The 288,358-nt window shown below is 38.6% G+C and overlaps 10 protein-coding genes across 46 annotated transcripts in view; 4 read left to right on the top strand and 6 right to left on the bottom strand.

The window, feature by feature from the left end:
* pnpla7b (patatin-like phospholipase domain containing 7b) overlaps positions 1-11,326 on the bottom strand; it is a 38,196-nt gene extending 26,870 nt beyond the window's left edge. The window contains 18 exon segments of the mRNA XM_046841139.1: positions 1-32; positions 162-317; positions 405-487; positions 1,797-1,886; positions 2,387-2,534; positions 2,732-2,812; positions 4,147-4,275; positions 4,368-4,448; positions 4,805-4,875; positions 4,878-4,963; positions 5,086-5,226; positions 5,319-5,407; positions 6,700-6,779; positions 6,920-7,004; positions 7,091-7,165; positions 7,922-7,965; positions 10,981-11,099; positions 11,230-11,326. The exon segment at positions 1-32 is cut by the window's left edge and continues 46 nt beyond it. Coding sequence (XP_046697095.1) covers positions 1-32; positions 162-317; positions 405-487; positions 1,797-1,886; positions 2,387-2,534; positions 2,732-2,812; positions 4,147-4,275; positions 4,368-4,448; positions 4,805-4,875; positions 4,878-4,963; positions 5,086-5,226; positions 5,319-5,407; positions 6,700-6,779; positions 6,920-7,004; positions 7,091-7,165; positions 7,922-7,963 — 1,469 coding nt within the window. The 5' untranslated portion in view covers positions 7,964-7,965; positions 10,981-11,099; positions 11,230-11,326.
* An 87-nt stretch (positions 11,327-11,413) lies between these two features.
* On the top strand, positions 11,414-16,188 carry mrpl41 (mitochondrial ribosomal protein L41). The gene is made up of 2 exons (XM_046841142.1): positions 11,414-11,560; positions 15,658-16,188. The coding sequence occupies exon 2, from the start codon at positions 15,681-15,683 to the stop codon at positions 16,086-16,088; it is 408 nt and encodes a 135-aa protein (XP_046697098.1). The 5' UTR covers positions 11,414-11,560; positions 15,658-15,680; the 3' UTR covers positions 16,089-16,188.
* Positions 16,189-17,187: 999 nt separating this feature from the next.
* On the bottom strand, positions 17,188-25,383 carry dph7 (diphthamide biosynthesis 7). The gene is made up of 9 exons (XM_046841140.1): positions 25,130-25,383; positions 24,937-25,052; positions 22,772-22,859; positions 21,590-21,684; positions 21,313-21,470; positions 19,109-19,181; positions 18,949-19,014; positions 18,682-18,854; positions 17,188-17,850 (listed from the first exon to the last, which is right to left on the bottom strand). The coding sequence occupies exons 1-9, from the start codon at positions 25,265-25,267 to the stop codon at positions 17,429-17,431; spliced, it is 1,329 nt and encodes a 442-aa protein (XP_046697096.1). The 5' UTR covers positions 25,268-25,383; the 3' UTR covers positions 17,188-17,428.
* Positions 25,384-25,907: 524 nt separating this feature from the next.
* Positions 25,908-29,312, top strand: paxx (PAXX non-homologous end joining factor). Its single transcript, XM_046841141.1, has 7 exons — positions 25,908-26,113; positions 26,196-26,256; positions 26,572-26,621; positions 26,707-26,891; positions 27,189-27,239; positions 27,828-27,918; positions 29,079-29,312. Exons 1-7 carry the CDS (start codon positions 26,001-26,003, stop codon positions 29,125-29,127), a joined length of 600 nt encoding a protein of 199 aa, XP_046697097.1. The 5' UTR covers positions 25,908-26,000; the 3' UTR covers positions 29,128-29,312.
* A 471-nt stretch (positions 29,313-29,783) lies between these two features.
* abca2 (ATP-binding cassette, sub-family A (ABC1), member 2) lies at positions 29,784-113,946 on the bottom strand. Of its 3 annotated transcripts, none has more exons than XM_046841326.1 (49): positions 113,532-113,946; positions 78,237-78,330; positions 77,535-77,537; positions 74,299-74,410; positions 73,843-74,006; positions 73,518-73,639; positions 69,084-69,260; positions 68,470-68,691; positions 66,631-66,965; positions 66,389-66,548; positions 66,116-66,244; positions 64,772-64,939; positions 64,354-64,450; positions 64,087-64,260; positions 61,182-61,284; positions 60,839-60,953; positions 59,431-59,621; positions 58,803-58,953; positions 58,476-58,680; positions 55,875-56,033; positions 55,587-55,767; positions 54,683-54,895; positions 52,390-52,586; positions 50,846-51,025; positions 48,898-49,073; positions 48,687-48,807; positions 47,750-48,031; positions 46,965-47,183; positions 46,624-46,726; positions 45,819-46,144; positions 44,687-44,900; positions 44,396-44,501; positions 44,191-44,302; positions 42,440-42,500; positions 42,139-42,313; positions 41,920-42,035; positions 39,931-40,078; positions 39,287-39,410; positions 39,064-39,196; positions 38,718-38,838; positions 38,446-38,624; positions 38,031-38,172; positions 35,879-36,013; positions 35,684-35,787; positions 35,483-35,575; positions 34,852-34,954; positions 34,086-34,223; positions 33,003-33,225; positions 29,784-31,164 (listed from the first exon to the last, which is right to left on the bottom strand). In XM_046841326.1, exons 1-49 carry the CDS (start codon positions 113,595-113,597, stop codon positions 31,148-31,150), a joined length of 7,389 nt encoding a protein of 2,462 aa, XP_046697282.1. In that variant the 5' UTR covers positions 113,598-113,946; the 3' UTR covers positions 29,784-31,147. The 3 variants fall into 3 exon arrangements, with proteins under 3 accessions (XP_046697282.1, XP_046697280.1, XP_046697281.1); XM_046841324.1 differs by having other exon boundaries at positions 33,016-33,225; XM_046841325.1 differs by lacking the exon at positions 77,535-77,537 and having other exon boundaries at positions 33,016-33,225.
* A 10,351-nt stretch (positions 113,947-124,297) lies between these two features.
* limk2 (LIM domain kinase 2) lies at positions 124,298-165,875 on the top strand. Of its 2 annotated transcripts, none has more exons than XM_046841415.1 (16): positions 124,298-124,489; positions 126,062-126,176; positions 139,309-139,444; positions 146,951-147,060; positions 148,830-149,021; positions 149,596-149,701; positions 150,179-150,390; positions 150,649-150,835; positions 152,667-152,753; positions 152,921-153,052; positions 155,703-155,759; positions 157,006-157,071; positions 159,175-159,349; positions 161,693-161,748; positions 161,932-162,089; positions 164,565-165,875. In XM_046841415.1, the coding sequence occupies exons 1-16, from the start codon at positions 124,474-124,476 to the stop codon at positions 164,755-164,757; spliced, it is 1,998 nt and encodes a 665-aa protein (XP_046697371.1). In that variant the 5' UTR covers positions 124,298-124,473; the 3' UTR covers positions 164,758-165,875. The 2 variants fall into 2 exon arrangements, with proteins under 2 accessions (XP_046697371.1, XP_046697372.1); XM_046841416.1 differs by having other exon boundaries at positions 124,299-124,489; positions 126,080-126,176.
* Positions 165,876-165,956: 81 nt separating this feature from the next.
* On the bottom strand, positions 165,957-175,439 carry pik3ip1 (phosphoinositide-3-kinase interacting protein 1). Its single transcript, XM_046841417.1, has 6 exons — positions 175,170-175,439; positions 174,598-174,726; positions 172,950-173,066; positions 169,904-170,068; positions 169,638-169,716; positions 165,957-168,532 (listed from the first exon to the last, which is right to left on the bottom strand). Exons 1-6 carry the CDS (start codon positions 175,237-175,239, stop codon positions 168,316-168,318), a joined length of 777 nt encoding a protein of 258 aa, XP_046697373.1. The 5' UTR covers positions 175,240-175,439; the 3' UTR covers positions 165,957-168,315.
* Positions 175,440-182,142: 6,703 nt separating this feature from the next.
* Positions 182,143-202,960, bottom strand: si:ch211-225b11.4 (thyroid adenoma-associated protein homolog). The gene is made up of 31 exons (XM_046842171.1): positions 202,735-202,960; positions 201,633-201,816; positions 201,414-201,500; positions 201,308-201,335; positions 200,413-200,561; positions 200,208-200,330; positions 199,929-200,049; positions 199,643-199,785; positions 197,938-198,022; positions 197,720-197,856; positions 197,404-197,601; positions 196,419-197,136; positions 196,105-196,257; positions 195,859-195,968; positions 195,209-195,369; positions 194,462-194,616; positions 194,199-194,357; positions 193,114-193,262; positions 192,616-192,753; positions 192,414-192,518; positions 191,974-192,174; positions 191,723-191,873; positions 191,301-191,538; positions 190,561-190,800; positions 190,073-190,277; positions 189,472-189,660; positions 187,883-188,130; positions 187,481-187,651; positions 185,907-186,173; positions 183,306-183,508; positions 182,143-183,126 (listed from the first exon to the last, which is right to left on the bottom strand). The coding sequence occupies exons 1-31, from the start codon at positions 202,863-202,865 to the stop codon at positions 182,888-182,890; spliced, it is 5,586 nt and encodes a 1,861-aa protein (XP_046698127.1). The 5' UTR covers positions 202,866-202,960; the 3' UTR covers positions 182,143-182,887.
* A 103-nt stretch (positions 202,961-203,063) lies between these two features.
* Positions 203,064-208,860, top strand: si:dkey-174n20.1 (uncharacterized protein LOC796174 homolog). Of its 2 annotated transcripts, none has more exons than XM_046841484.1 (4): positions 203,064-203,424; positions 204,905-205,147; positions 206,008-206,310; positions 208,443-208,860. In XM_046841484.1, the coding sequence occupies exons 1-4, from the start codon at positions 203,304-203,306 to the stop codon at positions 208,700-208,702; spliced, it is 927 nt and encodes a 308-aa protein (XP_046697440.1). In that variant the 5' UTR covers positions 203,064-203,303; the 3' UTR covers positions 208,703-208,860. The 2 variants fall into 2 exon arrangements, with proteins under 2 accessions (XP_046697440.1, XP_046697441.1); XM_046841485.1 differs by lacking the exon at positions 203,064-203,424 and adding an exon at positions 204,391-204,646.
* A 1,873-nt stretch (positions 208,861-210,733) lies between these two features.
* Positions 210,734-285,652, bottom strand: camk2b1 (calcium/calmodulin-dependent protein kinase (CaM kinase) II beta 1). 33 transcript variants are annotated; one of them, XM_046841481.1, is made up of 24 exons: positions 285,291-285,652; positions 278,485-278,579; positions 267,016-267,075; positions 265,656-265,710; positions 263,851-263,916; positions 250,385-250,457; positions 246,400-246,502; positions 245,761-245,844; positions 245,485-245,579; positions 244,759-244,881; positions 244,560-244,643; positions 243,459-243,501; positions 242,884-242,979; positions 236,427-236,461; positions 233,131-233,163; positions 230,306-230,374; positions 223,736-223,780; positions 220,613-220,661; positions 217,756-217,878; positions 216,909-217,100; positions 216,467-216,542; positions 216,236-216,330; positions 215,772-216,006; positions 210,734-214,101 (listed from the first exon to the last, which is right to left on the bottom strand). In XM_046841481.1, exons 1-23 carry the CDS (start codon positions 285,350-285,352, stop codon positions 215,774-215,776), a joined length of 1,989 nt encoding a protein of 662 aa, XP_046697437.1. In that variant the 5' UTR covers positions 285,353-285,652; the 3' UTR covers positions 210,734-214,101; positions 215,772-215,773. The 33 variants fall into 33 exon arrangements, with proteins under 33 accessions (XP_046697437.1, XP_046697404.1, XP_046697405.1 ...); XM_046841448.1 differs by lacking the exons at positions 223,736-223,780; positions 250,385-250,457 and adding an exon at positions 255,924-255,996 and having other exon boundaries at positions 236,427-236,464; XM_046841449.1 differs by lacking the exon at positions 223,736-223,780 and having other exon boundaries at positions 236,427-236,464.
* Positions 285,653-288,358: the final 2,706 nt, after the last annotated feature.

The following is a 288,358-nucleotide window of genomic DNA, read 5'->3' as shown; positions in this document are numbered from 1 at the left end:
AGTGTAACCCTGCCTTCCAGAAGATTTTGATCCTGAAAGCCCAAAAAAAAAAAAAAAAAAATACCATCAGTATTATTATTATTATTAAAGCCTGAGGCATGACTCAGGCACACTCACAGGATTGTATTTGTTAATATATTTCATGTAGAACAAAGCTTTGCCTGGAGCTGAATGATCTTGAGCAGGTCTTTCTTGGCGGCCTGAAAGATGGCGTTGACTTTGTTGTGGTGGACGTGGCCAGGGTGCCCTCCAGTGTCAGAATAGTGGTACACGGCAGATGGAGCAGGCTGCATGGTGACACTCTTCTTCAGAATTGACTTGCGAATACAGAACAATGACATTAAAGAAAAACAGCTCTAAAAATCTGTGTAAAGTTGCCGAGGTGTGAATTGTATTGAAAGTACCTTATACGCTACAGGGCTTGGAGGGAGTTCAGTTTTCTGAACAGACACGTCCTCAAAGCCTGTACTGAGATCATTGCCTCCAGCTGTAAAGGCATTAAAAGGACATTTTAAAGTGATTATAAAGAGTTATAATAAAATTATAAGATTAACAGCATCATCTGCATTGATATATATATATATATATCTCAGGTTAAAATCAGAGGGGAATAAGGGCTGCAGATGAGTCAGTTCTGTTGGCAAGTCTTGTCGTATACAGTGAACCCTCCGTTTGCGAATGTAATTTGATCCGGATTAATATACTTAAACCAAATCATACGTTTTACGACGCAAATTTCCCCATAAGAAATAATGTAAATTTCGGATAATGCGTTCCAGGACCCAGAAAATATTTATATAAAATTCAAAATACATTACAATATACAGTAATACAGTATAATCATACATTTATAAGTGATATTTGTTGTATTACTGTATATTGTAACAATAATCATCTAAAATGAAAAGAAAAAGATTTATTTGTTTGCTCTCATCTGTACCAAGTGTGTACATTATCTTCTCACTTAGAGTATAATTTGAGACAGGAGCTTCAATGCCATTTAAACAGTCAATATCTGATTACAGACTCTGATTACACAATCAAGTTTGCTTATATAAAAAAAATAATAATAATAAAACTTTTGTCATTCTCTTGTATTGAGGCTTCCCTCTGGCCACTTTGCTAAAAAGCCCAGATTGGTGGAATGATGCAGTAAGCATTGAGCCGACTGCAGGTGTCTCCTATCTCCAAATACAGTCTCTGGAGCTCAACCACAGTGACCATCATGATCTTGGTCATTTTTCTTACCAAGAACTTTCTGCCCTGAATTCTTAGTTATGAGTCCAGCTCTTTAAACAGTCTTGGTCATTCCAACATTCTACTATTGATAAATTATGTAGGGCACTGGCTCAGTGGTTAAAACATTGGCCTCTGGATCAAAAGGTCTCAAGTTCAAATCCCAGCACCACCAAGCTGCCATCTTTCTCACTATCACAATCAAGTCTCCAAGATCTGCAGGCAGTTCCTTTGACCTCATGGTTTGGTTTTAGCTCTAATATCAATTTTCAGCTGTTTGACAGGTGTGTGCCTTTCCAAATCATATTCAGTGAAATGAATTTTTACAGGGTAAATTATAAAAAGTTTCATGCATCATAGCATACCAACGGTCTGAATAATTGTGTCAATGTGATATTTAAGTTTATTTATTTTTACTAAATAATAAATTATTAATCATTTAAAACATGCAGGTCAAATTTGGAACCTTTTAACCTCCAATCGAAATCCAATTCTTTAGTTCTCTGCAAAGGTGCTGTAAAGGTTGGTCAGATGCTGTGAACAGCCTGTAATCATACTACCTGGAAGGGAACTTTCTAAAGGAGTGGACATGGAACGAGATTTTCTGAAGGCTGCTGAGGGACTTTGCATCTGCCTGGGTTTCCAATCACCTGAAATGACCAGAATTATAGTACATATTTAACATTTAACCATGTTGATGTGTTATAGGTTTCATTTAGAGCTGTGCCAATATACACTGTGAAGAAATCAACAGTCAAACATCTAAAAAAGAAAAAATGTACAGAAATGAATACTCCATGAAATACCAGATGGATGAGTGTAGAGCTACTAACAAATGTAAATATATTGTAGTTTGTGAAATTGCCTTCAATTATCAATATATGATCCTTCTCCCCTCCAATAGGGGTAGATGAATGTATTCTACTAATTCATTACACAATTCATTCATCACAAAGAGACTAATTCTAATTAGGGTCATGAGAAATCCAGAGTCAGGGTATTAGGTGGGAATGCACCCTGAACCAAACACCAGCCCACCACAAAGCACCATTACTAATAAACTACTAAAGTAACAACAAAGAAAACATGGAACGATAGATGGCATGATTAACACTAAGTGTCTAAATGTCACTAAGAGGAGCAGACTGACCTGCATTGTATTGCTTCTCTGTGCTCCCGGGAGCAAGTTTCTCAGCTACAGCGTCCTCTTCTGTTTGAGAGTTTCGGCGATTGCCTCGGCCTGGGCTTCCATCTCCGAGCACCCTGGCCACGTTCTCCAGAGGAATGGCTTGACTCTCCTAAAACACGCATCATACACATCTGGGCATCAAATATTGAAGTTGCCAATCGTTTAACAACTTAACAAGTTGATCTTTTGGATTCTGATACTGTCAAAAAGTAATTCATTTTAAATGTGATGTTCATATTGCTATCGAGATCAATCTAATGCTTTGCAGTTTTATATGCATGTCGAGTGTAATATTGTGGCTCTGACCGGGTTAAACAGCTCGGTGGTCAGCCCCAGATAGTTGTGCAGGGCGAGGAAGGTTACTCTCTGCAGACGCACCATCATGATCTAAAAACACACAGTGAGAATCAACATACAAACATACAAAAGCTAATGGTTTAAAAGTTGTTATTTATTTTTTTTATAGAATGCATTTCCACAATGTACTGTGGTAATTTATTATTTTTATTTTATGTATGTATATTTTTTTCATGCTGTGAATATAGTTTTGTGAATGCTCCAAGAAAAGGAGTGACATGATCCAAGAACACGTGTTTTTTTTAACTCTTATCACAGAGGTATCCCGAAAACTATTTTTTTAATAGAAACTTGGCAACCCGGGCTCCTAAAAAGTACTAGTAAAGTACTGATGAAATAAATATTTGATTGAGCACATTAGAATTCACTACTGTAAGAGGTGAATTTTTACACATTATAGACAATGCTTGTGCATTTTACCTAAATATCTTCCAGGTGAAATATTTACATTTCTTTCTTTAACTGCTTAGAAATATATACTTAGGTACAGTGGCTTCTTGCTATTCATATTAAAGCTGATTAATGTACGCAGGCGATCCCCAGGGTTCATTTGCTGTACATCCTTGTTCTTATTGGATGATATACAACCCTAAATCCAAAAGTTGCAATACTGTAAATTGTAACAGAATGCAAATATTGGCACATATTATAAATCCATATTTTATTCACAACGTAATATAGAAAACTATCAAATGTTTAAACAAGGTCATTTTGAATTTTATGGCAGCAACACTCTCACAAAAAAGTCGAGACAGGGCAACAAAAGTCTGCATGTGCTCATTAACACCTCCAGAAATCTTTGTCTGTGAACACAGTTCAATCATGTCATCCAAAAATGCAGGCTAAATCTCTAAGGTATGCATGAACATGATCCAGAAACGTCATCATCCTCTTTGGGCAAAAGCCCATTTAAAATGTGCTGGTCTCCTCCAATCCCAGATGTATAAAAAAAAAAAAAAAAAAAAACAGTTCTCTGATAACAGGAGAATCACCTCGGGCCAATCCTGGAAGCACCAATCACACCATGTCTGTCGGTTGACAGACCAATCACGACAGTGATGCACCCATCAAATTCAAAATGGCCTTTTTCCCCCTAAATGGTATTTTTTCTATGTTCTATTGTGTATAGAAATGGTTTTATGAGATTTGCAAATAATTGCATTCTGCTTATGTATAATTTATACAGTGTCCCAAATTGGGGTTGTATTACTGGGCTTAGTGACTGGATGACCTGCCTTTAATGGTGGATGAAGTGATGGTAAATCCAGCCCTTAGGAATGAACATTCTCTGGATGGGATCCCAGTCTGTCTTAAATAATGATGGACACACATGCATTTAACTTGCAGTGTGGAACAATCAGTACCTGAACAACTCGGACCAAAGTTTCAGGATATTTCTCAAAGACTGACTGAAAAGCTGCAGCAGGAAGACGGAGCACAGTGGATGGAGCTGCAGCACGAGCAGATACTGTCTTATAGGGGGCTGGATATCCCTATATAGAACAAAAGCATGACGTCAAACATCATAGTAGTAGTTCAATGAGTAGCACGTGAAAATATAGGAGGAAGCACTGGTGAGTCTTACAGTGATGACATCCAGGATACTAAGCAAACTGTGGATGCTGTCTCCAGGCAAAACATGCTTTACCACCAACTCTGTGCCATCCTGAGAGGACAGAAAAACTAGTTTAAACCAGAGATATATTATGACAATATGTTACTAATTATATGTCACTATATCTGAAAGCATTTCTAGACCCCATCTCAGAGAGTTATTGCAATTATAGAAAACCACAGCTGTCGTTAGTGTGTCTACGGCACCAATAGTAATTAAAGTGCAATAAAACGGCAGGTGTCTAAACGTTTTGACTGGTTGGTATATACATGTTTTGACTTATATCGATTGTTTGATCTTGTTGCTTTTTTATGGTAAATACCCTTTGAGGGGAAACACAACGTACCAAATATGTTTATAAGTAAGTTATAGTAAGTTATTAGTAAGTCAGGCGGCTCAGGACTTACAGTCTGATTAACACACAGTTCTAGTCGGCCATTCTGTACGACAAAGATGCTGTCGTCTGTGTCTCCAGGCGGAAAAGTCCCTCTCCTTGCTGCAGCTCCACAAACACCATGTGACGACACAGCTCCAGAAACAAGGGCTTCTCAAAGTGACCCAGGACCCTGATCACAGCACAGGGGAACACATGACACAAATATACTAAGGTCAGACAAGAAATCGTCTTTCCTAAAGGCAATTAGATTTGTGAAACTGCTTTAAAACTGAAGTCTCTAATGAAACTCACCTGACGTTCTTAAGCATGTACAAGACCTCAGAAGGAAGGTGAGAATTTTGAACGTCATATTCAGTCAAATCTGCCTCTAGAACTGACGGAGGAGGCTCTTTAGGCTCAAGAGTGGGTGGTTCCCGCCGAAAATGCAAAATCCTTATTGGAAAACACAAAGATTAAAAATGTGTCTCTAATATTTAATAGTAATGGTTAATAATAACTGGACTACAGTTAAAAGTTTTATGTACTTGCGTGCAATCGAAAGAACTTTGGGTCTCTTTCTGGTTCGTTTTTGAGACACAGAACTTAAATTGTTTGGGGATGATAACGTCTGGACCTAAAGCAAAAAACACAAACCATTTAATGTATGTACGAAGATTTCCATAGATGAGAGTCTCACACACACAGTGCTCAATGTCATGTAGGACTGAGGCAATATGATGGTGGAATAAAGACGGGAAAAAGGTCCTTTCAAATGTAAAGCGAACTGCAGTTTTTTATTTTACTTTATTTATTATATATATTTTATATATTCATTTCTGGGTTTTCCCATGCCAAACAATATTCAATATAAAGTAGAATCCTGATTTTCTTTACAGAAATAGACCAGTATCAGACAACCTATCACACATCAGTATCACACAACCTAGTTGTTGGCAACAGCATGCCGTTGAAACCTCTATACTACTCCAGCATTTATATGAATCCACCCTTATATTCTTTAATCCAGTTCTTATTAAAGACTCATGCACTTTAGTGGGTAAGTACATAAAGTGCTTGTCCTTGTTAAACATCTTTTTGTAAATGTCAGACCCAAAATCCTTGACCTAACTTTTTTTATTCTTGCTTAAACTTTTTTTTAAACAAAATTTGTGAAATATTGACTTTTTCATGTTGTAAGCATTATAAAGTTTAAAATAATGTTTTCAGTTTAATTAAAAACATACATTATCAGTTTATTTCTTTTGTGTTTTCTTATTTCAATTAATTATTAATTATCGTGATCACAAGTTAACTTTTTGTTTATTTTACGGAACCAAATAGTTGTTTTTCTTCTGTTCAGAATTACAGACATAACAAGCTGCTTTTTCTATTATTGGGGGACAGTAAAGTTTAGCGTAACCCTGCAGCCTTATGAATGATGAACGAACTAATTTGTTTTTACTTTGATCGGGGACTTATTTAGGCTGAAAAAGCTTTGTGTGTGCCAGTCATTGACTAAGTTATACCTGATATACCTGAAATCTAATGTCAATTTATATTATTTCATTCAATATTAAGTATAAATAATAAATGCTATTTCAATCATAAGCCGAATTTTGATCACTTTGTGCAGTAGTTTTGTGATTTTTTTTCCCCCAAAGTTATTTTACAGTTAAAGGGATTCCTGACTGCATACATAAAATCAATCTACAGTGGGCATTTATTCAGTTTATGATGCTCATGGCAAAGCTGAAGACATGCATAAAACATCAGTACCATTAAAAAGATTGTGAGAAAATGGCTCACTTTTGTAAAGTTCATCAAAAAATTCATGCTCCTTAGATCTTCTGTACATATTGTGCATGATAACGAACCAAAGCAAACAAGAGATCATCTCTTTGAGGCAAGATCCACAAGAAAGTGTACCTTTCTCATTATTTTTCGTCCATAAAACATCACTTTATCCCTTTTCCTGAAGCGATACTTGGGGGTATCAGTTTGTTGTTCTGGAAAACAGTGAGTCAGGTATCCACAGTGTTCAAAACATTTACTGGCACAATTAAATAAATGTCAAGCAGATCAATGGACATTATTAAATAAATATTTGTTAATAATATTCATTATTTGGCAGGAAAGACAAACGTACTTGCTTTGTATCTTCTGTACAGCAAGAATATGATAACGCTAATAATTGAAACAGCAGCTGCCACTCCAATCAGCACACCAGTCCACTGAAACAACAGAAACGTACAACAGGATATTACACGCTGTCGACCTTTTACGTGCAACATTTCTTTGAATGAACAGGAAGTCTCACCATACTGGTTTGCATCTGGTCCTCCAAAAAGTGTAGCAGCCGAGCTCTAATCTCATGGCTGGAGGGCAGAACTGCCTAATGAACAAAAGTCTCAGTGTTATCAGAGTCGGTAAGAAAAAATTACACACTTACCTAGATGTATACAACAGCACAAGTCTTTTTATTTGAATCTTACTAATAATGGAAGTGTTGGTAGTCAAGTAATATGACTTGTTAGCATGCTGAGATAGGGAAATCCCATGCTGGAATGGTTTGAGGACACCCGATGTGACATATATATATATATATATATATATATATATATATATATATATATATATATACACCTACCATCTAAAAGTTGTTTATTTTTTTATTCTAAAAGTATATCGTGGAGTATTTTCTCCCTTCTTTATAACAGCAGTTATTGCTGAAGACAAACCATGCCCTTTACACTATTATGTTCAAATTATTGTACACACTTATTCCTAACATACAGCAAGTTAATATACTGCATGGATGGATTACTTCATAATATCAGGTCAGAAAAGGAAGCATAAAAATATTGTCTTTGCAGGACGCTAAGGCACGAGAAGTCTCCAAGAGGATTTTTGGTTGCACATAACCACAAATTTATCCCTGTGCAAAGGTAATTTCCCAGTAACTCTGCTCAGACTTCCATTATACATGAGATTTGCGGAGTTTTCTAATTTCACTTCTGAATAATGGGAGAACTGTTGCAATCCTTGCCTTGTGTATGCTAAAGACACAGCGAACACAGCTTCAAGGAATTCTTCGGAACTAAAGAATGGAACTTATTTTAAGTTTAATAGAGATGGTAGAAATTCTTACCGTAGAGATGCTGCACTGCTCATCTTCTTTTGCCCCTTCCATTACTATCACAGAAAGGAAAATGAAATTCAGTATACATGTTAATGCACACAATGCACCTTTCTCACTTTATTTCATTTTTGATAAACTCAAAATCAGAAGTGCACTTGTACAAGGAATGTGTCTTGGTGCTAAAATAATCCCAATTCACACACTATAGAATAGGCAATATTTAAACACTTGCATAATGGATGCAATTTTTTTATCAGTCATTTACAGTGAACACCAGCATCTCAAATGTCAGTCCTATTAAAGTAATTACAGGGGCTTGCATAAGTATCCACCCCTTAAATATATTCCACATCTTAAATTGTTCGCTTATGAAATAGACTTATTTCATTACCTATGTGCAACAAACATTCTGCATGGTCCCTGATCCGGTCCTTTATTGGCTTGTTGCCTGACTGTGTTCACCTGCTCTTTGTTTAGTTTGTCTATCTTTACTATGTTGTGTCATTAGCAATGGTTTGTCAACTGTACACCAATCAGACATAACATTAAGGCCACCAATCAGGCATAACATTAAGGCCACCAATCAGGCATAACATTATGACCACCTGCCTGGTTGTGTTATTTCTCAATTTGCTGACCATTAACAGCATTAACTTCTTCAGCTACAGAAGCTCATCTGCATCAATGATCCTCGGCCGCCCATGACTCTGTTGCTGGTTCACCACTGTTCCTTCCTTGGACCACTATTGATACACACTGACCACTGCAGACCAGAAACAGCCAACAAAAGCTGCAGTTTTGGAGATGCTCTGACCCAGTCGTCTAGACATCACAATTTGTCAAACTCGCTCAAATACTTACCCTCGCCCATTTTTCCTGCTTTTAATAAGCTTTGAGGACAAAATGTTCTTGTTGCCTAATAAAATTCCACCCATTAACAGGTGCCATGATGAAGAGATAATCAGTGTTATTCACTTCACCGCTCATATAATAATAATATAATGTGATAATTTTATGCCTGGTCGGCGTAACTGATCTGTGTTATTAGACCTTATTTTCCAAGTTTCATCCTTTTCATAAAGAACAAGCAAACATGCAAATCTCTAAAGAAGAACTGCATGTTTGTTTAGAAATCTTTGCCCATATATTACATAGGTCATGAGCTTCCACTACATAACCCATACTTTTGAAACAATGGTTCTATAAATACAAAAATTTCCATGTAGTGTCATGTAATCTTTAATCTACCAACTGGTCCATTTTCGGGAGGTAGGAGTAAACCAGAGAACCCAATGGAATCCCTCTCTGTCATGAGACTAATGAAACTGTAGATATACAGTAACATGAGCTCAGGGTCGAACCAGGGGCCCCTGGCTGATTCAATATCGATCACGTCTTCTAGGCCAGTTTACTGATGGCCCATACGGCCAAAGGTATTTAGACAGAGACACAATTTTAAAAAAAAAATAAATAAATAAATCAATGGAGATATGAGTTAAGTCTACACTTTCAGCATTAATTCAGTGAATGTCAGAAATTCATTTAGAAATGACACCCATTGTTACATAGTCCCGGTATTTTACCAAACTCAAACATAACTGGACACACTAATATTAAGATTTATATTTTCAATACTTGGTTGTAAATCCATTGCAAGTTAATTGCTCTCTGAAATCAGAACATTGAAACCACCAAGTGCAGAATTTCCTGCCTTGAGATTTTTTGCCAGACTTTTACTGCATCTTAGAGTAGCGGCATGTTTCTGCCTTCAGGAATTGAAACGCATTCTCACTTGGGTTGAGTCAGTGACTGATTTAAGAAAATTCAAGTTCTTTGCCTTGGAAAGCTCTTGCATTGCTTTAATGGGACTTTTTGGGTACTTATTATTAATCTATCCAGCGAAGTACTACCCTGTACTAACCTGTATAGCTTTATACACTTCATCATTCAATAAACACTAGTGACCCAGTTCCTTTGAAGGCCATACACATCCAAACCAGAACACTGCCTCCATGTCTGACATGTGGTATGTTTGGATCATGAGCCCTTCCTTACCTTCTTCATAATCTTCTTTTCTATAATTATGGTCCTCTGACCTGAGAATCATGTCCTGGAACAGAACAGACTATATTTGATGCTTTACATCTAATCCGGCCTTTCTGTTTGTAAGCGTTATCAGGTTTGCATCTTGAAGTAGAGCCTCTGTATATACATTCACAAGGATGTCTCTTAGTTGTGAACGTTGACATTGATAAGTCTACCTTCTTAAGTGCGTCAATGACTTGGCTAGATGGATTGTTTTGTTAGTTGTGGTTCACTTTCGTTATCTTGCATGGTCTTTCGTTCCTGGTGTTGCGGAGCTCATCAGTGCATTCCTTACTTTTAAGAACATACCCATTGTTGAGTTAATGTTGTTGTTTTTTTTTTTTTTTATCTCCATGATAGGTCTGTTTGTTTTTGTCTTTCTTAGTAGAATGAAGGCCTTGGCCTTTGTGCCATTTAGAATGCAGCACTCCAGACACTTTTGAGCGTGCAAAAATGGAGGGAGGGTGATGTAATGTTTTTTTGTTTGTTTGTTTTTTTTTTAGGAAAACCCCTCCAATTAAAAACTTAAGTAATGGTGGTGATGCATTTAGGCAGCATTTAGGAAAATTGGGTGTCTGAATTAAATACTTGGACCTGGCTGAACATGTTGTACAAAACATCAACTCAGAAACAATGTATACTCAAAGAATCACACAGAAAGAAGGAAAATTTGTACTTGTCAGATACACATGACCCTGGTGCAGATTGTCAAGGGGCCTTGGTCAGGGGCCCAACAGCAACTTACCAAACCCTCAACTTTCTGATCAGGAGCCCAGAGACTTAACTACAAACAAACCTGTCGTAAACAACTCAAATCCAAAACTAAAGCAGTGAAAGAGCATTTCAGTCCACCATGATCAGGAAGTGTCAAGTGTAAGAGGACCCTTACCACTACAATGTTTCAGGGGTCAAAGTAAAGTCAAAGTAAAACATAAAGTCAAGCTAGAACTAAATCTACTACATCTGAGATGTTTAGGACTCACCCGGTGACCTTGGGATCTGTTTATTAAAATGTCAGCGACTGCAAACAACTTTGAGGCCATCAACTCGTCCACAGGATCGCTGTGTACACATACACATGCCAACACGCGCAAACAGGACACTATAAAAATAGACAAAAAAACAATAGATGCTCCAAAATTGAATAAATCACTAGTATTGACATATAATTACACCTACAGTCCGCCAGATAAATTATAAAAATGTGTAAAAGGTTTACAGGAATTACTTACTGAATTCGGCTCCAGACCCCCACCCTCCCTTTGTCAACACTATAAACCTGCCTGCTTGAATCAATGCACGCCGTAACCCCAACCCCAACCGTTTCAAGTAAATCCCGCCTTCTCATCAGCGATTGGTTAATATTATACAAACCAAGCTTTTTACTGGCTAATGCAGTGTCAGTTAAAAGTGATACCCAATCATAGTGCAGAAGAACGGGTTTTCAGAATATGGATAGGGGAAAAAAATTTATTCGATTGGACAGATTCTGACCAACCAGAAACGAGCCCACCTCCGCCATTCCGGAAGTTCATGAGCAGAGCTTCATACACGCTTTCCAAGGTGAGTGTGGAGCAAAATATAACGAAATGTAAAGAAAGTACTAAATTCATTGGTGATTTATTAAAACTTTTTTAAAAACATTTATATGAAAGTTTATGACGATTGGAATTGTTTTTAGTCATAAATACCGGGTTTAATGCTAAAGCTAGGTCAGAAGATAGCTTAGCATGCCTCACGAGCGACATTATAATATTTATATTATAATAATATGACTTACAGGGTACAACGAAATCAAGTCAGTCCTTATGGTGCATAAAATTAAAATATAATAAACATGTAAACATATGTGATCCTAAAAAAAAATACTAAGTTTAAATCATATTAAGGTTTTGCACATTTAAAGTCTTTAAACAGATAAACAATGGATATTGTCCCAAAGCAGCTTTCCAAAAATAAATATGGGTTATAAAATATTAATTTATGTTAGTGCCTATAAGTTGATTTCCAATGAGCAATCCAGTGGTGACTGTGGTGAGGAAAAACTACCCTAAAATGTAAGTATTTTGAATGTGCAATACTTTATTGTATAAATATTATTTACATTTTGTATCTTATCGGATCACTTATGTTTACATTTTCAATACTTTATTATATTTTATTTTTATGCACCATAAGGACTGACTTAATTTCGTTGTACCCTGCGCAATGACAATAAAGACAGTCTATTAAAAAAAAAAAATTGATCATGCACATTCATTAGTATTATTTATAGTAATTATCAACTTATTTCCAATTAAGCTTTGTGTCTTTGTCGCAAATGCTGGAATAAATTAGGTTCTCTTAAGTTGAGAAATATATAATGGTTAATTTAAATTGCACAAAATTTGCTTTCATATTTTATTCAAGTCTTCTGCAGAGATATTTAACTAGAGAATTTGTTTTACATTCATGTTGACCATTTTATTTATGGCATGTCCTCTAAAAATATAACGTTTTTTAAGGATTTTAAAAAAATACTTATAAAGTGGATGTCACTTCGCTCATGTTGTAGTAACGTTTTAAGTTGACGAGTTAAAAATCTAAATTGTGAATCGGTAAAAAAAAAAAAAAATGTAAATAATTTATTATTTTTGCCATATCGCTCAGCCGTAACTGAGACTGTCAAGGCTTTTTTAATTCCAACCATACACAGTAGTACACACAGTGAAACAAAACAACAATCCCCCCCAGGAACATATTCAACATAAACTATAAAAATGGAACACAGAACTTCTATTTTTATTTGTCACATACACATTCATACAGAGTACGACATGCAGTAAAATGTTTTTTATGACTGTCCAACATTTAAACATAAAATTAGAAATAGAATATAAGTTTAAAATAAATAAAGTATAAGGGGAAAAAAGAAACCCACCCATTAGGGTTGCACAAGCCAGTGCACTCTTACTGCCATTCCCAAGCCCGGATAAATGGGGAGAGTTGTGTTAGGAAGGGCATCCAGGTTAAAACATGTGCCAAATCAAATATGCGGATCACGAAAGAGAAATTCATACCGGATCGGTCGAGGCCCGGGTTACCAACGACCGCCACAGGTATCGTTAACCAACAGGGTACCAGTGGAAATTGGGCTACTGTTGGCCGAAGGAGGAGAAGGAGAGGAGGTAGCTGATATGATGGAGAGGAGAAAGGTAGATATGGTGTGTGTTCAGGAGACCAAGTGGAAAGGGAGTAATACCAGGAACATTGGAGGTGGGTTTAAACTGTTTTATCATGGTGTGGATGGAAAGAGAAATGGTTTAGGGGTGATCCTTCTCTTCCTGAAGGAAGAGTTTAGTAAGTGTGTAGTGGAGGTGAAGAGAGTTTCTGAAAGGGTGATGAACTTGAAGCTGGAATTTGAAGGGGCGATGATGAATGTCATCAGTGCTTATGCTCCACAAGTGGGTTGTGAGATAGATGGAGAAGGAAAAATTCTGGACTGAGTTGGATGAAGTGGTAGATGGTGTACCGAGGAATGAACGATTAGTGATTGGGGGAGATTTCAATGGGCATGTAGGTGAAGGGAACAGAGGTGATGGGTAGGTATGGCCATAAAGAGAGGAATGTGGAAGGGCAGATGGTGGTAGATTATTTTAAAAAGAAGGAGGATCATACGAGACGTATAAGAGTGGAGGAAGGTGTACACAGGTGGACTATGTTCTATGTGGGAGATGCAACCTGAAGGAGATTGGAGACTGTAACGTGTTGGTGGGGGACAGAGTAGCTAGACAGCATGGTGGTCTGTAGGATGGTTTTGGAGTTAAAGAAGAAGTGGAGGAGAGTGAGGACTGAAAGAAGAATAAGATGGTGGAAACTGAAGGAAGAAGACTGTAGTATGAGATTCAGGGAAGGAGTCAGACAGGGGCTCGGTGGTGGTGAAGACGTGCTGGATGATTGGGCAACTACTGCAGAAGTGATAAGGGAGACAGCTAGAAAGGTACTTGGTGTGACATCTGGAAATAGAAAGGAAGACAAAGAGACATGGTGGTGGAATGAGTAAGTGCAGGAGAGCATAAGGAGAAAAAGGTTAGGAAAACAGAATTGTAATCGACAGAGAGATGAGAAAAGTAGGCAGGAGTACAAGGAGAGGCGGCAGCAGGTGAAGAGGGATGTGGCGAAAGCAGAGGAAAAGGCATATGAGGAGCTGTATGAGAGGTTGAACACTAAGGAAAGAGAAAAGGATTTGTTCCGATTGGCCAGGCAGAGGGACCAAGCTGGGAAGGATGTGCTGCAAGTTAGAGCAATAAAGGATGGAGATGGAAATGTGTTGACTAGTGAGGAGAGTGTGTTGAGAAGATGGAGGGAGTATTTTGAGCAGCTGCTGAATGAGGAAAATGAGAGAGAGAAGGTTGGATGATGTGGAGTTGGTGAAGCAGGAAGTGGATAGGATTCGTAAGGAGGAAGTGAAAGCAGCTATTAAGAGGATGAAGAGTGGAAAGTTAGTTGGACCAGATGACATACCAGTAGAAGCATGGAGATGTTTAGGAGAAAGGGCAGTGGAGTTTTTACCAAGATTGTTAAACAGGATTTTGGAAGGTGAGATAATGCTTGAGGAATGGAGAAGGAGTGTGCTGGTACCGATCTTTAAGCATAAGGCAGACCTGCAGTAACTACAGGGGAATTAAGTTGATCAGTCACACCATGAAGTTATGGGAAAGAGTAGTGGAAGCCAGGCTGAGAGAAGAGGAGAGGTGGAGGTACACGATGGAGAGAAGGGGATTGAAAGTCAGTAGAAGTAAAACAGAGTACGTGTGTGAATAAGAGGGAGGGCAGTGGAGTGGTGCGGTTGCAGGGAGAAGGTGGAGGAGTTCAGGTACCTGGGGTCAACAGTGCAAAGTAATGGAGAGTGTATTAGAAAAGTGAAGAAAAGAGTGTAGGCAGGGTGGAGTGGGTGGAGAAGAGTGACAGGAGTGATTTGTGATAGAAGAGTATCTGCAAGAATGAAAGGGAAAGTTTATAGGACTGTGGTGAGACCTGAGATGTTGTATGGATTAGAGACAGTGACATTGAGTAAAAGAAAGGAGGTGGAGCTGGAGGTAGCAGAGCTGAAGATGTTGAGGTTTTTGTTGGGAGTGACGACGATGGACAGGATTAGAAATTAGTTTATTAGAGGGACAGCGCATGTGGGACGTTTTGGTGACAAGGTGAGGGAGGCGAGATTGAGATGGTTTGGACATGTGCAGAGGAGGGACATGAGTTATATTGGTAGGAGAATGCTGAGGGTGGAGCCACCAGGAAAGAGGAAAAGAGGAAGGCCAAGGAGGAGGTTTATGGATGTAGTGAGGGAAGACATGCAGGTAGTTGGTGTAAAAGAGGCAGATGTAGAGGACAGGGTGGTATGAAGACGGATGATCCGCTGTGGCAACCCCTAATGGGAGCAGCCGAAAGAAGAAGAAGAATAGAAGGAAACTAATAAAATATAATGCGTATTACATTTTAAGGATAAAATCTTTAAACAGTTAACATTTTTCTGCAGAATTACATTGAGGTTTTTAAATGAACTTGTTTTGTGCATTTTGGCTTAAGCATATTCATGGGACTTTAGTCCAGATCAATATGGCTTCTATTATAAGAGCAGGTTTAACCTTTTCATTGATGTGATTTGTCCTGAATCCTAGGTGAACTGAGTTGAAGATACAGAATGGGGCTGCTTTCAGCCTTGACTCGAGGACTGGTCAGGGGAGCGGACCGCACAGCCGAGTTCACCAGCAAACGCGGCCCACGGACCTTCTACAAAAGCCGAGGAGCCATGCCGACTGGAGTGGTCACCTCCAGCAGGAAGTTCATCCCTGTCCGTGAAATGATCCCAGAGTTCGTGGTGCCCAATCTGGAAGGCTTCAAGCTGAAAGCGTACGTGTCGTACAAGAGCCCAGCTGGTACAGAGCAGCCCATCACCGCCGAGAGCCTCTTTAACCAGGCAGTGGCGCCGCACATCCAGAGAGACTTTGAAAACGGCACGTTCGACCCACAGCAGCTGGAAAAATACGGCTTAGAGAAGACACAGGAGGGGAAGTTGTTCAAATTATATGCCAAAAACTTTGTACGTTAAATGTGACAAATGGACTGCGAAGGGGGAAAAAAAAACGTTAGGATTTCTTTTTTGTTAAGAAGGCATTGTGTGTAATATAAATAAATATTTAACCTCTAAATACAGATCATTTGATATTTCTGCTTTCAGTCCGAAAAAGCCACGAACAGGCTACAAACAGCTTTTAGCAAGTCCCTTAAAGACACCGGTGAACACAGAAAATATATTTTTTTTTATTGACTACAAATGAAACAGTTGAGCAGAAATGCAACAATCGGAGAAAATCTCAGTTGTCATAATGTCAATAACTGACGCCCAACAAAAAGCCTCATCCGAAGTTTAACATCAATCCATGACACCTTCAGATCAGTGTTCTAATGGTAACTAACAGCAAACAAAGACAACTTACTGCTCCAATTTTCATCATAATAAAAACATAATACAAAACACTCCTTTTTCCTCTATAACGAAGTTTCTCTTGTGCGTCGAGTCGTTTCCACGTTTTCCCTGAGGGTTGTAGGCTAAATGCATCATCAGGTTCGTCGTAGGAGAAGCAACACTGGAGGAAAGTGTCTGAAATCTTCTGAAAGACTGCAGATTTTAGTGTAGGATTTTATTTAATAATAATCCATCACAATGCAATTACTAGTCGCCAGCTCGCTAATAATGTCAACCTTCTGATTTCACTTGAATGAACAAGAAACACTTTGGCTCTAATAAGTGGCTCGGATGTTATTGTACATAATTGAAGAGATTCTCTGGAAAATAAAATCCCCTGTAGTTTAGACAATAGTTACTAAGTGCCACTGTACACGTACTGAGGCTAGTTTGGTCATGAAGCACTTTCAGGTGATAAACAGTAGCTCTGCCTAAAGAATCTCCTTTTTAAATCAGGGATGAGGAAAAGGTGCAATATCAGGGGGAGGGGAGTATTTCTGTAGAGGATAAAACTTTAGGCCTGATTTGTAAATCCGGCATAAAGTGCAACAGTTACAGTAACTCTGACATCCAGCTGAGAATATCAAACAGCTCTTTTGGTAAAAAAAAAAAAAACAGCTGTGTGGAAGGCAAATACACACCACATACTGTCCATATAACTAACAGAAAAAAGAATCACAAATAAGAAAAATGTATAAGTGTAATTTATTGGTATCTGTATGTGTTTCTGTGCATAGCTGATCCAACAGTAGGAAATTATTACATATGAAGGAAATGCCTGGAAGATCTCAAACCCCATGTGAAAGGGACACACAGGATGTTAATTAGCTGTAGTCTCTCTTAAGTCCCAGAATACCTTGTTTATTCTCAAAAGAACTCAGATTTGCTTTTCTTTTCGTTCTGCATCCGTTCAAAGAGAACAGTCAGATTGAGAGACTAGGCCCGGTCTCTCCCGATTGCGTCTCAGTTTCCGGTCTCCAGTCCCATCTCCACACGTGCAGCATGTGGTCGTAGAAAGAGCAGGACGCCAGCAGACAGGATAAAGAGGCAGAGTTGTCTGCGACGTCAGGGACAGGAGCTGGAGCCGAGACAGCAGTGGCGTGATCGGGGACGTAACATCCGTACTCATCCTCCAGCGAGGTGTCAAAGCTGGCAGTCGGGGATTCATACTGGATCCTGAGGTGACCTTTGGGCTCTTCGAGGGTGATGCTGGCTGGTGTTGCTTCTGGAGGAGGGGAGGAGGGCGGAGGGCCGGTCAGGGGAAGACGTGACCAGTCGGCTCCGTATGCTAATGAGTTGTGAAGGATGTAAGACGCCAGGATGGGGCACGGGCCTCCGTTTCCATCTGTTTAAGCAAACATGGAGAGCTAAGTGCAAAGTATAGCTGGGATGGAAATAAAACTGACCGTTTCTGCTGGCAGTAGAATTTAGTTGTTTCTCCTTGCCTATTAAGGATTTGCCTTTTAGGATTCTTAAAGAATGGTGATAAATATGGGGGTAGTATAGTGTCCGGCGACGGCGATAAAAACCAGTGAAACAAGAGCTTTTAAACTTAAAAAAAAAAAAAACACACTCTAGCCACACTAGCACCGAGACAACTGTACTCTGTCAACCGCTGACGAGAGTAAGGCATCTTACAATGCAGGAGATGCGTACATCCTTGCAGCGTAGTATCGTACAAAAATAAAAATGGCACGTGAAAAAATGGCCTCGTAACTCGGGGACTACCAGTATCCAGAGGGACTTATCTTTTTTTTATACAACTTCCCAGGTGAAGGTTAACCTTTTTTTATCCATTTAAAGCTGTAAAGTTAGTAGTTTTAGTTAGTAGAAAACAAAGTGCAGTTTTTATGCCCTCCCTTAAACCTAAAGCTTCCTATAAGACCACCCACATCTTGTCGTCAGGTCAATGTGTGGGATCCCAGTCCTAAAGCACTCCTGAAATTGTGATTATGGGTCTAAAAATCACACGACAAATCAAACACGAAGCAAAGATTACGCTACAGAACAACTTGTTTGAAGTGATTACTAAAAAGCTTTTAAAGGAACATTATTTCAAGGTATTTTTCACTCGATTAGTTTGGAGAATAGAAACTTTTTCGCTGTGACGAGTTCAAACTATTCTGATTGAGCGAGTGGGAAATTTTTCAGGAACTAAGACACACTTCATACATACCCGTGGCTTGCTGGCAGTGAAGAATGTGAAAGTCGTTGTGCATGCACGCAGCTAACAGCAGGTGTTCGTGAACAGGGTGCCATTTCAGTCTCCAGACTCCTCCACCTGCTGGGGTTTCACTGAGAGGCTGCCGCATATTCCTTTCATCCCATAATAGCACGTTTTCATCATAACTGAAACGACACACAAAAAAAGGGAATAAAGTAACACCATTCAGCAATGTGTACGGTGTTCACTCTTCACGTGTTGTAATTAAAGTTGCTTTACCTGCCTGTGGCTAAGATGTGCTCGCGGTGAGGGTTGCTGTGTATGCTACACACTCCCATCGTGTGCCTATGTGCAGGAAAAACAGAAATGTTAGAACTTCAGTCGACATAAATGACAGTTAGATCTTCAGTATGGGCAGTAAAACGCATGCAGGTGTCACCTTTTGCTGGTGAATGTGGGGGAAGAAGGGGCCATCCTCAGATCCCAGCCCTTAAGTTTGCAGTCATCACCACCTACGACATCAAACAGTCAAGAAAATATTTTTCTTTAAAAACCTGAATTATATACATGTTAAATCCATATTATGCATACTTGTATTCATCAATAATAAAAAAAAAATATCACAGTGGCATTACAACCTCGGTCCTGTCGACGGGGTGGTATTAAAAAAGGTCCGAGACTAGTTTTGTAACACGCCAACAGATGGCAGCACAAAGCTGCACACACATTCACATGGAGCACCGACCTTCACAAGTCAGAGTGCCAAAAAGACATAGTCCTGTGTACATCAGGAGCTGTGCAACTGGTGATATTCTGATCACGTGCTTTACCACGTCTGCAATTTCATTATGGCATTCTCGACAGATTTGGCTCTGGTGGATTTCGCCCTCTTCCCGAAGGTGGAGATCCAGCTCAAAGGCCGCGGTTTGGAGATCCAGCATGAATAGCAAAAGTTACATGACAGGTTGCTTAGATGAGAAAACTTCCAGACACATTGCAAAAGAAGAACACTGGGAGCGCTGTATTGCTATGCAAGGGCACTATTTTGGAGGTGATAGTGTGTAAACAACAAATAATTAAATTATTACTGTAAACCAAGCTAATCTCACAGCTTTTTAATACCACCTCATATAACTGGGAATGAGGGTGTGTCCATTAGGAGGTGAGGTGTATCTAATTTGCATATTCATATAGTCTGATAATCTTGAAGCGCATGTAGAAGCACCTGTGCCTTTGCTGTTGTTAACAGAATAATGTCAATGTAAAAAGGTCTTTAAAACCAGCTTATATTCATGATGTACAGTGCATCTGGAAAGTATTCACAGCGCTTCACGTTTTCTACATTTTGTTATTTTCCAGCCTTATTCCAAAATGGATTCAATCCATTGTTTTGAAGAAAAAAAAAAAATACAATGACAACATGAAAGAAGTTTGTTTACAATCTTTACAAATTAATTAAAAGTATAAAAATAAAAAAAATGATTAAAAAACACGTACATAAGTATTCACAGGCTTTGCCATGACACTCAAAATTAAGCTCAGGTGCATCCTGTTTCCACTGATCATCCTTGAGATGTTTCTACAACTTGATCACAGTCCACCTGTGGTAATTTCAGTTGATTGGACATGATTTGAAAGTCTATATGAGGTCCAACATTTAACAGTGCATTTCAGAGGACAAACGAAGCCAAGTCCAAGAAATTGTTTGTAGACCTCAGAGACAGGATTGTATCAAGGCACTGATCTGAGGAAGGGTAAAGAAAAATTTCTGCAGTATTGAAGCTCCCGAAAATGAAAGAAGTTTGGAACCACCAGGACTCTTACTAGAGCAGAGCTGCCAGGCCAAACTGAGCGATCGGGGGAGAAGGGCCTTATTCAGGGAGGTGACCAAGAACCCGATGGTCACTCTGAAAGAGTGGAGAGAGGAGAACATTCCAGAAGAACAACTATCTCTGCAGCACTCCACTAATCAGTCCTGTATGGTAGAGTGGCCAGACAGAAGCCACTCCTCAGTAAAAGTCACATGACTGCACACCTGGAGTTTACCAAAAGGCACCTGAAGGACTCTTAGACCAAGAGAAGACTAAACTCTTTGGCCTGAATGCAACGCGTCATGTCTGGAGGAATCTAGTTAGCGCTCATTACCTGGCCAATACCATCACTACAGTGAAGCATGGTGGTGTGGGGGTGTTTTTCAGCGGCAGGAACTGGGAGACTAGTCAAGATCGAGGGAAAGATGAATGCAGATGAATGTACAGAGACATCCCCAATGAAAATCTGCTCCAGAGCACTCTGTACCTCAGACTGGGGTGACTGTTCATCTACCAACAGGACAACGGGACGACTCTGTGAATGTCCTTGAGTGGGCCAGCCAGACCCCAGACTTGAACATCTCTGGAGAGATTTGAAAATGGCTGAGAGGTTCTTCAAAGAAGAATGGGAGAACCTGCCCAAAAACTCTGTGTGTGGAGCTTGTAGCATCACTCAAAAGGACTTGAGGCTGTAATTAGTGTGGGGTTTTTGTTTGTAGAATTTTGAGAAAAATAACGAATTGAATCCCTTTTGGAATTTCTGGATGTAGACTGTAGAGGGAAAATTGATCTCATGAAGAAAGGAAAAAGGAAATCAAGTCTCATGTGTAACCTGAATAAACCAGCTGCGTGTCCCAGTAACTGAAAGCCGAAATCCAGGCCTCAAAGTCATGAGCTTTCCACTGTGCCACGGCGCTGAGGTTATCTTCAGCCAGAGACAACACCGTGAGAGAGCCGGTCGAGTCGCTGGTCACCATCCGGGGGTCAGTGCTGTAAAACACAGCAACATCTTCAAACCAGTTATAATGTGTGTGTGTGTGTGTGTGTGTGTGTGTGTGTGTGTGTGTGTGTGTGTAAAGGTGTAGCTTTAAAGGAGCAGAAACTCCTACCTGTCACCTCTTCCTGTTGACCAGTCGAGTGACAAAGCTAATCTGTTAGGACCCAGTTCAGTGCTTGAGACGTGGTCCAACAGACACCTGCCGTCCTACTCAACAGTGATGTCAGATATGCAAAGGTGTGGGGAAAACAGTAATCAGAGCAATATTTCTCACATTAAGTCTCTCTAAAAGCACACACAAAAGCGACCATCGTTATCAACAAGAGCCTGTGACGTGCAATACCAACCTCTGTTGTCTAGACATGGGCAAGTACTGAATGACTTGGTGCAATGGTTCGGTACATGCATCAGTTTTTACATTCAGTACAGTTAGAGGGAAGAAATGCAAAACATTAAATTGCTTGTTGTTTTCAAATGCCTGCTTGGTTAATATAAAAATTAAATATATAAAAATAAAATAAGTCAAGTTAACGCAATACACTGATTAAATTGACATTCAATTGATTCAATAAAATTATATAAATGGAAAAAAACGAAATAGTTTACATTTGTTAGACCCTATTTGGGTAATATAGATGCATATATATGAGTGTGTGCGTTACATTTAATGTCATTTTCTTAAGATATGTTCTACTTATTACAGCAACTAACATTTTCATTCCTTCCATCCTTCAATCATTTACTCGCTCGATATGTGGAATTAGCAGGATTTCTCCTTTTGAAAGAGAAATTCTTAAAGCTGAAAATAAAACGCTAAAGAATCCAAATACATAGACTGTCGTAAAAAACGGAAGTAGCAGCGATTTGCGTATGCGCAAAACAAAATCGGAGTTTTACAAGGCACAAATTGTGTTTCTTTTTTTTATACCATTGGCATTGTTGTGCATGTTTTTTTTTTTTTTAAGTTTAATAATAAGAAATAAATAAATAAATAAATAAATAATACAAACAAATGTGCACTAAAAGTGTGAGGTGAAGACTAAACAAACTTGTGGTCTTGACGCTTTATACGCTCCTGAGGGAAGCCCTGTCCCAGAACGGTTCAGTAAGAATTTGTGTACTGTTACACCCCTAGTATCTACCAATCTATATTGAAGAGCAAGTCCGCATTGATAAAAAAATACCTTTAGTAAGAACACCTAATGGTGACGTGGTACATCAACTGGCAGCGACAAAATCACAGTGTGTGTGAACGTGGCATAACAGTATACACAAATGATGTATTACGTCTGACCTTTGTGTCTCTGAGTGCATGCAGTTGGATTTCTCCGCATGCTGTGGCCATTCCCAGCAGTGGGCGCCCATACATCTCGGTATGACACCTGCGAAAGAAGCGTGATTAATAACAATGCAAGGATCTGTTTTCTTTTTCAAGAATTACACTTCCAGATGTACAACTTCCCTGACAATTTTGCTAATCGTTCGTACTGATGGATTGCATTATGAGTAAATGGAATCTGCATGGCAATTTCCATCATCTTCCTTCAGACCGAGGCAATTAAAGTACCTGGAAGTACCAAAACTAACTAAACAGATGACAGAGACAGGGACAAAACCATCATCATCACCCCTTTTGTAAATCATCTGAATCTGTATACTGGGAAATGTTTTATTGCTCAGCACTACCTCAATACTTTCTAGTAGTTTTGAAACACGTCATCCGAACAGAGCCATTTCGTAGACAAAAGAAAACAGGCGTGGACCTACATCAGAGCCCTGAGGAAATCCTGTAGTAAAATAGCTGCGTTGAAAACAACACACGTTCAGCCAGTTTACCAAACACAGCACTAACAGCAGACCTTCAGATCTAGTTAAATGTAAATTCTTCACAATAAACAAAATGACATCAGTGTGTGCAGTGTTTGTGTAGTATTGGTAATACAATGGATATGAGCGTGATTAGATTGTAATCAGATAGGAAAATTTGCAATCCCAACACATCGGCAATGTAACAGAGCTGTGCTGAAACAATCTGTACAGACACCGACCAGATTTAAAGGTCTAACCTTTTTTGCGCAAGTAAAATTGTACTGCCTAGAAAACCTTCGGGCCTTGTTTTGGTTTGGATGAACCTTGTATAAACACTGGTTGTGGAGCTTAGCAAGAACATAGCAGGACTGAGGGACTGAGGGAATTATAAAAGACCAGATCTTAAAAAGTGTAAAAAAAAAAGAAAAAAAAAAAAGGAAACAATAATCTGACCTAGTGCACCTTTAAATCTATTAGTAAATTATTATGATATAGACATTAAATGCCTTAAGAGAGTTTTAGCCTTTTTTTGAGACGGAGCCTGATTAAAAAAAAGTCTTTTGATATGAAAAAAAATGCTCTATAAATGATTACCATAATTTCCGGACTATTAAGCGATCACCATAAAGCACTGAATGGTCTCATGCCACAGTATCTGAGCAACTCGAGCACTATGAGGATGCATTTGGATATAAACAGTCTGCTGCAATTGCTTCGGATTTCAATAAATGGACATTCGGTGCCACCCAGATTAGGAATTGTTCCCTTTTAAATCTGGTTCCTCTCCAGGTTTCTTCCTAATGCAGTCTCAGGGAGTTTTTCTTTGCCACAATCACCACTGGCTTTCTTATTAGGAACTTGTATGGGTTAAACCAGATAGGCATTAACTTATAAATCAATGCTTTAGAACATCTTTATGTTTGTAAAGTAGTTGTGGGACCAGTGTTGGACAGTGATGAAGTAAATGTAATGTTACTGTACTTAAGTAGCTTTTTTACACATCTGTACTTTACTGGAGTATTTTAATTTGGGGAGACTTTTACTCTATCTTCTACATTTCAAAGTCAAATATCTTACTACATTTTGCGAAATAATCGTTCTTTTTTTTTTATTTATGAGGATAAAAATGTAACTGCTCAATCTACTTAGCAAGAACATACAGTTCAGCATCAGTTCAACAGCAAGCAGGAAATTTTATGAAGGAATAAATAAAGAAAGAAACTCCTGACTCGAAGTAGTTGAAAATAAGGTTTTGGGCTTCTGATCATTTTAATGGATATCAATCAGTGTTTGACTCATGATCATCATTCTTTTAATAGACTGGTGTGCTGAGAATAACATTAAGAGTCATAACCTGAGTTGATTGAGCAATGAGTTTTGTGACAAAAGTGATCATAGGAACATTATAGCTATAATAAATCATAGCATATACTTGGATACTCAAGTACATTTGAAGACTTTTGTACTTTTACTCAATTGACAGTTTAAAGGAGGACTTTTACTGGAGTCATATTTCACCTACTGTATCCCTACTTTAACTTAAGTGCATGGTTTGTGTACTTGTGTGAGGTCACTTCCATTGTTAAAAGGGCATTACAAACACAACTGAACTGATCATGTAAGGGGGGGATATCCATCACACACACATACCATTTCAGATCTAGTATAGCTGGAGTGTCAGTGCGCTGTATCTCGGTCAGTGGAGGAATAAAAGACTGTTGCTGGTCAAACTGGAAAAGGTAGAGTCGACCGATCCTGCTGGGATTCTGCAAACACAAGCTGAGCATTAAGGAGGAACACCAGGTTGAGCACCAGCTTACTTTTTTTTTAATTCCCAGCTCACCTTCTCGTCGTCTTTCTGAAGCTGGTAAGTGCCACAAGCTAGAATGTGGGCGTACTGAGGCAGGGGACACCACTCCACAGTGTCCGCGCTCAACTCCGTGTCAAACACCTGCAGGCTGCGGGTTCGAGAGGAACCCATTTCACCATGTTCTCATGCTCCAACACGACACTCGCTCGCTGAACGCCTCCACGCTGTACTACGCATGCGCACTAAACTGGAGCGGCGAGGGAAAACGCAAGCGCGTGTGGAAGCGCAGGTCACGTGACTAAATCATGTCCACGTAGTGCTGTGGGACTGTTATGCTTGGAAATTGAAACGATAACACAGATGTAAATGGTCAGAAAGGATGCACAATATCTCTCAATTCAACAATAAATTTAACATTTATTTGGAAACTTTACACGAACCTTTAAGCCAGAAAGCAATCAAAACTTTGAATAGACTCAAAGATCTAAATTCCTAATTTTTGTTGTAAATATGTATGCATGTCCTACTTTTATTTTATTGTCTTCAATAAAAAAAAAAAAATAAAAAAAAAATAGCAGTAGTACTAAACGTTTTCCTGTGCATGGAAACAGATCCCTTCTACTTCCGGTTCATCAAAGTTTACGTCTGCAGAAACATTATTATTTATTAATAATTGGATACCAATTATTGGTTATAAGAATTGTTTTATTTATAATTGCCATCGGAATTTCTGTTTATTTTTTGCGTGTTTGCGTTTTTTAATAAAATTTTTTACAAAATGTACTTCTACTACTTAATGTACTGGGTCACGTGACTGCCCCATGTATATATGTTGTGCCTGTAGGCATAAACAATGCGTGTTTTATTTATTGCTGTGTATCCGCTCTAGTGCTGCTGCTTGACCATGGATCAGAGTGTTTCTCAATCCAAGAGCGTCATTTGCACGTTGACAGATAAGAAAGATCAGACCAAATATGTCTGTTTTACACAAAAGAAGTGTGCAGGGATTATCATTGGGTGAGTTGAGAATGCAGTACAGAGGTTTGGATTGTCTCAAACGTGTGTTTATTCACTACATGTGGTGTGATTTCTTCCTTAGATTGAGCAATGGTGAAGCTGTTTGGAAAGCTGATCTTTCAGAGGAAACCCTCTTACAGCTTGTAAGTTCCTTGAAATTGGGGCTCAACCTTCTTGTTGCCAGAGACCTCTTTTAGTAGCAAATACAGATGTTTGAATACTGCACAGCTGTGTACCTTTTTATTTTTAACCTGGTAGGCTTTTGCTAAAAACCTATTTCATTGATGTGAGCGATTACATAGACCCACAGCTGTTATAGCTAAATATTAATCATAAAATAGCACATGTTCATTAACACAGATCCATGATCTTACATCATGTGACCCTAAGGGTTCCTGGACCATCATGGCTCTTGACTCATTATATTAAAAAATTGTTTTTATTTTATTTCTTTTTAGAAGAAGAAATTGTCATTGAAATCAACAGAAGACTATGCCCTGAAAGTAAAGTACGATTGTTTACTTTATTAATACAAACATAACCGATGTATGATGAGTGCTAATAGGATTAATGAGCAGTTGTATTTTTCTTAGACGCGCATGCAGGAGCGGCAGTGCGTTTGTTTCACTGCAGGAAGATAACGCTATGCTTCACCTTGGCTCTGAGGCTGCAGAATTCAGTGTGTCCTTCTCAAAGCTTACAGATCATGAGGGAAGGACCGAGCTCAAAGATCTGCTTTTTGAGATGGCAGACAGTCTAATGCAACAGGACGATACGGGTATATAAATCCTATCTGTCACGTTTTATCTTCAAAGCATGCACCTTGTCCTTTAACCTGTTTTGGATAAAATACTGTAGACTTTATTTACTAACTGTAGAATATCTAACATTTGGAAATTTCCAAGAGCTGTTTGAAATACAATATATTACCTATAATTTTTTTATAAAACACCAGAAATTGGCAGATCATGCAGATATCTTGTCTATAGTCAGTCATATCACTTATCCATATCTAAAACTAAGGGCAGGGTTTTTTTTTTGTTTGTTTTTTTTTTTTTTTTTTTAACTTTGATAGGAGACATCTCTTCATCCAGCCCAGTTAAGACCCCACAGAAGAGGAACTTGGGTATGTACAAGTGCCATCCTGCACCGTTCCTTATATACACTATTTGGATAAAAGCTTTGTGGACACAGATTTGTATATGCTTCTTGAAAATCCTATTCCACATTTAGTCTTAACTTACTGTATAAAAACCTCCACTCTTCTGGGAAGATGTTCCACTTGATTTTAAAGGGTGGTAGTGGAGATTTGTGCTCATTTAGCCACAAAGGGTACTGATGTAGGGTGAGGAGGCCTGGGGTGCAGTCAGCATTTTACCAAAGGTGTTCAATAGGGTTGTGAGGTCAGAGCCTCTATAGCAGGCCACTTGAGATCTTCCACTCCAACTCATGTAAACAATATCTGCATGAAGCCTTTGTATAGCCTTTGTACTTGGGTCTCCCAGTTCAAGTAAATAGAAAATGTATTGCTATTGTATCCAAATACGTCCTATACAATTGTGTGCTTTCAGTTTTGAGGTAAAAGTTTGGGGATGAACCACATACGGCTGGGAAAGTCAGGTGTCCCAATACTTTTGTCTGTATAGTGTATGTAACATGTGGAATAGTGAAGTAATTGATTACATTGTGATTAATGGTGGCTTTGTTTGTTTAGGATTCGAACCCAGGAGACAGCCAACCGGGCCAACGATAGCAGTAAAGAAACGCTTTCCAGGGGATTCGCTCATCAACCCCGGAACAAAAAAGTGACTGACTTTAATCAATTCGCATAAACACGTGTTTAGAGTCTGCATTTTCTTTAAAAAAGGATGTATATTCCTTTGCCAAGCTCTTGGTAAAGTTTTTAAGATTACAGAGAGTTTGTAGAATCATTGGAATCATTTAGTAAAAAAAAAAAAGTCAGTGATTTTGAATTAGATTCTGATCCTCACTTCCTGTTTGGGGTTTAGTTGTAAAATCGATTTTCAGGTTATAATCCAAATGCATTGCTTATAAAAAAAAAAAAAAGGTATTTTACAATACTGTGAACAAAATTTTGTGATTGGACAGAATTTGGGGGCTGTTTCCATCAGCACATTTTTTTTGCTAAGATTTCACTTCCTAATTGGTGACTCAATTGACAAACTTGTTTGCACTTAATGGATAAACCATAAAAAAGTGAGTTGGTTGTTTTCCTAATGCTCTCCTCTTAAATATAGAAGTGTGTGTGTGTGTGGTTGGGGGTCTAGTTTTGATCAAAGTCGACTTCTTAAATTCATTAGGGAACACTCAAGAAATAGAGAAAGATGATTGAGGTTTTGATGTGAAGTGAATCAAAAGTTATGAGTAGTTTAAGCTACTCGGAGCTTCTAGTTTTAACTAGTGGTAAATTTAGGCATCTTCTTCTACATACACATATAGTCGCCTGTTCTTAGTTGCCTGTTCAAGTACTTGTTGCCATAGTAACTTTCAATCAGTGAGCGGCGCTGTTTTACACTTTCAACAACAGACCAGGAGACAGGCCACACGTTCTCCACTGTCTTCACTGCTATTGATCGTTGCTGCACCAATTCTCTCTGTATTTGCATAAAGTTCAACTTGTTTGGTGCATCACAGGACACGCCCCCTTTGTTTTGCCAATGAGTCGCAGTATGTGTAAATGTAGATTTAGTCTTTGTAGCAGCCTCCTATTATTAATATTTATTATTATTTATTATAATTGTTGTGTTTTTGTTATATTATTTTCATATATTTAGAACAAATAATAGTAACAAACTATTTAAAATAATCATAATTAATAGTTATGATGTCTTTAAAACTAATAATTATAGTATTGGCACATAGTAAAATAATAAAAAAAAAAAAAGAAACAGAAAAAAATAATTTCTTGGTTTTTTTTATTTTTTTTATTTATTTTTTTTTTCAGGAAACGCTCTGCTACAGGAGTGGCTTTTGACGATGCAGATGACGAATGACCCTGACACACATTTTCCTGTTTTTAATCCTCCAGCACAATCAATGCAATTACTACAACTTTCTGATTTTTATCCACTAATGAAATTATAAGACATGATTTATTTATTTATTTTTAACTTGCATGATTTTAAACCTTTTAAACTGTCTAAAATAAAAATAAATAAATCTATTTTTTAAAATGTGATGTTTTTTAAGTGTCTATTTATTTATTTATATATATATATATGTTTTATTCTTATTATTACTTTTTTTTTTTTTTTTATAAAACACAAAACACATTTCACCACTTTTTTTTTTTTATTATTATTATTTCCCATTCATATTAAAAACACCTGAACAGCTCATCACAAGAATAATGGAAATAATCAGAAACGAGCTTTTGAAAGGCGAGTCAGTCTGTTACGAGTCTGCAGTGGAATTCAAACGTGTTAGGATTTTAACAGCGTGGCACAATCCACCAAGAATCACATCCACGAATACGCACGTCATTAAACGATGCTTAGAAGTATTTGCTCTCGTGTAAAAACCTGATCCCAACCCAGCCCGTTTCCTTACACGTCCCTCTGTTTGCTGGTGTCTTGATAATCGTACGCCTTCTGATGAAGTAGGATTAAACAGCGCTTTTCAAACACGTGACTCTTATTTACAACAGTACAACAGTAGCAAAGATGCAATTTACTCACATTCAGTTCATACATCGAAAAATATGTTGCGATTTGTTTTTCCCTTTGGTCAGATCCTATGAAAAATTAGACACAAAGATGCTCATCCTTATGTATATTTATGTATATCTATTTCTTTCCCACTCTAATTCTCTCCACTCAGCACACAGGTGCTGCTTTTCCATGTCTAAAGCAGACAATAGAGCACAAAATGAATTATGGGGCTGAAAAATAAATACATCCAGGTCATTTGTTTACAAATGCAAAAAAAAAAATGAAATCTATCAGCTTTTAATGAGTGAATCAGAAGTTCACCTTTGGCTTCACAGTGAACGCAAAACGAATAATTTGTTTAGTCTTTCTAAAGTACACATCACCTATACAAAGGAAGAATAACGCAACTGGACTGTCATAGCCTGCTACACAATGGACATTCGAATGCAAATTTACAAAGTGCATCGTTCTTTAGATAAAATAAGGAATTTCAGGACACTTTACAGAGGCACCGATCTGTGCAAAAACATATTTTCATGCCATTTACATTCAGTAAACATTCCACAGCTTCATTCATGGTTCAGGGCTGATCGGACCGATCTGATCATCTCAAACCACCTTTCCATTAAACGTCTTCCGTCAAAAGGTGCGTGTTTATTTGTACGTCGACTTCTACCTCCTCAAATATGCCTTAAAAAAACAATTCAATCAATAAAATATAGGACGTACCACATTCTTGACTATATAGCATGCTCTCAAGGCAGGTTCAACATAATTAACAAAAGGTTAGATCAGATTTTACAAAAAAAAAAAGAAAAAAGAAATCAAAGTTTTTACGCTGAGAAACAACTTAGTCATAAAAATAACACAATACAAAGCTAGAACCCTGAACACATTTCTGTAGGTCATTAAACAGGGATGATATGTTATTTCATGACATCAACAGCTGTATAGCGCTAGTTTGGAACAGCATGAACCTTTTTTTGTTTGTATTTTTTTTTTTTAGTCCTTTTAATTCGGTGCTAAAAACAATCGGACCGTGTGTATCCGTGTTTGTGATCCCATCCTAAAAGAGGAATATTCACCATAACCGAAATGCAGAAGCAGTCTACAGCAGCACGGCGTCTGAGGCTCGGATGAGGAAGCCTGTGGTGTTCAGTGAAGCCGGTACGCTGGCACTGCTGGCACGGCGCACACGAGCAATACGGCACATCTCTTCTTAAGGCCAGACACGTGGACCCACGGAGAAAATATCTTAGGAAAACGTGTTCCCATGGTCAGACAGATAGAGTCTTTACTTGAAGTTGGTTTTTTTTAGACGTTTCCTAGAAGGTGGTTGTAGTTTCAGCAAAGAGTGTCTGTGTTAAAGGATAACTGCACCTACATGATCACAAAAGAGGAAGAAAATAAAATGATTTCGAATATCTAAAACACAATGCAGTGTGCAGTCCTGTGTCTATAACACCGCCATTCCAAAGATTACAAAGTATATAGCTATAGTGTATATATACGACATACCATAATAGTACACTACACCCTGATTAGGCATAACATAATGACATTCTAACAGACTGGTGAAGTGAATAACACTGATTATCTCTTCATCATGGCACCTGTTAGTGGGTGGGATATTATTAGGCAGAACATTTTGTCCCCAAAGTTGACATGTTAGAAGAAAACAATGGCCGAGCGTAAGGATTTGAGCAAGTTTGACAAGAGCCAAATTGATGGCTAGACGGTCTGCAGTGGTCAGTGTCTATTAAAAGTGCTCCAAAGAAGGAACAGTGGTGAACCGGCGACAGGGTCACGGGCGGCCGAGGCTCAATGGTGCAAGTGGGGAGCGAAGGCTGGTTCGTGTAGTCCGATCCCACAGACGAGCAACTGTAGTTTAACCTGCTGAAGAACTTAATGCTGTTGATGTGTTTTGAAGTGTTTTGGCAGCAAAATGGGGACCAACACAATATTAGGCAGGTGGTCATAATGTTATGCCTGATTGGCTGTATTATTATATATTACTACTATAATAGTAATATACTATACTACTCTAATACTATAATATACTACATACTATAATAATTTTATAGCATAGTATATAGTAACATTTGATGATATATACGATAAGACACAAAGTACTTACACTATTCATTTCAGTTTAGCTTTTTTTATAAAACTTTAAAGAATGGACATTGTTCCAAAGCAGCTAAATAAATAGTTTAGAAATAAATAGAATACAAATATATATTTTACCTTCAGAAATTAACATTTTCTCAAGTCATTTTTTTTCTCTCTTTTCTCTCTCTCGTGAAATTTGGTATTCCCAAATCATAACTAGATTCCTACATAAAATATGCAACAGTCATAAACTGTGGACATGATGTATGTTCCAAAATATAGAAAGTTTTTTGCAGTTATTTGTTTTCAATGGTTCACATTTAAGACCTGAACTTTTTCAAAACTAAGATTTAAGAGATAAAATAATAAATATTAATAATATTGTTATTATTATTATCATCATATAGCGTAGTGGTTCAGGCATTGAAAAATGTATACAAAGGTCATGAGTTCAAATCCCAGCCACACCAAGCTGCCAATTTTGGGCCCCCTGAGAAACCCATAGCTGCTCGGTTGTGTAAATGAGATAAATACATGTAAAAAAAAAAGCTAGAAACAGGCGTCTGCCAAATGGCATAAATGTTAATGGAAGTGAATGGTAAGGATGAATCACCTGTGAGTCATTTCCATTAATGAGTGTTCTCTGTTTCAGTATGCAGCATATTGTATAAAAGAAAGAGAGATAAGAGCCTGGAGAGAAGGTATACTGAAACATAAAATAATAACCCGCACAAAAGGCAATTGTTTCTGTCCTGTTGCCTGTATCCCATTTCCTGTTCCCTGAGCCGATTAATAATTTACAATTAATAATTAGACAGAATCAAAATCTCCACAGTATATTTTAATGTCATGTGAACACTCCTGTACTTAGACTGAAGTCTCCCTCCTTAAGTCTTAAATTTACTCCTCCTAAAAGAAATCCAAAATAAATTTATTCATAATAAATCATAGAATATGTGGAATATCTGCCATGTATATTAATATAAATAATATTCACACTGCACGTGGAAGGTGAATGCGGTTTGTGTGAGTAATGTAAAAGCTGCTTTACTCCTTAAACCTGCTCCACCATGAGATTTGGCTATATAGTATGTATAGATTTATACCCCTTGGTCTCACCCTCTCTTCTTCAAAGCTGATGAGTCCTTCATCGTCATCGCTCTCTAGTTCCTCAGGCTCATCACTGACCAGTGCGTTCAGCTCAGTGTTGGGCGTTCGGGGCAGCAGGATTCTCAGCAGACGCTGCAGTGGCGACTGACTGCTTTTCTTCGGCGAGCTCTCCTGCTGCTCCAGGTTGTCACTTTGCTTTTTGGCAAAGTTCACAAAAACCTATATATATATTTAAAAAAAAAAGATGAGCATTAATGTAGCAGTGTTTCATAAAGCAGTAGATCATAATACTTGACACTTCTATATCACATTATACACTATATGGACAAATGTTTTATACCCAATTATAAGATTTGTATGTGCTTTTTGAAAGTCCCCATTTGCTGTTATAATAACCTCCAGTCATCAGGGAAGATGCTCCACTAGATGTTGGAGTGTGCTTGTGGAGGTTTTTGCTCCTTGTGTTAGAAAAGTCAGGTAACGATGTAGGGTGAGGAAATCTGGGGTGCAGTCAATGTTCCAATTCATCCTAAAGGTGCTCAATAGGGACGAGTCACATCTCTATAGCAGGTCACACAAGATCTTCCACGCTGAACGATGTAAACCATATCTTCGTGGATTTGCTGGATTTGTGCATTGCCTTCCAGTGAAGGGAAAATTTCACGTAATGGCTGTATGTTGAGTTATTTTAGAGGAAACTAACTCTGTACTGCTATACAAGCTGCACACTGACTACTCTATAATATATTCACGTTTCATTTCTATAGTATTGTCCCTTGACAGGATCTACTACAATAGTTGCTCAAATGTGAGTGGTGTATTCACTTTTGTGAGGTGAGGAGGTCTGGGGTGCAGTCATCATTCCAATTTATCGCAAAGATGTTTAATAGGGTTGAGCTCAGAGCTCTATAGCAGGAGAGCTTTTACTCCAACCCATGCAAAGCATATCTTCATGGAGTTTGCTTTGTGCACTTGTCATACTGGAACAGGTTTGGGAAAATGTTATGCTACTGCATGCAAATATATCTATCTATTCGAATGAAATAATAATGTTACAGAAGAAAGGTCAAGATGCTCACGTTATCCAGGGTGGTCTGGCTGACAGAGTAATCCTCGATACTCAGCACTTCCACCACCTGCTCCATCTTACTGAACACCTGAGCCAGAGAGATATTCTCCGACTTCAGCTGGTACTGGATCTTAGTGTGGTGTCTCTCCTGTGAGGCAAAAACCTGTTACAAATATGGCACTGGGAACTAAGCAGAGACTGGGCATGTACTCGATTTACTTAAAATCATGAAAGAGTAATAATGACAGCATTTGCTACCAAAATACTGTAGCCCACAGTAATAATGGAAAACATATAACAGACTATATTACACACCAAAACTGTGGCTAACTCTTCTATAGCCAGATGTACTGAGATGTCTGTCTGAGTCTGGATTTCTGTGATAGAAGCAGTCACTTTAAAACACTGGTGGCCCGGTGGTTTATAACAAAATAGTTTTTGCTTCTTTTTCTTCTTTCTCTATTATTATTATTATTATTATTATTATTATTATTATTATTATTATTATTATTATTATTATTATTATTATTATTATTATTATTATTATTATTATTATTATTATTATTATTATTATTATTAATGATTTCTTTGGTTGGTTAATCAATTGCTTAGAGCTAACAAACCACTAGGGGGCGTCATAAAAACGGAGAATTTAGATAGATAGATAGATAGATAGATAGATAGATAGATAGATAGATAGATAGATAGATAGATAGATAGATAGATAGATAGATAGATAAGCATAAAACTGAATCATATAAAAATAAAACCCTTGCCTTTAAGATGGCCTCTGGGAAGTTCCTGTTAAAGAAGCGGATCACTTCCTTCACACTAGCAGTCGTCTTGGTGCGCACTGTGATCATGTAACCGTCCCCAAACCTGTAAATGTGAGATCAAATGCCTCAGATTTGACGCATATTATTTGCTGTGTTCAATAATCTACAGGTAAGATTGCACACCTTTACTTTGAATTTGGATGGATTAACAATGAATGTACAAATTACTTATAATAATTAAGGAACATCTGTAGAACTTAACTTGCAATAAGTTGTACAGATGTTCATATAAATGTATGCCTTTTAACCAACTTGACATGTCCAATTCACAGTCTATATAAATGGTGCTAGTCAAACATGCCAGTTTTAAATCACTACAAATGACACCAACTCAAACTGTCTTTTTAACCACGAGGTAATCACAAATAGTAAACTGGTAACTGCTGATGTCATTTGGTCATTTTAGCTTCTAATGTGGCCTTTAAAGAATTTCTTAATGATCCTTTCGAAATTTGACTTAAATATTAAACAGTATGAACAATGGATTTCTATAGATCACCTATCAACAAACAATTACATTTCTCATACAGTATTGAAGGGTGTACAAAGTTTTGCACCAGACTGCATTCACCTGTTCTTAAGATGCTGAATGCTGCCCAGACACTTGAACCTTCCATTGACCATGATCCCCAGGCGAGTGCACAACGCCTCACACTCCTCCATACTGAAAAGTGCAAAAGAATGTTGGTGTCACCACTTACAGATCAATCGATTAATCAATCAGTCAATCAATAAGAAAAATCAAACAGGGCAGCATTGGCATCTTCGTGACCTGTGTGATGTCAGCACCACCGATCGTCCCGTCTTGATGATGTCGAGAATAAGGTTCCAGAGAAAGCGGCGAGCTTTCGGGTCCATGCCGGTAGTGGGTTCATCCTGAGGGACACAGCGGAGAGACGCGATCAGGGACAGATTTGTTTGTTTCAAAAGATATAAAGATTAGAGAACAAAGCTTAAGTGTTCCAACCAGGAAAATCAGGGAAGGGTATCCGATGAGAGCGATGGCTGTGGACAGCTTGCGTTTGTTTCCTCCGCTGTACGTCCCAGCTGGTTTGTCTGCATACTTCGAGAGCTGGAGCTTCTCCAAGGCCCATTGCACCACCTAAGGGGTGAGACACAGGGGACAGAGAGAAGAATGTAATAAGTGGAATGAAATGAAAAGGGGCTGAATTAGGACGAAACCTGAATTGCACTTGAAGCAGTTGTTAATAACCATAGAGATTTATCTTGAAAATATCAAGACATGGCCTATGACTTCCAAGGAATGGTGATCATTATGGGATAGTATACTGTCATTTGTTACAGTTACAAGTTACAGTACATCATTTAGCATTACAGAGCCATTTACACTACCGTATTGTATATACTTTACACTATATACTGTATGTATAGCCGGACGAAAATAAGCGATAAGAAGCGCAACTGTAGCTGATGAGATTAATCAGTGTGCTCTGTTTCAGTGTCCGGCACCGCCGACAAAAAAAGGAGAGAAACAAGAACTCAAATTGGGATTTGAAACAGAAAAAACACCGAAAAAATACATGGTCTAACACAGACTACTAAACGCTGTTGGACACTAGCAAGAGTAAGGTATCTCACAAGGTGGGATTTAATACAACAACTTAATAACCCATAGTTCTCTCTCTCTGCCACCCCTCTAATATCTCTCTCTCTCTCTGCTACCCCTCTAATATCTCTCTCTCTCTCTCTCTCTCTCTCTCTCTCTCTCTCTCTCTCTCTCTTTCTCTCTCGTTAAACATGTTCCTGAGGTACCAGTGACCACTGTTCCTGCCTCTCTCCTCTCCTCGGACCTGCCTGTTTTATCGATTGGACGCCACTCTGTGCAGCTGGGGATGGTTTCTCATCTACGGCCTGGAGATCGATAAAATTACAGAGTAACACGGGCGCTTTGAGGATGGATTTGGACTGTAGTTATTGTAGGCAGTCTGCTACACTCAGGACTACAGTTTGCATCTGATCACCATCACTGCACACCACAACATTGTTTAACTGTAATAAATGGACATTCGGTGCCACCAAGATGAGGATGGGTTCCCTGTTGAGTCTGGTTCCTCTCAAGGTTTCTTCCTTCTGCCATCTCGGGGAGTTTTTCCTTCCGCAGTCGCCACCAGCTCGCTCATCAGGGACAAACTCACGTATAAAGTACATGCCATTATATGCAATTTGAGATACGCTTTATGATTGTACTCAAATGAATGTTTAAAAAAACAAAGTAAAAAAAAAAAGAAACAGTTGTTAAAGGAAGTATTGTATTTTCCGGACTATAAGCCGCTACTTTTTTCACACGCTTTGAACCCCGCGGCTTAAACAATGAATCGGCTAACTGATGGATTTTTCTGGATTTTTCCCGGTTTCACAAGCTTCAAGATAAAACACTGAGCCCCAAACCATTAGACCAATGAAATTGCAGAACGGGTTCAGGTGAACCAATGAAACTCTTTATATTAAATCGCGCTCCCACTGAATCTGGCCGCACCACATCATAAATATGGATGATGTTCCTCTGACGTTTGACCTGCCGCTCACTCGGACTGTCAACAGGAAATGCGAATCATTCGTCACGCTGAAAACAAACACACTTTACCTGTGTTCTGAGCTGCATGGCATCGGGAGAAAAGCTTCACCGATGGTGATTTTTAAACGCACGACGATGCCAAAAGATTAACTAGAGAGAAATAGTTGTGAAAGGAAGGAGGAAGACAGTGAATAATGACTTTCTTGGTAGCTACTGTTTAGATACAAGCCATGTAACAGACACTGTCTTTCGTTAAAGCCTGTGTAAAGTTCATTAGTTTCAGTGTAGACTGCAGCTTATAGACAGGTGCGGCTTATTTATGTTCAAAATAAAAATATTTGTAAAATTCAGTGGGTGCGGCTTATATTTGGGTGCGTTTAATAGTCCAGAAATTACGGTAGTTGTTTTTTCCAATCCGGCTCTACGTCTTTTACAAAGTCTTTTCGCACACAAGAATCGGTACATCATTAAATGATGCAATATGATTCACCGGTTAATTATTTATCAATTATTTATCTTAAAGATAATTTTATCACCAGGATAAATGTATGCCAGTCAAAACCTGGGTGTAAAACTCCCTTACCCGCTCTTCGTCCTTCCACGGTATTCCTCGGAGGCGTGTGTATAGCTCCAGGTGCTCTCGTGCTGTCAGGTCCTCGAACAGAGCATCAAATTGAGGACAGTAACCGATACACTGCTGTACACGCAAAAGATCCTTCAGTACGCTGTGGAAAGAAAGTGATTTAACCCAAAACCTTCCTGTTTTGTAATCACATACAGCATAGCCTAGAATACAACTTTTAGAATCGTACTTTTATTGTAATTAAACAAACAAGGGTTTGTGTTACGCATGTTCTGATACGATACACTGCAATGCTGTGTTTTAATAGGTCTTTTCCGTGCTTACTTTCTTCTTCTGACGGCTTGTTAGCGTTTTATGTGAGATATAATGTATGAGGAAATTATTAGTTTATATCCAATAGGTCATGTCTAGTAACCTGTTCCCTTCGATGAATGCCTCTCCTCCTGTTGTGCTTTCGTCTCCTGTCAACATTTTGAAAGTGGTCGTTTTTCCTGCGCCATTCACCCCCAACAGCCCGAAACACTCTCCAGGACGGACGCCCAGACACAAGCGGTCCACCGCCAAGATGCGGCCCATCTTCCGCGACTTGTACACCTTTATACACAAAAGAATGATCGTATAGATGAAAGGTGAACTAAATGATTACTAAATAGTATATTTATGTGAATTATGAATCCGCAGCTTTACCTTTGTCAGATTTTCGATCTTTAGCATATCATTTACAGCGTCTCCTCGGAGCACTCTTCGCCTTTCACGTGCCACATCGACATCATCGTCTTCGATTGGCTGACTGTTTACAGGCAATCTCCTATGCACAAAAAATAAAACAATATAGAATATAGAAAATAATCTGCCTAATTCTATTCGATTTAGTTTGAACAGTGCGGCTGCACACACTTAGATGGGACAAACTTACACTTATAAAGAACATCTCATTCATTTTGATCACCACATTTATCTGTGTAAAGCTGCGGAACATTGGTTCATTGTTAAAAAGCGCTATACAAATAAAAATAAATTGGATTGAACTTACTGAGGTTTACGCAGGAAATTGTACTGGCACAGGATGGTGATAAGAAAGCCGACAAACCCTTCAATGGTCATGGCCACCAGTCCACGTGTCACAATATCCCACTCAAATGGAGACTTCACCTTATCAAACTGACCTGTGGGACATGGGATTGTTCATTAAAGGGCACCAAAAAACATCAGAAAATAAGCCTGAGCCTGAGATCGAAACATATAGAACAACATACCTATCTTTGCATAATACTCGTTAATGTATTCATTGTAGGCCATTTCCATCAGCCCATGACCCAGGTTATAGTTAGGAAAAATAAGGAAGCATGACTTCAGATAGCTGTTCACTAACTTCAGGTCCTTAGGAGTAAAATGAAATGCAATATCATTATTAAAAAACGTTTTCTGCTTTCTTGTCAAATTTACAGACAGTTAAAAAATCTCTGACACTCTCCATGTGACTTTTTTTCATATTTTATCTTTTAATCAATTCCAAAGATTTCAAACTAACTTCTTTCACGCTGTCATTATGGGGTTTTGTTTGAATTTTGAGGAAAATAATGAATTGATTCCATTTTGAAATGAAGCTGTAACATAACAAAATGTGGACAAAGTGAAGCTCAGTGAACCCTTTCCAGATGTGGATTTCCTATTTGTTTTGAGTATTCACCTTTACTAAACAGTATCACAGTACCCAAGATCTTTTCATATATTATAGCTTTCAACTTTTTTTAAAAACTAAACAGTAAAAAATTTACAATAAAAACAAAAAGTTATTTGACAAAAGGCTCATTTTCCCCCAGATCTCGTCTTGTAATCCTCTTAACTCTGACATGGAGTGAGTACACTAAATGTGGAATATAATGTTTCTGTAATGTACCTTGTCATGTTCAAACAGCTGCAGGAGGAAAGTGGCCACTGTGGCGGTGATTCCAATGAAGAGGTTTATAACGATCAGGAAAACATACGCTGTGCTCGGAACCTCAAACCAAAAAGAGGCTGGATACATGATGGGGGTTATGGACCAGCTGGAGAAAAAAAAAGATTTCAACAATATTAACAAACAGGTCCTTAATATATACTTATTCTGAGAAATGAGATTCTAACTAGGGTGTTTTGTTATATTGTAATATGCTGGCTAGAAAATACTTGCAACTTGTTCTATAGTGGCTGTGTGAAGTAAAGGATTTCTAATTTTCTTTTATTATTATTATTCGGTTATTATATACTATTGATGATTTTTTTTTATTCGATCTTTAAAAATATAAATATATATACAGTATCACACAAAAATGAGTACATTTCTCACATTTCAGCAACCATTTTAGCATATATTCTAAGGGGCAAGGGACAATACTACAGAAATATCTATGGATATATTTTAGAGTAGTCAGTGTGCAGCTTGTACAGCAGTACAGATTTACTGTCCTCTGAAAATAACTCAACATACAGCCATTATTGTCTAAACAGCTGGCAACAAAAGTGACTACACCCTAAGTGATAACAGCTGTATTTCATGAAACCGTGCAAAGCCACATGTTCTATTCATCATCTTCCTGTTTTTATCTGCTTGACAGGACCATAGAAATTTATGTTTCTTGTTTTAAAGCAGTAAAAATTTAGTGCTTTGAGTACAATTCTCTCATACTGATCACTGGATGTTCAACATGGCACCTCACGGCAAAGAACTCTGAGGATCTAAGAGTTAGAATTGTTGCTCTCCACAAAGATGCAGAGATTATAAGAAGATCTGTAACACCCTAAAACTTAGTTACAGCACAGTGGTCAGGGTCATACAGAGGCTTTCCAAGACGGGTTCCACTCGGAACAGAATACAGATGCATAAGTGCCAGCGTTGCTTTAGAGGTTGCAGAAACAGAAAGTCCGCTTCTCAGTGCTCAGACCATACACCACACACTGCAACAAGTCAGTTTGCATGGCGGTCGTCCCAGAAGGAAGCCTCATTAGAAGCTGGCTCACAAGAAAACCCGCAAACAGGTTGAATTACTGGCACAGGTTGAATGTCTTGTGGTTTGATGTGACTAAGATTAACTTGTTTGGCTCAATGCTTGTGTGGTGACGCCCTGGTGAGAAGAACCAAGAAAATTGTCTTGTCAACAGTCAAGCATGGTGGTGGTAGCATCATGGTCTGGGGCTGCATGGGTGCTGCTGGTACTGGGGAGCTGCGGTTCTTTAAGGGGAAACATGGATTCTAACATGTACTGTGACATTCTGAAGCAGAACATGATGCCCTCCCTTCAGGAACTGGGCCGAACAGCAGTTTTCCAACATAAAACGACCCCAAACACACCGCCAAGATGACAACTGCCTTGCTAAGGAAGCTGAAGGTGAAGGTAATGTAGTGGCCAAGTATGTCTCCAGACCTAAACTCTACTGAACACCATTGTGGCATCTTCAAGCTAAGCAACGTGTGTTCAACATCCAGCAGCTCAGTGATGTCATTATGGAGGAAAGGAAGAGCAACACTCTCAATCTCACTTTTGTTACCAGTTATTTAGACAATAATGGCTGTAGGTTGAGTTAATTGTAGAGGACAGTAAATCTGTACAGCTATACAAGCTGCACATTGACACAGTGACTACTCTAAAATATATAAAAAGGTCTTATTTCTATAGTATTGTCCCTTGAGAAGATCTACTAAAATGGTTGTTGAAATTTTGGGGGTGTACTTACTTTTGTGATATACTGATATATAGATATGTGACATGCGCACATTAGCTTATGTTTGCCACCTTTTGATCCTGTCAACATGGCTGAGCTTTTTGGTGGCTGTGCATCTCTAAGGAGCATGTAGATATTACTGACTTGACTGTGATTCAGTGTTATTTCATGTGCTGATCATACATACCCATAGAGCAGGAAGAGTGCAACCACTGCTGGGAAATTTTTAGGGGAAGTGTACGCAGGCAGGTCAAACACAAACAAAATCAGAACGCAGCATGTAGCCGGAACCAGGTAATTCAGCTAATAGTAGACAGAGAGAAAGCAGAAGAGTCATTCACGCTCCAGCGGTACACTAAGTTTTATAAATGGAAACACATGACTCTGCACTCGTCCTCTGTCTCACCATGTCCCAAATGTAGTTGGCCAGCCAGTAGATAACCGGGTCACAGCCGCTCACAAACTGCAGGTGTTTAGCCTTGGTAGACTTCTCAGCAACCAGAAAGACCACAAAGCTGGCTGGGACAAAGGACATGGCCACGATAATGAAGATGGCAATGACCACATCGGTGCCCTGGAGTCTGGCGTCAAGAAGAAAAAGAAGAAGAGTCGAAGTTACAAGGTGAGTCGGTTTGGATGAGAGAATGAGAGAAAGCATTAGAAAAAAGCAACAGAACAAAGGGGGTGGGGGGGAGGAAAACACTCACAGGTAATCCAGAGAAAGACTCGCACTGGTCCTGTTCATGGGGTGATTAGTCAATGTGATACCTGCATGCATACACAAACACCATGATATTAATAAATACTTTATTTATAACTACCTTATGAAATACTAGCTTTTACAATAGACTGCCAAAGTAGTTCCTTCTGAACTACTATCCCTGTGGACTCATTTCCCAGCCCAGTGCCAGTAGCTATCAAAGTACTCCTATGTTACCAAACATAGCAGACCAAATACAAAATCCATTTTCTCGCTTTGTACATTCCCCCAAATGAGTGTCCATACCAATTCCATAATGAGTTGAGCATCAGTAACTGCAGCGTCAGAATTTGGTCATTATTTGTACAACCCAATTCCAAAAAAAGCTGGGACACTGTGTAAAATGAAAGTAAAAACAATTCATATATCCATATTCTATTCACCAAAAACACATAAATGTTTAAACTGAGAATATATACTATTTTAAGGAGGGAAAAAGGTCATTTTGAATTTGCTGGCTGCAACAGGTCTCAAAAGAGTTGGAACAGGGCCATGTTCGCCACTGTGAAGCATCAGTTGCTAAATGTTTGAGGAGAGGAATGCTGTTCCACATGTGTCTGATACAGGGTTGTTGTGCTGCATCGTAAAATGAAAAAAACAACAAAGGACACCCAGAACTGTTGAGCCAGGCCAGTTCAGAAGGCCAGTTCAGAAACCCAGACTTTTCTACCACAAAGACGTGCTAGTGTAATAGATTCAGTATGCAGTTAACATTAAATTGCTCAAATATGCAAGGTCTTTACTAAAAAAAAGATGGATGGAAGCATTTGTTGCTCTAAAACCTTTAAATGCCTTTCAGCATTGATGGAGGCTTTCCAAATGTTTAAGCTGTCCATTCCACATGCACTCCCATACCATCAGAGATGTGGCTTTTTGAACTTAGCGCTCATAACAAGTCGGATGGTCCCTCTCCTCCTTAGTCCGTAGGTTTCCAAAATGTAATTAAAATTTTGTTTGACCACAGAACAGTTTTCCACTTTTGCCTACATTTTAATCGAGCTTTGGTCCAGAGAGGATCGCAGGGTTTCTGGATCATGTTCATGCATGCCTTCTTCTATGCATTATAGAGATTTAACCTACATTTGTGGATGACATGGCAAACTGTGTTGACAGACAATGATTTCTGGAGATGTTAATAAACCTATGCAGTGATTTCCATTACAGAATCATGATTATTTTGAATGCAGTGTCCCCCTAAAGATTCTCTAAAAATCTAGATAATATTATGTACTGTAAATGATGAGATATTCAACTGTTTTGGAAGTTTATGTTGAGGAACATTATTCTGAAATTGTACTTTAATTTGTAGACAGTCTTTCAGAAATCCATCTCTGCCTCACTAAGATACATATTTTATACCCAATCATATTACTGACCTGTTGTCAATCAAACTAATTAGTTGCTAAATATTTCTCCCAACGATTTAATTTGAATAAATCTTATTTTGTTTTTTTTTACATTTAAATAACATTGCTCTGTCCCAACTTTTTTGAGACATATAACAGCCATCAAATTCAAAATGACCTTATCATTTCCTAAAATGATACATTTTCTTAGTATAAAATTTTTTATTTTCTATATTCTATTGCGATTTTTGTTTACATTTTACAGGTTGTAGATGGTATAAGGGCTTCACAAGAGGTACAAAAACCACTGTATCAGATGCTAATGGTCATCGCTTCACAACAGAGCTCTTACCATAAGCGGCAGGGTTGCCCTTGCTAAGGGGCAGGTTAGCACGCAGAATGGCGTTGTTCAGCACGTTCAGGTATGTGGGCATGCTGTGGTAGCCTTTATTGTTGTACAGCACCTGCAGAGACAGGAAGAAAGCAAAAAAACCCCTGTAGATCAGATAAACTGTGACTTTTTAAAACAGCCTTATAAAAAAAGCACGCTGGCTGACCTGAGCCGACCGCCGCACTGCTATCTTGCGTGCCATAAGCGACATCTTTCTTCCAAAGGATGCTGGAACTGATTTCTGGATGTTTCCAACAGTGATACCTCCATACCTGACATAAAAGTAATACAGCATAAATAGAGTCTGTTTTACTGTAACACAAGTGTCAAAAAAGCAAGTCCGGAACAGTTCATGGGAGAAAATGAATGGTGTTTTATCATTTAAAAACACAATCTGATGGAACAGTGAAGTGAATGCAGCACAAGAACGCTTTATCGTGACCGACTGTGCTGTCACCTGTGCAGTCTCATGCGGTCAGACGTGTAGAGAAGGTATTCAGACACATTGCGGCCTGTGATGTCCACCAGAATATCTCCCGTGACTACTTTCGTCAGGGGTGGGCGTCCCCCAACGCCGCTAGGGCACGAAAAGCCTGTTCCCTGCATGGAGCAGATGCAGCGCACCGGTTCTCGAATAGACAGTGGCAGTGGAGGAGGAGACGTCACCATCTCTGTAGAATCAACACACACCGATTAGTACAAGCAGTCGCATCATCTATACAGGGATTTCGCTAAAGACCAGTGTTGTACAGTAAGGAAGTACATTTAATTGGTTACTGTACTTAAGTAGCTTTTACATGTATCTGTACTTTACTGAAGTATTTTTATTTTGGAAGACTTTTACTTTAACTTCACTACAGTACAAAGTCAAACATCTTCCTTTTAATACTCTACTACTTGCAAAATCAGTCGTTCCTTTTTATTTATAGGCGGATAAAAACTAAACTGGTCATGCACGCAGCAATCCACCAATCAGGGTAGAGCACGCACTCTGTTTCGAACCTGTTTTGATTGGCGCTTGTTCAACAGAAAGCAGAACATTTTGAGAGTAATAAATAAAAGATAACTTCTGACTCTAAATTGGTTTTGGGCTCGTGATCATTTCGATAGATTTCAATCAGTGTTTGACTCATTAATATCATTCTATAAATTTAATGTGTTAAGAGTAACATTAGAGTCTTTTCACATACACTGAGTTGATTAAAAGGATGTGACCAAAAATAATAATAGGAACATTATAGCTATAATAAATCATAGTACTTTGGACACTTAAAGACATGTAAAGGCAAATGCTTTAGTGCTTTTATTTGAGTGAAAATTTAATGGGAGCACTTTTACTTTTACATTGTGTATCTCTACTTTTACGCAAGTACATGCTTTGTATTTTTCTTCCACTACTGCTTGATAAAATATTTAATCAACATTTACTACATTGATGATGATTTACTTGTAATTTAAGAAGGATTAGCCACATTTTATGCTCATTCCTCACTTCTAGGTCATGTGAAGTGTTCTAGTGCATCCGTTAATAGGTACAAAATCCTTTTTATTTATGTAAACATATTTTAAAAATATGTTACAAGCCTCACCATGGGCAGTGGTGGGAGGAGCTGCTGTGTAGTTCCACAAAGCATCATCAAAGTGTGATTCTGGGTAATCAGAGGGTGCAGGCGAAGGTGGAGGTGGGACGAAATTAGACAGAGGCACCCCCTGGGTAAACGAGTCCAGGCACATTGGGTCGAAGTAGCGTGCAGCCAGTGTTTTGGCATTGTTAGCGTAAGGATTGAGGCTTTGCGCCAGCTGGTCCAGTGTACTATTAAAGGGGGTTTTGAGCACACAGGTTGCACCCACACCTGATGGCAAATGCAGGCTATTGATGATTTTTTGAGGGCTGGCATCTGGGGACAGCTTGCTCCTGAAACAGCAAAGCAGGACAGATAATTATAAAGCGAACATCTTCAGCCTCAGGATGTTTAAAGCCAGCTGTCCTGCCGTTTCACAAGAACAAAAATACAGCACAAGGCATCATATTAGCATAAGAAACAATATCAAGACTGGAATATTTCAATGAATATCAAAGTATTTCATGGTTTTCCTTGCACCATTACTGGTCAGAACTTCGTGGGCATGTCTTATTAAGTAATGAATGGTGATACTGTCTGCCAGGCTAATTTAACAACCTGACACAGTATTGAAAATGAGGGTAAAAGTGTTATTCATCTTTATACTCCTTTACATTATTTGATAGCCATTTATTTTTGTGAAATATACACTATAATATTACAGTAATATAAAAATATCAGTTAGGATTTTTACTGAATTTGAAAGACAATTGTATACATTTTGTAAATAAATGTAAAGTTTGCAATGCTGGTTTATGGTCCTGAGTCATACCTGTACTGCAATCGGTCCTCATTGGCAAAGGGGATGAAGTTCCCTCTGGGCTGGGTGTAGTTATGATACTGAGACGGTGACAGAATGAGGGGAGGCAGATCACCTGCAGAGCATAAGACACTTCGTAATGCAGGGTTCAGTGGGTATAAGAAGGATAATTGGTGTACCTACTGATCATGGAACGTGTCATGTTCTTTTTATATATTTGGTTACATGAGCTATATTTAAAGAAAACAGTTGTGTTCTGTTGTCTATTATGCAAAATGCATTTTTTTCCATGATTTCCATTATAATAATAACATAAACATATCAAGGCTAGACTCCATGCTGCCCAGTCTTACCTATCTCAGGCACGGAGAGAGCAACAGTCATTGCCACACAAACAAAGAAGGCAGGGAGTAGGATCTGCGAAAACAGGACCTTGGTGTTCCTCTTGGCACAGTGGAACCTCTTGACAATAAGGCCGTGGAATTGGCGAAGTCGCAGCCACCAGCCCTCCAGCTTAAAGCTGCCCTGGCCCTCCAGCACGTGCGACTCTGGGGAGCTTGGCTCCTCATCGTCTGGGCAAAAGATAAAACAAGAATGTAGGTGCTCATCAATGCGTCCATGATGCCTATACATTATACATGACCTGTTTTTTAAACCCCTGAAACTTGTTGGAATATACAACATGCTACAGGCTACAGTCAACAAGCCCAGGCATGTCTAGCATCAGAGCACCCTGTGAGAAAGTATGTCAGAAACACAAACCTTTTACGAATTAATTCTTGTTCATAAATCATTGTTCAGAGTATCCTGATGAAGGAAAACAAAATTGATGTTCGTGTGAGTTTTTTCTCAGAGTTCTGTGGTTTCTTCCCTTTCTTTTCTTCTGGATACCTAGTTCACAGATTAAGTGATTATTGAGCAGATTAAATGAAATCAGCTCATTTGTTCTGTTAATCCACTTTGTCTGTAGTAAATTATTTCAGCCACAGCAAGCAAACATTAGATCTGTAGAGCAATTCCCCAAATCCTCTTTTAACTACAGGGACTCAGTTTTATTACATAAGCATTTAACCACAGTAACTCAATGCACTGTAAACCAGTGAAAAATATTATGATAATCATATAAGAATATGCCCACCTCTGAGACTAGCTGTGTCCAGGTCCTGGGGGTTATTAAACAGTGGGTAGTAGTCACCATAGAAGTCAGAATACGGTCCACCTTCATCACCTCTCACTGAGCCCACAGAGGAATTTGAGTGCAGCGATGCCTGACTGGAGCTCAGCCTGGAGCTCATCACTATATTACTCATCTCCACTTCAGGCCGGGTCACGGCACCAAGTGGAGCTCCATCACACTGCTGTGCAGACAAAAGGGAGGAAGACTTCCCCACTGATGCCACACCTGGAGAGCTCTTCATATCTATAAGAGAAAGAAAAAAAAAGTTCAGAATAGTGCATTATGTGTATGAAGGCAGGACAGATAAGCTTACATCTTATAGACTTTACTAAGAAACTGTATACTAAGAAAAACTAAACAATAGTTACATTTTGCTGAACCTGTGCCTACTGTAGCTTCAGATTCCTGTTTTTGACTGGCAGGACTATAACCTGGTGTGGTTGTCTGCTGTTGTATTTCAAACACCTCAAGTTTGCATGTGTTGTAATGCTTTTCTGCTCTGGACGTTTCTAAACAGTGATTATTACAGTTACTTTAGTATTGTTAGCTGCTCCATCCCAGTTTGACCTGCTCTTCCCCTCTGACCTCTTTGACAAACAGGGCATTTCCACTTACAGAACTGCTGCTCACTGATTTTTTTTGTTATTTTTTTCACCATTCTGTCAAAACTCTACAAACTGTTGTGCACAGGAATTCAGTAGATGCTTAAATATTCAAAACAGCAGCTTAGGTAACAACAGAGGTTGTCAGTTGCTGAAATCCTATTTTCTCCCATTTAATGTTTAATATGAACATTAACTGAAGCTCTTGACCCGTATCTGTTCTGCTGTCATATGACTGGCAGATGTGTGTATTAAAATGCCTGATAAGTTCATAGAATCTGTAACCCCTCTCCCACCTGCATCACTGTTCTCAAGTGACAGGTCTTCCTCTGACACTTTCAGAAAGACCTCCTCCAGCGTGGTGTCCATCACGCCAAAGCTGGTGAGAGCCAGACTGTCCAAACTCTGCTCCAAAGCCTAACAAAAAAAAAGTCACCGTTAACTTTACAACAAATGGTCTTTAATAGCTCTTTTTGAAATGACCGGTGTCTGTGTGGGTGTGTTCACCTGAAACAGCCTCTCGAAGCAGCCCTTCCTGACAGCCTCAGATGGCAGAATGTAGGAAAGCTCAGTGTTGGAGTCAGACATCAGCAGGCAGGAGGCTACATACTGTCGGATAAACTGAGTGACATTGGTCTGAGAGCACGGGGACAGGGATGAGGACAGGGGCATACTCGACTGATCTGTGCACAAATAAAGACAAGGATTTTTAGCTGAAATGTGCAAGCTTAAAAAAAAAAAAAAAAAGAATATGCATTTATCTGCCAGCTGATTAGGGAGAGCATAAATCTAATACATTCATACCAGCACTACACACATTGTTGGTGACAGCCTTTTCTGCTTATCAGTGCATAGATTCCTTTAATTGTAAAAAAAAAATTCCAAAAACCCAGTATGGCTTTATTTCATAAACCTTATTTAAATGTCTAAAATAATGATTTGTCTATTTATTACCCCTACAGAGCTTTTTAACATTAGTTAAGTCTTGTGTTCCTTTTGCAAGATTAGGTCTCTAAGATCTGAGGATCTCAGGTGACCAGTATAATGTACATAAAATGTCTGGTTGGACACGTATCCGAACACAGGCCTTTTTCTTAGCAACTTTTGCTAAGGCTAATGCTTAACTCACTGTTTCTTTTCATGTTCTAATAAGCTTCTGTTATTTAAAAGCAAAGAATGAGGAAAAAATGTTCAATTGGTTTGGATTTAAATGAAAATATAACGAGTTAAAAACATAATATAATAAGAATTTAAGATATAAAACCCTAATTTTAAAGAAGTTGGGACACTGTGTAAAATGTCAATAAAAACAGAATGAAGAATCGGCGGTTTTGAATGCATCTTTGAAGTTGATGGTTCTTTCTCAACCACCTCCTCGTATTTTTACGTTCACTTACAGCAGGTGCCCCCCGACATGTGACTGCTTTGTTAATTGTGAAAGAGCACTGGTGCTAGTGGTGAGAGCTATTGAAAGATTACCCCTCATAGTGAACAAGAGCAGTACTAATTATTACTGTTATGCTCTGGAAAAAAAAACAATGATGACCCTTCACAATAAGCATGACGTCCACTGAAAGTTGTTTACTGCGAATGTTGTGTATGCTTTTTGTTTTTTCTCAGCTGTTGGCAAATTATAGGAAAATCAAATAGCTCAGATGTTGTTTGATAATGAACAGAACAAACTGGTAATTTCATTGGTAAACAAATTCTGGTAAATGGATAAGGATCTGCTGACGTCGGCGCTGCCGGATACGGATACGTGCATGCGCTTTTAACAAGAAGAGAAAGAGGGAGAAACGGTGCCTTTGAAAAGGGAGTAAAACAAAATAGGCCTTATGCATTGTTTTTGTTGTGTTTTTCAGGACATAATCTAATGTAATGATAGCATTATTGTAGACAAATTCGTCAAATAATTCGATTTTTTATTATTGTAGAAATGAAAACTATACCATTCGAACAAAAGGTTATGGACACTTAACCATAAGATTTATATGTGCTTTCTGAACATTGAAGTTAGTGTTGAGGTCAGAGCTCTAAAGCAGGGCGAGATCATCCTCTCCAAACCATATCTTCATGGAGCTGGCTTTGTGCACAGTGGCACCGTCATGCCAAAATAGGTTTAGGCCCCCTAGTTGTAAGTGAAGACCAAATCTAATCTTCCAAATTTAAGTTAACTGTTTGTAGAAAAAACAAATTTGGATGGAAAGTCAGGTGTCCCAGCACATGTCTATAGAGTGTATTTTATACGTGTAGGTAAAAAAAAAGCCACTGGGAACAGAAAATCCCGCTATAGGGTTCATCAATATTTCAAGCATATACTCCTATTTACAAGATGCCTCTGATAAACTGCTAATGTAGTATGCACCATAAGATGAAAAACTCTAGAAAAACACTTTAGATGTGTGTCAAAGCAACAGACAGTTAGAAATCACATTGTCCCACACACAATTCTGACCTGCAGGATTGGAGTCGCTTTGCTTCTTCACGAGTGTCAGCTTATATCCGTCTCCGTAGGTGCTCTTGAGGAAAAGGGGTGAGCCACAGCACTTGAGCTTCCCGTGGGAGATGATGGCGATGCGATCGCCTAGAAGGTCAGCCTCGTCCATGTGGTGTGTAGAGAGAAGGATGGTCCTTCCTGCTCATGAGCACACGTAAACACACACACACAGTTTAATAAATACATTCAATTCTGGATTCTATAAAATAATTGCATTTATATAAATGTCAAAATAAAATACCTATCAAATTTATACATTTTTGTTTCACATTTTCTTTGTGACATTTATGTTATTCAGAACGGAGCAGTGTCAGGATTCTGCAAAAGTCAGAGGTTAACCTGGAAATTTATGCTTTCAGACACAGGACACAAGTTTTTAGGACAGAGGACATTTTTTTTCTGAAAAGGGACCAGTTATACCGATTAGGCATAACATTATGACCACCTGCCTAATATAGTGTTGTCCCCTTTTTGCTGCCAAAACAGTTCTGACCAATCAAAAATTAACAGCATTAACTTCTTCAGCGGTTTGAGCTACAGGAGCTCGTCTGTTGGATCGGACCACACGTGCCAGCCTTCACTGCCCACGTGCATCAATGAGCTTCTCCCACACATGACCCTGTCACTGGTTCACCACTGTTCCTTCCTTGGTGCACTTTTGATAGATACTGACCACTGCAGACCAGGAACATCCCACAAGAGCTGCAGTTATTTTGGGACCCACTAACAGGTGCCATAATGAAGAGATAATCAATTTCAATCAGTCGCTGGTCATAATGTTATAATGTCATAATGTTATGATCGGTATACATTTCTGTGATATTACATTTGGGAGACAGAGACTGAGAGAGAGAAAGGGAGAGACTGAAAGAGAGAGAGAGAGAGAGAGAGAGAGAGAGAGAGAGAGAGAGAGAGAGAAAGAGTAAATTAGTAGTGTTGGCACATTTCTGTGGTATTAAAGAAATAAAGCTCCTCAGGATGTGATAATATATATATAAAAAAAAAAACGATCAAAATCATGGAGGTAATTGTTCCTTCACATAACAGCACAGCTGTTAATTTTTTATCTTTTTTTTAAAAACTCTTTTTTAATGATTAACATTAGATTCATGATATATATATATATATATATATATATATATATATATATATATATATATATATATATACTTCAGTATCCACTTCCTTCGCATTTCTCATAACAAACAGTTTTGTTGCCTGTTTTATCTCCAGCAAAGCTGACAGCACTCATGCTTTATATGCAATCTCTGAGAACTGCTCATTAAAAAAAGAAAGTTATACACCTGTCACATTTCCTCCATCTTGTAATTATCGCTTCCACCTGTGCAAAAATACTGCATCTGCCGTCTCTAAGCAAGCGGAGCGTTCGTGTGTACATTTCCATGAATTTTAATAACTGAGATCAAGGTGCTGAAGGTTAAATCCATTGTAAAAGCCATTGGGGAAATGCTTTTCAGAGTTACAGCAGTGCTCCTTCTAACCTTGTTTGTATTTCAGGATGAGGTCCCATATGGCACGGCGGGCATACGGGTCCACTCCAGCTGTCGGCTCGTCCAGAATTACAGCACGAGAACCGCCCACAAAGGCTATAGCCACCGACAGCTTCCTCTTCATGCCCCCGGAAAGGGTCTGCACCAGGCAGTGTCGTTTATTAGACAATTCCAGATCTTCAATCATTCTGCATGTAGAAAAGAGTAAATAATCATGAACATTGGGTAAGCAAAAAAAAAAAAAAAAACATTAAGCTGCAGGACAAATGAAGAAACTGTCATGATCTTACTCTCCCCAATTTGCATCCCAGTTCCCATGGCAACAGCAGCATGTGCTTGTGTTTTTCTTCTAGTAATTGCATTTTTCCAGTGATTAATTCAGATCTATACTGAATTCAAATCTTTCTTTGTTGTCCCAGAGTCTAGATTGAAATACTAATTATATACGCTGAATACTGAATTTTAGACTCTGGGATGACAATAAAAACATATTCTGTATAATGTAGTCACTGCAAAGCACTAACTTGCTCTATATTCTGAAATAATATTTAACTACGTCCGAATGAAAAGTCTTATTTTACTAAGCAAATCAATTCTGTTGTATAAGAGGAATAAAACGTTTTGCAACTGTTGAACAATAGATTTTAGATGATAGATTGTGCAAGTTTAACAATATATTGAAGGAACACAGAAAATGTGGTGTTGGTTATCGAGGCACACCAAAAGAACCTTGATATCAACAACCTCCAATTTTAAAACCCAAAAACAAACAGCTTTTATAATTCATCCACAATGCAGTGGCAGTCTCGCTGGTACATCAGCCATCGAGCAAAATGTAAACTTCAGTGCCATTTGATATCTCTTTGATTTTCTATACCTAATATGAAGTGTAATTATAAGGTACAAAATATGTCTGATTTTATGTTTCCACATCAAAGTATAAACTGTACACTTCACCTTTTTTTAATCTAAACATACTACTTGAAGAGGAATGAAAGTCAGTAGGAGTAAGACAGAGTACATGTGGGCAGTGGAGTGGTGCGGTTGCAGGGAGAAGAGGTGGAGAAGGTGGAGGAGTTCAGGTACCTGAATTCAACAGTGCAAATAATGGAGAGTGTGTTAGAGAAGTGAAGAAAAGAGTGCAGGCAGGGTGGAGTGGGTGGAGAAGAGTGGCAGGAGTGATTTGTGATAGAAGAGTATCTGCAAGAGTGAACGGGAAAGTTTATAGGACTGGGTTGAGACGTGCGATGTTGTATGGTTTAGAGTATGGGTGTAAATTTCATTTAACAGTAGGGGGGGACAATAAATATAAAATTTCTCATGAGAAATTTTTGATGGGGACAAAAATAATACAGTAAAATTGTACTTATAAAGACAGTGTCCCCACAGTGAACAACTTTTCTTTTATCATTATTATTGTATCATGGAGAAATGAGTTTATTAGAGGGACAGTGCATGTTGGACGTTTTGGAGACAAGGTGAGGGAGGCGAAATTGAGATGGTTTGGACATGTTCAGAGGAGGGACACAGGGTATATCAGTAGAAGAATGCTGAGGATGGAGCCACCAGGAAGGAGGAACAGAGAAAGAACAAGGAGGAGGTTTATGGATGTGGTGATAGAAGACATGCAGGTAGTTAGGTTGAAAGAGGCAGATGTAGATGACAGGGGGTATGGATCCGCTGTGGCGACCCCTAATGTGAGAAGCCGAAAGAAGAAGAAGATACTACTTGCAGTAAAATGTTACAGATGCATAGTGTGAGATGTATAGACGCATGGTGGTAGCTATAATGAATGGACATTCAGTGCCACCCAGATGAGGCTCCTCTCGAGGTTGCTTCCTCATGCCATCTCAGGGAGTTTTTCCTCATGCTCATGCACAGTTACCACTGGCTTGCTAATTAGGGATAAACTAACAATTATAAGAAACAAACTTATAGGTACTAAACTTATACACTTCTATATAACCGCTTTATCTAAGTAAAGCTGCTTTCAGATGATGTCCGTTGTTAAAAACTAAATACAAATAAAAACTAATTTTATTGAATTCAGCGTAGTGCTGAAGGCATTGGACTTTGGATCTGAAAGTCGTAAGTTAAAATTTCAACCACACCAAGCTGCCACTCCTGGGTCCCCTGATCAAGGCCCTTAACCCCATAGTTCCTGAGATGAAAGTAAATCTGTCTGGATAAGAACGTCTGCCAAATGCCTTAAAAGTAAATGCAAGGTAACTGGTAGCTATGTGGTTAATATTCTAGGAAAATATAATAGTAAGTGTGTACTCACTTATCCATCTCTTTTCGGATGTCCTCTTCAGCCATGCCCTTCAGACGTGAGTAAAACCACAGGTGCTCCTCAACAGTCAGCTTGTCAAAGAGGACGTTGTGCTGTGGGCACATGCCCAGGTTTTGCCGGATGCGCTCCATCTCGGTGCGGATGTCGTGGCCGTATATGGTAGCTGAGCCCGAAGTCGGGGGGAACAGCCCCGTAAGGATCGACCTGAAGAACAAACATACAGCAACTGCAATGTGAAACCTCAAGAGTTAAGGATCAAGCATCCTGAATTAAATATTGTATTGTCGAATTCCTCAAAGAACCAATAAGAGATGTCCCAGAAAGGGGTGAAATGAAAGACTTTTTTACTGGTAGCCTCTGCCTTCATCAATGGGCATTAATGTCTGAATCTAAGAATGTCTCAGATCAGCATTGTCGTGCCAATTTTCTGTATGTGCCAAATAAAATTTTTGCAAAAATAAATTGTGGCTAGTCAGTGAGTCAGAGTACCTGAGCAGATATAAGATGGCCGACTAAGAGTTGCGTCTTTAGCTTGTGTATATAACGTTATTTATTACATTTCCCTCCTTCCCTTCCTAAGAGGGGCATTAAAGCAGAATCAATGGCTATTGATGCAGAATCCTTTTTCTCCACACTTGTGCTTGAACAAAACCAATACAAGTATCTATTAACATAAAAACTTGACATTGCGTAATGTTTGAAACTGCTGACACAATCTTAGCACCCTATGTCCAGTTTCGTGTGCTTGTTAGCTTTAGAGAGGCAAAAACTTAAGACACCTATTTTTTTCACGTCTTTGTAATTTTTTTGTCTCAGTGTTTGACAGCTAATATTGTAATACAGGTAGCTGGCATCATGGCCATGTAAACACACTTTTAACACACAACTCTCTTACATAGTGGTGGTCTTGCCAGCTCCATTGTGTCCCAGGAAAGAGACAACCTGATTTTCGTGCAGGTTTAAGCTCAGCTTGTTGAGAGCCAGCTTGCTGCCTGTCTTATAGACTTTGGTGAGCTTGTCGATGCATACCACCAGAGGTAGGTGGCTGGGTTCCTCTTCGATTCCACGAGTTTCCTCTGGGGTCGTCACAAAGAAATGAAATTCAAGTTCTAAAGTAGTTACTGAGGTGCCACTCTAAAATCTCAAACAATAACTGATCTCATATCAGCTATGACAACAGTACCTGAGCGTCTGTGCTCCATGGCACAGGCCTGATCCTCCTCCATGACACTCAGCCTGGCACTGCCACCCCACGGCCACTCCCAAGTCTCGATCCGTCCACTGCCAAGCCAATAGGACTTCTGCAGAGGGAAGTACCAAGGGCGGGGTAGCCCATACATTCCTGCAGAATAAGAGGATTATCATGGATACTTATATGCATATCTGTGAAGGCACAGAAGCTTTATAAAACTAGCAAGTGGGAGGTCTTTGCTTCAAGTAGGAGTAGCATTGGAAGCTAGAGATGTGGCACAGGACCGGAATAAAAAAAAAAGAAAGAGCTGAACGGTTTTTACTTTTAGTAAGGCTGGGGGACACAAAAGAAAAGGTCATGTTCAATCACATGGTACAATAGTTTGGTCTGATGCATCATTAATTCTAAGGAGCTGCTTTACCTGGTTAGCATTGCTAAGTTATTTAAAAAAAAAATTGTGAGAGATCCATCTTTAAGAATAAGGGAGATGTGCAGACCTGCAGTCACTACAGGGAAATTAAGTTGATCAATCACACTATGAAGATATGGGAAAGAGTAGTGAAAGCCAGGCTGAGAGAAGAGGTGACCATCTGTGAGCAACGGTATGGTTTCATGCCGAGGAAGAGCACCACAGACACCTTATTTGCTTTGAGAATGTTGATGGAGAAGTATAGAGAAGGTCAGAAGGAGTTGCATTGTGTATTTGTGGATTTAGAAAAAGCGTACGACAGAGTGCCATCATTCAATCCCACCACCTGCCCTCTGGATCCAATCCTATGCTTCAGATCATCTCACACCTCCTGCTGTTCATCTCCGCGATCTTTAACAGGTCCTTAACATCCGGCCATGTGCCAACTATCTTCAGAGCAGCAAAGGTTATTTCTATCTTAAACAAACCTGCTCTGGATCCCTCTAACATCAACAACTATAGACCGGAATAACTTATCACCTTTCTTTCAAAATCTCTGGAACGCACTGTTTTTAACCAACTGTCTGTTTATCTCTCACTGAAAAACCTCAATGATCCAAACCATGCTACATGCTGCTTGATCAGCCAAGCTGTCACCTGTACTCATCCTCCTCGCCCTTTCGACACAGCATTCGACACAGTCAACCACAAGACTTGTCTACCCCCAGGAGCCTTGGTATCCGCAGAGCAGCTTGGAAATGGTTTGCTTCCTACCTGGATGGTCGCTTATTCCAGGTAACATGGAGGGGGTCCACATCTGGCCCATGCAGACTCTCCTTGTGTCCCACAAGGCTCAGTACTTGGTCCTCTCCTCTGCTCTTTCTATACCCACGCTCTTGGTGAAGTCATATCCTCACATGGGTTTTCTTACCATTGCTATGCTGATGGCACTCAACTCATCTTTTCTTTTCCTCCCTCAGATACCACAGCTTCCACTCAGATCTCGGCATGCTTAGCGGAGCTTGTGGATGAGTGTTCATCGACTCAACCCCAGCAAAACTGAACTGCTGGTCATCTATTATATATTTATTATGACATTATTCTTTTGATTATGTCTATTCTCTTTATATATTTGCATTTCTTTTTCTTTTCTGCTGTAACAGAGAAATTTCCCCACTGTGGGATGAATAAAGGTATATCTTATCTTATCCCAGGTGATTCATTTCCAGGTCAGGATCTCAGAATAACTCTTCATAACTCTCTTCTCTCCGCTTCAGCCACTGCTAACAACCTCGGGCTAACTATGGACAATCAACTTTCCTTCTCCTCACATGTTGCTAATGTGGCTCATTCTTGTCGATTCCTTCACTAGAACATCCGATGCTTGTTCAGTCTCTTGTCATTTCAAGTCGGCTACTGCAGCTCTCTGCTCCCAGGTCGACCTCTGAACACTATTCGTGCACTGCAAATGATCCAAAATGCAGCTGCGTCACTTGTGATCAACCTGCCCAAGTTCTCCCTCACCACCCCACTGCTGTGCTCCTTCCACTGGCTCAACTGGTACCACCTTCTCTCAGGGTAAGAGGTAAGTATACTTCAAGGCTCTTCAAATGTTCTTGCACCGAGGTGGTGGAATGAACTTCCCCTAGATGTCCAAAAATCAGAGTCCCTGGCTATTTTTAAGCGACGGGTGAAGACCTACCTCTTCCTGAAACACTTTACAAGTTTGCTTAAGTTTGTAATCTAGCATACCATTGTACATTTATTCATTAATAAAGACTCAAAGCACTTTTGTAGGCCGCTCTGGACAAGAGCGTCTGCTAAATGCCGCAAATGTAAATGTAAATGTAGGTATTGTTACAAGGACTGGTGTGTCTTACATAAATATACAAATACATAGTAGCTTGCTAATCGTTTTTGAAATATATCTAGGCTGCTATAAAAAATAATGCATTACGTAATGTTTTATACGCATATGTTGCTGTTACTGTGATCGTATGTTACTTGAGTGCAAGCATTAATAGCTAAAAAGTGACTAACTTCCTGCTAGGGTGTCCATTCACACCAAGCTCAACTTCATACTTGAAACAGTGAGCACACCCACTAACAGGCTGCTTCACTTTACAGGGATATTCCTTACATTTTATGTAATTGTAGCAAATAGCATTTGTGTCATGGTTCACCTGGATGCACAGCCTCTATGTACCAAGTGAGCACGCCGTACACAGTGGCGTCGATGATGAGCATGACGATTGACAACAGGAGGTTAAAATCATCGCCCTCTACTGGTGACTGGTTGATGGTGCGCCACTGGATGCCCACGCCGGCCACCTCGTACAAGGCAAAGTACTTTGAGCCGAGGCCAAAAGCAGTGGTGGACATCAGAGACTGCAGGAAGGGAGGAAGTCATATTAAAACACAAGGCCAGATGGCAATTCTACTGCCAGGTTCAAAAGGCATTGAACCAATATATGTTAAAGGTGAGCATGTGGCATAAGGCAGTGTCTTACCGCAATACACTTTTCGAAGGCTGTGATCTTATCATGGGCCACCTCTTCTCTGATGGCCACATACATGTAGGGAACGTAACTCAAGAAATAGATAATCCCACCACAAGCTGAAGCCAGTTTGGCTTTGGAGTAGATTACCGACACTAAAAAACTAAAGAAAAGGGAAGAAATCTTTCAGCCGAACAAAATACTCCTCTATATCCCTCTACATCATGATGGAATGATGTCATTAGGAGAATTATTATGCACACACAGTCTGTGTGGGTTTTTGTTGTTTGTTTGCTTAGTAAAAGGTATAATCATCTTACAATGGAAAAGAGTACACTCTCTGCAAAACCATGCCACCAAAACACATGCATCAGCACTGCCTGGATCAAATACTTCATTTTAAGAAAAAAAGCAGAGTTTTCTATTTTCATGGGCAACATAAGTAACTGCTACATTGGGATACTTCTTTTAGCTGTTTGGATGTCGGTAGTTCCACTGTTTATTTTTTTCTGAGGCACCACAGAGACACTAAACAATAATACAGTCAAAACAGACTCCAGTAATAACTTGAATAAAATACCCCGGCTAGAAAATTACCAACAGAAAATGAAACATCATTAGCCACAATTTGATACATTACCAGAACATGATGGTAGCAATGGCGTATATAGTCAGGAAAAGCCAGATGATGAAGGGGTCGCTGTGGAGAAGCACTCGGCCGTACTTTAATATAGCCGTCAGTGCTGTCACTGATATGGAGAGTTGCACAAAACCAGTAATGAACCAGGCCACCCAGTGCACAGCATTATTTAAGCCCATCATCTTCATCACCTGAAAGGAAACATCAGCAGCAACATAACCAGTCATCAGTATATGTTATTGATTAATAACAATTTTTTATAACAGTATAATTGGCAGGATGTTCCAAACGGAATCTGCTAGTAATAATCATCTAGCAAAAACAACAAATAATTTATCGTTGTTTAATTAATGAATACTCAATGTAATTAATAAATACTCAATGCCGCATATAGCTCAACCGGGCTCCAAAGCTTAGTAGCAATTTTTTGGAACCCAGAAGCAGATCCCATAAAAAATTTAGATAGTTATACTATATGGCTTAAATGTATGTGAACACCTGATAATTTCCAATATATGCTTGGTGAACGACTAATTCGGGGTTTAATCCCTCTTTGCTGTTATAATAACCTCCACTCTTCTGGGAAGGTTTTCCAATCAATTAAAATTTTCCGCAGCACTTACACTATCAGTACCACCAAGCACCACTCCACTGCTTCAGTATAACTAATGGCAAGGGTTTCTAAACGTAGTTACACTGCTTACAAAAAATGCCAATGTCCCAGAGTTGCCAACTCCAAGTTCCAAAATTCCCTGTTTCCCTGTGCCACCCTGTACAAATAAGTTGGTCTCCCCAAACGTTTTGCCATATAGTGTATGTCGCTTAGACATTACAGGTACACTTGGACAGATGACATCATATTCCTTATAATATTTGAATAATATCATAAGGTTAGAAACATAAAAATAACAGATGATATCATTATAGAGAAATAGCTCAAAATTACATTTTAAGCAATTCCAATCTCCCAGATTCCATCGAATCTAAAAGGTCACACCAATGTTAATTCATCTTATCTACAGTATATCATGTTATATCTCATATAAGTTAAGCCAAATGTAATCTTCTGTGGCATTTAAACAGTACATTTTAATAGGGATTGCTGAGCATGTGCAGTTTCATCCGTAAAAATGAGCACAAGGTAGAGTGTATTGCGTGCACACAATGATATTTCCGAGCGTTGAGCAGGAAATGAGCGTTCAAAGAGACTGCCTTGCATTAAACCACTTCTTCTACAAGCACACACACACACACGCTTCCTTTTCACTCACTTGCACTCTTCTCACGAGTCAAAGGCTTTGAACATACAGTAAGTCTTATGTTCCTACCACTATGATCTTATATAATACTATATTACACACATGATCTGGCTGTCAGAAGAACATGAGGAAGTCTTCCTGCTGCTCACCTCTTTGAGACGATGCTCCTTCTCAGCTACTATGTGTTGGATCATCATAGCCACTGAATAAACCCAGGAGATCACCATACACAGAGGCATCATATGTTCGATCACAAACAGGAAACTGCAAACATGAACACAGCTTTACCAAGCAGTAAAATTGTCTTGGAATGTTAGGCTACCATAAAACCAAAGCTGCAAATGCTATAACAAGTGTCAGCGCCATCAACACATTCAGCTTCACACGTTCACAGCCCTCAGACACCATTTTCACCATCAATCCCCTCAAATTTCACTAATGAGGACTGAAGTGAGAGAGGTCTGAGAAAGATGAAAATGAGAACAGACTCACTCGTCTCTGGTGTAGCAGGGGTAGGGGAACATCTGCACGTAATTTCCAGGCTCCACAACATCGTGTTCAACAAACGTGTTAATGATGGCTCTCTCCATCATATCTTAAAGAAGATGAAACACCAGAGTTATTTAAACATGCAAAAAGACAAATGCGTGTAAGGCAGCAAACATAAAAAAAAATGACAAGAAGTCCATTCACTTAATAAATAAGTTCAAAGTAGAACTGGACACATTGAGGGGAAACAGTGTTTCAAAAAATCATGTAAGACATTACATTTCAAGATCTATGACCTTTTATGACAGTGTTCTAGTGACACGATAAAAAAGATTACAAGATGGAAATCGTAGCAATACAAGAATAAAGTGGAAATATTTTATGAATAAAATCAAACTTACAAAAATAAAGTCGTAGCAGTACAAGAATAAAGTCGAAATTAGGAGAATAAAGTCGTAGCAATACAAGATTGAACGCGCAATATTTTGAGAATAAAGTCAAAATTACGAAAATAAAGTCGTAGATTGTTTACTTGAATGTTGTCATTTAAATTATGTTTGGTACAAGCATGTCATTTGTACTAGTGAGCTTATAATTTTATTCTGCAGAGGGTGTGCCAGTGTTTAACTCCTGCAGGGTTGAATTATTCGATCAACATCCTCATAGGCTTTTGAGTAACAACAACGCAGATGTAACCACTGGTGCCATTTCAGACTGCACAAAACAGGCAATTTCCTTAATGTCTGTCTGATTTTTTCTTCTGAATAAATTAAGTTTCCTACATAATTGCTGTAGTGTCCGTTTACTAATTAGAACTTCGTGCTCAAGAGACAAAAGACAAAGAATTTCCTTATTGCTGAATATTACTATATATTGCTATACATTACGCATTGCTAAAACTTGATTCTTAAAATGTTTTGACTTTATTCGCACAATTACGAATTGATTCTCAAAATATGGTAACTTAATTCTCATACTGCAACAACTTTAGTTTTCCAAATGCTTTTGAGTATTAGATTAAGTTTTGGCAGTGTCTCCACCGCTGTGATTTGGTGTCAACCCTTGCTTAATTCAAAATTCGCCAATGTGTTTTTTTTGCAAAGTCTTTTCAAATGTATTATGTTTTCACACCTGTGTCCTACGTTATCAAAGCTCTCGTTACTGCTCGTTTTCATAGTCACAACCTTGACAAATCTGTGGGATATTTCTAAAAAACTGCTATGATTTGATTGTTTTATGTACATGCCATTTGCCAGGTGCGTTGCAATGCGATTTTCAAGTGCATTGCCATTTGCACAGGTACGTTACAGTGCATGTACATTGTAATTCTTGTGCGTTTCTCAGAGCCAGCTTTAGTCACAAAAGGTTTACACAGTATTGACACGAAATAGAAAAATATACACAGACCAGCCATACCATTATGACATTATAACATTATGACCAGTGAGTGAATAACACTGTATATCTCTTCATCATGGTACATGCTAGTAGGTTAATGTGTTTAGAACAGGAAAAATGGGCGAATGTAAGGATTTGAGTGATTTTAACAAGGGTAATTGATGGCTAGACGACTGAGTTGAAGCATCTCCAAAACTGCAGCTCTTGTGGCTGTTCCTGGTCTGCAGTGGTCAGTGTGTATCAAAAGTGCTCCAAGGAAGGAACAGTGGTAAACCGGCGACAGGGTCATTGAAGTATGTGGGGAGTGAAGTCTGGCCCGTGTGGTCCGATCCAACAGACGAGCTCCTGTAGCTCAAATTGCTGAAGAAGTTTATGCTGTTAGTACTTGATGGAAACTGTTTTTGCAGCAAAAGGGGAACCAACACAATATTAGGCAGGTGGTCATAATGTCATGCCTGATAAGTGTATATACATTTTGAATAGTAGTGAAAGTCAATAAATAACGTTGCACATTGTATGAGTAATATTGCACATTGTGTAAATAAGTAATATTGCATGTTGTTGACTATACATAAGTAATATTGCACATGGTCAACAGAAGTGAGATGGTAATGCAACTAGATTAACATATAAGCAGTTGAGGGTTAAGAGTCTTGCTCAAGAATCTCAATACTGGCAGCTTGGATGTGCAGGGATTTAAACTCACAACCTTCCTTTAAGAAGTAAATGCCAGGACGTGGGAGAATTAAAATGTGAACTCAAATCCCAGCACCCAAACTGCCACTCTTGGGCCCTTGAGCAAGGCTCTTATGCTTCAACTGCTCAGTTGTAAATTGCTCTGGATAAGAGCATCTGCCAAACATCATAAATGTAAATGCAGGTGTTATCCACTGAGCTTTCACTCAAGGGAAATGTTTAAAAATACGCCCAGTCCGTGTTTTAAGAACCAAAACTGTCCAACACCAAACCATTTAAATTTCTGATTCGATTTTTTCAAATAGAAAAAGATCAAACATGTGAGATTATTCCTTCATAACTACTACATTGAGAGCTCTGATGTAAGCGATAAGCTTTGTTGCCCTTTAGTAAGCTCCTCTATAAAATATTAAACATAATGCAGTGTTAAAAGCCGCTGAGGCAACACTTTTCACCTGCAAATTCATGGATGTTCCAAGTTTAGCTTAACCAGGTAAGCAGTTTACCAGGACACACTCTGAATTTAAAAAAAATGATTATTTCTATCTCTATGGCAGTCCACTCCTCCATGGGCATTATATGAGCAGATGATTTATTGCTCTACTTATGGCTTTGTACAGTCTTTTGCTTCAGAACAAATTGCAGAAACAATGTGAAAAGTCTGCAAGAAAAAAAAATACGTTTCCAATAAAATCGCCAAGCTCACAATGTCTTCATCAGCACCAAAAAAATAAAAAAAGCTAGTTGCCCAATGTAGTTAAAGCTGTTCATAAAGTTTAAGTTGTTTATAAAGATTAAGGGCTCATATCTCTACCTTGGATCCACACAAAGCCGTAGAGGAAGTAGAACTTGCCGCCAGTGTTGGGTCCCGGGCGCCAGTAAGCACGTCGGATCTCATTAGTTTTCTCCGTGAAGCTGGAGTTCTGCCTGATTTTATACTGTACATGAGGAGGCAGGGAGCCGTCCTTATTGGTCTGGAAAATAACACCTATATGGAGAGCACATGTAGTCACTCTAGCATGCCGTTACACTCGCACTAATGCCGAAAAATGGATTTGTGTAAGAAAAGGCTTTCACTCACTGGCAAATACGGAGACATTATCATGGTAGGCCTGGTTCAGAGTGTAGTTTACGATGCTCTCCTCATCCGGGAAGCCTTTGAATACATCCACACTCACCTAAAACATAAACAACAAAATGCCGTCCCATGAAAACGGCTTATAAAACTAAATGGATAAAACATTCCAGACTAAAAAGATGCTCTGTATTATGTAAGAAATGAAACACCACAGGGTGGTGGGATGCTACTCGATGAATTACTGTTCAAATAACAGCACATATTGAATGTTTTATGCCTCTTGCACCCAAGCAATATGCAAACACTGGCCATTTTTATTTATTAAAGCAAGACACAGATTTTTTATGCTGTAGAATGGGTGGGAAACAAGCTAGGTCCTAGACTGTATTAACTGCATGGTAATGAGAAGCTTGAGAAAGACCTTTGACATGAACTGGATCCAGCCGCAGGCGGCATTGTCGATGGTGTCGAGCTGCTCCAGCAGCGTGCTGACGTTCGGCAGGGTGAAATTCTCCTGCATCAGACTTTCTAACAGTTCACTGTCCGAGGCATTTAGCAGCTCTGGTTGCCTCCGCAGGTCAGAAGTCAACTATGGAAGCACAGCATGGAAAATGAAGCATAATAAGTCATATAATAAGTGTGTTATACAGTAGCTTTTTAAAACCATAGATGGCGTTTACAAAAGACTCTTCTTTAATTTGCATGGAGAAAACATTTCATTGATTTTTTTGCCATTTTTCTTATAAGTTAATTTGCTATAATTATATACTGAGGCAGGAAAATTGTAGATTGTAGTACTGGTCACAGTTACCATGTCATTGTTTATATTATTATTATTATTATTATTATTATTATTATTATTATTATTATATACTAAATATATATTATATGTGTGTGTGTGTGTGCGTGTGTGTGTGTGTGTGTGTGTGTGTGTGTGTATGTATATATTTTTTCTTTCATTCGTTGCACTTAATTGTCTGTGTTTTTCTTTCTCTCATCTGGTTTAATGATCAAGCGTATTTTACCTTGCTGCTTGCTTGTAACCCAATACAGTATAAGCCATATAACCAGAGGTGGCTTTACCATTCAGTCTATCCTTTCAGCAGAATCCTTTCAGTCTAACAAAGATATATAACACTGACAACTTCCCAGTGATTCCATTTGGCTAGTAGCCCTTTTCTTATGACTAATGTGCTAGTTCTGGAGGCGGACAGCCTGAAACCACTTTACTCATTTCAATAACAAAAGAGCTGCTGGCTGGCTGAAAACCATGTTCAGTTCCAGCACCAAAATGCTGCTTGCCTGAAACCTCGATTTAAAAGCTATGACAACAACCGAAGCAGGTCATTTGCATTAAAACAAACGCTGACAAAATTGCTGTATTTTAAATGGTTTAAAAATGAGAAAAAAAGTGACACCAATGTTCTGAGATAAAGAGGACTAACTGCCTTGGGATTGTAAGATATCGTCTTCAAGCAAGAATTACAGCTTGTAAAATAATCAGCGGTCATTATTTTTATGCTGTTCTTTTGTTAACACCTACATCTCATTATGTAATGGTTCAACTCGTAAAAAATCGTCAATATTCTAGTTCTTAAATAGGGTTACTCTTCCCAATGGGTATCCAGGAATCCGTAGCCACTGATTAAATATATGTGAACTATAGAATTTTTCAAAACTCTAAAGTCTGCGTCTGGAAAATGGCCTGATTTGGTTAGCAAATACTGTTTCAATTCCACTATTATGGTGCTTTAGATGCTGTTACCTGTTGCAGCCATGCCAGGCCATTGTGCAGTTTGCCCTCTTCCAGAAAAGGTCTAAGCTCAGCTGAAATGTTGAGCCACACTTTAGCATAATGAGTCACGTTGCCAACGAAGGCGAAAGTCTCATTGGCCTAGAGAACGAGATTAACATACCTCCATCATCATTGACCATCCCGAAAAGAATTAAAAGGAACCTGCTAGAAACATGCCTACTACCTTTAAACTTTAAATACAGTTAGCAAAATGGAATTCTCAGGACTGTGAGATTTACTTGCCTTCTGAATGACCTTATCCACCTCTGAGCCAATTGGAGAATAAAGGATCTTGGGATTTGTAGTCATAAGGTGGACGAGAAGTCCTAAATTCCTTTGCTCTTTGTTGGTAAAACCGAGCGAGCTCATGTTACCTTGCTTCAAAGCTTCTGGCTCAATAATCCTGTTGAAAAAGTCTAGTTTTAGTAAACTCAAAAGGGGCTCTGGGAGTAAAGAGGATTGAGTGTCCACACCAATACACAAACCTGTTATTTCCACACAGAATGGGCTGCAGGCCAGCCCATAACTGCACAAATGCAGAGAACTGAGAGTGAGGATTGTCTGCCTGAGAGTCCTTCCCCTCAGCTGAGTTCTCAGTTATGTTGGTATTTGAGGTGGTGGTGTTAGAGTTCCAAGTGGCATTGTTAGCAGAAAATGAGATCTGGTGCCCAGCACATGCACCTTTGGGCAGCAACCTGGCCAGGCCTGAGAGAAGATCCACATCTTTGAACAGCTTCTCTACCTCGGCTAGGTCCTTCAGCAGGGCACCAAGGTGGGATTGGAATGGCACTGTTGAAGCATTAGTCTGTTCCAACTTTAACTAAATGGTTGGAAAGCAAGAAAATTATGGTGTTAGATAAACTGAATAGGATAAACTGTAACCTGATTAAATGGAAACGATGTAAGAGGATGACAGATAAATAAATAGATGACTGTAAGAAAGATAACTGGATAGTTGTATGCATGCATGTATGTACAGTATGTATGTAAGGATGAACAGAAGAATGGATAGATAAATGGCTGGATGGAAGGGTAGGTAGATAAGTTATTTGATTAATGGACAGATGGGTAAAAATTATAAGAATATAAGCAAATAGATTGATGGATAGATATGTGGTTGAAGGGATACATGAGGTTATATGTGGATGGATGGATCCACTGATGTCATTTAGTAAATTCACTTTCAAGCAGAATGAGAGAAAAAAGTACAGATGGGTTTATAGATGGATGGATGGATGGATGAATGATAGGCTGGATGAATGATAAGATAGGTGTATGGATAATGATGAGACAATTGTTTAGGTATAATAATTGTGGATTGATGGATGGTTAGTTGATGGTATGATGGATAATAAGAAAAAGGTTATATAGGTGGAATCACTTGTAGATGGTAGGATAGATACATGAATAGGTAAATTATATTGTATATAATTAGTTAATTAGTGGATTAGTTCTTCAATAAATATAGATGCCTGGATAGCTGGCTTGTTGGGTGGATGTGTTGATAGATGGATGGTAGATAGAAATCCAGTTTGATACAAAACATATTTTATATATATATATATATATATATATATATATATATATATATATATATATATATAAAATTGGGTATATTGGATGATCCGCTGTGGCGGAACTCCTGATTAATCGTAACTTAATTGCACATTTCTATCTGTTCTACATGTACTTAAAATTAATACTTTTCAAGTTTTTAATACTCATTAAACATCACAACATAGGCATGGACAAATATGGAGGCTTTATGCAAATGTATGTTTATTATTAGTGAACCAAACTCAACATGAAGCCAAAATATTCTTGTAAATTATTTAAATTATGGTGTTTTAAATTTCGTAAATCATCAGGACACTAAACTAAACTTTTTCTATGTTTCCACACGGACGGTATTAATTGCCGGAAGTGTGCATCATGGTGGGGTTTGGTTCTTGGTTTAGACTTGGCGTAAAATAAATGTTTAGTAATTTGTAATTCTGTGTTTATTGTTTTTTAGATTTGAGTAAAGTATGGACGTCGTGATTAAATGTGTGTTGCGTTGAAGGTTATAATTTCGTCTCTTTTATATTTATTTATTTTTTATTAAAAATGGTTGCAGAAATGTGTGCTGCATTAATCTCGTGTTAATAAAATTAGTGCTGTTAAAATAAATTTTGACAGCCCTAATATAGCTAGCTACCTATACCGACAGACAGACAGACAGACAGACAGACTAGATAGATAGATAGATAAATAAGATGAATGGGAAAAGAAAAGACAAAAGAAAAGACTAACTGCCATCAGAAATGTGTCATTACTCTTCCCACCTTCTCAATGATTTTCTGGGGGTCAATCTGATCCTTCAGTTCCTGACTGATCTTTGCAAACCGCTCCGCCTTCTGCCTCTCCTTTCCTTCACACACAGTCAGCTGATAAGTTCTTAACAGTGACTGTTGCTTTTCAGGAACAGATAATATTGTGCTAAGCTCACTGTCCCTGCCCTCCCCACATGTTATTGCCTCCAGCTCTTCACTGGTCAGCAAAATTTCCTGAGAAAACAAAGAGTTGATGACAGATAGTTGGCATAAACAGATCTAGTTACACTGGCAAAACAAACAGAACCCAAGTATTAATAAAAATGTGAGAAGAAAAAATGGAAGTCATATCAGTATGCTGAATGCTAACAGGTGAAACACACATTATTATGTATTGGTGCATGAATTTGGAATGTAAGCTCGTAACTGTTTGACTACTGAAAATTCTGAAAACTGCCAACCACAGTAGATGGTCAGCTGGTTGGCTGGTCACAACTCGAGTAAAACCTCTCCATCACTACAGTCCAATTTCACAATTGGACAACATGCACATCTTCCTTTATCCTTAGCAATCAGCACCTGCGTATACACTTGTATCTTAAATGAAAGTCAGGTGTATGACTGACCTCCATCTTCTGCAGTCCCTGTGGACCAAATTTGTTTGCCTCCCCTCCTTCAGCCATGCCCAAGACCTGGTAGAGCAGCTGAAGAACAGTGTGATGATCAGCTGCTTTAGTCGGGTCTCCGAGGGCTTTTTGCAGCAAACCCCCTTCCAGATTCCTCCAGCCTCCCAGCAGCTGCTCCTGGATGCAAACAGCATAGTTAGTGATACTGCAAGGTTTCCTGGAACAGATCTGTTCATTTCTTTTTGGGGTTGGTAAATTTCTGTATTTAGGCCTTGCATTTTACACCTTCACTTACCTGAATCAGACCACCTCTTTATATCATCATTAAGGTGCCACAGATATACAAACCATCAATATTATACAGAAAATTAGTATAACAGAACACTGCATCACAGACAGGTATCTCATGCAGTGAGTATTAATATCATTACTAAAGCAAGAAAACCAATTAACACAATTCCACAAGTCTCCTTTCACTGCAGCTACAGCTGTGCTGCCCACATGCATCATCTCTATCAGAATCAATCATCAAATTTAACCTCATAAAATGACCCTGGAAGTTCTGTGCATATTTGTGCATTTTTTTCTGTGCAGAACAATTTTCCTGGGATTTGAATTTAAGGCAAATTGTGTGTTTTGTGGAAGTTCCACAAGAAAGAAAACGCAAAAATATAAATGGTTCATGAAAAGCGTAACAATTGCTATGAACAGTTTTGGCTGACTTTTCCTCATGAAATCCAGCTTTTCTTGACCTGATCAATTTCTTCTGCTCTGTCGTTCATTGTGGAATGAAGAACAGCTATTAAATCCACACAAATGTATTTGAGCTTTGTGCAGTTTGCTACAGATGCGATCTGCGAGCTCTGACTAGTGCGCTCTCTGACTGGCCGATCAAAGGAAGTGAAAATGACCAAATCACAGTCTACATGGTTAAAGCAACAGCTTCAAACAACATATAGTTTATGATAAAAAAAGTCCACAGGTGCTGATTGTGAAGGCATTACATCAGGTAATTTTGTGTCCGAGAACACGTAATGTGACAGCTGAAATCTGATTGAATAGAAACTCCTACTTATACAGACATTCAGTGGTGCTACTACTTGCAGCAGTAAACCCAAGAGAAAAGCTATGAGATGTACAGAATAGACTATTGGGAATAATTTAACACTTATACATGGACAAAATAATATTACAGCATAAGTCAGTGATTCTGTTAGGGTCCAGGGACTTTGCTGGCCCTGATGGGCCGCTAATGGCTCTTTCTGTAACCACATGAACCATCCTTGAGGTCATTTTTGGGTAAAGTATAACTCTGATTCATGTTGCATCTTTATTCACAAGGCATTTTCTAAACCAATCAAATGTGCCTGTCCTGTGGGTGTGTATGTGTGTTTGTGTGTGATTTCCCCAGGGATATAAGCACCACTGTGACCTTGAGCATTGAGCAAACAAGATTTGACGAAAGGGCTAAGGGAAAGGTCTACGCATGGTCATCTGCCATGCCAGTCAAATTGCTTCTTTTTGTGAAAGTAGACTGGGTTTCTTAATAAAAAATAAAAAAAACATACTAGAATCTCTAATGAATTTAGATTTCTGGTTTGTGGCATAACACTCTCAAGTACTATCAATAACAGCTTTCATACTGTAGAAATACATTATTTTAAGTTTAATTTAGGAATGAGAAATTCAATTAACAAAACGATAAACCAACGACACGTGTACAAAACGTTCCAGAACTATTGGCACTGTTCCTAAAATAGTTAGAACTATTTGCAAAAAAAAAAACAAAGAAAGAAAAGAAATCGAATTAATTAAATATTTATTTTAAGAAAAGAGCAAAAACACAGCCTGGATGAACTCGTGGTAACTGGCACTTAGCTTAGAACTCATGACAGACCGAAACGTTGAAATATTTCTTTGACCTGAGAGTGTTAGCAGATTTCTTTTTAACACAGTTAGCTAAAATGCAGCGATTCTTTCTTTTCCTGACTCCACCTGCAAATGAATGCATGATGTTAAGTCTTGTTAACAAAAAATGCCAAGGTAACAGTAAAATGGGTAACTTTTTGGATTCTAGGTTTAATGTATTTAGTGTTAAAACAAGTGTTACTGGAACAAGCATTTATAAATAACAATCTAATGTATTTATGCTCAGCCAATATTGCTTAGCCAATTAACTGTTTTAGGGGGCTTGTTTCACACCTATACAAAGTGTAATAATTACTACACTGTTAATTGTCTTGCCGTTTTAACTGCACCCTTAGACACCCTTTTCCTCTTAGAAAATTAAAGACCCATATCACAACTCTTCAATGATCATCCAAGACTTCTTCTTCTTCTTCTTTTTCTTCTAAATATTAGGTGTCTCCAATGCCAAATTCTCTTAGTCATTCATTTACATTGGGAAGATTAAAAAATACACAAAGGAAATGAGGCAATTAATATAAAAATCACAGTCAATAACCACTGTTAGAGCAATCATTTAGTAACAAACTTAGCTGTAATTGATCTGTGTATTTAACCTCGAATTTTACCAAAGATTACTGATTTGCAGAATATGGGTCACCAAATCTTCAAAGCAATAGGACCCCAAATCCGCTTTGCAAAATATTTAGAAGTTGAATTAAAATAAGGATTAAAGCAAGCCATTTCTTAAATCAGGAACATGTAAGGGCCTGAAAGTTGACCAAAATGGTGTCAAATGGTCAGATATGCAGTGGTGTAAAGTATTTGAGTGAATGTACTTTGTTACTATCATTTGTTGGGCTACTTTGTAGCTTTAATGAGTATCAAAGATATAAACTTTTACTCTCTAATCAACTTCATTTCTGATTCAATACATGTACTTTTTACTCCACTATATTTTAATTGACAATGACAGTCACCAATTATATTTTGCACAGCAGCTTCATCTGCTGTGGCTTATTTATTCTGCAGAAGAGGCCATTTGGAATACTAATGGTTGTTTGACTTTGTGACATGATACTATTATTTTATTTGTTAATTTAAGGTTTTGAAAGATTGCTTTACTGTTTAGTCAAAAATTTTTAGTTTGACTACTTTTACTAAATTTTTTTGACTGACTTTAATCTTTAATCTTTGTTTCTGGCATGTTAACTAGGCTGTTGTGTTGATCTTGGTTAGTGCAGTGTTGAGGTGTACAATTTGATTTGTATTTTATTAAAATAAAACCTCTCAAATTTGTTTTGGGTTTTCACTTTGTCTTGGTGTTGAGGACTAGTGCATTTTTGAGCCTATGTTCAATATGAGTACTGATTAAAATCAGATGAACAGAAACTTATGTCACACTGGAATTTGAGACTGCTTGTAATTGATAAAGTTTTGCAGTAAGGTACCTATACTTCTCCCCGAGTATGATTTTCAGGTATCCTTTAATCCTCTGCAGGTAGAAGACAATAATATTCATCGAACACTCCAGGTAGGTTTGTCTTAAAGGTGGATAGTCGTATAAAAAAAAAACAATCCCCACTCTTTGTATGGTGGAGAATCATATGCCAAAAAATATTGTCTAGTTGTTTTGTTCTGTGCTCTGGGACCACTGTTATGATACATGACATCATGGAGATTTGATATAAATATCTGTTTGCCTCTGCCAAAACAGTACATCCAGTTCATGGTTGGATCTTAAAACATATGTTCAAATATGTATGGTTCAATGCTTCAATAAGCACAAAATCAAGCTTTGGACATAGCTATTTCAGTTCACTAACCCTAACCCTATTGAAAACCTGTGGGCTGAGCTGAAAAAGAGAAAAATCATCTGTAATCTCTTTACAATTAGAATAATAGACTCAAACACGGTTACATGTAGTGTAAAATTCTTATCAAAGGTGCCAATAATTCTGAAGCTGACCCACAAATATATTTAGGTCTTTTTAACAGGTACTATACATATGCAATTTTGAGGTAAACCAATGCATCAATCATACCAATCTACTAAATAATGCTTTGCTATTATAAGAATACATTTATAAATGGAATTCTGAATGACTTGCCAAAACATTGGCCCTAAAGACCACCTAAGTCTATAAATATGCACAAATCTTGCAAGCCAAAAAGTTTCACATTCTACAGCAAGGGGAAAAAAACAGTAGGTTAAATTGACTGCCTCTGGGTTATTTTTATTCCAGTTTGTGTGCGGAGGAGTTGCTTGAATTGTGCTGATGTTACTGCATAGGTGCTTCTGACATTCCAAATATAGCAACACGTTAATAGCCTGGCACTTAATAGACAAAGAGCTGAAGTTCACAACATTAGCCTGTGCCATTAGCACGCTCCTTTTCTGCAATCAAAAGCACAATAGGTAAGCCCAAACAGAGGCTGTGACTTCTTTTACAGAGAGCTGGCAAATGCCCTGTCCTGGGAAGTTTAAAGAGGAGTGTGCTGATTTTGTAGAATGTATTAGATACAGACCTCTTTGAGGTTGATGGGAGATGAGAGAAGCAGGTTGGCCGAGTCGTTGGACACTGAGAGATTTCGGGTGAGGAACTGCCGGAAGTGATTTGGATTCCTCATGACGTCGGCTAAAGTGAAGCCTGGATTAAGAGACAGTTTCATGTCAGATGTGTAGCTCAAGCAGAATTGAATATACATATCAAATAATGCTTATGCCCTAGCTCTTGCTTTGACATTCACTATGAGCACAATCGTTTTTTTCTGCTGATCTGTTTTAAGTGCTACTTTTTTATTGTATGGAAGAATGTGTGTGTGGGGGTATGTATTTACAGTATCCCCAGACCTTGGCTGGTGTTAAAGCTGTTCTTAAATGGATTCTGGGCTGAGCTGAGACTCTCTAGGTGCTGCTGTATTGACTCCAGCTCCTCCCCAAGAGATGGCCCCTCTGAGTTGAACAAGTGATTCTGCTCCACCACCTCCCCAATCCGTTCCAACAACTGAGTCACACTAAAAGGTCATTCAAACAAACAAGTGTTAATAAGAATATATGCAGAAATGTAAAAAAAAAGACCACATAGCATGTAGTGGGGGAAAAGCCCAAGGAAATGAGATAGTTAGTGAAAGATCCTGAAGTAATAGTGAAAATTTCATTATGTAAGCTCACCTACATAAGCCTATACACACACACACGATTACAGGTGCTAATGAGGACTGCTGTTAGGTGCTATAGACACAGTGGGAGTCTTTAGAGGTGGGAAAGAGAGAGATACAATGTTAAAGCAGGAAGTGTTTGACTCACGTGGAGTTTTTGTACTGCAGGAAGCCGAACTCGTCTCGCTGGCCATCCGGACACAAGGACTGCATAACCGGAATGATGCCCGCTGAAGTCAAAGGGGCTGCGCTGTAGAAAGCTGATCATGCCGTGCCCGAAAAGAGGATATCAGGACCGCGAGGAAATGGATAAGAATGAGGGCAGGTCCAGTGACAATGGTGATTAGTAGGGTTTAATTAATCAAGATGTGTATGTTGGAATGAACAAAGAGAGAGTATGGGTAGATTAGAGAGAAGTCATTGCAAGTAAGCATGTAGAGGCAGAAAGATGTAGAAAAAATGGTGTTAGGGGGAAGACAGGCGAGGAAAAAAAAATGGGTGGATGGAGGAAAAAAGAAACAGATCAAAACCAAACCAAACCAAAGAAGAAAAAAGAGAGGAAATGATCACAGCTCAGAAAAACAGTCAGGAGGTCAGGGAAGTTTCAGATGTCAGGTCAGCTTGTATTAGCTAAACCAGCTTTTACTAACACACACACACACACAAATGAGCTGGCTTTCACTGGAACAGAAATCCTGCCTTTGGTATATTTCCCATACACTTTACTCTACATATTGACAAATCTATAAAAAGCTCCAGCATATGCAGAGTTGTCAGGTTTTTTTTAGTCAGACTGACCTCGTATCTACACACACACTGGTCGTAAAATAGCAAATCTACCACATAGGTCACTCTCTATGTACACAATTGCTGCTGTCCTGCTGTTTTTCATCCTGATTAAACTATCAAGCAGCTTTTTATGGATTATTAGACTGTTTGTTAATGTATTCACAACTTTGGTACAGCTGATTCACTGTTACCAGCATCACACACACACACACTCCTACCCATAATTGCATAACTACAGAGAATAATGGCATAAATGCTGAGAACGAGCCATCAAACTACTGTCATGATGTCTTTTCACCGACAGACTTGAGCATAGGGGGCTGACAAATAGAACAGATAAATTCCAAGTAAGAAATAAAACATGAAAAATTTTGTAAAGAGAATATAATCAACAGTGGGATGTGGTCTAAGTATTATAACTCACTGTGAAGCCCGGTTACTGTAACCACCATAGTATTAAATAAACTTTATACAGTCAAAAGTACAAAGCCTGCTGTCATGAAAGTGAGCTGGAAAACTGTAGACTGGTTGCAAAAAACAATTTTCACAAGCCTGAATAATTTTTCAATTTTCACAAACCCCTGTATAAAGCTGCTACTACAGAGATGATAATGTCATTTCAAAGCCTTCAACAGCACTGTGGTGTAAAGTCAGTAATTTTGTGACTACAAAGTGACCTTTATTATCCCTGTACCTACTGGTATTTATTATACACCAAAACACCAATCAGGTATAACATTATTACATTATAACACACCGGTGAAGTGAATAACACTGTTATCTCTTCATCATTGCACCTGTTAGTATGTGGGATATATTTATTAGGCAGCAAGTAAACATTTTGTTCTCAAAGTTGATGTGTTAAAAGTAGGAAAAATGGGTTTTGATCGAGTTTGACGAGGTCTAGACGACTGGGTCAGAGCATCTCCAAAACTGCAGCTCGTGTGGGCTGTTCCCGGTCTGCAGTGGTCAGTAGAGAGGGGAGCGAAGCCTGGTCCATGTGGTCCGATCCAAAAGACGAGCTTCTAAAGCTCAAAATGCTGAAGACGTTAATGCTGTTTCTAATAGAATGGTGTCACAATACACAGTGCATCGCTGCGTAGCCACAGACCAGTCAATATTAGGCAGGTGGTCATAATGTTATGCCTGATCAGTGTATAACTTGAACCTTACCTTATTATATTCAGTAAAATAATCTAAGCAGCATCAATTTAACATAAAGTTCAAAATATTCAATTATACTGAATTGCCAGCACCCACTTAGGAGGAGGATTTACAGATAAAGCAATCCGGTGTCCCGTAATTACCAAATTGGTCCCATAACTGGTCTGATAATTTAATGATCCTTCACTTAATGAATGGCCCTGGTAAATGTGAGCTTCCCTTACAATGTCATGGCTATTTCACATTCAAGCCCAAGCTGCAGGTCATATTGGCATCTCCCTCAGGATGTCAATGCAAGACTTCTGGCACTGACAGCAACCTACGGAAAGTTAAACATAATCTGCTGACTCTCCTTTCCTTAAGTGTATGGATACTGCAGCAGACAGCCTGCGGAGCTGGCATCCTGCTCATTCGCTTTTCTCCTTCCTCTCTCCACTAATAAGTCACCTCCTTCCGGCGTTCTTAAATTCGGTCGCACACACGCTCACTCGCTTTCAGAACCTGCCCATGCGGTCGAATTTCTCTGTTTACACAAGCCGGTGTCATATTTCTTCTGTTCCAATGATGGCTGGTCTAGTAAGACATGCTAGCTGTCGCATAGTCCAGGATATAATACACTGCTGTCTGACATCTGCTTCCTCTCTGATCAAGGATTAACACAGCAAACACGGTCAGGAGGAAAAGCCCGGTCGCCGGATAAATCCATTAAACAGGTTAAACAGAAGTGTGTGAGAAGAGATTAATATTTTAGATTTGAAGGACTAGTTTGGCCAAAAGAAAATTCAATGTCAACATTTTCCTACATACCCCAGGGATTGCCAAGGATTACTTATTATTATTTAACTTATTATGATTATAAAAAGCTACAATGCGGTAATACATTCAAGTCTGTCGGACTCAACTCTGGGGTAAATGGAAAAGTCTGTAAATGAAATTTTTCTGCCAAACTTTTCCTTAATAGTTTATCTTTAAATAAGCAGCAACTTTGAAAATAAGTAACAATGCCGGCATGTTAGTGTACACGAAGACATTTGCGGACATTAAACATATCTAATCTTTGTTGCTGTTGTTGTTCATTCATTCATTTTCAGGTACTGTACATTTATTAATACATTATGTGTGAGGCGTATTGATTGTCTGCTGATGTCTGCTGATGTCTGGTTCTTTAATATGGTCCTTGCTTTTATTACTCTCACACTGTATAAGAAGAAAGATCGGAAGCATGTTCCACTCAAGTTAGCGAAGACCCCCACCGCTGACACCCCACACACACACTCACACAGAGACGTGCACTGCTACGCACATTAGAGCCCACACCATGACACACGCGGCATTAGGAAACGGAGAGGCTAAATGCAGCACAGATGGCATGGCGCACACAAATATCATAAAATCAGAAACACAGAATTAAAAAACAATGCTTAGACTTACACACTGGTCCAGCATGCAGTGAACATGTACCGTGGAAAAAAATGAAAGAATACATAGAGAGAAATGAGCAAGAGAGAGAGACAGATAGGGACACAAAGAGAGAGAGAGAGAGAGAGAGAGAGAGAGAGAGACAGACAGACAGAGAGACAGACAGGAAAGGACAGGTGATAGAAAGGAACAAAACAAATACAAGAAAAGACAAAAAGATGATGTTTGATTTCATTCGGCACTGAAAAACCAAAAGGACTCTATGGTGGCGAGGATTAATGAGGACGCTCTCTGAGAAAGAACAGAACTAACTACTGTGCCAGAAGCTGAAACATCTTTGCAATCGACAATGGATTAGCAAAGTTGCCCAGTAAATGTTGCATGGCCACATACAAGAAGACAGTAACATGGATTTTCTTTTATTCATCACACAACTGGAGATGTTTACTCACAGTACCAGCACTGTTATCGACAGTAATGTGGTCTGTATAGGGAGAACTTCTGCTAGTTAGAAATCGGCCAATGTATTCGTTCTAAGGAATCGGGATTTTTTGTTTGTTTGTTTGTTTTTTCGCTTTGCACTTGAACTACATTTTTACTACATGATATTGACAAATTATTTACAAAAATGCATTTTCTCACCAAACAATTTCTATTTATTCACTCAGTTTGCTGCAATTTTTCTCTCCCCATTTTATTTGACGTCAATCTTACCTTCTTTTACAGGGATAGCTGGCTTTTTCTGTCTCAGACCCAGCAAGATGAAGAAGAGGACCAGAGGGATGAAGATCTCAAAGGCCAGCACCCACTGTGAACACACACACATACACACACACACACACACACAAAGCAAGGCAGTGAATATGGCTTGTCAGGATGATTTTGTCTATTTATTGTTCCTTTTGTCTTGTTTGGCAAATTAGAACAGATTATGTTGCATCAGAAAAAAGTAGTAGTTTCATAAACTTTAACATTTGGCACAGTTAGCAAAGAGTGTTCTAGCTATGCTAGTTAGTTCAATGTTTGCTAAATTGCCAGTATTAGGGTATCAGCTTGGCTTGACCCAGTTGTAGTTTGACACAGAGGAAGCAGGATATGAAGTTAGTTTCTTTTCTATAATAAGACTTTATATACAGGTCAAATTAAATTTTCTACTTTTATTACTATTTGAGGTAAAAACTTTGGGAGCAAAGGTGTAGGTTTGTGTTTTTTTGTCTGTTTATCTAGCATGACTGAGAAATGCTAAACAATAATTAGACATATTGCTGACAAAGACAAAACCCCTTGAAAAAAATAAAAAGCTCACGGACTGTTTTCTGTCCATCCAAATACATGTTTCCTATACTTTTGGGCTAAAATTGGACAGTGTGTCACAACAATCAGAATTCAGAAATCATTTTACTACAATGGCTTCATTTTTAGCGATTTTCCATGCACGGCAGTCCCAAGAGTTTAGAGAACGAATAAACAAACAAAAACATTTTGGTTTCTATGGGAAATAGTCTAATTGAACATTTACAAATGTAGATTTCCATCATGCATTCATAAAAGACACACAACACTAGAACACACGCACACACACACAAAAAAAATAAAACAATAGAAAATATAAAAAAGAAGCAATTTCAAAGAGTGGAAACTGCATTTATATTTTGACATACACCCCTGCCACATTTATACACATATCTCAGCATTTTACTAATTCCTAAAACGATGCAGCATGGTCAGTATGCCTGAACCATCTTAGGACAGCCTGCTTCACATTGTCACCAGTGCTGAAATGCTGACGTCCAAGGAACTAAAACAGTAGAGTTCACTCTAAAAAAGTAAAAGTTCACTAGTTAACATTCTACTAAACTACTTTATGATGGCTATGAATCGTTATGTAAGTCACCGGGTCAATTTGGTTGAACCGGTATAAATCCACCAGTTGATACACCAGACCGCCTACGTCTGCTGACAAATATGCAATCTTTAGCAGCCAAATAGCCTGGGGCTGTTACACAAAAAATGTCCTGTTACACACACAGGTCAACAAGTGGAGAGTAGGCTACAGAGAGAAGAAAACAACAGGAAAGCAATGTGCCATTCACACACACACACACACACACACACACACACACACACACACACACACACACACACACAATACAGCAGGTGGCTGATGTGAGCCAGTGGGATTGATAAGGTATGCAAATATATTATTATATATTTATATTGTCAGTCACCTTAATGCTCCACTATTATAATACCTTTAAACTCACAAAGCTCCACATTATAATGCTTGCCACATGCTCTAACTCTGACTCTACCCTGAAACATTAGACATTTTGTTGTTTTACTTTACTGCTAATGATATCTCAGTTCGAACTCACAGAGCAAACATGGATGCACATCTCTCAATGTAAGAAGTTTTTTCTTCACACAGAACTAGGCCTATATTTTTCACTGCAGCGCTTAATCGTAGACGATGGAGGAGATGTAGAGATGATGATGCTAATAATGATGATAATGATAGCGTTAGGTAACATTAGGTTAAAGCTTTGGTTTAGCTACACCTCTCCTATCTCCAAAGGAAACAGTAAAACCCACGTTGCACATCTGAGCAAATACGTGGCTGGTATTCAAAGATTCTTGTAGCGCCGCCAAAAGCAGCGCAGGCCTCGCTGTCGCTGATAATTGTCCTTAACAACACACCCAAAGTGTCTTAGAGTCTATTTTAACTGACTAAAATATACCTCGCTTTGATCTACCTCAGCAGGCTTTTTGAAGCCTTACGATGAAAGAATGTAAAGGGGGAAAATAAGACCGAGGATGAGTTCACGCATTTCCTTTAGAAACTCTTCCTTTGCTCACTAATCCATCACATCTGTCTCTCAAGGTCACGGTAAACAAGAAGCCTTTCTGCACTCTACCCCAATGCACAAAGACACATCTGACAAACATAACAAAGCTTCAGTTATAAGAGCGCACGCAGCGAACAGTGAGTACACACACGCTGCTAAAAAATCAGCGTCCACAGAGAGTGCTTTTCTCGTGTTAAATTCCTCAAGCTTATTGATTTCAAAGTTATGCAAAGGGCGAAGAGAAATGTTTGATTTGAATATTAAACAGCTCTCGGCATTTGAGTCAGGGAGTGTGAAAATGCCTTCTCAGTGTTCCTGGTGCTGAATTTGCATGTCGGAGGCTGAGCTTCCATTATTTATAGGTGGGCCAATGCATCTATTTAATGCTGGCTTTCAGGCAAAGAGCAGACATGGTGCAACACACAAACACTCACACACACACACACCCACACACACACTTATTGATAGTACTCAGACAAGTCATATTAAAAAGCCAAAGGGTCAAAACCAAGCAAGTCAAAAATAGCAGCCTTAATCAAAACACAGATGGGGATCAAATTGCCCTTGTCCTAGTCTGTAATCAAATCAAATAAAAGTCAATGCATGATAAATAATCCCAATAGTGTCCCGTCTGCATTTAATGAATTTTCATTGCTTAAATACGGCGGTTGACAAAGTGTCACTATTCCTGACTTGATTAAAAGTACAAATCCCCTTTGAACCGATTACTCCAGTAAAGGAATTCTATTTAGATTTATATATGTCTATAAATAGTAAATAATTTGCTTTTAAATGTACTTAAATATCACAAAAAGAGTTGGGAGAAATGGTGACTCAGTGGTTAAAAAGAGATTCTTAATCACAAAAGTTCAAGAGTTCAGATCCCACCACTACTAATCTATGACTGCCAGACGCTTGAGCAAGGCCACTAACCCTCAAGTGCTTAATTGTATGAATTAGAAAACTGTACATCTCTCTAAATAAGGGCATCTGCCAAATGCTGTAAATGTAACTGGTCTTCGAAAAATATATTTTTGTAATTTGCTGCAATTTAGTGTTTAATTTTCCTGCACATCAGATGTTTTTCAGGAGAGTTTTCTATAGTTCTATAGTAGACACACAGTGAGAGAACCCTTACTCCACATGCACATACTCATCAGAATTGTAGTGTTATGCTTTTAGTCTCACCACAGGTTCTTATTCAAAACAGCTCATGCTTTCATTCAAAGTAGTGGGGAGCGGCATGTTTTTCCAAAATGTACTGTAGTCAAAACTAAGATTTAAGGGATTGAAATGAAGTAAAATAAAAAAAATACTCATTCTATTTGTCAAAATTGTAATACGCTGATAAATTTATTCAAGTGAAATACTAATGGTTTGACAAATCAGATTTAGAAACTATAGGAAACTTTCTGAGAAATTCAATGTCAAAATGGCATTCGCGAACCAGCTTGGTTTGTTTAACAATTGTTAATAATTTTTACACTACAAATTGTACTCTTGATTCTAACAAGTCCACTGATAACAAGTCCACTGAATGGAGTGGTTTGTGTTGTTTAATAAATGTTTAATTTAAGCAATTTTCTGTATCATGTCTTGTTTATTAACTATTAGATTTTATGAGATGAAGGGGAAAAAAGAATAACGTGCAAAAATTGGCATCATAGCGTATATTGGCCATCGGCTGCCCTGATTTCTATATATCGACAATGGCCAGAAAAAGCCCATATTGGTCGACCTCTACAGGAAAAGGTAAGCTAAAAGCAAAGAAGTCCTTATTTTGCTACGTCCAAAGATTCAATTTAATAAACCATGACCTGTAAAGTAATATGAGATGAAGTTGTATGACCTTTTTAAAAAATACATGATGATAGACTCACTGATTATACTGGTGTTGCTCCATCCCATTTTATCAATGCATTTTATGGTTCTTCATCCCATTTTACTCAACACAAAAGAATTGTGAAAAGAAAGCAAAAAGAATACAAAATCAACCTCAAAAAGCATACATGGTAGGGATGGTATATTTAAAATTGGGCGTCATGTCCTATGCTCTGTCTTAGAAACTTCAATAGAACACAAAAACAAGATTATAAAAACATGACTGTATATGCATTTCGTGCTACAGGAACAAAAATAAAACTTCAGAACTTCAGAGTGCTAGCAAGTAACATCATTCCACGAATCACTAATTTTTGTTTTTCCCTATATATTATACACCATTAATAGCACAGCCATTGTATTTTATTCCTTACATTGCCATTTGTTTGTGCTACCAAACAACTGAGATGCAACCACAAGGGTTGGGGTTTCGAAGCTCGTCTGCACCCTGCGAGTGTGAAGATTGAGTGTCAGAAGACCTGCAAGTCAGTATGAAGGATTGTGTCCAGTGACCCTGTGTAAGTGGTACAGAAAATATATGGATTTGAACGTGAAGATTTATGTAAGTGTTACATGTCACCCAAGTGGATTCAGCTTTGGCTATTTTTTACGTTTCTTCATTCATCAAATATGGTCACTGTATCCATATTATAGCACTGCTGCCTTTAATAGAACTTTGATTCGCATACATATCAATACATTTGTGATTTATAGCTTACATTTCTTAAAAAAAACAAACAAGGAAAATAGCCCTAGTCCTGACTAGTGGGATGTGGTAGATTAACTGGTAATTGAAGTTTAATAGTGACCATCGAATTCGATTAACCGCCAAGGAATAATCAAACTTCACTGAGCACACAATAAAGCGAAATCACTATCTCAAATGAAGCAAATACTGTTGGGGGAAATGTGATTGATTCAGTAAACAAGGCTCTAAAGGTTATAGGCTTTTTATAGGCTTGGTCAAACAACCACCAAAAAAATGGGTATCGACTGATTTTTCTTGCCGTTTCCTCCCAGGAAGACCCTAATGGATGGAAACATTGTAATCCGATAACGCAGCAACAGGAGCCGAAAACGACGCTTTGCATTCGTGATCGCATTGTAGCACTACTTATCACTGAAACTCTATAACTCACGTCTGATATTTATCCGGATGTTTGTGTGTGTGTGTGTGTGTGTGTGTGTGTGTGTGTGTGTGTGAGTGGAAATCACATTTACTGGCAGCCAAGTGAGTGTTGCTCTTAAATGATTTGTGGCTGTGTTAGTCATGTGCATGCTGCAGGTCAGTGGCTCTCAAAAGACTCGGCCTGCATTGATTTCTTCTTCATCCCCTAAATAACTAGTGAGAGATTTCTCTCAGGGTTTCCCTCGATTTACATCCTAGCAAACATAGTAACACTCACAGCAGGCTCCCGGGGCAGACATTAACCAGGCAAATAAAAAGAAATCTGACTTTTAAGACTTTTACTTTTAGATCCTGATATATAGACATAATAATGATATAGACAAATCTAGAGCGGTGGAGCTGCTAAATATTGCTCACCCTTACCAGAGGGTTTTTTTGTGAACGTGGGCAGTAAAGGAGGCTAAAGAATGTTGTTCAAGTTTTATTCAAGTCATATGACCACTGAAATGAAAAAAACATAATATAATGAATCAGGGTAGAGATTTAGCAACCACTTTATTAGGAACTCAGTTAAGCTTCAGTTCAGTCTGCACATGAACATTCGAAATGTGAAACAAAATGTCACCTCAATGTCACCTTTTTAGAAATTGCTGATTTCCACACACTAGTGTCTCTAGAGGTCTAGAAAGCTGCGAGTGGATGAGAGAGGTGAGTGTCTGGTTTGACCTGACAGGAAAGCTATAGTAACTTTATGGCAGTCTTCATATAACCCTTATATAAGTATAATTTTGTATAAAAGATCAAGGATCTCAAAATATTCAACAGGTCAAAAACTGTATGGGCTGCAAGAGTAGAAGACCACATTTTCTTCCATTCCTGACAACCAAAGAACAGGAGTTTGGGGCATCAGAAGAATCAGATTGACCAAAACTGGATAGTTAATAATGAAGGAAAAAAATACCATGCCTTCATATGAACATCTAAGATTAGTGTTAAATGACGTGCTTTTTTGAATCCATAGATTTTCTATATATAAAATGACTGGGTCAGCCAAAAATTTTATTACAGCTCTGCTTGTAACTGATATAAATAAGTTATTTCAGATTGTGTAATCTCTAACCTATGTAAAATTTTGTAGTGATGCAGTATAATATGAAATTAGGTAAGCAAGTCATCATTACATCAAGAACACAAAGCTAATCATTATCTCTTAACATTTATTTCTGAAACAAACCTGACATCCGAGTATTTTCTTAGAGATTTTCTTGGAAAAATAATAGACAAACTAACCAACTAAAAAAAGATGATAGGTAAAGACATCAGCAAACCTTTAATTCGCATACATTACTACTTCCCTTATGCAGTGTTTGTCTAACTATGTGCAGTGTGAAACTCTGATTTGATGAATAGACTAATTGTCATGAAACTATCATTAGAGTCCCAGCTTCATCACACTGTCAGTATTCAAACTCAAAATCTTCCTATAATAATGTGAAAACGTGAGGCAGTTGCGCATTACTTGAAGGCAGTGCCGCAATGCTAAATGCACTCAAGTGCAAATCCACAAATCTATCTCTTTTTTTTTTTCAAAATAAGAAATAGAAGCTCTACAGACGTCTGAAACAGACTTTGATCTCGCTGCTTAATGCCTCCACCACTTTTAATCAAGAGCAATCATGGCACATCACAGCCCTCGAGACCTGCACAGGGAAGTCATCAGAGTACGAATTACTGAAAATTCAAGGCTCTAGAGCTTCTTTTCATCTTCCTCCAGTAAACACAGAGAGACATTTTCTCTGCTCCTACTTATTCAGCTGCAACATGATTAGGAAAATGATCGAGCACAAAAATGGTGATTAAGATCACGCATGGGAAAAATGTAATGATGAGTAGGTGTTGATGCAAATGGTCAGCCAACATGGTAGAGAAAAATTAGTGTAGCTCTCAATTTATCTTGTCTTTAATCTATCCTGTTTGTTTTTCTCTATCTATCAGTCATGCTGGATTGTCAATGTGCAGTAAAGTGCATATTATATTATTATTATACTAGGGCTGTCAATCGATTACAATATTTAATCAGCTGGAGTTTTTTTTTTTCATCTGAGTAAAGAAAGGATGTCGTGAATAAATGTGTGTTGCATTAAAGGTTTTAATCTCGGCTCTTTTATATTTATTTATTTATACTTTTAATAAAAATGGTCAAACAAATGCGTGCTGCATTAATCGTGGGATGATAAAATCAGTGCTGTTAAAATGTATTTGCGTGAATGCATTATTAAGGCATTCATTTGACAGCCCTATATTATACATACAAAAACTATTGTGGGAAATTGTAATATGCAGAAATATAGTAAGGAATAATGTAATAAATGTAATAATAAAAAATGTAAACGTTTTTCTTCTTTCTGTGCGGTTTGGTAACAAATGATCCAAGGCCAGACCCGGTTTCAGGTATCAACAATACTGCAATAAGTTTAGCTTCAAATTAAATTCCATGCTCCCGATTCTGTCATCAAACAATACACAGTAGCCATTTGCTCTGGTCGTTTGTTCTGTCAATGTTGAGAAGACAACTTAGAAAAAGCTTTTCTTACATAGACAATTGCACAGACATGAGTCTTATATGCAGTATAACTCTAGTTAGTCAAATGGTTCTCTATCTTCACTATAATATATTTTACTGCTTAGGCCACTTTACTTTACATCTAAAACCAAACCTGGGGTTGGACTGGAGTTCAACATGTTGACATATATTAAAATAATCACTCTTGTACTAGTCAATTACAGTACATTGCAGATCTCCTAAGCAAAAGGCATGAGGGTAAGCCTGTTAAAACAATACAGCAAGCCTAGCTTCTTTTTTGCGGAAGCCACTGACATTACAGAAGCACTTTCCGGGGAACCTGACATCATCGTTTTTGCTCTTGCCGATTCCCACATGCATTCCTTTCCCAAGCTTGGTGACACATTCTTCCATCATTAGCAGTGTTGTGCGACCGAGTGTGCTGTACAAGGGACCCAGAGAGAGTTGGTACACATAGGAGGGATATCTCATTTCAACAATTCTTCCCCCATCAACCCTCATTCTTCTGTGTATAAATCCATCAATGCTCAGGTGGGAGTCACTTAGCAACTAGTCCAAGAACTGTTACCAAGCAAACACTGAAAATAACATCATCATTATTGAGGTACGCTTGAATGTTTAACACCTACATAGAATGTACACTTTCTTTAAACTATAAAGGTGCCACCTAGAATACAGATAAAGGAATGGCAACAGGCATTCAGGTCCACAATTTGTCTAGAGCCCAATTATACAGATGGCAGCATTAGAAAAATGAGTCATCTAACCTAAAGGTTAATTAACCTACATGTTCTTTCTGTGACTAATTTATCTGGCTGTAATGAGTGTGAATAAAGACTCATTATGTGTGAACCTATTATCTATAAAAAGCACATGAAATCAGGAGTCATGGCTACAGGGGCACTAGAAACAGACATTTACATGAATACGTTTGAATTTGTCTGGTTTTGCACAGTCACATATGGGATAATGCTGCACATACATTAAAAAGGACAAATGAAAGGACAGACAGACAGTTAGACAGATTGACAAATAGATTAGATTAAAGAGTGGAAACAGGTCAATGCTCTGCTTTCACTGTTTCACATTGAACATTGCCTTAATAGCTAAAATTAATCAAAAATTTGGAAGAAAAAATAACCATACTACAACAGCTGTATTGAATATATTACAAGATGCAATACTGTATTTTACTGCGCTGTAATGCAGTGTTTGTCCTGTGAAGGCATTGAACTTTGGATCGGAAGGTCACAAATTAAAATCAAACCACCACCAATGCTGGGCCCTTGAACAAGGCCCTTAACCCTCCCCTGCTCAGTTGGAAGTCGCTCTGGATAAAGGCATCTGCTAAATACAAACAGAATAAAACTTTCGTAGATCAGATTGGACAAATGAGACAAATCCACTCTGAACATCCAAATGAGCACTTATTCATACATTTTTAAGCACTCAATTGCTAATTGTGCCACAGACAAAAATGTGCAGAACACTAATCACACCGTGAATCACACTAAACAACTACTCCACCAAATACCTTTTTACTTTCCATCTCAGATCCTCACCCAACTTTAAATGAGAACTTCATGAAAGGCACCTCAAAAGGTAGATCTTGTTGCTAAAAGGCTCATAAGCACTATTCAAGGAGGTTTAATAATAAATGTATAAGTGCTCCAGCTTGTCAATTCACACAGTGCCTGTGCTATTTTCTCAAATTACACCAATTTTTCTGGATCATCACAGAATAATGGATGTTCATGTCAGCCTTGAGAGGCTATAAAAACAGCAACACATCAAAAGTGTCTAAAAACAAGTTAAAGTTTGAATGGATCATGAACAAGTCCTCAATTATAGAGGGTCCTACAAGTAATAATAGATAAGATACCATCAGTGAACATCAAGGACAACCAAGGATGGAAATCACTGACAAGACTTTTGGTACACTATACGGCAAACGTTTGTGAAAACCTGGCAATACATTTGGTATGTGCTTTTTAAACATTCACATTCAGTCCCTATTTGCCTTTATAATAACCTCCAATTTTCTGGGTAGACACTCCACTAGATTTTGGAGAGTGCTTGTGGAGATTTGTGCTCATTCAGCGAAAAGGTTGTTAGTAAAAAAAAAAAAAAAAAAAAAAAAGGTACTGATGTAAGTGAGAAGGCCTAAGGTGCATCTACAACAGGCCACTCAAGATCTTGGCAACCCCAAACCATATAAAACATATTTGATTTATGTAAAGAGGCATTGTAATGCTGGAACAGGTTTGGGACTCTCAGTTCAAGTGAAGGAAACATTTTATGCTAAAACATCTGAAAGCATCCTATACATTTGTGTGCATTCTCAAACGTTGTGTTAACAGGTGAGAAAGATCCACATATGCCTGGAAAAGGCAGGTGTCCTATAGCTGTAGTCCATATAGTGTATCTCTCATAGTGGTCACTACTGGATTATTCTCACACCAGTGTGTGGGGCCGTCAGTGCGTGTTAATGCAGTAAGGCTTGGATCATACTGATAGACACCAGTGTGAGAGGCTGTCAGTGCCTGTCATAGCAGTACTGCTTAGATCATGCTGACTGACATCAATTGTCTGGTTTTAGGACCAGAAACTCAGGTATTAGAGGACTTTGAATAAGTTCTAGTAATCTACTTTTTACCTCAGTAAGGATTTAGTATTAGAAAGTATAAACCTTTACTGGCTTTCTTGTTGAGCAGTGGAAGAAACAGTGAAAAAATGGATATGTTCTCTGACAAGGAGACAGTGACTGAATCCTCCAGGTTAAACAGTCCATCGCTGATGATGAGGGGTTTGAATCACACTCAGCCTCCCATGAAAGGTGTATGATAGGGTTCTGAAAACCAATTTAACACTGTGCTCCAAAGTGCTCCTATGTTTTAGGAGAAACAATGCAGTCTGGAAAAGTTTTGACTAGGCCATTTACTATCTTTACTAAAATAGTTTATGTGGGGTCATGAGTCTATGCTAATTCAGTCCATTTCTTTTACCAAATTTAGTCAGTGGCAGCAGTGTTTCAATTGATGTACCATTTTGTGATTGTGAAGTAGGAGCTCACCGATGGAATCACCAAAGGATACAGTCTCTAGTAATTTATACAAGTGGCAAAAGTTTGACTTATCAGAGTCGCTGAGGCTTAACCAAAATTGCTAGAGGGATTAAGTCTCACAGTTAACTTGGGAAAATCTGGTGATTTCCAGAAAGACTTAGAACTGGTTATAGTCATAAAAAATACCACAAAAAATACCACAAATACAAACACAACTTAACATACTTAACATAACATACTTAAACAAGCTAAAGGTCAAGAGCACCAAACCTGGATGATTAAAAGACGGTAATAAATGGTCTAGTGTCACCACAGATGGGAAGTGGGCACAGTAATTTTTCCTTCTACCGCCCTGCTGTCTTTGCTTTTCTGTGCTGTCAAGATTACAGACAAATAATCATGCACATATATACACAGTGCTGCATTTAAGGCCAGTGAGATGCCAAGATAGATGCCAAAAACATGAATATTATATATATATATATATATATATATATATATATATATATATATATATATATATATATATATATATATATTATATATATATATTATATATACAGTGGAACCCGCTTATCTCGACAACCCTATTAAGTCGATGTTTTTGAAGTGGAACCGGCAAATTCTTTTATGTGGCCGAACCCTGATATCTCGAGCACAAAGGGGGAAAAATTTGCCATTTAACGTCGGTTATCTCGGTGCAGCCGCAGAAGAACTCGCGGAAGTGGCGGAAAAATCAAGGCTTACAGCTGCTACAGGTGTTGTGTTGTATACTGGTGAATCTCTGCTGTTAGTTAGTGCACATATGCCTTTTGTTGTTAAATGTTATGCGATGAACGGGAGGCGAAAGCCGCGCTTGGCGGCGCGGAACGTGGGATGAGCAGCAAAAGCATAGAATGAACACCGGCATATACCAACATATACCAACAATAACAGACAGTGAGAGTGTGGAAGTTTAAATAGGAGCTGGTGATGATGATAAACGAGCACCATATGTGCGCGATTGAAGCCGGAGCTTCAGAGAAAGTGGCGAAAGCACCTGACACGCTGAAGGGGGCCGAAGGGGGCGTGGCAGGTGGATTCCTGACAGATAAACATGTACTGTATGTATTTTTATAGCATGCCTTCATCAAACAAATCACGGCAACGCTGTTGTGTAAAAAAACCCTTCAAAAACACGTGCATGCACATTCTCATTTATTAACGCACATCATGTACATAAAGAAATTTCAAGCATGTTAATATATTGCCGCCATTTTGATTTTCGTTTATCTCGATCATCGGTTATCTCGATGCTTTTTGGTGACCCCCTAGGACATCGACATAACCGGGTTCCACTGTATATATATATATATATATATATATATATATATATATATATATATATATATATATACACACACACACACACACACACAATGTGTGAGAGACTTCATCCTCTCCCCACAGTCCACAATCTCCTCTTCCTGATATTCCACACAGGCCAAACCCATCACTCTCCATCATTCCTGTCACAGAGGCCACTCTGCCATTACACTCTCATACACTGCTCGAAAATATGATAATTTGGTGTATTTCAACCTAATCACAGTGATCATATCTCAGTCTGAGCTGCCAGTCAGGATGATTCCTCAGCTCGGTTGCTCGGTGAGACATGTTCAGTGCGGTGGGATTGGGTGAACATGTATGCGGTAAACAGACCGACTCGGCTTTCCTCTAGGCTTTTGTACTAACAGACTGTAATTTGGAGGTATTTGTTGAGTTACATCAATGAGGACACAAAACAAACAAGTGCAGATCAGCCAAGAGTCATGAAAAACACATTACGCACCAAGCAGGAGCTGTGTGAAATATCTAAATAGTAGACATCTCTTGTCTTTTGTATGACAAATGTGTGGAAATGGGCTTATATATGAGGAATGTAGACGAAAAAAGATAGCGAATGAAAGGCAGCAGACGAGAAAGAAGACGAAAGAGAGGCTGCATTTATCAAGAAACAGGTGGCAGATGTTAGCCATTCCAGTGAAGCAGGTGCAGCACTGTAGGGATGACAAGGCAAAATTTACAAGATAAAGCAAGAAAAACAGCCTCAAGGTGAAGCACCTTCCCTACAGTGCAAAAGAGTACAGGAGGTAAATTGATTCCAAGTTGTGACCATCAACATAAAGAGGATAAAAGCTAATGTGCTTTCTCTGAGATACACAAATTGCTGCTTATGCTGCGTTTCTAATGTTTGCACTTCAAGAAAATGTGACTGGCTACTATTTTGATTATGAGAAGTGTCGATTCTTATATGGCACCGATAAAATTTGTCTGGCTAGCGCTTTTTTTTTTAGCATGTATTTTCTCTCTCCACATACCTGCGTAATTAATCCGCCTCTTCAAACCATTCTCGTTTCAACTCATTTGCACTTCGGCCAACAAGCAGTAGATGCAGCTCAGACTATAATTACAGCATCACAATAAAGGATCTTATGTTTAAGCACAGGTAAATACCAAATTAATATTTGTGGACTTAATGATGTGTCTATTCCTGAGTGAAAATATATCAGAATAGAGAACTAAAAAAAAATGAGACTACGGCTATTTTCACATGAAAAATTTGGAACACAGTCAGTGTGTAATTTCCTAATAGCATTATTAATAGGATGTGTTATATCCAAATAGCAATATGCTAGCCACAAAAAACTACCTCTTTAAGGTACAATCAAATGAAATCAATAATTACTGTTTAAACCTTTGACAAATGCGCTCTGAATTTAGACGGATGATGGAAAGGCCCAAGCCAGAGTTTCTAAGCTGAATGCTGTGGAACACAATTTCTTCACATATTCTATTTAGTAATGAAAGGACATTGATTGGAGTGATAGATTTTTTTTTTTCTAAGACCGAAATTATATATGATTACAGAAACACTAGCAAGGTTGCTGAACTCAAGGCTGATGTCTGAATAGACCTCAGTTAAAATAAGTACTCATTTGAAATAAGATTATAGATGAAAATACGGGTCCAATTTAAGCAGGTTGTGAGCATTGTTCACAGGTCCAACATCCTCCTACAACAAAATCTTAACCACTAAGTGACCAAACAACTGGGACATTGCATTGAAAGGAAGAAAATATATAAGAACAATGATGACTGACAGAATCCAGACACACACAGATACACACCCTGCTGCTCCGCCTTCACACAGCGCAATCAATTTGTTGCCCGCCTTAGCGGGGACACAAACAATGCAGGCTTAGTCAATGCCGGCTTAATTAGAGAAGGAGCTTAGATGAAGGTCCCGGTAATCAGCTGAAAGAGGCAGGAAGACAGACAGCTTAAACAAGCTGTGAACAAAATGACAGAGAGAAGAGTGAAAATCATAAAAAAAAAAAAACAAGTAGACTGGTATCAAAGAGAGAGAGAGAAAGACATAGGCAAAAGCCAAGCAGCACAGGCTGACTGACATGACGCAGATGACAAAGAGAGACAGCAGAAAGAGACATATGGGCACCACAGAGAGACAGACAGGCAACATGGAGAGACAGACTAGAACAAGTGAGACAAGGGCACAGCATGGAAAATGTGTGCCACATGTGTTTGGGTGTGTGTCTGCATTACCCAAAAGCAGCACACAGAGAAACCATGTCCATCTCCATGACCTTGTCACTCTCTTTCTTTCACATTTCAATTTCTTTTTCCTTGGCTATTCACTTTAAACCATTTTCATTGCCATTCATTTTTCTTTTTCTCTCTCTTTCTCTCTGTCTCTGTTTCTCCATACAGGGCCTTACATAATACACCCTTGATCTTTCTGCATTTTGTTTTGTAAGAAGCAGGAACAGAAACTCAACCATGTTTTTACACAATATATCGAATACTTGATTGTGTGCGTTTTACAATACAATATTAAATTAAACAAAATACACATTTTATTTGCACAGGAATTCACTGCTGCATGACTGATTGTATAATGAAATATTCATGGTTGTAATTCAGCTGCGAGTCTTTTTTTTTTTTATTTTAAGAAATTCATTCATTCATTCATTTTCCATATTTCACTTAGCAAAAATTCTCCGGGTTCAATGGAGACCATTGTTGAAGGGCAAATCTTGCTAATGAGGTCTGTGCTTTAACTGGACATTTCAGTGTCTTGGTTTGGAAAAAATCCAGTGTACTGTAGAATTAATGGTATACCTAAAGTTGGAAATCTCAAGTCTCTTGCTGGAACAGGTTTTCTTTGTTCTTTTTTTTTTACTAGTTTGGTTTTTAAATCCCTGCTAATATGAACCAACCTCACAGCCTAATGCTACAAACATCGATCGTCACTAGTTAATAGTGTTCTCTACATGATAAGCAATGGTTTGGTTTTTCACAATGTTCTGTACTTTGTGCTAAATACAAATAGCACAGTTTTGGTCTTTTCAGAACAAAGGACCTTGTTCCACATTTTCACTGCATCTGAAAGCACGCGCGCACACACGCACACACGCACGCACACACGCACGCACACACGCACGCACACACGCATGCATGCACGCACGCACGCTTAGTCTTTCCGGTGTGTTTAACTCGATCTCGTACTCTCTCTTTCTATTCTCCTTCCGAGCGAAGGGAAGATAATCCCTGTCATGCCAAAGTCAAAGCCATATCAAAGGAGAATTCTCACAGAGGTCATGTTCACCTCGGCCACTGCACCTCCTCAGTTTCTCCTCACTCTGTTCTCCCATGATATCAAACGACACACTCTGAAATATTCTGGAAATTTCGAACAATTCATTCATGAAATGCAGACTGGGTAGAAAACTGGTCCAGGCCGGCATGGCCTGATTTCTATTTTACACCGTGTTTCACGCTTACAAAAAGGTCAAAAAATACAAAACACTGCAAAAAAATGTGATAGTGCTTTATTTATTGTCACTGCATCACTAAAGGACATATTTCTTTGATTGGTAATGTTTTAAGTACATCTGAAAATGTAAATGGCTCGTATTCACTGGTCTGGAAGTGGTGAACAAACCCTTTCCCGGGCTGAGACAAGCTAGCTAGCTATCCTCACGATGTCTAGCTTTTCTTGAAAATTGATTTTTAAGTATGTCCGAGACCAAATCAATTTCTCCTCCATAGGCGTAAAAAAGTGTGACTCAGATGTATTAATGTGTGCAGTGCTACACACGTGTTTTGCCAGCTGAACTTGGCTGTAACAGTTTCCCTCTGACCAACCAATCAAAAGACGGAAAAATGCTGACGCTATTCTAAGCCAGCTATCTGGCCATGTGAGGCGAATCTGAAATCTGATTGGTTAAAGAAACTGATCTATTGATAATAGAGACTAAAATAAAAGGCCAGTAGTACCTACTTTGAAGGCCCTGGGCAGATTAGATTAACATGGCAGCACATAGAGGCTGAAATCTGATTGGACAAAAAAATCTAACATCCACATCCACGTACTGGAAGCAGTGCAGCCAACAGAAATGCTATGAAAAAGAGAATAAACTGTTGATGGATAAATTAATAAAATTCCATGAAACAAATATTAGAATTTAGGTTGTAAATGTAGGTCAGTGCTTCTGATAGTGTTTAGGCCATCAGAGAAGGCTTTGCTGGCCCTGACTGCCTGCCACTGAAAATAAATATATATATATATATATATATATATATATATATATATATATATTACCTGCTTAAACAGCACCCAAAGAGGGCATCCAGTCACATCTACATCGAATTTTAATATACAGTCTACCTGTTGAAATACTTCCATCTGCCTAATTTTTTAAAAGTTTGCATAAAAATATTCGTAATTGTCATCTATTTGGATGCAGACACTATTTAGAATTAACATCACATTCGCACACATTCCATCATATTTTCAGTATGATCAGTCTAAAGGTTCTATAACAGTGTTACAGATATGTTCCAGGCTAATAATGGCATTATTCTCTGCTATTGCTAATAAGAACAGACATCATACCACCACACACCCATCAGCTTTGGTCTATCTGGACGAGATGTACAGTGGCTTTTACAACAATAGGAATACATCCCAGTACTCATGAAGCCGCTCTGCAGTCATATAACCATTACCAGAGACCGAAATGTATCAAATCACTCCATAAATGATGAGAACATAGTCCTTTGGAAGCACTGGAAGAGTGAGGTTTGTCAAATAGATTTTAAGGCCCTGAAGCTTGTGGCCAGAAAAGTGTGCGTAAAATACTCTGAATGAACGCAACCTAATTATTGCATCATCGCATTACATAACACTGACTATTACCAGCTTATATTGTTTTAAAGAAAACAATTTGCTGCAATTATTACACAATTTATATTCTTACAACGACATAAAAACCTGCTTATAAGGTATTTGCTTCAACACTATTTGCAAACTACCAAAAGAAATGGAAAGGAGACAAGCAGTTTTACAAACAGAGATAATCCAGATTGGCACCATACTCAAATTCAGCCTCGAGCATAAACACAAGTGTGATTGCGTCATTTTATGGCAAGTACTGCAGTGCAAGAGTCCCAACTAAATTTCCCTCTAAGAATAAAAAGAAAAGCACAGTTTAATGGCTAATTGGTAGGCTGGTACTGCCAAGCAGCTTCACCCTACTGAAATACCCAGAGAAGCACAGGCAGTCTTCAGATGTGCAGGCGTTTTGGCATTTCGTCCCCAGGAGAAAGTATCTGCAGGATGTTCATAGCAGATTCTGGATGAAGGGGATTATTAACAGCTTTACACAAAGTGTCATTTATCTTCTCTACTTTTTTTTGTCGTCACCTTCCATGCTCTGTTCCTTTCAGTAGAAGTTTTAATCTGACTCACAGCAATTATTTTGGCATTCTGCTGTCGTAAGAGATGTTTTATTGTGTTAGTGGTAGGACAATAAAGATCTGTTCTCTCTCTTTCTTCCCCTTTCTCCTGCTGGATCTGTCAGACACGAGCCGGCAGCGACTCAGTCGAGTGTGACGGAGATTGAGATCATTTTTCGGCAAGCGTCCTTCAATGACCGTGTGTAAGCAAAAGATGACACCAGCCTCATAAAAGAAAAAGACCATGTCGGATACTTGTTGATTCCTTTTCTACATTGGCAGTTTAGACAATAGTTGTGAATGCAAGATTTACGATAATGTTCTTGTTCTAATTGGTTTCTATAGTAACAATTACTATTTGAGATTTGCATTGTTGTTTACTCTGTTATATTAAATACTGAATTATTCAAATAAAGTGTCTCTGAATAAGATGTTTACACTTTGATATTTTTGAAAGGAGTCTCAAATGTCAACACTCAAGAGCCTTTCCAAAGTCAGAAGCAATGCTGTAAAGTTTTTTTTTTTTTTTTACTATTGTTAACCTTTATGTTGTGTGCATCAAGACTCCTGAGACAATAAAAGGTGTACTTGTGTGACACCTCGTGAGTGCCAAGTAGGAATTTCTGAAGAGTTTCTACAAAGTTCCCACCCAACAAAATGTCAAAAACCACACTATAAGTTCCTCAGAAATATAACATTCAGCCAATTAGATTCTGTCTGCTTAGTGAAAAAAGTTATACAGTAGGTCACTTCTCTGGCATGTCCTCAGGGTAGTTCTAAACCGAATGACTTTAAAAATGCACAGAGAAACTTTATGATTTCATTGGTCATTGGTCAAAACAGGCTTTTTTGATCTCAAAGAAACTTCAACACATTCATTTACAGTACACTGAATGCTAATTTATTTCTATATAATAAAGTTCTGTGATTGACATGGGAATAAAGATGCCTCCTTGTTATGATTTGATGGATGATTTGAACTGTGGTTTTTGTTCCTCCATTTGAAGACAACCACACAGACCAGAGACATTGAAATGCTTGCTACTGAAATGTCAGGAGGACATCCAAAAGGACCCAAGGTTAAAAAAACTGTTCTGACTTAAAAACGGCTGACCCTAAAAACTGCTGACTCTACCTTCAAAGACTTCACAGACACACTGAAAAGGACCAGTGTGGAGATTTTTTCTTTGAGCAGTAAAGTGCAGGCTCATTTCAGCGAGTGTGTGTGGAATTTTTATCTATACCCTAGTAGACGGGAAAACGTTATTCATTGCTGTCACAGCAGGAGAATAAGAATAATTAAAATGAAAAGGGCATGAAATTAAAATTCACAGTATTTAAGCAGGCAGTGTAATGGTAACTCATTTATTTATTTATTTTCATCCAGTTAAATATAAGCATGATAGTATATTAAAAAATACAAATGTCCCATGTGAATGGATAAGATAGTATTAGTGATTAGGCCAGTCATTCCATCCAGGGTGTATTCCCATCTCATGTGGTGCTCCTGGGATAGACTCCAGATACACAGTGAGATGAATGAATGACTTCATTGTGCATATAAATGTATAAGTGCATGAGCGTTTTCTATACCATAAGGAAACAATGATAATTTGAACAGATCACACTGTGATAGGGAGGTGCGTCTCTATAAATGAGGCCAATTCAATTCGCATCTCGATGCATAGCCAATGATACGATACATTAAAGATATTTATGAAGCCGCCACTCATGCGGTGAAATACGATTCACCCCTATTGCGATGCAGTGCGATCCAATTTCGATTTGATTCAGCACAATGCGATTCAATGCAGTACGATGTGATGAAAAAAATATGATGCTGTGCAATTCAATTTGGTACAGACAGTTTGCTTTTATTTCTTTGGTCCCGACAGACAGCAAATCATAAATTTACTTCTAAGACATGTCTCCTTCACAAACAGGCCTTTTGTTCTGTCCACAGGAAGATGCAGCTCTACCTCTGCCATGTTAACCTGTATTCAATGTGACTCTCAAGACACGCCTTCGGTCTCCGTAGAGTTGTGATACGTCATATTTTCACGTAAGACCAGTGGTGCTGAGAAAACGCTTTTGAGAAACAGTTAAGTAAAGATAAATTGATCTACACATAAAATATTCATCATAAACTATTGGTAGTAGCGCATCTACTAAAAATTATATATAAATAAATCGGTTTTGACCGATACAAGTATTTTAAAAAACGATGCATCGTTAAACAAATACCAAGTTGTATCTGATGCACACCTTTTTTTAAAATGATGCATCACATCGTTATCTTTTATGCCAATGCACTGATGTGAATCCGTGAATCTTATCATCCCTACATTGTGAGCATTATGTAGTCTTGATTAGCAAATGTCTCCAAATTATGAAAGTATATTATCCAATGTTATCCCACCCAGTTGGGAGAACTTCATGCTAGGATTTTGTCGAACTGTTATAAAAAGAAGAGTATAAGTGTAAGTCAATGTACATAATGAAGGACAGGGAAATTTTGTAAGCCCAAACATAAATAGCTAGAGCTTCTGTAGTAGATCTTTCCAGTGAATGGCTAAAGTGCTAGAGAGGTTAGTCAAAGTTCTCACACAAGGTAATACAATTTTAATTTTATTTACCCTTTTCTAGTCTAATGACAGAACTGTTGATATAGCTAATAATTAAACAGAGAAGTATTCTCCCAAAGCCAAATTACAAACAAACTATATTTTTAAAGTGACTACAAATCACCTTATTAATGGGCATATACTAATTATCACCATTCTGTCTTATGCAAGTAAGGAATTCATGTAGCAAGACCCTTAACATTTTTTAGATAAACACCCCTGCTGTTAACTCCCAGTAAAAATGAGTCACATCGTGGGTAGTGTGAACACAGGGTTGATGACGAGTAAAAGAAAATCCTAAGGCCTTAATGGTTTAATAATTGCATGATTTGCACACACATACCCAAAGTATTCAAAGTAACCTTTCTCTTGCAGTTAACAGGTGGCTCACACAGCAAGTCTGTGAGTTGAGACATTCATGCACACAAACAGCAACCCCAGCCCACATGATGTGATTGCTATTCCATCACGACTCACGCAAACACACCGAAACTAATCAATACAAACCCTGGGTTTGTCTGTTTGATGAACTGCTTGCCATCTCATCTGCAGTTATACATGCAGAGTAATGATTGGTGAATGGATGAAGATGAACTGATAAAGAAGCAAAAATAGTTTCTGGCACAAGCAGATGTCTGTTAACGGCTAGCTTTCTTGAACCTCCAAGTACTCATTTGCCCCAAACTGATACAGCATTACAAGACAATTGGATGAAATAGTTATAGTTACAGTTAGAAAGAGCACACTCATCTCCAAACCCAGTCCATCATTCAATTACAGCAAACACACAGAGAGAAGCCATAGGCCAGGCTTTTATGGCTGATCCTGTAGCCAAATGAAAGCATCACTCAAGTCCTCTGTCTTATTTATGCTCTTTTACTCCAGCCCCACTCCCTCTCTCTTCTGTATATCTCCATCTAATGTTTTTTTCCCGCTAGCCATTTCTTACTCACTACACTCCTTCTGTATCAATAAAACCTCTCTGTTTTTTTCCCCTCTCATTAAATGCATTGTCCTTTGTGCCTGTGTCTTTATTCCTTACTATTCATTGAACTAATGGATCCAGATTTTCCTTCTTATACATTATCATGTCTCTTTATCAAACAAAAATCTCCCTGTACACTATGACCACTCTCTACCCATTTCTCTCTTCATTTCTCAAATTCCTCTCTATCTTCATGTATATTTCATTTAGCCTTTCTCTCAGGGAAAGGTGAGCTTTCAATAATTCACCTTGTTGGATTAGAAGGATACCTTCTCCCTGTGCAAAGCATCACTACACTAACTTAATATCTCACCCTCTCTTTAGTCATGACACTTGCTCTGAAAATAGAACATAGCTTTCTACTGTTTTGTACAGTAGTTATTTAAATGAAGAATGTTTTCTTCATCACATAGCAATAGGGATTACACAGCTCAATTGAAAGATTAAATGCCTTGGGTATTCAGGGTTTTTTTCTTATTTGCTGAATAGACAAGGGAACTCAGAAGGTTAGCCTTCATAGCCTTTATCTAACAACCAGAAAAAGGTAAAAAAAAATAAAAATAAAAAAAAATAAAAAACTAATCACTAGTAAAAGACAATCACATGTAATACATTAAGGAATATAATATGGATATTTCAAGCCATTTAGCCACTTAAGAGCATTACAGACACTAATACCGCTTGTATGTATGAAGCCACATAACTAGCTAACTAGCTTACCATGTGGATTTGCCTTATTTTGCTAAAAAAAAAGACAGCATAGAACTGGGCAGAACATTGGAGTTTTTACTTGCCTAATAAGCTAGCTAAAACATGCTTATTAATTAGACAGAAAGAATAAGTGTACACATCTTAATTTTCCTTTGGAAATTGTGTTTTCAAATGCTTGAACGGAAAGACAAGATGGCAAAACAGTGCCACAGATTGCCAGTGATTCACCATATGAAAGTAAAGTGCAGTCATCAATGGTACTTAAAACTAAAATTATGGATATTTTGATATTTATAATGCATGAATTGTTCCAAATCATGAGCTTGTGTTTACTTCCTCATATTCATAAAAGTCAACAATAAAAGTCCCATGTGAATGCATAAGATATTATTAGTGATAAGGACAGTCATTCTATCCAGTGTGTATTCCCATCTCATGTGGTGCTCCTGGGATAGACTCCAGATTAACAGTGAGATGAATTAATCACTTTATTGTGTATATAAATGTATATGTTCATGAGATTTTTCTATACCATAAAGAAAATTTAAATTTGAAGGGATCACAGTGTTTACGTGTGACAGGGATGTGCATGTCCATAACTGAGGCTGATGCGATTTGCGTTGCGATGCATAGTCAACGATACGATACATTAAAAATACACATAAAGCAGTTACCGATTTTATGTGATACTATGCACCAGTATAAACAAATAAATGCAATACAATTTCGATCTGATTAAACACAAACACAATGCGATTCAATGCAATATGTTGCAATGAAAAAAATGTGATGCAATGCAATTCAGTATGGACAGCTTGATTTGATTTCTTTGGTTCAAACTAGGGGTGTAACAGTACACTTGTATATACCAAACTGTTTCGGTGTGGTGCACATGTGTACCCAATGCAATTTTTGTTTAACGTTTGGATCGAAGTTCTCTCACAAGCATATTAAGTGGCGGAACGCTAGAAAGCGTACATCTTGCAAACACATATGAGGACGCCAGAAACCTCCAATCGGTGCCAGATTGTCTTCAAGGCTTGCCCTGAGTATACTCCAGCGTTTGTTCCTGTGATATTAATTCCTCAGTTATCGAGCTGTTTCCGCCTGACTATTCTACCCTCCGGTCTCCCGACCATACCTTTTTTCCCGACTCTCCGATCCGCGTTTGGATCTCGTGCACACCGCGCTTCGGTTCTCGGCTCTGCTTGCGTTCAACGCACCCCAGTTCTCTGCTCGGCTCTGCTCGCGCTCAACGAGCTCCGGTTCTCGGCTCGGCTGTGCTCACGCTCAACACGCTCTGGTCCTCGGCTCGGCATTCTCGCGCTCTGTGAATCGGCTCGCTAAATCGGGCCACTTAATCGGCTAACTATGCATCATTCGGCAAATTTTCCCAGGCCAGGGAAGCATTTAGAAGGCGTTTTTAAGCTTAAGTGACGATTCACTGAGGCACCCATTCTTTCCCGACCCAGCCCGGCAATTTGTAGTCGCCTCTAACATAGGAGTAGGGGCAGTGCTCTCCCAGGTATGTCCCGAGGATAACCACCTGCATCCTTGTGCCTTTTTCTCCCGATACCTTAGCTCCTCGGAATGGAACTACCCGGTGGGCGAGAGGGAACTTCTTGCTGTCAAGCTGGCCTTAAAGGAATGGCACCACTGGTTGAAGTGGCCACCCCGTTGGTTCCCGTTCTTGAGTACCTCTAAACGACTCAAGCCCCGATAGGCCAGATGGGGCCTTTTCTCTCTTTTCTCTCATACCGGCCCGGGAGCCAAAACGTCAAGCCTGACGCACTATCTAGAGTTAATGCCTCGGAGGAGGAAGAGCCATGCCCTGAGACCATCCTTCCCAAATCCATGTCGGTTCGCACCCTCAGTCTCACCTTGGAGGAGCGGGTCAAGAATGCCCAGGACAGGGGCCCTGTCCCCAAGGGTTGCCCCACTGGTCTCCTTGTCCACAAGGGTCTCTGCTCCGAAATTCTCTAATGGTGACACAACTCTCTGTTCTCCTGTCACCACACTGGTCAGCCTTGCACCTTTTTTCTGGTCAAGACACGCTTCTGGTGGCCCACCATGGTAAGGACCTCAATTCTTGGCTCAGTTTTAAAGAGATTTCTGCCACTTTTTGGGCATCTTGACCAGCCTCTAATCCAGGTTTCCACCCCCAGACGAACGGACAAACCGAGAGGCTCAACCAGGAACTGGAAACTGGTCTCTGCCTTCTTTGCAGTTGGGAACCCGCCTCCTGGTTGGATAATCTAATGTGGATCAAGTATGCTCATATCACCCTTCCCACTGCTGCCACAGGGCTTTCGCCCTTCCAGGTGGTCCATGGTTACCTTCCGCCAACTTTCTCCAACCAGAAACCCCAGTCCACCGTCCCCCTCATTACCGTGTCGGACAGCGAGTATGGCTCTCATCTCGGGACCTTCCCCTTAAGGCCACCTGTCGGAAGTTCGCCCCACGCTTCATCGGCCCATTCCCCATTTCCAAAGTCGTCAATACCGTGCCCTGCGACTCCGGATCCACCCTACGTTTAATGTTTCCAGGGTTCAACGCGTCCGGGCCTGCTCCCTAGTGGCCTCCACCAGACCCCCTCCGCCTGCCCGGGTCATTGATGGAGGTCCCGCCGCCGTGGTAGGGGCCTCTAGTATCTAGTGGATTGGGAGGGCTATGGCCCTAAGGAATGTTCCTGGGTCCCCTCCTGCTTCGTGCTCAACGAGCTCTGGTTCTCGGCTTGACTCTTTTCGCGCTTAACACACTCCGCTCCTTGGCTCGGCTCTGCTTGAATTCAACCGGCTCTGACTTCTGGCTCGGCATCCTCACACTCCGTGCGCTTCGGCTCACTGAATCGGCTCCTCTTGCGCTCTGCATGCTTGAATTTCTGGCGCGGCTCTCCCTGCTCCCGGCACAGTCGTGGCATCCGCCTTGGATCCTAGACCCTCTAATAAACTTGTTTTTAATCCTGGCCTTCGTCACTCCCAACGAAAAACTCAACGTCTTCAGCTCTGCTACCTCCAGCTCCACCTCCTGTCTTTTAGTCATCGCCACTGTCTCAAAACTATACAACATCGCAGGTCTTACCATAGTCCTATAAACTTTCCCTTTCACTCTTGCAGATACCCTTCTATCACAAATCACTCCTGACACTCTTGTCCACCCACTACACCCTGCCGGCACTCTTTTCTTCACTTTTCTAACACACTCACCATTACTTTGCACTGCTGACTGCAGGTACCTGAACTCCTCCACCTTCTCCATCTCTTCTTCCTGCAACCACACCACTCCACTTCACTGTCCTCTCTCTCTCATTTACAGAGCCATGTACTCTGTCTTACTCCTACTGACTTTCATTCCCCTTCTTTCCAGTGTGTACCTCCACCTCTCCAGGATCTTCTCAACCTTCTACCTACTCTCACCACAAATCACAATAACATTTGCATTATTGGAGACTCCTGTCTGATCTCGTCCATCATACACTTTTTTATTATGTAGATTAAATTGAGTATATATCCAGGAAGTCATTTAGCAGAACTAGTTTTAGGTTATATATGACAAGATTTGGTTGAGGTATACACCTTCATCACAGTTAAGTGTATTGTATGTTGTGGTAGTAACTTGTGGATAAGCACAGTGTAATTATCATACAAAAAGTCATAACAGATAAAAAGCTCTTTGGTAGCTGTGATCTACAGCAGAGTTCCCCAACTACCATGTCGTTAACCAATATTGAGCTGTAAAAGAGTGCTTCCAGGCATAGGTGGCAAAAGTACACACATCCTTTATTGAAGTAGGAGTACAGATACTCATGTTTTGAAAAAAGTACTGACCATTTTTTACTCAAGTTAAAGTAAAGACATTTGGGCTCTGACATGTACTTAAGTAAAAAGTAGCCGTTATTACTTCCTGTTTTAGTGTCACGCTGGTAACTGGACTTCACATCATATTAATATATTAATACAAAAGAATTTCAAACTTTGTTACCTAATGAATGTATCCAGGCTGAACATCCACCATATAGAACACAAACAGAGAAAAGATTGATTAGAGGAAAAAATATTGATCGTCATCAAATAGATCAAAACGAAGTTACGAGCCTGGTTTGAAAATGTAAGAAGTAGAAAGAACAGATATTTGTGTAAAAAATTTAATGAGTAAAAGTAAAAAGGTGTCAGAAAAATAAATAGTGAAGTAAAGTACTGATACCATAAAAATCTACTTAATTACAGTAACGAAGTATTTGTACTTCATTACTTTCCATCTCTGTTTCTAGGTCGCAAAACTTTCTTTACCAATCTGATATACATATATAGTAGACAACCACCAAACCCCCTTCCCACCACATACACCCAACTAGCTTGTCCATTGGAATATTTATATGTAATTGGTCTATGGTGTACTAAAGGTTGGAGATGCCCGATCTACAGCATCATAGAAGCCACACAAATCTGCAATTTTAGCCAACTTCAACTTTTAGCCAAGCTCTATTTCTGCTGTGAAGCTCATAAAATTGATCAGATGCACAGAAATGCAGATTATTTTATTTTCAACATAAAGCAACAAGGTAAAGAAACAATACTCATAACCTGGAACAACAACTAAAAAACAGCAATCTGATAATGATTATGGTGTGGTTACTCTAAGAGCTAAGCAAGAAGAAATAATGCAATTTTACACTGAATATTCAACATGTCTCTATCATTTAAATAATATACAATGGTTCTATATGACAAACCCATTTCTATTGAATATCCCCTCTGTAGTTTTCTCCCTAATTCCTTGGGTACAATGCCAGAGTAAAGCACTCGCACTCTCACTCACAACCTGCTAAACCAACATTCGAGAACAATTCATTATTATCTTGGATCTGCTCTATTCGTTTTCAGAAATAGAGCCAATTTTTTTTAATAAAATGTGTGTCTAATATATAAATATGGAGTTACCATTAATACAACACTGCAGGGCCTGATATACAATACATATTTCTGTCCCAACTGTTGCCATTTGTTGTGTCCATCCAAAGACCAGATGTGGGAAGTATAGAAGTACAAATACTTCATTACTGTACTTAAGTAGATTTTTCTGGTTTCAGTACTTTACTCCACTATTTATTTTTTAGACAACTTTTTACTTTCACTCATTACATTTTTACACAAATATCTGTACTTTCTACTTCTTACATTTTCAAAACAGCCTCATTACTTTTAGTATTATTTTTTCTCGTTGAGTGATGTTTCCAGCTTTTTAAACCTATCATTGCGTGGTTTTTTTTACCATATCACTGGTGTATTATTTCCTGGCTATCAGACACAGACTTAGGCTAGCAGAGCTAACAATCAGCAAGGCAACAAGAGAAATGGTTAATGTGAATTCAGAGGGCGTCACCGATGTGAAAATAAATAAAAACAAAGACATTCCTCAACACCCATGACCATATATAAGGGAGATTTTCAAAATGATCTGTGTAAAAAAGTGCTGGCTTTCAAGAATTCGCCATCAAATTTGAGAAAGCACATACAGGTAATCTAACGTTTTATTGTTATATCTTTCTTGTCATGAGCCATTTTAATGTTTAAAGTTTTTTTCATTACAATTATGTTTGTCTTTTATATAAGGGATGCTGCCACATGTTGCTATTTTTTTAAATAAGGATGTTCTTAATGTTCTTAATTTCTGTAGTATGTTGCTATAATTTGAAATCTGAGGTTTAGTCAAATAGTTTCTATATGTTGTAGAACTGCGATACAGGTGAAGTATAAATGATGAAGTATAAATGATAAACTTCCTGTTTGAACTTCAATAAAATGCACAGGATAACTCACCTTAAATTTGTCATTCGTATAACATCATAATAACTTTGAGTATTATTAACCCTACAATCTGGGGTATGGCCTGATGATGGCAAATCATATATATATATATATATATATATATATATATATATATATATATATATATATATATATATATATATACTGATGCGCTATAATACAATTTTGCATTCACTTGAACTTGGAAACCCAAACCTATCCCCGCATAGCAATGCTTCTGTGCACAAAGTGAACTCCTTGAAGATCTGGTTTACATACTTTGGAGAGAAAGATCTTGAGTGACCTGCTATAGAGCTCTGACCTCATCCCTACAGAACACCTTTGGGATAAATTAGAATGCTGACTGCATCTCAGGCCTTCTGATCTCACCTACATCAGTACCTGATATTCGTAATACCCTTGTGGCTGATGAACACAAATATCTATAAACACACTACAGAAATCTACTGGAAAATCTTCCCAGAAGAGTGGAGGGAATCATAAGAGCAAATTGGGACTAAATGTTGAATTCAATGCTGAAAAATTACATACCGTACTTACATACACCAGGTGACCCAATACTTTTAGAAATATGATATATATATATATATATATATATATATATATATATATATATATATATATATATATATATACAGTACAGACCAAAAGTTTGGACACACCTTCTCATTCAAAGAGTTTTCTTTATTTTCATGACTATGAAAATTGTAGATTCACACTGAAGGCATCAAAACTATGAATTAACACATGTGGAATTATATATGGAATTACATACATAACAAAAAAGTGTGAAACAAATGAAAAATGTCATATTCTAGGTTCTTCAAAGTAGCCACCTTTTGCTTTGATTACTGCTTTGCACACTCTTGGCATTCTCTTGATGAGCTTCAAGAGGTAGTCACCTGAAATGGTCTTCCAACAGTCTTGAAGGAGTTCCCCGAGAGATGCTTGGCACTTGTTGGCGCTTTTGCCTTCACTCTGCGGTCCAGCTCACCCCTAAACCATCTCGATTGGGGTTCAGGTCCGGTGACTGTGGAGGCCAGGTCATCTGGCGCAGCACCCCATCACTCTCCTTCTTGGTCAAATAGCCCTTGATGCCTTCAGTGTGACTCTACAATTTTCATAGTCATGAAAATAAAGAAAACTCTTTGAATGAGAAGGTGTGTCCAAACCTTTGGTCTGTACTGTATATATAATTTTTTTAATGTCATCTTAGTCTTTTCTCTGCTTGTATTCTATATGGTGGTTGTTCAGCCTGGATACATTGAGTTTTTTATTAATACATTGATATAATGTGAGGTTCAGTTACCAGCGTGACACTAAAACAGGTAGTAGTAACGGCTACTTTTTACTTAAGTACATGTCAGAGCCCAAACTTCTGTACTTTAACTTAAGTAAAAGTGTAGTCAGCACATCAACTTTTTTTACTGGATTTTACTGGATTTTTTACTGGAATTTTTACTGGACTTTTAAAACATGAGTATCTGCACTTCTACTTAAATAAAAGATGTGTATACTTTTGCCACCTCTGCCAAAGACACAAATGAGAATCGTTGAGTTTGACCATGCATTAACATATATGTGTGAATATAAAAATATTTAAAAGGTGAGAGAAAATGCCATCTTTCCTCTAAGTTCACAGTAAGAGTCACCAATACACACACACTCTTCATCAGCCCTTACTTTTGGCATGTATAATTCAGAATACTGACATTCAACACTCTCACCGTCTCCACAGATATTTGCTGTGACTGCATCTTGGTCCTGCTCCCTCTAGCTATCACTCCTGTCTCCATAGATACACAGGCATGTCCTTGCCTCAGCCAGTCATTCAGAGACTGTGAGACTCACACAGGAAGTAGGTCAGCCCGAGCTTGCATTGGGAAAAAGGTAATGGCAGACGGTGCAACACAACACAGCAACAACAGGTCAATGGATTTCAGACACGCAGACATCAGTGATCTCCTTTGTAAATCACATTATAAGACATTGAAAAGACATTGATAAAAAGGACAGTACTTGTGATATTTATGCAATTTGTTGATTTCGTTTAAAATATATTCACTAAGGCACAACACTTCATGTACACTGGTAATTTCTAAAACAAAAATGTAATATTAAAAGAATTTGTAAGTGAAAATTCATCTAATTTAATTTGCATATATGTCTGTACTTAACCCTGTACACTCTGTACTTAAATACAATTTGTTAGAGTAGGTCGAAATTGCTTTTTCCAGTTTCATCTTTCTGTTCTTGTTTTCATCTGCTTTTACAATGTGTTTATGTTTTTTGATATGAGAGAGCCATGTTATGAACAAAACAAGCTGCATATACACAACCAACGCACATTATACATTGTAGGTTTACATGACACATTACAAAAGTGAATACATTAATTAATCCCCACATCTCAGGGAAGAAAGCTGGCATTTTTTCCATTGTTGGAGCTCTGTTTCTGGTGTAGAACACATGTTCGAATGAATCATTTTGTTGATTACATTTTTTGGAAGAACTGAGACATGAATTTCTTTCTTTTGAAGATATTAAAGAACCTGAATGATCTAGTTTACATTTGTTTGCTCATAATGTTTGCTCATACATTTTATTTATGAATAAAGAATATAAGAATATTATAGTTTTAATATAACTATTATATTCTAGTTTTATATGAAAACATTTGCCCTTTTTTGTTTATTGTACATAAATAAGAAAGAAGACCCTTTAGGCAGAATGATCCTATTTGATTTAACCAAATTTGAACAAAATCAAATCAAATCGTGAACACAGTATCGTGATTTAATTCGTGACCGAAGTGTATCAATACACCCCAACATATGACAGTTAAATTGACATAATTTTTTTCTAGTTTATTTGTATACAGGTCAGAGATGATTTATTAAAAATATCTAACAAGTCATTCACATGAATAAAGTCGTCATTTTGAGCTGTAGTGTGTTGCCGTACTTAAAGATTTATCCAAGCAGTTGCTCATGGGTAAAAATGGCCAATCTGCCAGTCCTTGTATTCAAACCAATAACCTTCAGATCCCTGGGCCAACGCCTTAAATACTGAGCCACCACTGAGGAAAAAAATTAAACTGACCTGATCAGCCAATTTAGATTTGCCTACGCCTACAAAATGATACTACAAGCAAAGCAGTTGCAGTTTAAATATGGGTCAGTGTCACTGGAGGTGATTAATCGTTGTTACATTTATATCCATTTTATGGTAATGCTTACAAAAAAAAATCTAAATCCACTCTCTGATTAACAGTCACAAAATTTTGTCACATTACTGCAGTAAAACCTTCAAATCATTGGCACTGTAAAGGTGTCGTCAGCAATGCAAATGATCAATGCACTGCATGTACCTGAGCTTTCTTTACAGGAAATAAACAACTTAATACATTATTACTTGTATTAATGTATTACTACATGTTTAGAAACTTCAAGTAAGATAATTTAATATATTTTCTTTTAAAATGTGAAAGTCCGAGACAGTTTACCTTGTGATCATGGAGATATTTGTAAACAAACAGACCTTTACACCACAATACTGATGAATTGTCCATTCTGTCTGGTCACAAGCTGTCCATTAATTCTCTATAGCAACAGTTTGGATGGCAATGTCATCTGCAAGGTTTATATTAATATTCAGGATATTATTATTAGCAATAATTGTATAGTAACAACTCTACACAGGCACTTATACAGTAGAAGCTCCACACAAATTCCCCTGGAAATATTAAGAATCCTGTAAGGAAACATTTAATACAAATTTAAGGAAAGACCCTTCAGTTTCAGTGCTTTGAGATTTCAAGACATGTGAAAGTCTTCAGGATGGAGGGCTTTTTGTTTTTCTTAGTAACAAGACAAACTATATTTTAACACATTGATTTTTCCGCAGAGAAAAGGACAGACTGAAAAATGCTGTTAATAAATATACACTGTTATTAAATATACTCTATATGGACACACGTTTTGGAGCACCTGACTTTTCCAGCCATATGTGTTTCTGTTGCCCAAGGTTGGAGTCACACAATTAATTAATTAAAAGACATGGAATTATTATCTTACTTGAGCTAGAGAACTCAAACTTGTTCCAGCATGACAATGCCATGTACCTACAGTGAGCTCTGTGAAGATATGGTTTACATGGGTTGGAGTGGAAGATCTTGAGTGGCCTGCTAAATCTAACTTTAACCCTACTAAACTAAAACTGAATGAATTGGAATGCTGACTGCACCACAGGCCTTCTCACAATACTCAAGTATCTGACTCTTACTTTACACTTTAATTTCTAGTGGAATATCTTCCGAGACAAACTTTTGTATATATATATATATATATATATATATATATATATATATATATATATATATACTATATGCCTATATTCTGAATAATAAACCGTGAAACACTTCGCTTTCTGCATCACTCCGCTTGTCAGATCAAATTCCACTGAACTCTATTTTTACAATAGAGTTAGCAACATCATCAGCAATTAAACATTTTCATCGATATTACTTTGGGAAGCTTGTCAGGCAAAAATATGGCATGGAAGACACCAGAAGCACCTTTAATAGGAAACTGATCTAAGCTAGCTAGCCAGCTAGTTAACCAGTTGGCCCCACCAAGATATGCTTCCAGACTGTTTTCTCTTCTGTTACATAGGAAGGGGAATAAACTTCATCTTGATGTCCATACAGCTGGGGCATTTAACAATTTTTTCAAATGACGAAGTTATCAAGATCTAGTTCTTGCTAGCAAATACAAACCCATACATACATATGTGTCCACAAACCTTTGTCCATATAGTGTATATTCTATCCATAACTCATATTTTATGTACAATCCAGGTAAACATTGCACAAGAATTTTAATGGCAATGTATCACTATTTAATTACTAGCAAAACAAAATGCATTGGCAAAGGAATCATGTATAAGAAGAACCAAATATTTCAAAACATTTTGTTATTAAAAATGAATCAACCAAACTATTCTTCAAATAAAAACCCCTAGTGTATCTAGGATTTCAGGTATGGGACAGCACCTCCACATTAGGTACAGGATGAGGTTGGGTTCACAAAATATATGATTTGTTCTTTAATCTAAAAATAAGGATAGACAATAGCATACTGCCATTACTCATGGCAAAATGTATTTGTGTTTATACAGTCATTCTAATGCTCAATGGACTCTAACACTATGAATTGGTTTGTAGCACAGTATGATTGCTCCAAAAGTCCAACGGCTGAAGCTTCATTCAGGCTACAAAAAAAAAGAGATCAGAGAAATGATGCTGCTACGCCTGCTAGGTTTTGCTGATAAATCGTTTCCCAAGGCTCAACAATCTACTCCTGAACTTCTGAGCACGACTGATTAAACCGGCCCCGTGACGTAGCTGTAGCTAATTTTACAGTGGCGATCCTTTCCTCCAGGGATCCTGAAATACAATCGAATAGGGCCTGGTGTTGCTAAAAATAGCTCATTCCCCTCGGTATGAAAGACTCATTCCATCAGCTTCATGAATCAAGTATCAGACTGATGTTTAAACAGTTTTCAAGTGTGTGAATGATTCAGCACATTTCCTCTGATATTGTTTACAACCTGATTCATGTCTACTTTATGATCCAGCTATGAACAGTTAAATTTCAATATCAATTTGTGCATCTCAGAAGCTCGAGTTACAGACTCCTCCTGCTCTGCTGGCATGCTATCAGACTTCTCGATCTTTGGGCGTCCTATTCAAGCCTTGATTATGGGCTAAGGTGAGGAAAAACAACCATTTTTGGATGATAAAACTACTCTTATTTAAAACTAATTAACGAAGGAGCTTCCAGTCAGGGCATGCCAGGCATGCTCCCTTTGAATGTTGTTATGAACAGCACTATGCAGTATTACTGGTAACAATGGGTGCCTAATTTAATTACAAATTACTTTAACTTTATTTGCTTAAAATGGAAAAGCTTTTGTTAAATCATGCCTTCCTCTGTATCAAAATTAAAAAATACAGCTTTTATACAACTGTTTATATAGAAAATAAAACAAACAAAAATAAATATATATCTATCTATATATCTATCTATCTATCTATCCATCTATCTATCTATCTATATCTATATCTATATCTATATATATATATATATATATATATATTTATATATATTTATTTATATATTTATTTATTTATTTATTTATTTAATCATGCCTCCCTCTGTATTAAAACAATAAAATACAGCAAAAAAATATAAAAAATAATATAAATTATTTATATATATATATATATATATATATATATATATATATATATATATATATATATATATATATGCAATAAGCATTCTTTCATATTTCATACCCATGTGCAATATCTTTTTTTCTTTAACTAAATGGAGAATCACTGCACAATAATGTCACTTTCAGTCATAGCCAATGTGTTTTATGCGTGTTCCTTTAGTTGTATTAGTTGTAATCTTGCTTTGTTCTATTCTCTGTCTTGTTCTGTGCAGTGGCTGTATGTTTAATGTACATTGTTATTTTAAACTGGAAACTAATTTGTTTACGCTCAGGCGGACTAGGCCAATAAAGCTGATTCGGATTTAGATCCCTGATCCGTTCAATAATCCATGAGTGTTATTCAGCTTCTGTTTACTTTCCAGGTCATTTTTGTACAAGATACATTAAATACAAGATATCAACAAACTGACCCCGTTCCTGTCATCTTCACAAAATTGGGATTTGACTGAGTTCTGGGTGCAAATTTATGCAAAAGTGACAGTGTCATGGTGAGATGCGTTAAGGCACGTTGTGTACCGTGGTTGCATGAGCAGCTGGCGAATCTGTTCTGATAAGAATCCAGCATTCCTAACCTACCAAAGCTGGTGCCAGGAGGAATTTTTGATTTCCTGCCAATTCTTTTCCCACCTACTACTCACCTTTAGTTCACATTCAATAGTGGGCCACATATCCACCTTCTGCTGATCTGAAAAAGTGACTTCACACTGTGTGAGACTGTGTGTCTTATAAAGCCTCAGCATTCAGTTTTAAACCACACATTTCTCTTCTCTTGCAGTGTCTATACTTCACAGGAAGACACGTAACACCGTACTGTGCAGCTGTTACAAAGTAGCTGCTACTGTATGACATGTTCTTCCTTCATGTACAAAAAAAACCTTGTGGTTCTTTTTAGAGAAGCCTGTTGATTACGCATCGCAAACTCCACCCCACGGCACCAACAAAACACAAGGATCACACTCTTGTTTGTGGACAAACAAGTGGTCCTGTGTCTCTATGTGTATTTTAAGAAGTATGTGGGTTCAGTCTCAGCATCACTAGACTTCACTATGGGAGTTGCTCCAGTGCAACCTGTTAATGACTGTGTGTGTGTGTGTGTGTGTGTGTGTGTGTGTGGTATTGGTGGTGTTCCTGCTGATAGATCTAACACCACATATACACACACAAACACATAAGAGTCAACCAGACATCAAGTTTTAATTCTATAGAGATGCCCAAAATGTTTATTGTACAAGGCTGAACCCCGGGTAGAGACTCACCGGCCCTCTGCGCTTTAAAGAAACGTTCTTCCATAGCAGAAGATGAAGCTGATGAAGGAAACCCATGTCTAATGCAGTGGTCCACGAAATCCGATGAACTGAGCAGGCATCAGAGCGATGACAACGCGCAGAGCTCCGTCTCCAGCAGGTCCATCAGCTGAGCGATCATCGGCTCCTCTCTGTCGGCTGCAGAAGCGCTCCGTGGAGATTTCCTGCTTCTTTCTGCTCAAGCGCCATGTACAGAAAACGAGGCTTCACGGCCGGCAACACCTACTGCACGATGCCTGTGTTCTCACTTCCGTCTCGCCGTGTATCACGATGCCCGAATGCATGAAAGCATCTCGGGGAGAAACACATCTGCGGATCCGTCTAGTGTTGGGACTAATGGGCGATCCGTGAATTCATGACTCATTCTGTATGAACGACTCCTTTGCAAGGGAGTTGATTTGATAGGAATCGACTCCTAAGCTCGAATACCAAACGTGTTATTGTTGTTTGTGTTGTTGTTTGTTTTATATCTTTCACTGTAATGACAACAACAACCATTTGTTCTCTCTCTATACACACACACACACACATATTATTTTTATATTTTTATATATATATTTGCATATCCAAGATGTCATATATGTGTGTGTGTGTGTGTGTGTGTGTGTTAAACCACTGATAAGATAGCATGAATATTATTCATTACAGTATAATAATACTATTATAACACTTATAACAGTGAGGCGACATGTTGGATGCAGGAAAAAATATTATTATTATTTTTTTTATATAATATAAGGTAATTTACTGGGTATAGCTAGACCATGCAACAGGATTATGGGCATCCATTCTAATGCCTTTGAGGAGGAATGGCTATTCGGTCTGGTCAGATTCAATAGGAAAGGCATACATTCGGTGAACAAATTAGTGATGGATATGATAAAAAGGTAACAACTGATTATAGTTTACCAGTTAAAGAGCCCATGCTTACTCCTGTTCACTGCTGAAAGCATCTACAGTGAGTGCATGAGCATCAGAACTGTTGAACAATGGAACAAGGTGGCCTGGTTTGATGAACCATGAGCATATGGATGGCTGGGTGGAATGCATTGTCTACCTGGCATGCAATATAGAAAGTAAGTAAGCTGACAGAGAACTTTTGCCAATGTTCTGCTGGGCAATCTCGAGTCCTGGCATCGTTGTGAATCTCACTTTGACATGAAGCACCTACCTTAACACTGCGACAAACCAAGTACACCCTTTCCTGGCAACGTTATTATTAGCCAATGGCAGTGGCTTTTTTGATCTCAGTCTGATAAAGCACCTGCTGCATGTGATGTGAAAGCAAGTCTGATCCATTTAGGCCCACCTCACAAAGTACAGGACTTGAAGGACCTGCTGCCAGTGTCTTTTCCCCAGGTATCACAGCACATCTTCAAATGTCTTGAGAAGTCCATGCTTTGATTGGTCAGATTTGTTTTAGTTGCACAAAGGCAACCTACACAATATTAGTCAGGTCGTTTTAATGTTATGGCTGATTGGCGACACAAATGATATTCATTACCTTGTTATGTAGTACCTTTCGACGGGTAGGATATTGGCGATAGCAAGCTCTTGAAGTTAATGTGCTGGAAGCAGGAAAAATGGGCAAAAATAAGGATCTGAGTGAAGGTATTTACTGTGATAGCTAGATGACTGGGTGGGATCATCCCCAAAACAGCAACAGGTTTATTGGCTTCCATTCTCATTATATACACCGGGTATATACTGTAAAATAAATTAAAAAAAACACAGTGACTGCTAGGTGTTCAAAGTGGACTGAATGGACTGCTCAGTTTGCTACGCAAATGCTTCTGATGATTTTTTTCTCTAAATTCTTATTCTGCAGTAGAAAGTGTTTACTTTGGTGTAAGAGTCAAAATCAAGGCCAGGTTGTGTAAAAGTTTCAGGATGTGGTTTCTGTTTAATCAATGTCAGCTCTTGCAACATGTCCGCTTACATGTTCTCAAGTACCACTAATATTTTATAGAACAGTATTGCATGTGCAAGTCATTTGTGTTTTCCATTAAAATTAACGGGAACATTGTGTTCAGATCTGACAAGACTATTATGGGATTGGATTGCCTGGCCAGATGTTGAATAGATATTTGGAGAGATTTTTAGAGCTTTAAACCATAAGCTGAGGGATTGCAGCATGACTAGAGAAAGGGAGTTAGATGGTTGAAGCTTTGAGGCAGTGCATGTAATGAAGAGCCAATTTTATCTTTGTCCAAAGAGACTCATCAGTAAATCTTAAGGATAGAGATGTTAAAGACGCTGATTAAAGGATTTAATATGTTGCTGCATTTAGCACTGTTATGTTTACCCTGCTAACACTCACCAGCTATTTGTATTTTGTTTCAATATCTTTTTTTTTTAACTATTAAACTCATCAAAAGAGTAGATGTTATTCATATCAACATGTTACATGTACATTTATGGCAAATTGGAGATGAATTACTGATACTGAATACAGGCTAAAAAAAATCCTTGTTGCAGGTTGTTGTTTGTTGGTTTTATTTCTTCTAATATAATGACATATCCAAGTTGTCATGCGTATGAATATGTATGTAAAACCACTGACAAGATGACGAATAATACTCATTACGCCATTAGGCAGTCCCTGTCAATAGGTAAGAGATGAGCGATAGAAAGAGAATGCTCATTGTTGGAAGCAGGGAAAATGTAAGGGCACGCTTAAGGATCACATGATTATCATGCAGTTTACACATTGTCTGTTTATGCATTTGCATGTATATTTGTAGAAGAATTGTTTTTATAGTTAAATGAGCCACTGACAGCTATGGAGGCCTTGAGCGTTGCATTTCTTTCCAGTCACTATTTGTCTACGCCATCTAGTGTCTTACTTCAGTAATCCATCTCCTCCATAGTTTGTACCAGGGGTCACCAACCTTTTTGAAACTGAGAGCTACTTCTTGGGTACCGATTAATGTGAAGGGCTACCAGTTTTATACACACTTCTAAAATAACAAATTTGCTCAATTCACCTTTATTTATATGTTATTATTGATAATTAATGATATTCATCTATATCTAGTCATCTATATTTTAATATTGTCATTTTCAAATTCACAACAATGCAAGTGTGATTTAAAAAAGAATAGCAACAAAAAAAATGAGATAGAGCTCACTGGTAAGTGGAGCTATGATGATTTTTTTTTAGAAAAGGCATGCGGGCGACTCATGTGGTCTTTGCGGGCAACCATGATGGTGACCCCTGGTCTGTACTGTATTATTTCTAATGTGATTGTGAATTGTACAGGGTTTGCAAATCAATCATGCATTACTGCCCTCTGTGTCTGTGATGTCCAAAATGTTATTGAGCTCATGTTACTGATAATTTAAAATTAAACTTTTTCAAATGTATGTATTATTTGTGTCTAAGGGCTATTATGTGTAAAGTAAAACACTTACAGCATTTGGAAAACACCCGTATCCAGAGCAACTTACAACGATCTAGTTTATAGGACGAAGCAGTTGAGAGTTCAGGGCCTTGCTCAGGGGCCCAGCAGTGACTGGCTGTACTGAGATTCGAACTCATAACATTCTGATTCAAGGCCCAACACCATAACCACTAAACCAACACATATTTGATTTATGATTATGATTAACAACCTGTTCCAACTAGTACCTTTCTCCATTTATTTCACTTTTACCTCAACCACTGAGCACGAATTCAGAAATATATCATAAATATTATAATGTGCCTTTGGGAAAGAGCTTTATTATTCCAATTCCTTCAATGGCCATGATGTATTTTTCCTCAATTTTCCCATTAAATCCTATCCCAAAATGTTTCTGTAGTTCTTTTAAACTACAACTATTAGCCAACATTGCTATTTGTTTACAGAATAAATACTGCATTGTCATTTTTAACCATTTATCATCATGTTAAATGTTGTTCAAGACATTTTAGTTCCTGTTATCAATACTTCACTCACTTACTGTGTTTTTTTCTCCATTTACTTGTAACAGAAAAGATTTTGCTGATTCAAAACTTTAGCATTCAGGATGAAAGCTTGTCTCCTCTCCCTTTTTAGTCCCTAATGGTAGCATCGAATCAGTCATCTCAAAACCAATGTTTCTTATACTCTAACCACACTCAAATAGATGTAACCCTGTTTATTCCTTGGGGCTTTATTTCTGCCTCACTGAACATAAATGAGGAATTATTCATAGGTTACAGCATAAAAATGCTTTAATTATGACAATAACATAATGTGCTTTAGTGTAAATACACAACATTATTAGGAAGAGACTAGAATGTACTTGTCAAAATAAATAAGTTATTATAAGTTAATCACTTTAATGTTATTAAGATAAGATTAGGCAAAACATAGACCAGACTTTCTCCACAGGAATTGTCCCTGTGGCAATTTGATTTATGAATTTTGTTGGATTTAATAGCTGCATTCATGGATTATGATAAACAGACAAACTCTGACATTTGGTTAATGCGACATTAATACGCAGCACAAAGGAACAGTTGCTTCTGGAAGAAAAGATTTCATGAATCAGCAGTCAAGCAAGCGCTTTACATCAAAGTGAACCTCAAACAGAACCGGCTGGACATGACCTCAGTGCATTTGGTGCTGGACTCGGGTCTCTTCGTGGACATTTTGATTGAGTTCGGATCACTTGTTCTTGCGCCTTTCAAAATGGCCGTTTGCATTGAGTTGTGTATGAAAATGTGAAATGAAATGATACACCAGAAGCATCTGGAAACAAAATGCCGTTTTATCAAAATAAATTTTTGGGTTTCTCTATTTTTCACCCGAAAAACATGCATACACCACATATACTACAACAGTAATATACAGTAACTATTGTTTGTATCACTTACAGATTACTATTATTACTGCTGCCTAACTACTTAACTCGATAGCGTAATTGCTAGTGCTGCAGTGCCTCTATTAGCCTCTATGTCATGTTGATACCCAACACTGCTGACATTGCAGTGGAACCACATGGAAAGTCAGTTAAATTTTTGTGTTTGTTTGTTGTTAAACTTTTTCTGTAAAGACAAATTACAAAAAGAATGATCTGGTCTGAGTCATCTATCTGAGACCAATTAGAACACACCCTTAGATAATAATCATTTTGGTTCTGCTTCCATGTTTTTCTTTAGTGGTTTAGTGGAACTTAATACCTAGTACAAAATTTATTTTCGAAACTAGCTGCATGGTGAAACATAATATATGTTTTCTTGTCCTGCATTTTTTTAAATTTAAAATTCTAATCAGATACAAACACGCATTTGATTACACAATAAGCAGTGAAACAAACAGCTCAGCAACTTGATATGGGAAGCTCACATACGACAAGTAAACATTTAAAAATGGTGAAGAATAAAAATAAAAGAAATAAATAAAAGACTGTTTGCATGGACAAATATGACATTTTAAAACTTTGTTGTTGAAATATACATATTTGAAATATACCAATATACCAAAATGTGTATCTGTAGTACCACTTATGTACTAGCTTATTATTTTTGTTGTCTACCTCTACATTTCTCTATTAAGATGTGCTTAAATTACAGCATATTTTTAAATGTTGTTAAATAAAATGCAATGCAAATGCAAATATTTATGGTATAAAATGACCTCAATTCACATTTTAAAAGTTACCTTGATAATGAGCCATATATAAAATAAAATAAAATAAAATTAAATTAAATTAAATTAAATTAAATTAAATTAAATTAAATTAAATTAAATAATATAATATAATATAATATAAACATTTACTGTAGTAATATATTTTTATACAGTGTTATTATATCTGCATATCATATATTTGTTGACGCATTTAATCATGTAACCTTCTGTACAAACAGTATTTTTATGCATGTAAATTTCATAATTTCTCCAATTCAATTTAAAATATCATCCCTAAAATCTGTTACATGATATGTTTTAATTACACCTGAATTCAGTTTAGCTTGATATCCATATAGCTCTTAGCATTAGGCACTGCCGCAATGCAGCTCAAGACAAGTCAAGTCAAGAGGCTTTTATTGTCATTTCTACTTTACACAGTGGTACACAGTACACAGTAAAAAGGAGACAACATTCCTCCGGAACCCTGGTGCTACACTAAATAATAACATAAAGCTACAACACAACACAAGCTACATAAAGTGCATCGGGTGCAACCTGGTGCAAACAGTGCAGACAAAAAAACAGTACCAACAGACAACACAAGACAAGACACAAAACCAAGATAGCGCCGACCAGTAAACCTACTGTATACTTGGTTATACAGTACTGTGAACTGTAAAAACTATACTCGGGATTGAATATAAGAACACAATGTAGTGCAAAAATACAGCAGCAGTCACGATGTGCAGAAGAGAGCATGTAAACAGTGTAGTATAATATAATATAATAAAGTCGAAGGTGCAAAAAAAGCATGTACACAATATAGTAGTCGAAGGTGCAACTTTACTACCAGCTGCTTTACTGCAGCTTTACTACCATCCAGATGTACGTGTGAGGAACAAGGCTCAAGCTCAAAACAGTAGTCTTCTATAATTGTATATTATAAAGCAGCGTTACCCAATCTTTTTCCTGTGATGGGTCAAAAATCAAACTTCACTAAGGGACATGGGCTGAAATTAAATGTTCTCATCGTCATACTTTGAGAAATCTGTGGAATGTTTTGTTAAATAATGACAATAATTATAGATTTTTTAAGTCCAGAAGCTTTTTTTTGTCATTTCAACAATATAAAGCTGACACAGTACACAGTGAAATGAGACAACTTTCCTCCAGAACCCTGGAGCTAAAAGACAGCACAAGACAGTGTGGGACAGATAAACAAAACACAAAATAGCAATCCAGTGAACCTATTGTATAATATGTTATACAGTACAATGTGCGAAAGAGAACTGTATACAAGAGTGCATAAACACAATGTTGTGCAAAAACAGCAGTAGCAGCAGTCGAGAGGTGCAAAACAGTATATGATTAAATATTAATATCATATAAATATAATATGTGTGGTGGGACAGTTAAGTGAGTGAGTGAGAGTGTGTGTGTGTGTGTGTGTGTGTGTGTGTGTGTGTGTGTGTGTGTACAGTTCAGTTCTGTGTGTTGAAGAACTTTATGGCTTGAGGGAAAACACTGTTGCAGTCTGGATGTGAGGACTGAATGCTTCGGAACCTCTTTCCTGATGGTGGGAGAGTAAAGAGTGTGTGAGGGGTATGTGGGGTCGTCCAAAACCTCATTGTGTGCTCAATTATTTTTGCAGCTTGAAAATAAATGTGTTATTATTTTTCTTTACCTCATTTCATATATGGCATAGTCCGAGCATCTCTGCTATAAAGTAAAATATTACTGTGATCGCTGAACAGATGTTCAGTATGAGCATTTTTGTCATATATGAATCCTGGGATGAGCACAGGACAGTTTAAATAATTACAGCATCCGTTTGTTAGTACAAATCCCTAGTAATCAAACAAGATTATCAGTTAAAGAAAGGTGTCGCTGAGCATATATAATATAATATATAATAAATATATATAAAATTATATATCAGCTATATATATATATATATATATATATATATATATATATATATATATATATATATATATATATATATATATATAATTTTTTCAAATATTTGACAGCAGAAAGTGAGTCAAAGGTGCACATAAAAAGATCCTAGGAGGTGTGGAGGTCAGTTTATGGTTGGTATAGTCAGCACTTCCCTTAATGTTTGTTTACTGTTACAGTTGTTTACCAAAACTTCTCCATTAGCTACCAGTTTAATTTACCTACTCGAACTTATGTTAGACTAACCTGGTGTTAGCAAAGTAAACAGGCTAATATAATAATATTACTATATCACATTTAGGAAATGGACTTTTTCCAAGTTTGATTAATTCATTAGGAATCAATGTAGCATTTGTGAAGAATATTACTTGCAAATTGAATATAAACAAAATGTTTTTGAAAAACCTTAAAACAAACAATGAGCGACAAGGAGTCTACAGCTCTCCCTAGAGGGTGGAGGCCTAATAACACGCTTGCATCTATTTGTGGACTTATTTGAGGAGTCATTTCCAAACATGACTTTTTTCCAAAAAGCTAAATAATATTGTTATAAATAATAATGTTACTAAGAACATTATTGACAGTAAAGCTGCCAGATTCTCCAGGATGCTCAGTAAAACTTAATCTCTTTAAAAACTGCACAATATATTTTTCCCAAAGCAAAGAGTTGTAACACTAAACACTGAATGTGTTATATTATTACTGTAAACTTTTGTCTATAATCCACTTCTCCATTTTTTATCGTGCTTAGTCTACACAGGATCACAGCCTAGAGCCCAGGGATCTTGGGGCACAAGGCTGGATAGGGTAAGAATAACATTTACAAATGAAAATTAGCACAATGCCACTTAGTCAAGTATTTGGACTGGAGGTCACACAAATAGGGGGAATGGGGGATTTCAAATCTTAAAATTCTTCAAATACACCTTAAGACCAATCAAAAAAACATTTTTAGTGAATTGTTGGCCTTCTGGAAAGTATGCTAATTTACTGTATATGTACTCAATACTTGGTAAGGGCTCCTTTTGCTTTATTTACTGACTCAATTCGACATGGCATGGAGGTGATCAGTCTGTGGCACTGCTGAGGTGGTATGGAAACCCAGGTTTCTTTGACAGTGGCCTTCAGCTTATTTGCATTTTTTGATCTCTTGTTCCGCATTTTCCTCTTGACAATAACCCATAGATTCTCTATGGGGTTCAGGTCTGGTGAGTTTGCTGGCCAGTCAAGCACACCAACACAACGGTCATTTAACCAACTTTTGGTGCTTTTGGCATGGTGGTCAGATGCCAAATCCTGCTGGAAAACGAAATCAGCATCTCCATAAAGCTGGTCAGCAGTTGGAAGCATGAAGTGCTTTAAAACGTCCTGGTAGATGGCTGTGCTGACCTCGGACTTGATAAAACACAGTGGACCAACACTAGCAGATGACATGACTCCCCAAACCACCATTGACTGGGTAAACTTTACACTGGACCTCAAGCAACTTGGATTCTGTGCCTCTTTTCTTTTCCTCCAGACTCTGGGACCTTGATATACAAATGAAATGCAAAATCTTCTTTCGACTGAAAATTTCCACTGAGCAACAGTCCCGTCCTTTTTGTCCTTTGCCCAGGTAAGACACCTCTGACGTTGTCTCTGGTCTGGTTCAGGAGTGGTTTGACACAAGGAATGCGTCAGTTGTAGCCCATGGATCCATCTGTGCATGGTGGCTCTTGAAGCACTGACTCCAGCTGCAGTCCACTCTTTGTGAATCTTCCCAAATTCTTGAATAAGCTTCCTTTCACCTTTTTCTACTACATTTTTCCTTCCATTCTACTTTTCATTAATGTGCTTGGATACAGCACACTGAGGAAACTGTTGATTCTTTAGCGATGACATTTTGTGTCTTACCCTCCAGGGTGTCAACGATCGTCTTCTGGACAACTGTCAAGTCAGCAGTCTTCCCCAATGATTGTGTAGCCTGAACCAGACTGAGACACCATTTAAAAGCTCAGGAAACCTTGACAGGTGTTTGGATTTAATGAGCTGATTAGAGTGTGACACCACAAGTCTCCAATATTGCACTTTTTTTTACAATATTCTAATTTTCTGAGATACTGAATTTTGGGTTTTCATTACCTGTAAGCCATAATCATCAAAATTACAAGAAATAAACACTTGAAAAATATCAGTGTGTGATGAATCTCTATATGTATTTTGTATTGAATTACTAAAATAAATCAACTTTTTAATAATACTCTAATTTATTGAGATGCATAGATAGATAGATAGATAGACAGACAGACAGACAGACAGACAGACAGATAGATAGATAGATAGATAGATAGATAGATATAGATAGTCCTTATGCTGTATAAATATTAAGGTATTGCACATTCAAAGTCTTTATGCAGGTTGTGGTTGGGAATAAATCAATATAAGGTAGGAGTCTGTGAAGTGTATAAACGTAAGTGTGTGTAGTGCAAATATTTCTGAGCGTTCACTGATGGTGTTTCTTGGTGTTCAGTTCTCTAATGGCTCTGGGGATAAAAACTGTTCCTGAGTCCATTTGTGCATGGGCTGCAAGTGAACATTTTGTCCTCAAAGTTGACGTGTTAGAAGCAGGAAAAATGGGCGAGCGTAAGGATTTGAGCGAGTATGAATTATGATGTCTAGACGACTGGGTCTCTTGTGGGCTCTTGTGGGCTGTTCCTGGTCTGCAGTGGTCAGAATCTATCAATAGTGGTCCAAGGTAGGAACAGAGGTGAACCGGCAACAGGGTCACGTGAGGCTGAGGCTCATTGCTACACATAGGTAGCGAAGGCCAGCCCGTGTAGTCTAATTCAACAGACAAGCTTCTGAAGAAGTTAATGCTGTTGATGTTTGACAGGTCAGGACTGTTTTAGCAGCAAAAAGGGACCAACACAATATTAGGCAGGTGGTCATAATGTTCTTCCTGATCGGTGTATACTCTCAACCTAATTTCTCAGTAGTTTCATCCCCCTGGTGTTTTCTAGCCACAATGGCCAGATCTTTTGTGAGCTGTTTTACACAGGGGTAAGCACTAGATGGAGCAGTGTGATCTCTCAGCTCTGGGCTCTCAGCACAGTTTCTCCTGTTTCAGGTGTTGCTGTTTGATCCCTTCCCGTTGCCGTACAGGAATTTATGACGTCACTAGTTTGCCCAGCAGCCTGTAAACCAGTGGTGCTCAGTGGAGCGCTGGATCATCTCGGCGGTGTCAGGATTGATCGCGTTTCAGTGCGTGTCCGGTCTCAGTGATGTGCCGCTCGGACATTCTTCTCATCTGGAACAGCATGTGAGCTTCGGTTTTGGAGGCGACCAGCGAGTAAATGGACGAACAAGAAGGTAATAAAACGAAAACTCGACCCTCATCGACGAGGGCGCGTACAATCGAAACGCTCCCGGTATTGATCTCTACTTGGTGTTAGGATGCGTCTGTGTTTGTGTTGTTTATTTACACTGATGTAAATAAACATGTTTGGTATTTGCTGGACAGGCAACATTTTTGTTGCATACCATGAATACGCGATCTAACCGATTTGACAGATTTAAGATCTACTTATTACGTCATTACTCTAATTTACATATTTACGCCACTTAGGCGCGTATTCATAGTTTACTCTTTTGGTCATTCATAATTCTTGCTGCAACTCTTCATTCATCCAAATTAGAAGGGTATTGGACTATTCCTTGTTGCTGGAGTGCTACAAGGTCAAACATACACCTTTCTGCCACTTCAGTCTGTAGAAATGATCGTCCATGATGTATAAGTGGTAGTTAATGTAAAAAGTAAATATGATGCAGCTTTAAATCAAGTCGGAAGATACATGTTAAAGGGACAAAGGATACCAATAGGGGTGCAGGTGATAAGCATCATATCGAAATACCTTTGTACTACAGGAAGCGTGTCATTATGATGTGTTAACTATTTGCAGCCAAAACAATTGTTGGAAAAATAATGGAAAAATGTCTGCAATCAATGGATACAAAAATGGTTTAAAAAAAAAAAAAGGGTAGTGATAATGCTAATAATAATTATAATTTTTTAAAGATTAAATTAATCTGCTTCTACAATTCAAAGCCTTGGGAACTACATATTATATAATAAGTATGTATTATATTTTATAACTTAATAAAATAAATAAAACATACTTATATAATATGATTATATTGCCATATTGCTTAGCTCCAGCTACAACCCTAGTGATAAACCCAAACTTTTCTCCTGAGATTGTATGTATATGTATTTAAACATGGTGTATAGACAATAAGCCTTGACATTGAACTCATACATTTAAGGAAATGGTCTTTCAAAACATAGGACAAAGCAGGAAATGCAAGTGAATGGAAATAGGTGCTTTAGTGGGGATGTGCCCTCTCTCTCTCTCTCTCTCACTCTCTCTCTCTCTCCCCCTCTCCCAGTTACCTAAAATACCAGAGACACTAAATAGAACCAGATTTTAGACTTTGTTGGCTTCATAGTCAATTATCAGTACAGGATTACCTTACACAGACTGAACCAAGGACATGTAGTAGATGGAGTGTAGATGATTATTGTTATATCCTCCTGGAATTAGTTGTGAATGCTATGCTGTATATAATCAAATCATTTGCTCTTGTGTAGTTATCAAGGCTAAAAAGTGATCACACTAACGAGTATACAGACTTATAATACATTTGGAGAATTAAATCCGTTCTGATTATGTGTGGTCATTTATTATTATTTAAAATGAGACAAAACTTCACAGTCTGACTGAAAAACTGTAGTCACTGATGTACATACATTCGAGTGTAGTGGAAAGTGGTGACTCGGTGGTTAAAGCTTTGGTTGACTGGTTGGAAGTTGTTTTTAGATACGTGTCAGCAAAATGTTAAAAAAGAATGCGTTAGTTAATATCGCATGTGTTTGTTTACCAGTGTTTTCCTGTACACCAGATCCAGGTGACAGCGTGTGCGCTGGATGCAGAGGCAGGATTCAGGATGCTTTTCATGTCAAACTGTACAAAGACTTCTGGCACAACGCTTGTTTTCGGTAAGTCTTTATCCTATGCACATAAGACAAATGTTACATGATGTGGAATTACTGGGTCTTTTCCCCTTATGTTTGTCTTTTGTATTTTGGAGAAAGCTGTGTCAGGGGATTGTTCACTATATGACAGGGACATACCCTTTAACACATGCGTTAAACTTGTATATCAGCTGGAATGTGAGGTATTCCTCCTAAAATAGACAAACCAGAAAAGCCTATTTACTTTTTGCTCACTCGAGCGTGGCACAAATATTGATCTGGAAATGGAAAAATGAATCGTAATACTAAGCGATACATTGAAGGCTGCCAAGTTGGCAGTTGTAAACTTCTTCCCAGTTGAGGCATGGAGATATGTGGCTTTATTTCCATTTCATGTTAATTTCATTGGCAGGACGATGGCGAGTCTGAGCTGTTTTGCTGCATTTTTGCATTCAGGTTCTGAGGGAGCGCCAGTGTGCATAAGCCTGGGAGGAACCAAGGCCTGGAAGCTCCTTTCAGTCGAGTGCTGTGCCTAAATACTTTACACTTCCTCACATAGTTAGCTGTGCGCGTGTCTGCGTGTGTCACTTAATCAAACAATACAGATTTATTTGCTGTTCAGATATCAGTTTAATGTGTACATGAAGAATTTTGTGCCGTAGAGCTTTTGTTCCTGAACTTACGACACGCACGATATTTATTAGCCTACATGTTTTTGAGTGTTACAGAATCGCATTAAACCTATTCAATGCATTATTATAATATGGTAAGAATTATATGAATATAATAATTCTGATAATGAGGTTTTATCAATTTCACTCTTGTGTTATCATTTCTCTCCCTGATTCGATATCAGTTATATTCATGGAAGAGTGCAAGACATTTATACCTAAAGTATGAATTCAATGCTGATATGGAAGTGTGTGTGTGTGTGTGTGTGTGTGTGTGTGTGTGTGTGTGTGTGTGTGTGTAGCTGAGATAAAACGACTAAATCATCCATGCACAATCCTGATTCGCTCTACCTGACTTCTTCTCATCTTGCACTCTGTTATTTCTTATGCTCATTTTTCTGTTTTCAGGTTTAATCATTTATAGAATTAAGTGATTTTCTAGCACATTGTTCTCAGTGACTGGGGCAAAGTCTTTCAAAGGCTAAAATGAACTGCAGAATTGCAGTACTGGTACAGTGTAGTAGCCACATGAAGGAAAAAGAAATGTTGGGGCATCAATTCTACTCTTTCTTATATGTATAATGAAAAACAAAAGCAAAGCGGGCTAAAGTACAAGTGTGTGTTTTGTGCATATGGTCATGACTAATCGGTGGAATCAGTTACAGATTGCATTTACGAAAGTTCAAGAGCCAAAGACATTTTGTGGATTTGAAGCAAACGAACTTCTAGTAGTTTGGCGTTTATAACGCTTGTTTTTATATATATTTTTTATACTACTAACAAATTATTTGGTTAAACAGTTGAGTACATAAGTCAAAGTCCAATCTTAATGACTGTAACCATGTCCTAGTTGTCTGTCCCAGAAGATCTGGTTTGTGCATTTCAGAAACTGCTGATCTTTGACACGCTATTTGGCAAATGCCCTTATCCAGAGTGACTTACAACGTGCTTTGAAGTCTCTATTTATAAATACATTCTAATACTGGTTCATTAGGACACAGACTAAGAACACCATCTGTCTACAACTCTGTTGGGCAAGAAATTTGTTATAAAAAAAAAAAAAATGCTCATTTAAGAACTGTGCCTGAAAGAGAGAGGTCATTGGACATAGATTGAAGATTGCTAGTGACTCAGATGATTGAACACCGAATGGAAGTTTGTTTCACCACCTTAATGCCAGAACAGAGAAGAGTCTAGAATCCATGGTTGAGGATCGGAGGGAGCTTGGTAAGATAAGTGGTAAGAGTTAGGGGTGCTGGTCCATTTTTAGCTTTGTAGGCAAGCATCAGTTTTTTTAAATCTCAATATTGGAAGATACAGAAAGCCAATGGAGGGAACATAGCTGTGGGGAACAAGCTGTATGGCTGCAATTGTAGTGGTCAATTGTCTTTCAGAGGCTGTACTGAACTGATGAGCGATTGAAGAGTGGCCTTTTAGGGACAAAACAAACAAGTTCTCGATGTTATGAAGGACAAATCAACACCAGCGTGTTAGATTAGCAATGAGAGAAGTCAATTGATTGTCAATGGTAATGCCAAGGTTGTGTGCTGTGACTGATGGTGAGATCAGAGAGGTGTCTAAAGAGATTTAAGATCTTCCTGTGGAGATAAATCACATGGAGTGAAAAGCAATACATCCCATGGTTTTTATACTCAACAGTATCTTTTTCAGTTTTTCACAGAATGGTGCAAAAAACATCCAGTGAATAGTAGTTCTGTAGTTGGAAACGTCTTGTAAATGTGAGGGGTCAGAGCTGGTTGAGTTCCAGTAGCGTTTTTTTATTTAGCTTTTTATGAAATGGTTTTTTGAATATTGAAAAAAATATTTTTCCCACCACAAATTTGTGAATGTCACTAGCCAGTGTTTTGTCTGATTAATATCTGATATAGTCTAAACCTCTGGTACTTTATTTTTGTTCAACATCAAAAATTACATCAAACAACATCGATTTTCTTTTGGCACACAAATACCAACGAACCTGAGAGACATGCAGAGAATTTTAAACAGGACTCAGAACTGAACTGATGTCAGCTTGTTATTGTGTCTATTTGAAATCTCTGTAAATGCAGAACCCGAAATTGCGTTTCAGACTGAAAAATCCCATTCTAAAATCAAATCTAAAATAAAATAAAAAAATGTTGTCTTCAGGAGAGATTAAGGCCGGTATTTGGGAATTCCTTTTGCAAATGATTAAGTTATTTGGATATCCTGTTGCACAATTCTTGTTTTCCAGGTTAAGTAGAAAAAAAAATGAACTAATGTTGAAAGACTGGTGCCTGAATTTAAGCAGGCATTATATAATCCCATCATGCTATTATTATTATTATTATTATTTAGCCTGGCTAAAAACACTTTATAGGAGGAAAGTCATAGCCAAATTTGTTAATAAACAAAACCAACAATCTCCTGTACGAATACACAAGATTGTAATGATTTCCTAGGGCAGGTAGGGACCTCTCTACACAGTGTTGTGCAGACCACTGGGACATTCCTAGACGGCTATTCAGCGTTCCTCCAGACACACACACACACACACACACACATACACACACACTCACACGCCTGCTGTTACTCCCGCTTCTGAAAAAGCGAGTCTGTCTGTGCCCCATCTAATGTCTCTTTGTGATTAGAGGAAAAGAGTGAAACCATGGGCCTCGGTGGCTGCTATTTAAGTGCGGTTATGGGAGGGACAGGAATGCTCCCTGCTTGCCTGCTAATTGTGTTCGGCTTCCCTTTTCATATAGGTTCCCTTTGCAGTTAGGACGTCATGTTGTGTGTGAGATTTGTCCTCCCACTCTGGCAGCGGGAGTTTGCGGTTTAAGCGTATAATAAGTGCAATATTTAGACTTGGATGCATAGGCAGCATGCGGTCTGGTGTGTTGCACCGTTGGCCTTGGTAGCAGGGTAGAAATAGCTCGAAATATAGAAATAATGACGAGAAATGGATCGATTAGCATTGTCCACTCAGCAGACATCACATAGCTTTGAAAGTGAAACTTCCCAATGGTTCAAATGCTGCTAGGTGTAAGACCTCCAAGATTTTGTGATACTTATGATAATTGCTTGTGATAACAAGACTGATCTTTTGGTCAGTGTTGATAATGCTATAACAATATTGACTGGTCCTGCCTGACACGTTCAACATTCTTTCCCTCATGGTGAGCAGAGCTTTCACTGAAGGGGGGCCCAAGTTAACATACCAAATAGAGCTTTCCTCATTATTCGTCCTCTTACAGACACTGGATGCAGATGAATTAATTGACAACAATAAATCTACGTTTAGGAGCTTTAATGCAAAATAAACTGTAATCTTTTTTCCAGGCTTACAGGCACAGGATTGCTGTTAGTGTGGCTGAATTCAGACAATCAGCCAAAGAAAAGTGTGTGGGGGAGTTTATTTCTTGATGCCTATAACATACTTTGAGATTTCAGCTGTTTCAAATGTTGTATTATTTTTATTTAAATAAAAAAAAAAGCAGTAATCTTTTAGACCACAGATTACTGTGGTCTTAAAGATTACTGCATTTTCTTTTTAATTTAATGACAGCAATAACATTTTAACTGTTAAGAAGATCGGGAAGAAAAGATTAACACCCTGAAACTGAGTTACAGTACAGTGACCAGGGTCATACAGAGAGACATACATCTCCTCTGAGACGGGTTCCACTCGGAACAGGCCTCACAAGGGTCGATCAGAGAAGTTAAGTCCTTGTGCTGTGGGTCAGGTGCAGAAGCAGCTTCAAAAAACAGATGCATGAGTGCTGCCTGCGTTGCTTTAGAGGTGGCAGAAACGGAAGGTCCGCTTGTCAGTGCTCAGACTATAACCACACTGCAACAAGTTGGTTTGCAGGCCGTCGTCTCAGAAGGAAGCCTCTTCCTAAGCTGACTCACAAGAAATCCTGCAAACAGTTTGCTGAAGGCAACCTGTCCAAGAGCATGATTTACTGGGACCATGTCATGTGGTCTGATGAGACTAATGATGAGTCCAGCATGTGTGGTGACGTTCTGGTGAGGACAACCAGAAAATTGTGCCTTGCCTAGAGTCAAGCATGGTGGTGGTAGCATCATGGTCTGGGGCTGCATGAGTGCTGCTGGTAATGGGGAGCTGCGGTTCATTGGTGAAAACATGGATTCCAACATGTACTGTGACATTCTGAAGCGGAACATGATGCCCTCCCTTCAGAAAATGGCAGTTTTCCTACATGATAATGACCCCAACACTTCGCCAAGATGACATCTGCCTTGCCGAGGAAGCTGAAGGTGAAGTGGAGTGACCAAGTATGTCTCCAGACTTAAACCCTGTTGAGCATCTGTGGGGATCCTCAAGCAGAAGGTGGAGAAGCACCATGTGTCTAACATCCAGCAGCTCTGTGATGTCATTATGGAGGAGTGGAAGAGGATCCTGGCAACAACCTGTGCAGCTCTGGTGAATTCCATGCCCAGGAGGTTCAAGGCAGTGCTGGATAACAATGGTGCTCACACAAAATATTTACACTTTGGATACACTTTTGACATGTTAATTTAGGGTGTATTCTCTGTTATTCTCTGAGGACAGTAAATCTGTACTTCTATACAAGCTGCGCATTGACAACTATTGACAAATATATCCAAGTTTCAATTCTATAATATTGTCCCTTGAAAATATCTACTAAAATAGTTTCTGAAATGTGAGGGGTATACTCACTTTTGTGAGATACTCTGTTCTATTTTACTGAGAAATTGAAAAACTTTTTGAAGGCTGCTGAAAAACATGCTCGGTTTAAGAAGCTACCAGCTGCCAAAACACATTCGGAAAAACCGCACATCAGACCATCTTTGCCAGATGTGGCAAGTGGTGGTAAATAGAAACAGTTTTTGAATTACCTGTACGAACTATACGTCACATAATATGCTGAAGAAAATAATAACCACAAAATACGAGAGTCGAGGATTCTACAGTTCTCTGGTGTAAAATGCTGTCACTCTTGAACTTTTAGAGATTGTGTATTTATATGTGTGCATGTGTAAGAAATTTGCTTCATTCATAAGGGTTTTTGTAGGTAGCCATCAGTAGTGGACGAAGTAAACAAACCATGTAGTAAAGATAAACTCTAAAATATTACTCCCGTAAAAGTCAAATTGATCCCTTTAAACTTTCACTTGAGTAACAGGCAAAAATTATGTGCCTGTCCAAAGTACTGATTTATTGACACACTACTGATATATCCAAAGTACTATGATTTTATTATGGCTATAATGTTCCTACTATCATTTTCGTCATAAGACTTTTACTTAATTAACTCAGTTTATGTGAAAAGACTCTGTTACTCTTAACACACTGATCTATTATCAGATTGATATTCATGAGTCAAACAATGAATAATATCTATTAAAATTACTTAAATACTTAACAAATAAAGCCACTGGTTTTGTGGCGAGTTCAAGTCAGGAGTTTCTTCTATAATTTTTTCATCTCAAAATTTTCTGCTTGCTTCTGCTATTTTATCTACTCATTTTAAAAGAAAAAGAATCAGAATACTTCATTTATCCCAAAAAATAAGAAATATAGATAAATATACATATTGATGAATCTATTACGAGAAATAAAAGTGTAGCAGCACGAAATGGAATTTGTAGCAGCAGTGATTAAAGAGATGGCAGAAAAAAATCAGCCTGCAAAAATAGTTATGTTATTGCACATGTAACTAATTATTATTATTGCACTGCGATTATTGCACAAAATTGCCCATGGTTTCAACAAAATGTATGTGTGGCATGAAAAACTATAATTATGACATATAAATATAGCTATCAAAATGTTTTATAAGGTATAACATCTATATCATGGAGCAGCTGTTTTACATGTGGAGGGAGGAGTGATATAGTTTGATGTCCACAGGCAGAAATGTTCCTCTGTGGTGCATCGTGGTTGTATGAGTCTGTCACTGAATGTACTCCTCAGACTGACCAGTGTTTTATGTAGTGGGTTGAGGAAGTTGTCCAAGATGGAATGTCGCATTGTACAGCTCGTCCCCAACAACACTGCTGGCCTAGTGTCTGCCACTCTTAGCCTGCTTTCCCAGCATGCCGCAGCAGACAGGGGGCACTGGCCACAAAGGTCTTCTAAAACATCTTCAGCATTGTCCTGCAGATGCTAAAGGACCTCAACCTCCTCAAAAAATAGAGGCGGCTCTGACCCTGTTCTATAGAGTACTTCAGTGTTTTTGGTCCATTCTAGTTTATTGTCTATGTAATCCCCCAGGTATTTGTAAATCCTCCACCATTTCCACACCAACCACCATTAATGAAGACAGGAGTCACAGGTGCCTCCTTCTTTCTCAGGTCCACAACCAGCTCCTTTGTCTTGGCCAAATTTTGGAAAGTTGTTCTCACACCATGTGAAAAAATTCTCCACAACTGTTCCGTACTCCTTCTCATCACTATGACTGTATAATCACTGTAGTTGAGTAAAAAGTAAGATATTTGACTTGAATGTAGTTAAGTTAAAGTAAAAGTCTTGCCAAATACTTCAGTAAAGCAGAGGTCCCCAACCCCCTGGGTCAATTGGTACCGGGCCACACAGAAAGAATACATAACTTACATTATTTCAGTTTTATTTATTATCTCATTCTGAAAGATGTTTTATTTGGGAAAATTACGAATTCTCTCCGCCACATCTGTCAATGACTCACTCTTGATGCATGTCAAGATGCTTGACTCGGTCACACGTCTTACCTACATCCGCTACCTTCTTAAAGGGGCTGCTCCGGCCGGTAACACATAATACATTACCGCTAAATTGAAACCCCCCAAGCTAGCTTTAACAAAAACCCCCACAGTGAATGTTTGTTATTATATTTAGAAAATACCAGTTTTTATGCCGGTCGTATCATTTTATTTTGTTGTATTTATCCGCCACACCTTAAAGGCCAGTCCGTGAAAATATTGTCTGACATTAAACCGATCTGTGGTGCAAAAAAGCTTGGGGACCACTGCGGTAAAGTACAGATACACAAAAGATACTTTCGTACAGTAACATTACATTTATTTTGTTGTTGTCCACCACTGGTAGCCATAGATAATCGGGTTTTTTTCACCCACTTAGTAATACAGTTTTTTCCCTGGAGACTTAAGGTTGCCTAATAATGAGACTTGGGCATGGTGATTTAAGATTTAGATTTGATTGTTAGGCAAGCATGCTATTTTCTATACTGTAAAATAGAACTGTTTGTTCTGCATTGTTTGCTGTGCAGTGTGGCACGGCACGAACGCCTTTGTTTCTTTTGCATAAACTTTGCTACTCACTGCCCTCCCATTCTCTGGGTGTGACCGCAAGTGCTGAAAGAGATGACAGAAGGAAAGTTGCTGACAGTGATTCAGGTTGGCATGTTGAATAAGCAGCGAAAGCCTTACTGAAGGAGTTTTGCTTGACTTGTCTATTCCATGTGGGTGTCATGAAACACACAGCAGAAATCTGGACCTGAATTAGGACCTTTCCTGACACCCTACCTCTGGATGGTGTTTCCTTTGATTGAAGAGCACTCGAGGAAGCTGGAGATGGTTCCACCTGAACAGCCTAAAGATCCAGGAGGATACCGTGGAAGGATAAACTCAAAAAGCACAAAGACCAATCTGAACTGTATAATAAATATAAACATTATAATCCATAGGGGCCACAAGTTTTTACTATGAAGGGCCAAAAATCTAATTTGATTGGGCAATAGCCTGAATGTTGCATCATATCAAAAATTATAATAAAAGTTAATAAAGTTGCCATGGTTCCTCTGATTTATGATTTCATATTTAAAAATTATAGCTCACTCATTAGGGTTTTAAGGTTGAATATTGCGATACGGAAATGTAAGTTTGTAATCTATTTAATTCTGTAAAGCTGCTTTGGGACAATGTCCATTGTTAAAAGTCCCATTCAGATAAAAGGGGAACTAAATTTCATCTGGCATTTGAGGTGAAAGTTTATCATGAGTATGTGTGTACACCTGGACGACCTCTGTGACTGACACCCAAATGTTTGCTCACAAACGTCATTGAGCTTAAGACTGTGTGTGAGAAAATGATTAACAAATCCTTAAATACACATGTTCCCAGATGTTACCATGACATCACTTCACAAATGGGTTGCCAGAAACACGAGTTGATTAATCCTGTAGACTTACAGTTCAGTTGAGTAATTCAATTCTACATTTAAAATCAATAAAAGCCTTATCCTTAATTAAAGCCTATTTGAGTGTGTGTGTGTGTGTGTGTGTGTGTGTGTGTATATATATATATATATATATATATATATATATATATATATATATATATGTGTGTATATATATATATATATATATATATATATATATATATATATATATATATATATATATATATATATATAAGTAATGGTACACTTTTCAATAAAACTATTATCTAGACCCTTAATACTAGAACTAAATGAGACCCCCAAAACCTGTAGGAGAAAAGTAGAGCAAGTTTGTTTCAGAATGTTTGGAATGAATTATTATGCACTAGGATGCATAAAACACCTTATGAAATTTTAAAAGCAAAGTGTCATGGGTAATGTTGATTTATGATTGATTTAATTAGGGTTGTATAAAAAATGCAACAGTAGTAACAAACCATACAAATCACTAAAATAAAAAAAATCTTTAAATACCATTAAATGGCACAGAAGATGGTTATGTTTTGCAGGTCTGTAGTTCGAATTCCGAGCTTGTCTTTCTGTCTGTGCGGAGTTTCTACTTATCTCTCTTAGCCTGAATAGGCTTCCTCTGGGTTCTTCAGATTGCTCAATGCATTCTTTAAATAAAGGTGTGTGCGCACGTAATGCCCAAAGATTAAATAGTGTTTTATTCTGAGTATATTCCTGTTTATCCACAGTGACTCTGACCAGCATTACGCACTTTTTCAATTGAAAGAATAGAACTGTGAACTTCAATCACGTCTTTATCAGGACTCTGTAGCGTCCTAGCTAACTTGAAACTATGGGTAACCCCAAAAAGTCAAAGATTCGATGCTTCCAAAGGAGAAACCTGAATCGACTACCAATCTGTTAAATCCTCACAGAGGCATTATGAAATGAGGATCATGCTATTTTGTTTAATTAGGGGTGCTCAATGTGTGATTTTTACATAAAAACAGGTTTTCTCCCAATAAGTTAATATACAGCCTATTATGATAATGTTGTAAATGACTATGAAAAATAAAGAAGCTTTTGATAAATATTTTTAAATTGCGTAATTAAATCCAACCACCCATGTGACCAGATTTTAGATTAACTTTCTATGATCCGTGACCAACCCAGGAGCATCTTGGTGGCGGGGATTTAAATATTGAACAATTTCTGGGAGATTCTGTAAAAGTATATTCTGTTCCAATTTAATTCTGTAAAAGAAATTTTCTCGGTGTATTGATGTTGCGCTGTACTATCGCACAGACGATTTTTAGCGGATTTGATTTGCAGTCATGGGAAATGCAAATCCTGTTTGCAAAGTGTCTTTTTATTTATTTATTTATTTATTTTTTGCATTTATTAATTAGTTTTTTTTTTTAAGATTTACAGATCCAAATTCAATAAATGTTCTTCTATATCTTTGTTGATTTAAAATGTTACAAGGAATCGTTTTTTTTAAGGAGGATTTTCCACCTATTATTGCCTTTCATTGCAACTTGAAGAAAAAAAAAAAGGCATGGCCAGTATCGTCTATCAATTTACAGGCAGTTTTGGTTGAATCAGGGCTCTGTTCTCACCTCTACCATTTTGGGCGTCCCTCCAAGAGCATTACGTAAACAAAAATGTATACCTTCATACACATGTAGAGGAGCAAAGAGTTTGGACCCTGGAGCTGTGAGGGAGCAATACTATAGCAGCATACCATCTGGATTCCAAACAATCAGATCAATAATGCAGCAGGCTCCAGTGTTTATCTGATCACACACTCTGTCTCATTGTGCAGATGTGCTTTGTATTGTGCTCCAGAAGCCGAGCTTGTGATCTCCACATTCCTCTCTACGGAGGCACTGATCAGGCGATCAGCCAATAGCCCAGGCGCTCGGTGGACAATCCCACAGCTGCTCAGGCTGCGTCTTACTAATGTGATCCTTATCAAAGCAGACTTTTATTTTCCATCCTGCTTTCCTGCCACTGAATGCAACCAGATCTTTAACAGCACTTTTATTTATAGCAAGTGCTCTTATTCTTTTTTCTGATCTATTTTTGAAGTCTTTGTTTTCCTACTTTCTCTTCTTTTTGGGGAAAAAAAAAGAAAGTTTTTCCTTTTTGGTTTTACCTGAATCCTTTAGTTTCCTGTTCGAAGTCAGTTGCTTTTTTTTTTTTTTCCCCAAACACTTTGTTCCAGACACAACGAATTTCCTCCTCTGGCTGAATCAGTCAACTTGTGGAATTCAGATCGCAAGTGCAAGCGAGACCCGAATTACTCATAAAATGACTTGAAATGTGCAAGTAGAGCTTTGAAATGCCTGGAATTAAAGATTACATGTGTCAGGACCCAAAAGAAAGCCTTGTGGCTCGTTTCCTGTTTGCAGGCCAGCTTTCACAGCAGAATGAGGCGTAATCAAGAAGATGGATTGCGCTCGAGCCCGTGAATGGTTTCTGTCTGTTTTCTAACTGTTAGCTGCTAGAAAATCTTTTTCGACACTGCATGAAAACACTGAGCGTGTTTTTTCTTTTTTTTCCCTCAACGTTTTGGTCCAGTGTCGAAAAAGTTTTCCTAGCAGCTAACAGTTATGGGAGGTTCTGATTGACGTGTCTATTTTTCTAACAGTGACTGAACATTTGCGCTGTTATTGTTTTGCCGCAGCAGCTCGAGCAGCTAAGTGAAAAATCCTGTTTGGCTCCAGGTGTTTCCAGTTCCCTTGGTATGCAAGGAATTTAGGTAGTAGAAGCTATTTGCACATGTTGCATTTGTCCGATTCAACGTAATTGGCGCTAACAGGAGTGGTATAATTGTTCTCGGGTTATAGGCGGAACTTTTCTTCCGAGTTGTTTCTGAAGACGGATGATGCACAGCAGCAGTTCACAGCGGCGAGTCTGTATTTTTGCGCGGAGGGTAAACGAAAACCGCGCCGTGACTGGATAATTACATCCGACCGTCCGTGTTTCGAGTTAGTTTCGATTAAACGCAGATGCAGATTTGCACAAGTACTCGCAGAACATTTTCACTGACAAATTGTTCGGATTTAAATTCAGAGGGTCTCTTAAACATTATTTCCCTCAAAGGCAACCCATTTAGAGGTCCCCTGTTGTGACGCATGTGCAAACTTCTGCTCAAAAACCAATTTGTGACAAATCTTTCTGAGCAAGTTGTTGCATGCTGATCAGGAGTCTTGTATTTCCCATACAAATGTTCTTTCATAATTACAGCAATAAGGTGCTAACCCTAACCCTAACCCTTCACTGTGCAGTTAACTAGTTAACCCCCTTTAATTAAGCCAACTTTACCAGAAGCAATGTCATAGCTAAAGGGAACATTATGGTGTTCCAGCGTAACCTCCCAGCCGTGGGATTGCCAAAGGGAGAAGGTGTATGATATTCCTTTATGACTAGCTTTGGCTTGGGGCCCAAATTCCTTTACATGCTTTAGACTCTATTCAGTGTGCCCCCTGTGTTTTCAGTGGGTGGGCCTGTGTGTGTGTGTGTGTGTGTGTAAGAGCGAGAGAGAGAAGTATGTCTGTTTCTACACACGAGTCCAAGGTTGGGTTTTTTTTTTTTTTTTTTTCCCTTTGAAACCAAACTCCAGGATTTTCGAGTGTGTCCTCACAATCACCTAATATTCCTCCTGCTTTTTCTTATTCTCAACATGTCATTTTATCCCTCTTAACTTTTTTTTAATTGTATTTTTGCCCAATTCCAGCATTTTTAAAACCATGTCTCATTGAAAGTCCCATTGAATGTCTTTCCAAACATTTGGGCAGCTTCCAGTGCAAGACTGACTCCTGGATATGGACAGTGCACATTGGACAGTCGTAAAAATCATTTCACTACATATCGTGATTATATTTATATTAAGTTTGTAATCTTGCCGTACCAGTATAGATTTATTTATTGCTAGAGACTCAAAGCACTATTGTAAGTCGCTCTGGACAAGGGCGTCTGCTAAATGTCTCAAATGTAAATGTCGTACTCTTGATGAATGTGTACAAATGAAATTTTATTTGCTATCGGTATGAAGGTCATATGTGCCCAAACTGGCTTTGTTTGGCTGTAATTTAAAATAGTTTAGATTAGGAGGAAACGGTGTACGTGTGATGTGTCAAACAGAGTTTAGGGGTTTCGATCAGGAATCCGATAGAGGGGATGTTTCTGAGAGAATCCTGTAGCACTGTGAAAGATCAGGAATTGATTAAGGAATGATGTGGTGGCCAAAAAGTATAAAACTTTTATCTCAAATCAACAACGAACCTTTAATTACATACATTAAATGTAATTAAATACATGAATGTATGTCTCTTCCTTGTGTCCTCAGGTGCTCTGAGTGCTGCGATCTCCTGACCAACTGGTACTATGAGCGGGAAGGAAAACTCTACTGCGGGAAACACTACTGGGAGAAATTTGGGGAGCTGTGTCATGGCTGCTCGTTGCTAATGACTGGACCAGCTATGGTATGAAATAACAATGTGTGATATGGCAATCAAATAGATCTTGCATGTTTGCTTAAATGTTTGTTTAAATAACAAGAATGACGTTGGAAATGTTAAGAAGTAGTTGGTATTATGTGAAAGAAAAGGTTTCCAGTTATACCGCACTTAACCTGTAACAGTTCACGCTGTCGAAGAATGTCTTACAAACAAAACCTTGCAAATCTCTAATTGCAGCTTAAAAATGTTGCACAGACTAATCAGATATAATATAGTCATATAATTTGCAGTTGTCCTTTAAGCCTTTATACAGGTAGTAACAATTGGCGACATCAACTTCAGTAGCACGATTTTAAGTCGCTAGTTTTAGAGGTTGCTGAATCTCTAACGATCGATCAAAAGTATTCAGGTTGAATGTCTTCTCTTATTCTTATTGATCATTAACAGTGTTTAGAAGACACTTTCCTTATAACATACTCTATATGGACAAAAGTTTGTGGAAATCTGACCAAGAAATTTCGATTTTTGAACATCCCATTTCACGTTTAGTCCACGTTTAGTGCTGTACCTAATTACCTCCACTTTTCTGAGATTATATTCCATTAGGTTTTAGAGGGATTATGGGGATTTGTGGAGATTTATTCAACCACAAGGGTATTCGTAAAGTCAGTTAATGATGTAGGTGAGATTCACATTGATCCCAAAGATGTTCAAAAGGGTTGAGGTCAGAGTTTTATAGCAGGAGATCTTCCACTCCAACCCATGTAAAGCATATCTTCATGGAACTGGTGTTGTGCACATGGACATTGTCGTGCTGGAACAGGTTTGGGTTTCTCCAACTTTGTGGTAACTGCATATGGCTGGTGTCCCAATATTTTTGTCAATATAGTGTACATGTAGGTTTAGCTCCTTCTATTCCTCCTATGCACAATTTTTAATGAAGGTTTTGCTGTTCATCTTAGCATTCATTTATCTAAACCATGGGTCATTGAACCAGGATGATTTACAACATATTATTTTACATTTTTGCCACCTTTGTTATAGATAGGTAAAAAAGGTGATGAAAAATGTTTTTCTGCTTAATTAGCTTAATTTCACATCAATATTTATGGAACCTGACCTTTAATTGATGTTTATTTATTATAGCAGATGTTGTGCGGTTGGTTTGGTTACACTGAGTACTACATTGAGTACAAACTGTTAAACAAAAAATATAAAATATATAAATGTTATATTTGTATGTATATGTATTAGGGGTGTAACGGTACACAAAATTCCTGGTTCGGTATCTACCTCAGTTTTTAAGTCTCAATTTTTCGTTCAATTTTCAGTACAGTTAGGGGGAAGAAATTACCTTTTTGAAACAATTTTAAATAAAATGCCTGCTTGGTTAAATAATATAAAAAATAATAGAAAAATAATAAATAGAAACATTTATTTTAATGCAATATTTATAATTGATTTAATAATTATTTAATAATTAAAATTATATTGATTAAATTGAGTAATCAATTAAATTGGCAGAAATCAAATTGATTAAATAAAATGTAATAAATGGAAAAAATTCATTAGTTTTCTTTCGTTAGACCCATTTGTTAGACCAATCCTTTATTCATCCCTCGATATGTGGAATTGTCAGGATTTTCTCCTTTCAAGAGAAATTCTTGAAGCTGGACATAAAACGCTAAATAATCTATTGTGCTAGCGTTAGCCGCTAACAATAGCTTTAGGATTCAAGATTTCACTGCAAGTTGTATCCTGCATATAACTGTGACAAATAAAAAAATATTTAGTCTATAGTGCTACCGTTAGCTGCTTGCCAATTCCTGGCTTAGCGTTTTCATGCATGTGCAAAACAAATCTTATTTCCGGTACGGAGTGTGCAGCCACAGTGACACTGCGCTAACTCTAGTTTCTATCTCTGGCATTTTTGTGTATGGTTTGAACCTTAAAAACAATAATAACAAAGAAATGCTCAAAGTGCAAAGCAGAACTCAGATTGTAACTTTGTACCGCATGTAAAAAGGATTGCATGAAAGCCGTATGTGTACCGTTACACCACTAAAATGTATATTTGATAATTTATAGTTTTTTCTATTTTGTTTGATTAAAATTGCTTTGATTAAAGGTAAAATTTGCCTCATTGGAGTCACGGGTGCCAATAATTCTGGAGCGTCATCTGTTGCCATCAGTGTTTTATTGTTTTCTCAGCTACTGTCCAAATCATTTTGATTATATATCAGTATTTAACCTCTACATAGATCCAGTACAAATGTACTGCTGGTGCTTTAGGTTTCCTCTCGTCTCTCGGTCTCCATCCTTCTGTTTCTCTGATACTGTCTGTGAAAGCTTAAACAAAAACAGGCCATAACAAATGCTTCCATCCTCTTCTCTGCTCGTGTAATGTGTGTCTGTCTGCAGGCTTGTGTGTGTGTTCGTGTGTGTATGCTTGTGTGTGTTCAGGATTGTGTGTGTGTGTGTGTGTGTGTGTGTGTGTTTAGACCTTTTTGTGGGTCTTCAGGTTTGTGTGTTTTTAGGCTTGTGTGTGTGTGTGTGTGTGTGTTCAGGCTTGTTTGTGTGTGTCAGAGAGAGGGCGAGAAAAGGGAGAGAGCAAGCATGCAAACCCCCAAAGTGTGCGTGCGAGTGTGTGTGTGTGAAAGAGAGGGACGGAGAGAGGGCGAGAAAAGGGAGACAGCAAGCGAGCGAACCCCCAACGCAAGCATCCGTGCGTGCGCGTGTGTGTGTGTGTGTGTGTGTGTGTGAGAAAAAAGAGAGAGAGACGGAGAGAGGGCAAAAAAAGGGAGACAGCAAGTGAGCAAACCCCCAAAGTGTCTTCTGTGTGTGTGTCTGTCTGTCTGTCTGTCTGTCTGTCTGTCTGTCTGTCTGTCTGTCTGTCTGTGTGTGTGTGTGTGTGTGTGTGTGTGTGTGTGTGTGTTTGAGAGAGAGAGAGAGAGAGAGACCGAGAGACAGAGGGGAGAGCGAACCCCTGAAGAAGTTGTCTGTGTGAGTGTGCATGCGTGTGAGTGTGTGTTTGAGAGAGAGAGAGAGAGAGAGAGAGAGAGAGACCGAGTGGGGGGAGGTGAGTGAACCTCTATGGGTGTGTAATGGGGGGGATTGGTTTAACCCTGCCAGAACAGACTACTTGTGACTTCTGCTTTACTACTACAGACGTCTACTTTCTCTCCTGCCTCTAGAGCAGCACTTTTTACTGCAGGCTGTTCAGAGCTAGAAGGCATCGAGACCCAAAACCTCACCACTGTTTGTTTTCCAGGCTTAGACTATGAGCTCATTGCCTACGATCTGGATGAACGCGATCTGAAGGCTGGAATGGTTTCGGCTTGTCTTTGCTTCGTCATCATGCCTTTGGAATGTGCATGGGCTTTCAATGGACTGCTTTGTAATCATAACACAAATGTTAGCTCGAACCCAAATCCTGAACAAGCGCAATGTTTAAGAGTGGCCACTTTTCATTAAGTAAATGTGTAGGGTTTTGAAAAGGAAAATGTGTGTGTGTGTGTGTGTGTGTGTGTGTGTGTGTGTGTGTGTGTGTGTGTGTGTGTGTGTGTGTGTTGGGGGGCTTTAACAGGGACAGAAACACAAAATAGGTCTCTTTTATTCAAACCTGAATTGTGCCTCGAGTTGCTGAACATTTTCTGGCTGCTGTGCAATCATGTGTAAAAACATCAAATTGTCCCCTCAGAGGGACAAACACACTGTAGCTGATGCACATAGCGTGTGTGTGTGTGTGTGTGTGTGTGTGTGTGTGTGTGTGTGTGAGATGTGGAAAAAAAGGCGTTATGCTGTGGTTTAATGAAGTGTGGCATGAAATGTGTCATGTGTAGAAAACTGATAAATAATTCAAATGAAACTATTATTCACTTACTTGTACTACAGTGAATATTCAATCCAAATGTTTCATAATTTGATCAAACAGGAAAAATCTCTGCAGTCTCTTGCGTATTTTCCTACACAACATTTCTAACAGTTGTCAAGCATTACAGTGTTTTCTTTAGTAAGCAACCTCACACAGCAATAGCCTCGTAAATGTTGGGCGACATCTTCAAATCACGTGACTTCAGCTTATTGCGGTTCTTAGCGCTGTTGCCCAATCGGTCTCCCACTTTCTGCTTATTCAAAATCCGAAGGATACCTGAGTCACATGGCAGAAAACTTGGGGGGAAAAAATGCTGAAACTGGAGACATTTCATCACAGAAAGGTGCTTTATATTTGTCATGTACTTTACAGAAGTGGTCCCCAACCTTTTTTGCGCCACGGACCGGATTAATATCAGACAATATTTTCACGGACCGGCCTTTAAGGTGTGCCGGATAAATACAACAAAATAAAATTATATTTTCTAAATATAATAATAAACGTGAATCCACTGTGTTGTTTTATGTTCATTTTGCTTGGGGGTTTGAATTTAGCGGTAATGTATTATGTGTTAGCGGCTGGAGCCCCTTTAAGAAGGTAGCGGATGGAAGTAAGACATGTGACCTAGGCATCATAACGTGCATCAAGAGTGAGTCATAGACATATGTGGCAGAGAGAATCCAGTAATTTTCCAAAATAAAACATCGTTCAGAATCAGATAATAAATAAATAAGAAATAATGTAAGTTATGTATTCTTCTGTACCAATTCTGTACCAGTTATGTATTCCCAGTACCAATTGACAGCACAGTGACAGACATTTTTTCTTTGCATATCCCAGCGTTGTTAGGAAACTAGGTTCAGAGCACTGGATCAGCTGTGATGCAGCGCCCTTAGAGTATTGAGGGTTGAGGGCCTTGCTCATGGGCCCCAAGAGTGACTGCTTGGCTCCAGGGCTCAAACCCTGACCTTCTGATCAGAAACCCAGATTTAACCACTGAGCTACCACCTTCCAGTAAGCTTTACTGTACTACAAAACTGTACAAACAAATGTTCTAATTCGTGTTATGTGAGGCCTACAGGTCCTTGTGTAGCCTGTTAGCATTTTACTTTGCATAATGTACATGTACAGCACAGTGACATTCTTTTTTCTTTTATCCCAATGATGTTAGGAAGCTGGGGTCAGAGTCAGCTATAATACAGCGCCCCTGAAGGACAGAGGGTTTAGGGGTGAATGGCAGTTAGGCTTGGCGATACTGGGGCTTAAACCCCCTGACTTTTCGGATTAGTAATCCAGAGCCTTAACCACGGTGATAAAACGTCCTCGTTAGAACTAATGCATTAACATGGACCTGTACCAGACGCCACTACTGTAACAGCTGCTGTTATAGAAACTAAATCCAAACCTTCTTACCATTCAGAAGGATAAAAATCACTGCAACTGTGGTATATAGTAAACTCGAAGTTCAAATGCCCCGACTTATTATAAAATGTATCTTTTATGACATTTTTTGGGACGAAGCACATATTTTCGCATGCAACAGTTCTCTCTCACTCATCAACCTTTCTTTTTCTTTCCCCTAAATCTGCTTTAATTTTATGCAGATTTACAGTGAGTAAATGCATGTGCATGCATGGATTTCCCAGCACAGGGCTTCAGCAGCTCCTCCCTCCCCTTTGGACCATAAAATGCATTAATATGGACCTGTACCAGACGCCACTACTATTTACTCACTGTTACTCATCATGAATGGAATGAAAGCATCCAAGACATCCTACAAACTCAGTCACAATATCAGCTGTCCAAATTGACACGTGTTTTCGAACGTTTTTTTATGATATGTTTTATGCAGAACCAGAACCATGATCAGCTTTTAAGAGACTGAGAGCTGAAACAAGGGACCTTGATGACGGACAGCTCTATATCTGTGTCTGCTAGTCTGTTTTTGTGGTTTTGAACAAATTCGACTGCCGCGTGTGTGCTTTGGCGGAACATCCTGATTTTGGACGTCTCTCCAGACAACTAAAAATACAGAAATCTGCATGCTGGAATAATAAATGGAGCAAAGAAACAGCATCTTTAATTAAAAACCTTATATCAATATACACTGCGTGGATTGGTACAGCAGTTCTTTTCGTGTTTGTGGTTTTTGGAGAGATGTTTAAATCGTGTGCGGTCGAGGTGTGTACATGGGTGAGCGGTAAACATACCGCTAGCTGCTGCTCTGCCATTGAGCCCTTATGAATGCAGGTTACAGTTATTAGCAGAAGAAAGGCAGAAGAGTCGTGTGCGTGCATCTGGCTTCCTGTGTATAGAAGCAGGTATTCGTTTTCCTGTCATGTTCGCAGGGTGTGCGTGTGCGTGACATGTGCACGTAAGATTATTCCTGAGACAAACATGAATAAATGGGCGAGTTCCTTTTGTCTACACATCCTTTTCCTTTCCATAATAAGTTCTGAGACTGTAGGTAGCATGCAGCTCCTGTGTACATGTTTTAAAGGTCTTAAGGGATAAAGGTTCAGCCTGTTTGTCAGAGTTTGAGCTAGAACACACAAACAAACCGATTAATAATGTTGTTTTCGGGTGTCTGAGCGTTTCGAAAGAATTCGGATCAAACGAATGCAGACAAATGTATTCAACCCTGACTCATTACAGTTTTATCAGTTTGTAAGAGGAAAAAAACCCAGGAATGTGCGGTTATATGGAAATAATTAATGATGTTCTACAGCTCTCACAAAGTGGAGTTACTGATACTGCGGTGATTTTAGTGTTTCTCCCAAAAAAACAGCATGTCCTTGTTTTATTTCTCTTATATCACAATTATTTTGCAGTAGGCTTTATTATTTGGTTCTTTTTCTATTATATATGTTATTACATGCTTTACTTACAAATACTATAAACGTTTTTACATTTTGAAATACTTGTCATATTTCGGGCAAACCAGGAAGCATCCCATCCTCTGACACTGGAGTCTCCTTCTGTAGATTTAAAAAAAAAAAAGTCTCCTCACAGAAAACTTTGAGTATATATACTGTGTGTGTGTGTGTGTGTGTGTGTGTGTGTGTGTGTGTATATATATGTATGTATGTGTGTGTGTGTGTATATATGTATGTATGTATGTATGTATGTATGTATGTATGTATGTATGTATGTATGTATGTATATGATAAAAGAATTGGGGAAATAATTCAAAGAAGACCATCAATTTATTGTCTTTGGACACTGTAATGTTTTCTAATTTTACAGTATGAAAAATGGCAAGCGAATGAGTCCGTTAGCGAGTTAAGTTTGTTTTTTTTTCTTGAGAAAATAAGCTTGTAAAGAAAAAGGAACGGTCTTAGTTAAAGAACGTAGGGAAGAGGAATAGAAAAAAACTGTGTTACAAAGGGATAGTAGGTAAAATCCCAGACTACAGGGAGGTGCTGATTGCATTGCATTACTGACAGCAGGCAGGTTCAGACACAAGCAGGTGAGAACGAAGGGAAAAAAAAAGGAGGGAATACAATCAGTATCGTGTGTACAAAACAACCCCAAACCACCGAGGTGGTGATAGTGGCAGGACGAGGTGTAGCAAGATGTAGTAGAGGATTTTTTTTATTTCTGCTCGTGTTTACCTGTAGAATGATTCTGATCACAACCCTGGTTGTGTTTCTCAGGTGGCTGGAGAATACAAGTATCACCCTGAGTGTTTTGTGTGTCTGAGGTGTAAGGTGGTGATCGAGGAACGGGATACATACGCCCTGGTGGAACGCTTCAAACTCTACTGGTGAGGAAATGCTGTTCCCTATGCTGAACTGTTTTCTCCATGTCTGTCCGTATCTCTCTCTTTATCTCATGTTAATGCACTCTATTATAGAGATTTTAGCTGAATTTTAAATAAGGAACTATGTGTTCTACAAAGAACCTGTTAAATGCTCCCCAGAGGGACCAGTGACCTGTGGAAAAACCCTGTATATGTTCTCATTGGAAAATAATCAGCAGTATTGTGGTGTAATGTGTCTTGACAAAAAAATGTAACGCCTTCAAGTCAATCCTTTTTTTTTTTTTTTTTTTACATTTTTTTTATAAGAGCATGTCTTTTGTATATAAACAATGTCATGTATTATTCTTCTGATAGATCAAAAACTAGATTGTTTGTCTTTTTTCTTTTTTTTAATTGAATTATACTTTTCGGTTGTTTATTTTAATGTTATAATGCGGAATATCCACAAAACAAGTTAGTACTTGCTATTGTTGACATTATAACCAGCCTTTCTTTTTTTTTTTTTGCTCCTTTTCTCCCTTACGCAAAATTACTAAGACAGAAAAAATGCGGCTGATTACCAGTGTGGCAAAAACATATGACGTCTTACCTCTGCCTGTTTTAATAACATTCAAATGACCACATTAACATACAGTAAGAAACTACTTTCTGGGGCAGGCTGTAAAAAGACAATTACACAGCAACTTCTGACCAATCGGATTCAAGATTTTATAGACAAAAAATATATAGATACACTTTATGGACAAACGTTTGTGGACAACTGACCCTAACATTCGTTTGTGCTTTTTGAACATCTCATTCATTCCACATTTAGTCTCCATTTGCTCTTACAATACTCTACACCAGGGGTCACCAACGTTGTGCCCTCGGGCACCAGGTAGCCCGCAAGGACCACATGAGTAGCCCACGGGCCTTTTCTAAAAGTAGATGTTTCCTACTTTGTTAAATCATTGATGATAATTATTATGAGAAATCATGAACATGATCAGTGTCTTCACATAGATGAATATCATTAATTATTGATAATAACATATAATAAAAGGTAAATTAAGCAAATTTGTTATTTTAGATCAAACTGAAAACTGTGTGTATGAAACTGGTAGCCCTTCACATTAATCTGTACCCAAGAAGTAGCTCTCAGTTACAAAAAGGTTGGTGACCCCTGATCTATACCCTTCTGGGAAGATGTGGAGTAGTTTGTTCTCATTCAGCCACAGGGACTTTATTAAAGTCAGGTACTGTTGTAGTTGAGGAGGTCCGGGGTGCAGTCAGTGTTCCAATTCATTTCAAAGGTGTTTAATAGGGTTGAGCTCAGAGCTCTATAGCAGACCACTCAAGATCTTCCTCTCCAACTCATAAACCATGTCTTCATAAAGATCGTGTTACGCACAGAGGCATTGCTGGAACGGGGTTGGGTCTCCTAGTTCAAGTGAAGGTAAAATGTAATGCTATACATCCTATACAACTGTGTGTGTGCAACTTTGTGAGAACAGTTTTGGAAAGAACCACATAGGGTTGGGAAAGTCAGGTGTCCCAATACTTTGTCAATAAAGTGTACAATGCGATCAGAATATTTTAGTTGCAAAACAGCAGCATATAGTGCACGTTCTTTTCAAGAGTCATTTCTGAAACGATAAATTGTGTTCAACATGGCAAACGAAGGAAATTGGAAAGTCAATTGGTGCTAAATCTAATTAACTATTGTTACTGAGAGTAACAGTGGAGACAGGGAGTGTTTACATCTATATCTTTGTGTGTGTGTGTGTATGTAGTGGTAAATGCTATAAGCAGGAGGTCCTGGCACCCATGTTGGAAAGGCGCTGCACGGCCGACTCGTCTCCCGACACGCTGCCTCACACAGTGACGCTGGTGTCCATGCCGGCGGCGGCTAATGGGAAACGAGGCTTCAGCGTAAGCGTGCTTCGGGACTGCAACAGCACTACAGCAAGCGTGCATGTCAAAGAGTAAGTAAAGAGTGTAAATGGAACTGGATAAAAATGCTCATACCTTCATGATCGTGCTCGGTTCATTCTAGAATGCAGAAATGACATTTTTGGCTCGGTTACAGAAGGCGCCTCGCCTCCTATCTAATGCAAAAGGCAGGTGTAGAGCACATTTTTTTAATGGCTATCCAAGCTATCTGTTTCAATCTTCTGTATCTTGATCTGTTTAGTGAGTTTACAGTATATCCTATTAATCACCACAGGAATTAGCCCCAGCAATGTTTTGCTTTTTTTGCTCTTGCCATAGACACACACTAGTAAACAGTCAGAGTAATATGTTGCGCAAGTGCAATTTTTGGTTTTCGAGCAGGATCCAAGCAATTTTCTACTTGTTCCAACAAGCCTGTTTCTTTCACACGGTTCGTTTTGATGACAAATGGCTCCAGGATAATTTATCAGGCATCTTTTCCTCATGGGTTTGTCCTGGTGCTGTAATGGAAGTAAATGACAAACCTGCCAAGCCAGTCCCCATGGTTTAGGTTTTTGCACTGATGTGTGTGATAGGCCACTAAATAATAAATTCCTCCACTTTCAGGGTACGGGGGATGCTGATCAGCCCGGAGGTTCGGAATGCCATCCATGTCGGTGACCGCATCCTGGAGATTAATGGCCTTCCAGTAGGAACGCTGATGGAGAACGAGGTAAGCATGCGTGTACTCGAATGCTACCTTATCCTCGAATGTGGTGAGGCACCTCAAACAAAGTCGGTTATGCAGGAATGGTGTTTGTCCACATTGTGGTTGCTTGCTGTGACATGGTACTTTTAAAGTCACTGCGTGGAGAAAAATCAGCTCCCCAGGACAGGATGTGTGTCAGGAAAGCACTAGTTTGGCGCTGTGGCATGATTTCATCACTATTATGAGTCAAAAGCAAGAGAATAAAAAATGTAGGCACAAATAAAGGGCTACTCTCTGACACCAAATGATACTCCAGTTGAGTTTCTCAGAAAGAAATCTGTTACTGTTTTTTATTATTTTATTGTCATCCAAATCCTGTGTAATCACAACGGTTCAGTCTAAGATTAGAAATTCATATTTGTAAAGACTCTCATCATTGTTTTTCTCATATATTCTAAGAAGCCCTGAGGGTTGGATTTTACTTTTGATATGTTGTTCTAGGTGGAGGATCTCATCCATCGAACCAGTCAGACGCTGCAGCTGCTGATCGAATATGATCCAGTGAGACAGAGACTGGACCGACTTCGCCTGGGCACACCCAACAACCGTCTGGGCGTTCCTGCCTCGTCACGTCTGCGTCTGTCCTCCCCGACTGACGCAGTGATCGAGAGGACAGATAATGATGATGGGACACTAAAGAGGAGATCTCTCAGGTTGGTCACTCAACCTGAGAGACAAGAGTCACAAGAGTGATCTTGTATTGTTGTATAATTTGGATTTTTAGACTAGGTTCATTTTTATTTTTAGTATAAAATTTTACAAAATCAGATTATTGTGCGAGTTATGGTTCATTCTATACTTATTATTGGTTTGTTTAAATATATAAAGAAAAAAAAAGTTTGGGTCAAAAAAGTTTTTTTTCCTGCTTTACTGTTTCAACATTATGGTTTGTTTTTCTTAATGTATTCCAGGCGCAGTAACAGTATCTGTAAGTCCCCGGGGCCCACATCCCCTAAGGAGCACCCGTTTTTGGCACGGGACATCAGTCGCTCCGAATCCCTCCGAGCCTCCTCCAGCTGCTCCCATCGCATTTTCCGACCGTGTGATCTTATCCACGGAGAGGTGCTCGGCAAGGGCTTCTTCGGTCAAGCCATCAAGGTCAGCCCACATTTTTTTTATTTTATGCTGTCAGGGTGCCAGAGTTGGTGTTGACACCTAAAAAGCAAATTATTTCCCACTTTTCAACTGCAAGAGTTCCAGTATTCTTTAGGCGAAAACAAAAAGATAAGTTTTCTTCTTTGAGCCTGCAAGTGCTGAAAGGGTATCATTCTGTCACCCTGACACCCAGGAATGATTATTTTACACCGATTATATTACACCTACGATGGAGATGCCTTCCTGTTGACCCCATCGCCACCTTAAAATATGGTAATCGGGACATGGCACATGTGTATGTGGCAGCTTAAACGTGAATAAAAGCCAGTTCGTGGGTAGAGTGTGGAGCTCTCTGCTTCGACAAAAAAAGGAGAGACAAAAGCTAAAATTAGGCTTTGAAAACAACTAAAAATGCAGGAAAAAAATACATGCTTTAACACCGAGACAACTAAACCCTTTGACCAGGCAGCGTCAAAACTTATTGTATGAAAATGAAAATATAAAAAATACATTTCATCCCGCTATCATCATCGTAAGACGAAACATCGTAAGTCGAACCATCGCATGGGCTATCTGTTCTTACTTTGTCTCAAAAACTACTGAAAACAGGACAATTTAGGGAGAAAAAGTTTGCCAGCACCAGCTATTCAGTAGAAAACAGGCATCTGGTTAATTCCTTTGGTTTAATAGAGTAAGTGTTAGTGGTGCAGCTCAATTACAGTGGTGTTTAAAAAACACATAAAAACCCCCACCGAAAATCCCAGTCATATTCGGCGGGTAAAATAAGTATTCAACATGTCACAATTTTTCTCAGTGAATATATTTCTAAAGGTGCTATTGACATGAACTCTTTACCAGTTGGTAAGAACCCACATACAAAAATAAATATCGGTCATAGATAAATGAAGGTATGTGTAACAATGTGAAATGACACAGGGAAAATGTATTGAACACATGAAGGAGGTGAGAAAAGGACCAATTGTGGAGAGCTTCAGAAAGACATGGAATTAGCAGGTACAATTGTTTCAAAGAAAACCATAAGTATTGCATTTAACCACCATGTCCTATGTGCACGCTCACCACGCAAGAGCCCACTGCTGAAGAAAAAGCATGTTGAACCCCGTTTAAAGTTTGCTGCACAACATTTGGACAAGCCTGTGAAATACTGGGAGAATAAAGTCTGGTCAGGTGAGACCAAAATTGAACTTTTAATATTCACACCATGTTTGGAGGACTTTACCAACAGGGAGGTAAGAAGGTGGGAACATCGTGGTGTGGGGCTGTTTTTCAGTATACAATATTGGCAAACTTCATATAATTTAAGGAAGTATGAATGGAAAACTGTACCGAGACATTCCTGATTAAAAAATCTGCTGCCATCTACCAGGATGATGATGATAAAACGAGGGTGGACATTTCAGCAAAACAGTAATCCCAAACAAGGAAACTCTCAATTGGTTTCAGAGAAAGAAGATAAAGCTGCTAGAATGGTCCAGCCAATCACCTGACTTGAATCCAATTGAAAATCTATGGAAAGAACTAAAGATTAGAGTTCATAGAAGAGGCCACAGAACCTTCATGATTTGACGCTTGTGTGTATAGAAGACTGGGCCATAATCACACCTGAGCAATGCGCACAACTTGTTTCTCCATACAGGAGGCGTCTTAAAGGTGACCTTACCAACAGAAGGTCAATACTTCTTCCCTATGTCAATTCACATTATAACACAATTAAGTTGTATTGGTGACGTGTTCAATACTCATTTTTCCTGCTGTAAATCAGATTTTTCTAAGTTACCTGCAGGTATTGATTTGCTTTTCTGTTGTAATACAGGTCACCCATAAGGCCACAGGAGAGGTCATGGTCATGAAAGAGCTGATCCGCTGTGACGAAGAGACGCAAAAAACCTTCCTGAAAGAGGTGAGCTTTTGTCCTTTACCACATTGCATTTCATTTTGTAGTGGTTGGTCTTGGACGAGAAATTTACTTTGTGACTTTCATTTCCTCGTCTTTATAGCCTTGGGCATACTGTGAGCTCACGAAGCGAAAAGCGTATAGAAAATTAAAAGAATTGATTTCTTTTCTAGGTCAAAGTGATGCGCAGTTTGGATCACCCTAACGTCCTCAAGTTCATCGGTGTGTTGTATAAAGACAAGCGGCTCAATTTAATCACAGAGTTCATCGAGGGTGGAACCCTGAAGGACTTCATTAGAGATGTGGTATGCTCTGGTGGATAATTCTCTCTGTCCCTCTCTCTCTCGCTTTCTATTCCTTTCTCTCTCCCCTCCCTTTTTTTATTTTCCATGTGCAGCTTTTCTAGTGACTGGAAAAAGCCAAGATTTTAACCAGACATCGTCTGAGACTGGTTCTCATGTCCCGAGGTTAAATGGGCAGATGAAGAGATATAGAGGTCCGGCACAATATACTGAATAGGGGAGGGGGTTGCATGTATCAGAAAGTAAGGAAAGAATGCAGGAAGAGAAAGAAAAAGAAAGTGTTTCCAGGTGAGAGAGTTCAAAGAAAAGGTAGTTTTGTGCCCCCCACCCCCCCGTGATCTCTTTTGGCTGATTTAGTCTCAGCACCAGCACATGGCCAGCAGATGAGCCCCGGAGATCTGCTGTGCTGCTTTGAACTAGACAAGTTCTCAAAAGTGCTGAAAGTAAAATAGAACATCGTTTTATTATTTTTACACATTACAGATGGTCCTGAAACTGCTTCGATGACATCACTACCATTAGCCTTAACTCTCCTTAGAGCAATTTGACAATGTGTAGAGAGGACTGTCCAAACTCTGGACATCATTAGTTTACCTTCAGTGTGTAATTTATTTTCATGTGCACATTCACATTTGCCATGAAAATCCAGATGCACTCAATCCCTGCATCCCACATGCAACAGATTTCGATCGTCTGTACATTTAAAACACATGTTCTTTCAATTGACGGTTCTCAAAGGCTGCTGTGCTTAATGAACAAGCGATGTCATATAAATGACAAGGAAATTCGATCTGACACAAACAGTCTTTAAATAACCCCCAATTTCATGGTTTTCCGTATGTTATTGGGTCACTATACTAATGTCTTAAATCTGCTGCCTTGAAACAGGACAGCACAGTGTTTCTCAATTATGGAGCAGTATTTTATCTATGACTTGCATTCACACTGAAACGCTTCCTGATTTATTAGCACCGAATAGCATAACAGTACGAAAGTCCAAAGAGGTGGTACATTCAAATTTTTCATTTTCTGTCTTGTTTTCTCATGACCATGACATAATTGTCTTGTGATCTTGACATAAAAAAACATTGTTCCTCATCATCAGTACTTAATTTAAACTACCGTAATTTTCGGACTATTAAGCGCACCCAAATATAAGCCGCACCCACTGAATTTGACAAGGATTTTTATTTTGAACATAAATAAGCCGCACCTGTCTATAAGCCGCAGTCTACACTGAAACCAATGAACTTTACACAGGCTTTAACGAAAGACTGTCTGTTACACTGTGTAACGGGTGAAATATGTTGTGACTCCTTTAAGAGCAGAGCGGTATTTTGGGAATAGCCTGCCGCCGCATTTTCCGCTATTACTGCATGTGTGCAAGACCGAGGAATATGTCCTTATTATTTTCTGATGCTCATTTCTACGTTTTTTTGACTAACCCATAACGCTGTTGCCAAGAAAAATAAAAAAGCACGAGTTTTGGAAACCTGTCTGTGCTTATATGATTTCTGTTGCAACTAGAGTTAGCGAGCTTTCCCTTCACCCAGACTCAACGCGCTACAACGGCTTGTATCTAAACAGTAGCCGACCAAGAAAGTCATTGTTCACTGTCTTCCTCCTTCCTTCCTTCCTACTATTTCTCTCGGGAGTTTATCTTTTGGCATCGTCGTGCATTTAAAAATCACCATCGGTGGAAGTTTTTCTCCCGATGCCGTGCAGCTCAGAACACAGGTGAAGTGCGTTTTTTTTATGCCCGGTTGTTTTCAGCGTGACGAATAATTAGTTTTTTTGGCTTAAAGTTTGTGAAACCAGGAAAAACCCAGGAAAAATGCATATATTAGCCGCTTCGTTGTTTAAGCGTGGTTCAAAGCGTGGGAAAAAATAGCGGCTTATAGTCGGGAAAATACGGTAACTAAAATAGCTCTGTGTCCGTCAGCGGTTGACGACTTACAAGTGCCGAGATTTTCTCGTGATACAATTACGTCATTAAAAAACAAAAAAAAGTGTTGTTGTGATGACGAGAAGGCAACCTTTATGTCCAGATCACAAGAAAACATCTTTTGTTATGGCGAGATCACAAGAAAACAAGAAAGGAAAAAAATATTATAAAGCACCGCTTTTGAATTGGGTAAAACAGGGCATGCTTCTGAATGGAAAATAATTTGGTGTGTACATGTGGTGATGTGCTGCAGACCAGTGCAACATAGAATTACAGTTACTCCAGATAAATAGAATTTCCCTATGTCCCAAATTGTTTTATATTTCTTATATCACAGTAATTTGCCAAGGATTACGATGACTAGTCTGTTTAAGATAATATAGCATAACCTTTAACCATTCCAAGCTGTGGAATGTGAAACAATAAACTATATCACATTATAGCAGCTCTGAACAGACACTGACTAATCAAAAAAAAAGCCTGTCATGATGCCAAGAAATGCCCTTGTGTTAATGTGTAATTTCACTCCCAGTTTCTAAGGAATATAATTTTATGGTTATCAATACTAGAAGACACGGTTATAGTCAGTTGGTTTGATACTTCACAAGATAACTACTACCGATTTTACTGTCTCTGTTCCACGATATTGTAACAATAATTGAGTGATTGTCACATAATAACACGGTTATTGTCTTTCTGTTTGTCCAGGACCCGTTCCCATGGAGGCAGAGGGTCAGCTTTGCCAAGGGCATCGCTTCAGGAATGGTGAGTGCTAAACTTGTTCACTTGCACGAGAACCTGGCAGCTCGTTCACGGCCGTTAGTATTGTGCATGTCTCTGAAGTGTTTCTGTAGAGACATGCCAAATAATTGCATCCATTTTAACCAGCATTACAGTCCCTAAGAGCTTTGTAAATCTGTTTTATATGTTTTTTATTTTCCATCTCTGTTAAAGCCTGTAAGGTGTGATAACGACCTAAAATTCTCAGAATAAATAGAAATGTGTGGTTTATTCAGTCTTCCCCAAAGTTTAGTCGTTTTAAGTGTTCCCTGTCCCCATCACTCATGTTACGCTGACACTGTTGTACGCTTGAGTTAATTTCTTTGTGAAAACTAAGCGGGATACGTGTTGTACTTTGGACAGATGGTCGATATGCATATGCGCAAAAGCTGTGGCTGAGATTGACGCACTTTTTTTTAATCACTTTTTAAACTACGGTTTTGAAAATTGGCATCATAAAAAAGATTACAAGCATATTATAGTCCTCTTTGCTGCATCAGTTCTGGTGTTTACCATATGTTTCTGTTTCTGTCATGTCTTTTGGGAGAAACTCGTCATTTTTTTTATGGTACGGACAAAAGTATTGGGACACCTGACTTTCCCAACCACGTGGTTCTTTCCCAAACAATATACACAATTGTATAGGATGTCTTTGCATGCTGTAGCATGAAATTGTCCCTTCACATGAACTAGGAGACCCAAGCCTGTTCTATATTGACAATGCCCCTGTGCACAAATCATCATGAAGTCTGCTATGCTTTTCATGAGTTGGAGGAGAAGATCTCCTGCTATAGAGCTCTGACCTCAACCCTATTGAGCATATTTGGGATGAATGTGAACACAGGGCGAAACTCAGGCCTTCTAACCTCACCTACATATCGGTACCTGACTTTACAATCATCATTTTGTCTGAACGAATCTCACACAAATCTCCACAAGCACACTCTAAATTCTAGTGGAACATCTTCCTGGAAGAGTGGAGGTTATTTTAAGAGCAGTTGTGGATTTAATGTGAAATGGAATGCTTAAAAGTCCACAAACCTTTGGCAATATAGTGTATGTATATATATATATAATATATATATATATATATATATATATATATATATATATATATATATATATATATATATAATTTATTTATTTATTTAAATAAAGTGTTGCTAAGCATTCGGTATCCTAACATTCCAGTATATCGTTTCTGTTGTTAAACAGTTCTCTCTCTTTTCAGTCATACCTGCACTCCATGAGCATTATCCACCGAGATTTGAACTCGCACAACTGCCTGGTAAAACTGGTATGTGCCCTTTTTCTACAGTATTTCTCTATATACAGTATGCAGTCAAGTGTTCGAATTTGCACCTCTTTATATTTGTTAGTCATGCTGCCCTCAAGTGCGATAGTTGTGTCTCAATGGAGACCGATAGCCTTGGCGGTGTTAAAATCTTGTTTTCGTCCTGACACTGAAGGATTGTCGGTATGTGCTCATCGGATGAGGGAGGAGCAGTTTAGCCTTCATGTCAAGACAGGCCAAATATCTGCAAAGGTGGAAAACAACATGTTTTTTGAGACTCTTTAGCATAAATCTGAGCTGGTCAGGGAGGGAAAGAACCGTTTCGAGACTGTGTGTTGATCAGAGCCAGAAGGAAATCAAAGGAGAGTTTCAAATACCTCTCAATATTTATTGATCAGATTAGATTACTAATAAGGAAGTTTAAAAAGTACTTGCCAGCTGGCACTGGTGGCCTATAAGTTTGACCAGTTTGGGTGTGTTTTGGCTTTTGGTAGCTGGTCAGCCCCAACCAGGGTGAGAAAAAAGGCATTTTCTTTATCTGAAACTTCTGGAATGTTCCTGATAAGGAAACTTATCATAGGGAAACTTAACACTGGATGGAAAAATCAGATTGAATTCTTAAGACTTATTTTTAGACTTTGAAGTAACCCAGTTTGATAAAAAAAGAAATTTTGTTCAGATCGCAGATAACATTTCCTACTCAAATTGGCCACAATATCTGAATTGAGCTGTCTGTCTGAACAAAGTATATTTACCCAACATTGCTAAATCATCACAAAACATTTAAATTTAAAATGATTTGAAAATCTTTTCCAGTTTACACATCTACAGCTCGGTCCAGTAAGCGTAAATGCCTACAGTGCATCCGGAAAGTTTTCACAGCGCTTCACTTTTTCCCACATTTTGTTATATTACAGTCGTATTCCAAAATTGGTAAAATTCTATATTTTCCTTAAAATTCTACAAACAATACATCAATAATGAAGATGAGGTCATTACTGAGGTCCCACAGTGCATGTCAGAGCACAAACCAAGACATGAAGTCCAAGGAATTGTTTCAAGGAACAGATCTGGGGAAGGGAACAGAAAAAAATGACTGCAGTATTGAAGGTCTCAATATGTACAGTGGCTCCAGCGTTTCTCTGTGGAGAGAGGAGAACCTTTCAAAGAACAACCATATCTGCAGCACTCCACAAATCAAGCCTGTATGGTAGAGTGACCAGACAGAAACCACTCCTCAGTAAGTCACATGGCAGCCCACCTGGAGTTTACTAAAAGGCAGTTGAAGGACTCTCAGACCATGAGAAACAAAGATTGAACTCTTTAGTCTTAATGCCAAGTGTCATGTCTGAAGGAAACCAGGCACCGCTCATCACATGGCCAATACCATCCCTACAGTGAAGCATGGTGGTGGCAGAATCATGCTGTGGGGATATTTTTCAGCAGCAGGCACTGGGAGACTAGTCAGGATTGAGGGAAAGATGAATGCAGAAATGTACAGAGACATCCTTAATGAAAACCTAATCGAGAGCGCTCTGGACCTCAGACTGAAGCAACTGTTCATCTTCCAACAGGACAATGACCCAAAGCACACAGTTAAGATAACAAAGGAGTGGCTACAGGACGACTCTGTGAATGTCTGAGTGACCAAGCAAGAGCCCAGACTTGAACTCGATTAAACATCTCTGGAGAGATCTAAAAATGTTAAAGAAGAATGGGAGAAACTGCCTAAAAATTAGTGTGCCGAGCTTGTAGCATCAATCAAAAAGACTTGAGCTTGTAATTGGTGCCAGAGGTGCTTCAACAAAGAATTAAGCAAAGGCTTTGAACACTTGTGTACATGTGATTTTGCCTGTTTTTTTTTTTTTTTTTTTTCATACTTTTACAAAGATTTCGAACAAACTTCTTTCTTCTTTTGTCCTCTACTTAGAATTTTGAGGAAAATAATGAATTTAATACATTTTGGAATAGGCCTTTAACATAAAGTGTGTAAAAAGTGAAGTGTTGCGAATACTTTCTGGATGCATTGTACTGTTCCATTACTAACAAAAAAAACCCCTTTGAGCATTTTATAAAACTGAAAATAACTGGTTGTTTTGACATCAGGACAACACAGTGGTAGTGGCGGACTTTGGTTTGTCCCGTCTTATCATGGAGGACAAGGTGAAGCAGCCCTCTCCTGACAAGCCCACTAACAGAAGGATATTCCGTCGCATCGACCGCAAAAAGCGCTACACGGTGGTGGGCAACCCGTATTGGATGGCTCCGGAGATGCTTAACGGTGAGAAGGATTTAGAGGGGCACCATAAAACAAAGTAAAAATCAATTACCATAACGTTTAAACATGTAATTCATGTCATTTAGTTAATTCTATATACATACATACACAGTATGTAAACATATAATGTACAAGATCCAAATACAAAACCGTTTGAAATCCTGCACCATACATACAACAGACATTTCACATAACATGTATTTATACAAAGCATAATAAATGCAGTACAGAACAGTAAAACAGGAAGTAATTACCAGAAAAGTATTGGAACAATTGTGTATTGCAAGCAAGTGCTGTTGATTGACAAAGTATTAAAGGAATATTTCACTGTTCTTTAAGGATTGAATTAAATAATATTTTATAGTTCTTCTCAGGGGAAGATAATAGTGTAGTATTTTAACTATCTATACTCAAGAACATTTTTCAAGTATCTTCTTCTTTTTCTTTCGGCTGCTCCTATTAGGGGTTGCCACAGCGGATCATTCATCTCCACACCCCTCTGTCCTCTACATCTGCCTCTTTTACAACAACTACCTGCATGTCTTCCTTCACCACATCCATTAACCTTCTTCTTGGTCTTCCTCTTTTCCTCCTTCCTGGTGGCTCTATCCTCAGCATCCTTCTGTCGATTTACCCCATGTCCCTCCTCTGCACATGTCCAAACCATCTCAATCTTACCTTGTCTCTAAAACGTCCTACATGCGCTGTCCCTCTAATAAACGTATTTCTAATCCTGTCCATCCTCATCACTCCCAACAAAAACCTCAACATCTTCAGCTCTGCTACGTCCAGCTCCACCTCCTGTCTTTTACTTAATGCCACTGTGTCTAATCCATACGACATCGCAGGTCTCACCACAGTCCTATAAACTTTCCCTTTCACTCTTGCAGATACCCTTTTATCACAAATCACTCCTGCTGTCACTCTTCTCCACCCACTCCACCCTGCCTGCACTCTTTTCTTTACTTTTCTAACACACTCTCCATTACTTTGCACTTTTGACCCCAGGTACCTGAACTCCTCCACCTTCTCCACCTCTTCTCCCTGCAGCCGCACCACTCCACTGCCCTCCCTCTCATTCACACACATGTACTCTGTCTTACTCCTACTGACTTTCATCCCCCTTCTCTCCAGCGCATACCTCCACCTCTCCAGGCTCTTCTCAACCTGCTCCCTACTCTCACCACAAATCACAATATCATTGGCAAACATCATAGTCCATTGAGACTCCTGTCTGACCTCGTCCGTCAACCTGTCCATCACCACTGCAAACAGAAAAGGGCTCAGAGTTGATCCTTGATGTTTCACCAACTCCACACTATTTAACCTTCTCTCTCTCTCATTTTCCTCATTCATCAGCTGCTCAAAATACTCCCTCCATCTTCTCAACACTCTCCTCACTAGTCAACACATTTCCATCTCCATCCTTTATTGCTCTAACCTGCAGCACATCCTTCCCAGCTCGGTCCCTCTGCCTGGCCAATCGGTATAAATACTTTTCTCCTTCCTTAGTGTCCAACCTCTCATACAGCTCCTCATATGCTTTTTCCTTTGCTTTCGCCACATCCCTCTTTACCTGCTGCCGCATCTCCTTTACTCCTACCTACTTTTCTCATCTCTCTGCTGATCCCAATTCTGTTTCCCCAACCTTTTTCTCCTTATGCTTTCCTGCACTTCCTTATTTTTGGAATAAGGCTACAACATTAAATAATGTGGAAAAAGTGATAAGCTGTGAATACATTCCGGATGCACTGTACATCCCCCATAACAGTGTATTGTATTAAAAGTACAGTGTGAAGATGAGGCACTTTTTAAAGATGGCACTGATTTGGAATGGTCAATGACTCCCATGTTTAAACCACTTTCCAGCTTGCACTGTTGCTTTTCTATTTCTCATGAACCATTGTTCCATTACCTTTGACAATGCCAATATCTGTAATTTGTGTGCGATTGCTAGTGAAGATCTTTTGCCTGTACTGAGAGAAGATCACAAAAGCAAGGACAAGGGTAGTTGCTCTTTCTTAATTAAACACTATATAATACAAAAGAGGGAATTTCAGGTTCTCTGGTGATGTAAACTACATTTCCTCTTTTTTCATAAACTCTTATTGAATGAATCCAGCTGCTGCCTTTGTACTTTTCGTGAAATTGTCCTGTAAGGAAATAGGTTCTCTCAATAAACACTGAAAAAACATTAAAAAGCTTGTGGTAATTGTATATACATTACAGATGTGGACGATAGATCAGGTTTTTATAGATTCCCCTTCCGAATTGTAATTATTTATGGAGTTTAAAGCTTTGGCATTGTTCCTCCTTGTGATCTAGTCTTTTGTTTGTGTTGAACAGGTAAACGCTACGACGAGAAAGTGGACGTGTTTTCCTACGGCATCTTGCTCTGCGAGGTGCGTCTCACCACAGCCGGTCTCACCTTTCTGTTTCTCACACATCCTAGAACCTAATTTACAATCGTGTCAATATCCTGCCAGGATTTTAACCCTGTGTTCAAATCTAACATCCAGCTCGACTCGTCTGGGTGGCGCGTTTGCATGGCATTTGTTCATATTCTGTGTGTTTTGTGATGCTAGATCATCGGCCAGGTGTACGCCGATCCCGAGTGTCTGCCCCGGACGCTGGACTTTGGGCTCAACGTGGGCAAGTTTAGAGAGAAGTTTCTACCTGAAGACTGTCCCCCTGCTTTCTTCCCATTAGCCGTGGCCTGCTGTGACCTCATTCCTGACAGCCGGTATGTGCTTCCAGTCAACTAGCAAAGAATTTTGCTGCAACAGAAAGATATAAAGAGTCAAGTATGATATCTGAATGAAAATCTGCACCTTTTTTTCTGCACCAGCATCCTGCCAGTTCTAGTTTTGTCTTCATTTGGTGAAAAGATATAAACAAGCGATAGACAAGGCTAAGTGCCTGCCTGCTCTGCTCTCCCCTCCCTGCTGAGAATGAAGTCTGAATGCTCACTGAATTTCAAATAGCTTTGCAAAGCAGTTCAGCATAGAAGATACAGTGCTTTCCCACTATCTTTCACTTTCGAGTCCACAGGGTGTTACATAAGAAATAAAACACATCAGGGTACACTGTTAGAGGAATAGAAACACCACTGGGGGATGGGATGTGGCCCAGAGTTGGTCATTTGAAATCCAGACTCCAGATATTGCATGTCCTTATTTTTTGTGTTTCCTCCGATACTAAAGAAATTACCCAACATTTATACATTTATTTATTTATTTATTTAACAACATGTATGTTTGACCATTTGTAATTACATTTGATGCTTTGGAACTTTTGGAAGACTTCACTTAAGTAATCGCCAGAGTGCAAATACTTAAGTAGCTTTTTCACGTATCTGTACTTTACTGTAGATACGTAGAAGTATTTCGTTTGGAGTGACTTTTACTTCACTACATTTTAAAGTCAAATATCGTACTTTGCACTCAACTACTGTACATTTTGAGAAATCAGTCGTTCCTTTTTTTATTTATGAGGATGAAAACTAGTCGCTCACGCAGCAATCCACCAATCGGGTCGAGCGCACGCTCTGTTTGGAACTTGTTTTGATTGGCGCTTGGTGGTATCTACTCATCACCAACATACAGTTCAGCATAAGTTCAACAGCAAGCAGAACATCTGGAGAGGAATAAATGATAGAAGAAACTCCTGACTCTCGAACTCGCCAAAACACCCGTGGCCTTATTCACACGTTTTTTTGAAGTAATTGAGAGGAATGTTTTGGGTTCAGGATCATTGTAATACTATTAATAAAATTTAAATATACATTTGAATATTATCTATTAGAATATATTCTATTAATAGATCGGTGTGCTGAGAGTAACATTATATTATTTTCACATAAACTGAGTTGATTAAGCAGAGAGTCTTGTGACAAAACTGATGGGAAATTATCAATCTTAGTACTTTGCTTAAGTATATTTGAAGGCGAATACTTTTGTAATTTTACTCAAAGGAAAGTTTAAAGGGAACACTTTTGTGAAAATATTAAGTACATGTACATTACTCAAATACAATGCAATACAATGTTTTGTGTAATCGGGCTAGCTTGTTAGAAATCCGGGAAAATACAAGAAGGAAGAAAGAAATAAAAAAAAAAAAAGAACTTTATTGAATAGTACAGATACACAGCAACAAAATGCTGTTTAGAATCTCCCAGAAGTGCAAATAACAGCAATTGTGCAAACTGACAAGCTAATATCATAATAATATGTAAATATATGCACAGCAAATAAATATAAAGACTATGAGTAAGTACAACAAATAAAGATAAAGGGTCTAGACAGTGTAAACATTTACATTTGCAGCATTTAGCAGAAGCCCTTATCCAGAGCGACGTACAAAAATGCTTTGAGTCTCTAGCAATGAATAAATCTACACTGGTACGCCAGATTACAACCTTAATATAAATATAACCATAGAATTCTACAAACTTGAAAAGTGCTAATTTGAGTATTTTAGGAAGAGGGTGGTCTTCAGTCGTCGCTTGAAGATAATCAGGGACTCTGCTGTACAGACATCTAGGGGAAGTTCATTCCTCCACCTCGGTGCCAGAACAGAGAAGAGCCTTGCAGTGTACTTAACATGTGCAGGAGCTGATAAACAAGTACACTTAGGATATATATATATATGTATATATATATATATATATATGTGTAATATATATATATATATATATATATATATATATATATATATATATATATATATATATATATATATATATATATACACACACATATATATATATATATATATATATATATATATATATATATATAATGTATGTATGTATATATGTATGTATGTATATATGTATATATGTGTGTGTATATATATATATATATATATATATATATATATATATATATATATATATATATATATATATATATATATATATATATAAAATCAACACCCCTGACCAATCAGATTTAAGAATACAACACCGCTGTGGTATAGCTTCTGCTACATAACTCCTTTTCATGATTAACTCACTCTATTGTGCTTTCTACTATATGGACTCGAGAGTTTACTCATTGACCGGTTATTTGCATTTTTTCCTCAGCTTCAGAAATCTGCATTGTCCCCTGCATGTGTTTAGGGAAAATCAGTACGTCCTCGGCCAGCATGGCTGTATTTGTATAAAAAGATGCAAAGCACTGATTTAACCCCTCTATCTGACGTCTTGCCTCTCCAGGCCGGCCTTCCAGAAGCTGGAGGACTGTTTTGAGGCTTTGGCTCTAAACCTGGAGCTCGGGATCCCTCTTCCGGCAGAACTCGATGAGCTGCAGCAGAGACTTTGGAAACCTAACGGGTCCAAGAGTGACATCCTGTCCCCAAATTCCAGCTCTTCTCCAGAGCGCCCCAGCATGGAGAACGACGCCACGTAGCCGTAACACGCAAAAGCTCAAGTCGGTTTGGGGACCAGTTCGTTATTTCCTGCACAGAGAAGTTTACATGAACTGATATGCTGGATTTGATGCGCTCAGTGTGTTTACATTGCGTTCACACTGGGATGCTTGTGCTGAGTCAGAATGTTGAGGGCATTTTTGAGCTGATGGGTCTTTTGTTATGATCTGCTTTGGGAGGCATATTTCATGACTCAAGGAGGGTTTTTTTCTGTTCTTATTTTTTTCCCTTTTTCATTTAAGGGTAAGGCTTTTTTTTCTCCCTTACGTTACAGATTCACTTGGAATATTTTTGCATCCCGCTTCTTATTTATAAACGGAGTGCTTGCAACTAGAAAAATGACATGCAGATGCTAGGAACAGATAAAAACAAAACAAAAAAAGGGTCCGAATGTGCCTTCTATTGTGTGTACTGTGAGCGTGCGTTGAATTTGAATTAAATCGGTAGTATCTTGTGGTGCAGAGACTGTTAATCACGACTTTGTAACATGACTTTAGGGGTCTTGGAGCGCAGGATGTTAAAATCAGGTTGTTACTGAATGCTGAACGCATCGTTTCAGATGGTGAAGTTTACTGAATCCTGCTGCCCCCTGGTGGTTGGTTACATTAATGTTGCGCTTGCTCAGCAAGGACAACATTTCCTGGACAAAAAAATAAAAACTGGATCCTTTTTTTTTTTTCTTTTTAAAGGAAAGCAAGAATAGAGTGAACTGACAGCAGCAGTAGTTGTTCAGATACCACTCATTTTGTGTAATGGGAAAGTCTTTATCCTGACCACGGGTTACAGATTTCTAAATGTTCAGTAGCATTGATATTTCTGGTAAAGCACAGAAACCTAAAGATAACTGGAGATGATTTTTGTTGTTGTTGTTGTTGTGTAATAAGAATTATTAGTGTCGGAGTTGTATAGAGGTTGTAATTGCGTAGTGTCGGATTACTTTGGTTTGCCGATCGCATTTTTTTTTTAGAATGTAAAAAGACCAACTTTTCCACTAGCATTCTGTTTCAAAAAGGTACTTGATGTGTGAACATCATAACCACTGATATTTGTACTTCCTGTGTTCCTGACTCTGTTTCATCAATAAATTAATTATCTATCAGTTTTGTGTTTTAATTTGGCACTGAAACTGTTTAATGTTAAAGAGCATATTCATCAGAATGTGAACAGACACAAACCAGGATATATTTAATTCTTTATTTTATTCTTTTCTTCATAGCAGTGAAAACCTGCCAAACATAAAAATAACATCTCTTGAAACTATATGCTTGTGTGTTCTGGTATATCAAGAAAACAAACAAGTATGCAGACTCCAGGTCATAACAAAAATGAACGGAAACCCAAATAACTACGATTCCCCAGGGAATGTAGCGCCACATACCATCCTGTATTGTGAAAAAACACTTTCTTCTTTCAAGGACCTTTTGCTCATTTCAATGACCAGTTTTCAAACAGGCTGCTCATATCGGGTTTTTTAGTTTGACCGACATCTTGAGCAGAGAAGATTTGGATCAGCAAAAAGAAACGAAAGTCACAGAACCCATTCAACAGAGTTCAAAACACCTGACAGGATACAGTGAACAATTCCTTTTTTTTTTTTTTCAATCCAGGGATTATATTTTGCTACAAAAAATCCCAATGTCAGTGTTTAAATGTTTAAATGTCTATCATGAGTGAAAATCTGGATCGCTGATAAGATTTCTACGATCAAGTGGTAAAAAGACGACTTGATTAGTGTCTTATAGGTGTAGCTAATCTGAGGGGAGAAGAAAAAAACACTAGTTTGTAGATTTCTTTGCAGTTCAGCAATCTAGGGTACAATTGAAAACGGCTTTTTCGTCAAAAAAAATGCTCCGGGTCCAAACTTTCGTTTCCCCAAAGTTGCTCGTTCACACTGAATCCTCTGAAAAATGATTACGTCCCTGTAATGCGCATGAGCAAAATGTAAGACATGCCGCCGTTTATTTACTTTCCGGCTCTTTGAAACATCGTAGGGAGTAAAATTTTTTTTCCAAAGTCAGCCAATTTGGCGAGTGTTTTGAGAAACCTACGTTTTTGCCGTCTGTGTGGATGAAAGGTCAGAATGGAGAGAAAAAAAATACACATTTTTGTTTGAAACCATATTAGTGTGGACATGGCCCTGGTATACAAAGCAGACATGACAAAATTTTAAAGCATAATCCAAGATATAAATCAGAATGGAGTGAGACTTGGTGAATTCTTTTGCCAGTGTATATCATTTAACAACTAATTACCTGTCAAGCACAGTCTCCACTTATTTTAATAGCATATGATAAACAAGCTAATGTTGAACTCAAACACCTGATCCACAACACGTATTCAGTCTATGCCAATGTGCATTGCATTTGCCTCACTTTGGGAATACAGATGGTCCCCGAGTTACGGTGGTTCGACTTACGATTTTTCGATCTTACGTTGACGAGAGCGATACGGCAAAATTGTAAAGCTATTTAAAATTTCGTGCACCAGGCAGCAGCGTACGATGTAGGATACGTTGGACGTGCAGGTGGGATGAGTGCATCTCTCGCCCGCCGAGTCGCCCCGCTCTCGCTAGCGGTCGCCCGAGTAAAGTTGTTCAGTTTCAAACAGCAATTTTAGTGAGAAAAGCGTGTCTTGCAAGTGCCAAAGTATGCCTCCTGCTGGTAGTGAAAAAAACGGAAGAGGAAAGCCATCAGTTTAGAGCAGAAAATATAAATGATAAATCATCATGAAGCAGGAAAGACTGTCACAGTCACAGCACCATCTTCGACATATCTCGATCGTAAGTAGAAGACTACCTGTATATTCCTATACCCAGTGAAAACCGTTTATAAACCCTAACGTTTTTTTGTAGTTATGTATATATTCACCACACTGAGGCAATGTGTATGTGTGGAAACCTGGCCACTGTGCTTCTAAAATAAATGAGGTTTCCTTAAACGGACCTGCCAAAGCTGATGAATATTAGATCCACTTTGCTAATTGATCCAAAGCCACTCAAATACGGAGCGCTACAACTCGGGTGGGGGCGCCGTAGCACTAAATACTATAATGGGGGATGAATGTGCTTGCTCTCTCCTTTTCCTCTAAATAACAGAAAAGAAAAAAAAACCTTTTCCCACGATCACTTCAATTTAGCCCTGTTATAATACACAGCTTCATTTCCAACATGTGCATAAGACTTATTAATGGACCACCATGCTATAACCAGAATGCAGAATGGTGAAATGTGGCGGTATAGGCCACTCTAGTACTCCAGAAGAACACACTCGAAAAGGTTTACATGTGATTCATCTGGAAAAAAATCCTGACATGCACTTTTATACAACTCCCCCTGTAGTCCTTTCGTTCTTAATTGTCTGTCGTGTGTCTGGTTGCATCCTCTACTTCTCAACACGGCTGCCGTCGAGGAGACGTGGATGCTAGGAGTCCATGAAGAGCTTTCCTTTCTCCTGAAAAGAAGGAGACTGACAGAGAAGGTATGTATGGGGTGGTGCTGATCCTCAGAGATTTTAAACATTTCCCGTCCTGTAGAGGAACCGTCAGGCTCCAGGGGTTCCCACAGAGTCGATGAGTGGGTCGCTAACCTCGATCACGGCTTGCGAAAGCGCTTGCTCGCTGGGCTCGGCCGTCACCACGATGGTGTTCTCGTCCGCCAGCTCACACGTGGGGTTGGCGAATGCAGAAAGGGGCAGTGTGATGCGGTGCATCTCTCGTTCATATACATGCTGATCGTGCTGCTTCTTCAGGTCACGACCCCTGTAAACCATAACACAGGAAGGGCTCGATTCATCCGGCAGAGACATTTTAACATTATTATTACCTCAGAAAAGTTTTATACTGCTTTAGAATTTTTTACTAATGCGTGATAAGAGATAACATGATACAATACTACAATACACCCGCATGCCTTTTCTCTGAATAAAATCACGTCCTTTATGTTTTTATGAAATGGGGGAAAAAGCTGAAGAGCACTAATGTAATTCATTGCCCAGGAAGAAGTTAACGTAGGATTTAAATAGTGAAAATGTACCAGAATGGTTGCATGGTAACATTATAAAGCATATTTAAGGTATCTTTGGCAGTACTGTCATTAGGTCCAGAATAAAACATGCAAATATTTTGTTTTCAGTTATTCAAATGGGTCTTGACATACTGGTCAGATTAGATCTGAATTTTGTTGATATAAATAAATAAATAAACTAATTATATTTTTAACCTCTTTTAGAGAAGGTGGTACATTTAGGAAGCTGCGGGATAAGAGGTGAGGACGCAGGTTTTTTAATTCTGGACCATTAATAACTGATAGGATGGAGTATATATATAACTCTCTTCTAGATATATATATATAGAGATATATATAGAGATAGATATATATATATATATTAATACATATATATTTGTAAAAATTGTATATATATATATATATATATATATATATATATATATATATATATATATATATATATATATATATATATATATATATATATATAAAAATCTTTTTTATGACAAAAACACATTCGCCAAACTTCCTGATGCCCTGAATCACCTCCCTTACACACACACACAGAACACTATCCACAAAATAATCGACAACATAAACAAATGTTTAAGTCACAGAATATTCAGAGGCAGCCAGGACGACTTCACATTCATTATTCTCAACCAGTTCTACCAAATGATTACAGCATGTGCTGTCTAGTTTTGTTTCTTCAAGCCCTCCTTCATACAAGCCATGCTTTGTCTGTGTCTGCGTTCTGATTTTACGCTCTGGTTTGTCCTGTCCTGGATTTCATTCTTGGTGGTGCTTTGTGGTGGTGTGTTTGTTCCCATGTGTGTGTGTGTGTGTGTGTGTACTAACCGCTTGTAGAAGTAGCCCAGTGTAATTCCCACTCCAAGGATGATAATGATGGACATCATGCTTATGGCTAGAACATAACCTGAATAGAGAACACATCAGCAGCCTGTTAAAACCAGCCTCTAGGGATGGGGGAAGGTTCAACAGAGCTGAACTACATGAGCCAACGAAACACAAAGATTCCAATGGAAAGTGTTGCTCAGGCTTATAAAAGGAGTTTGGGGCAGTTTCTCATATTCACAAACATCAATCAAATGCACAAGACCTACCCATAACCCCAAGGTCTTTCTTCTTCTTGGGTCCTGTCCTGACGCGCTGACTGACCCCCACCACCGGCTGCACAGCGGCTCCTTCTACAGACCTCACCAGCTCAGTCGTCATTTCTTCTTCTGAGAGGCTCATGACACAGGTTACTGCTCCTGTGCAGTTTTTATCTGTGGAGGATAAAATCAGTTTCCTGAATGTTGAATTCAGACAAGATTTAAGATGAAATTAATTTTTTCCTCCTTTCTAACATAAAGCATAGGGTGTTCAACAGTTTAACAATCAATTGATCCAGCTACATTCATCCTACATAAAAGTCCTGATAAGCAACGAACATGAATAAATGGCAAGAATGTTTAACAATTAATGAATATATCATGGGTATATTGTAGGCATGTGTTTATCTTTTGATTCCTAGTGACATTTCACCTCCTTATTGCTACTTTTATTTTGTGCCAAGGACTAGAAAGATCAAATACGGCTTTGTATTTCATGCTCGGAGAAAAAGTTTATTCTTATTCGCTAGTGACTTGTTTTTTTGTAAATTAAGCTGCGTCATCAGTTTACCAAAGAGAAAAGTCTTTGAAAACATGCCACTCTTTGATCCAATGTCTCCAGCCCTGCAGCTGCCTTTAGCTAAATCAGTTACAAATGATTGCATGTGATTGGATATGTTATAATGAATAATCTGCAAAAAAAAAAAAAAAAAAAACTTCAGTGGTTTGTGTTGAGAAAAAATATTGCAAAGTGGCTGAAACGAGTCCAAGTTTTATATGTTTGTTTCCTCCGGTCAATTTGGTGCTGGTTTACATTCAGTCTCAGACTCATAGAACAGAGTCTATTAGTGTACAGTGACATCGTTTCATTTCAAAATGAGAAATAAACCGGAGCAGAATATTTAAACAAAGTCTGAATTATTAAAGGAAAAAAAAAGGCAACTTCAGGCAACTTCTGCTGCCCTCAAGCTCGACTTAGCAGCACAAACAAGAGAATCTCATGCCGTCAGACTCAAATCTACAGTTATACGCGACATCCTCATTGCGTTTAGTGGATTTACACTTGTGTAATGTCACAGTGTGGAAGTAGTGAAAGTGATATTCAGAAAATATATATAAAAACAAGACTTAAACTTAAAAGGCACCAACATATAATTTCATGTTTTAGAAACTATCTCTGTAAACCTGCTTTCGGGACAATGTCAGTTGGTAAAAATGCTACACGAATAAAACTATATTTACCTGAATTGAATAAATATAAACACTAGTTCCTCACTTCTATGTGCATGTCGTGTGGCCACGAGACAAATATTCACCTAATTATCAATCACAAGGATTTAATACTCTGGTGTATTTCTGTATTGTCACAAGCATAAGGAATGAAGATTTATAAAGGGGAACCTGTCTGTTGTTTAAGCCACTTGTCTTCATAATGTAGGGTTCAGGGCTTTATAAAAAGAAAAAATTATATATATGCAAATGATCCTACAAATAACTTCATTTCTTGTGTTTTTGAAAGAATCAGAATGACCAAAATATAGCAAAGCATCAGTCATTATACAAATGTGTTTATTAGCACAATCCTACTATGTACCAATCCAACAACAACGTAATTTTGTCTATATCATGTAGCACTTCCTGTGTGTTTGCTCCTGTTATTGGACTTGGGTTGTGTCTTCTGTGGTCAGAGAGACAAACCGTAGATTGAATTTTACTGATTAAGCAGCTCTGAGATGGCAGCAGCTGCGATAAGCCTCCATTATAGCAGACAGACTGAACAAACACAGAGCTTTCTCCTTTATTTACCTTCAAGTCATTTGCTAGGAGGACACTTCTTTTTTTCCTCTTTTTTTTTTTTTAAACCAAAAGAGCAGCATTACGCTTGTATGCTTGACATGATTTAATGGGCTCGTGGGAAGAAGTAACCTGAGCTGAGATAAACAAGTCTGCTTATCTTCACATTGCCTGTCCACCAAGTTTTTTTCCATCACCTCAGAAGAGCTCCACCCGCCATAAAAAAAAAAAAAAAAAAAAAAGTTGTTTACCAACGGCTCTGGAGTTTAACAGTTTATAGAGAGATGACAAACCAATCAGGAGCTGTTACTGTGGAACAGCACTTCACTTCCACCCAGTCACAATTCAAGACTTCTTCTATGAGTACAGATGTCTGACAAGTTTCCTTACATTCTTGTTCGACTTGATCTGCCTGATCTCTCACACACACATTCACGGAAAGTAATTCCACAAGAAGTCAGACGTGGCCCATCGCTTTTAATAAACATGAAGAAGGAGGTCATTAAATACCTTCCTGAGACAGACTTGTTTAGTAAACCCTGAGGATCTAGCTCTGCATGAGGGCCAAATATGGGATGACGAGAACATGCTTTACTGAGGCAGCAAAATGTACACTTGGCACATGCAGAGTGCTCAGTCAGCAGGAAAAATGATCTGAACTACATTCAGAAGTATAAGACACCAAGACAGATGAAGAGGCATTTCCACAAGCTAGCGCACATGGTGAGAAATGCCGGAGAGCTATTTTGCTCGATAAAACCAACTACGCAAACAAGGCACCGAGACTCCAAACTCGAACAGCTCCGAAGCACGGGCTTAAAACATAGACTGGAAACAAAGGAGCGCTCTCTCATCAGGCTCGGTTTTCTTCTTTAGAAAGGAAACCAAACAAAAAAAAAAGCCTCCGTCCCTAGACTTTACAAAGCGCTGGCACCAGAATCTTTCATAAACGCTCAATAAACTTCTAACATGGAAATCGTTTGTGTTTTTCAATAACAGGATTCATTACGTGTCTATAATAATAATGAATAAGATCTCTTTCTACATCATCGTCTGATCATCAGCGTTCTGGTATAAAGAAAGTCAAAGCTGGTCTCAGTAGGCGTAACTCGTTTGTGGATGCGGCTCTTTGAAATCCGAGGCGGCAATAGCATGCAGTATTGAAGCGTTTTATTAAAAATGCATGATGTCTATAAATGTTGCCAAATGCCGATCTGTTTAATATTAAATATTGTATTAGAACGGTAGATGAAATGGCTACCTTGGCATGCCTCAATAGAACACGCTTCTCGCAGGAGTTGTCCATCTGCTCCGGAAACGTAGCACCAGGGTTCGCCTGAGTCATCAGGATTGCGGCAATAGTTATGGTCCCCTACAACTGTAGAGAAATAGAACACATTAACCGGTAAAGATTTAAAAAGGTATGCGAGTTTGTTTTCTTTCGGACCTTAAAAAAAAAAATGGCATAAAATATAAAAGAGGGATTAAGTTTGTCCTGGCGATTTTTTTGGTTATACATGTCTTAATGCATGAAGGAGAAATCCAGGGCACTTGTGAAATCCCCAATTACAGTGTCCAAGTGTTGCCACATGGTTGGCTCTGCTACATAATAATACAAAAGTGTTGCACAAATATATGCTGTTTTCGCTCGTGTTCTTTCCACCGCTTTACTATGATAAATGGGAGAGTATGAGTTTCTCAATCCTGGCAAAGGACAGGACAGTTTTATTGTTTTTTTTTAAGAAGTATAGTATTTCTTTAATCATGACTGACTTCCAGGCGAAATATTTGCATCCTATTTAAATGTACAGCAGGACGGGTGAACGGGTACTCCCTATTAAACATGAATGGGCTGAGAATTAGTCAGTGCTCAGTTACACACACAACACAAAGTCAGACGATTGAAAAAGGCCAAAATGAAGATCTAACACCAATATGCATGTTAATTAGGGAATCAAATATTATTGGGTGCTCCAGGCTTACAGGAACATATTCAACAAACGCATGGTGTGATGCTACCAAATGAGAAGCAATTTTCTGCTTTTTCTTATAACATCACAGCAATTTCACAATTTTAGTTGCATTTCATACTAAGGATCAGTCATAAACCTTCCTGTTTCTCCCATTAAAACAGCAGTAAGCAGTTGTTCCTTCACCAGTTTTTGTTTCACTCACATTTAAATTGAATGAAACGGAAACTGTACCACATTTAAGAACCAACTCGGTTATAAATGCTAAAAACAAGTGTTTTTAAAAAGAAATAGTTAAAAATGATGTGTGTGTTTATGATGTGACTTTTTGTTGACAACAGAAATAATCACAATGTCCCATTCGTGAAAAAGCATTAAATAGAAAAGTCACCGAACAAAGACGGGCAAATATTACGCCTAAAGCAACACGATGATGTGGCCACCAGCACGTGCTTCCTTTTGCACCAATGAACAAATCAGATGTTCTGCAAATACATGTACACTGGAGCGTGCTCTTCGCCACGGGGTTTGTTTGAAAAGCTGGACGGACCACTGAGTCACAAATTAATTATTACTTGTAAAATGGCACCATACACTGTATTTCTGTTTCAGAAGCATGAATAGATAATGTGCTTTGACTCCCTCACTCATGTCCAGGTCTGAGTGCAGTGTGTAGGGTTTATGTAGTGGTAGTTCTTAGGCTCTCTTATTACCCTGTGTGCAGTGTGTGTTGTGTAGTGTTAGATTTTTTATTTCTCTGGGTCCAGGGTGTATTTTATTTGTGCTAGATGTTGGGTGCAATGTGTATTGAACATTTTTGATGGTGCAGTGGATGATGCTAGATGTTGGACTCCTTCTCTCCCATGTATCCAGGTCTGGGTGCAGTGTGTATGTACAGTTTGCAGTGTGTATTGCTTGATTTTCACCTCCCTCTCGTACCTGTGGCCAGCTGTGGGTGCAGTGTGACGTCATAGTCCCTGGTCGTGTTGTTCCAGTTCAGACAAAAACTGCCTGAAGAAGATTTATTTTGCTCTCCCCTGTACTGCACACCATTTCCCCTTGTGCACTCTGTAAAATGTTACAGAACATCTTCAGGTGAATCAATACATTCACTCACTCCTTACAACTAGGAGCTCTGCGTGGCTCCGGAAGTCACGTGATCTGCCAACTTTTAAATAGCCAGTGTTTATTTCACGTGTTTTGTCGATTGATAAAAAAAAAAAAAATTAAACAAAAACATAATTTCGAGTTTAGCTGCAGGATTTTGGGTTTCAACCTATAAACAGAAGTGATACAAGTGATCATTGATCAAAACGTTTTGTTTTTTTAAGTTGATTGAAAATCCATGTTATTGAATGCAATGTTAAAAAAAAGTGTCAATCTCCAAAATCTCTAAAACAGACACGTCATAATAAACAAACTGCAAGTTAACACGTTATCATAATTTAAATGTTATAATTTTTTTTACTTTTTGCTCATAAACTGAACAAAGAAACAAAGGGGACTTCTACCTTCAAAAAGCGCCGAGCCGTGTTCCAGAACCATGCACAACAAAAACACCAAGTGCACAGGACGAGCCATTCTCAAATGTAGTTGTTTGGTTTATTAGCAGCTGGAGATCATCGTGAATCGCGTTAAACTGAGTGAAATGATTAAGGTGTGTGTGTACCCTGATCTAGTCTGATCTGATCTAATCTAATTTCTCAGCAGCCCTTCGTGTTTTGGTCAAATCCAGTTCTAATGCAGCGTTCACAAGCTCCTCTGATTTCACGTATATACGAGTTGTCAGCACATGACCTGCCCCTAATGCTGAGCCTACCAGTGCGGAAAACACGCCCTATTTCTATTCACCTCAGATAAAAATTGTTATTTGCATTTTGCTCTTTTACAAATTGGTAAATGACGAGACACAAAGACACAAAACAACTTGTAATCGTCACTTTATTCATTGCTACATGAGCCATTCTTTCCATCTTTCATCTTCTTTTTTTTTGCCATTAAAAAAAACCATTTATGTATCCTTAAATTATCTGCATATTAACTTCCCTATTCCAAAACCTGGATGTCGATGCATAACGTCAAAATCAATATCGTACATACTTCAAACTATGAGAAACATCCGAGGAGCACGTGAATGTAGCACCGACTCCAGCTTCGTTCGTAAACAGCCTCCAGGTCTGCGCGAAAGCGGCAACGCGCAGCGCGGGGGCGCGCATACCAATTCAGCTCCCCAGCACGTTGAGCCCTGTATCCAGTTTAAGATAACACCCAGATTATTATAATTACCTAATTTAGGCATTATTTACAATATTTTCAAGAAAATACATTCTATGTATTATTATTATTTGTAGTAGTAGGAGGAGTAATCAAAGTGATAGTATAAAAGCAGTTTAAAAGCAGTAATAGCAGTAATATTATTATTATTATTAGTAGTAGTAGTAATTGTTATAATTGCAAATGTTATACTTGATTACTATTGAAAATTGTAAAAGATGACTTTGAATGGAGATTCATACAGAAAGCATTTCTCATATAGTTTTTTATTTCATTTAATACAAACATTCTGAAAACAAAGCTACCATGAGCAAATTGACTTTTCTTCACAGTATTAACCCAATGTGTATAATGAAAACTAAATGTAATTAAAGTTTCTGTTAATGAGAATATACTTGAAATGCAATTTACAAGCATCTCATGGTTATTCATTTTTGCATCTTTAACCTTATTTCCTTCTTCACTCTTCCTGGCACATACACTATATTGCCAAAAGTATTCGCTTGTCTGCCTTCACATGCAAATGAACTTGAGTAACATCCGATTCTTAATCCACAGAGTTTAATATGATGTTGGCCCTTTGCAGCTATAACAGCTTAAACTTTTCTGGGACGGCTTTCCACAAGGTTTAGGAGTGTGTTAAGGGGAATTTTTGACCATTTTTCCAGAAGCGCATTTGTGAGGTCAGACACTGATGTTGGACGAGAAGGGCTGGATCTTAGTCTCCGCTCTAATTCATCCCAAACTTACTCATCTAAGTCTTTGTAGACCTTGACAGACCACAAGCCGTACAAGTGGGAAAACACACTTCATCCACCCTCACCCTCAGCACTGGAGCTCCCCAGGGTTGTGTTCTGAGCCCCCTGCTGTACTCACTGTACACATATGACTGTGTGGCCACTTCCAACTCCACCACCATCATCAAGTTTGCTGACAACACTGTTGTGGTGGGCCTGATCTCCAACAACGACGAGACGGCCTACCTACAGGAGGTTAAAAACCTGGAGAGATGGTGCCAGGTGAACAACCTTCTCCTGAACGTCAGCAAGACTAAGGAGTTGATCGTGGACTTCAGCACGAAGCAGGAGCGGTCATACCAACCGCTAAACATCAACAGGACCCCAGTGGAGAGAGTGGACAGTTTCCGGTACCTTGGTGTTCACATCGCACAGGACCTGTCTTGGTCCTGTCACATCAACACCCTGGTGAAGAAGGCGCGGCAGCATCTGTACCATCTGAGACGCTTAAGGGACTTTAAACTACCCTCTCAGGTGCTAAAGACTTTCTACACCTGCACCATTAAGAGCGTTCTGACGGGTAGCATCACTTCCTGGTTCGGGAACAGCACCATGCAGGACAGGCAAGCCCTCCAGAGGGTGGTGCGTTCAGCTGAATGTACCATCCACACCGAGCTCCCTGACCTGCGGGACATCTACAGCACGCGGTGCCGGACCAGAGCCAGGAAGATTGTGAAGGACCTCAGCCATCCCAACAATGGACTCTTTTCTTTGTTGCGTTTGGGGAAACACTTCCGCTCCCTGAAAGCGAACACAGAAAGAATGAGGAGGAGCTTCTTCCCGCAGGCCATTCGGAGTTTAAACCAGGAAACACCCAGGATCTAAAAAACTGGCCCACTCTCTGCATCATCAGGCCTTTTTTCCCTGCACATATCTCACTTTTCATGCTACGACACTTTAGACACAGCACAGTGCACTTTACATTTCATATTTTTTATATTTTTTATACCACACCATTCCGCACAAGGACACTTTACACCACACCTTACTGCACACGGACACTTATGGACACTTTACACCACACCACATACTGTATATATATTTTATATATATATATATATATATATATATATATATATATATATATATATATATATATATATATTATTTTATTATTATTATTTTTAAATATATATATATATATATATATATATATATATATATATATATCTTTATATCCTCATATATTCTTATTTTTATATAGTTTTTTTTTTACTTTATTTCTGCCTTCTTTTTCTTTGTTTTTATTTTTTATTCTCCTTTTTCACCCCATTTTTTCCCCTAAGACCGTCATAAAAGGCATTTCACTGCATGTCCTACCCTGTATGTATGTGTATGTGACAAATAAAATTTGATTTGGAATAAAATTTGATTTGATTTGCTTTGCACTGGTTTGCAGTCATGTAGGAATAGAATCTGGCCATCCCCAAACTGTTCCCACAAATTTGGGACCATGAATTTGTCTAAAATATCTTGGTATGCTGAAGCATTAAGAGTTCCTTTCACTGGAACTAAGAGGCTGAAGCCCAACTCCTGAAAAACAGCCCCACATCATAATCCCCCTCCACCAAACTTTACACTTGGCACAATGCAATCAGACAAACACCGTTCTCCTGGCAAACCGCCAGAACCCAAACTCGTCCATTGGATTGCCAGACAGTGAAGCGTGATTCATCATTCCAGAGAACACGTCTCCACTGCTCTAGAGTCCAGTGATGCCGTTCTTTACACCACTGCATCTGATGCTTTACATTACACTGGGTGATGTAAGGCTTGGATGCAGCTGCTCGACCATGGAAACCCATTCCATGAAGCTCTCTACACACTGTTGATCAGCTGATCTGAAGCCACATGAAGTTTAGAGGATTGTAGTTATTGACTCTGCAGAAAGTTGGTGACCTTTGTGTACTTTGTGTCTCAGCATCCGCTGACCCGCTCTGTGATTTTACGTGGTTTGAGGCTGAGTTGCTGTCGTTCCCAATCGCTTTCACTTATAATACTACTAACAGTTGACTGTGAAATATTTAGTAGCGAGGAAATGTCACGCCTGGACTTATTGCACAGGTGGCATCCTGTCACCGTACCACGCTGGAATTCACTGAGCTTCTGAGAACGACCTGTTCTTTCAGAAATGTTTGTAGAAACGGTCTGCATGCCCATGTACTTGATTTTATACACCTGTAACTATGGAAATGATTGGAGCACCTAAATTGAATGATTTGAATGGGTGAGTGAATACGCTAACTTTCAAGCAAAATAAAGAAAGGTATAGAGCAGACATGGGCAAACTACGGCCTGCAGGCCATACACGGCCCGTTGGATTTATTAATCCGGCCCGCCGAACGTGACCAAATTATATTAAAATAGGTACAGGTAAACATGGGCGTAAATCCTGGGGGGGACCGGGATGACATGTCCCCCCCCCATCTGAGGGTTGTCCCCCCGCCCCCCCCAAAAAATAAAAAAAATATCGCACTCTCTATTGTGGAAAATAAATGTATGCATACCTAAATAATTGTGTAAGTAGAAAAAAAACCCTGCAAAAAATGCATTTAGAAACAGTTGAGTTTCCCCCTCCCCTTCCTCACAGTGGTTTGACCCACTGCCTGAGTTCCCAGTTCATCTCACCTTCTCTACACACACACACACACACACACGAGTCAGGTGTGTGTCTGCGGCTCAATTAATGTTCAACTCCATTAACTAGGGTATTTTATTCACTTTAAATAAAGCGATTCTCTTTAATGTAGTAGATGCAGACTCATTCATAAATTAGTTGCGGCCATAATGCTGATTACCGATGTAATTTTTCACGAATCTGCTATATTAGCGATTAAAATAAGACTTATCTAGTGAACGTTAGCTTGTTTACAATAGCTTGTAGAATAGTGCACTGCAGCTAACACACCAAAGCCGTTTCACATGCAGTGTTTTATTTGGGATGAATTGGTATAATGTTTATATATATATATATATATATATATATATATATATATATATATATATATATATATATATATATATACACAGTGGAACCCGGTTATGTCGATGTCCTAGGGGGTCGCCAAAAAGCATCGAGGTAACCGATGATCGAGATAAACGAAAATCAAAATGGCGGCAATATATTAACGTACTTGAAATTTCTTTATGTACATGATGTGCGTTAATAAATGAGAATGTGCATGCACGTGTTTTTAAAGGGGTTTTTTACACAACAGCGTTGCCGTGATTTGTTTGATGAAGGCGTGCTATAAAAATACATACAGTACATGTTTATCTGTCAGGAATCCACCTGCCACGCCCCCTTCGGCCCCTTCAGCGTGTCAGGTTCTTTCTCGGCCGCTTTCTCTGAAGCTCCGCTTCAATCGCGCACATAAGGTGCTCGTTTAGCATTTCGCCTCCCATTCATCGCATTACATTTAACAACAAAAGGCATATGTGCACTAACTAACAGCAGAGATTCACCAGTATACAATACAACACCTGTAGCATCTGTAAGGCTTGATTTTTCCACCATTTCCGAGTTCTTCTGCGGCTGCACCGAGATAACCGACGTTAAATGGCAAATTTTTTCCCCTTGTGCTCGAGATATTAGGGTTCAGCGACATAAAAATAGTCGACATAACCGATAAAAAATGCTTAAAAAAAGCGAGAATTTGGCGGTTCCACTTCAAAAACGTCGACTTAATTGGGTTGTCGATTTAACCGAGGGCGAGATAACCGGGTTCCGGGTGATACACATATATATAATGTGTATCATGTGTGTATGTATGTATATTCTAGCAGTGGCCAATGAGATGTTTTGTAAACAGAAACCGAATTCCCAGTTTATTGTAATTCCATCTCAGGGAGTTTTTACTTACCACAGTCACCATTGGGTTGCATCATTTGGGACAAACAATTATAAGGAATAAACTTATACTTTCTTTTTATACTACCCTTTCTGTGTAAAGCTGTTTTGAGAATTATGCACTTTTAACAATGGATAATTCTCAAAACAGCTTTACACTGAAAAGAGTCTAAACTTATTTCATTAAGATAAGATTTTGTGCTTGAATTTTATTTCAAGCACAAAATCTTGTCTTAATGAAATAGTTTTTGACTGTATTCTGTAGGATTCAAAACTAGATATTGGTGGATATTTTTCCCAAGCTATACCTTGACCCAAAAAAACAGCGATCTTGAAGATCCAATTGCAGTGTCTCTCTGTTTTCACCATGTGGGTGCAAACTATGCTCCTCTATTGTGCTTGCTACAGCATTCTAGAGCATTGCAGTAAATAGTCACACTTAATTGGACCAGATGGTCAGCTTCCTGTTCCACAACACACTCAGGCCAACCAGCACACACACTGGCCAACTGACAGCCTTTCTAATTAATACCACAGAGTTTCCATCATTAACATTTTCCAGAGATTTTCAGTCTAGTGACACTTTATGCTTTGAAAATTTGCTTAAAAAGTTTACTTCCATTCCAAATCTAGATATTCTTAATTCGGATTAATTTTAGACAAGTGGTTCGCTAAGCTAATGCACAGCTAAGCTTCATAAAACAAAATGAGCATTAATAAACACACATGTTCACAAGATGAAAGAAAAACACTGTTGTCTTAAGTGAAAAAGAGCCAATTTTCTATCTCTACCCTGCAACACTGCATTCAATTCATGTATTTTCTTGTCAGCAAATTATTATTTTCAAAAACACAATATGCAACACTTTGAGAATTATTTTTATGATTGTATAAGTGTGGTCAATTGCTGCATCTTTCACTTGGCTTGTAGAAAACAAGACAAATAATCCCACACATTGTGCTAGAAGGCAAATGGGAAGAATTCGGAGGAATAAATCATTCTGTGGACACACACTGACTCTTCACCTGGCAGATGTGTCTGTAATGAGGCTCAAAGCACTCTTTATTCCCCTGCTGATTCACTTTAGCCAACTCCATCATCAACGCTCCTGCCACAACCATTACATCATAGCCTGATTTAAGCACTCCATCCACTACAGAGGAAACCAGATCAGTGGCAGATAATGTAGATAAGTAAAGGAGGGAAATAAAGAGAGAATAGACAAGTATAGAGACCCAACAGAAGAGCAAGGAGAGAGAAGAAAATGTGATGTGATTTGTGAATGCGGTTTATAATACGGGTCAGAGGAGATATCGTAGGCTGGAAGAAACCAGTTAAAACTGGTTCTGGGAAACAGCACTCAAATCCCAACACACGGCATGGGTATTGTTCATAATTCACCTTGTTGTATAATGCGATACAGCTTACAAATCATATATAGTTTTCCAATCTTCCAGTAGAACCAATGTGATTAACTCTCAAATGTTCAGTCCATCATATCATGCACAACTGTATATTATAACTGTCTCTAGGAGTTTTTGGGGGCTTGTATGACACACAGGAAAGGTTTAGAATACTTTTATTTATTTGACCAAATATCTTTACATATCAATAAAATCAGATATGAACAAGATATAAATATTGTATAAAAAAATCCACTTCCTGTTTATGATCAGAGCACATTGTTTTATAGGATATAAGTAGAAGAATATTAAAGCAGCAGTTTGCACGTTGTAAAGCCCCCTGGTGTCTACTTGGAGAAGTGCAAGTACTGTGAGAGGCAGTGTTGAGAAGCTCTGTATTATCTTAGAGGCAATGTTCATTTCTGGGTCTGAAAGAAACTAACACTGATCCAGATCAGTCTTTTTAAGATCAATGGGTACCTACATGCTTCTTTAAAAATTGCACACTGCAACTTTAATATATCTGCTGTCCCTTTTTATTCTCTGGTTTTTTTCCACGGTGTGTAGATACTGCCAATAATGAAGACACAAACGCAGATACGCACACTAAAGCCTTAAACGCAGTGCCTAAAAATGTGTCCTAATGGATTACCTCCGAATTAATTTATAAATTAAATAGCCTGAGACGCTTGGCTGAATCCATTGGAATGTGATTTACTTTGAAAACATTTGCAATTACCTACCCTTCAGTATGTAATAATGATTATATGTATTACTGCAATACTCACATGCTTTTTTCCTCACTTTATCTGAGACTGAGGTAGCTCGTGAAAGTTTTTGGCATCCAATCAGAATTGATATAAAACCTCAAATCTACTACAATCACAAATCCACTTGAATCAGTTTATACTCGCTCTGTTCTAATGTCGTTAACAAAACAGTCTGGAAGATAAACTCCATGCAAGCTAAACCGTTTGTGTACTTCCAGAAGGTCTAAAACAGAAGGGTCACCCAGGGGTCTTGGCTTCTTTGAAACACTGTGAATGTGCAGCAGAAAGGCAGCCTTGGCGTACAGCCCACACAGGGCACCGTGGAAACGTGGCTCCATCAGCACACTCAACCAGTCAGGATCTATGGTGTCACCTAGACATGTAACAGATCCAATCAATAATGTTAATGCTCCTTTTACAGACAGTCCTTTTTCTTAATAAATCTAATAGCAAAATTTCAGAAATATAACAAATGTTTTTTTTTTTTACGATGGATCACATGATCACTCTCGCTATATCTAAAGAAATCAAAACGGTAAATGGTCTAATTACCCAAATGGAGCTCGGCACAGATGCTAAGGTTCTCTCTGACTGAGACTGTATTTTCTTGTTCCCACCGATCGAGAAGCCTGGCAAGGACAGAGGATTCTGGGTATCGTTTTGCCAGGCAAAGCAAATATGGCAGGATGGTCTCAGAAATCACAGAGGGCTCCAAAAACATGTTGGCGTTGTCCTGCTCATAAAGAGTGCTGCATCTGGGAACACAAACAAAGCACAAACTATGTGACTTATCTGATCACCTTTACATCGATTCATAAAATAGTTCTTAGTCAAAGCAATTAATGATTAATAATCATGTTTTATGTTGCATAAGTACTGAAAATAATTCCTAAGAGGAGCAGCACTGAACTAGTGAAAATACCAGAAATACCAGAACACATTACTCTTGTGTTCTTCTTATTCAAACCAAGGATTTTAAAGTCACAGGTAGTAGAAAGCATTGGTCACCTATATGTAAAAAAAAAAAAAAAAAAAGTGTGAAACTGTAAATATCTAAAGCATGCAGCGTTTCCGCCTGCCGCAGTCATTACTAACGGATTCGTGTAACTTTTTTCAATCATGTCTGATTAATTACAAAGACAAGAACAAGAATGGCAACAAGCGTGTTCCGTATCTTTTTCTCGTGTGCTCATTCGCTAAGCCAATTAGCCAATCGGAGTTCTCTTCCTTGCCGACGAGCTCCGCTGCTGATTCAACCGGTAGAAACGCAAAAAACAGCTGACGAGTTTTGACCAGAATTACATTTGGAGTGAGAACCAAAATAACATTAGGAGAGAGAACGAGAATAACATCTGGAAAGAAAATGATAACATTTGAAGAGAATGAGAATAACATCTGGAGAGAGAATTTTAATATCTGGAGAGAGAATGAGAATAACATTAGGAGAGAGAAGAAAAGTAACATCTAAAGAGAGAATGAAAGTAACATTAGAAGAGAGAATGAGAATAACATCTGGAGAGAGAATGATGACATTAGAAGAGAGAATGAGAATAACATTAGTGAGAGAATGAAAGTAACATCTAAAGAGAGAATGAGAATAACATCTGGAGAGAGAATAAACTTACATTAGAAGAGAGAATGAAAATAACATCTGGAGAGAATAAAATTAACATTAGAAGAGAGAATGAAAGTAACATTAGAAGAGAGAATGAAAATAACATCTGGAGAGAGAATGAAAATAACATTTAAAGAGAGAATGAAAGTAACATTAGAAGAGAGAATGAAAGTAACATTAGGAGAGAGAATGAAAGTAACATTAGGAGAGAGAATGAAAATAACATTTAAAGAGAGAATGAAAGTAACATTTAAAGAGAGAATGAGTAACGTTTTGGAACTGTTTTGTTTGCTACACCAGCTGTAGTTTAGACTACCCGGTAGGTGCCGATACCAAAACCTGGGAACAAGTCCACTGATTGGAGAGGCTTGTGTTCAATAACTGTTTAATTTAAGCAATTGTCTGTATTACATTACATTAAATTAAGTATTAGACTTTATAAGATGAAGGGGGTGAGAAGAAATCTGGCAAAAAAAATCCATGGGCTGCCCTGATTTCTAAATATCGGCATCTGCCAGAGAAAAACCCAGAGAAAGACCTCTAGACACGCCACTGAGTCTCGACACATGCTTCGTACTCACTCTATTCACCGTTCTTTTTTTTTTTTTTTTTTTTTTGTATTTACTCAAGCCAGAGAAGACAATCTGTCAAAAATATTAATTTAGTCTCTTTGATGAACACTTGGTTGCATCTGTTGCTGGAGATAACTCATTGTTTCATGAGGAGTAACAATAAATGATTATTCTATTTATAAAAGATTCTAGTCACTGACTACAGTCTCCATAGCTCTGATTTAACTGATTTCTACATTTTTCCAGCATAAATAGGAAGTTTCAACCTTGTTAAAAGTCATATATTTCATCCAGTGATGTATTAAAAGGACTACAGGTGAGCAGTAAAGGAATTGAGAGTAATGTGGAGTGTTAAATGTAATAATCGTGAGAATGGATTTGGACTGTAATAAATATAAATGTTTGTTACAATAGCTTTCTAGTTACCAGTGTCCATCAGTAAACAGCTGATAACCCTTAGCAATTATAGAAGTACAGTGGAACCCGGTTATGTCACCGGCCTAGGGGGACGCCAAAAAGCATCGAGATAACCGGTGATCGAGATAAACGAAAATCAATATGGCGGCAATATATTAATGTGCTTGAAATTTCTTTATGTACATGATGTGCGTTAATAAATGAGAATGTGCATGCACGTGTTTTTGGAGGCTTTTTTACACAACAGCATTGCCGCGATTTGTTTGATTGGTCATGCGGATTGAGATAACCTGTAATGCGGATGAGAAGGCGGAAGCCGAATTAAACGCAAACAAAGTTTATTGAGAATACTCAGGAGATAATCCACCAATACTTGTAGCGAAGCAGTAATATCCAGTGGTGCGCTCCGGGAATATCCATTATTAAAAGCACTATTCAGATTAAAATTGAAATGAATTCATTGCTTAAAACATGTTATGGTCTTTAAATCTTCTAAATCTTTTTTATTTGATTTTTACTGTGCAGTTTTGGAGCGTGTGTGTGACTCACTGTGAGAGCTTTGTCTCCTGAAGTATACTTTTGAGATCCCAATTTGGCAAGTGACACACCAAAGCCTCCAAAGTGCCTTCACTATCCCAGAATTTCCACAGCAGCAGGTCCAGCAGCATACATAAAGACTGGTTGCTCTGCATAAGATAGCACCTTGTTGGGGGTTTTCCTGATTGGGACTTGCAGATAAGCGAAGCAAAGATGGCAGACTGGCCTCTCACTTGCTGACTCTGATCCTGCAGTAGGTGCACACCTGCACTGATCAGTCTACGCACACACAAACACACACACACACACACACACACACACACACACACACACACACACACTATATTACAGTTGTTTGTGATCTTCAGTCAACCTCCTGCCAACAACAAAACATAATGAATGTTATCAAATTGCAAACAGGGTGGTTAAATAGGCTGAGGCTGAAGGCTGGAAACCTGATAAGAAAACCAGAGACCTGATAAACAACATGAGCTCAGAATTACACATTGAAGACCAAACACTAAGACCAAATCAGAAGCCTGAATCGTTTGCAAAACTATGTAACACATTTGAAGTATTTAAACCAGGGATCCCCAAATTACGCCCCCACATTTGAAACGGCCAGAAACATATTTAAAAAATTACATTTGAAATGTTTTACTCATATAATATCTGTATGTAAGAAATAAAAGTTGACTTTCAAACAAAAAATGTCTTAAGTTACTAATAAGACACCGATAGTTAGTTCCATAGAACCAACTAACACTGACTGATAGATTTCTGAAATTATTGGTTATCTGCAAAAATCCATACCGATAGTTTTTCAGGCTCCTGGTCCGCTGTCATTACGAGAGCGGCCTCTAGAGGCGAAGCACTGATGCTGCGTGCGTTTTGTTTTTACACTGTATGGAAAGCACTTTATTATTTTTATTATTTATTAATATATTCATATTTATTTCTTTTAGCACATTTCATGATTGAGTACTGTTTTTTATAAAATTTTTGTAATCAAGTTCAGTAGTACTATTTTACATGGCATGTTAGGTTTATATGTTTTTAAACCAGTACCCATTTTATAAACTGTAAATTGTTTAATCTGTTAGGGATCCAAAGTAAGTACGATCCAACCTAGCTATCAGTTTTAGAAAAATCAGTCAACCTCTAGTTATTAACATAGCCTAATTATTTGTTAGATTCACCCACTAACCACATGCATATGTAAGTAATGCTTAAATTTCAATAGCAATGAATATAAAAATTAAAATTTTAGAATAATAATAATAATAATAATAATAACAATGCTCTTTAAAAGTAATGCTGATTTGTTTGTAGGGTGCATAACAAAATAATGAATTTATCTAGCAGTAGGAGGCATAATAAATACATTTATCATAATTAAATCTCCACAATAATACTGGTAATCACTCCGCCCATTTTCTGTAGTCCCGCCCCATTAAAGAAAGGAACAATGATGTGGCCCTCACGGAAAAAAAAAATCTACACTCAATTTTACAGCGTAGATTTTCTGTAAATCTAAATTGCATTAGAGGGGAAAAAACTAAAAGAAATGTGCTCCATGAACACACCTGACACTGAGAGCTTCCAGAGCAGTGCTGCCCATCAAGCTGCTGGTCACTAGAGAAGCTCCGGTCAGAACCAGAGCCTGAGCACAGGCCAATCGCAGAGCTTCAGGAGCCTCAGCACACCTGTGTGTTTCTAATAGCATACACCAGCGCTGCAGTACGAGCATGTCCGTGCTGAAAGAGAAAATCATAACGTATTACAGGAACACTCAACCACCTTTCAAAAACAAAAATGAGGTAAGGAAATCAGCTATAAAAAGTGCAGATAAGTAACAATGACATTACTGGTACCATTTTATAAAATGTAGAAGAATTATTACATATCTTTTTTTAAAGGAGCAACTTGTTAGCTTTGTTCTACCAAAACATAATATTCTATGTCCCTAGATATTTGGTTTGATTCACCTTGGAGAAAGTAGAAGAGATAGAGCACACAGGGTCTGAGAGAGAAGCTCTGGCCCTCCTCTGCTTCCCTCCAGATCCTCCAAGAGGAGTTGCACACACTCCTGCAGCTCTTCCCCCTCAAGCTTTAACTGGACAGGCTGAGAATGGGTTACGCTCAACACATCTGGGGTCATGACTTCCACCAAGGCTGATAAGTACACACTCTTGTACTCAACATCCTGATCCATGAGTGCCTCCTTCAGACTGGCCTGCACACAGTGAACAACTTTATTAGCTCTTCTTGATTGAGATTTAAAAGTCAAACAAAATCAGCTGATTTCAGCTACCAAAACCACTGACATGCTAATCTCAGTATAGCGCTAATAGAAGGCACACAAAATATAATCTAGAAAAGATTTTCTCTTCATAATTACTATAAGCTCTTAAATGTTTCTGCACGGAAAGTCCTTTCAGATTATACATAAAGGATGGAAAAACACTGAAACAAGACCCAACACCAGGGAAGGTTATTATTGTATCATTACTATAAAAATAAAAAATAAAAAGCGCTGAATTAGATGTTTCCTGGGAAATTATTTCTTTAATAACACGTCTATTATCTATAACAGCCAAGCGGAAAAGCTTGTTCTGTACTTCTGAACCTCTGAATACAATAGCTGGGCCTAAATCCCCTAATCAAGCAAGAACACGAACTGTATATCAACGATCAACAGCAATGCATTACAGCAGCTCTAATTTCCTTTCATTGTGTGTTAAATAATCAGCAGAAGTGGAACGTCAAATGCCCAGCGAGTTAAGGCTGTGCCAAAGTCAAGCCACAAAATCTCCACTCGATAATTTAGTAATACAAACATGAGGGGGGAAATGCAGCTGTAAGAATATAATCAAGAACATGAGGTGTGAGGTGACCTAGCGCAAAGCGGAGCCACCCTGATACCACCCTGAAAGTCAGACGTTCTCCAAAAGCAGAATGTCCCACTTTTGCCAGGACAACATTTGAATGTTGCCAATGCCATGGATGATGAGACAAAAGGCTGTCATGTTACTGAAACACTGAAAAACCACCCTGAATACGCAACTAGAGGTTACACCGATCACGCATACATTATGACCACCTGCCTTATATTGTGTTGGTCCCCTTTTGATGCCAAAACATTTCTGACCCATCGAGCATTAACATCATTAACTTCTTAAGCAATTTGAGGTACAGGAGCTCGTCTGTTGGAACAGCCTTCGCTCCCCACGTGCATCAATGAGCCTTAACCGCACATGACCCTGTCGCCGGTTCACCACTGTTCCTTCCTTAGAACACTTTTGATACACACTGACCACAAAAACATCCCACAAGAGCTGCAGTTTTGGAGATGCTCTGATCCAGTCGTCTAGACATCACAATTTGTCAAACTCGATCAAATCCTTACGCTCGCCCATTTTTTCCTGCTTCTAACACAACTTTGAGGAGAGAATGTTCACTTGCTGTCTAATAATATCCCACCCACTAACAGGTGCCATGATGAAGAGATAATCAGTGTTATTCACTTCACCAGTCAGTGGTCCTAAAGTGATGCTTGATCGGTGTATATATTTACCTGGAGTATTTTCTCCAGTTCATTCTGTAAGCGACTTCCTCTCCAGCCCCGCCCTTCTTTTACCCACTTCACCAAAGAGAGACGAGTAACTGCACTTCCACTGGACAGGTGGGGCCACACCTGATACGCCCAGTCAGGGTCTTCACACAGGAAGTGCACAGCACTTTGGTGGAAAGAGGAAGAGCCAAGCTGAACGGACATATAAAAAAACGAGTGAATAACATTCCATGTGCGTGTTTTTAACATGAATTAACACATCAAATAGCATCCAGTATTTTTCACATTTACAAGTTAAAACCCTTAACAACCTGCATAACAACCGCTTTTTTTGTTGAAATGTAAAAAGGGTGCCATAATGTATTCTTACTTTTTTTTCATTGTACAAGATAAAATGTGAAAGATTTATATATATAATGCAGATCACATGTATCGGTACTGAATAGAAGGCTATTTACAAATCAGAGTAGATAGGTCAAATAAAAATAAAAAACTTCCCTGGCAGTTTGAGTCTCTCCAGGTTTCAGATGTTTACAATAAATTTTCGTTAGCATTATTATTTATTTTAATTACATTATTAAAAAAATCTAAAATCTAATATCACCTCAAGAATGTGTGGCTTTCTGAGTAGTTCCTTCATCAGCAGAGTGCCAAGATTCTTGAGAAAATCCCCTGAGCAGTTCTCTCTCAGCAGCCTCAGCACAGCCACGTACGCCTGGCACACCAAAGGGCACTTTTGCTCATTGGATGCCAGCCAAAGTCGGTCCTCCATCGCCTTCACCACACCATATAGAGAGGATGGGCAAGCGCTAAAGAGAAGAATAATTAGTATATATATATATATATATATATATATATATATATATATATATATATACATATATACATATATATATATATATATATATATATATATATATATATATATATATATATATATATATATATATATATATGGCACTTGAAAATGACGCAGGCAAGTGAAAGTGTACAGTTATGTAACTAGTAAGTGGGCTGAAGATTAACTGCACTGGTGAATATCGAGGTTTTTCCTTTTTCGCTTTCCCAAATTTCCATCTGCAAAATTCTCACTTGTCAGCATGAAGGACTCTGGTCAGGATGGCCTTAATCTGTAGGAGTCGGCCATGTATACTGTTGTGACAGCTTGGGCTAACTGGCTTCTCGGGCAGCTCCTTCACCACGCTCAGTACACTTGCCAAATACTCTGTAGGTGGTATCATGGCAACCAGGGCTTGGGCGGACATCGCTCTCACACCGTATATGGGGCTAGCAGCTAGCTGGAGCAGCGGAGGTAGGAAGTCGGACAGAGCCCTGTTACAAATAAAATGCAAAAATCACTCTGAGCAATTAACCATAATTCAGTGAATCTAGAAAATTATTGTTTCCTTCTAAATAATACAGTGACCTAAAAGATAAGTAGATGTCTGTACTGGATATATATTTATAATATTTTATATATATATATATATATATATATATATATATATATATATATATATATATATATATATATATATATATATATATATGGTCATAAAATTAATTCTATATCTGGCCATAGGCTTTCCAGAAAGAAGCACACTATATACGTAATTAAGAAATACATATTTCTCTTCATCCCTCTTTTGCTATCTTTATTTCCAGTAAAATCTGCATAGCCTTTTATTGACACGAAACATGACAATTTTTGGCACCCATTTCTGCACATTGACAAAATAAATGACATACAAATGAATTATTCCTCAAAAACTGAAACGACTGCATATAATTTCTCATAAAACAATGAGCATTTATTAAACAAAATGCCCTACTGTGTTTGCTCCTGAGCTCCAGGGTGCAGCTTGGCCAGCAGGGTTAGGATGGGGTAGAGAGAGGGCTGAAGGCTCAGTCTGGCTTCATGCAGGTCTGTGGCTGCTCTTTCTAATGCGCCCTGGAGGAAGGGCTTTAATGCAGGATATTGTTTAAAAAAAGCAGGGGAGGAAATGCTATACTGAGCAGAGACATCTTCATCAGCAGGTTTTTGACCCAACATTCTGGAGCAGAGAGAACCTGGGGGATGAAGAGCAAGGGATCAACAAAAGTAATCCAGGATGAAATATAAAATATTTGCAAAGGTTTATAAAGTCCAGAACATTCATGTCTAACAAAATGTTGACTTTTATTAAAAAACTGATCCAAATGGATCCAAGAAAATGACATGATGAAGTGATTAAACAAAAATCAAGTAGCGTACTGTAAAGCTGCAGGGCAGCGTTCCTCATGGCCCACCAAGGAGAGCTAAGTAGTGTGAGTGACAGCATGGTGACCTCGGATGCATACTGAAGAATAGTCATACCCAAACTGGAGCCTTTCACCAGTGCCTGAATTGTGTGAACAGCACATACCTGGAGAGAGAAGCAGGCAAGACCAAAATTTACCTAAATACAAAGGCTCAATCTGTCTGTATTTATATAAATAACTATAATAATAGGAGGAAAAGAGCACCTGGGGCAAGTCAAGTGTCTGGTCCCAGTTCAGGGGCAGTGGGGCTCTGGCTATCTCCAGTAGTGTGTTCATGCTGTGTGCCAGCAGTAGGTGAGAGGTGCTGTTCTCCTCGGCTGCCAACACACCAAGAATAAGCATCGGCAAGCCAGCTGCCCGTCTCGTCACTGACGTACCGCGGGGGGTCTGAAGGACACAAAGACCCTGGAAACAAAATTAAAGAGGAATATAAAAGTAAGGAAGGAAAATGGAGAAGGAATCCCAGGTGCCACTAATGAAAGATCTCACCACAACCATCAACGACATACTATTATGAAAATTCAAACAATGATAAAGGTATAAGGACTAATTTATAATGTAAAAAAAATTGAAATCTATGTATTTCTGTAAAACTGAGCTGAACAGAAAAAGCTTTCAAACAGTGAAATCCATCATTTTAATACCTGCTGTAGAATGTCGTTAGGAATTTCTCTGAGCTTTGGATCAGAGCTGGTAAGAAGGGCAGTGCAGAATTTTGTGAATCCAATGCAGCAGCCCTCCACTGCCCCCTAAAGGGACAGAGTAAAATAAAATATTAAAAAATTATTGATCAATAGTAGTGACAAGAAAATTCTATTGTACTTTATAAGTACCGTTAATTCTTACCCAGTGCCTACATTTCAGAATAATGTCCTTGAATACTTTTGAAACCTTCTGCAGATCTTCAACAGTTAGCCATGTTCTGTCCTCACGAGTGATCAACAGAATCTTCTCTACCAGCAAACCGAGAAAAATCCCTATTTCCTGCCCAGAAATAGACACACAATATGCAGAGAAACATGGCAAAATTTCATATTCTGCTTTACTAATCATTTTTGAATCATTTATTTGGCCATCCAGGACCAATATTCAGAAAAATTTGCTATTTTTTAGCTTCATTAGCCCTGATGATACCTGTGAAAAACCAATATTGATGAGAAGTCGTAGTGTAAGCCTTGGACAATCCAGAAATTTTGGTAAGCTGTTCATCGTGGATGAAATGTTTGTAAGTCTAATAGTTGTGTCACACGGCATGGCGCAATCATCGACCTTTTCTCGTATGTTGTGAGCAGATAAATGTTTATTTTTTCTTTGTGAGAAGCAATCCGACTTCCGTGCATTTACCTTCAGCGTGACCCAGCAGCTGGTCAGCACTAGACTGTGCTCTTCTGATAGCAGCACATTCTCTTCTCCTTCTTCATCCAGGCCTGAGCCACTGTGTCCAATTAGAGAACTGATGGCGTTCCCCATGTCGCAAAATGAAGGTGGGACTTCTGCAGGAAACAGCCACAAACTATCAAACATTATATTGGTTTTAATATTTAAATAAAGCATCCGTCTTCAAAATGCACATATAAATATCATGTTCAGGTGTAAACAAACTTTTGTTTATATAGTATAGTTTGTCCAAACATTATTTGACAGTTTTTCACAATAACAAAATCAAATCGGAAAAATAAATTGTCAATTCGGAGATACAAATCGACCAAGTCAGAAATTCTTAAGTCAGTAAGTAAGTCAAACATGTTCATACAGTAAAGCATTCATTTTGCATTATTTGTCCTTTCATACAATTAGTCAACACTGGAAGATACAAGTGAACATGTACAGCTACAAATAAGAGACAGGCTATGTTTAAAAAATAAATAAATAAAAACACAACAAATATGCCATATTGGCAAAAGTATTGGGTCACCTGACCTTTCCTGCTATATGTGGTTCTTTTCTAAACTGTTACCACAAAGCTGGAGGCACTCAATTGTACAGGACGTTTTTAGATGCTCCTGTGCACAAAGTGAGCTCCTTGAAGATCTGGTTTACATGCTTTGGAGAGGAAGATCTACCGTGTCCTGCTATAGAGCGCTGATCTCATCCCTAGTGAACACCTTTGGGATAAATGTAAACTCTAACTGCACCCCAGGCCTCCTCACCTCACCTACATCAGTACCTGCCTTTCATAATACCCTTGTGGCTGATAACCACAAATATACATAAGCACACTTTAAAATCTAGTGGAACATCTTCCCAGAAGAGTGGAGAATTATAAGATCGGGACTAAATGTGGAATACAATTCTTAAAAATCACACACCATACTAATGACCAGGTGACCTAATACTTTTAGCAATATAATGTATGTGTAATATATATATATATATTTATATGTATGTATGTGTGTGTTATATGCTTTGCACTGATGCAGCAAATGTACCTTTTTCCTCCATATTCTGATCTCCGTACAACACTCCGAGCAGCAGCAATGTGATCTTTTCCAGCAGTGAGAGCATTTCTGCAATCATACTGCCATCTAAAGCTTCAGCCAAAGCCCCAGGCACGTCCATCACACACTTGTGAATAGCACTGACTGCACCTACAACCATTTGGTTCATCACACACAAAAAAGGCATGAGGACACACACACATATACGGTCCCTCATGCGACATTTATATCAGAGCAGTAATTAATCATGTTACCATGTAGAGGTGCGGAGCGTGCAGCAAGCAGCATGTCCTGCTTGGCGATTAGGTACTGCTGCTCCAGAATCTTCAGCAGGTATCTGATTACCCTGACCGACTGCACATCATCCTGCTTCAGAGGCTCAGACACTACACCATCCAGAGACACGCCTCTAGAATCAAATACCAATGAGTATTTATTCCCACTTAATATCTGAATTGGATTTAAGACTGATTACTTAGATAAGGGACAAGTCAGTATTTTTTATTTAAATGAAAAAATTGTATTGAGGATGATGTTGAAGAATTTTTCTTACAGTGACTGTCAAAAGTTTGGAAACACCTAGTCTTAAATTGTTATTGAGACAAATTTCGTGCTCGTTTTTATGCAAACAAATTAAGTAAAAGGAATTGAACAGTGAACGACTGGAAGAAAATATTCTGCGGACAGATTTGTCCAAATTGTACATCTTTGGTGTATGAAAAGCTGTTACTAAGAAACCACAGAAGTCATGTGTGGTGGAAAGCTGAGGGTAAAGGAACAGCTTTACCTCAAAGTGCTGACTAAAGTTTTCTTTCATTTCAGGTTTTCTTTCTATTCTTCCAGAAAACTTCAGTTTTTTTTTTAAGTAGTTTTTTGTTTATTAAATGACACTTTTTTAATAAAAAATCTAATTAGAATGAGTGATTTGTCCGACATTATAACTGGTGAATGGTAAAGAGGTATTTTTTTTGTTTTTGTTTTTTTTAAGTACACTAACGCACTTCTGTAGCAGTAGTTTGATCATCAGAGCCCCCATCTGAGCCTCCTGAACACGTGGGCTGTGCAGACGTCTCTGTGCTCGGCTAAAAAGAGCAGCAGCGACATCAGACTCGAGAGACGATGGGAAAAACCTCACCAGCAGCTCAGCCGCATGCTCTCGGATCTATAGGGTAAAAGGCATAATGAAGACCGTGTTACAGGGCACGAAGACATCATTTTATAATACAGTGGGGGAAATTATTATTTGGTACGGGATCAAATACTTATTTCACTTGATCAAATACAAAATGATATAATATTAATTTCATATTTTTCTCTTTCTTTACTTGATATTCTTTTTCTGTTAAAATAAACAAACATTTAAACATACAAATTCTACTGTTTATATAAATATTTCCCCAACTCTCTCTCACAAAAGTGAATACACACATTTCAGCAACAAAATCTTCTCATGGGACAATACGATAGAAATGAAACTTGGATATATTTTACAATAGTCAATGTGTAGCTATAGTATATACTATAATTCTAGAGTATTGTCCCTTGAGAAGATCTACTAAAATGAGGGTTGTACTCACGTTTGTGAGATACTGTAGATTCCTCATGAGTGATCTCTAATTAAAACAATAACCTAAAACTGGAAACCTGCTACCTCATTGGTCATATCCTCCAAACAGCCAATCAGGACCAGCTGTCTTGACCGACAGTAAAAATCCCACTTTTGCCTTTCTGTGGCGTAGTCTATCAGCTCGGACATGTTCGCTGAAAAGAAAAAAAAAAAAACAGTCGGTCACATGACCAGAAAAAAACATTTCAGTGGAAGAGTTCCGAAATGAAATTTTTTTAAATCTAAGGCTTGAGCTGTAACAAGAACTTATACAAACTGTTGTTCATTTACCTGGTGGCTGACCTTTCTTCCTGTCTGGACTCCAGGAGTCTGAACAGGTCTCCAGAATTGCCGCTAGCAGAAGAAGCGCTGTCTTCTTCCTTTGGAAGCTGTTCCCAGGAACCAGGGAGACAAATGGCAACTGCGCCAGCCAGTCAATAAAGTCTGAAGATATTAACATGTTCACAATCATGGTTTTAACAAGCACAATTATGGTTTACATAATTACATACAATGCTGACTGTAAAAATATACAGAAGAGGACCTTTAAATAGACCAATTACAACAGATTACCAGAAAACGAGTGGAGCGCATATAGTCCATACCTACGCCTTGCTCAAGTTCTTTCTGCTCTTCATGGCTCAGGCCCTTTTTACTTTTTTGACTTTTTAGCCTTGCCATAGAACTGTCCCTAATCCTCACGAGGAACTTCCTGACTCCAGCCTGAAGGTGCTGACGAAACGGAGACGAATAACTGTTCAGATTAAAAGGAAGAAAGTCCCTGATGGCAGCATATTCCACCTCTAACGGAGGTTCTTTAGACTTTGGGCTGCAGCAGATCAGACTGAAAGCCGCTAAGCGCACACCGTCATCCAGAGACGACAAGGCCAGCCTGAGCGTTCCCAAGGGAAAGTTGCTTTCTGATTTCCAGAACAGATGCCTGTTATTTGCACGCTGGGCACTCATGATACACACCCATGCTCGTAAGTGCCCCGGGGCAACAGGGTCTAAAGCAGCCAGTAACGTTTTAAATGCATCTGGAAAGCAGCGTAGGGTGTAGGGAAGGAGGTAGCTGGAGGTGTTATTCTGAAGTAGAGTCACGTCAGAGGTCAGAGCTTTCAGGAGTGTAGATTGCCATCGTTGCATCCATTGAGTGGCCAGGTGGAGCTCAGTGGGTGGAGCGTCTTTCACAGTACTCACTGTAAGCTCCTGTCTTTGCTCCTGAAGCAGCAACTTGTAGAGCTCAGACGCACAAGGTGCAAGGTGATTGGCGGAGAGGCACTTACAGATATGAGACGGAAGAGCCGGGTACAGTTCCAGAACCTAGAAAAGAGAATAAAAGCGATGCCATGCTTACTGCTGTTGTGCAGAAACTCTTTTCACTTCTCTAGCACACACTTTATTACGTTGCACAATTGACCCCTGGTATTAACTCAACAAACAAACCAACACATAAACTGTGAGAAAAACAGACAGGCACCCAGAAAAAAACTGACAGACGGCTAGACACAAAGCAACCAGTGATAATCATAGTAAAGTGGCAGTAATGTAAATGTTAAACTGATGCACATCCCACTACACCAGGTTTACCTTGTCTGTACCAACATATGGCACAAGGGCACCGAGCGGTGAATATTTGGCTTTGGACTCCCACGGCAGCTCAGCAATCCTGTGCAGCAAATTCATGTAAAGCCGTTTCTCAGTATCTCCAGAAAGCCGACGGTCCATCTCGTAGATCTCCAGGAATAAACTGAAGGCAGTGCGTACTGATTCAGACACGCCCTCCACCTGTACACAAGATGTGGAATTGCATAATACATGCATACAAATTAGTTTTCATAATGGCTATAGAAATACACGATTCAGCTCCTTTTTTCTATAGCAAATTCAGACGATCTGGGTTTACCGGGCTCTCAGCGTTGTCCCAAATGATCTGCGTGAGTCTGTCTCGAAGGACGGAGTCAACGTCTAGAAAAGAAGCGCCATAGAGCTCCCTAATCTCGAGCAGGCATTCTTTCACACTTTTCAGCCACAAGATAAACACTGCAATGAGAAAATGCAATTCGTCAAAATGATCAAATCATACATTTTTATAACGCACAAGTCTTCTAAGGATTAGAGCACCTTGAAACACATAGTAGTGACAGTCCCGTTTTTCTCTGAGCAAATCGGAGATAAGAGGAAATAATCCATCTAGGAGGAGGCAGGTCTGCGAAACAGGAAGGAATGGATGAGAGCAAGAAGATAATCATTTTTTTTTAGTTTTTGATCATTCAAAAACTAAAGCATTGAATATTTATACAATACATAAAACATCAGTGATCTACAGTATCTCACAAAAGTGAGAACACCCTTCATATTTCAGCAACCATTTTATTAAATATTCACAAGGGACAATACTATAGAAATGAAACTTGGATATATTTTAGACTAGTCAATGTGCAGCTTGTGTAGCAATACAGATTTACAGTCCTCTGAAAATAACTCAGCAAAATAACTAGAAACCCAAATGATTCCACCCTAAGTGAACATGTGTCCAAAGTGTCAATTTTTTGTGTGAGCTTCACTTTTATGTAGCACTGCCTTAATCCTCCTGGGCATGGAATTTACCAGAGCTGCACAGGTTGTTACTGGGATCCTCTTCCACTCCTCCATAATGACATCAAGGAGCTGCTGGATGTTAAACACATGGAATTATGTTCTGCTTCAGAATATCACAGTACATGTTGGAATCCATGTTTACCACCATGCATGACTGTAGGCAAGACAATTTTCTTGGTTCTCATCACAAGAACGTTGCCTCATCAGACCACAGGACATGGTTCCAGTTATTCATGCTCTTGGACAGGTTGTCTTCAGCAAACTGTTTGCAGGATTTCTTGTGAGCCAGCTTCAGAAGAGGCTTCCTTCTTGGATGATGGCCATGCAAACCGACTTGTTGCAGTATGCCGCATGTGATCTGAGCACGCTTGTCAAAACCCTCTGCTTTTGCAACCTCTAAAGCAATGCTGCAGCACTCATGCGCCTGCACAGCACGAGGACTCAACTTCTTTGATGGACCCTTGTGAGGTCTGTTCAGAGTGGAACCCGTCTTGGAAAACCTCTGTATGACCCTGACCACTGTACTGTAACTCAGTTTCAGGGTGTTACAGATCTTCTTATAACCTCTTTAAAACCATGTTGAACATCCAGTGGTCAGTATGAGAGAATTGTACTCAAAGCACCACATTTTAACTGCTTTAATACAAGATACACAAATTTGTATGGTCCTGTCAAACAGACAAAAACAAACATGATGAAAAGGAACATGTGGCTTTGCACAGTTACATGACATACAGCTGTTATCACTTAGGGTGTACTCACTTTTGTTGCCAGCTGTTTAGACAATAATGGCTGTATATTGATTTATTTTCATACAAGCTGCACACTGACTATAAAATATTTTCAGGTTTATTTTCTTTTCTGCACAATGTTGACCTTATAACATAAATTAACATAAATATTAATTCATATGGGTTAAAGAAAGAGGGGAAAATAAACAAGAAAAGAAAGAAAAGGCAGAACTGATTTGAATTGAACTGAACAAAATAGAATTGAATAAAACTGAAAGAAATGGAATAGAATTGAAAGAGTAAGAAAGGAATGAACAGGATTGGAATGGAATCAAATAAATAGAAAGGATGGAAAAAGAATGGAAAGAATAGAAAAAAAAAAGATATGAATGGAGTGCAATAAAAGGAAAGAAAGAAAATCAAAATGAAGGGAAAGCAATTTTTTTGTATTTTTAGAAATAACCTATTTGCCTTCCTTTTCTCAGTGCACCATGTACCTGTTTGTCTTTATTCTTTTGGGTGAGGAAGTCCTTCCTTAAGCAGGTCAGGAGTCCTCTGGCTACACTGAGTTTATCAACTCCATCACAATGTCTGGAAACACAGTCCACCTGCAACTGTCCTACTGTCAAAATACGCTGCTCTGCACACACAGAGAAAATCATCAACTAAAATGATGAAATACTAAAAAGTAAAAGGAACATACAATATATACACACACACACACACACCCCACATATTCTTGAAGCTTGTGTAAAGAACATGCTCGTATGCACAGATGCTCACCCGTGCTGGTAACCTGAAGTAAATTCATGGCTGCTGAAGCTCCACTCTCAGTGTCAGGAGCTGCAGAGATCAGCATGGCCACAGCAGTGCCTGCCAACAATCGTGTCTCCCTGTTACTAATCTGGCAAACAAAATCCATCATCAATCCGCCAATCCCATAATGATTATTAAAGTAATGCAGTGAAATCCACAACCCACATTACAAAATGTTCTTTCTAGAGAGGAAGAAATTCCCAAATCGGACATACTGTAATCGATGACTTGTGGAACACAGCTCACCTCTCCCGAGATAATATTCATAAGGGATCCCAGAATCTCGTTCACATACGGCTTGTCTTTCTGCTCTAAAAATACCAGAGGCACCACTTGCTCAGGCAGCAGCTGGAACACCTGCAGACATACCTTCAAACCAGACACAAAAAAATCTCTATATAAACCTGAAATGTCTAAAAAGTAAATGCTCCCCAGGCTTCCGCAGGCTGACCTTGACTGTGTGGTAACACATAGAACCGTTTCTTGACGCTTCATCTTTCATAATGTCAGGAAACAATGTGGTGATTTTACACATCAGAGATGAAAACATTAGTCTTAAACCTTCTCTGCCCATCGTGCTCTCCTCCAAAAACATACACACTGTTTGGGAAAAGAAATCAACCACATTAAGATAATAGTATTTCGACAAATATATATTTGATATGTGAAGTTTGGAAACACGTGATGGTTTTTAAGAGGTACATTCATGCTCCTTTTTTATATGCAACAAACGAAGTAATAGAACGGTATAAATATTTAAACCAAACACATAACTGTACAGATGTTACCCTTTCTTTTCAATGAAAAATCCTCACAAAGCATGAATAACAACTTTACAAACGCATGGCATCTGGACAGTCTTTGAATTAAAATTCACCTCTAATACATTACTATGCCTCATATAAAACTTGCCACAGGTGTTCTCTAATGGTACTATTTTTTTTTATTTCTTTTTGCGCTTGAGATCCAAATCATCCCAGAGCAGTTCAATAGGATTTGGGTGTGGTGACTGGGCAGGCCATTCCATTATAGATAACACTCAAGCTGACTTGTTGTCGTATGGTAAAGTTGGTTCTAGCTATCTGCAGTCCAGACGGAATTGCATGGTTTTAAACTTCCCTGCTCTGAAACAACCCCAAACCATTGAGCTTCCACCTCCTTGTTTGACTGTGGGTGTGAGGTGGTCTGCTAACATCATCTCTGTTATGTTAAATCGAAAATGTTTAATTTAGACTCGTCTTTGCACAAAACTTTCTTCCGGTTATTCACTGTCGAATTCTTGCGTTGTCAAAAAGACTAGGTGTTTCCAAACTTCTGACAAGCAGACCTCTATGTTAGTTACTTACCTAATTGAATGTCCTTTAAAGACAGCACCTAATGAAGAAGAAATAAGGCTATAAATACTGTATTTCTAAAATTTGGCTAATCCTCTCGTGGATCCTTCCTTCTTACCTTCTCCTGATGGAGAAGCCTGTCAAGACATTGTCGGACTTCGTCAAATACTAAAGACTCATTGACCTGAGCCAGGTGTTGCAACATCTGTTATAACACAAATCAAGATTAGACTGATCAGTCAAGCATGAGCACATTTGTAGAGTGGTACAGTGTACGGTTACTTTAGAAATGTGTGATGTTGTACAGGAATCTCTAGACAAACAGTCATCTTATTACCCGGTCTAGTTTGCGGCAGGCTGACGTGGATTTGTTCACCGCGTCTATCTGGGACGACAGGATGATCTGAGTGAGGCGCCGTTGATGTTCGCACTTCAGCGCTTGAAGAAGTGGTGGTGGGACTTTCCTTAGCATCTGCAATGCTTCTTCTAGCAAGCGCTCTTTAACCCGTTTTGTTGTGCTCCTGTTAGCAGTAATACAGTTAATATATTATGAATTTATTGGAATGGAATTGAACTGAATAGAACAGAATGGAATGGAAGAGGAAGAGAAGGAATTAGCATAGCTATATTTGTGTTTTCTTTTTTCCTAATCCTTTAAAAAATTTCCATCACTGCCAATCCTCATCCACTATTGTAGTCTTACAACATGCTCCAAAGAAGGTCTGTATTTGGCTGTTGACTAAAAGACAAAAACACAGTTCTGTCAGAATGCATCTTTTTGACAAAATACACAAATAGAGGTTGGTCAGAACTATATTCCCAAAAGCTTCTATGTACAGCTAAAGAGCATGTTTCATCAAAAAATATAAGAAGTTCCTACAGGATGTAGAACAGTATCTCAGACTAGAGATGCACAGATTAATCGGTTTTGCAGATTAATCGGCAGAGAAAATCGATTGCTGGAACTATCAAAAATCCATACGGATAGTTTTTCCAGGTTCATTATACAGTACAAGAGTGACCTCTAGAGGCGAATCATTGACACGTGCTGTTTGTTGAAGTGTCTTTTTTAATAAATCCAAGCAGCAAATCATAAACGCAAGAACAATAACAATAAAAAATACATATTTTTCAAAATAAAAGTAAAATAATACAAAAACATGTAAAATAAATAAGAAATTTTTAATAGAGTTTTTAATTGTTTTATGGACTGAAATAAAATAAAAAAAACTTTTCAAAAGCCTCAAAACAAGGAGAAATTTTAACAAATCCACATTTGTGTATATAAAAATTGCCTACAATCAACAAATTATTGCACAGTAATTAAATGTCAATGTTTTGCATACAGACACCAAGTTTAACAATGTGAACGTCTCCTTACATTTTGTCACACAGACAATCATGTTCATTCAATTGCATTGCATGGCTTGATCACCAACCTTGCACTATCTGTGAGCTTCTCCAGGAATAGCTGGAGCTCATCTCTGACATCTTTCAGTATATCATCCTCTAAAACCAAGGAATTGAGAAGTGTTTCCACCTGAGGATCATCTAAAACCGGAGGAATCATAGTAATAACTCATGTACTGTACATCTGAAACACAGGACAGCGTTTCCTCATGTGGTGGATCTACTACCAGGTCGCATCCCAATTAAACACTCCCTTCCTGTTTAAACGCACTATATAAGGTATAAAATAACGTGTTCCTGCGCACTTTATAGTATAAAAGATGCTATTTGAGATACAGCGTTGCTGTAGCGCTGTAGATTATGTTCTCTACCGCCATCTAGAGGTGTGGATGATATTACACGAGAACAGGGACACTAGCGATCACCTGCAACTTAAATGTTTCTGGGTGCTTGTTAAAATTTTTAGTTATTATTTTGCACTAATAGGATGATTTTATAAATCAAATATATAACGCATATATGTTTTATTTTTTAATAGCTCACGTTAGTACTTTGGTGCTTAGGGTTTAGCTAGCCAGGCTGTTAGCAAGAGAAAAAAATGTATCTTTTATACACAATTCTCGCTGCTCTTTTGTCTTTTCTGGGAATTAAGTGGATGAAGCGCAGAAGGTACTGCATGGATGTGAAAAGACTGGATGGAAAAACGGTTTTGATCACCGGTAAGCTTTTCAATGATATAGAACCGGCTGAATAAGTGACCGGATGTCAAATTAATGTTCACTTCCTGTACTCGCGCACTACAGTACGTAGGAGATAAAGTAATGATGCGCTCTGTGTAGTGCACTATACTATTAATAAGGAGGTGGTTTGAGCACGTCCTTTTTATAGCGTTTAACCATTAGATTATTTTTTATGTTAAAAATGATTTGGATCACAAAATGTATAGGTTTTCCTGTCACAAATACAATATACTATTTTAAATATTATACAAAATACATTAAATGATATCACTGATGTGTATTCATGTATAGTAGCAGTCTGCACCTCCTTCAGTGTTTTTTCACCCTTATTTTTTTTTATTTTTAACATTGTACATTTATACTAAATACATCCAGACTTTAAAAACACACTCATGGGATTATGTAGTAAACAAACTATAATGTAAATATGTTTAACATTTCAGATTGTCCAAAGTATTTACATTTAGTTTTAATAAAAGCTTCTCAAACCCATGGCATTTTCTCATCAAATTTATGAGGCCATCACCTGGAACGCTTTTCAAGTCACAAGTGTCAAGGTTTTTTTGTCCTATTAATGCTACTATAACTACTGTACAAATCCATATTATGGCAAGAAATTATATAGTAACCAAAACCATCAAACACTATGCTAAAACACGCTCTCAGGAAAAAAAAAAGACCAAGAGCTACCTCTGCTGCAGAGGATAAGTTTAGTAGTATTACCAGCCCACTTATTTCAACATCCACTGTTAATAGGAAACAGCATGAGCCTAACCCCTAGAAACCATTATGTTGGAAGAATAACGAGCAGAAGAGACCAATCAACACAAGGAATTGGACATTAGAAACTCTGCGGAAAACTATCCTTTAGTCTGACAAATCCAAATTTGTTTTCAAATCTTTGGTTCTAACCTCCGTGTCTTTTGTTAGATGTAGAAAAGGTGAACGGGTGGTTCCTAAATGTGTGGGGGTGCTTTTTTGGTGTCAATGATAGTGACTTAGTCAAAATTGAGGGCACACTTAATCAGCATGGCTACCACTTAATTTTTGCAGTGACATGCCATCCCATCTGGTATGCTTCATAGAATTCCTCCACAATCATCTGATCATCATCCAATTTAGATGCTTTGAGAGTGAAGGAAAAGCAGCAAACAACCACTCAACACCTCTGGGAACTCTTCCAAATCGATGGAAAACCATTGTAGGTGACTACCTCATGAGGATGACTATGGGAATTCCAAGAGTATGCAGAGATGTCATCAAAGCCGAATGTTAAAGCTACTTTGAAAAAAATCAAAAATCTAAAACATTCTGGGTTGTTTAATACGTTTTAATGTACCATGTTAAAAATAATAAAAATAAAGAAAAAAAACTCTGAAGAAAGAGGGGTGTCCAAACGTTCGACTTTTACTGTATGCCTGTGTATGCCCGCATACATCTGTTGTTTCTTCATTCCCAGGCGGAAACTCTGGGGTGGGCAAAGAGACTGCTGTGGCTTTGGCCCTGCGAGGTGCCCGAGTCATCATCGCCTGTAGAGATGAAGACCGAGCAAGGAAAGCTGTGCGGGAGATAAAGAACAGGAGCCACAGCATGAACGTGCTCTTCATGGAGGTGGACCTGGCCAACATGAGGTCCATCCGAGAGTTCTGCAAGAGCTTCCTGCGCAAGGAGAAGAGGCTGGACATTCTCATCAATAATGCAGGTGAGAACAATGAACATATTACTGGCATATTTGATGTTTTCAGGTTTTGGTTGCGCCCGTTGGTGTGAAAAGGAATGTTTTCTGCGCTTGCAGTTCATCTTGCAGGCGGAAGATGAATGTAAATGTTTGCACACTGCTCCATTAAGTAATGGCATGCTGCTTTTAAGACCTGTAGAATGTTTTAAGTGAATTCTTTCCATCTATGGCATGAAAAGCATGAAAGTTAATGTTGATTTATGAAGGAGATCAAATACAGCGATCACATTATTATTACCATTATACAGGTGAAGTAAACAACACTGATTATCTCTTCATCATGGCACCTGTTAGGTGGTGAATATATCAGGCGGAAAGTGATCAGTTTGTCCTTAAAGTTAACGTGTTGTTAGCAGGAAAAATGGGCATATGGATTTGAGTGAGTTTGACATGATGATGTCGAGACGACCGGGTCAGAGCATCTCCAAAATTGCTGCTTTTGTGGGATGTTCCTGGTCACGTGAGTGAGGATGGCAGCAAAAAGGGACCAACACAATATTAGGCAGGTGGTGAAAATGTTATGCCTGTTCAGTGTATATGTCCAATAATTCAGCTGATTGAAATTTATTTACACAAAAAATTAAGTAAAAACCAGTCAACACTTTTTTTGTGGTCCAACTCTTACCACAGGAATAGAAATATGAATGGGGGAAAAAAAGTTACATATGTATTACTATATGGAATCAACCACTATATGGAATCAAGTCTCAAGAGACAGAAATTAAACACTGATTTTCTGTGATTTCCATCAGGACCATCAAATTCACTGTGAATGTATAAGGAACCGTGTTCTAACTTCTTTTCTTTCTTTTCTCTCTCTCCAGGTGTGCCCAGTGTCCTGGATTGGACAGATGATAATTTCTCCATGTGCTTTGGTGTAAATCACCTGGGTCACTTCCTCCTGACCAATCTTCTGCTGCCGCGACTTAAGGAGAGCGCACCGAGCCGCGTCATCACCCTCACCTGCTCCAGCTACAAGTACCAGAAACTGGACTTCCAGGATCTGAACTACAACCTGTTCCCTTTTTTCACCTACTGCCGCAGCAAACTGGCAAACATCTACTTCACCCAGGAGCTGGCTCGCATCACAGAGGGCAAAGGAGTGACTGCTTACGCTGTGCATCCTGGTGATATGAATACCTATACACACACACACACACACACACACACACACACACTTCTGTTAAATATAGTCCACTCCTGTGCTGAATTACTGGCACCCTTCAGGAGAATGGACAAATAACAAATATAACTATGAATGATTTACTTATGGCCATTGCCAATAACTAATCATTTACTCTGGCACAGAAGCGGTTCCATGTGTCTTATAAATTATCTCGAGTAATTAACTAATATGCATACACAGTTGTGTGAAAAAAAAAGTACACCCTTTGTGAAGTCTGTGGGTTTACATATCAGGACATAATAAAAACCATCTGGTACTTATTAGGTCTTAGAATTGGGTAAATACAACCTCGGATGAACATCACCACACGACCTATTATGCTGTGTGTATTTATTATTTTTCAAAAATGAAACGGAAATGAAGAAACCATGTGTGGAAAAACTAAGTACACTTTTTAGAAGCAGTTTTTTCAGCAATATTTTGAAATAATCGTGTTCTGAATGACTTTTAGTCTCTGAATGAAATTATTGCAGGGATTTTGGTGTCTTCTGTACAATGTTGCTTTATTGTGAAGAAATTATAGCTCCGGTTCATTGAGGTTTACAGGCAGCGGTTTATGCACAGCTCTCTTAAAAAACGCGTTCCAGCATTTCAGTCAGGTTGAGATCTGGTCTTTGTCCGGGCCACTGCAACTCCTTGTTTTTGTTCTTTTTCAGTGGTATGCTTGAGATCATTTTGTTTAATGACCCCCCTCATATCTGACCCTAGAATACTTTGGTATACAGAGGAGTTCATGGTCGACTCAGTGACTGCAGGTATCCCAGGTCCTGTGGCTGTGAAACATGAGAGAAGAGGCTTCCTTCTGGCAACCTTTCCAAACAAACCATACACGTTCATTCTTTTTCTAATTTTTCACGTTTATTATGCCTGTAGAGTCTGAGATGTCTTTTTTTTTTTTTTTTTTTTTTTTTTTTGCAATTTCTCTGAGCATTGCACAGACTGACCTTGGGGTGAATTTGCAGGGAAAATTGTCAACTGTCCACTTGTGAATAACGTTCCTCACTGTAGAATGATGAGCTTAAATTGTTTGGAAATGGCCTTCTAGCCCTTATCTAATTGATAAGGGTTAGCGCAGGGCCAATATATACAACCCCAAATCCAAAAAAGTGTAATAAATGTAAATAAAACCAAAATGCATGGATTTGCAAATGTCATAAACCCATAATTTCAGTCAAAATATATCAAAAAATTTAAACAAAGGAAATGCACCATTTTAAGGAAACTAGTCATTTTCAATTTACTGACCGCAGCACGTCTAAAAAAGTTCAAAAGTCTTGAAAATGTACGTGTTTTTAAAACTAAACAGTTGAAGAAACCTCTTTCAACTAATGAGGTTAATTAACAACGAGTCAGTAAGATGATTGGGTATATATAGTGTATCTTAGAGAGTCAGAGTCTCTCAGAAGTAAAGATAAGCAGAGCTTCACCAATCTGTGAAATATTGTGTATAAAAATTGTGAAAAATTGTTCCTCAACATAAAATTGTAACATAAAATGTTTCTAAGAATCTGAAAAAAATGTCTGTGCATAACGGAAGAATTAATTATGGAAGCACGCGATCTGTAGCCCCTCAGGTGGCAATTATTCTGTAATGAACTTTAGGTCAATGCCGATGTCTTTCCTTCATGCCGTTGTGTTAATGCACACCTGAATGTTCAACAAACTAATACAACTTTTATAGAGGTCGTCACAGTGGCTGATCAATTAATCAAGGGTGTATCATCGTCATCAACCTGGCTGTTACTCAGTAAAGGTGTACTTAGTTTTTCACACATGGCTTCTTCATTTCAGCATGATTGCTGTTAAAATAATGACTCATCTGAGGTTGTTTTAACCAAAGACCTGATGAGGGCCAGATTTTTATGGCCTGATATATAAAATAATAAATTCAGTGAATGCATTTTCCTTTTCACATGACTTTATATTATATTATAATATAATGTATGATATCATAGGAGTCAAATATCATAAACAATTCCGCAAAGGAGTATTAAGACTGTATATTTAAATGCGACCGCATGAGCAGCAGTGTGACAGCTGGACTTTGCTTTAGGGCTCTCATTCTCATTGCAGGTTATGTGCAGAGTAACTGGACGTGCCACTACTCCTTCCTGTACCGGCTGCTGATGAAGGTGATCATGTTTATGTTTTTCGTGCCGTGCGAGGCCGGGGCGCAGACGGTCGTGCACTGCGCCGTATCGGACGAGGTCTCGGCTCACAGCGGGGGATACTTCAGTGACTGCAAAGCCACCTCATTAAAACCGTATGCCAAAGACAGCGGCGTGGCCCGAAAACTCTGGGAGGCGAGCGAGAGACTGGTCAAAGTTCCCTAAGAGCTGCCTGATTATCAGAGTATTGGATTTTTGAAAAAATGTTTATTTATAAAGTATTTCCAAATGACATGTTTAAAGTGTTTGGCTACTTGGCTACTGATGTGACTCATGAAGTTTGACCTGCTTTTTTGCTACAATAAAAACACACTGGATGGACACTAGTATCAGTATCACCTGATTTCCCACGCTATTGGTGTTTCTTTCCCAAACCATTACATTGAGGGCACACAGAAGTTGGAAGCACACAATTCTATGGAATGTCTTTGGATGTGGTATCGTTAAATTTTCCTTTCACTTGAACTAGATGACCCAAACCTGTTGCAGCAATGCAATGTTGTGATGGATGGATCAGAAGTAGCAACCAGAAGATCTCTAAACCATACAACATCGCAGGACTCACCACAGTCCTATAAACTTTTCCTTTCACTATTGCAGATACCCTACTATCACAAATCTCTCCTGCTATCACTCTTCTACCACCCACTCCACCCTGCCTGCACTCTTTTCTTCACTTCTCTAACACACTCTCCATTACTTTGCACTGTTGACCCCAGGTACCTGAACTCCTCCACCTTCTCCACCTCTTCTCCTTGCAACCGCACCACTGCCCTCCCTCTCATTCACACACATGTACTCTGTCTTACTCCCACTGACTTTCATTCCCCCTCTCACCTTACCTTCTCTCCTGCGTGCACCTCCAGCTCTCCTCAACCTGCTCCCTACTCTCACCACAAATCACAATATCATCCGCAAACATCAAAGTCCACCAAGTCTGCTGTCTGACCTCGTCCGTCAACCTGTCCATCACCACTGCAAACAAGAACGGGTTTAGAGCCGATCCTTGATGCAGTCCAACCTCCACTTTAAACCAGTCTGTTGTTCCTACTGCACACGTCACTGCTGTCACACTGTCCTCATACATGTCCTGCACCACCCTCACATACTTCTGACACACCCGACTTCCTCATACAATACCACAACTCCTCTCTCAACATCCTGTCGTACGCTTTCTCTAAATCCACAAACACACAATGCAACTCTTCTGACCTTCTCTATACTTTTCCATCAACATTCTCAAAGCAAATAAGGCATCTGTGGTGCTCTTCCTCGGCATAAAACCACACTGTTACTCACAGATGGTATCCTCTGCTCTCAGCCTGGCTTCCACTACTCTTGGCCATAACTTCATGGTGTGACTGATCAACTTAATTCCCCTGTAATTACTGCAGGTCTGCACATCTCCCTTATGCTTAAAGAGCGGTACCAGCACACTCCTTCTCCTTCCTCAGGCATCTTCTCACCTTCCAAAATCCTGTTAAAAAACTCCACTGCCCTCCTTTCTAAACATCTCCATGCTTCTACAGGTATGTTATCCAAAGTATAACTGACTTTCCACTCTTCATCCTCTTAATACCTGCACACACACACAAAATATATATATATATATATATATATATATATATATATATATATATATATATATATATATATATATATATATAAAATGTGAGTTTATATTAGTGTAGGATGTGTGTGAGGCCCAATGTGGGATATTAAAACATTTCCAATATGTACATTTACAAAAGTTATATACAGATGATATATACTGTAGATATGAGCATAATCAAGGCGATACAAGGTGAACAACTCTGGGATCAATGTAAACACTACATCAGTACCTGACTTTACTAATGGCCTTATGGCTGAAAGAGCACAAATCTCCAAAAGTGAAATGTAGTGGAAGATCTTCCCAGAAGAGTGGAGGTTATTACACAGCAAATTTGGACTATAAATGTAGAATGGGATGATCAAAAAGCATCTTAAATTCAGTTGTCTACAAACTTTTGTCCATATAGGTTAATAATGAGACAGTACCTACATGATTTTCTTATTGGAAAATGAACAACATCGGGATGTAACGTTGTACAAAAAATTAACCGGACCACAACAACAATCACATCATGCTTTAATCAATTTATGTGTCATTAAATTGATGTCAGTAACAAAATAACAGATGAAGAATCCACCAAATCCTATTTAAATCTTCATTTTTATTTAGAACACTTGAACACATTTCCTTAAGTCAGGTAACACATAGCAAGTTTGAGAACAGAGCAACAATAAGAGTAAGAATAATCAGAGAAATAAAAGAGTATAATATCTTATACAGGAACCCAAAACTGACAGCAGGCTACCATGAAGACTTCAACTTCAGAGCAACTAGGTGAAACGAAAGAACGGCAGGGAATCAGGAACAGAGTGAAACGGTACGGTACTAAAACAACCGAGTCGAGTGTTTGCTTTGTCAGTGCAGGTAAAAAATAAAATAAATTGACTGCGTAACTCGCACATCTCTGCCGATGAGGAACTGAAGACGCAGCTGGAAAGCAAGTACGTCTATAATCTCTACTCCCCTGATGAATTACAGCAACTGGGATTCCACTCCACAGATCTAAGTGTATTAAGCACAACCACTATAATTACTTCAGTGTCTATCCAACAGAGTAAAGCAATTCTTCATGCTGAACGCAAATCCGGTCCTCAGTTTCGGTTCCTGTTCGTTCAGACGTGTCACTGCCACCTGCACTGACAACAGAGAGCTTGAATACAAAAGCATGCTTTGATATAATATCACCGATTTTATCATCTTAATCTCATCAGTGTTATTACACCTGTTTCGTTTACATAATCTTCATCTCGAGACAAAAATATTTTGTTATGCACTTATAAAGCTTGGAAAATTGAGAAGAGAAAACGTTAACCAGCATTCAATAGAAAATGAAAATGACCCCGAAACAAAAGAACGAAAAGGAACATCAAACTTCGTGTTTGAGTGACTCGTCATGCAAAGAAAGTCCGGCTAAAATGCTAGTAAACTGCCGCTTTAATACTGTGTGTCCGGTTTAATAGTAATAATGTGCATCACTTATTTTACATGAGTATTTTCAATGGTAAACACACAAAGAACATTAGTTACATGCTGTTTTGTTTAAGTTTTTTTTTTATATATATATATATTTATATATTCATGGAGTGAACTGGTGGGGGTATTATTATTTTTTTATATATAGCACACATATAAACATATGTATTAGTCTCATATCACTTTGTGTCAATACAAGAGACATAATGAGCCATCCAGAGTGGGACACAAAAGGGATCCACAAAGAATCAACTCTAAAATACACTCGGCCTGAAACACAGCACTAGAGCCAAAAACAGATACCCAGCTTCACTGCCTTAGGGGTCGCTCCAGTTCCCAAACAGAACTCCTTTATTATTTTGTATTTATATTATATATATAAATATTTTTTTTATTATTATATATATATTTTTTTTGATGATTCACTGTAAGATCTGTAAGAGACTTTTTTTGGGGGGGAAAGTGCCCATCAAAGTTGTAAAGTTCAAAGATAATATTCACTCAAGCCTGATATTATTATTATTACACTTTAAAACAATGGAGAAGAAAAAAAAAAGGAGTGAAAAATTGTGACTAATAAAAGCTGTACAAAGGACGGAAGTTAAAAAGCATGACAAAAAAAAAAGTAAAATATACTTAAATAAATAAATACATAAATAAATAAATAAAACCTGAGGGCACAAACGATGAAATAAGAATCTGAAAAAGCCTCGTTTCAAGGACAAAAGGTTTTTCCCGTTCGCCTGATCACGAGGTTTTTCTCGTATTTGAGTCCCTCACGCTCGTCTGGAGCTCCAAAACACTCGGGGTGGAGTGATAAAAAAAAAAAAAAAAAGCAACACCGGCGTATGGTCCGGCTCTTCTGAATGCGATATATATTTTATCTTTCTTAGGTACACTTCATTAGAAAAACATTTCTTACTCCTAATAATAGGGAAGAAATATTCCCTGACGTATCTCTTCTATAAGTTTTCCACTTAACATTACCTTATCCGCAGCCTATCCTCAGCTCTTCCATTCACTTCTGGCATCACTACTTACTCTCAAGTACAAACAATCCTTTGAAGAAAAAAAAGTAAATATTTCATGATTTATATATATATATATATATATATATATATATATATATATATATATATATATATATATATATATAGAACTACATTTTTATCCTTAACTGTATTTAACCTTATCCCTAAAATATATACTTAAACACATGATGTTTACACTCCTGATCACTGTGTCAAAATTTTATATTAAAAACACACAAAAGAAAAAAAAACCTCGCAGTCTGCACTTCTGTCGTATGTAAAATTTGCAGCTCCAAATCCCATAAATCGTCACATAATAAGCCTCAATAAACCAGTCTTTCAGTCACGCATCAGCTTCGAGCTGGTACAAGAAACCCATGTAATATTTGTGCTGTTAGGACAAGACCTGGGTGGATGCAGGCTAGAGTGATATGTAGCACCTTCAGCTGGATTTATGGCTTATAATGCGATTTGAGCTGGCATGCTACTGATACACACACACTAACACACTCACACTGTCTGTAATACAGGTCAGTACCTGGCTCAGCTGAGTAACAGAGAAATGTTTGAAGGGCTGTTTTAATACTGATACTGCAGTCAGTGTCAGAGCTGCTGAGATCATACACAGAGATTATTTTGTAATGTTTCTTTTGTTAGATCCTTCGCAATCGCTGTGAAGTCTGATAAGCCCCAACCGCCCCGGGCCACGAAGGGCAGATAAGCAGAGCTGGAAGCGACGCTGAATAATCTGTGCTCTTTTCACCTTGTTTAAAAGGGCACGAGACTGGAAGACCCCAAACACATCGCTGTGTATCGCACTGTTTAGCTCTACCCCCACACACCCCATTCATGCAGGCCAAGTGTGTAGTCGAGATTCGAATCATTCCACACTTAAAACGCCGTGCTTCAACTCGCCGCCCCTGTTACTATAGAAACAACCACCGTGGATACACCGAGTGTCATGCTATCTATATAAAAAACAAAAAGGAAAAAAAGAAAGAATGCTTAACTCAGAAACCACTAGCATCCAAAATATGTACAAATGACACACGATTGCTTCTGTGTAGTAATCATATTAATAAACGACATAAGAATATCCATGATAATAATATGAATTAGAATATTAAAAATAGGTCGACACATTGGCTTGTCATTCACACGGAGACGGTGAGAGAGAGAAAGCGTGACACGGCACGGACAGTCGGAGATCGTCTCGATCGGCTCATTCACATACAGCACGCTGTGGCAACACACTGGGAGGGGGAACAAGGGAGGGGGGTGGGGTGGACATTGCACAGAGACATGATTGACAGGTGAAGGGCGGAGCCCAGTGTGGAAGGATCAGGCACTGACACTGGACTTCTTTTCCTTCCTCCCTCTCCCTTCCTTTCTCTCTCCCTCTCTGGCTGGATGCTCTTCTTGCATGTGGCTACAACAAGCTGTTCCTGTAAAAACACACAGGTATGACTAGGGTTGCAAGATTCCAGGAATTCTCAAGACTGGAAACTTTCCTTGGGAATTTTCAGTAATTAATGGAAATAAACTGGAATGGAAATAAACTTGAATAAAATAATAATCTTGCAGGATAATCTCGGTTAAAACATCCAGATTAAATGCAATTTCAGTTGAATTTCTACCCTGCACATTCATCAATCACACGCGCACACACACACACACACACACACACACACACACACACACACACACAGCAGGGCCACTGAGGCCACGCACCTTGAATTCCTATATAACACACACCATTTCTTCAATCCTGCACACAAAATAATGTCAAAAAATGTCCATCTTGCCGATTATTCACCTAAATCCCATTAAAAAAAATACATTACATACGTGTGTGTGAACAAAATTATACTAACAATTAAATAAGTGAAAAATTAAATTTAAAAAATACTGTATTAGTTTGCATGCATTTCAGATTATGACCAAACAAAATGTTTTTTATTTATATTTGTATATGATACAGTTTATAAAAATTTCTGCAAATTTCCAATTAATTCCCATGAATTCCGATACAGTGCATCCGGAAAGCGTTCACTGTGCTTCACTTTTTCCACATTTTGTTATGTTACAGCTGTATTCCAAAATGAATCAAATTCATTAATTTCCTAAAAATTCTACAAACAATACCTCAGAATGAAGATGTGAAGGAAGTTTGTTTGAAATCTTTGTAAAATTTATTACAAATAAAAAACTTGACACTGAATGACACTGAAAATTGAGCTCAGGTGCATCCTGTTTCCACTGATCATCCTTGAGATGTTTCTACAACTTGTTTGGAGTCCACCTGTTTTATATTCAGTTGATTGGACATGATTTGAAAGACACACACATCTATATGAGGTCCCACAGTAACAGTGCATGTCAGAGCACAAACCAAGCCATTAAGTTTAAAGATTTGTCTTTAGACCTCAGAAACAGGATTGGATCGAGGCACAGATCTGGGGAGGGGAACAGAAAAATTTCTGCAGCATTGAAGCTCCCAATGAGAACAGTGGCCATCATCCGTAAATGGAAGAAGTTGTTTGGAACCACCAGGGACTCTTGGAGCCGCCAGGCCAAACTTAGTGATCGGGGGAAAAGAGTATTAGTCAGGGAGGTGACCAAGAACCCAATGGTCACTCTGAAAGAGCTCTAGCGTTTCTCTGTGGAGAGAGGAGAACCTTCCAGAAGAATAACCATCTCTGCAGCACTCCACCAAGTGGTAGAGTGGCCAGACAGAAGCATCTCCTTGGCAAAAGACACGAGAGCACACCTGGACTTTACCAAAAGGCACCTAAAGAACTTTCAGACCATAAAAACCAAAGATTGAATTCACAAAATGTGGAAAAAGTGAAGCACTGTGAATATTTTCCGAATGCTCTGTAAATTCCTGTTAAGTTTCTAACTTGAAATATTTCCAAAATTTCCCAAATGAAGTTTCCATGGAAAGTTGCCCAAAATGTAACAAAGGATTCTGGATCTACATCCATTAAGAAAGTAGTACTTAAATAAACCAATGCGAATCCGGGAGAAACTTTAGGAAGTCAGTTTATTCCTCTGAAGCTGCACCAGCACAAGAACATATTCAGTGGAAAAAAGGGGTGTTTTGGCGGCTCACCTTCACTGCAGTGGAGCAGCGGGAGCTCCCGAGCAGTGGAAATGAACATTCTGCCACTTGGAGTCCCGGCGATGCCACACCCTTGTCTCCTCTGATTGGCTGCTGCATGGCCGACCCTGCCCATCCACATACTGAGTCAGGCGGATGTAGGCTATGCAGGCGGCGTCTTCGCCGATCAGGTGCACGTGAGGGTTCAGGATGGTGGTGTGAATGGGCTTGCTGTTCTTAGACAATACTGGATGAGAGAGAAATTAGATAAAGAGTTTCACTCCAAAATGTACCATTTATTTAAGATCCTACAGTGTCGTTAAATCCAGCTGGATCTCGTCATGATTTTAGGAATGTGCAGCCTGCTGTAATTAGGGCTGGGGGGAAAAAAGTCAGTTCCCACCAACCACTAAATGGTTTACCTAGATGTGAAAATCCCAATTATATGTATTTATAATTATGGTTGGTGCACTCACAGTTGTCGAAGTAGAATCTGTGAAAATCCATGCCCTCCACCAGATTTCCCAAAGCCTCAGGCTCAAATGAGGTCAAACCAGGATCGCAGATTTTACTGGACGAGACGAAAAAAAAAACCAAAGCAAGAAAACTTTCAATTATTACTTATTTATGATAATTATTTCAATCCACCAAAAGCTCTTCCCCAAAAAGAAAATCATTCAACCACAAACAAATCTGTAGTGACTTACGCATAAGCTTCAAAGTCTCCATTGTTTATGGCCTCAATGAGCTGCTCTGTGATTTTAATGATCTCCTGTTTGCGTGCTGTCAAAGAAAGCAGGCAAGAAGAATCAGGAATCACATCCTCTTTCCTCCTCCCGCTCACACGCACACACACACACACACACACACACACACACACGCAAACACACACAAAGCCACGCGCTAGTCATGAATCACCTTTCAAAACATTCACTTTTTAATGCATGACGCCAGTGAACGCCAACACGCCAAGCATGATGCTTCGACACGCCACCTTTTCCCAGTCACACACATTAGAGACTCTCATTGTCACAGATCCCTGGTATCTCAGAATCCAGCATCCTCAAGAAATCAGTCAACCAGGTCAAGCGCATGTTAGTCTGTTAGCATTACAGCAATCGACGGCATGTCGCTACATATAGTACTCACAGTGTAGTGAAGGCAGAGGGCTGGAGGAGGGCTGTGGGGGAGGAGGGGAGGATTGGGATGGGACCAAAACAGAGATTGGAGCAGGAACAGGGTTCGGGGCAGTGTGGGGTCGGCTGGGTGTAGCTGAATCAGCATCAGCCTGCGGGACTGAACTCTTGCGCACGCTGCTCATCAGATCTGTCAGACGCGACACTGTGCGGTTCGCCGGGGAAGCAAATGTTCGCAAGAGCAAGAGATAGGATGGAAGAGGAAGAAGTGAGGAATGGAACGAATGATAGTGGACTAGGTAACAATATGCAGTATGATTTAAAAAAAAAAATAATAATAATAAAAAAAGAAGAGCCCAGGTTATGTTTTCTAAAAGCTTAATAGTTGATATGGAATGGGCATTAAATCGCAACATGAGGGACAAGCTCTGTCTAGCTCTATATAGAAGTTGGTCTCTTCAACCTCTGCGTTATACTGCATTTTAACTACGCGTATGTGTACGCAAGACGGCTGTTCGAAGTTATCATGATTGTTTGCTGTATTTGGTTGGGTTTCTGATTGTTTGTCTGCATTGGTTTGAGATTTTGTCAAAATTTGGTAAACCTGCAGAGCCATTTTGTACTCGTAGGAGAAAACATGATGGCAACGGCAACAGCAATCTCAATGCTTTCAAATATTCGTGCCGGATTGGTCAGCATGAATTTCAACAAGCAAACATTGTTTGCTCCTGATTTGTCTTATACTGGTGGGATTTTACACATTTGCAAAAATGCAAGAATAGTGGCATCTGCATAGCAGCCATGTGTGCGCACACATATATATAGTTATTTGTCAAGTATAGCGCCAGCCTTATACTTACTCTGCATGGGAATGTTGGGGGTTTGGGGGGTAGGGGAGGGGGTACTGGCGCTTCCCTCAGCATCAGCCGCAGGGCCTGAGCCCCTGCGTACCACACCTAGGAGGTCCGAGAGCTTGGTGGAAGCTGGGAGGGCCGAGAACCAAACGGAATGGGGGAAGAGGCAAAAATCGGAGAGAAAGAGAGAGGAGTCAATGTGAGGGATGGAGGACACAAGAGGACACAGACACAGCAGTGGAAAGGGAAATACAGACAAGAAACCCCTCCGGTGCCACATCTATTTAACCGCTTACACACTTACAGAGTGCTGATCAAATGGCTTCCTTTCTGGTTGTCTGGGGAATACCACTGTACAAATTTATACTGGATTGTAACATGCTTTAAAATATTTAAGATGGTGATATGGGTTGGGCATATGATCTTTTTGAGCCAGCATTATTATAGTAAAAAGATTATGATGCACGTTACCGTCAGATCAACCAGATACGAAAATGATCAATCCTCAACTTCTCTGATTGTTTTTACTGCCCATTGGGAAATAAACATAGCAACTGAAACTGTTGTGACGATAAGCACATCAGTGCAGAGGGAGCCTGAGGCATCTAAAGCTTCTAAACACAAAGTCACAAAATGTCTTTGTTTACCAGTAAATGGTAACTAATACTAATAGTAACATTGATTACTAATACAAAGTCACAGTAGTTGTTCTAGTGGAATTTTGTATAGTAATTGAAATGGAAGCATTTTTTGTATGGTATAACACTTTTCTCTCAAATGCATGTAAAAAAAAAAACCAAACAAATAACAAACAAACAAACAAAACAAAAAAATATTCTGTCTTTATTTACTCCACAACATGCTGAATTTTCTATTTTTTTGTCAGAAAAATGGCACTTCAAACTGCTATCTGGGTTGTCTCTTAGCAAAGGTTGTCGTTTATATTATTATTATTATTTATTTTAAATACAAAAACAAAGATTAATCTAATTAAGGGTAAAGTTAACTCGTTATGTGATCAACTGTAGGACCAAAACAATACACAGGCACAGAAAACACGGGGCGACAGATTAGCAAGGGAAATGGAGGAGTCGAATTAGACCAAAAGTCAAGGGTCAGAATAGACAATGCATCACTCACAGAAGACAGGAGGGACAGGACCCTGAACTGTGTGGTCTAGCTGGAAGCTGAGGTTTGAGTGGGTTTGACCTGAGCTGTTAGCAACACTCTTTCCTGTATATATATATATACACACACATACACAGTATCCCACACAAGTGAGTACACCCCTCACATTTCAGCACCCATTGTAGTATATGTTCTCAAGAGACAATACTATAGAAACAAAACTTGGATATATTTTATAGTCAGTGTGCAGCTTGTACAGCAGTACACATTTACTGCCCTATGAAAATAAATCAATATACAGCCATTATTGTCTAAACATCTGCCAACAAATGTGAGTACACCCGAAGTGATAACAGCTGTATGTCATGTAACTGTGCAAAGCCACATGTTCTATTCATCATGTTTATGTTCTTGTCTGCTTGATAAGATACACCATACAAATTTGTGTATCTTGTATTATAGCAGTTACAATGTAGTGCATCTACAATGTAGATGTTCAACATGGCACCTCATTTCAAAGACCTCATCAAGGATTTGAGAATTAAAATTGTTCTTCACAAAGATGCCAAGGTTATAAGAAGATCTGTAAAACCCTGAAACTGAGTTACAGCACAGTGGTCAGGGTCATACAGAGGTTTTCCAAGACGGGTTCCATTTAGAACAGACCTCACAAGAGTCCTCGTGCTGTGTGTCAGGTGCAGAAGCTGCTTTAACAAACAGATGACTGCTGCAGCACTGCTTTAGAGGTTGCAGAAGCGGAAGGTGATTGTCAGTACCTGCAACAAGGAAGCATCTTCTGAAGCTGGCTCACAAGAAAGCCCACAAACAGTTTGCTCAAGACAACCTGTCCAAGAGCATGAATTACTGGCACCATGTCCTGTGGTCCAATGAGACTAACGACAGATTTCCAACATACTAACGTCCAAACACATCGCCAAGATGACAAGTGGCTTGCTGAAGAAGCTGAATGAGTGGTCAAGTGTGTTTCCAGACCTGAACACTACTGAGCACCTTTGGGGATCCTCAAGCAGAAAGTGAAGTCTAAAATTCAGCAGTTCCTTGATGTCATTATATAGGAGTGAAAGATGATCCCAGCAACAAACTGTGCAGCTCTGTTGAATTCCATGCCCAGAAGGATTAAGGCAGTGCTGGATAACAATGGTGCTCACACAAAATATTAACACTTTGGACACATCTTTTCCATGTTCACTTAGTGTGTACTCATTTTCTGCCAGTTATTTAGACAATAATGACTGTATATTGAGTTATTTTCAGAGGATAGTAAATCTGTACTGCTACACAAGCTGTACATTGTCTAGGATTTAAAACAATATATTTGACAAAAACAACAAGCAGGTAATCACTGGGGTCCAACCACATGGCCCCAAAGAATCAGAAATGAACATTATGTAAAGACCTCAACCATTATTATCAAACAAACTTACAAAATATCATCGTCACAATAAATCCTTATTATCTTTATGACTATCAGCATTCACACAGCGCTTCAACAGAACCGCCGCTGCTCCTGACAAGACAAAATCTTATCTACACTAATTCCAACATGGGCCGTATATGCTTAAATCGCGCTCTCTCTCTCTCTCTCTCTCTCACTCACTCTCTCTCTCTCTCCCACACACACACACACACACACACACACACAGTCTGCATTTCCCGTTAAGTATAGTGTGTTAAGTATAGAAGTGTTCCTTTCCAAGCTCCTTCCTGATCTCACCTTTCATGTCTTCATCCTCCACTGTGGCATTGCTGCTGTCAGTCGATTCCTGGGGCAAAAAGGGAAAGAAAAGAAAAACCTGTTAAAAAAATTAATAAACACAGGCATTCGATTCGGCAAGGTGGGAGGGTGACATAATCCCCCGTGCATTTAAACAGCAAAACACGTGTATCCCAAATTAACATCTCAAGAACAAAGCTCCTGGGATCTCATACAATTAAGTGTCCAGTGATGCATGGAAAAATTCATTAGAACAGTTGCAACATGCTTGTTATATATCCACACAAAACACACACAGAGATTAAAGAAGCACATTACACACCCCACAGAGAATATGACTCTGGAGGCGCAATGCTATATTTTCACGTCGGCTTATAAAAAGTGAAGCCACGAGTGACCAACAACTGACCTAAATGCATTCAAACAAAGGTTCGGAAACACTTCCTTCGTGAGCGAGGGGACGGGAGAGAAATGACCGGATTTGACAATTACAGCCAAATGACCACTGCTTTACACCCGTGGTGAGTTGAAAAGCATCTGATCATCGTGCACAACATGGTGCACTTGACCTCAGTGTGATGTGTAATGGCAGCAGAAGACCACATTGGGTTTGTGTGAACATCGAGCTGTATTCCCTACTGCCACATGATTAGCTGACTGAATAATTGCATCAAATATTTAGCAGATAATTAAAGTATGCTAATTAACAAACAGCTCTTGCCACTTTAAATTCCTCTCATGGGCATGTAGAGAGCCGCACTGTGTCTGGAACATATCAACGTGTTGACCCTTTAAAATAGAAACCGTACGTTTGTATTATACGTAGATGTTCTTCACTATTTCTGAGTGGCCGAATGAAAACTGAAACCAACTAAAACTGTGAGACGTTTCAAGTGACGAAACCCGCGGCACGGTATCTCTAGCATTCGCTTTTTTTTCCCGCATAAAATCGAAGAAACTCTCGAATGCTGCTTGTTGTGCTTGTGCAGTGTCTGCAGCAGGAACTGTGGCTTTATGCTGTGATCTTGGACTGAAAACACTGCACATTTCAGTGCCATTTACTGGTGGTGACCGTTTAAAATCTAGTAAATCTTACTTTCAAGAAAGATATTCAGCCTGACTGCACATTTGCTCGGGTGATTTTGCCAGTGGTAAATGTAATTTGTTACTGTATTTAAGTCGTTTATTTCCACGTATCTGTACTTTATAAGTGTTTCCATGTGGGAAACTTTTACCTTTTCACTTAACGTCAAATATTTGACTTTTCGCTCAACTGCACAGTGCGAAATTGAACTTCAACTCAATGTTTTGAACTTGTTTCAATCGGCGCTTGATGGTATCGAATTAGGACGAGCATGCGGTTCAACAGCAGTTCGACGGAACATTTTGAGAAGAATAAATGATGCAGCGTAAACTACTCATTGGCCTCCTTTCAGCTTCCCTCAGCAAATCATTACATGAGAAGTGAGAGCGAGGAAAAGGGGCAAAAGATTTTAAATAAATACAAAAATTAGAAAAAAGAGAAAGAAGCGATAACATATTGATGTCAGGAGAGCAAAGATTAGGTGGAGGTCGGCTGAGAGGACAAGAAAGGAGCTTCTGTCGTGGGCGAGCTGCAGTGATCATCAAGGACACCTCACTCGAAGCTGCTGTAAATAGGCCAGCTGAGCCTTTAGTATCTGGGACGGTGCGATTAGATAATCCTGAAACTGACACTCTTCTTTCCCTTTAATCTACACACCTCTCTAAAAGAGCATGGAGTTACAAGAACAGTCAATCACAGACAGGCCTCGGGTGTCTATTGCCAAAAACCAATGTTAGCAACCAATAGTAATTTAATAGAGATTCCATTAAAAAGCTTCGGAAATGCAAGTAAATCATTATTTGCAGCTATGTTGTGTGCTCAATATTTGCAGATACAAAGAACATGTGTTTGTACAGCAGAACAAATCTAATTAATCTAATTAGCCTGTTAATTAACTGACAACATGGAAGTTTTGCTCCGGTTGTTCTGGATAGGGGTCTAAACGAATAAAAAGCCGAACGTGAAAGTTGTTTAAGCCCCAATCTTCTCCTCACTCGACCTGCCTCTATGCTATAAAGTTTTTTTTTTCTCCTTATCGTTTTTCTAACATTAAAAACCATGGCGCACTGAAGGACGAAAGAAAAAAAGACCCCCAAATTCGATTTGCCGCAAATTTAATTGTCTGTCCGAGAGTCTGTTCGGAAACCTCTGTTTTGGCATGAACCCAAAAATAAAGAAAATACAAAATACCACCGCATAAAATCCTTCATGCTCAAGTAGAATAAGGCCGGAAATCTGATTTTGGCTGCCACAAAGAATGCTCTATACTGTGAAAATTGGTGAATTGGGCTTTGTGCAGCTGCACATGAACTTATTTAATGATAAGTGAATGCTGATTATTGGATAATAAATGTATTGTATTTATTAAATCAAATTGACCTGTTGCTGGATGAGCTGAGCGGTTGTGTGGATCTATAGAGGCCAGTCTGCATTTTCAGCATTTGTATTCCCTTAACATTGTGTCCTCATCCAAAATGCGTGGTTACAAAAGATTTTCAACAGCTGAATCCAAATGTTCTGAGTCTTATATCTATTTAAGTCTTTTAATGTCATTAAAGTGGGAAATTAAAGAAAACAACTTGTTGGGAATGTCAAATTTAAAGTCGCAATGCAGGGTGAAAGGGTGCGCTTCCAAACCTCACCAGCAGGTGGCCGCTGTAATAGATTTGAATGCAGACACTCAGCGAGGAGACGCCATGATACTTCTCCCTGACAACTGTTGATCGTATTTCACACACCTTATGCACAGTCAAGACTCTTCTGTGTGCATAGAAATTCGAGAGCCTCTAGCCAACATACATGCTTATACATATTAAGCAACCACGATGATAATAATAGGCTCTAACAGGCATGCAAGGATTTTCCCGCAAGATGAAAAACATGTAGATAATATTATAAAACAATATCACACTAGTTTAACTACTGCTCACATTAAATGCAGCATCTTTTTTAGAGAAATCCCAAAATGCTCAGAAAAAAAGGATGCTTGAATGAAAAAAGGAGAGTGTAAGGGGGGAAGCTTTTTGAGGTGGTGATACCTTAATCCCATCCAATGGATTATGTATAACAGTAGTCTGAGCTTCCTAAAGACACAGAAAGGAGGAAAAGAACAGATAAGGGATGTAAAATAACAGGGTGGAAGAATGACAAAGACGATAACAAAGGAAAGAAAGTGAAATGCTCAAGCTGCAGCTGGGAAAAAAGAAAAAAAAGAAAAAAAAAAAAAAAAAGAAGTGAACTTCTGCGGGGGTGGATGGGTGTTGAACATTGTCAGTCCAAAAAAAAAAAAAAGGGAATAAAACACATTCTAACAAAGGACCGATTGTCAAGCTTTTTGCGCATCCAAGTAACTGTTGCAACTCTAATACAGATTTAATAAGACCAGCTTCAAAATGATCTCCAGTCCTGCGACTTCAGACACTGGATTTGATTATGTGAGAGATTTATTACCCCTGCCACTGCAGAAAGGGCAGAGCACGAGCGGGTTGGCTTCCCTTTAATCAGATCCTTTACAGTTTTCTTTGGAGAGATCGTCTCCTCGCTCTTCTTCCCCCTCACCAACCCCCAGGAAGTAACATTTCTTGAGTGACCAATCAGCAATTAGTTGCCTTCTGCGTTATGATGTTGTAATTGGCATAAGAACAGTCGCTATGAGCAACCGCCAGCAGTAATACCTGTGGGGTGGAGTTGAGGGGAGGGGGAGGGGAGCATGGCTAAAAATAAACAATTAACAAACACTATACATTCTGCAGCATGTCTGAAATCACATCTGCAGAACGGTTTTCGAAAATATCAGCTCTTTATGTTGCAATGAGGCATCACTAATGTCCTGAACAGAAAATGGCAGGCCAGAGTAGCAGGAGCCGCTGTCTTATTGGTTGCCAGGCAGCACTACATCTGTCCATACAGTCCACTCATTTCCTCAGCCTGCTGGCATCCAGTAGCTTTGACCTCTCGCTCTCTGCCATCACCTTGTGTCTTCTTCAGCCCGACTGTCTGGTTTGAAGTCTCAAACAGTGACTAGTAGTATAGCAAATAACCCTTAGTACTACAATACTTGATAATTCTGCTCTATTAAATTCCCAAACCTGATTGGGTCAAAAACAGTTGAATCGTTTTCTATAAAAGGAGTATTGACACTCCGGCTGTAATATAAATCACAAGTTTCCCCGTTTTCTACTTTTTATGTTACAGCCTTATTCCAAAATGGATTAAACGTATTATTTCTCACAAATTTCTACAGACAATAACCCAATAATGACAACACGAAATAAGTTTGTTTAAAATCTTTGCAAATTTCATAAAAAAAATTAATTAATAATAATAAATAATTAAAAAAAAAATCACATACATAAATCAAATATTCACAGCCTTTGTCATGACACTCACTGACATGACACAACTTGGATAGGAGTCCACCTGTAAAAAACTCAGTTGACATGATTTGAAAAGCACACACGTCTATATATGAGGTCCCACAGTTAGCAGTGTGTCAGGGCATAAACCAAGCCATGAAGTGTAAAGAATTGTCTGTAGACAAAATCTGGGGAAGGGTCTCAATAAGCACAGTGGCCTTCATCATCCGTACATCAAAGATGTTTGGAACCACCAGGACTCTTCTTAGAGCAGAGCTGGCAAGCGAAACTGAGCGAACAGATGAGAAGAGCCTTAGTCAGGGAGGTGACCAAGAACCTGATGGTCACTCTGAAAGAGCTCCAGTGTTTTTCTGTGGAGAGAGAAGAACCTTCCAGAAGAGCAACCATCTCTTCAAAGATTGAGAAACAAAGATTGAACTCTTTGGCCTGAATGTCCAGCATCATGTCTGAAGGAAACCAGGCACAGCTCATCACCTGGCCAATACCATCCCTACAGTAAAGCATGGTGGTGGCAGCATCATGCTGTGGGGATGTTTTTCAGCAGGAACTAGGAGACTAGTCAGGATCGAGAAAGATAAATGCAGCAATGTACAGAGACTTCCTTGATGAAAACATGCTTTAGAGCTTTGCACTTCAGACTGGGGCAACGGTTCAGCTTCCAACAGGACAATGATCCAAAGCACACAGCCAAGATAACAAAGAAGTGGCTACAGGATGACTCTATGAATGTATTTGAGTGGTCCAGTGAGAGCCCAGATTTAAACCTTATTGAACATCTCTGCGGAGATCTGAAAATGGCTGTGCACCGACGCTACCCATCCAACCTGATGGACTGATGAGGGGTAAGGCAAAGAAGAATGGGAGAAACTGCCCAAAAATAGGTGTGCCGAGCTTGTTTTCATCACTCAAAAAAACTTGAGGTTGTAATTAGTGCCAGAGGTGCTTCAACAAAATATTGAGCAAAGGCTGTGAATACTTATGTGATTTTTTTTTTCCTGGTTGGTTTTTAATAAATTTGCAAAGATTTAAAACAAACAAATGTCATTATAGGGCATTGTTTTCTAGAATTTTGAGGATAATAATGAATTTAATCCATTTTACATAAAAAAAAAAAAATAATAATAATTGTGGAAAAAGTGAACCGCTGTGAATATTTTCCGGATGCACTGTACATGGTGGACTGCTAACAGCTCAACATATTCAGATTGGGAAAAAACAAACAAGCATCTTTGAGGAAGGAGACTCCAGAGTCAACATGGGAAAGTGTTCAGGATAAATGACTTGCTGAATTCTCTGTAACATCAGAAGGTTTATTGGTGCTGGCTTTAATCATGCTTCTTGTTGGGCTGTTTCACACCCTGGCGTGATTTATTTTCTACATAAAACACATCCAATTACTGATAAAGCTTATATGCAGCTATGTGAAGCTAGTTGGTTGAATACACAATTAACTAGTTGCACTATATGGACAGAAGTTTGTGGACCCACACCATTCGTAGATATGTATATGATTTTTAAACATCTCATTCCACATTTAGTCCCCATTTGCTGTTAAAAACCTTAACTCTTATAGAAAGGTTTTTCACTAGATTTCGGGGTGTGCGTTCGAGATTTGTGCTCATTTCACTCCAACCCATGTAATGCAGATCTGCACGGAGCGGGATTTGTGCTCAGGGGCGTTGTCATGCTAGAACAGGTTTGTTCTAGTACAAGTGAAGGGAAAATGTATTGCTACCACAGCCAAAGACATCCAACTGTGTTCCTCCAACTTTGTGGTAACATTTTGGAGGATGAACCACATACGGCTGGAAAAGTCAAGTGTACTTTTTTCTATATAACAGATACTCACTAAAGATAACTTTTACTTAAATGAAAAGGCATAAAATACAGTATCTCACAAAAGTGGGTACACCTCATATTTCAGCAACCAATTTAGTTTATCTCCACACCTGAACACTATTGAGCACCTGTGGGGATCCTCAAGGGAAAGATGGAGAAGCACCATGTGTCTAACATCCAACAGCTACATTATGTCATTATGGAGGAATGGAAGAGTATCCCAGCAACAACCTGTGCAGCTCTGGTGAATTCCATGCCCAGGAGTATTAAGGCAGTGCTACATAACAATGGTGCTAACACAAAATATGGACACTTTGGACACAGTCTTGACATGTTCACTTAGGGTGTACTCAATTTGTTGCCGGTTATTTAGACAAAAATGGCTGAATACTGATTCATTTTCAGAGGACAGTAAATCTGTACTGCTACACAAGCTGCACATTGACTACTCTAAAATATAGCCAAGTTTTATTTCGAGTATTGTCCCTCGAAAAAACTACTAAAATTGTTGCTGAAATGTGAGGGGTGCACTCACTTTTGTGCATATATATAAGAAACCGCACCAGTCACAAATTCCACCAGTCAGCCTGCGAAATGTTTCTGAGTGGGATGAGCACTGCCCCTGCAATGTTTTTTCTTTCCGAATTGATGCCATGTTCTTTTAATTTGTTAAAAGCACATGGCACAATACATCTTGATGTTTCTATTCTTCAGTGTGAAAACTCTTTGTCGAGTGCCATTTCCAAACCTTGTTTTTTATCCTCATGTTTGAGTTAAAGAAAGGAGGTGGAGCTGGAGGTAGCAGAGCTGAAGATGTTGAAATTTTCATTGGGAGTGACAACGATGTACAGGATTAGAAATGAGTTTATTAGAGGGACAAAGTGAGGGAGGCGAGATTGAGATGGTTTGGATACGTGCAGAGGAGGGACATGGGGTATATCAGTAGAAGAATGCTGAGGGTGGGGCCAACAGGAAGGAGGAAAAGAGAAAGACCAAGGAGGAGGTTTATGGATGTGGTGAGGGAAGACATGCAGGTAGTTTTTTTGAAAGAGGGAGATGTAGAGGACAAAGTGTGTCCGACTGTGGCGACCCCTATTGGAAGAAGCTGAAATAAGAAGTTTTTCATCTTCATGTGTTCATATTTCCGTTTCCCAGTTTAGCATTGTCTACCTGTGTTCTGACCCATGCTACAGACATGGATAATTAGTTTTAATCAATTTGTCTATTAGGCTTTTGGTTTTTTTAAATAAAAATTTTAATAATCCATTCCTCATCAACAGTGTACAGCATCAACGGCATCAACAGTGTACTCACTTCGTCAATGGCTTCGATTTAGTATATCTACACATATCAGAATGAGTCAGATCTACTGAACATAAGTGAAACTCTTCCAAAAGTTTGCTATTTCCATGACCCGACAACATATCACACACACAGAGCATTAAAGGGCAACTATGAGAGATCCTAAAAATATGCTGACATATTGCACCACGTGTCATGGTGGAAGTCTGAGTGCTGGTCATTCTTCCAAGCAGACTTCACTCCCTGAGACTTAAGCATGAGTCTTCCAAGGCTTTGCAGCACTTTGCACGCCCGTGTGTATGCGTGTGTCTGTGTGTGTGTGAGATCACTCGCTGACGGTTCTGAGATCACCCGGAAACATACTCTGCATTAATCCAGGCCACCTGCGTCAGTTACTGTAGCGGCCCATTACACATATTGAGCATCCAGCTGCCTCTCTACTGGTTGATTATACCAGACTTAGCATATTTACTTAATATTTCAATGCATTACATATGTTTTGAGGATGAGGAATAAGGCAAAGAGCACTATCTATGGAATGAAGGCAGACATTTAAAGTTCTACCAGTTTCTAGAAGTCCATCTCCTGATAAGACTCCGATTCATTTGTTTGGTTTTTTTCTCTTCCTCTAAACATTTTCAGTGTCCAGGTAGGGCATTTTGATTTTACCTCACACTTTTGTACCTTTAGTTTTTTTTTGACTGCATACCAAAGGGGTCCCCAAAACTATGACCCCCACATTTGGCACAGCCCTCTGGACAATGTCAGATACATATTTTGAAAATGTAATTGTAAATATATGTTTTACTCATATGTGTATTTAAAAATGAAGGTTGGCTTTCTAACTAAACAAAATAAAAAAACTATTCTGGTCCGCTGTCATGAGGGCGGCCACTAGAGGCGAATCACTGACGTGCTGTTTGTTTTTACATGACAGACTGCGTGTTGCACGGAGAGCGCCTTGTTACATTTATTATCTATAATTCATTCATTATATAATTCCATTTTGAATGAATAAGTTTTTTATGAATCAGTACTGGTTTTTTATTCTTGTAATAAAGTTCAGTACTATTTTACATCTAGTGTTATGTTTGTTTTTTATCCAGTATCCTTTTTAAAAACTGTAGGCTGATTAATCGTTTATCGGCAAGTATGATCCAACAGAGTTATTGGTATCGGTTGACCTCTGGTTATTAACATTAACAGCCTAATTATCTGTTAGATTCACCCACCAATTATATGCATATGCAGAAGTAAGCAAATCTTTAGATTTCAAGAGCAATGAATGTGAAAAAAAAAATTATTTTAAAAGTAAAGCTTATTTGTCTGTACAGTCTATAACAAAATAACTAATCTAGCATTAGGGGTCATAATAAATACATTTTAAATCATAATAAAATTTCCACAAAAATACTGGTAGTCACTTCCCCCCATATAAATGTCTGTTACAGACAGACCCGGCCCCTATTAAAGTGGCCCTCACAGAAAGAAAGTCTGGGGACTGCTGCTCTACCAATTTGTTGCTTTGATAATTAAAATCTCTTTCTGTGACGTTCTGCAAATGTAAATGTAAAATTTCGCAACATGGCCTCACATTAGGGCTCATTTAGACCTCCAGATCTCCTCCCAGGGGGTGTGGACTTCACTGAAATCCCTTTGCATAATCAGCAACTGTTTTAAACACGTTACGTTGCTACTTCGACTGTTACTGCTGCAACTGCGACCAAACACACAGAGCACACCATTTTTAATGATAACTAAATGAACCATGAAATCTCTCTGTCAAAGTGCAAATTTCAAACCATGACCCCCTCCCCCCAAACCTAATAAAGACAAAATACCAGAATCAATATATATGTATAAAAATGGGAAACTGGCAGAAAAAGAGCTCAACAGACAAAAATGAGTGGGACTGAGAACAGGGCTAACAAAGCAAAGGATACTGACACATCCACACAAAACTCACAAGCAAGACAAAAAAAAAAAATTAAAAACTTGAGAGAAGTAAAAAAAAATATGAATAAAAAAATAAAAGCAAGAGGCGAAAAGGAAGAGTGAGAGAGAAAGGAAGGATTAGAGAGAGGTAAATACCAGTGCAGGAGAGGGAAGGTTTCCTTTGGGGCTCGTGACTATGCTGTTTTTGGTGCTGTTGCTCTGGGGCTGTGCAGGGAAACACAATACACACAGGGTTAAAGAGGATTCAGGTTTAGAAGTGATGGAAGAAAAGATCAGCGTGCATTTCACACTCGCACACTCAAACACACACACACACACTCACAATCATTTGGTATACGTGTGTATTAAAACCTGTAACGACTGTAAATATGTGCAAGTCAAAGGACCGTTTTGATGTGCGATAAAGTTCTTTAGGGGCATTTGGATGAGGGAAAGAAAGGTTAGTATAAACAGCATGCTCATCAGAAAACGCATTTCTTGCTAATTCTACATCATAGATCGATTCCATTAGGGCATTTACACACAACATGTACAGAATTAACTACACTGATTTGTTTATTCAGGCTCGAATAAAACTTGTTACTTGCCTAAACTTGCCTTACTTCTACCTTTTCTCTATTCATAACTAACTCTCCCTGTCCCTCACAGTATCCTTTTCCTGAAAAACAGTCATCATCAGGGAGGAAGACAGATACTAATTACACACCTACACAAACATATAAACAGATGCTCCAACAATGTACCATCAACTCAACACCAGTAACAAGCACATACTGTCTTACAAAAAGCCTTCCTGGGGATTTGTGGTATGTATTAGACATATAAAGCAGCTGGACAAAGCAAAGAGAGAAGCAGTAGAGCGAAGATGACAAGCTGACACATACACAACTAGACACTGAGCACGGACACGCTGAATTTATACCACCACAGACAAAAGTCTGCTGGATAGAAAGAAAAAAAAGGGAAAATAAAATAAATGGCACCAAGCTCCATATCATAAGTCTGAAACCAGTTTCAGTTTGCAATTTGCAATTTCATACAATATGAAAGTAAATCAATAAATCAGGATCCACATTTTGAATGGTAATAACATGGCATTTACTGAAATAAGATGACCTTTATGTTTGTTTGTTTTTTAACACTCAAAAGTTTACCTTTTTTTTTTTTTTGCGCAAAGTAACAAACAGAAATGTAAAGCAAAAAATTTTTTCCTGTAAAAACATTTGAATACATGAAAATGAAAGGAAAAAAAATATATATATCAAATCCGCCTGAAAGGTCTGCAGTAATAGTTGCTTGTTCGATTTTGCTGTATGGATTTGCTCCATTGCAGACCATGTGATGCCTGAAAGTGACCGCTTTTAGACTTTTTTCATCAATGTGGTGAATCATTTGCATGGTTTTATATATCAGCAAAACTGCACAACTCCTCATTGGAATATTAGTATATGCGTGTTCATTTCGTTTCTATGCAACAAACACTGTAAAGGGCAAAAACACATGAACTGGACAATGAATGACTGGAAGAAAGTTGGACAGATAAGTCCAAATTTGACTTCACCATACAACAAGATTAAATTAACTAGGGGGTGGCATATAAACAAAAAGGAGCGTGTTTGCGTCCCTTAAAAACCGCAAAGGACCAAAAGCAATACAAACAGCATTTAAAAATCTCTCCTGGGTCAGTGTCCTACTTTACACTGGTATAGTACCTACCACTGCTCAGTAAAACACATGCCAGTTCCACTGTGTTTTCTCAGATGCACACAGGCTTTAAGATACTACAGCTTAATGCACTTTATGCAGAGTACAGCAGCAAGAAAATGAGATCATATACCGGGCACTTAAATAACTCCATGCTAAAGTGCAATTCGTGGAAAGTATTGCTGCTGTAGTTACTTATTCATTTGGGGGTATTAATTTTGTTGAGTGGCACAAATGTATAAATGCTTTATTAAAGACTACACACAGTAGACTTGGCTAGTCCCAATAAAAAAAGGCAAAATTTTCTTTTTTACTTTATTTAATATATTTATGGACAATATTTATATTTATTGTACACCTTTTTATCTTTTGGTAGCATCGCTGAGCTCGACTTTTCACCATGAGCTCGGGTTATTCTTTGTATATGTCTGCATGAGTTGTCTCTGGGTTCTCCAGTTTCCTCCCAAAAATGGCAGTAAGATCAAATTAAATTGGCTGTAGGTATAAATTGGTGTGTCTGTGTGTGTGTGTGTGTGTGTGTGTGTGTGTGTGTGTATGGAGACATGTGAATAATTAGGGTCTCATTCCCAGGCTCTTTGTTTCAGGGATAGGCTTCCATTCCAACAAGACCATGACGGGGATAAAGCATTTGAAGCTGTGAATGAGTGAGTTTTTTTTTTTACCTGTATTATTGATATCTCTGATTTTCTCGTATCATTGTTTCAATCCGACTCGCGCACGCTCATCGATACTGATAATAGCGGGCGATTATTTGCAGACAGGATCAATAAATGTCAAAACGTCTTTTGAAAAGGTCACGAGCAGCCAGATGGCGAGTGCAGTCCGGAGTGGAATCTAATTACTTCAGTCAAGAGCGATAGGAGATGAGGGTGGCGAGAGTAAGTTAAGCCCAGCTGAGTAAGGAAGCCTGAGTAACAAGTGTAGCGCATCATTAGGCATTTATGAAGTGCAAAGTTCACTCCCCTTGAGCATGGGATTACTGCAGTAAAACAGAAAGAGTACTGTTTTTTTCACTAGTGCAATCAAGAGGAAAGAGTTTAAGCCACAGAAAAAGAAGGAAATCCAGTTTAGGGATGAAAGTAGAAACTGGGCTGCATGAAAAAGCTGGACCATCATTTGTTTAGAATAGAGGATGAAGGAAAGAGGAATTCTAGGCAGGTTCAGGGCTATGGCTTTTTGGAGACTAGCAGAGGAAAGCGAAAGATAGGATAAAACAAATGAAGACTTGTTCTCACCATGTACTGAACAGTAGAGCTTGACTTCCTCTTCTGGAAAGATGATAAAAAAAAAAAGGGAAAAAGTGTGGTAAATTTTAAAAGAAAGGAAAAAAATATTCTATCCACTTTGGGTAGCTGATAAATGGCAAACAAAATCCATCATTAATAAGATAATATATTGCTCTGTGGAAACACTGGTCCAACACGGGAATAGGAAAGTGACATAACAGGAACACTTGGCTTCAAGATATCACGGATTGGTTCATCTTTCAGGTGTTAAAGGCGAGGAAATCGGAAAACAGGAATCATGGGCAAAGAAGGAGGAAGTAAAAAAAAAAAAAAAGGTGGTGTCTAGAAAATAGATGGAGATGTGGACGCACAATGCACTCAGAGGAGAATAAAGAAGTTTGTGCTAGAGAAACACTGAAGTGCTTCATAAAATGCGCTTGTGGTCAACGAATAAAATTAGAAGAAGGGTCGCATGGAAAATTTCCAAAAATTGTCCTGCAATCAGGACCATTTCCGAAGTTAAGCTCATTTCGTGGAACAGAGAACTTCTTTCCTATATTACTAAGCATTTCATAAACAATTCCTAAAAAATTAACACAATGTAAATTTTTCAATTTTAAATTCAGAAGATTTTGCTCTAACAAAAGAAGATGTAAAGTTCCTTCTGCAATTTGTGTTTTTTTTTTGTTTGGAAACCGTTTCAGCTGCATTTTTTTTTTTGAGTGGATAAAAATAAAAGATAAAATATCCAAAAAATATCCTCCGAATAATAAAAAAACATGTAATCTCTCTCTTTTGCATGTTGCATCGTCTGGTCTTTGGAGCAGCAGAGCACAAGATGCTTTGAGTTCGAATGCAGTGTTATGTAAGCAGCCACGCTGCATTTATTTGAATATGAGGCATGGATGTTCAGAAAAGAAACTGGAACTTTCAGATATTTGACAGTTGTGAAGGGGAGGAGATGAGCAGATAATAAACCAAGCAAAAGAATGGAGCGAAAGCGGGAGTCGTGAAGAAAGAGAGAGAGAGAGAGAGAGAGAGAGAGAGAGAGAGAGAGAGAGAGAGAGAGAGAGACAGTGTTTGTAACGGTTGATGGAGGACATGGGGGAGCCTGTTGCTAGGCGATGCGAGGAGCACAGCGATGCTATTTCTGTCACAGAGTTTCCAGGGTTCAGACTTGTGGCTATTCCTGGAACGGGAGTCATATTCCCATCTGAACTAGTTCTTCTCAGCTGGCATGTGCACTTTCTCTCTTACTCTCTCAATCTCTCTCTCTATCACTTACACACAATCACACACAGCTTGTGCAGGAATAAGATGCAGTAGTGTAGCAGGTGTTCATCAGAGATATGTTGAGCAAGAGGTCAACAGTTGCTAAGATTATAGACTCAAATTATTACAGAATAACAATGGGGTGTAACCTAAATGTAATCTTTTACTACTATTTTATTTTTTTAAACTTATGTATGTGAATGTAAAACACATAGCACATGGTATCTGGACCTCTCTCTCCGTCTACATGTCCCACATTTTTTGCACAGTTGCAAAACTGACACTTTAACACTGGACTGGCACACCATAGTAACACTTTAATATCAGCGCATTAACACTTTTTATCTGGACTACTGTTAATTTCTCCGTCATATTCATACCCATTCCCTTCTGTCTTATTTTGTATAAATTTTATAGTATATTATCTAAACTTATATTTTATACTTTATAGTTGTTTTTTTTTCTTTCTTCATATTCTATTTATTTCTATTTTACCTTCAGTATTGGACAGTCGTAAAAGGTACCCCACGACATGTGACGAATAAAATTTGATTTAATTAAAAAGGCACTCGAAATTAAATGAGGATTTTTCCTGCGCAGGAAGTCGTTTTCAATGCAAATGCCATGATTTGGCAAAAGTCGCATTCCAAATTCAAAGCGCCCTCGCTGACATTCCAGTCTCCCTCATTCCATTCTCCCAGATGCCACCCGCACTCACAGATGTGAAATAAATGGAAATAAAATGTCCAATCCATCTCTTCTCCTTTTTTCACACCATGTCACTGCATAGCTGATCAGATTATAGCTTTGTTTCTACGCTCTGATAACACTACATTACCGCTTCCTGGCTTTCATCCATCAAATAAACCCAGGAAAACTGTTGAGTTGCAAAATAAAAACAAAAAGGGGATTTTGCACATTTATCGCAGAATGAGTGTAGACATGCTGGGTGTTCGTTTGCACTGGAGCGAATGTTGCATAATAAGTAGTAAGCGTTTTTGCATTATGTTCCACTGTTATATCTCACAGACCTGCTAATGTACAATTTTAAAGTCTGGTTTTTCAACTCTACATTGTGAAAGAATGTGACAAAATTTTCAATCAAAACTCAACAAAACAATGCTCGTCTTAAAGCCACCAATAAGAAAATGGCAGAAGACAATGCTTAACTCACAGGAATGCTACACACAAACACATATTTAAAGGCAACTTAAATCAGATGAATATAATGAATCAATACTAAGCATCCTAAATACCCATTTTACAACAATTTGCAAAGCAACCATACATGCTAATGAAAAATAAATCCTTAATTTGAATAACAAACATTCCTCAATTTTCCACAAATCCCCCCAAAAATCTATTATTCTTCATGTAAAATATGTTTTCTTTAGGTATCGCATTGCCTCTATTATACTGCAGAAATGTTTCTGCTTACACAACCCTGTTTTTTGCCTGTGTTGCTTGAAAACACAAGCAGTCTGTCATTTACCTTAAAACCAGGTCCTGAGAGGATCTTCGTTGTATTATCTGGCAACCCCCCTTTCACCCCTAACAATTATTTGGTTCACCTGCACCAAGCTGGAAGGTGTATTCATTGTAGAAAAGGTTTAAAAATAATGAATTTGAATGTGGTACCCCTGCTAGTTCACAAAATGGATCTTGTCACATGTCCAAAACATCTATTCTTGCCTCATAATGCACATATCTCAAGATTTGCACGGACCGACTTTCTTTACTTTTGAACTAATAAAGCTTTAGTGTAAAGAATAGCTAATTAAGTGTCACAAAGTGATTCAGCAGTGTTTTTCGTAAAACATCGGGATGGAAAAGGCAAGTGAAAGGTCAAGGTCATAATTCTGAAGCCTGTGAACACTGTTGCATCTTTGCTCCATTACTGCGACTCGGCACAAACACATGGACAGAAAGTGACATTAGTTGCCCAGTGAACACATTGAATTTTCCAAACAGAAAGGGTGAGGGGACTTGCACAGCTACAGGTCAGGTGCTGGAAGATCGGGAGTTCACCTTACCTTAACATCAGCCTTCTTATTCAGCAAACTCTTGGCTGCTGCAAAAGGAGACAGGAAACAGAGAGATGAATGTTCACAAGTCAGTCGAATGAAGTCGAGTGAATTCATCTAATAGATATATTATAAATGTAATTACGGTAGTACTCAGTTTACAATAATCAGCAAAAACAACACGATTTTGAATTCCATTAAAAAAAAAAAGGAAAAGGAAAAGAAATAAAACTTTAGCGTTAATTTAACCACAAATGCTTTGGATGCCTGGGAAACTCAGCTTCTGATCAGTTCGACTGCTTTCTGATTCTGATCTGGTGTCAATTTCCACACACATGCTTCTGTAAGAGAGGAAAAACTCATACAGCCCCCTGCTGTCTCCTCCTATACAGGTTTTCTTAAATGCACAGTTATGGATTAAAGAGACATTTGCTTAAAGCCGCTTGAGGTAGAAAGGCTGACGAAATAGCACAGTGACGTTACTAATATATCATTACCTTTATTAATTTGCCACCATTTCATAAAACAGAGAAGACATGTGAAGGATGTCTTTAGAAACCCTGTACACCTTTAAATGATAAACTAAATACAATAGAAGGTCGTTTTCACACTTGTGTTTTCTTCTACAGCCGAGTTTTGCACAAAACCACACCAAGCTGAGCTAAAGACCCCAATAGCTGCTCTGTTGTAGGAATGAGATAAATGTAGGTCGCTGTGTGTCGAAAGGGCAAAGTGTGAAAGCAGTTTTGAAGGTGAAAGTGGTTTCGAGATCTGATCTCTGCTCCTCTTGAAAACAGTGCTTAGGTTCTCTTTAATTAATACTGTAACACATTGTGCACCACTGTGTGTAGCGAGGCTGTGCTTAGTGCTGCGTGCTGAGTTTAGGTGAATGATGACGCTTTTCACTGTACTGATGGTCCACCGAGTCGTGATGGTTGGACTTGCGTAAGATCGCGTGCTCCCGCCTCCACATACATTTTGGTATGAAAAAGTACTTTATTTATCTACGTTTACACACTGTCACCTTCAACTTTGTCCATTCTGCTATATCACGCTGTGTTGCCACAGTGGTGTCAAAACGAACACCTTTGAGCTGAATCGTCGCGACGAGGGCATGTCCGCGGGAGCCACATACGGCGAGTAGGGTGGGTGTGGAAGTGAGATCATGCAGATGTTTTTCAGAGGTTGAGCTTGTTCAAGGTCTTCCTGGTCTCCTGTCTCCTTCCAGTGATGTTTTTTTGCTCTTGAAGCTTGCGTGCCGCTCAAAACCCCTTGAACGAATCGGTAGCGGATGTGCCCAGTTTCACAAAGTATTTCACGTTTGCTCTTTGTTCTAACTTGCTGTCCATGATGCAATCGCAGACGTGGTAACGCACCTGGTCAGAATAGCACCAGTTGCACCATTACTTTTTGATACTACCTCATACATATATACCGTATAGTTTATGTAGTACAGTACTTTCAATTGCTCTGTTTTGCTCTATAATGTAGTGTCATTTGTTAAACTATTAATAACTTACAGTATACTACCCCATACTGATCACCATTATTGGGTGACTCCTGGGTAGGTTAGGCCATGTATCGAGTTTTTTTCAAATTAGAACAGGGTTAATCGGGACGCATCTCCATCGTAAGTTAGGAAACGGCCTATATTTTTCATGTTACTAACCGTTTCTACTTCTGCAATAGCAGGGAAATAGCTGTAATGGTTAAAAACATACTTCCACAGGACTATAACAGTGCAGTGCAATAGTGCAGCCTGTCTTACCACAAATCTTCTTATGAGAGCAACTTGTTTTTGTTCTTTGTTTGTTTTTCAGGCATTGCAGACGATGGCATGCTACACATACGGGCAGCACTGTTCCTTTTTGCTCATGTTGTTAGTATCACAGTCAATAATTGAATGTACCTAAAGCTTACAATTTTGCGAACCGAAGAAAAACAGGTTTGTATAAAATGTTTGTATAAAAAAAAAAAAAAAAACAGGTGTGAAAACGCCTTGAAGATTATAAAGAGGATAAAGTATGTACTTGTCAGAAATGCATTGCTGAACATTTTATAGGCAAAAGAAAACTTATAAATCACTGACACACGAGGACTGTTTTAACGCTTAAATTGAGGAACCATGAAGCTCATGATATTCATGATTTTGATACAGTTAAAAGAAGTGCATGCCTTTAATAAGCCACGGATCTCACGCATCTTTCACTCAAATGGCTCATGGATCATATTTAGCGTATTTAACGCAATGGGTTTAAGGTGATTGAAAACAAAGATTATTTGATGTTAAATTGCTCTGTGCTGAATCAGCAAACCAGAGAGCTTTGACAATCAGCCAAAGAGGAGAAGAAGGAAGTGATGACCACAAATCAACATAGATGATCAAGATTGCACTGGTCATAATTGAATGTCCCAGTACGAGTAGAAACCACATGTGTTTTTAGATACGCATTGATGATGGCTTATTAATAAATGCGGTTAGTTTTGGGCTCGTGTGTCCATGCAGGTTGGGTCAGGTTCATGACCTATGACAAAAAAATAAACACTGTTGGGTAAGAAGTCGTGCAGTGATCCCTGTGGAGAAAATTCAACTTGCTCTTAGGAGAGAGACAGGGAGAGGATTGAGATTCTTACCTTGCCATTAACACAGCGTGAAAACCAAAAAACAAATAAATAAAAATAAATAAAAGAGAGAAAGGAGGAAGAAAAAAGGGAGGACAGCAAAAGTCAAACATCTGCAGAACTAAACTTTAGTCTGTGAAGGAAAAATAAAGCAACCGAATCTCACGTCTACTGCATCTAAAGCTGATGTTTGAGGAAGAAGTCTGAAAGGATTTTTTGGTTTATTTTATTTATTTAAAAAAAAAAAATTATAATAATTAATAATAGTGTAAAATAGTTTTCATAAACTACTTCAATGTATTAGTAAATGAAACTTTATATTTGTATATTTTTACATTTTTTTGCTACTATGATAAATGTCTCTTTTTTTTAAGAGAAAAATTAAGCAACAAGAATTGCATTTGATTGTAATGTAATGTTGGACAATACTATATAATCACAGTTTGGGTAAAGCAGGTGCATGCTGTGCGATTTGGCCACGATTTGGTTGTCCGAGCAAATGTTGAAAATCCTAAACGAATCCAAGGCTAAAATCTGTAGTCGCTGGTTTTGAAGTTCACCGACCGCCAATTGATGGCAGTTGCGATAATTGATTTATTTTTCCTCCGATCAAATTGCGGCGGTTTCACACTCTTTCCTGCAGTGTGACTTTTCCCACAACAACCAAGAACCAATGGGCGCGCCGCACCTGATGACAAATTAGCGCAGCAACTTCAGACCACCTCAAGGAAAACGTCAAAACGAGTCGGGTGCAGCAAGAACAGGAACAGAAAGAACGTCAAGGAAATGAACGCTACAGACTGTTTATGTTTGCTGCTGGCTACAACTAGCGAGAGAACTCGAGTCTGAATGTGTCACGGATTGATGACGTAAAACTTCGTGTTTTTTTTCTTGTGTGCGTCAGTTTCTGACAGTCGTACAGCTGAAATTATGACAAGTAATGTCCTACAGAGCGACATGGGGATCATGTCTGTACAGTCTGATAAGCAACAATCGCACAGTATGCACCTGGCATAAGACTTTCTGGGAAGGTTTTTTGGTATTTGTACAGCTGCTGCATTAATCAACCAGGTCTAATCGCATGCTTCCTCTGAAACATAATGTACTGTTGGAACACTTTCTTTGCCCTCCCATGCTGACTTCATTCTGATTGACAGGGAAGAAAGAGTTTGCCCCTCCCACCCATACAGCCTGACCAGTTTTGCTCTCTTGGCAATAAATAAATAAATAAATAAATAATCATTTCTGATATCAATTTCAAATTTTAGACTTCCATTATAAGTGACTTTTTGAGTATCTTTCTGTGAAATTTCTCTCTGTGCGATCCATGAAGTGGAAAGAGAAGGGATATAAATAAATAAAAGGAGATAAGCAGAGCCACGAAAGAAACAATAATTAACAACTGCTTGTTCAGTTTCAAAAAAAATATTTCTGCAATGTCAATGACAAACATGTAATATTTAAAGCCATTCAGATAGCAGATTCCAGTTTTTTTGTGCTGCTAGCACCACATAAGAGGGAGAGAGGGAGGGAGGGAGAGCAGCTAACCGATACAGACATGAATATTTGATCGCAGGCATGTGGAGACAGCATCAAATGTGAAGCGCAGCCTTTGCACTGAGCCACAGCCACCACTCCAGCTGAGAGCACCAGCTCTCCACTCCCATCTCAAAACGAGGGCTCTCCAATGTGCTCAAACATACATGACTCTTTTTTTTCCCGAAAAAAATGGCAGGTTTGGATATTTGACTGCAGTAGGCGGTGTCAAATATGAAACATAGCCTTTGCGTGAAGCAACAGCCATGGCTAGCTCTCACGAGAAGCTGCACTTTATCACGCTACACAGTGTGGACGTACGGCAGTTATAGATACGATTCACAGGCATTTTGTACACAAAGCACATGTAAAAAATAAAATAAATAAAACGATCAGAGGTGGTGGAGATCATCCACCAGCACCACATTTTCAAGCTACTCAAATGGCACAATCATCTTTCTTTACCCGTCCGCAAAAAAAAGCCAAAAAAAAAAAAAACACACAATCCAGTCTCATTTTCTTTTGTAACCACAAGATGCAAATGTTGCCACAGAAAACTCCACACATCCCAATATATTAGTGTTCATGCGGTAGTCCAGTCGCTCATGCAACATTCAGTACAGCAGCAGGCAGCCTGTTCCATTCCCACTTCCATGGTGAATCTCACGGTCTCATACAAATACAGAGGGACAGAAAAAGAGAATAAAGACTGAAAATAATGGCTTGTGAGATGAAGAAGAAAGAAGAGAAGAGTAATCTAAACATTAAGGCACAAAACAAAATCGAGAAAGAATGATGGGAGACGCAGAGGAAACACTGTGCCTCGGTGATGTGGAGAAAAATGAAATGACATGACAAGTGGCGCCCAAGATGGCCGATGAGACGACAGTGAAGGTGAAGGAGAAGAAAAGGATGAGGGGCGAAAAGATTTTTAAGAGATGAGAAGAAGGGGATGATTGTGGGAGTGAAATGTGAGACAGGAAGAAGAGAAAGGTACAGATGAGCCACTGTGGGTGGCGCATGCTTTTAGCTTCATGCAAAGTAGGAAACAAGAAAAAAATGGACCAAAATAAGGTAGAGATACAGAGGGGAAGAGAAATGATGAAGAGAAGAAAGAAAGGACTAAGACCAGTCGAGGAAGACAAAAGAGACAATGCAAATAGGGGGAATGTTAAAGAAATAAACTACAGTGTATTTAACTTTATCTCATCTCATCTGTGCTTCCTTAACACTCGGCTACCACGAAAGTCGTAGGTATGTAAATAAAGCTCTAAACGTACACTGTATGGACAAAAGTTTGTGGACACCCAAGCATGATTCATACGTGCTTTTTGAACCTCCTATTCAACATTTGGTTCCCCATTTGCTGCTATAATAACCTCCACTGTCCTGGGAAGATGTTCCACTGGATCTTGGAGTGTGCTTGTGGAGTTTTGTGCTCATGCACCCACAAGGGCATTAGTACTGGTGTAGGATGAGGAGGCCTAAGGTGCAATTAGCGTTCTAGTTCATCAAGATCAACAACTCCAACCCATGTAAAGCATATGCTACATGCTACATGCATCCGAACACATCCTACACAACTGTGTGCTTTGAATTTTGGTGGTAACTGTTTGGAGGAGAACCACACACGGCGCAACGATTCACGTGTCCCAATACTTTTGTCCAAATAGTGCATTTATAGTGTATCGGTGCAAATGTGTTCTTGATTCTGATTGGCCTGTAGCATGAGTTTTTTGTAATAAATCATTTACTTGTACAGGCAATGGATAATCTAGTTGTTTTATTTATTTAAGAATAAAACTAATTAATGAAATGTCGAGGTGTTTTTTTTTTTTACCTTTTACAAAAAGTCTCCAGTTTGTTGTTTTTTTTTTGTCCATTTTCTGTTCCCTAGGTGTAATCATATACCGATTTACACAGATGAGGTCCATTCATAACTACATAAAACTGCTGCTAAATAAAAGGAAAAAACTCTTTGGTTCTCTGTTATTACAATATTGTGGGACTACTTTTCCTGAGGGTCGAAAAAGGTTCTTATAGATTATGCCCGATTAATGAGCCTAATCTTTAAATACGTTGATCGACAGAATTTGCTATTGACTATATAGAGTTTTGCATAAACCAGATGGAAAAAGAAATGTCGAAAAACAGATTAGGTATAAAAAGGGAAAAAACACTGAAGTATTTCTTTGATAAGGGAGAAAGATACGTGGGAGGAGGAGGAGGAAGGACAAACAAGGACAGGGGAGAAGTGTGGAAAAGAGGACAGAAGGAGGAGAGAAGGCCCCCTCAGGGACTCTGCTACCTTGTTCCACCAGCCCTGCTGTGGTGCCTGCTGCTGCAGCAACGGCAGCAGCGGCGGCAGTGACCGAGGCCGGAGCCGTGGTCTGCCTGCTACCCACTGACACACAACGTCCACGCACACAAAAATGAGAGGAGAGAAAGAAAGAAAGAGAAAGAAAGAGAGGGTGGGATAGAAAGGGAGAAAGAGCACAAGGAAGAGAGAATTGTTTATTAGTCTAAGAGCAAAAGAGGTTTTTTTTTTTTAATATAAAGAAAGCATGTGAAAATGATCCCCACGCAAAATTATCACATCAGATGTTCATTTTAATCGTCTGCAGCGATGCTGCTTCAGACAGAAAAACGGTCACGGACATGATTCTTTAAAAGGCATGGACGCACACAGAGACAGAGACGGGGTTCTGACGGATGCAACAGATGACAGGAGCACGTAAGGACATGAAGGAACTTGGAGACGAAACAGTTCCTGAAAACACGGTTCATAACTAGACATACAAAGAAATACAAATTCAACTGAAGGGCATGATGCACTGTTAAACATCAAATGAAACCAGGATTTTGATGAAGCGCCGAACTTACCGGAGAAGTTTCGGGACACCAGCATGGTAGTTAGGATAGCACCCTACAAGGAGAGGCAGAAGGAGTAAAGAGTACACAAAGGAAAATGATGAAAAAGAAGTGAATAACTGTGTAGGTGTTAACAGGTCCAATTTAACTGGGACTAACATTTGAAATGTGACCCGACAAAAGAAAAACATTTTGGTGTAAAACCAAAAAAAAAACTAAAATTACCCTGAGTGGCACCTTTCCCAATTAACACACAGATAATTAAGTTAATAAAATACGAGAACTCAACTCAAGCAGGCAGATGCTAACCAAAATACATAAATATCAGAAAGGTCTTTCTGAATTTCGAATCCAAACTGAATTTGACCTACTGTGCAGCATAAAACTGGTTACAATTTAACACAACATATGTTCTAAACAAACAAAAAAAAGAAGAATACAGGCAAGTAGGGTTGCGAAATTCTAGAATTAAGGACAATAAAATAAGAATTTACAAAATTGCAGGTTACCTATTTACAGAGAACTTGAATGCAGTTGGATAATCTCAGTAAAACAACCAGATTGAATGCAATATCAGTTGAATTTCTACCCTGCACGTCTATCAATCACATGCACACTGCACACCTAGTGCAGGGCTACTGAGGCCACACCCCCTGCATACATAACACACATCATTTCTTCAATCCTGCACACAAAATAATGTCGGAAAATGTTCATCTTGGTGAGTATTTATGTTTAAAACTTCTGTATTAGTTTGCATGCATGCCAGTTTATAGGTGATGATGTTTTTACAGGGTACAGTTTCCCAAATTTCTAAAGAAATTTCTCATTTCCCTAGAAATTCCTGTAAATTTCCATAAACACTACTAGATTCCCATGGAAAGGTTCCGGTAACTTTTAACCCTACAGGCAAGTTGGTGTCACTGTTTATCTGGAGCTGAATCTCAAACGTTGCTGTGTATGAAAGCATTTTAGTTAATACCCTGTGTAGCATTTCAGTTAACATCTCAATGGTATAACAACATATGCATATCAGCAAAGAAAAGTTTCTCATGGTAAACAGATTTAATTTCTTTTAAATAGCCTGTGTGTGTGTGTATGTGTGTGTCACACCTTGAGTTTCCTCCTGGCATTGAACTTCTTCAGGCACTCCACTGTCTCTTGTCTGTGCATCATGGAGGCCACTGTAGAGCGTTGCTAAGGAGACAAGCAAAGAGAACCGATTGATGAGGTCTGCATTACTATTGCACATGTTTACCTACTGTTGATGAATGTACGTATCACCTATATGGCGTTTGGTATGTGTACTTACGCAGACCCATGGGTGTTTAAGAGCCTCCTGGGCTGTGATTCTCTTGGCTGGATTGATGGTCAACATCTGATTGATGAGGTTTTTGGCTTCAGGTGTGACTGTGTCCCACTCTGGAGATGGAAACTGGCCAAAACAACTGAGAACGTCACCACCACCACTCGCACACTATGCACTCCAATACTCAACCACAGTAACCTACCGTCAGCAGCAACATCTCTTTTTCAAAACATATAACAGAACCCTTTATGCAAAGAAGTACTGGGACACCTGACTTTTCCAGCCATATATTAATTCATAACTGTGGCCCGATATGGCAAAAGTAACTGTATTACACTTAACACGTTAAGTGTATTACAATATATAGAGTTGAAAAGAAAAAAAAAAAAGTGTGTAACGCATTTGTCTATTACTTAAAAAAAAAAAAACATATAATTTAAACACAAAGTTGACACTAAGGATGCATAAAGATTGTTTAAAGATTTTGTGCACAACCTTCAACGTCAAATCGAACGTCTATTTATAAAAAAAGTAGTGTGTGTATTTTCAATATGGATGTTTATATTGCAATCTTGGAATTGAAAAGTCATACCACCCGTACGACAATAATCAATTACTCTAACAGTGGCCTGGGAGAGTGATTGATCTATTACTAACTGGTATAGTTTTATTTGTATTTTCTTTTAACAGAAGAAAAAGATAGAGAGGAGAGGAAATGGTGTGACTTACATCATAAGCCCCAGCTTTAATCTGCTGATAGAGTTTATGCTGGTCCTCATCCCAGAATGGAGGATAACCAACCAGTAGAATGTAAAGAATCACACCTGACACACACACACACACACACACAGATTCTTGACATTGACTCTGAAGGTCCTTGAAATGCACGTGGCTCTGTGTAGGTATGTATGTATGTGTGTTTATAGTTGTGTGTGTGTGTGTGTGTGTGTGTGTGTGTGTGTGTGTGTGTGTGTGTGTGTGTGTGTGTGTACACTGTGTTTTTACCACAGGCCCAGATGTCCACGGGTTTTCCATATGCCTCCTTCCTCAACACCTCAGGGGACAGATACCCTGGTGTCCCTGCAAATCCTGCACATTCAACACACACACATACATATATTAATAATTAATAATAATTAATAATGCATGATCAAAAGAAATCACCCTCATGAAAAAGTCTATAGTGTTTTGTCATAGAAAAGCCGCTTTCGAATAAGAAAGACGATTGTTCTTGTAAGTGTGCAACGTTTTAAAAATCCAGTGTATAATACGTATGTCTTTCTATGATCAAAATAATAAAATACAATAATAATCTAATTTTCAACTGATAAGCTACTGATTTGATATGGGACAGTAATAAAACACTGAAGCTACTGTATAACTATAAAGTGTTGTTTGTTAATTGCTATTTTAACAATTGTGTAATTAACATTTAAACAACTTTGTGCGTTTCATTTTGATTTATCTGTTCAGGAATCTGGGTCGAGATTTTTTTCCCTCTCTTCTGTATGGGATTTAGGCCACGCTCAGTGGAAAGACAATTATAACGGATGGGTTACACAACAGAGAAGGTGCATTAAGTTGGTCAGAAGTAGCAAAATGGGTTTTAAATAGAAGAGACAAGGCTACGGTGCAGTTGCGTACCAAACCATGCCTGCTGGTCTCCCTGCACCTCAATGGCCAGACCAAAATCAGCCAGCTTCACTGCAGCGTTCTTACACTTACTGGCCAGGAGCAGGTTCTCTGGCTAGATGGAAATAGAGCAATATTAGTACTTTTGCAAAAACAAACAGCAACACACAGAAATATTGAACACAGACTGGCAGGCAGACAAACTGACATGCAGACAAACACCAGCACACACATTGAAGAAAGCGACACAGCAAACATACAGTGGCGCACACACACACACACACTCGAATGAAGTAAGATTTCACACTGTCTCCATTTTCATTTGCTAGAAAAAGACACATGGGTGAACTTGAAACTCAAAACCTGTGCCTTTTTCTCACCCTTTTAATGCAAGTTCATGAGAAGTTTGTACATTTTAAAATGGACACTACACAGGACTTTAGAAGTCATTATTTGTCTCTGCTTGTATTGAAAGTGTGTGTGTGTGTGCGTGCGTGTGTGTGTGTGTGTGTGAGAGAGAGAGAGACCCGGATTAGCTAGCCTCGTTATTCTTTGTCGCTGACGGATACTAATAACCTGCCGTCCCTCATAGGACTCTGTGATGCACTGCACATAACACGTGCACACACGTGCTATCGTATGACAGTCTCCAGTACCTCAGTCAAAATGTGCGTGCGTACACACACACACACACACACACACACACACACACACACACACACCACTGCAGGTGGTGTTTTCCTGCATTGCAGTGGTTCCACCTTCATGAATCTTCCTACCTTCTAGTACAAATACTGAAAACTGCACCACCCGTCACTACCAAGACATGTTTTAGCGTTTCTGTATTTCAACACTAGAGCTATAGCTCACAAATAAATGAAGCGTGCAGCTGCCTAACTGGTGAGTCTTTAAATGCAGTGTGTTGTGCAACAATCTCAATCAAACTTTATTATGTGACATTGGAAATAGACTATATGCACAAACGTTTGTGGAGACCCGACATCTCGTTCCACATTTAATCACCATTTACTGTAACAAGAACCTCCACTGTTCTGAGAAGGTCTTCCACTAGAGTTTTGAGTGGGCTTGTGGAGATTTGTGTTCATTCAGCCAAGTCAGCGACTGATGTCCTACTCATGTATACCACATCTTATTGGAATTGGTTTTGTGCACAGGCTTTGCCATCATGCAAGAACAGGTTTCAGTCTCCTAGTTCAAGTGGAAGGAACGTTTTATGCGAGGCATCCAAAGACACAACTGCGTACCTCCAACATTGTGGTAACAGTTTGGGATTAGGGTTAGGGATTTTTTAACCACAAATGAAGTGGTTAAAAAAGGTAGACTAGTTTTGTAACACGTCAACAGATGGCTGCAAAAGGCTGCACGCCCAGTCACAGGGAGCACCGACCTTAATAAGTCAGTGTGCCAAAAGACATCATCCTGTGTGTATAGGCAGATGTGCAACTGGTGCTAATCTGACCACGTGCGTTACCATGGGGATTATTGATTATTTTGAAGGTGGCAGTGTGTAAACATAGATAAAGTACTTTTTTGTTGATTCTCCGATTCCAATTCATATTTGTTTTCTGGGCCAAGTGATGTGTAAGAAGATGTGATGTGTTTACACAATCCAACTCCAAGGAAATAAGGACCAGTGCAATACAGTAGAAGCCAACCAACAACTACTGGTTTAAAAGTAAACATAGTATTGTTTGTATTTAATTGACCACAAAGTGGTCATATATGAAGTGCAGCATCATTTCTGAGAGGTTAACCTTACCGATGCTGCCGAGTGCCAGAACACTGAGAGTTTATCCAAGTCTTAAGGCCGGGTTGCCTCTCCAGTCTCCAAATCTGCCTTTCCACACTAATCTCTAAACTGTACAACACTGCAATTTCCATTCTCACTATATGTACGGAAACAATGACTCTCACACACGCACACACACACACACACACGCTGACTAAAAGACTCCCAACATGCTGTGCTGCCTTAAGTGGGTTTTGCTCACTTTGATTAGCATTGTGTGCCCACACATCTTACTGCAGACCAGTACAACACTGTACGCCTGTGTGTGTGTGTGTGTCTGTTGGAATGGAACACATCGGTTATTCATGTGGAGGCTGCTCTTGCCACATTCCCACTACCAAGAGTAGGAGTCATAGGCCTCTATTCAAAAGGGCACTCCAATTTAAGCAGACATCGATAGCGTGAAACCGGAGCGGCCCTGCAATCCTGAGACCTGACTGGCAAACTAAACAATGACGCATCACACTCAGGCTGTGTGTACGCGCTTCACGCTGTCAGGCGTGTGCTTAACCCTCTTGTGATTGTCCTTTTCCGCAAGAGTGAAAATTACACACGTGGGGACATATCAGGTGATATTTCTCACTTAAGATCCTTTTTTAAATATTAGCAGTGGCGTGGTATTTAACCAACACAAACATTAGGGATGAAAAATATATTTATTTTAAATGCATTGCAATGGATCTGTGTCCATGAGCAAAACATCAGAATCCAGTATCTTTTGATTGGGGCAAAAATAAAAATTAAAATAAATGCCGGCAATTAATTATACATGAATGTTACACTACAAAAAAAAATAATAATAATAATTATAATAAAATAAATACAAAACATCATGCATTAGAAATTGTGTCCTGGAAAATTACTTGCATGTGATAAAACGTAACATACTGTCTGTATATCAAACCCCCTTCAACCAACACACACACACACACACACAAATCAATCAACTAAGGCACATAATGTAAACACTCTTCCACTAGAAACTCTTCTATAATGTTCAGAACATTTTACCCACACACCTAATTACACAATTACTTTACTGTGCATTAATCGTGAACAAAGAAATTTCGGTCTCGCCCCTTTGACCTGACAGAAGCTCAGAATCAGTCACACCATACGACTACCTGTTTTGCCTACTGATCGATTGCAGCTGCATGGTGCAAGAGCTGGATAAGCAGGTTAAAATGATGCAGACTGAATGTCAGCAAGGGTCAGTGATCACAAGGGTGCACTGAAACCTAGGTGTGATAATTGGTCTGTGACTCAGCAATCTAGACTTCCTGCCTGGGGTGGAGGAGAAATTGCACTTTCCTTTCAAATGAATAGAGACGTTTCAAGGGTGAAGAAGAATTCATGTTAAAGGAAAGTTTATTTTGCCTTATTGTTTTAAGATTAAGTGCAGACGTGGGCATATACGAGGTGGTATCAAAACATTTTAAAACTAGTTTTGTAACATGCCAACAGATAGCAGCACCAGGTTGCACGCACAGTAACAGGGAGCACCGGCCTTGATAAGTCAGTGTGCCAAAAGACATTGTCCTGTGTACATTGAGAGCTGTGCAACTGGTGCTTTTCTGACCACGTGGGTTACCATGTCTGCTATTCTAAACACGCGTGCACCCTGTCACCGAGTTTCAACATGAACTCACTTCCACTCTACTTGACCAGATTTGGCTCCTGTGGTCTTAGTCCTCTTCCCGAAGCTGAAGATCCATCTCAAAGGTCACCATTGCGGAGATCCAGCACGAATAGCAGACACGCTTTTAAAGTTTTTGATACCACCATGCACTGTAATGCTCCTTTTGTCCATAAGCATATTTAACTAGGCAAAAAACTAACATCATAGAAGCTGCACCAGACAAGCAATAATTTAGTATAGATGTCAAAATTCCTACTTTATCAGACTCGGTCGATGTCTGGTGTAGGAAGTGGGAGAACTTTTGACTATCTTTTCTATCCTTTTAATGAGTCTTCTAGCCACTCATGAAATCTCAATGCTTTTTCATTTCCAACAGCACACTCTGCATTCCCAGATAAACACACACAAACACACACACACACACACACACACACACACACACATACACACACACACACACACACACACACACACACACACACACACACATATATACACACTTGCGCACACATTACTCAGCAGACGACAACACGACACCTGTCACTCACCTTCAGGTCTCGGTGCACCACGCCCATTTGATGGCAGTGAAGCACCGCCTCCAGGATCTGCTGGATGCAATGACTGCATGCAAACACCAGGGGGCGCATGTTAGTCTGAGCAGCGCTACAGTCCCGTGCACAGGCCAGGGGTATTTGGGACAAGAGGGGGAAAAAGGGGTGGTGGGGATGGGGGGTCTCTGCAGACACAAAGCTCTTGCCTTCCAAACATGATGAATCAATTCAACCCTGACTCAATATATAGGCTAGTGCGGTTAGCCATGCTAACACCACATTTGCCTTAATGCGTAATCATATATTTTACATGGTTAGCCAATCGATAGCCTTTTGCAAAAACATTATTATTGTAAAAAAATTCTATTTTATTGCCTAACTACTTCTACTACAGCTCAATTTCCACACAGAAGAAAGGTGCATGTACTGTTCAATTCCTTGTTGCTGTAGGTGGTACTCTTAAGAGTACAGCTCTTGTACCATATACATTTTGCTTGTGCATACAAAATTTCTTCATGCTAATTACAATTCAATTATGCAGCTGACCATCACACTGATATGTTCTTTGCAAGCATCACATTTTAGATTTGTTCCCCTCTAAATGTTATAATAAAATTCACTCTTCTGTGGTGGCTTTCATCCAGATTTAAAAGAAGAAGAAGAAGAGGCCTTTAGAGTCTCCCATATACATTACAGTACAATGAAATTCTTTTCTTGAACCCCTGACCTGATCAGTAACCCAGAGGCTTAACCACTGAACCACCGCTGCCACTAGAGCCACCACTTATGACAGTTATGTGTTCATTTATGCAGAAAAGCATTAGTCAGCTCAGATGCTGATGTTGCATGAGAAGGCCTGGGGTGCAGTGGGGGTTCCAGTTCATCCTCAATGTGTTTGGAGGGGTTTAGGTTAAAGCTCTGTTGCAGGACATTTGAGTTCTTCCCCACCAGCCTTAGCAAAACCTGTCTTTATGTACCACTAGATTAGAATACAGACCTCTGGATGTCAATTGTGTAGTTTTAAGCTCTCAGACAGCGAGTATGCGAGCATCTTAACTATCAGTTCTCCTGTCTTCATGCTCATTCGTTTTTATTCTGCATTATTATGTAGCACCTTACATTGTCAATCATTTCGACTGTTTTTGGTCTTGCATTTTGCACATCTAAATATATCTGCACTATTTTTTAAACACCACTTTACCATTACATATTTTCTCATATCTTCTCTTATCTTATATTTTATATTTATGGACCCTTTTACCTAATTTCTAAGCGATCGACCGATCTGATCTTTCCGTTTCACTGAAAGTTGTATTCTGCGTGTAACTTTGTTTTTGAGGCATAAAAATCTTTAATCTCTTTTTTGTGTGGCAACAGCTTGAGAAAGACCCCACATACCGGTGTGATGTTCAGGTGTCCTTATACCTTTGATCATACAATGTGTTAAAGCATTTGCATTATTTTCCCATACGTATATGTATTAGGTAGCATCTGATTCAATAACCTTCTAAATGGTACTGATATAAGTAGGTACTGCACCCTTCTTTCGACTGTGATCACAATTGTTCTCACTTCATTATATAAGTTTCAGAGGAATGTTAATGAATTTGGATTAAAGTGTAGAAACTGTTTTAACATTTCTTTCTAACTGCAACATATTTAGTTATACCGATCAGGCATAACATTATGACCACTGACAGGTGAAGTGATTAACACTGATTATCTCTACATCATGGCACCTGTTAGTGGGTGGGATATTATTAGACAGCAAGTGAACATTTTGTCCTCAAAGTTGACGTGTTAGAAGCAGGAAAAATGGGTGAGCGTAAAGATTTGAGCGAGTTTGAAAAGGGACAAATTGTGATGTCTAGACGACTGGGTCAGGGCATCTCCAGCAGCTCTTGTGGGATGTTCCCGGTCTGCAGTGGTCAGTGTGTATCAAAAGTGCTCCAAGGGGGGAACAGTGGTGAACCGCCGACAGGGTCGTGCACGACTGAATATTGATGCACTTGGGGAGCGAAGGCTGGTCTGTGAGGTCCGATCCAACAGGCGAGCAACTGGAGCTCAATTTGCTGAAGAACTTTATGGTGTTAATGCTCGACAGGTCAGAACTGTTTTGGCAGCAAAAGGGAACCAGCACATTATTAGACAGGTGGCCATAATGTTTTGCCTGAGACAGCATGAGCAAAAACTGAAAGGCAAGGCTGAGTGACTGTGGAGAATTCTGCATTTTTTTTCTTCTAATCTATTCTCTATCTATCTCTGCATTCCTGTCAGCTCTACAGTTCAGAACAGAAGACGTATAAGGCAGGACCTATCTAAAGACAGAGCGACAGAACCATGGCTTCACAATCCATAATAAAAAAAAAAAATAAAAAAAAGAACAAATCTATGTTCAATCTTGTCATCCCTTGTGAAAAAAAAAAAAATCACACAGTTACATACAGGCACGGGGTCTTTTCAGGAGACAGACACAAACAGAGGGAGATGGACACAAACGATACACAGGTCAACATATATCTATGCTGGACCAGATAGATATATTCATACACATACCGGAAAAAAAACAATCAGGTCATGTACCTTTGCATGAGTGCACGTATGTGTGTGTGTGTGTGTGTGTGTGTGTGTGAGAGAGCACTTTGAGTATGTGTGCACACGTGGGAGGTTGAGTACATGCGCAGTGTGAGGCGCCAGCAACGCATTGCATGCACCAGGGCCGGTTGCTAAGAGACCGCAGCATGTCGTCATGTGCCGGTGTAAAGGGTGCTAAAGCGGCGAGAAATGCAGATTAAGGAAATTTCGGAGAGGGTGAGGACGAAATGGGCCTGGACGAGGTCTAATAATGTAACGGCCAACTTCAGGAGAGTTAATGGGTTAAGAAACACAGCCTTTTACACCTGAAATGCAATGCAGAAATTAATGAATGCACTTTAAAAGTACATACAGACGAAGATGTGAGCAGATACACACAAGGAGAAGACAGTGTGAATGTGTGACGGAGGGTGTATATGTGGGGCAGATGCTATTTTGTGTGTGTGTGTGTGTGTGTGTGTATACGTGCTCTGATTTACTGTGAATTGAATGGCAGTAAAGATCAGGGAAATAAATCTGAGCACTGCTTCTTCCAATGAATAAATTCTACAGAGGTCATATCATACCATGCTTGTGCGCGTGTGCGCGTGTGTGTGTGTGTGTGCCCGCGTGCGTGCGCACAACAGAAAGAAGAAGAGTGTTACAGCATTTCAAGAAAAGTTGATCTGGTCTCTTTTTCTGCATGTTAATTGATAGTGTGTTTTTGTGTGTGTGTGTCTGCATTTGAACGAATATAAATAAATGGACCGTATACACAAATAAGGAAGTGAGGCACGCTTCTTTCAAATGTGAAGATTCTAAAGTATGAACATACAAATATGGGAGGAGAGAGAGAGAGAGAGAGAGAGAGAGAGAGAGAGAGAGAGAGAGAGAGTGAGTGTGTGTGTGTACGGTTCATCACCTCCCCCACCGTCAGCTGTTGAGCAGTGTGGCCTGCTGGGAGAAAGGTCTTCAGGGTGCTGTCACAAATGTTACTGCGTCAAGTTGTAACCTCGGCAGTATTCGGTGAAGCTTTTAGACTGCTGGCCCGTGCCTCAGCTCGACTCCGGACCAACTTTATAAATAACCTCACGCGCACATACACTCACGCACGCAGGCGGGCACTCAGGACTATCACTACTGACTAGCCAAGTGGCGGAAAACATTTGTGTAGCGAATAAAGGGGTAGGATACATGTAACATCATGGGTGCACGTATATTGTAGAAAATCTGTCATCTATATATCTATAATGATGAGTGGAGCCCTGTGAGGACAGTGGACGTGGCGGAGTGATGAAAGTATGCCTACAACTGTCCCTTGTGAATGTGTAACACCTTCTACTGCAGCCACCAAAATATTTAACATAGTCAGTAAGACAGAGAGTCTGCCGTCTGCTATATGATGACCGAAGAGTTGTTTTTTTTTATAGAATACATACCCAACGTCACTTTATTAGGAACACTTGTACACTTGCCAGCTCATTTATTCAGCGATCCTTTCAGCCAAACAGCTGGCAGCAGCAATGATCTGTAAAATCATTACGCTGTAAGATTCAGCTATTGTTCACCTCAAACACCAAAAAACGGGTGGGAGGCGAGCGGACGAGTGGATCTCTATGTGGTCTTTTACTGTTGTAACCCATGAGCCTCTAATTTTGTGCTCCTTTTTGCTCACCATGTTTAGAAAGAGTGAGTATTTGGGTTTCCATCGCCTTCTTGTCAGCTTGTAACAGTCCAGTCTTCAACCTGCTGCTTACTGGATGTTTCTTTTTTCCCCCACATCGTTTTGTTGACTGTTGTAAAACATCCAGGAGATGCACTGCAATGCAAGTCTGGCAGGAACAAGAGGGCGTGGTAGCATAGTGTTTAAGGCATTGGACTTCGGAGATGAAGGCTGAGTTCATACCCCAGCCATGACAAGCTGCTACTCTTGGACCCCTGAGTAAGGCCCTTAACTCCATAAATGCTCAGTTGTGTGAATGAGATCGATTCATTTAAATTTTTTTTATACGTATTTTTATTTGTATTGCGCTTTTAACAATGAACACTGTCTAAAAGCAGCTTTACACAGATAATGCTGTGATAAAGAATGAAGAAGATGTTTTTTATGTGTAAGTTTTGCCCCGATGAGCAACTTATAAATGTGACTTATAAATATGCTCTGAATAATGGTGCCTGCCAAATGCAGTAAAAGTAAATGGAACAAGAGGCAGAGACCACATTTCTCCCCATTCTGTTGATATGAACATGAAGCATTGGACTGGTGTCTGCCGAATTGTACGCATTGTGCTGCTGCTGCTACGTGATTTGCTGATTGGATGCACACGTCAACAAGCGATCCTAATTGAACACTTGCAAAAATGCACGTATCTTTACAAATTTATTTATTTATGCTGCATGTTTCCAATTACAGTGGGTATACTGAATGTTTAAAAGTCCCAGTACTGGAAGAAATCGCTCTCCAAAGGCTTATATCGATGTATATTCAAATATTTGTCAAATTTGGAAATATTCGCTTCTTCCGAATGTATTCGAAGGACGTTGTGACGATATTTGCGTTACGCATGTATGAACATTTTTTGTTTTTATTCCATACACATCACCTATTACATTATTATGTAAAAGGAAAAAGACATCCAAAGTCAAAAATCCAAATCAAACCCAAGCCAGACAGTAAGTATTAGGGTAAAAAAGAATAAAACAAAAGGATACTGGCTGTAATTCTAGACTACTCTCTAGCAAAGACAAGCTGAACTGATGTACAGAATTGGAACAGCAGGAAGGGGTTGGGGAGCAGGCAATGCAAGAACAGAAGCCCATGATGCCACTGACATATATACAGGCAAAACCAACAGATGGACAAACAGACAGACAAAAAGACAGACAAACACACAGACATACAGGTGCAGGCACTGACAGGCAGACATGGGCAGAGCAGGATGTGAGTGGGCTACATACTAACCTTCAGGTCCCTGTGCACTATGTCATGTTGGTGAATGTGATTGACACTGTCTAGAATCTGATGGATGCAGTGACTGTGAAGACAAAAAAGAAGGGAGAAAAAAAAAAAAAGAAAACGGGAATGAGGGTAAAGAGATGTAGGGAGGGTGAGAGGAGAGGTGAGCGAAAATAAGATGGTGAACAGTGATGAAATAAAACAGCGGAAAGGAAAGAAATGAAAGGCGTAGTGATGGAGGACAGGACAGGGAGGAAAGAGAATGAGAAAGGGCAGTGAAGGAGAAAATGAAAGAGAGGTAGAAGAAAAGAAGTACAAGGGAAAGTGGAGGTAGTGAAGAGACAAAACATTTTCAACATGATGAGACACAACCGGCAAACAGCACCATGGCTGACATGCTTACAGCACAGAGAGAGAGAGAGAGAGAGAGAGAGAGAGAGAGAGAGGTGAAACAGAGGAGAGAGTGATGCAGAAATGAGGAATAAAAAAGGTGATAAGTTGATTTAAATATAGAGCAATTGTGTGTGTGTGTGTGAGTGTGTGTGATTGTGTGTGTGTGTGTGTGTAGGGGGAATAAGATTTAAAAAAGGCTTACATGGCAAATATGAGTAACTAATTTCTGAAGCAATGAGAATACAGCATTCATTCTCTCTCTCTCTCTCTCACACACACACTCACCTTACAATATGGATTTATTATACAACACAGCTTTATCGATTGTCTCACTGCAGTTCCAATTCTATTTTATTAAATGAATTTAAAGTAAACTATGACCTGTCACACGTCACAGTGTCACCCGTTTGCTTCGCTGAATTGCGAAAGGCATCCTGCAATGTGTAACATCATGACGGCAATAAGCAATAAGCAATTCTCATCCGCCCCGTGCACACGCGCTCCAATAAACCTACAGCAACAGTGACACGCCACATCATCTGCTCTCAGACTTTAATATTTTGGTTTTGTTCTTTTGACATTGAGCACTTGATCATATACAGCTTCCACTCGTGTGAATTAGACGTTTACATGGAGGAGAAACAGGCATGAGTGACAGAGTGAGAAGACAGAAAGAGAGAGAGAGAGATAAAGAGACAGAAGGGAAAGCAGAGAAAGAGATAACGAGACCTATGAAATGGACAGATGAAGCCCTAATTACGATAGTTAATTAGAGACCTAGAAACCTCGCACTCTGTGAGGACAATATGTGAAAGCGGGGGGGGGTGAAGAGACAAAGAGCCACATAAAAAAGAAGAAAAAAAAGAATCCAGTAAGAAAGCAACCACACGTAAATGGTTAACATTTAGATACATGGATAAATATGTGACTATCGAGATTTATATGATTAAAAAGATGAAGGATGTGTTTTTGGGGAAAATGGGTTGAATATGTATGATAAAAAAGATCTGGTTTTGTCACTATAAGTAAAAAAAAAAAAGATGCAACTATATTGCCAAAAAGTTTGGGGACACCTGATAATACCATACATGTGTGCGTTTTGAGCATCACATTCAAAATTTAGTCTCAATTTGCTCATATAATTCCCTCCACTCTTCTGAGAAGATTTTGGGGTGTGCTTGGGACATTTGTGTTTATAAGACAAAGTTATAAGTGAAGTCAGTTAGTGATGTAGATAAGATGAGGAGACCTGGGGTGCGGTCAGCATTCCAATTTATCCCAAAGGTGTTCAGTAGGGGATCAGATGGAGATCAGAGCTCTATAGAAGGCCAATCAAGATCTTCCTCTCCAAACCATTTAATCCAAATATATTCAGGAAGCTCGCTTTGTGCACAGGGGCACTGCCATACCGGAACAGGTTTGGGTTTCCAAGATCAAGTTTATTGTGTTCAAGTTTACTGAGTGCCTGTGGTTCTTCAACAGTTTGTTGAAGAACCACATATGGCAGGAAAGGTCAGGTGTCCCAATACTTGTGTCCATATAATGTATATGCATGTAAGTATACATAAACATATACAAATAATTAAACAGAAAAAAAACAAAAATAGAGAGAGAATATATATAAATATATATAAAGTATAATTAATTAATTTATAATTCAAACACATTAATGTTAGATAATTGTACGTCATTATATGCGATATTTAAAATATGCTTATGATTGTACACAAATGAACATTTGAAATAAAAAGTAGAAAAAAAAAAGAAGTAGAGAGCGACAGGAATGGAGAGACGTCTGAACATTATAGCACTATTATATTGCTCCCCCTACAAATAAAAAATTCTGTATAGTTGAATTAGTAGCTCTGCCGTTATTCCTGATTATTGTTTATCATTCCTCTGTCCACGTAGCAGACTATGAGATTAATAATCATTCAAAATGCTATTTACGGAGTGTCTTTCCTTACCCGTGTTTCATCTCCTCGTTTATACAGAAGTTGTTCTTATTAAATGTTCAATATACGGTCTATATGGTGATTAAGGGTTCATTTCATAACCGCAATTCATTCTGTAATGCGCTTTAGATTTATCAGATTACTTTAGGTCATATTTTAGGCTTCTGATGTCCGGGGATGTGACTGCTCCATGACCTCTGATTCGACACAGGCTTAAGGGAAAGGGAGAGAACACACACACACACACACACACACACACACTGCCAGCCAGAATGTTTGTGCTGGGTGCTGGCTCTGAGTAAATATCTATCGACAGAAACTTATTCATCCTGTCAGAATAGAGACGGTGTTAAAACAATTTCATGAGCAAGCAGTTTCTCTAAATAGATTGCAGGGTGCACTGTTATGCCGTGTGCACAAAATGACATTACAGGAACTAGATTTACCCGAACCAAAATAAATAAATAAATAAAAGATTACAGCTGTCTTCTCATGAAATGCACATCATGTAGTAAAACCGCTGGCTGCAGTGTGTATTCGCTGTGCGTCACAGTAAACACGCCGCAGCTGGCATGCGGCACAACACATTCCTCGTATAAAATGAATTCTATTTCACAATATCGGCAGGAGGCATGCTGAGTTCATTTACTACAACTACCACGTGACCACCATATGACCACACTGAACGCAGGCCGAGTGCGAGACTAAACTAGAACGTACGCAATGACACAAACACGCCACGATGCGCTCGCCGAAGTACCCGATAACATTTTAGTTATTTATTTTTTTATTTTACATGAATCTGTAGTTAGGTTTATTCACATTACAGTGGACTAAAAGGTTACTAGCCATTTTGTTTTGTTGCGTAAACTCTTGGGATTCCCTGACAAAAGTGTGCTATACTATTACACAGCTCATGTAAACTACTTCCAAACGCCAAAAATGTTCACCTCAAAATTTCCTTTTTAAAATTGCAGTGTGGATTGATCATCTAACCCAGGGGTCACCAACATGGTGCCCGCAGGCACCAGGTAGCCCGCAAGGACCACATGAGTAGCCCGCGGGCCTTTTTTAAAAATAGCTGTTTCCTACTTTGTTAAATCATTGTCGATGATTATTATGATAAATCATGAACATGATCAGTGTCTTCACATAGATGAATATCATTAATTATTAATAATAACATTTAATAAAAGGTAAATTGAGCAAATTTGTTATTTCAGATCAAACTGAAAACTGTCTTTATCAAACTGGTAGCTCTTCACATTAATCGGTACCCAAGAAGTAGCTCTCAGTTTCAAAAAGGTTGGTGACCCCTGATCTAACCGATGCATGCTAGCTGCTTTTACAAAAGTCAAAATGATCTGTCTACTTTCATTTTTATACATATATATATATATATATATATATATATATATATATATATACACATACATACATATATATATATATATATATATATATATATATATATATATATATATATATATACACACATACATACATATACATTTTATATATATATATATATATATATATATATATATATATATATATATATATATACACACACATACATACATATACATTTATATATATATATATATATATATATATATATATATATATATATATATATATATATATATATATATATATATATACACATTTAGTATACTTTATATATACAATATATATTGGCTTAAGTTGCATAACATGAAACATTATGGCACAATATAAATACCTTACGCTGATGACTGAATGGGAGGGAGGTGGTTGCTTACTGGTTAAGGCATTGGATTTTGGCTCCAAAGGTCATGAGTTCAAATCCCAGCCACACCAAGCCTCCACTCCTGGAATGCTAAACAGGGCCCGTAACTCCATAGCTGCTCAGTTGTATGAATGATATAAATGTAAGTCGCTCTGGATAAGGGCGTCTCTCAAAATGCCATAAATGTGTATGTAAATGAATGGAGTCAATCAGGGTTGCATAATCCGTAGAGTAGCTGCTGGTGGCCAGCCTCGAGCAGACTTCCAAATGATCATCAGTTATGGTGGAAAGGTATTTGGACTTAATAAAAGAAAAAGCTGACTCGCATGAAAAGTGGAATCACTGAGCTCGCTTTAGTTTAACAGTAGCTCGAGCACGTGTACGGTGACCCGTGTGTTGGAAAAGAGGAAATCTCAGACTGGCCATCCTAGATGAATAGAAAATGTTAAAGGGAAGACAAATGATAGACTAAAATCAAAAATTTTTTTTATTGTTTTTCTTTTTTAATGCCACTTTAAAAACCTATGCGATTTACCGGTCGATCACGATCAGCGTACTGGACAAATATTTTGACTGCTAAAGCCAACAGACACTCATATAAGGAATGTTTGTATATATATGATGATATTCGTGTGGTTTTATTTCGCAAAGTAATTCATAGCAGCCCGTCTTAATGGAGTAAACTCACTCCAGGTCACTCACAGGGGCATCTTCTGACTTCAGCACCGTGTAACCTGCATCCTACTAAACCGTCAATCTTGCAATTACTATGAAATACTCAGGCACATCATTTACTGCTTACATTTGTAAGCATCTTGAATATCAGCTGTTTAAAAATATACACCTTCTATTATTGAGCGTGCTTTCTCACCGTATAATGTAATAGGTTTGGTTTCTTTTATGAGGGGCGTTTGAGTCAAACCGGGACTTTTGAGTTTATAAAATTAAAGAACAAATTTTACGGAGTGCACACTGCATTGCTTTTTCGACATTCTACATTTATACACTTATCCTTGTGTTTAACTAATGCCTGGTGTAGAACAATTTGTCAGTATGCCTGAACCATCCTGGACTGCTTCATCAGGGAACCACCACGAGCGCAATTGTCAGTGAAGGTTATAAGCAGTCTATGAAACGTTTACACTATTCGAATGTCTTACTGCGTCTCATTATCGTACTGTGCTTGAAGTCTTCTGTAGATATCCGTGGGTTTTAAGACTTATTTCACAAGAAACTTCACCACCGCACGCTGTTCCATACACGACATGTGTGCCGCCTATCAGTAATAGGAGACAATAGCCACACATTTCTGCGTGTAGTACCGCCACACTAGCATCAAGCAGTTAAATGAAAAGCCCCGGTTAGACTAGAACGCCCCTCGTAGTTAATGCTATATTTAAGGGCCCTAAAACACACCCCTTACAGAAGAACCAAAAGAAAACTTATTGGCATCTGCAGAATACGTTGCTGTATTTCAGCTCTGCTCGTGTCTTTCATGCCAAAATATTCTGCTTTCTCCCCATAATGCATAGCATGCTCAGCAAATCTGAGTGTAATCCTTGTTTCCACCTGCCGTGCACAGTGGGTTCGATTCAGCCGTTTTGCCGTGGGCGCACGTGTCCTAAAAACAGCAAAGGCTCAGGTTTCGTGATCAGCGGAAAACACTGCTGCATGACTAATGTTCAAGAGATGATCAAGAGACACTGAGAACGCTATGTGATTATGTTATTCCAGACTTTCCAACCACCTGTATGTATAACCTGTAGAAGCTACTCTGTAGAAAAACAGCTACTCTCTCTCTCTCTCACACACACACACACACAATATGAAGGTCATCAATACATTTATTCACTGAGGTAAAAGGTCTGTTATGTGGTACAAATGTGTGGTGTATGGGGTGAGTGTGTGTGGTAAATAAAATTGGTGAAAGAATGAAAGTGAGCCCTTTTCCACCGACACAGTGCCAATGCTGGTTTCAGAACCAGTGTTTGATCTTTTTAAACATCTTTAAATCTCCCCCATCACATTACAGCTACCACCAGCTAACACCTACAAAGTCAACCTTCTACACCACAGAGCAGGACACACCCGGAACACAAGCGCTATCCACCCTCTTAAACATACATTCGCTTACAAAGGGTCATGATTGGCTGCCATTGATGTAACTGACATGAGAAAAAGCAATGTGTCGCTAAGTCTGAAAGAGTCACCAAGTTTCCTGCCTTGGCTCTGGCCACAGATGTCTATGGCGTTGATGGGATTTGAATTTATAATCTCATTGCATTGCTCAAGAGCCCCAAAATCTAACAGAAAACAAACATAAAAGAATTCCTGTACAGTGGACAACAGTGAAGCCACAGTCCTTATAATCTTAACGGAGCATTGTAGGGCTGCAGCTATTGATTATTTCAGTAATTGACAATCTACCGATTATTCCATCGATTAATCATAAGTACATTTTCTTTATTAAAGAGCAATACTAAATATAAAAGAGATAATAAGGCAGGTCTCATAAGATGGAAGTAACTTGTTTCCTTTTTAGAAAAATTTACATAAATGTAAACGTAAATGTACATTTACATGCTGAATTGCAATCTGTAAAAACTAAACCCATTTAGTGCATTTAATTGCCATATTACATAAAAACGCTAATACAAATATATAAATAAAAAATAAAAAAAAAATCAATAAAATTATAAAAATCGATTTCCAATTACTTTAAAAAAAAGTTAAACGCACTGTACCAGGTTTTCCTTATGTTTTGGTTTGAAATGATCCCAAACTTCGTTTCGTTCCATTTTTCATTTTGCAGCCTCTTCTGTGTATAACTGTGGAGCGTGGTACAGAGTTGGTCTAAAGCGAATGGTCTACATTTTTGGTTGAGTTACCCGAGGAATCGTTTCAGCCCTAGAGGATTGTTTTTTAAAAGCTTGTGCCCTTGTTGTCAAATCAGCATGTTGAGGGCAATTCAGCTCATGTTAATTCCCTCAATATGTTTAGCTGTTACTGCATGTAATAAGCAGGAGAGCGATATTTTCCCAAAATTTTAAGTCTTTCCACATACCTACATGATACAAAAGAAAGTCTCATCTACGCTAATTAATCCAAGTAATAAGCAAACATTACATAGTTCCATGTGTTCTGCGGTAATTCAGAACGAGCTAGTCGTCTGGCACATGGGCTAGTCATCTGTAAACATGAGATGATCTGCACATCTCCAAATCGGCTTTTAAGGCGGTGGAATCGCCGTTCTAAAGAAGGTTCTCTGGTTCCTGACCGAGCGCTGACACGGTGTTGGTGGATATGGGCAAGTAAAAGAAGAAAAAGCTTAATGAAGAGAAAGTAGAGAGTAAGAAAGGTAAAGCAGTGGTTCGGTCCATGATTCTGCCACTGTCTCTTCATGTCAAATACGCTGTATAACATCGACAGGTCAACAAGATGATCAGTACCCTGAAAAAGATTGGGGCGGGGTCACACTAACCATTTATTTGAACACCATTCTCTGTACATGCTCGTGTGTGTGTGTGTGTGTGTGTGTGTGTGTGTTTTTAGACTGTAATGGTGTTTATGTAGGTGCATGCCAAACTGTGTGTAAAGTAGTAGAAGTGTGTGCAACTAGAAGTGGAGACAGACATGGTGAACAATGGTGGAGAGAAAACAAGGGGAAAACAATAGGAAAGAGAGATCCAGAGGAAGAGAGGCAATCACAACTGTAGGCGCTGAGGAGAAGGAGAAAGAGAGAGAGAGAGAGAGAGAGAGAGAGAGAGAGAGAGAGAGAGAGAGCGCAAGAGAAGCAGAGGGCAGCTTTATGTACCTGGCATCGGCCTCGCTATAATACTCTCTGGCGACAATGTCTTCAAACAGCTCTCCCCCTGTCACCCTGCAGAGCAAAAAGAGTGTGTCGGTTAGTGCCACACTCACTCACACATGCTTCCTGCATCCCCACACACACACACACACACACACAGACCATGCACCCACGCAACAGCTCAGCATCATTTCCATGGAAACAGAACCCTCTATGACAACTCTATGGGAGTCTCATCATCTTCAACAACACTTTTTAGTGCACTCTGCATCTTCCCATCTTCCACATCATGTAAGATGCTACAAAATGGTGAAATCATGCTTCATGGATCAATAGAGAAAATAGGCCGAGCTGCTACAACACGAGTAAACGCCATTTTGTCCTCAAAGTGTTAGAAGCAGGAAAAATGGCCGTATGGATTGAGTATGACATGATGATGTCTAGACGCCTGGGTCAGAGCATCTCCAAAACTGCAGCTCTTGTGGGCTGTTCCTGGTCTGCAGTGGTCTGTGTGAATCACCAAGGAAGGAACAGTGGTGAACCGGTGACAGTGCCATGGGTGGCCAAGGCTCATTGATGCATGTGGGGAGTGAAGGCTGGTCCATGTGGTCCGATACAACAGACGAGCTCCTGTAGCTCAATCTGCTGAAGAAGTTAATGCCGTTTATGCTCGATGGGTCAGAACTGTTTTGGCAGCAAAAGGGGACCAACAGAATATTAGGCCGGTGGTCATAAAGTTATGAATGACCGGTGTATCGTTCTGCTGAGAAAATATTTATTTTGTTCTGGTATAGTTACAGCTTTATCTGTGACTTTTACAAAGTGCAAACACTAGGGGCGTTCAAGAGATCCTCTATAATCGTATCTCAATTGCTGCTTGATCGATGTGTGATTTGACATTATCGAGTATATCGGCAAACCCAAACAAAACACACATGCAGAGCGCACACATACATAACGTGATAAAGTCTAGCAAGTTCTTTCACTGCAAGATTCAGTCTATTAAAATGCATTTAGAATGATCACAAAATTTTATATATGGGGCAGAAAATATGTACATTTATATAATTTCATATAGTTTATTAATATCACATGCTATTTTTTACACAAAACAGCTATTAAAATAGATTTTAATATTAATAGTTTTTATTATAAAACACATATTGCATTTATATTCTAATGTTATTAGAGCTGCAACAACTAATCGATAAAATTTAAAATAATCGCTAATGAAATTTATTGTCAACGAATGCCGTTATCAATTAGTTGGGCTTTTCAAGTTTCAGTTTAGCGTGACGGTAAGAGCATACAGCCGCTTGGGAAAATGGCGGACAGTACAGGGTCAACCGGCAGCAGGAAAAAGTGTGCGTCCCAAGTCATCCACGGCATGGGAGCATTTTATATAAAAAAAAATAAAGAAAACTGTACCTGGAAGTTATGCAAAGTGGAGTTTGAATTGGATGGAAGTACCACAGTGATGCATACAGAAACAACTTAGCATGTTGTGAATTTGTTTAAAGGAGAAATCCCCCATGCACTGCTCACCAAGCAGCCACTATAAGCTTTAAAATGTCTATATGAAAGATAGTTAAACTCAATGCTTTGCATTTTTTAAATACAGCTTTATACATAATTAGCATGAATTACAGTTTTATATAGCTATAAATATCAAAACATGAAATAAAAAAAAAAACTATATAATATATAAACTTTTATCTGATTAATCGATTTATCCAGGGTGAGGGTCAATAGTCGGATTATTCGATTATCAAAATAATCATTCGTTTCAGCCCTATACAAAACATACTTACAGGTCAAACAGCAAGTAGTGAAAGCCTTCCTCTGATATGCTGTCATGAAGTCGAACTGCAACAGGGCAAATATTTTCATTACAAAATGAAGACACGTGACACATTTTGACGTTGCTGTTTTTAATAAAGACGACACTCAGCAATTATAAGCTTATGCTTAGCGAAGGAAAGTGCTAAATAATACATAATCACCTATTATTGATCGATTGAACTAAAAGAAAAACAAAAAAAATTGGGGGGTTAAAGTTAAAGAAATAAGTTTTTTTTAGATATCTTTTTGTTTGTTAAAGAAGTTTTTTAAGTCTTCACTATTAAATAGATAAATATTTAAGAATATCTTTATAATCAACTGTTTATAACCTGTATTTTACATACGTATTAACTGCAAGTCAGCTAGAAAAAGATTTCTTGTTATTGTAAATATTCACATGAATTCATATAAACGATCTCTGCCTATAGAAGTTCATAATGCATTATTGCACACGAGACACTATATAGACAAAAGTTTATGGACATCTGAGATCATGTGTTGGTGGAGATTTGTGCTCATTCAGCTGCAAGGACAGTAGTAAAGTCAGTCGACTTCATCCCATGTAAACCAGATTTCCAGTGAACTGCAGAGGAGCACTTATGCTAGAACAGGTTTGGGTCTAGTAGGTGAAATGATGGGAAAATGTAATGCTACTGTATCCTATACAATTGATTGCCTTCATTTTTGTGGTGACGGTTTGGAAATAAAGCACTTGGAATGGCAGATGTCCCAATACTTTTGTTGATATGGTTAGCTTTTTTTCCCATGCAGTTTTAATATAATAATGGACATTTGGAAAGTTTGTAGAGCTTGTAGAGATATGCAAGTTGTGATTTTACAAGTCACATGACCACAGCATGCAGAGAATGTAAGCTGAAGCTATAGTAGAAACGCCACTATGTGATTTAAAAATGAGTCTATATTGCATTGCTTTGCGTTACAAACTCCTATTCAAGGTTTGAGAGAGAGACATAGAAGATTATGTTCTTGCTTTAATGTCTCTTTAAGGAGTAAAAGAATCTCATTCCTACAGGATATCATTCAAGCAGGATATTCAGGTATAACAATGGCATCACTGGAAAGGCAATAAAAAAAATTTTCATCATGAATTTTAATCTCAATCGTCATCTAAAATGTCATAATTGTGACGCTAATGGCTGGCTTTTGGAATTACTTTTTTTTTTATTATTAATGAAAGTAATTTTAAAAGCAGATTAAAACCATTAATATCTTTTTAGCATGTACAGTCATTGAATTATTTTAATTGAATGCCTTTATCACTGCACTGATTTGATTTATTTCTTGGAAAGCATTACAAACATATCTCACCGATATTTGGATGCTTGAGCAGTCGACAGATTCGAGCCTCCCGTTCAAGCTTCTGATGATCTGCAGAGGAGATGAATATGCAAAACACATGAGCGAGACACATACTAATCTAAAACTGAGTAAAAGCCATAAAACACTGTACCAGCAACTGCCAAGCCCATGTTAATAATACAGTAAATTTGAGGCACTGCATATTGTGTGCATTTTCTGGTTCTGTTTTAAAGGGCATGTAAGACAGGCACAAAAATAATAATATTTATAGGTCTTTATAAAGCCTGGGAGCAGTCTGAAAGGGTGACTGAGGGAAGACGGCGCAGTGATGGGGCTTGTGTCTCAAGCAGAATAAATGTATTAACAATGCAGGAAGGAAAAGGTCAAAAGATGCCACCCAGCTGTCTTTAGACTGCTCATTTAAGGCTGTGTGACAAAGATGATGTTGATTTCTACCAGCAAATACTGGTCCACGAGCTGAGGTGATTAATGCTTTCATCACATTATAGTCAAAAACAATGGATATGATATAGAGAAACACTATTTCTTTCCAGACAGAGCCAAGTCTGCTTTGGAACTGACCGCAAGCACTTTGGCTCCCTCCCTGCGGAGTGACGACACTGGATGACGTTCGAGCTGAAACGTGTCAGAGGTCCAGCTGAACGCAGCAGTGTTACATGTGGCTAGTGCTCAAAGCCCGGATCACAAGCGCTATAGTCTAAATCAACAACCGTTTCAGCCGCAAAACATAAAGCTGTACTGCGACTAGACAGTCTGCTCTGAAGCCCTCACACAGAAGTGACGTTAACTTATGGTACATAAGTAGTCAATTCGAAAGCAGGGCTGTACTTAATTTTGACAAATAAACAGGAGCACATCTGCATCTGGAATTATAACAAAAATCTAGGGCAATTTCACGAGCCTGAACTAGAGAACATAGACACGTTGAAAGCAGTAGGGCATCGTGAGGGTTAACGTTCCTCGGATAAGCTCTGGTATTAGTGTAGCGAGGTAAATAAGGCATGAGAAGGGTTTAAAAAAAAAAAAAAAAAAAAAAAGGAGGGATGAGGAGAGCGGAGGGATGAAAGGTGGAATGAAAGGGCAGGGAAGAAAGAACAAAAATGAAACAGAAAGACAGAGAAAATAAAAGATAAATCCCAAAGCAGATGAAGGGAGAGAATAAAGAGCATAAGTAATGTAATCACTGGGTAAAAAGAAATGCCATGGCTGCTGCATGAAAAGCAGCACTAAACCAGCTTTGTGTGCTGGTCTCTAACCAAACAAGTCTTGCACACGGTTGGGGCAAATAAAAGAAAACCCAACACAGTGGCTTAGTAATGTATTAATCCACAAGAAGCTGCTCTAGTGATCCACACTATACAATATTTTTCAAAGCCTATGGAATTGCAATGAAGCGATAAAATCCTCAGATATTCCCCTCAGCTGTGGTTAAATGATGAGGGTTTGGGTGCAGCCTAAAACATCAGGGTTGAGATCAAGTGACTGATTTATAATTGATTTCACTCCAGAAACTAGTCAATAAGACCTCTCTGCCTATGGATGTAGGCTTGGTGATCCTAGACGAGACCACTCCCATTCATTGGCAAATGGTTCATTATTGAATCAAAAAGTCATTTAATTCAATTCAGTTTTATTTGCATAGTGTTTTTAACAATGGACATTGTCCCAAAGCAGCTTTACAGAGATAAAGAGGTTATATATAGCGAATTTATAAATTTAGTTCCTATAAGTTATCCCTAATTAGCAGCCAGTGGCGACAGTAGCGAGGAAAAACTTTAAGAAGCAAACTAGAAAGTGAACCCGTTCTCATCTGGCACCTTTATAGAGGATAGTGTTAAAACTTGTAATTACCTCATTTATAACCACAGAACACTCAAAGCACACATTTACTGTTGATGCTTAAACAGAATCTGTTGTTGAGGAGACCTATCCTGACATTCTAAGCAAGACTTTCAAGTCAAAGCCATTTTTATTTATTATTTTGGGTCAATGTTTCTTGATAAAATCGCTGGGGTTTTTTTTATTCATTTAATTTGATGCTGTCTATAGGTTCAGTAGGCATTATAGTATACATAAAGTATAAAAACTAAAATTGAAGCTCAAAAAATTACACTATGTGGACAAAAGTTTGTGATCATAAGATTTTTCTTAATACAAATTGTGGTTATAGTGTTAAGGATTTAGATATAAGTCCAATATCAAAAGAAGACCTGGTTCAAGATCATTGAAAATACTAAGAAGCTTCGCTCCCAGTAAAATCACACACATTAGCCCAATCCCCATTCCAGTTGGGAATCTATCTAATAAAACTAGAGGCCAACCGATATGGGTTTTTGTCTGGTCGATGCCGATAATTAAAAATCACTGCAGCTGATGACGATATATTGTGCCAATTTTTTGGCCAATTTTCTGTTTGTTTTTTTCCCCCTTTGTCTCATAAAATCTAATAGTTAATTAATAAGATGGGCCACAGAAAATTGCTTAAATTAAACATTCATCGAACCACACAAGCATATTCATTTAGTGCACTTATCAGACTTTGCTATCTGTGCCTACCTTTAGCCTAAACTACAGCTGGTTGAAGGCTCGCTAACAATACAGATCCAAATGTTATTCTCATTTTCTCTTCAAAAGCATCCGGTTTCCCCGTTTGGATGCCGAATGCATACTACTGCCACCTGCTGGTATGGGAGAGTTACGTTCTCTCACGAAAGCGCATAGCGTACACGTGCGTTTTGGCATGTCAGATGCGCCTGCCTTATAATTGGCCTAACTTGCAGCACAATCGGCCAATGCCGATTCATTAAAAAATAACAATTAATTGGTCGATCTCTAAATAAAACCCTGTGCGCCTAGCATATCTCTAAGAACAACTAGCACAAACAGGATCCTAAATGGGACATCAGTGCGGAAATGATGCGTAGTGCGCTTTGCTGGAAAATCCAGGTCACCATCCACTGCACTCCGGCGCATACAAACAAGTAAGGTTTATATAAGATTACAGTTTTACAATGTTACATTAAATGAAATCCTGAGGGACAAAGATTTTTGTATCCAAGGTTTAGGCTTAGCTTTTACAAATATGATTTTACCTACTGAGAGCACTAATGCCCCATTCTGTTTACCCTTGGACAAAACAAATTATGTAATTTTGGCAGAGCTCACACTATCAATCGCTCTCTCTCGCTCTCTCTCTCTCATTTTATACATGTATTCAGCTAAACAGTTGAATACATACAGTTTCTGCTCACCGTGCTGATGTTTCACCTTCATCTGGATGAAGGTGAAACATCAGCACGGTGAACAGAAACTGTATAATTCCCATCATGTGAAAATGGTACAGTTTAATGAAGTGCTATTGTGTAAACTGTTTGTTTGTTAACTTCAGGACAGTCACGCCTGTTAGTATGCTGCGTTTCTCCGTTTCATTCTATTTTTATAGCATTTGTCTACTACAACAGTAAACTATGTTTTCAAACGTGATTTACTTTACTACGTTCCAATGCTTGTTTTCAATGTTTGTATATTTCATTTATGTATATATCATTGAATTTTTGTATGAAATTGTATTAATTATTTATATATATATATATATATATATATATATATATATATATATATATATATATATATATATATATATATATATATTCAAGGTGCTTATATCTTCACAAACAAACAATGTGTGTATTTTTCTAAACAAAAATTGGCAAAACAATGTTGTACTGTTTTAGATGGATTTTTTTTAAGCACGGTTGTCAACTTGCCACCTGCAAAATACAATACAAATGTTGATTTACACAAATTGCTTCACCTTTTCATACGCAAATGCTGTTTTGTTTTGTTATTTTACAAAAAGAAACAACCCAGCATGAGTAAATTCGTTCAAAGGAGAAATCCCCCATTCACTGCTCAACAATCAGTCACCGTAAGCTTTATATTATAAAGGTCTAAATTAGTTAAACTTAATATGTGGCATTTGCATTTTATACATAAATACTTTGAAAATATATATAAATATATATATTATACTTGTTTTATATATATATATATATATATATATATATATATATATATATATATATATATCCAATTAATCAAAGAAGAAAAAATTAATAATCGTCCGATTAACCAATCATTAAAAGAATCGTTAGTTGCAGCCCTATATTCAGTGCTTATATAGTGGATTTGTGGAGTTAATTAATGCTGCATAATGGTGAAATAGACATTCTAATAGAAAATATGGAAAGCTAAGCAATATTTGAAGGAGTGGTTTCAAACTATAAGCCAATAAGTGCTGAGCTAGTTAAGACAATTTTCTTTAATATTTGCTCATGTTCTCTGCACATCCTGGCAGCTGTAAATAAATAAATAAACAAACAAAAACAAATGAATAAACAGACACAACAGAACAGGGACTCATCTTGACTTTCATCTATTGGTCTTATGTCTTCTAACATCAATGGAGATAATGAAAACATGACTAATGATAAATCCTGTGGCTGATGAGGATGTATTTAGGCTGACATTTACCTCCCTGACATTTAGCTGGATCAGACCTCGATCTTCACATTTGGAAAACTCAGCACCCGCATCCCTTTGGTGTTTCCCTCACAGACATCTAGCAATATCACGGTCGTTTTTTTCGACACTCATATCCCAGTGTAAACTCCCATTGAAAACAAACACGCACAAAGACCTCCCTGAACGCGGGCTGAACCTTTGTTGATTTGTGCTGACCCTAACTGTCAAGCTGCAGGGACTTCAACACACTGCAAACACAAATGACAGTGTGGGCAAAAAGACAAAAATATTACATCATGACATTTAAACCATACGCTCACAAATCACTTTAATCCGCTGTGGTGACCCCTAATGGGAGAAGCCGAAAGAAGAAGAAGAATCATCGTTTATACCCCTCTTCATTTATGCAACGCCTGATTGGGCAGTTGTGTGGCAGCAGTACAAAAAATGACTGTGACTATAATAGTTGTTGATGCTAGTATTCAAAAAACTGCTGACGTCCTAGCAATTTTACAAATTTACACATAACAGTCTTGAAAAAAACAACAAAAAAAAAACCACAGATCATCAGCTGTATGTGTAGAAACAGTTTGCTTAAAACAGAGATCAGTGGAGCATGACTACTCGTTCGAGTTGACAGGAGAGCTGTGGTAACTCACAGAAGCACTTTTTACACCCGCAGCGAGCAGAAAAGCATCTCACAATGCACGTGTCCAACTTTAGCGAGAAAACCACATCTGGTTCCACTCACACAGCTAAAAACAGGAATCTGAGCCTACAGTAGTCACAGGCTCTTTGAATCTAGAAAGCCATATATATATATTATTATTGGAATTATTGGTTACTCTTGGAGTCATCTTTTGATTTATGACACACAATGTAAGTAAGTACGTACATGTGCATGTCGCCCAGGCCATGGCCGTCTCTCTATGGCTGCCTGGGTCAGATGAGAGTCCCGTGCTTCAGGCATGTAGCTATGCTTTCACATGCTCGCTCGCTCACATTCTCTCTCTCTCCCTCACACACACACACACACACACACACACACACACACACAGCTGCCAAGTTCCATTGCTGCCTTCACAGGCACAGCTCTCCTAAACTGCTTCTCTCTCACTCGCACGATCACTCGCAATCACTCGTCTCTTGTTGTTCGGTTTTAAATCCAACACAATGCCTTTTACAATATACTTCATTTCTTCAGTTCTACAGATGTACAATCTGCCTTAAAACTATGGATGTGTGTGTGTGTGCGCGTTTTCTGTTTGCCCTTCATTTTCTATTTAACCACTGTCATGGTTAGTCGAATCCGTGCCGAAAGGTACCCGTATCGGCCTTATTTTTATATTTTACGTCACGTTATGTATAAATATTCAATGCAATAGTCAGTGTTGTTCAAAATGGCACTGAAGTGACAAACAGTAAGGAACATGATTGCTGTTGCTGTCATTTGGATGGTTTATATTCACGTTGTATGGTTTCTATAGTAACAGCTCATTCACAGGGACTTGCAAGGCAGACGCTCCACGTAAATCTTATAATAAACAGATTAAAACAACATGTTTCTGAAGAATGGAAAATATATAAGAGATGGTATTGGTTTTCTCCACAGTAAATGTCACTTTTGTCACACTTCATGTTTTATCTTGCCTCAGAAATGCATATACATATACATACATACACATATACATGCATACATATACATGCACATGCACATACATACATATATATATATATATATATATATATATATATATATATATATATATATATATATATATATACACATACACAGTACAGACCAAAAGTTTGGACACACCTTCTCATTCAAAGACATTTCTTTATTTTCATGACTATGAAAATTGTAGAGTCACACTGAAGGCATCAAGGGCTATTTGACCAAGAAGGAGAGTGATGGGGTGCTGCGCCAGATGACCTGGCCTCCACAGTCACCGGACCTGAACCCAATCGAGATGGTTTAGGGGTGAGCTGGACCGCAGAGTGAAGGCAAAAGGGCCAACAAGTGCTAAGCATCTCTCGGGGAACTCCTTCAAGACTGTTGGAAGACCATTTCAGGTGACTACCACTTAAAGCTCATCAAGAGAATGCCAAGAGTGTGCAAAGCAGTAATCAAAGCAAAAGGTGGCTACTTTGAAGAACCTAGAATATGACATTTTTCAGTTGTTTCACACTTTTTTGTTATGTATATAATTCCATACATAATTCCACATGTGTTAATTCATAGTTTTGATGCCTTCAGTGTGAATCTACAATTTTCATAGTCATGAAAATAAAGAAAACTATTTAAATGAGAAGGTGTGTCCAAACTTTTGGTCTGTACTAATTATATATATATATATATATATATATATATATATATATATTACACCGGCCACTTTATTAGGTACACCTGTCCAATTGCTCGTTAACGCAAATTTCTAATCAGCCAATTACATGGCAGCAACTCAATGCATTTAGGCATGTAGACATGGTCAAGACGATCTGCTGCAGTTCAAAGATTCGTTAGAATGGGGAAGAAAGGTGATTTAAGTGACTTTGAACGTGACATGGTTGTTGGTGCCAGACGGGCTGGTCTGAGTATTTCAGAAACTGCTGATCTACTGGGATTTTCACGCACAACCATCTCTAGGGTTTACAGAGAATGGTCCGAAAAAGAGAAAATATCCAGTAAACGGCAGTTCTGTGGGCGCAAATGCCTTGTTGATGCCAGAGGTCAGAGGAGAATGGCCAGACTGGTTCGAGCTGATAGAAAGGCAACAGTAACTCAAATAACCACTCGTTACAACCGAGGTATGCAGAAGAAAATCTCTGAACGCACAACACGTCGAACCTTGAGGCGGATGGGCTACAACAGCAGAAGATCACACCGGGTGTCACTCCTGACAGCTAAAAACAGAAAACTGAGGCTACAATTCGCACAGGCTCATAAAAATTGGACAATAGAAGATTGGAAAAACATTGCCTGGTCTGATGAGTCTCAATCTCTGCTGCGACATTTGGATGGTAGGGTCAGAATTGGGCGTCAACAACATGGAGAAAGCATGGATCCATCCTGCCAACGGTTCTAGCTGGTGGTGGTGGTGTATTGGTGTGGGGGATATTTTCTTGGCACACTTTGGGCCCATTAGTACCATTTGAGCATCGTGTCAACGCCACAGACTACCTGAGTATTGTTGCTGACCATGTCCATCCCTTTATGACCACAGTGTACCCATCTTCTGATGGCTACTTCCAGCAGGATAACGTGCCATGTCATAAAGCGCGAATCATCTCAGACTGGTTTCCTGAACATGACAATGAGTTCACTGTCACCAGATCTCAATCCAATAGAGCACCTTTGGGATGTGGTGGAACGGGAGATTCGCATCATGGATGTGCAGCTGACAAATCTGCAGCAACTGCGTGAAGCTATCATGTCAATATGGACCAAAATCTCTGAGGAATGTTTCCAGTACCTTGTTGAATCTATGTCACGAAGGATTAAGGCAGTTCTGAAGGCAAAAGGGGGTCCAACCCGGTACTGGTAAGGTGTACCTAATAAAGTGACCAGTGAGTGTATATACAGACATACATACATACATATCTATATCTATCTATCTATCTATCTATCTATCTATCTATCTATCTATCTATCTATCTATACACACACATATATACATATACATATACATATATATACAGGGAGTGCAGAATTATTAGGCAAATGAGTATTTTGACCACATCATCCTCGTTATGCATGTTGTCTTACTCCAAGCTGTATAGGCTGGAAAGCCTACTACCAATTAAGCATATTAGGTGATGTGCATCTCTGTAATGAGAAGGGGTGTGGTCTAATGACATCAACACCCTATATCAGGTGTGCATAATTATTAGGCAACTTCCTTTCCTTTGGCAAAATGGGTCAAAAGAAGGACTTGACAGGCTCAGAAAAGCCAAAAATAGTGAGATATATTGCAGAGGGATGCAGCAGTCTTAAAATAGCCAAGCTTCTGAGCGTGATCATCGAACAATCAAGCGTTTCATTCAAAATAGTCAACAGGGTCGCAAGAAGCGTGTGGAAAAACCAAGGCGCAAAATAACTGCCCGTGAACTGAGAAAAGTCAAGCGTGCAGCTGCCAAGATGCCACTTGCCACCAGTTTGGCCATATTTCAGAGCTGCAACATCACTGGAGTGCCCAAAAGCACAAGGTGTGCAATACTCAGAGACATGGCCAAGGTAAGAAAGGCAGAAAGTCGACCACCACTGAACAAGACACACAAGCTGAAACGTCAAGACTGGGCCAAGAAATATCTCAAGACTGATTTTTCTAAGGTTTTATGGACTGATGAAATGAGAGTGAGTCTTGATGGGCCAGATGGATGGGCCCGTGGCTGGATTGGTAAAGGGCAGAGAGCTCCAGTCCGACTCAGACGCCAGCAAGGTGGAGGTGGAGTACTGGTTTGGGCTGGTATCATCAAAGATGAGCTTGTGGGGCCTTTTCGGGTTGAGGATGGAGTCAAGCTGAACTCCCAGTCCTACTGCCAGTTTCTGGAAGACACCTTCTTCAAGCAGTGGTACAGGAAGAAGTCTGCATCCTTCAAGAAAAACATGATTTTCATGCAGGACAATGCTCCATCACACACGTCCAAGTACTCCACAGCGTGGCTGGCAAGAAAGGGTATAAAAGAAGAAAATCTAATGATATGGCCTCCTTGTTCACCTGATCTGAACCCCATTGAGAACCTGTGGTCCATCATCAAATGTGCGATTTACAAGGAGGAAAACAGTACACCTCTCTGAACAGTGTCTGGGAGGCTGTGGTTGCTGCTGCACGCAATGTTGATGGTGAACAGATCAAAACACTGACAGAATCCATGGATGGCAGGCTTTTGAGTGTCCTTGCAAAGAAAGGTGGCTATATTGGTCACTGATTTGTTTTTGTTTGGTTTTTGAATGTCAGAAATGTATATTTGTGAATGTTGAGATGTTATATTGGTTTCACTGGTAAAATAAATAATTGAAATGGGTATGAATTTGTTTTTGTTGTTGCCTAATAATTATGCACAGTAATAGTCACCTGCACACACAGATATCCCCCTAAAATAGCTAAAACTAAAAACTACTTCCAAAAATATTCAGCTTTGATATTAATGAGTTTTTTGTGTTCATTGAGAACATGGTTGTTGTTCAAATTAAATCCTCAAATAAAATTAATCCTCAAAAATACAACTTGCCTAATAATTCTGCACTCCCTGTATATACATATATATATATATATATGTTTCCTTATATATAGTGTAGTCACATGTGTATTTGTGTATTTATTAAAGCTACATGCAAGGCTTCTTGTGGTTATGAATTAATATATTATTAGCCCTTGTGCTACAGGAACCAAAGCAGGGAGGTGAGTAATATTACACTTCAATCCTGGAATGATGCACAAGGATACACTGGAGTCAGTTTTCACACATTCCCATATAATAATTATCCAGAAACCATGCACTGAGTACAACATCCCAACAACAAGTCGTGGGTTTAAGTTACACAATTTAAAGAAAATAATTCTGAGCAAGAGATATGCTTTATGGCCTTTAGATATCAACTCAGGGCCTGGAAAAATTAAGTCATGGTTACGCCTTGATAAAATAAAAAAAACAACAACCCTGTCATCTCAGGGGCTCTGGACAATCCTTGAATTGGCATTACGATGGTAAAATTATCTTGTGCATACTCCACCCCACCCTCACTACATGACACCAAGCCACGATCATATTCTCTGCCGTTTTTTTTTTCCAAATCAGCTACTCAGCTGCATAGCAGGGCATTGAGAATGGAATACTTGTTGGCCACAATGAACACCGTGAGCTGTCAACTGCTCAGCGACACCTGGCCAAGCAGCTGCCCAGTTCAGTTTACAGGCTATGACATAGCTACGCTCCTACAGGCTATGACATAGCTACGCTCCTCTCGTGCAGCATGCCATCCGAAAAACTGCTCGCTGTGGAGCAGGTGCAGCCTGGAGTCTGTCTCACTGCCATGGAATTTGGCCTCGGCCTTGGCAATAGCTCTTACTGTGAAAAAACGTGCGACTGGTGCCTGAGCAGAGGACAGCATGCTGGTACATACAAGACACTGAAAGAAATCTGTCAGCTGGTAGAGGTTTGCAAATACCAGTTTACCTCAGCTGAGAGCTACAAAGAGAAGTTGTGTGTTTGCGCAAATAGCTCACAAGACGAAGGTTTATCAGCACAATAAAAACAGCAGTTTCTCAATATGTGGATGTTTCTCAACTGCACATGCTGTTCCCAAATCCAACAGAGTGATTATGATCCTGGACGGGACAGAGGTGTTACGGTTACGGAAAGGTCCCCCCCCACAGAGAATGCGTCTGTAAAAACTGTTTCACAACCAACACTTGTGAATGAGCAGATTGTTCGACACGGCAAAATGACATTTCAGCATGTGACGATATCTAAACAAATTCAAACTTATATTATTATCACTTATTTAAATCTTGCTTATTAAATTTTGAGATAATTTAGATTTTTTTTTTTTACAAAACAATAAACGCCCTTGGAAGAAGCAAACTGATCAGACACTAAAATTAGACAAATTGAAGCATGAAATTATCACAAATACATAATAAGTCCTATGAGGAAATTCCTATGTCCTATTTCTGAGATAGAGAACTACTAGTTGAATTTGCCTGGTTGGCCAAGATATCTAAACTTGAATTATTATTTTATTATGCATAAAAATTAATCAGAGATATGGGGGTTTTTTTGGGTGGAGAGCATTATTAATTATTTGTGTGTGTGTGTGTGTGTGTGTGTGTATCTGCCCCAGTGTTAAATGGCACACCGCATCCCGATTGTTACAGTGATTGTTACACGTCTGTTACAGGAACAGAAATCAGAAAGGTATTTCCTCACCTCTGGCCGACAGTTTTTTGGTGTTGATGATTTTGGCAGCGTACTCTTGGCCTGTGCACAGCTTTACACATCGCCTCACCACTGAAAACGCTCCCCTAAGAAGAAATAGCAAACAGAATAAAGAAAGTTATTCGTCTTTGCTTAATGACAAAGAGTTGATGTGGCTCATCAGCATTTTAAAATCAGTGTATTATATATTTTTGGGTATAATGATTAGAGCTGCAACAACTAATGAATAAAATCGCTAAAAGTTGATGATGAAATTCATTGTCAACAAATGCCAGTATCAATTATCTGGGCTGCTCAAGTTTCGGTTTAGCGGGACGGCATGCGAAAATGGCGGACAGTACAGGGTCAACCGTCGGCAGAAAAAAGTGTGCGTCCCAAGTCATCCAACGCATGAAAATATTTTATATAAAACACAACAAAGAAAACTGTAATCTGCAAATTATGCAAAGTAGAGGTTTTTGTGGTATGGAAGTACTACAGTGATGCACTAGAACATCACTGGTGTCATGCTGCATTTCCCTGGTCCACTCTCTTTATATAGCATTTGTATGCATATGTCATTTAATTATTATACAAAATTAAATAAATCTTATATTCTAGATGCTTATATCTTCACAACCGAACACAATGTGTGTGTTTTTCTTACAAAAATTATCGAAATTGATTTTTTTTAAGCAACTTACCAACTTGCCGTCTGTAATTATCATTAAAAATAATACGAATGTTGATTTACACAAATTGGTTCAACTTGCATACTCAAATGCTGTTTGTTTTTTTTTTTACATTAAGAAACAACCCAGCATGAGTGAATTTGTTCAAGAAGAAATGTCCCCACCTCAATAAGATTTATAAATTAAAGAGTTAAAATCCAAATGTAGCTTTTGCATTTTTTTTTAAGAACACTTTTATATATAAATACCCTGAATTAGAATTTTATATTGTTATAATATGCAAAACATCTAATAAAAAAAGTGTTGTTTTTTATTTTTAATCTAATCAATCGAATAATCAAGAAAAACAAACGTTAGTTGCAGCCCTAATGATGATGTCGCATAATGTATGAGGTCATTCATACTGTAGCTTCTTAGCTGGACACACGTGTTTTTCTGTCATTTTTAATGTCAAAAAAGCATTTTTAAATACATTTTTTTTGCTAAATAATTTGGCATGATTAAATAAATGTGTCTTTATTTTTGTGGAAAATTATTAAGCATAAGACCTCCATTGCACTGTTCTCTCTGCACACTCGGCCTTCCTTGCACAATGAACCAGTATTGTTCTTGTGTATGTGCGTGCGTGCGTGCGTGTGCCAGTAATAAGGTAGAAATCATTTGGACATGGAATATATCAGGGAATGCACCACATTATTGTGCTTACTAAAATCCCATGTGGTAACATGAGCAGAGGCAGCAAATTCTACATTTAGAGCTAATGCAGAAGTTTTTACACACACACACACACAAACACACACACTTCCACAAATGCAAACCCGGCATAAAAGCATAGTCAGATATGACTAAAAAAAATGCGAGCATATAATTATTTTAAATCAAATTAAATTCCCTGCTGCTCTAAATGCTGAGATGTGTGTGGAAGTTTAAGTCAGTAGTAAAAAAAACTAAATAATAATCAAGCTTTACAATACATTAATTATTTATTTCAAGTAATTTTTTTTTTTAAATCAGCAAAAGTTATTATTTTTTTTACAGAAACTGTTGCATTAAATACCGTATTTTCCGGACTATAAGCCGCTACTTTTTTCCCCCCACGCTTTGAACCCCATGGCTTAAATAACGAAGCGACTAATTTATGGGTTTTTCCCGGTTTCACAAACTTCATGCCAAAAAACTGAGCCCCATAACATTAGACTAATGAAATTGCTGAACGGGTTCAGGTGAACCAATGAAACTCTTTATATTAAATCAGATGCGCTCCCACTGAATCTGGCCGCACCACATCATAAATATGGATGATGTTCCTCTGACGTTTGACCTGCCGCTCACTCGGACTGTCTACAGGAAATGCGAATCATTCGCCAAGCTGAAAACAACCGGGCATGAAAAAACACACTTCACCTGTGTTCTGAGCTGCACGGCATCGGGAGAAAAGATTCACCGATGGTGATTTTTAAACGCACAACGATGCCAAAAGAAAAACTCGAGAGAGAAATAGTTGTGAAAGAAAGGAGGAAGACAGTGAACAATGACTTTCTTGGTAGGCTACTGTTTAGATACAAGCCGTGTAACAGACACTGTCTTTCATTAAAGCCTGTGTAAAGCTCGTTAGTTTCAGTGTAGACTACAGTGTAGACTGAGACTGCGGCTTATTTATGTTCAAAAATAAAAATCTTTGTTAAATTCAGTGCGTGCGGCTTATATTTGGGTGCGTTTAATGGTCCGGAAATTACGGTATATTGATTCATTTATTTAGAGTCTAATTGTGTTAGATGTCTCGTATAAAGTGTGTTTAATTAAACCTCCAAGTCATTTGACTTAAGCATAATAAATGTGAGGGTTATAGAAATATAGATAGAAATTAACAAAATGTTTTGTCGATGTAAATAAAATAAAATCACAATAAAACAGGCTACTAGAATTTTAAGCAAATTCTCTTACAGCCCTGTCACAAGCAAAAACTCACCTGAATGCAGTATAAATACATCCTTCCATTATATTACACAAATATCTACAACCCCTAACCCCTGTGACATCTACAGATGCGTGATTTTGATGTGTGTACATGAATGCGCTGATTCAGAGCTCTTATTTGCCCTCCTCCACACTTCACCCCTCATTATTACAACACCTGGAACTTGTGGGGAAAAAGAAAATCACTCATCAATGGGAGACTCTACATGTTCTACAGTCTGCACACATTCCTTACTGCATTACCCGAACAATCTGCAAAGAGGAGTCTATTGTAGATGTTCGCACAAGTTCTCACACACCCTACACTCGCTGCGTCAGTTTAATACACTCTTCCAAACCCAAAACCGTTACCGCTGGTCACTGAGGTACTAACATTAAATAATAAGCCCATTAACCCTTTAACCTGGTCTACAAATGTGGTTTTCAGTGGGTGTTTTGATAAAACACATTCACACACTCAAACATATAAGGATGCAAAAACAATTATGCTGATGAATCAATAAAAATGAGAATAAAACACTGCATAACATACTGAGTCTAACACCATTTAAACATCGTATACACTCGCATTGTATCAGTAAATAAACCGTAAGCTATGAGGATCAATATCTATCTGATAGCAGCACAAAATAACAGCTCAGATATCAGAAAGACAAAGAATGTATGGGTTCGGATCCTGAATTTAGAGCTAAAGAGTGGACTTTATTATATTATTATTAACAGTATATCCAGACTATATATGGACAAAAGTTTGTGGACATGGAACCATAATATTCATATGCCTTTTTGAACATTCCATTCCACATTTGCTGTTACAATAACCTCCGCTCTTCTGGGAAAAAAGACTCAATTTGCGCGTGGTATCTTCGCGGTGCAGACATTCGACTTTGGATTTGAAGGTTGTGAGTTTAAATCCCAGTCACACTAAGCTGCCACTCCTGGACCCCTGAGAAGGGACCTTAGCCTTCTTCTTGAAGAGAAAATCCCATACTAACACTTCCAAAGGCATTCTATACAACTGCATGTGTACGATGTGGGAACAATTGGAAATTGGTGTCTGGAAAAGTTACTATACTTTTGTGCGTGTAGTGTATTTTTGCAATTGCAATTGATTTGTCCATTAAAGACAGCTAAGAAGTTTTTGAATCAAACTTTTGGATCAAACTTTATACTTTGTATTTTGTAAGTGATTTTTACATGAAAATATTTCATCTGGGGAAAAACAGCAAGACAAGATGGACAGTATAACACTAGAAATAAAAATTGTGAAACCTGTAGGATCAATATGAAACAGCTCACTATGACAACCATGGCTTAAACAAACTTGTGGTGTGGGGTGTGTGGGAAGATGAAAAAATGTAAATGATTAACAGGATTTTTTTTTTTTTTTTTTTGACAAAAGTGATTTGCATTGAAATGGTTTCATGTGTGACTCGGACAACTCTGTCTTATGCAACAACGAAGACTCGAACAATGAGCCTAATCACTGCTGAGGTACTTATCACATTTTTTTATTCCATGCAACCTTAACAAACATAGCATGGACTGAAGTGTGTTCACACTCCCTCACAGATCTCGCAGCATCTCGAGCCGCACATTTGCACTCAGCGTCGGTATTTAGTGACCCGCTCCTACTTGCGTCACGGCTTCGTTTTTACAAGTGTGCACTCACAGGAGGTTGAAGGTGTTCATTTGGACTGTGTTCAACATGGACACGGTTCCACTTTTCACCCTGACCTTAACAGGAAGCTTACCGTTTCTAACGCACACACATTAGCCCAAATCCCTTTCCTTCTATTAATCCATCCACTGTTCGTTTCACACTATAGTCTCAACACATCATTTGTTTACTCGCTGTGCTGCTTTATACAGATTAATGGGTGAGTCATTCACAAGTTAGTTTTAACCTCTTTAAAACTTTCTTTTATTATTGGAAGTTGTGTCTCAGGCTGCACAATAAAATAAAGTATAGTGCAGTAAGCTTCGATGTTCAAAAACGGTATCTATTTAAAAAATAGAGGCACAAATCTTCAAAATCAAACTTCAGAAGTTCAGCATGGCTTTTACAGGTATAAAACATTTGTCACCGTCTTTCAAAATGTAATTAAACAGAAGAATAATTTACACCACCACTGACTGCAAACATACGAAAAGTACAAAAAAAATTATTAATTTTTAATCAGATTGCTCCTTTACTTATTTATTAACTATTACTAATATTATTTATTAACAATATATTAAAAAAAAAAAAAAGTAAATAAATAAATAAATAAAAAATATCCTAATCTGCTTTTGTGGTGCATCAAACATGAAGTCTCTGAGTAAAGTGGCTACACAGACATGGGAAAAAAAAGTATATTTACAAAAATAATAAAACAAATATTTTGGGAATGCCACAGGGATGTTTTCCAGGATGAATGATATATACAGTATTAGGGCTGTGTAATATGGTGATATTATATACTATATCTCTGATGTCACTTTTCAGTGAGGTTGTGTAACAAAAACAAGAACAATGCAACACTGACACAACTGTCTGTCAACAGCCATATTTTATTTATATATATTATATATATATATGGCTGTTGACAGACAGTTGTGTCATATATATTTATATATATATATATAAACATATGGACAAAACTATTTGGACAACTGACTTTTAAATCTGTGTTTTTTCCCCAAACTGTTATCACAAAGTACGAGGTAAACAATTGTACAGCATGTCTTTAGATAAATAGCATAAAATCTTCCCTTCACTTGAACTAAGAGACAAAACCAGTATGACGATGCCCCTGTGAATGAAGATATGCTTTGCATGGGTTGGACTGGATCTCGGGTGGCTTTCTTTCGAGCTCTGACCTCAAGCCTACTGAACACCTTTGGGAGGGATTTGAACGCTTTACTAACTTTAATGATGCACTTAAGGCTTAATGAGCACACATTTCCACAACCACACTCCCACTAGATCTTCCACTATATTTAAGAAGCTAATCTATGGGGACAAATTATAACAGCAAATAGGGTGCAGAATGTTCAAACAGCACATATCAATCTTATGGCCAGTAAATAATATACAGGAAATATAAAATGTTTTACATATCAGACAGCTGTAATATACAGAATCTATAGGATGAAAATGAATGGAGAATAGATTTATAAATGCACCCTAAATATGATCTGAATGACGAAATCCGCCACGATTCCCAGATTAAATCATGTCCATCATGCTGAAGAGACATGACAGAGCTACTAAGCTTTAGACCAACTCGCCCACAAAAATGGAAACATGCAGGTGTCCAATATGTCCTGTCTTGCCACATAATCTGGACCTCAGAAGTGGACATGACTGTGGAGACAAAAGTATATTTTGTGCAATTTTGTCTACTTCATCAACATGAATATAGGATTTTGATTAGTCTGATCAGACCCCCGTGTTTCAGCACGATCCAGGCAGCATGTCTTCATAGCTATTCTAATCTGAAAATTGTGCACGGGAAATTGGCTGTGAAGTGCGCATGCGCACAAACGTCAGGTCGTTTATAGGTTTCACCTCTTTCTCTTTGCCTTACATAGAAATGCACTCCCACATACACACCTCGCGTAGAATCCCAGATGTTGCCTCGTTGATCATGAAATTGTGTGCACATCTGCATAAAAGCATGAAATGACCAGAGGAAGCCATTTAACCAAACCAATGGGGGCGTAGCAGCAACCAAACTAATGGCAGCGGTTCACTTTTTCCTGCAGTCCGTCATCAGTTTACAACCACTGACGACACCTGGGAGTGGGATTTAATCGAGTAAAAAGGTCTACTTCAACATTGATAGATGTTTATTTAATAAAAAAAAAAAAACGAAGCAAAAAAAGTTACCATTACGCGGACAGTTAGGATGCCAAATCTGACAGTTCTAAATCCCCCAAAAAGCCATAAAACACGTCACTACATAGGGTACCCGAAAACGTTAGTGCTTACACCCAATGAAGTGCACTAGTAAAGTGAGTCAGGAGGTATTTGTGATTCGGCCAGGGTCCTCAGTGCAACACCACACCTTATCTCACACACTCCAAAAAAAAAAAAAAAACTCTTGACAGCTCGCGGTATTGACTCCGGTTCCAACTCGGACACAAAAGCACACAATTACTTACTTCCCGAGCTCTTCGTATAGCTGATATTCATCCGTAAATCGAGTGCAGGTCGTCGTAGCCATGTCTCCCTCCCTGTCTGTGTCTTCTCGGTCAGATTTTCGGACACTCTCGGACACAGCCTGCCTTAGCTCGCTCGAGGACCACAGCTAACGCTTAGGTCAAGGGTCTCACACACGCCTCTCTATTTCGACTTTTTATTCGCTCTTGTTTGTTGGTTTTTAAGGCTTTTCGTCTTCCTATTTTCGTGAACCGAGGAAGGAGAAAAAAACTAAAGCTAAAACTGCGGCTCTCCGTCTAACGGACGTCCCTCTACCCCCGCTCGCGCCTTCTCCTTCTCCGAAAAGCGTTACTTCGGTCTACCCCGGATTCCCGAAGCCCCGCCCCATCAAGTCACAAGCTCTCCTCTGATTGGACGGCCAATACGTCGCTGACGTCACCGTGCCGACTGGCAGGAGGCAGAACGCGCACGCGGGTTGCGTCTTGCGCGCCTAAGTGTTATCATCATTATTAAAATAAGGGAAATGGTATATTTTCTCTTCAATTTTGTCTTCAAATAAATAAACTCACTATCCAAGTTGCTCAATAACCCCCCTCAGCCAATTCCAGAGCAGGAGGCGGGATTTTACGAAAAGCAGGTTTTAAATATGGCTTTCAAACAAACACTGTTCTCTGCACTCTGACGCCACCCAAAGACCAACGTGTGTAACTGCAGGCGTGGGCAAGCGTCAAACGCGCGCCTCTCTCCGGATGCGTCTCTTTACTGTAACACCAAATAGGGACACAAGCATGAGGGCCATTTTGTGTTTGGCGGATGGTTGTGTTATGTAACTGTGTAAAAAAGCAACAGAACATTCACCCACTTTAAATATGTTAATGTCTGCATAAAAAGGTAACAGCCTACAGCAGGTGCAGATGGCTCTAGAAATATTTGCACCCAAACCAAAAGGATTGTATAATAAAACATTATGAATTTCATACATTCAAATGTGAATTTAGATCTTTTTTGTTTGTTTTTGTCAGATCACAGATTGCACATCGTGAGTGAAAGGTGAGCTATAATAAAAAAAGAAATAAAACAATATTGATGTAGCATAATAAAGTATATGACTTATATACAATATATTTTATAAGAATAACAATCATGGTCGGTATCTGTAAGTGATTATAAAATCCTTTGCCATCCATCACTCGTAAAGAAAAAGCAAAAAGCACAAAGCTTGCAATATGATTAAGGGGTGAAGAGCCTTCGATTTGCACCGACAACCTTTTGGTGACTTGATGCTCCTTAATATGTGAACTGCCTCTCAACATAGTAATGAAGCAATTCAATCTCATTCAAACGACTTATGACATATCCCGATATAGGAATCTGTACTTCGTTAGACATTCAGAAACTTCTACTAAGAGGAAACCTTCATCCCGCAAAAGGCAGTGAGGGAGAGATCTGATAAAATCTATGAAAGCATGTGTGTGGTACACTTTGTAAAAAAAAAAACAATCCACAAAGTACAAGGTTTTGTGAGCTCCATCAAGAGGCATTGGAGCGGTTATACAAATTGTGTCTTGTTTTCAGGAGTGATCAAAATGATCAGTATGCCGAGGAATGATGTGTAAGTGCTACTGTTCGATATTGTGGATTGTTAATGCTTTAGGAGTTTTTTAGTACTTAGGTGGTTCTCATAGAGTACATTCTATATACACTATATTGCCAAAAGTATTGAGTCTCCTGACCTTTCCAAACTGTTACCACAAAGCTGGAGGCACTCAATTGTACAGGACATCTTTAGATGCGCTATAATAACATTCTGCATTTACTTGCACTTGGAAACCCAAACCTGTTCCAGCATGGCAATGCCCCTGTGCACAAAGTGAACTCCTTGAAGATCTGGTTTACATGCTTTGGAGAGGAAGATCTTGAGTGACCTGCTATAGAGCTCTGATCTCATCCCTACTGAACACCTTTGGGATAAATGTGAACTCTGACTGCACCCCAGGGCTCCTCACCTCACCTACATTAGTACCTGCCTTTCATAATACCCTTGTGACTGATGAACACTCACTATCACTATATATAAACACACTACAAAAATCCAGTGGAACATCTTCCCAGAAGAGTGGAGAGAATTATAAGAGCAAATTTGGACTAAATCACCATACCATACGTATGACCGGGTGACCCAATACTTTTGCCAATAAAGTGTATCAAAAGCATATTTTAGATTAAAACCTGGTTATATCTAAATAATGAGCTTAATAACCAGACTGAGTTAAATTTTCTTCAAAGGTATGCAAAGTATTTCCAGATACAAGATTCAACACAACTGACCTTCTTAGTCAGGCAATACAGGAAGAGTCTTCAGAAGAACCTCAAAGACTGTTGAGGTTGCTAATAAATGTTTATTGTTATCTCCAATACGGATCTGGGAATATCAGTTACACAGACACCAGGATGTGAATATAAGATATCCAAAGTGACAGAGAGAATGCATAAATAGACCTCTGTGACAACTCTAAAACCATTGTGTTGCATATCAGATTATAATGAACAAAAACATTTTTTGAAGGACATATTGTTCTTGATACCTATATAAATGATCTGCACACCGATGGCCGAACTCTCAGGTCCTCTGATCATGTCTTGCTTGAAGTGCCTAGAACAAGATATAAATCGTGGATTATCCCACCTTCTCAGTAGCGGCTCCTAAGCTTTGGAATTCCCTCCCTCCTGATCTCACCTTTGAAAGGGGTACCCTAGTTTTAAAGCTAAACTAAAGACCCACTTATTCACCAAAGCCTTTGTTGTAAAGGGTGTGCTTAGTCGTCTGCTTCTTAACATTTATTTCAATTGTTGTGTTTTAATGCTTATTTTATTTATCTTCTGTTTTAAGTTCTTAAAATGTACTTATTTTATTATATTATATATTTTACTACTTTTATGTTAATTTAAATTTGATTACTATTTTGCACATTGGCTCTTGCACTTTGTTTAGCACCTAGGTTCAGGAGATGTTAGGTGCTATATAAATAAAGATTGATTGATTGATTGATTGGTACAAGCCTAAGCATTC

The sequence above is a fragment of the Silurus meridionalis genome, chromosome 27 (assembly GCF_014805685.1).
Source record: "Silurus meridionalis isolate SWU-2019-XX chromosome 27, ASM1480568v1, whole genome shotgun sequence".
Lineage (NCBI taxonomy): Eukaryota > Metazoa > Chordata > Actinopteri > Siluriformes > Siluridae > Silurus > Silurus meridionalis.
This window is presented reverse-complemented; position numbering and strand designations above follow the sequence as displayed.

Bases quoted from the DNA above. Each gene is read 5' to 3' on its own strand.
- si:dkey-174n20.1 (XM_046841484.1), top strand. From the start codon at position 203,304: ATGTATCTTTTATACACAATTCTCGCTGCTCTTTTGTCTTTTCTGGGA. The intron at 203,425-204,904 runs GTAAGCTTTTCA...CTTCATTCCCAG, and splicing joins AAAAACGGTTTTGATCACCG to GCGGAAACTCTGGGGTGGGC. The intron at 205,148-206,007 runs GTGAGAACAATG...CTCTCTCTCCAG, and splicing joins CATTCTCATCAATAATGCAG to GTGTGCCCAGTGTCCTGGAT.
- camk2b1 (XM_046841481.1), bottom strand. From the start codon at position 285,352: ATGGCTACGACGACCTGCACTCGATTTACGGATGAATATCAGCTATAC. The intron at 243,502-244,559 runs GTGTGACACACA...CTCTCCTTGTAG, and splicing joins ATGCCAGGAGGAAACTCAAG to GGTGCTATCCTAACTACCAT. The intron at 223,781-230,305 runs GTATTTACCTCT...CTGTGTCTTTAG, and splicing joins ACCTTCCCTCTCCTGCACTG to GAAGCTCAGACTACTGTTAT.
- si:ch211-225b11.4 (XM_046842171.1), bottom strand. From the start codon at position 202,865: ATGATTCCTCCGGTTTTAGATGATCCTCAGGTGGAAACACTTCTCAAT. The intron at 199,786-199,928 runs GTGAGCATCTGT...CTGTGTGTGCAG, and splicing joins ACTTCAGGTTACCAGCACGG to AGCAGCGTATTTTGACAGTA. The intron at 190,801-191,300 runs GTAGGGCATTTT...TATTTGTAACAG, and splicing joins GGAGCTCAGGAGCAAACACA to GGCTCTGTCCGACTTCCTAC.
- limk2 (XM_046841415.1), top strand. The intron at 139,445-146,950 runs GTATGAAATAAC...TGTGTTTCTCAG, and splicing joins TAATGACTGGACCAGCTATG to GTGGCTGGAGAATACAAGTA. The intron at 161,749-161,931 runs GTGCGTCTCACC...TTGTGATGCTAG, and splicing joins ACGGCATCTTGCTCTGCGAG to ATCATCGGCCAGGTGTACGC.
- mrpl41 (XM_046841142.1), top strand. From the start codon at position 15,681: ATGGGGCTGCTTTCAGCCTTGACTCGAGGACTGGTCAGGGGAGCGGAC.
- dph7 (XM_046841140.1), bottom strand. From the start codon at position 25,267: ATGGGTTCCTCTCGAACCCGCAGCCTGCAGGTGTTTGACACGGAGTTG. The intron at 25,053-25,129 runs GTGAGCTGGGAA...TTGTGTTTGCAG, and splicing joins TTCAGAAAGACGACGAGAAG to AATCCCAGCAGGATCGGTCG. The intron at 18,855-18,948 runs GTAAAGCAACTT...GTGTCGTTTCAG, and splicing joins CACATCTTAGCCACAGGCAG to TTATGATGAAAACGTGCTAT.
- abca2 (XM_046841324.1), bottom strand. From the start codon at position 113,597: ATGGGTTTCCTTCATCAGCTTCATCTTCTGCTATGGAAGAACGTTTCT. The intron at 56,034-58,475 runs GTGAACCATGAC...CTTATTCTGCAG, and splicing joins CATAGAGGCTGTGCATCCAG to GAATGTATGGGCTACCCCGC. The intron at 52,587-54,682 runs GTGAGTACACAC...TTCTACATGCAG, and splicing joins ATCCGAAAAGAGATGGATAA to AATGATTGAAGATCTGGAAT.
- pik3ip1 (XM_046841417.1), bottom strand. From the start codon at position 175,239: ATGGCTCGTCCTGTGCACTTGGTGTTTTTGTTGTGCATGGTTCTGGAA. The intron at 174,727-175,169 runs GTAGAAGTCCCC...AACATTTTACAG, and splicing joins CGGCTCGGCGCTTTTTGAAG to AGTGCACAAGGGGAAATGGT. The intron at 170,069-172,949 runs GTAGCCATTTCA...TATCCTCCACAG, and splicing joins TTCTATTGAGGCATGCCAAG to ATAAAAACTGCACAGGAGCA.
- paxx (XM_046841141.1), top strand. From the start codon at position 26,001: ATGGATCAGAGTGTTTCTCAATCCAAGAGCGTCATTTGCACGTTGACA. The intron at 26,622-26,706 runs GTACGATTGTTT...TATTTTTCTTAG, and splicing joins GACTATGCCCTGAAAGTAAA to ACGCGCATGCAGGAGCGGCA. The intron at 27,919-29,078 runs GTGACTGACTTT...TTTTTTTTTCAG, and splicing joins ATCAACCCCGGAACAAAAAA to GAAACGCTCTGCTACAGGAG.